Source organism: Tursiops truncatus, chromosome 2 (genome assembly GCF_011762595.2).
Source record: "Tursiops truncatus isolate mTurTru1 chromosome 2, mTurTru1.mat.Y, whole genome shotgun sequence".
In the NCBI taxonomy this organism is placed as follows: domain Eukaryota; kingdom Metazoa; phylum Chordata; class Mammalia; order Artiodactyla; family Delphinidae; genus Tursiops; species Tursiops truncatus.
The window spans coordinates 95,646,504-95,934,861 of NC_047035.1; the positions used below are offsets into that span (position 1 = coordinate 95,646,504).

Genomic DNA, 288,358 nt, shown 5'->3' on the forward strand with positions numbered 1-288,358 from the left:
TGTCATTTGGTTTAGATGGCAAATGTAAAATGAACCCACAATGATTATGTAATAAATGCAGAACATACCACGAAAAAATCGAGACTCACACAGAAACAGAAAATACGACCTTGTGAATATAACTCTGTTCAGCGTTTCATTGCTGATGGTAAAAGTCTACTCCCTCAACCATTTTCCTGGGCTTTCTATAATTCACTGCACAGCATTTGTATTAAAAACAAGTAATTAATCAATGCTTACCAACAGAGCACTGAATGATCCTGCAACTCAGAGCAGATTTATTGCCCTATTAAAATACATAACGAGTATAAAAATGTTTCTAAGAAAATGTAACATTTGACCCAAAGTCTAAACCCTCCCTTTCCTTCCCCACCCCAAACACCCCTGCAAAAGAAAATAAGGTAAAATTCTTGTATTGGGAGAAAAAGTATTTACATCTATGGATTTATGCCATGTAGTTGAAGCAACTTATTTTAGCAAAACAAAACGAAATAGTGGGCACCGGGTGTTCTGAGGATGCCCTAGTCAGCTGAGAATTCTTCATGTGTGCTGATCTGAAGCAGGGCCAAGTATCTGAACAGCCTCAATTAAGGGGGCCTGGGGCAGGGACCATCTTTAGTGTGGACAAGAAAACTAGTGGGAATATGAAGAGTGAGAACTGAAATAAGTCTGAAGTTCATTCACCCCTGGGACTCTGACATTTGAGAATTCTTCTAATTCTGGTTGTGGGGAGGTGGTTTGGGGTGAGAAGGGAGTAATTGTGGGTAGTAGATTCCAAGAAAAAAACGTGGGGAGGAATACATAGCTTTGAAACATCTTTCTTAAACTTGATTGCTCATTGGGGCTCAGCAATCGTGTTTTGCTTCTTCCGTGGGTTGGCTAGACAGGCAGGGGCCAGGTCAGCTGCCCCTTACGCTTGACTTTCTCTGTATGGTACGGAACCGTGATACTCTCTTAGCTCTGTGAAAGGAACTGTGTCTCCATGCCCTGTCCCCTGCCTTGAAGCAGTTCAGACACTTGGTGAAACTTAAGAGGATTTCCAAATTCAAGTTAGCTTGTCTCTTTGGGTTTTTATACTTTTTACTTCTCACACCCGGGGGAATGGTTAAAAAAAAAAAAAAAGTAGCAAAGCTTCTCACAAATGCCGGTGCTTTGAAACATTAAACAAGTCTTAAATTCTTTGGAATTTCAGGTCTAACCTGCAAAGGAATCTTTTCTTAAAAAAAAAAAAAAAACTTAATAAATTAAAGGAAGAACAAGAATAATGCCTTTCTTCTAAGTGACAAAAAAAAAAAGACTACCTCGAAACACCCATTTTGGCATGTACAAATTTTTTGAGGGGGGGGCCTGGCAGTGTTCACAACACACATTGAAGTGTCTGCTAAGAAGAGCTAAAGATACACCCTGCAGTTAAGAGAAGCTCTTGCCTTCAGCTTATCTTAGCATCGAGAACAAAAAGATTGTAACGTAAAGCTTTGGCCATTTCCATTCTACTATATACATTTTAAAAACAACACAGTCATAAATTAATGCAGTGATTAAATAAGCTCATATAAAGTGTAATTTAAATTAAAAAAAATCACAGCACATTATAGAGAAAAATAGGAACCAGTTTCACAAAAAAGAGATTATACATACTTTTTTTACCCTGTGGAAACAAATTTACTACGAAACACAAAACTTCATAAGTAACCATCAAAATGAAAATCATTTCTTATTCCATTCTTGCATTTTTACACAACCCTTAACCCACCTGGGGAACATTTCCAGAAATTAAGTCTTCCTTGAGCAACAGAGCAGTTCTTCTGAGAAAATAAACCCCAAACCGAAGTGGGGGGCAGGGGACATCCCCAACATACAAACTACAAAATAAATAAGAATTATAAAGTTTTTTTAAAAGTAACCTTAACAGTTATCAAACTAGTGAGTTCTGCCTTATCACATAGACTCTCTATACAACATAACCCTAAAACTTTCTTACTATGAGGTATTTGGAGGAATTGGTAAAAGTGATGCACGGCCTGCCTGGCAAAGGGACTCGGTGAAGTGGGGGGAACTCTGAGAGGGAGCAAGGAGGAGGAGCTTTGGTCTATCAGCAAGAAATTGGGGGAAAAAAAAGTCATCCTTTGGTATCAAAGAAAGTTTCATTGCATGGTTGCACGGAAAAAGCACCACGGTGAATAATTATTCCTTTTTTTTTTTTTTCATTAGTGGCCTTTCTAAGAGGCTGAGGTATTCAAAGAGTATAAGGTGAGAGAGGTCAACAGCGGTTTAACACTTTGGTTCAAGCAAGGCACTCGTCCTAGGAGTTTACAAAGGTTGCAACATGTTTGCCTAGAGATTTACAAGTAGAGCTACCAGTAATAAGAGTAGTATCTCCTAACGTTGTTGTTATCATTATCGTATTATTATTATTAAGAATGAAGACAAGATTACACACTGAGTGAAGAGTGAGGCGGGGAGAAGAGGCGGGGGAGGAGAAGGGGCGGAGTTCCCTCTGCAGACCAAGGCCGTGCATGAAAATATCTTTGGTATTCTTTGGTATCATCAATGTGATTAAAATCACCAATGGAAATCGAGTGAGGTAGCGTCTTTGGTTCACACTATAAATAGTAGATCTTTACACTTTTTTTTTTTTTTTTTTAATACACATGGAAGTAGCTATTTCTTACCTTCTGCTTCTTTGTCCTTACTATTCAGGAAATAGTTACCAAATGTACTGTAAAGCTAACCACACCACAAGAATAATCCAGAAGGCCAGTCGCATCTCAAAACGGCCTCTGGTGTTTGAACGCACCCTAAACAACTAGATAGGAAAGGGAGAAGTGCTTTCTCTTTGTTTGCTAAATGCATAGTTTTCATCCTTTATGTACAAAGAAGGGAGAACCTTTCTTAGGGAAAATGCCTTTATAGCTCATGTGAAAATGTCCTAGGACTCTTTGGTATAGCAAAGTTTGCATTTAACCTGCAAAGACCGGTCGTTCACCTGGGGTAGCAATGGGAGTGGCATGAATCCAAAAACAGCACAGAGATTTTACTTTTTTTCCTGGAAAATTATGCTTTTGAGGGGCAGAGTGAGTGACATGTTCATTTAGAACTTCTAAATTTCCCCACACATTTTCTTTGGGTTTGGGGGTCTGTTCCAGCTGCACCCAGGAACTGGAATACTCAGTGTCTGACATGCAGAATCCTTTTACCTGAACATTTACTGATGTCTGGGCTTTTGGAATGTCCAGACATCACACCTCCCACTCTTTCTCTTGGCCCCCTTTCAGGGAAGCTTCCGGTCATGAGAGGACCTGAATGATTTATGGCCCAAACCAGTCTAACTTCCATTCTACCAAAAAAACCCAAAATGTGTTATTTGGAGTGCAGTTTTGGAATAAACAGGCATACAAAGAAAAGAGTGAGATATCTTTTTAGGTGAATTTTGCTAAAGGATTGAGAAACGATGCATGAACAAATGGCACGGGATCTGCTCTGTAGAGTGTGGTAGGTGAAGAAACCTGAGTCATAAATTAACGCTAGACTAAACAAGAATAGAAGCATTTTCTATGTGCCAAGTCAGAAGCAATAAAGAGTCACTCATACATGATGTAATACATGTATTGCTTGTGAGAAGCTGAGTTTGTCCACTAGGATTTCTAAAAAGCAAAGGTTGTGGGTATGCTTAAACAGTCAAGTAAAAAAAACTGCTTTTCAGGCTCTGATTTGTGCATCTGTTTATGAGAAAATATATCTCTAGGCCCTGAAGTTGCATAATGGGTGCAAATTCAATGCTGGTATGAAAATTATCTTTGGTGTTAGCAAGTAGGATCACTGGTTATTTTTCAAAAAGAAAAAAAAACATTATGGGGACTTCCCTGGTGGTCCAGTGGTTAGGACTCCATGCTTCCACTGCAGGGGGCAGGGGTTTGATCCCTGGTTGGGGAACTAAGATCCTGAATTCTGGGAGGCGCAGCCAAAAAAAAAAAAAAAAACATTATGGTGGGAAGATTAAAAATGTAGCAATATTCTTTGAGACTGTGTCTACACAGTACCAAAATAATTGGTTGAAAATGTAAATCACAGATTAATCTGAGGGGGTTATATAGGAAAAACAACGCAAAAGACATGGTTGTCTGAATTCAACTTTTGTTTTTCCTGGGGTATTGAATTTGGTAAGATTGTGTGTAGACACAACTTGAATTTCCCTGCATTTAAAATGCTCATGTTTTAAATAAATAAGGCTTTCCTCCCTCCTACATGATAAATACATTATACAGCTGTACCCTGGCCCCTTCCTTTCCTGGAGAGAGAGAAAAAGTTCATCAGTTTTTTTCTTTTTCATTTATGTCATTGACAAGATTACATTTTTAGCAAATCTCGAAGGGTGGCCATTTAAATGATCTCTTTTAATAGCTGAACTATAATTGTGCCATATTTAGAAGGGAAAATTTGAAGATGGAATTTGGGGCAAGATTAAAAATAATACTAAGACAAAATGTGTCAAGGCAAATGCACTATTTCATCAAAGGAGAAGTATGTCTTGGTTTCCTTTTCTCATCCCACAGCAGACATGAAGGAGACACAGATGGCCTGTGGGTTTAGCCTCATCTCTCCAGGTGCCTGCTGCTTCTAGACCTGGACAAGATGCTGAGACTTGATCCTAAGGAGTTAGGTTTTGTGTCAAAATAGTTTAATTTTTTTCTTTAGCATTTTAACAAATCTCAATAAACAGCTTACTGTTGAGATAATATTTAATTTTATATTTCTAGTTAGGTGTGGTGATTAAGAGTACCCAATTCTTTACCTATTAGTACAAAAGGCATCTACTTACGTGAGTTACAGTTCAACTGAATCCAGAGAGAATTTTCCTGGGAATCAAGCAATTCACTTGGGTACTACCAGAACAACTGTACTACTATTATTATTATTTTTGCCTTGATTTCTATAGCCCTGGTTAAGTGATTTGGAAAAATAGAAATTTAAAATTTTCTATTTGTAAGTTCAGGTCTAGTTTTTAATCTGTCCCTGTTAGAGAGTGGAATCTATGTTATAAAATTTCCAGCTTAATGTGGTAGCAAGAAAGAATGTAGTATTCTTTAGAGGCTATGCTTAGTGAAATAAATAGCTTAATACCTATGGAACCCCAGGTCTTGTCTTCCACTAGAGCTCTTGCTTTTTCTATGCAGTTCCACCATTTCTCTGTTGCACTTGCTATTTTTATTGGTGTCCAAGTCACAAAATGTCTGGGGTTGGCAATAAAATCAGTTGATTATATTTTCAGGATATAATGAACTGCATAGTTCATTTTAATAATAATGTTGGTCTGCTTACTTTGTGTGTTTGTAAAGTATTTCAAATAGGTATTTGGTGTCAAATGCATAAAGCAAACTTAAGTCGAATTAACCTAAGTATGGGGTCCTTTATTCAGTGGCCTTTTACTGAAGAGCATTACTTTGAACGAATTTTCTAATTTAGTTACCTGTCCTGTTAAACTTAGTTTTCTGAGTTTACAAATCAGTCCTACTTCAGAAGAATCCCTAGGTTTTCTCAGCTATGAACAGACCATGGAATCATGTCTATATGTTTACTTAAGTGACATTTATGGATCCCGAAAGGGAGGGAGCCATCTGGATGTATATGTATACTGCATTGACCTCTCTGTTATGATATTGCTTCCCTGAAGCTACATTCTTTCTTGCCAGTTCTGCAAAGTAATATTTCAAATGCTTCAGGAGTCATAAATAATAGTCATGATTCTACGTGGTATGTGTATTACAGCTAGATCAGTTCATACGTATAACTTTACATAGTATCTTGTGTAAAAATAGCTTTGGTTATTAAAATCATTGCAATAAAATACCTGCACTATAATATTGTGTTCTTTGGTACCTAGGTGATTTTGTTTTTTAATGGATGGACTCTTGTTTCATTTCTTAAAAAATATCTGAACAGTCCTTAACAAACAAAGAGAATGCACTGGTTTAGGTGTCATTCAAATTTCTTTGCTGAGTTTGAATCTGCATTTAGGTCGCGGGCCTGCAGGTTCAAACGCTAGGCTAGACGAGCAAAATCACACTCCTAAGCCAATGAACTCAGACAACCCCACACTATGTTGGTTGCACTCCTACAGCACAACCCTTCCTGAAGACCAGCCCTGCCTAAGTCCCTAACCACTGGTGGTGGTGGAGGTGGTGGTGGTGATGGTGGTGGTGGTGGAGGTGGTGGTGGTGTGTGTGTGTATGTGTGTATATTCATGCACATACCCACACACAGTACTGAGACACCATACACCTTCGTGGCGCAGTGGAGTGGATGAGAAAGTCTGATCTTAAAGATGTCCACTCAATGGCTCAAAATCACTATGCTCCAAACCACGAAACAGCCAAGCACAGCGAGGATGATCATGGACTAAAGCTGTAAGATCCAGTGGTGTCTTCCCGCTAGTAATTTTTCTTGCCAAGTCACCACCTGGCTGAAGTGTGTGTCTCCAAACAATGTCCGAATGCAGGTGAGCTAAGTCTTTGGTTTCCTTGGACTATAAATAACACTTTTTTTTTTCTTCAAATATTTCTAAGTATAAACCTGCTATCTTGAGGTCCTGGTCTTTAAAAAATTTTTTTTTTTCATTTAAAGCTTTTCCACCGAGGTTTCAGTTCGTGGTTATTCCTTCATGCTTTGGTACAAGTGCTTGATGAAGAAGATGAGTTGCCCGAATTGGAGCTGCCCTCGTCCTGCCACTTGTCCAGACTCCTCCTCCTTGCGTTCATGAAGAAGTTGCTGACGGTGCTCAGCTCCAACCCCAGCTGCTGGGAAATGGTGATTTGCAATTCTTTGGATGGACGCTTATTTTCCTTGAATATTGCGTGTAGAGTTCGACGCTGGACATCTGTGAAGACCAACCTGGGCTTTTTGGGTGTGTTGCCTCTATCTTTCCCGTGTTCTTGCTCTTTCCTTTTGCATGCTGCAAAGAAGCACAGAGGGTGTTAGAAGAGACTGCCTGGGAGAATCGAGAGTAGAAAGGCACAGCCCATAAAATCTGCTGACCTCTGACTTTAGCACCATCGTGGTCTGCGAGGGAAGTGTACCAAAAGCATGGGGAGTGAGAAGAAGGTGGAGTTCTGTGAGTCCTGGGCATGGGTCCTGGCTTTGATGAGTATCTGTATTTTGTTGGTGGTAAATCAATTAACCGACACCTGGGCCTCGATTTCTCATCTGCAGAATGTTGGGTTTTAGACAAATGAACTTATTGTTTGAATTTTTATATCACTATCTGTAAAGTGGATATAAGAACATCTACCTTGCTGAGTGTGCTAAGCATATATGAAATAATATGTAAAAGATAATGTTAACTAAAGTGCTTTACAAATGCAAAGTTTTATCACCTAGACGTGGTTGTAGCCCTCAAAGGATTTACGGTCTGCTGCTAGTGGAATACTAAGAGCTTACGTGAGGGTGTAAAAACCAAATAAAAAGGAATTGCATTTGCTCCCTTTCTGATTTTTTGTGTTTCCTAAGAAACTGTATGTAAGAAAACTCTGTACAGAGTGTCCTACCATGCCCATCAAACAGTTTTCCACTGATTCTTCAGTGGAACCAGGACTTGGGGAGCTGTGGTGAAACCCACTTCCTTGACACTGGGGCAAAACCTGTGACATTAGCCTCGTTCACCTTTGGGGTCTCCGTGTGCCTCCCTTTTGTTCTTCACGAGAGTCTTACTCTTGGAGTCCCCCTCTTCCCTCACCTCATCTCCACTGAGAAGGCCCATTCCCTACGCACGCCTTTTGGTCCTGTATCATGAAGCTGCCTCTAGGCTGCTAGAGCTATTCTGGTGCATCATCTCAAGGTGGTCCTCACGTCCGCAGGGTTTGGTGCTGGATCAGGGTCCCCTCACCTCAGATGCTGTACTCCTCTTTCTCGCCTAATGTAGATCACTAGATTCCACCTGCCAAAGGGGCACTGAATTGCTAATGACTCCCTCCCACTCCCCGTCCCCAATCTCCACCATCAATGGATCCCTGCAAGTCATCCCCAAATAACCATGCAACTCAAGTAAGAACAGTGCTCTGGTTAGCTACTATGCCCTAACTCCAAACAGCTTCCTGTCCCGCAGCTCTCCTGTGTAGCTGGAGCAGCCGTGGCTACCGTCACACCTGGCTAGCTACACTCTGATGTGCGCTCCAACCACAGCGAAAGGCACACAGGGCAGGGCGTCTTCCTGGCGGAGGTAGGGACTGTCGCTCTTTCATGTCGCCTCCAGCTGGCTGCCCTGCCTACTGCTCTCTCCTGCTCCACCCCCACCCCCCACCCCGTCCTTTTGTATCCCAGGTTCTCAATTCCTCCTTAGATGGTTCACCAGCTCTGGCTAGATTCAGCCTCTGTACTCTCCCCAGGTAGCCCTGCTCTTCAGCCTGCCCCTACCTTTCATTCCCAGTTGCTCCACATCGTGGATTCCCCTAAGGCCTTAGGTGCCCGTTAGCACAAATTAGCTAGGCAATCGGAGCAGCTAAAAAGCTAAGGGGTAAAGGTTGAAGAAGCTTCCAGTCTTTGGAGTTCAATCTAGGAGTCTCCAGGTTTTTGGTTTTTTTTTTTTTTGCGGTACACGTGCCTCTCACCGCTGCGGCCTCTCCCGCCGCGGAGCACAGGCTCCAGACGCGCAGGCCCAGCGGCCATGGCCCACGGGCCCAGGCGCTCCGCGGCATGCGGGACCCTCCCAGACCGGGGCACGAACCCGCGCCCCCTGCACCGGCAGGTGGACTCTCAACCACTGCGCCACCAGGGAAGCCCCAGGTTTTCGGGTTGTTTTTTTTTTTTTTTGCGGTATGTGGGCCTCTCACTGCCGTGGCCTCTCCCGTTGCGGAGCATAGGCTCCGGACGTGCAGGCTCAGCGGCCATGGCTCACAGGCCCAGCCGCTCCGCGGCATGTGGGATCCTCCCGGACTGGGGCATGAACCCGCATCCCCTGAATCGGTAGGCGGACCCTCAACCACTGCGCCACCAGGGAAGCCCTCCAGGTTTTTTTAATCATGTGCTATTTAGTAAAAAATGTTTTGAGTATTACATTCCCTTACATTATTTCTTTATAAATGATATGCATGTGTTACTATACTACTGTATTATTATACAGTAGTATAATTAAAAAGCATACACAAAATATAGAAAATTTTAAAGGGGTAAAATAACATAAATATATATAGAAATTCTCTTCTACAGGTGCATCAGCTTGCCCAGGCCCCAGAGTGCATTTGCCTAACTCCAGGGACCACAGGTCCAATATATCAGGAAATATAAGAATAAGAATTTCAGAATGGACATGAGGGGAGACCTCAGTCATAAAAGAGAGATTTTTAGGCTAGTCAGGTCTTCTTTTATAACACATTCCATAGATCATTGGCTATGCCCTTTGCCCACCATGATGGAAAGCATCAACATAATGGGAAAGATTTATTAAACACCCAGCTCCCTCAGAGCATTGAGCTATATATACTAAACTAGGTGAGAGTCCCCAAGTACAGTCCCTCCCCACCAGGAACCCATAGCCTTCACTGGGCAACTAGATTAAGTCCCTGAAAATAAAAGCTGACTAGGCTGAAGTCAAGCCTAGTTAGTTTGAGTCAGCCCATGTAGACACAGCTTTATATAATACTGATACACATGGCTGGTTGATTCATTCACTTACATTCAAAGATGAATATAACACAAGCCTTTCTGTTAAGGAGGTCAGTCTAGTGGTTATGTAAGCAAATAACTGCAAAAGCATGAAAAGAGTATATGGGATATTATCTCTGCTTGAGGATATTAAGGAAGGCATCACACAAGAGGGGTGCTTACACTAGGCCCTAAAGGATGAATAGGAGTTTGCTAGTGAGAAAAGTGGGAAAAACTCATTCCCAGCAGGGGGAACAGCATTCGTGAAGGACTGATAAGTAGTAGTAGATTGGTAGTGGGGCAAGAGTACATGGAAGCACATACATCACAGGTAGACAGAGATCAAATTTGAACTATCTTGTAGGTAAGGTTTTGAGTAAGAGTGTCGTGTGATTAAATTTGGGTTTAGAAAAACCCCTCTGGTGGTGGTGTGGGGGATGAATTGGAAAGCATCAAGATTCAGGACCAGTACGCTGTGTATGCCATTCTGACCCCCTTCAGGACTAAGGCACTCACTCATTCTTGTACCTGCTGGAAGAGGCTGGTGGCTCTCAGCTGAGGTCCATACTGGGAATTGCCCTTGGCCAAAGGTTATGCCACCCTGGGGTGCAGTTGGGGGACTAGCCACACCCAGTGGGGGATGGGGGGAGTAGGGGATGGGAGTATGGATGGTGGAGGCTGAAGAAAGTAGGGATGTGTTGGTTTAAGGCTCCCCCACCCCAAACCCTTGCATCAAGTAGGGACAACTCTGAAGGGTTATCTAGTTCCAGAGCACCCCGTAGGATTGATTGAGGCTATTTTTGCAGCTACATCAAAGTTCAAATCCATCTGCCTGGTCTTACTTCCTCCACTCCCCCTACAGGGGTTAATCTCCATGGCCCTCTTCGATAACCTTCCTGCATGCAAGCCTCAGAGTCTGTTTCTCAGAAAACCTGACCTAAGACAGAAGCCAATTAGAAAATCAGTGTAACGAGGACCCCAAGATAGACAATGGCAGTTGAAGATGGAAAATAGGAAGCAAATGTAAGAGCTTCTTGGAAGGTAGAATCAAGAGGAATCAGTAATAACAACCTGGCTGGGAGGCTGGAGTTCGGAACATCTCCCAGGTTTCTGATTGGATGGTAGTAATAAGGCCATTAGGGAATGCAGATGGAGAAATGAGTTTCATGAGAGCAGTAATCACTTCTATGTGGGACAAATCCATTTGAAATGCGTGTTGGACATCCTATTAAAGATCTCCAATAGGTGGTTTTCCAGCAGACGGCAGGATATATGGGGCCTGGAGCTCAGGGAAGAGATGTGGGTTAGGAATACAGACTGGGAAGTCATTAGGGACCTAGATGGAAAATTGCACAGAACACATACCTATGGAAAAATAAATAACTGAGCATCGGGTGCAGACTCAACTTATTTATCATTCAAAAGGCAGAACAGGGACTTCCCTGGTGGTCCAGTGGTTAAGACTTCGCTTTCCAATGCAAGGGGTGAGGGTTCGATCCCTGATCGGGGGGCTAAGATCCCATATGCCTCACAGCCAAAAAGCCAAAACATAAAACAGAAGCAATATTGTAACAAATTCAACAAAGACTTTAAAAATGGTCCACATCAAAATAAATCTTTAAAAAAAAATGCAGAACTAAGGGAAATCACAAAGAGATATCTATTTTCTACATAACTAGGGTATCTGAATGACTTCAATGTGGTCCTTAGCATTTGGCAGGACTGAGTGGGCTGAAGCTACTCCAGAGCCACCCTTTCCCAAATGGCATCAGAGGCCTGATATTGCCTCAAATAGGAGTTACTTGAAAAGATGGTTTGCAGGCCAAGTATATTTAGAAAAACCTACTATATAGCCTCTTCCTCAAAATGCGTAATACGTGGGCTTCCCTGGTGGCGCAGGGGTTGATAGTCCGCCTGCCGATGCAGGGTACGGGGGTTTGTGCCCCGGTCCGGGAAGATCCCACATACCGCGGAGCGGCTGGGCCAGTGAGCCATGGCCACTGAGCCTGCGCGTCCGGAGCCTGTGCTCCGCAACGGGAGAGGCCACAGCAGCGAGAGGCCTGCGTACCGCAAAAAAAAAAAAAAAAAAGAAGGAAAGTGTAATATGTGTTTAACAAATATAATTTTGTTTCCCAAATTTATTTAATTCCAGAACCTTGTTTGGTAGAGACTGTCTATCAGTGTCTCATATAATACTAATGTTGTGGAAATGCAGTTTGGAAGTTCCTGACCCGAGCTCTCAATGTTAGAACCTGGAAAGTGGGATTCTCCTGGAGCAAGGAGCCTGTCTCTCCAGGGCAGGCTGGCATAATGCCTGGCTATAAGGGGAGCTCAGTACCCATATGGGTGCTGGATGGGGTGTCTGTGACTAAATGTGTGTGGTTTTACCTGGAAAGAACTTTGTGCAGAAGTTGGAGTGGCTGAATAAGGAAGCAGAGATATCTGTAGAATGGAGAGTGGACTAAAGCTTGTTGACAGTCAGTGGGTAACCTCAACAAGGTGCCCAGGAGAAGCAACCCACAGAAATAAAATCATGCTTCTAGAAGCTTCTACAGAATTATAGTTGTGAGACCTGTTAAGAGAATATAAATGAGAGCAATGCTTTGGCATTCCCATGGAATTCATTTCAAGGTAGAGATTACCCATTATAAGGTAGGAAATCAGCAACTGGTCCACACAAGTGTGCAGTGGAGAGAGAGAGAGAGAGTGGGAGCAAAGTCTGACAACAGGAACTGCTGCTTAGGGAACAGCATTGCATGTGTTTTATGGGTAAGTTATACTTTTTTGTGTGGGTGTACAGTTTTCATTAAAGATAGAATAGTTATTATAGAACTGGATTAAAGGGAAGAAGATTCCTGTTGCACGTGTAAGGTAGTACTGAAGAGGAAGAAGACCCGTCATGAGTCACCTCCATGAAGGTGGGCAAGCAGATATGTTTGCAGGATGCAGTGGCAAAGTGTAGTGGGGCTGTCTCAGGTGACTTTGATCTTCTCTGGGAATGAGGTCACCTACAGTCAGTACTATATGGGCGACAGAAGCAGACGTGGAATACGGTAAAAGGCAGAGAATGATTTTGTGCACTACAAGAATAAAAGATTATAAAGAATTTTTTTTTTTAAAAAAGCAATGCTTTTGTGGGCATTGGGCACAGGCTGTGGGCAAAGGACAAGCTTTCATCTCAGGCATGACTGGGGTCTATGCTTTGCCCATAGTTGGCAGGACAGAGCCAAGGGTATTTCAAGAAATATGAATTCTGCAGGATGTTGAAAGGCATTCCATGAATATTGAGTTTCAAGGTCAGGCAGTTTGGGAAATGCTGAGTTAATTAATGATTAAGCAAGCTTCTTTAATGCAGGACTTCTCAGAGCCTTTAATATGCTAATGTGCACTGTTACTTTCTAGCGTATTGGGTCTCCCAAACTTATTTGATTAAGCAACTCTTTATTCAGGGAATTTCTCTCAGGAATGGTGTTGCTTAGAACAGTGTCTCTCAAAATGTGGTTGCCAGACCTATGTTGGTCTGTAAACTGTTACTGACCTGCGGCAAGATCAGAAAATTGAGAATAAGCAATTAGAAAGTTTTGTGGCAGTTTGACATTGCTCCAACATTCTGATTATTGTTTTAGTAATACATTTTTTATTGTATTATCAAAACTATTGGTCCAGAACAGATGGAAATTGGAAACAAACAACTACTCCTTCACTGTTTAAGAAGCCCTGTCTTAGAATACACTTTATAAAACATGATATACAGTAACATCCTAGAATCGGCTGTCAGCCAAGCATTTGTATATCAACTTATATTCATTTTCCTGATTTAACGTCACAAAGCACATTACAACATCTAAACTGCTGATTGAACTATGCAAAAGTCTGCCAAGAATTTGTCTGGGAGCAAGCAGGCACATTGCTCTACACCTGAAAACAACACAACGTTGTACATCAACTATAGTTCAATAACAATTACCAAAAAAAGATCTGTTGTACCAAATTAAAAAAAAATAAGTAGGCACAGACATGTGGGCCTGGGAGACATTTATAAAGCCAGACGGACTTACAATACAACTTCTTAGATGAACCTGGGCTCACAGGACACAAGCTCAAGGCCCAGCTCTGTGGCCACTGATAGATGTGTGATCTTGGGCAAGCCCATCGCCTTCTGGGGCCTGAGTTTACCCAGCTGCAAAACAGAGGACAGTGGCCTTCCTTCCTCACAGGATTATAATAAGCGTTAAATAAGATAAGCTATGCTGAAGTGATTGTTAAAACTATAAACGCTTAAGAAGTGTTTTAGATGTTTGCAAATTAATTTTCAGATCCTTCCTTTTTTCTTTGGTCAAGATGCAAGTATAAACATTGAATTTACACAGCAGGCTCAGGTCTTTGCTCTGTCTCTAGCCTGTGGTATAAACTTGGACACATGACTTGATCTGTTTTTCTGCATCCTTTCAATGAGCAGGCAGTATTCTAAGGCCCCGGCAGGCTTGAAAGCCCTGTGAGTCAATGAATACACCCCTGTAGTGTCTTTCCTGGTTTCCAAAGTCTAATATTATCTCAGTTAAAAAATTTCCAAGGTAACCTTACTCTGTCTTTTAGAATATATAGCCACTATGTTGACTATTCCATTTCGCCTTCTCCATCCTTATGGCTTCTCAAAAAGAGCAGGTAATGGCTCTGCAGGGACACCAGCCAGTCCTGCAAATAATCCAGATCCACGTTCACCTGAATGAAGGTGATCAAACACAAACTCACATTCCTCACAGTTGTTTCGACCTCATAAGCTTTAGAGATTAAAACAATAACAACAGCAACTACCACAGACCCTGTGAACAGTTATGCATTTGCCCTCCTAGGACTCTGAGCCATTAAACAATAGGTACTCTATATTTTTACTAGTTTCTACTTTTTCATTAAAAATGTAGGAAAATTTGCTTAACTTGCTTCCTGAGGTTCTTGGCATATTTGTCCCAGAGTTGGCTGCTTCACATAGGATGGAATTGTGGATTAGAAGAGGCTGTCTTCCTGGGGGCAGTAGTGTATGTTTCAACATGCCCTTATGGAAGGAACGCCAAGGGTCCAGGTAGAATGAGGGTGTACGTTATATTCCCAGTCTATGAGGGAGGAAGGTTCTGTAAAAACACTGCTCTAGTTGTCAAAAGTTTAGGGTTCTGGCTCTGTCATTAATTAGGTGAATGGCTGGGTTAAACCCGTTAACCAGGCTGGGTCCAGCTTCCTCAACTGTATAATGAAGGGACTTGACTAAATAACTTACAACCCCTTCTAGGTGCAGCTCTATGACTTGACGTATGTAAAGTCAACATGACTCCAGAAGGAAGATGTACAGTTCAGATTTCTATGTCATAAATGGGCACTCAGAGAAGTGTGAGCGTTGAACGGTTCACTCTAGCTGGCCCCTCCCGGGCCCCCTCCCCCCTTTTGTAAGGCCATCCCTGTGCCACCACCTCCTTCTCCCTCCTGGCAGGCAGTGGGGAGAGAAGACTTTTGGGGCGGAACACTTGCAGGTGAGGTAGGAAAGGGAACAAGACCTGTGTGCTTAGTAAACAATACTACCAGGTAAGACCCGAAAATTGAACTTCATAAACTGTAATCACAATTTCACTGATCTTAGTTATACTGAAGAGGAATATGGAGAAATGTGTGTGTGTGGTGGATGCACAGACAAGTGACCGAGGAGCCACAGTATCTGCTAGAATATGATGGGGATGCAGCCAGATGAATGGTAAGCCATGGGTCTGTCACTGTAGAGACATTATTTAATTTTAGCAACAGCTCTGTGAGCCATCGAATCTAATAGGAAATTTGGGAATTTAACCTGAGGAGAGGACAGTTTGGGCCTCAGGGTCTGGACGGTGAATCCTAGAGAGGCAGGATGAAAGGCCTGCGCGGGCAGGGCTGAGACAGAGCCAGGCCTGGGTGATTCAAATCACATTTATTTGGTGGTCTGACTCTAAGGGACTGAGGAAGGAGACTGTATGCCTGCAGCTTCCCCAATCACATGTGGCTTCTACCCTGAGAGTCCTTGCACTATGGCCGTGTACTTCCTCCATACAACTGCTCCAGGGTCTGCTGTCCTAATGTGATTGAGGCGAGGTGGGCCAGGGAGCAGTAAGGGAAAGGGCTGGGATTCCAGGGCATGGTGAAACTGCCCTGTCATCTCAAGGGGCCTGCTAGCGACGCAGTGTCTTCCCCCTGAAGGCCGGTGCCAGTGCTGAAAACTGCAACCTGCAGGGCCAAGGGCTCTTGAACAGGTAAGCCTGTGATGTCCCAAGTCACTCAGGGGAGGTCCGGCCTGGATTTGGAGGAGGCGGGTCCAGGCAGCTGCTAGGGCCCTCAGCTCCTTTGCTGCTCTAGTGCCTCCAGGGAAGGTAGGGTGCACTGCGAAGGCAAAAAGCACACTCTGAAATTCTACCCAGATTCCTGACCGACTTGGTAGTAACATTCCTGCACACCCAGCTCTAGGGAGCTTGGGGCTTCGGGGACAGAGAAAAAGGATAAAAAAGCAGCGGGGCCAGAATAGGCAAATCTGTAGGGACAGAAAGCAGTTGGTGGTTGCCTGTGGCTGAGTACGTAGTGGGGGGAAATGGGTGGGACTGCTAACGGGTATGGGGTTTCTTTTGGGGGAGGTGATAAAAAGGTTCTAAAATTGATTGTGGTGACGGTTGCACAGCTCTGTGCGTATATTAAAAACCACTGACTTATACTCTTTAAATAGGTAAATTGTATGGTATGTAAATTACTTCTTAGTAAAACTATTTAAGAAAGAAGTAGCTGGGCGTGTATACAGGGTGAGCCCTCTGCTCTCACTTCCCACTTGCCACCGAGAGGAAACCTCTTCTGGACTGGGGCAGGGACAAGGGGGGGGGGTTGCTGTTCACGTCTACTGAGCCCCCAAACACTGTCTCTTGACAGCTGAAACTGCTTTTCAAAGTAAACTCTACAAGACAATACATGTTCGTGGAGGAACAAGCATACAAATAAAACAGATTTCAGTAAAACAAGAATGGAGGAACCATGGAAGTGAACGTGGCAGGTTCCCAAGTCCATTTTACAGGCCAGCACCCATCCTGTGGAGATCACAGAGCCAGTGGGTGGGCTGCCACAGCTTCAGGATTAGAGCTCAGACTCCAGGAGTGCTGGGTCATAGTGTTATCTGCTTTGCCTTGACTTACTGTGCTGTCCTGTGCATATTTTTATAAGCCAGGCCCCCAGTTGTTTTGTCAGCTCTTAAGCAGCAAATTTGGAGAACACAGTATAAAGTACAATTTGAAAAGCTACTCTAGTGAGTTCTAACTGATATGGCCACGGGCAGCCTTTACATGGGAAGGGAACTCCTGCACAGACTATCTGGAAACGGTGATGCCCAGGAGAGGGAGGTGGGGCCGATACAACCTGCTGGACACAAGCTAGCTTTTCTGGTATCTGTGACTTTGTGGGTAGCTCAAGCACCTATGGAAACTCATCTGGGCATGAGTGTGAAAGACCTAATAAAAACATGCAAAGAGCAGACGTTCTTAGTCAAGAATGATCACTAGAACTCACCCCTGTACCTTGCTTTATGGTACTTAAATCACCTCCATTAAACCTTCCCACGTGATCCCCACAAAACTCAGGTGAGGTAGAAATGGGTATTATGTCTTTTTCTGTAGGCGAAGAAACAATGTCAAAGAGGTCAGGAGACTCGCCTATGGGCACGCAGCTGGCTCATTGGGTGACCTCCAACTCCACTGTGCCCTGGAGGCAGATGCCAGCATGGTGGACACATCGTGAAAACTTTCCCTAGGATGGTTACACGGGCAGGAGTAGCTGGTGAGGGGAGCCCGGGAACCCAGAGCCACAGTGCGTGGGGTAGGAGCAGGTAGCCGGCCAGGCAGCAGGCCTGTGGTCAGCCAGAAGGCTCTGGCTGAAAGGATGGCAGTTGGCCCATCCAGGAAATCGGGCTGCATGAAGGGAGCTCAGGCCGGGAAGGGCACGGAAGACCCACGCTGGCCTGGGAGGGGGACCAGAGTGAGTCTAGTTTCAGTAGGGGGACAGAGGAGCACTAGACGCTGTCTCCGTGTGGATATCGGCTCTGAGAGGAAGCAAAAGAAAACTGAGCTGACCCAAAGGAGAAGGAAAGATGGGGAGCAGCTAAAGCCAAGAGCGGTCTGCTGCATCACACACAGGCTGGAAGAGTTGCCCGAACCTCTCACAACCCCACCCTGTTTGCTTCTATAACTGAGCTGTCCAGGACAGTGACCTGCCTTCCCTCCCATCTGCTGCCTGGAGTCCTTCTGGAGACAGCATATAACATATTTCCATCAATCTCTCTTCTCTAGGGACAGCTCCACAGCTGTAGCCCAAGAGGCAGGGCTACTGGACTTTATGATCAAAGGAGGGCAGACGCTGCCTGGGCCTGGGGGGGATGGAAGAGGATCAGCTGAAATGTACAGCTGCTTCCCCTGTGCTAAGCCACACACATGTATCACCTTATGATGTCACTCAACAACTGTGGGAAGCAGGTGCTATTACAGCTGTAGGCTGCTTCCCTGGGCAGCCCCACTGCTCACAGGTGCCCACGATCTGCACTTCTTCTGATCTCCACCCACCTGTCTGCCTAACCTGGCTTTAGACTGAGCATTTATTTAAGAATAAAATCGTGGTGGTGGTTAAAAAAAAAGTTTACGTTTGTTTACAAATGCACAGCCTGAGGCTCAGAGGTTAAGGGATTGGCCCAAGGTCACCCTAATAGTAAATGGTGGATCTGAGAAAAGTGCCAGGGCAGGGTCCAGTGACAGTGTGGAGGTGATGGTGTGGAGAAGGCGATGGTGTGGAGGTGATGGTGTGGAGGAGGCGATGGTGTGGAGGAGGCGATGGTGTGGAGGAGGTGATGGTGTGGAAGAGGCGATGGTGTGGAGGAGGCGATGGTGTGGTGGTGGTGATGGTGTGGAGGAGGCGATGGTGTGGAGGAGGCGATGGTGTGGTGGTGGTGATGGTGTGGAGGTGATGGTGTGGAGGAGGCGATGGTGTGGAGGAGGTGATGGTGTGGTGGTGGTGATGGTGTGGAGGTGACGGTGTGGAGGAGGTGATGGTGTGGTGGTGGTGATGGTGTGGAGGTGACGGTGTGGAGGAGGTGATGGTGTGGTGGTGGTGATGGTGTGGAGGTGACGGTGTGGAGGAGGTGATGGTGTGGTGGTGGTGATGGTGTGGAGGTGACGGTGTGGAGGAGGCAATGGTGTGGTGGTGGTGATGGTGTGGAGGTGACGGTGTGGAGGAGGCGATGGTGTGGTGGTGGTGATGGTGTGGAGGTGACGGTGTGGAGGTGATGGTGTGGAGGAGGCGATGGTGTGGTGGTGGTGATGGTGTGGAGGAGGCGATGGTGTGGAGGAGGCGATGGTGTGGTGGTGGTGATGGTGTGGAGGTGATGGTGTGGAGGTGGTGATGGTGTGGAGGTGGTGATGGTGTGGAGGAGCTGGGGCTCAGGTATTCCTCAGGCACAGACTGGGAGGACATCAGAGAATCACACCAGCTTTCACTTTCCATGGCTCCTGAAACAGCCCTTTTTGTGTGATTCTAGACTATCTTAGTTCTGCTTTGTCTTCTCTCATTTTTTCAGTGTTCCCTGTGGTACAGGCTGAACATGAAGCAGAAAGGTGAACTGAGAATCCTGTTAAATGAATGCATTTTCATACCCCTGTGATACCTGCATCCATCCTCTTGCTGGCCATTCACTGTCACATGCACACATTTTCCTGGGCACAGGCCCAAGCTTTTTGAGACTCACCAAAAGAGACATGACCACCAGACCCTTCCCTCCTCGAAGCTCTTTCCCTGCATTGCAGCTTCAGAAGAACCGGTGGGAAGAAAAGCTGCTGCCTCGCACCTGCTCCTTCAGTCAGTAGCAAAAGGTAATGTGGCTCTTTAATGAAAGGTTGGCTCAGGAATTCTGATTTTTAAATTCCTAAACTTCTGTTAATGCCTGATCCATTGGGGTTTTATCACATCAGTCTCCCTCATCTTAAAGAGCCCCTCAATAGTTTGGGCTATAATAATAATAATTGGAAATATGTGATATCGATGCCCTGGTTATGATGTTGATTCTGCAAAACAGTCAAAACAAATGGCAGACCTGATGAATTACATGCTTATTATGCATTATTATCTCATGCAGGCCTATTGTGAATTGTAAGTCTTAGCTTATTGATCCCATTTCTTTAATTAATAGCCATATATAACACTTTATAATATTCACAGCAATTGGAAGTTATAAAATGGAACTCCTTAAAAAATAACCTACAATTTTGACTTTTCGCCAAGTCATCAGACGTTTTTCACAGTTACTTTCAAATTAGTGGTTTTCCTTGTTTGCATTTCTGGAAAGTCATCTGTAGAGTCAATTGTAAATGCTGTTCTCCCAATGACACATGTAGTATACAATTGGCTTCACAAGGGTCTCTAGTAAGCTTGAGAGGAAAGCCCTTCTTGGCCGCTCCATTAAGATATTCAAGGACCTTGACCCTCTGACCCCAATCACCTTTTCCACTTCACTTCCCACAACTGCTCACCCACCATCCACACTGAGCCACACTGTTCAGAAGTCAGTCCTAAATACATTATGAATGTTCACACCTCTATTCCTTTGCTCAAGCTGTCCCCTCACCCAGAATGTCCTTCCTTCTCTTTCTTGTCCCTATGTAATCAAGGCCCAGCTCAAGCATTTCATTTTCTATTAAGGCTTCTCCATCCCTTCTCATCTGGGGTGAATTGTGGTCTCCTGTGCCCACAGAGCTCCCCAGATAATTAGTTATTACCTACCCATCTCTCTCACTAGGAATCCATGAATTCTGTAAGAGTAGACCATGGATTATTTCTTTGGCATACTCAGCATCCTTGTTGGATAAATAAGTCAGATGTGGCCCCAGAGAACATGGGGAGACATTCGAGACACAGTCCTTTTAGAGTCCCCAGGTGATTCTAACACATAGGCTAGGCTGAGAACCACTATTCTAAATTAGTGCTTCTCAAACTTGAGTGTACAAACTTGAGTCATTTGGACATTTTGTTAAGATGAAGATTCTGATCCAGCAGCTTTGGGCAGAGCCTGAGATTCTGCACATTTAACAAGCTCCCAGTTGCTCACTGCTCAGCTGCTGGTCCAGGATGGCACTCTGAGTAAACAGGGTCTAGAGTCCAGAGCAGAAATTGTAAGGCGTGGGTTCAACACATCAACATCACCTGGGAGCATGACGGGGAGGCTTGTTCAAAATGTATATTCCGGAACCCTATCTTATCCCTACTGAATTAGATTCTCTGAGAGAATGGGATTCAGAAACACACATTTTAAACAAGTTTCCCAGGTAATTTAGGATAAAGTTGGAGGAGATTCTGTCATTAACTAATAGAACTTCCTAATGCCAAGGGGCAGAGGGGCGGCTGCTGTGGAGCTGGAGAGCACCCCCTCTGGCAAATGAGGGTACTTCACACCCATGCCTCCCTCTTCCTCCTGATTATCCACCAGGCTGGCAACGGAACAGAAACAAATAACTGGGGGCTTATCTTCTTTTACATCACACCTCCACTCGCATGCTGACAAAAGGACTGTTATTAGTCTGCACTGCACCTGTTTTATGGTTGCTACATTTAATCTTTTAAAGTATTATTTTACATAATAACATGTTGGCACAAAGACACACACACACACACACACACACACACACACACACACACACACACACATATCACAAACCTGTTCTGCATATTTCAGGCTGTGCTTCTCAAACTTTAGTATGCTTTAGAATCATTTAGAGAGCCTGTACGGAGACAGATTACTGGGCTCTTCCCCTGAGTTTCTGAATCAGCAGGATTTCTAGCAAGTTCCCAAGTGATGTTGGGGCATATGAATGGGGGAAGAATTGAAAATGAATGTTACAGAAAAATTTTTTAGCAGGTTTGTTTATTTTACAGGTATGGCTGAAGCAATTTTGAAATTATTTTAGATGTATTTTAAGATTGAGCAAATGAGTAAGTGTGTGTGTGTGCTGGGGGGTGGATATGTTATTGAGTGCCAGGTTCTCACTGTAGAGGAAGGGACACACAATTATGGAATGAGGGTAGGCAAGAAGAAATCCTACGGGGATATATTGCAATTAGATGTGGAGGTACTTGTGCGAACTCATGATTTTAAAAATATGTATGTAAGCATGTTTATGTGCACGTGTATATTATATATGTACGAGTGCATATGTATATTTGTGGTGTGTGTGTGTGTGTGTGTAAATATACATGCATATTTTTCCTGGATTTTTCTGAGGAGGCCAAAAAACAAAGTCATGCTACTAGCCATGAGCACACCTAGTGACCAGGCCTTCTTGGTCTCTCATACCATTCCCCACCAGAAAAAACCAGGGCTCATCAAGGAAGGGCAGATTCTAGGGCTGGGACAGGGTAGGTAACAGATGAGCTTGGAACATCTTATTATGATGCCAGAAAGTAAAAGAAAAAAAAGATGGAGGAGAAGGAGGAGGAAAAGAATGATGGAAACAAGTCACAAGAACAGAGGAACCAGATTAAAGGGGCTCCCACTGTCAAATGTGAGACAGCTTGAACACCAAAATAGGTAAGTACAGAACTGAATTAGAAACCATTGGGAAAAAAGGAATGTGTGAATCTTATCCAATAACAAATGGATACGTAAACGAGAGAGAAGGGGCTCTTGCTCACAGAAGAAAGCTGAGAGCTGACTGTCAAACAAGGCAGGAATGCCGGAGATGGAAAATCATTTTGAAGCCGTCATGATAAACAGGTCAGGCAAGAATCAATAGATGCTAAATCTGTGGGGAATTCTGATGAAGAGTAGGATATCTGCATAATCTTAAAGTATCTCCCCACAGACTGCTTATTAGCTGTAAGAGAGAAAGAGAAAAAAATATGTGATTATACAGTGGAGGAATTAGACAACACCTCGACCAAGTGATCAAAATTAACTCTCCAGTTAAGTGGGAGACAGACAGACTTCATGGGCCTCCAGATGTGATCCCCAGAGAAGGACACACCTCACCCATGCAGCTTTCTGGGCAAGAAAGCACCGCCTCAATCTAATCACGAGGAAACATCAGATAAACATAAAATGAGAAATATTTTTTTTAAAGTGGGGACTATATTCTTCAAACATTTCGATGTTATAAAAGGTTAAAAAAGGCTGTGGAAATGTTTAAGATTAAAGAAAAGAAGAGATATAAAACTTAATCCCAGACTGGATCCTCTCCTGGAGAACAATGCTGTGAAGGACATTACTGGGTCAACGGACAAAAGTGAACTGTGGCTACAGAAGGGAAGGTTCATACTCGTGGAAATACATTCTGAAGTATGTAGGGGTGAGGGGCCATGATGTATGTAACGTACTCTGAAACGGTTCATGAAAAAAAATTCTGTGCATTTGAGAGTGAGAGAGAAAGAGAGATTGAGAGAGAGAGAGAGAGAGAGCATGCATGTGCGCATAGATGATAAAGCAAATGGGTCAAAATGTTAACAACTGGTCAACTGGTGGGTAAATGGTTTATGTTCTTATTTTATTTTTGCACCTTTTGAAAAATTTGAAAACAACTTCCAAATAAAATTTTCTTAAATCATGCTTTTGAATAATATTTAATGACACTGAGATAAGTTTGACTGTAAATTCTTTATGAGCTCAATTTTGTGAAAAATTAAAATTAAAAATGTATCTTATTTACGTAATTTAAAAAAGCTAGAAGGAAACAAACCAACACATAAACAGGTACCAACTCTGGGTGATGGGATTATGGATGATTTGATCCTGTCGTATGTTTATAGTATTTCATATTTTCCAAAGTTATGAGAGAAAAATTATTTTTGAAAGAGGAAAACAAATATTCAGAAAAGTTCTGCATATGTTGCTGACTGCTGTGCCATTGACTGATAATAGCAAAAACAAAACAAAACCAAAACCTTGAAATCATTGAAATGTCCAATGAAAGGTTGTTGGAGAGGTTATGTAAATTATGATGCTTCTGAAATATTATACAGTCATAAAATTTATGTTTGCCCAATCAATTTATGGACCAACCTAAGCATCCAAAAATAGGGGATTCGTTAAATTATAGCATAGCTGTAAAACATAAAATGTGCAGAAAGCTTTTTGATCCAGAGCGCTCCAGGAGCAGAGGGAGGGCTTTGACCTCTTTGCTGTCTTGCAAACTGTAAATACCCTATCTATACATATCTGCTAAATGAATAAGTGCTACTGGTGAGGTATTTGGGGGGGGGTCAGGAATGGTGGCATTACCAGGGGTTTTTATTGTCTCCAGTTTTCTTTTATGTATTTTCAAATATTCTATCATAAATTTAATAACATGGGATTTTTAATTTAAAAAGTTATAATATAGTATGTATGGATCATCTCATTGAGAAGAGATTGGAAAGATATTCACAAAAAGGGGGTTATCTCTGTTTGGGGGTGTTATGGGTGATCCTTGTCACCTTTTTTCTTGATTAGTAGTAATAATTTTACAAAGAAGTTATTTTTAAAAGGCACTGGACCATCATTAAAAAGTCTACAAATAATAAACGCTGGAGAGGGTGTGGAGAAAAGGAAACTTCTTGCACTGTTGGTGGGAATGTAAATTGGTGCAGCCACTATGGAGAACAGATGGAGGTTCCTTAAAAAACTAAAAAAAAAGTTATCATATAATCCTGCAATCCACTCCTAGGCATATATCTGGGGAAAACTCTAATTTGAAAAGATATATGCACCCTTATGTTAATTGCAGCACTATTTACAATAGCCAAGACATGGAAGCAACCTAAATGTCCATTGACAGATGAATGGATAAAGAAAATGTGGTGCAGGGGCTTCCCTGGTGGCTCAGTGGTTGGGAGTCCGCCTGCCAATGCAGGGGACGCGGGTTCGTGCCCCGGTCCGGGAGAATCCCACATGCAGCGGAGCGGCAGGGCCCGTGAGCCATGGCCGCCGAGCCTGCATGTCCAGAGCCTGTGCTCCGCAACGCGAGAGGCCGCAACAGCGAGAGGCCCGCGTACCACAAAAAAAAAAAAACATAAAACACGAAAATGTGGTGTAGATATACAATGGAATATTACTCAGCCATAAAGAAGAATGAAATAATGCTATTTGCAGTGACATGGATGGACCTAGAGATTATCATATTAAGTGAAGTAAGTTAGACAGAGAAAGACAATATCATGTGATATCGCTTATATGTGGAATCTAAAAAATGATACAAATAAACTTATTTACAAAACAGAAATAAACTCACAGACATGGCAAACAAATTTGTGACTACCAAAGGGGATAATGGGGTGGGAGGGGGAGATAAATTAGGAGTTTGGGATTAACAGATACACACTACAAAATATAAAATAGATGAACAGCAAGGAACTGTTGTATGGCGTGGGGATCTATATTCAGTGTCTTGTAGTAACCTATAATGGAAAAGAATCTGAAAAAGAATATATATTTTCTCCATCTCTGCTGACAATGGCAGGCAATCCGACCCTCATCATCTATTGCCACCCTCCTAGCTAGTTCCCTGCTGCTGCTACTTCTCCTATCAGCTCACACTATGCTGCCTTTCAAAAGCACAAGCCTGACAACTTCACTCTACTAGAGGTCACAACTTCCTTCAGCTCCTGCTGTCACAGACCCAAGTCCCTTCGATGGCACAGGCATACAAGACCCTATGTACTCTCTTTTCAGTCTTCTTTTCAGTTTCCTCCCTGCTCCCACATAACTGTTTTCCTGCCTATCCCAGCACTCATCAAGGACATTGTAAGTATTTGTTTCCCCGCACACGTCCTCCCGTGAGCTCCTCCAGGATACGGCACGTTGTGCCTCTTTTGAGCCCCAGTACTTGGCCCAGCACCCTTCACATAGGAGGTACTCCATCAGCCTGAGGGCAAATGAAGGAAAATGGACCTTTTGAATGATGTAATACGACCCTCAGTGACTTGAATGTGCACATGAATCTCCTAGGGATCTTGTCAAGGTGCAGGTTCAGATTCAGTAGGTCTGGGGTGGAACCTGAGAGACTGCATTTCCTAATGTTCTGCTGCTGGTCTGGGGACCACACTGAGTAGTAAGGACCCAGAGAACAGTAAGAGTTTTTCAGATGGAGGAGAGTATGGATACAATCATTCTTATAGGAATATTGAATTTTTTTAACATCTTCACTGGAGTATAATTGCTTTACAATGGTGTGTTAGTTTCTGCTGTATAACAAAGTGAATCAGCTATACATATACATATATCCCCATATCTCCTCCCTCTTGCGTCTCCCTCCCACCCTCCCTATCCCACCCCTCTAGGTGGTCACAAAGCACCTAGCTGATCTCCCTGTGCTATGCGGCTGCTTCCCACTACCTATCTATTTTACATTCGGTAGTGTATATATGTCCATGCCACTCTCTCACTTTGTTCCAGCTTACCCTTCCCCCTCCCCGTGTCCTCAAGTCCATTCTCTACATCTGCATCTTTATTCCTGTCCTGCCCCTAGGTTCTTCAGAACCTTTTTTTTTTTTTAGATTCCATATATATGTGTTAGCATACGGTATTTGTTTTTCTCTTTCTGACTTACTTCACTCTGTATGACAGTCTCTAGGTCCATCCACCTCACTAGAAATAACTCAATTTCGTTTCTTTTTATGGCTAAGTAATTAGGAATATTGAATTTTTGAGTGAACTTTTAACCTCAAAAGAGATAAAAGAAGTAAAATATTATATAATGATATAATATTTATATATATTATATATCATTTAAAAATATACATAAAACTATGGAACTATAGGTTATTCCAGAAAAAGGGTAAAATAAATAACAAAGGGGCAAAAATATAAGTCATTTGCTCTTAAATTCTCAATATCAATATTCTTTCTTTAATAGAACTATAGTTGATTTACAATGTTGTGTTAGTTCCCGGCGTACAGCAAAGTGATTCAGTTATATATATATATATATATTGTTTTTCAGATTCTTTTCCATTATAGGTTATTACAATACACTGAATATAGTTCTCTGTGCTATACAGTAGGTCCTTGTTGTTTATTTTGTACATTGTAGTGCTCAATATCAATATTCTAATTATCAACTTGGAGTTATAGTACAATCACCTGGGAGGCTTTTTAATCAGCATATATTTTCTTGCCACCTCTCTGCCACCAACCTGATTTGAGGAATATGAAACTCTCCGCCCACCCCTCCCCACTACAAAAAACTACAGCCTTGGAGAAAGCTTTTGTTACTGATGGGAAGGCATCGTTTCACTCAGCCGTGCTAGGGAAGAAACAAGCTTCCAGCTATACAATAATTCGGATCCAAGAAATCTTCTGCAAAGGGGTTTTACCCACGGCATCCACACATGCTATTGTTCCCTTTGCCTGAAAACCTCTTTCCCCATTTCTGACCAAGTCCTGTTTTTTTTTTTTTTTTTCCAGAGCTTCAAAACTATTCCTTCATCACACCCTAAACCGTTCCTTCTTGGCACAAAAAAGCAACCAAGCTATTTGTCTCTCTTCCCCCCTAGACTATGAGCTCCAAAAGACTTGTTTGTGCTCAGTACATCCCCAGTACTGAGCACAGCACTGTCATGGTTGTACTCAAATGAATAAAGAAAAAACCACTCTTTCCATATCTAATGAAATTTCCTCTTTCACATCTTATGCCCTGTCCACAGTTGGCCAGATATAATTCCAAAGAGAGTTGACATTTAGTACAGGGCTAAGAACTGTGTAAATGACAACTGAAATGTCCTGGGGTTTATTTGGTCCAAGTTGTTCGGGCTGGGGAATCAGACAGAAACAATCTTTTTCCCCCCCAAAGTTAAAATTAAATAATATTTACCTGTTACAAAACATGTATATTTAAGATAGGAAGCACAGGAACTAAATGAACACTGGTGAAGGCAGCACCTGACAAAAGAACTAGAACATCTGCTGTCTGTGAAGCTACAAGGGTGTTCTCTCCTTTTATCTCTAGCCTTTCCCTACTGGAGGTACCACTCTTAGGAACTTGAGTTTATTATTAACTTGTTTTTTCCACATACTTACGTATCTCTAAACAATAAGTTGTTTAGCATTTCTTGCTTTTAAGCCTTATAAAAATGGTATTGTTCTGGTGTGATTTTCTATAGCTTGTTCTTTTTAAAAAAAAAAAAAAAGAAATTCAACACTGTTCCTAAGACTCAACTATGCTGTTATGTATAGCTGTGGCTCATTCATTTTCATCACTCCAATATACTCCTGCATTATATGAATACAGCACAGTTTATTCCTGCATTCCTCGTCAGTGGGCATTTGGGATGTTTCTGGTTATTTGTTCTTAGAAGCAACGCTGTTACAGACCATCCTTGTACTCATCTTCAGGAGCACCTGTGAGCTTATCTAGGGTATATACCAAGGGGTATCTAGGGTATATACCAAGGGGTAGACTTCGTTCAGCTGTGGGTTCAGGTTTATAAGCCAAATTATCTTTTGAAGCAACGGTGGCAATTTACATCCCCACCAGCAGTGCATGAATTCCTGATGATCCATATCCTTACCAACGCAGGTATTGTAACCTCAAGCTGAAATATTTTTGTGCCAGAAGGCAGTGCTCCTGACTGGAAAGGCTCTTTCCTACTGGCCATCTGATAGGAGAGCCTGATCTGAGACTCTGCCCAAGAGATGGGCGCGCCAGGGACTTACACCTTGTTGAATCCTGACTTTGGGACAGAGCATTACATTGAGAAGAGAGACTGTCATGGATACACAGTCATCATAGAAGGCAATCATTCATAGAATGTGGGATCTGGAAGGACCCTAAGGCCAAATCCTTCATTCTACATTTAAGGAGACTGAGACCCAGAAAGGTTAAATGACAAGGTCTCAGAGCTAATTAGTACAAGAACCTGTCTCTGGGGCTCTCATTGCTTAGCCTAGGGTTTTTTTTTTTTAAATGTGTTTATTTGGTTTAGTAATTTAAGATAACACAATCTAGTAAATTAAAAATGACTCCGTAAATATTCAAATAACTGCCAACTTATCTTTAAAAGGTAGTTATTTGGGGCTTCCCTGGTGGCGCAGTGGTTGAGAATCTGCCTGCTAATGCAGGGGACACGGGTTCGAGCCCTGGTCTAGGAGGATCCCACATGCCGCGAAGCGACTAGGCCCGTGAGCCACAACTACTAAGCCTGCGCGTCTGGAGCCTGTGCTCTGCAACGAGAGGCCGCGATACTGAGAGGCACGCGTGCCACAATAGTGAGAGGCACGCGCACCGCGATGAAGACTGGCCCCCGCTTGCCGCAACTAGAGAAAGCCCTCGCACAGAAACGAAGACCCAACACAGCAAAAATTAATTAATTAATTACCTCCTACCCCCAACATCTTCTTAAAAAAAAAAAAAAGGTAGTTATTTGACTTCCGTGACTGATGAATTTGATAACTTCAGCTTCTTGTGAAGTAAACAGTAATACTGAATTTCAATGGGATAAACAGGGGAAAGATGCAATCTCCATAGTAATGGTTTTCAATGGGCAAATTTAACAGTATTAAAAGACACTGATCCCCTGGGGAAATTAATTCCCAATTTTTTGGCGGATCATCCTCATCCTTGGATCATCCCCCCAGGCAAATGATAGGCGTGGGCTTAAGAAGCCATTTTATGAGGAAGGCCAACTTCAAATGCAGTGAAATTTCAATTCATCCTCCTCTTCTGAGTACTCAAAATTAACCTATCGTAGGAGGCTGGGAACTGTTTGTGGATATCATGGCAAAAGAGCCTCAGTAATCCGATGGTATATAATCTTAGATGCCTTTACTTGTGAATGTCGGAAAACTCTGAAAAGAGACCAGTTTGCAGCTGAGGTACTTAGTGCTCTTCAGAGTGTGCCTAAGAAGCATGATGTGTACAAAGGAATCTGTCCCCACATACGAAGCAGTAAAAATGCAACTGGGGAGGGGAGGAAGACTGCCTAATAGGAAGGGTGTCTGTGAGGAGGAGAGTGGCTTCGAAAGCCTGCAGTGGAAATCTTCATCCTGGAGCTGTTTCCTACAGGAAACCCTCCCTCCACCTCCCCTGTCCAAATGCCTTGCTCCTCTCTACCCCAAGAATCCATTTACCATTTGAAAATATCTTTGGTTTAACAATGTCGGCAGGCTGGCAATAAAAGCTTTCCAAGAGGCATCCCTCTTTTTTTTTTTTTTTTTTTTTTTTTTTTTTTTTTTTGCGGTACGCGGGCCTCTCACTGTTGTGGCCTCTCCCGTTGCGGAGCACAGGCTCCGGACGCGCAGGCTCAGCGGCCATGGCTCACGGGCCCAGCCGCTCCGCGGCATGTAAGATTTTCCCAGACCGGGGCACGAACCCGTGTCCCCTGCATCGGCAGGCAGGCTTTCAACCACTGCGCCACCAGGGAAGCCCGGCATCCCTCTTTTAATGTCAAGATAAGACTCAGGAGCTGCTTATTGCTTTGGGGCGGGGGGCGGGCTTGGAGGGAAAGGACACCAAGTAATTTTGCTAGGAATGCTGACCAAACTGTACCGAGGTACTCCTGGTTCAGGTTTTCCTCCCAGCAGTCATTTTAATCAGCACTTCCCCTATTTAATGAGCTTGTAATGCCATTACATAATCACCCAGCTCACTGGATTAATGACGAAAAGAGGAACTGATTTTTCCAGTTGCATCATTTGAAGTAAATGTTAACTTTCTTTCTGAGTCCTTAGTTAACCGCATTAGTGTGACAAATATGTCTTTGTCTAGCATAAGTAATTAGAATTTAATCACTTTAACTGCATCTTAATTACCCTAAATGAATTGAAAGGACATTTAATAGTAAAGATTAAATTGCCTTAATGAACGATTTTTGTGACTCCATCAATACTTGAATCGCGTTAGCCACTCCTCTCACGCACTTCACCTGCAGTGAGCAGACGGGTCACTAGGTGGCGCGCTTCGCTCGTTTATTTATTTAATTTCCCCCATTGATCTGTTTTAGAAGACATCAGGAAAGAAAGCGAAAAGCATAGAGTTTATTATGTTCCTTTGATAACCTCTCTTTGGGACTACGAGGTCATCACCAGATGCAAAATGAAAGCAGCGATTTCAGAAACTGTCGATTCTGCGTACCCTATGGCATATGCAAAGGGAGATGAGAAACGCATGGGTAACTGGAAACTTGCGGTGCTTGAGGGAAATTGTAAGTTGCCCTCTGGATGATTGCCAACATATATACAGAGTTTAAGTCAATTTATTATTTTTTAGTGCAGAGTCCTAAAACATGAGTAACAGGCAAGCTTGGAATAGCAAGACAGGCACTGATGTGAAGCCAAGAAATATAACTGCTGTGCAAGTGCAGATCAGAACACCAATGCCTGAAAGAATGGGAGGTTTGGGCCTTTGGGCCCTCCTCCAGGCTGGCTCCCAATGGACCAGTCCTACCCACAGAAAACATCTAATGAGATGGGTCTTGCCTGTGAATAATTGTTTAAGTGAACAAATGGATGGAGAGACTTGGGTTCCACGTCTAGCTCTGTGACTGCCTCACATTCCCTCTGGCTGCTTCCTCAAAAGAGAGCAATAAAAAGTCTCTCTTATAAGTCTTGAGTAAAAAAGAAATAAGTTTCCACAAGTAACTCTCTTTGAGAGTCCCAGAGGGAAGACACACATTTTCTAATTTCAAGATCTTATTATGCAGAGACTTTCCAGATTGGTGTTTATGACAGTGGATCAGACATTTCCACATTCTGGGTCCACTGACCTAGTGGACTTGCACCCATAATCGAGGCACAGGGTGGAGGGTAAGGGTGTTCTGAGCTTTGAGCTGGGAAAGCTGAGTTCAGGGTCTCAGTGATTTCCAGCTCTGTTACCATAGGTAAGTTATTCAACCTCATTGAACAGAGAAACAGGAAAAATAATGGTAATTGCCCTGTAAACTAGCAGCTCCCAAACTTTGCTGCACATTAAAATCACCTCAGAGCTCTTAAATATCCTAGTGCCCAGGTCATGCCCTATACTACTGATGCCAGGATATTTGAGGTTTTAGCCAGGAATCATTTTTTTTAAAAGATCCCTAAATGATTCCAATGCATAGCAAGATTTGGGAGCCACTGGCACAGACAGTGAGTATTAAATGAGAACATCTATGTGCCTAGCACAGTACCTGACTAATAAAATGTACACAATGGACACAAACTCCTTCCTTATCACTTGCCAAGACAAATGTGAGGGTTGTACTTCAAGGTCTGGTTCTGTTCAGCTGTTATCTTATCAAATTGTCTCACCTAAAGGAGAAGAAAATTTCTAGAAGCTAATTTGTTCCAACTTTATGATCATGTAACATCTTTTGGGAGGAACATAATGGGGATGATTCTATAGCAAGACCCTGTGATAAGACATAAATTTATATGTTTGTATCAAAATAATAAGATTGCCCTGTGATTGGTCTGGTCATCTAAGCCAATCCTACAATTTCAGAAGAAAATTAAGTTTCATTAGTATTAACATACTTGTATTAAAATAAAAGTCTGTGCAAATCTGTTGACAGAAGACAGTAATTTACGATTATGCACTAAATTCATTCACATTAGAAATCAGTTTTTTCCTTTTTGCTAAACTCTGTGAGGCTGACACTTTTCATGTAAAAATAATGTGGCTTTCTTCTTCCAAAGGTGCTTACCCATCTTATTTAAATACACACAAAATGAAAATAGTATTTAATGAATACTTGTTGAATCCTTTATCTAAGATTATAGGAAATCTATCCTCTAACTACTATGACTTCAATAGGACCCTCCTTCTGTTGCTACTTTAGGTTGGGGACCATTCAATTTTGCCAAGAGTGTGGAAACTGCTGTTTTCAAGGGGACTGAAATGAGACTAGTCACTTCTCATCCAATCCATCAAGGCTCCTTGGTTGGCTTAAAATAGTAAATTGGTGTTTAACTATTCCAATATATGGAATTTACAAAGAACACTGAGCACTCTTACTTGAAGGGCAAGGCTTCTAACTATGGATTTTGAGGAGCAAGACACCTGAGAACCTCCTTTTTAATTACCCACCTTCATTAGACTTGAGGATTTTCTTTCTTACAAGGAAATCAAGAATAAATGTTACCGATATACACCGTAAGAACTATTTCTTCTGAGAACTTTGGGTAGCGGCGTCTGTTTGATTAGCTGAATTTGCCATGAATGTGGAAATGATGACATCAAAACAGCTCATGTAACAACCTCCTCAAAGACCTTGTAGATTAGAGATGACTATAGATTTTCCCCAGCACGGATCAAAGGGACTGAATTGAACGTTTTAGCTTAATGATCCAACCCCTGTCACACCCATAGGGACTCGAATTCCGATTGTATAAGCAGGTGTGCCCATGGACTCAGACGCACACAGAAAGCTGCTGGAGAGGGAGGAAAAAGATCAACCACCTGATCGACGAGGATAGGTTTGATCTTTTCCATTACTTGACCGTGCCCGTGTGTACTACTGGTGGGGCCTCACGATTTCTCATAAACTTCGAAATATTAGCTGTTAGTTTTTGTTTCCTCATCACAACTGTTCAAAGCCATCCTAGCCACCCACCAGGGGCAAGAGAAACCCTGGCAACAGGCCTGGCTAGGCCCTGTCCAGGGTCCTGACTCCGCACCAGGGCTCCAGGCCGCTAGGCCTCCCAGAGCACTTCACCCAGCCCACCAGACAGCAAACAAAGACCTTCAAGCTCAAAGCCTCAGGGCAGGCTTCTAACTCCCATCAGTTAGCTGGAAGGGGAAACAACAAAGGGAACGCTAATCCACCCTCCCTTCACTACACCCCAGCCCCAACCTCCCATTTCAGACTGCCAGGGTCACCTTCTCTACTGTGACCCTGATAGTCTCAAACTAAAACATGCCAGCAAAAGTATAATTTGGATATAATTTCCAAACATGCATCTTGAGAGGTTAGAGTTGGGGTATAATTTGGGGGGATGGCAATTTTGTCTCATCAGTGGGGTAATACCCAGGAATTGTTTAGGAGCAAGACAGATCCGCTAGGTATCCTTTTCTCCCTCCACTACACTCTCTACCTGTCAAAATAGTTCTCATTTTGAAAATCACTAAGACATCAATGTTCTAAAAACAAAGCCTCTCCTCTCCGCAGCGGGTTGAACCACAGAGGCTCTCTGGGTGCCTGGCCTCGCGGCCCGCAGGGGGCATGCGCAGCTACTGGGGAAGATGAGTCCACAAGGAGGGCATCAGTGAGGGCACGAGCTTAGCTTCCTGTGGTGCGCTGAGCGCTTGAAGATAAAGAAAGATGCAGCCTGGGCTTTGAGTTGCTTTGCTGCTACAACACAACGGTGCTATTGTTGGCACAGACTGTCCCAAGTGCCAGCTGCAAAACAGCGACGGCAGGACTGGGTCTCTACTGACCCCGATTGCCCACTGGGTGCTTCCAAAGGGCCTGGGGCTGCACCCGCTGGCGGGAGAGCCAACCACCCTCGGGACAGGCCGCAGGGTTTATTGTCTCAGGCAGCCGGGCTCGATGCTCTGACACCAGGTCACCACAAAATAACCATCAGGCCTCCTCAAGCCACAGCAGCAGGTCTCCTCCACTCTAGTCAAACTCTCCGCTCCAACCTTCACCACGTGCACACTTCTTAACTCCATGCGCCCCTTCCTCTCCTCCCTGGGGTTTGTGTTCCCCAGTGGGGGCCGCAAGAGAGAACTATTGTTCCACACCCTCCAGGAATCAGACATGGGCTGTGAGAAAGGCCCACGCAGAGCCTTCTGGGGATTGTCCCCAACAGCCAGACCTGTTCGGCTGGCGTGTGTGTGTGTGTATGTGTGGGCGGGGGTCCCTAGCCAACTCTCCAGGAGCACGGGCGACCCTTAGGCCTGAGTTGGTGAGGGGACTCTGGAACTCCTCGGCCTCCGCCTGACGACTGGCTGGCCCCCAGGCCACGCTGGGAGGAGTCTAGCATAAAGCTTCGGAGGTGGCTCTCGTCCGGGGCAGCCAGCCCCCATGGCCCCCAGGCTGCTAGGCGGATGCTGTCGGCAGCGCCCCGCGGGCCCTTTGTTCGGGCCGCAGCCGGCTGAGAGCAGCTGCACTGCCCGAGAACCGCCCCGCAGAGACGCCGGGCGTGGCGGGGAACCAGTCCACTTGGCACCTTCTCCCCCGACTCTTGGGCCCAGGAACCCTTCCAGTTCCTGCATTCCACACGCCCAGTTGTGGCTTTTCTCCCGGCCCAGAGTCTTCGAGGACTGGAGAAGTGGAGTTCCCAGGGCCCAGCATCGAACTCCTTCTGCTTGGCTCCCATGGCCCAGAGAAGGGAGGGGACAGTTGAAACGTCGCCCGTTGGTATAAATATTAACAAAAAGCAAATGGACTTGCGCGGGAGCCAGTTAGTTATCAATCAACCAGGCAGCAAGGCCACTTATGGCAAACATGGCCCATGTTGGTCCGGGCGAGACTTTCTCATGGCCACCTCCTGGTCAGACTGCCCCCCCCACGCCCCCCGGTCCCCGGGTGGTCCTGGGGCAAATCCCGTCCAGGAAACAGGAGCAGTCCCGGGTGCTGGAGACCCGTCTGGCTCCCTGGCGCCGCTGTTGGGAGGTTTCTTCGCCTCCAGATACCGCAGGGTCGAAGCGGCGCACCACCCACCCCTGCCAGACCCCGGGCCTCGCTGGCTAGGTCTCTGCAGCACCCGTTGGTGGGTGTGCAGTGGCAGCCTCTTCCTGCGCCGGCAGCTCTCCCCTACTGAGGCCGGAGCCTTCTGGAATCTTTAATTGGAAGCTAATCTCCCCGCGTCTTAATAGGCGCCCACGTCAGAGGCGGGGCACCCACCCACCGGCACAGCCCAGCCCCCCCTCCCCACCTGGGATGAGACGCAGCGTGAGCCTGGTTGCGCTGCACTTTAATGGGGAAGCAGCAAGTGTTACATTGAGGGAACATATATTGATTTTTTAAAGGTAGTTAATTTGGTGAGAATTTCCTCCTGTCTCCCGTCGTCCGCCAGCCGATGTAATTTCGTGAAGAGAAAGCGCCTCTCCAAACACGCTGCCGCGGGCGGGCGGAGGGTTTTGACCCTCCACACCAGGCTGTACGGAACCCGGGGTACCAGGAGGGCATGAAGAAGCCACTCTCCCGCTACCCAGCGAAGGAGCCGACCTCGATGGGCCTTGCCTCGCATGGGGTAGAAACGAGTTTAAGGGGTCTTTGAGTGCAACGGCGAGCAAGAGCCGCGAGTGGCACCTCCCTCCGTGCACGGGAGCTGGCAGTGGGGAGGAGGGGGCAATGTCTCACAGCTGCGTCCAACATGCCCTGCAATCCGTTTTTAGTCACCTGCAGTCAGGGCCTACCAGAGATCATTTGAACGGTTCAGGAAACGGCCTCGTTCCTCCCGCCCCCGCCCCCACCACCAAATTAAAATGTTAACGGGAGGTCTTGTTCTTCGGTGACTTAAAAACAAGTCTTGGCTCTTGCTGCGTAATGGGATTGATCCCGGCTGGCTCCGCACGCGCGCTCATCCCAGCCCGCCCCACCCCTTTAATGAAGTTAAAGAAAGGAAAATGGGAGAGACAACCCCGCATCCGGGTCTTAGGATAACGAGTTCGCTGGGGGTTTGGCGCCAAACTCACGTCCCGCCAGGGTCTCCGATTTTCCTTTTCTTTTTTTTTTTTCTCGAGGAAAAGGCCACGCGCCTCCGTCCAAAGGCTGGGCAGGACTTTCTACGCGCTGCTGGGTGCCAGGCAGCGGCCCCTTCGGTAACTTCCTGAGTCCCGTGAGCCCGGGCGGGTACGTCCACCGCACTTCCCGTGTGCAGGTAGCAGTACTAGGGCTGCCCATGCGAGGAGGTGAGAGGGCGCTCGTACAGGGCAGGGCGCTAAGGCGGGTATCCAGGGCTCCGGGGTCGTCCCTGAACCTAATTTATCAGTCTGTCTTTCCGGGGGACAATAGGAGGCAGTGGGGAAGGAGAGTCATTTAAGTCCTGAGCAAGCGCCTTCAGGAGGTGGGGTGTTTGGAACGAGCTTCCCTGGGGGTGGGGGGGAACGGCTCTCCATTTGCATCCCCTCCCTCCATTCCCCCAGCCCCACTAACCTGCCTGTGTGTGCACTGCCTCGGTAAAAAGTCCTGAAGCCGGGCTCGAGGCTGGCGTGTGCGTGTGAAAAGGCACTACCTTGGACGCCGGCATAGGCATATCAGTCTGGGAGAGGAATAGCGTTTTCGGCCGTCCCTTCCAGAACTTCAGCTGCCCTCGGGTCTCGGTCTACCCATGGGATGGGGCGATCTGGTGGCTGCACACAAAGCTAGAGAGTGGAATTGCGGGAGCCCCAGAGGGTACCCTGTCAACCTCTTTCTTCCCCCTGCCGTCCCCTTACCCCAGCCTCTCCTGGCTTCTGGGCTCAGGCTGCAAGAGTCCTCGTGGGGACTTTGGAGCCAACGAGCGCGGGGTTGGACTGGAAAACCTGGCGGGGCAGAGGCTCAGACGGTGCGGAGCTCCAGCAGGGAGGCCACAAGAACCCAGACCCCAGGACTGCTTTGGGTCGCATCCGGCTGGAGTCGCAGGCTCGCGGGGACGCCGGCACCCGCTTCCCTCTAGCTTCTCATTGGCCCGCACGATGTGGGGGAGGGGGCCCTGGCCTCTTGCTTTGATTTTAGACTGTGAAACGGCTCAGTGCCCACGGCTCTGCGCGGATTGACGGTCTCTCGTTCTCCAGGGACGAATTAATGGAGAACGATCAGTTAATTAACAAACCCTCATTCCGCCTTTTACCTTTTTCTTCGCCAGGACTCAGGCTAGGTCGCCGGGCTGAGATTGGGTGGGGGTGTGGCAGCATGTACCCCAGGAGTCAATCAACTCAGCCCGGGTCTCATCAAACCGAGTCCACCCTCAGCTGCCCTTGGCTGTACCTCTCCGCTTGTCCTCCGCCCTAGGGGGTCGCTGAATCTGCTTGAAATCCCCCGTGTGATTCAGGCTGGGGTCAGTTGTCCCCTCCGCCGGTGGGCCGGCCAGAGCCTTCCCCTTACCTTGGCTTAGAGAGGCTGGGGGAACTGGGCGCAGTGTCTACGCAGCGCCGCCAAGACCTTCCCGCTCAACTCAGAAACACCAGGCCCTCGGGGTGTTTGGGCCCGGAGATCTCTGCTCGAAGACTTGTTTTTTTCCCTCACACTCCCACCCCCTGCATGGGATTCAGACGAAAATTCATGCAGAGGAATAAAACAAAATGCGAAGCCCTAAGCGAGTCGGCAGCGAAATCGGTCTCTGGGCTAAGCTAGAAGCTCCCTTGTTGCTCGGCCGCCCTCACCTGGACCTTGGCACGATCTGCCTCCCTCTCTACAGCCGGTCACAAGCGCAGAGTGCGTCCTAAACCTTAACGGAGCGTCTGCGCCACACACCCACCGCCGCGCGGCTTCGGAACCTTTGCTGGAACTCCCAGAGTGCGCTCCCCACCCTCCAGCCCCCCACCCCACCCCGCGCCACTAAAGTGAGCGCGGGAGCGGGGTCACCGCAGCGAGTTCAGCTAAACATTGGCGGGCAGCTCCCGCACGCTCCAGCACAGCGCCCGGGTATGTGCCAGGGATACTGGCTGGCAGCACCTGCGCGCAGTTCCACGCACGCGTCGCCTCTCTCGCCCCACAAACCTGGAGTGCCAAACCCAGAAGCGATGCACAGACCGTATCCAGCCAGGTGCTGGGATTTCTTTCCACCTACGGTGGTGCGAGCTTCCTGCGCTGTCTCCCAACACAAATGCTCCTCTGCAATCACCCAGGCCGCGCTGCTCAGTTCCCGGAGCCTTCCACAGCCCAATGCACTGAGTCCTGGAAGAGGCTGTCCGCTCCCGGGAGCCACGCTCTGGCTCTTCCAGGCCTAGGGACCCCCCTCTCGGTGAAAGGAGGACGGGATGAAGCGTGCACAGAGCTCTCTCCTTCCCTGCCTCCTTGGGTCCCTTCAGCTTCCCCAATACCTTATCTCCCCGCGCGCCCAGCTCCTTGGCCCGCTCACCTGCTAAGCGGAGCGCAGACATGCGCTGGAACTCTGGCTCCTGCAGCCACTTCCACATCCTCCGGAAGGTCTCCCGGCCGGATTTGAGTTTGCTCCAGGGTTTGGGGTTGCGCAGCAGGTCCGAGAGGGTCCCTTGGGAGCGACAGAGCACCCTCTGCGCGAAGATGGCCTGTGGTATGCTGTAGCGCTTAAGCTCGGTGGTGATACGCTGCGCCACCTCTTTGGTATTGATCTCTTCCATCTGCCCTGAATTACTTCCATTGCTGACCTGCGCACCGGTTACCGAAGGGTTGGGCTCCCGGGCCGTGCCCAGGAGTTGCCCGTGGCCCTGGGCGTTCAGGTGGGCGTGTGGGTGGTGTGGAGGAAGGCCGTTGATGGGAACCATGCCGGCCGAGGTGGGCGTGAGGTGCTGCTCCCCGTGACGGCCGAGCATGGCCGGGTGGTGGGCTTCGAAGCCATTGGGGGTGAGCATCTTGTCGGTGGGCATGGCGGCGCCCGGGTGGGCATAGTGGGGGAGCCCTTGCTGGGAGTTGTGGATGCCGCCCAGACCGGAGCCGGAGAGGGGAGAGAGGCTCTGGCCCATGCCGGCCACGTCCTTGTGATAGGGGGTATAGAGGTTATTCATGGAGGCCAGCCCGCGCTCGTCCCGCATGAGCGTGAAGCTACCGCTCACATTGCCTGCCAGGCGCTGGTGGTGGTGCGGGTGGTGGTGGTGGTGGTGGTGGTGGTGATGGTGGGGGAACTTGTCCGAGACGGTGGAGATGGGCGGCAGCGGCTGCAGAGGGGTTAAGGTGGTGTAGGTGGTGGGCATGCTCATACCTGGGGGAGTCTCGCAGGCCATGGTCATGGTGGGGTGCAGGGGGCCGGCCAGGCTGTGCTCGGGGGCCCGGTGGTGGTGGTGGTAATCACCGCTGCCGCTGCCGCCGTCCAGCAAGGACGCCATGCCCATCGAGCGCGGGTGCGCGGGGGGCAGGTGGCTGCCGCGGTGCGCCACGGAGCTTCGCGCGTGGGGGCTACCGCCCAGCAAGTCAGCAGGGGCAGGCACCGGCTCATGGCTCACGCCGTGCAGCTCCCCGATCGCCTCCATGGTCAGCTGCGCGTTCATCGTGATCTGGGCGAGCGGACGGCGGACACAACATCGATGAGGCCGGGCAGAAGCGGCGAAGGGCGCACGCAGTCCGGTCTTCACATCGGCTGCTGGCGACTGCTGCCTTCCTTCCTTCCTTCCTCTCACTGTGGGGCTCTGTCTCCCTCTCAGTGTGTCTCGCCTTCCCTCCTGCCCCCACCTTCCCCTCTGCGTCCTCGGCTTTTTTTTTTTTTTAAATATTAATTTCCAGAAAGGATCCGCGCCGTTGGGCGAGCGCGGTGCCCCCAGCCCGCCCGCCCCCGGCCCCCTCACGTCCCTCTCCTTCCTAGAATTGTGAGGCCCCCGGCTCCCCTGACGCACCCCTTGCGCCTTCCGCGGCTGCTGCCTGCCCGCGCCGCTGGCCAGCTCCAGCCATGGCTCGGTTACTGTTGCAGACTCTGTGGCCGCTGTTCCGCCGCCGCCGCCGCGGCCCGCCCTCACGCCCGCCGGGCGCAGCGCGCAGGCGCGCGGATCAGCCCCGCCCCCTCAGTCCCAGCGCGCGCGGCCGGTGACGTCCCCGTACAAATGAAGGTGGGGGTCCCAGCGCCGCTCGTAAGGCGCTGGGCTGCGGGGGAGCGGTGCGCACGTGCGAGTGTCTAACGTAGAGCACGATCTGGGGCTGCTACCGCAACCCTGGGAAACTTGGGCCCCTCTCGGCTCCCTGGCTCGGGTGGGCTCCCTTCCCAGCCCTTGGCCACACTTGCTGGGCTCGCCTCCCGGGTGGCGCAGTATGCCTGGAGAGCCATCGCCCCTCTCTCCAGTTGCTGCCTCCCGGTGCAGGTTTCCCGGGGAGCCTCAGCTGCTGTCATCACTCCTTCCACCCTGGCTTGTTTCCCGGGAGGGCCTCTGGGAGTCCACGCTCTCCCCATCTTCAGGTGCTTGGCCTTTTGAGGGGGAGGGGAGCAAATATTTTAAAGGCCTTGGTCAACCTGGTGGCTGTTGACCCGACAACCTCTGTCCTCCCTGATAATTCTCTGCCCACCCTGACTCTTCCATGCTCTGCGAAGAGGTGAGCTTAGTGCCAAGAGTCCCAGCCCCGGCCATACCTCGCTGTCCTCCTCCGCCTGGGTCCTTCTCCGGCTCAGCTGATAATTAAGGCGGCGCGCCGCTTCGTGAATGACTCGGTGTGCGTGTGTGTGTGTGTGTGTGTGTGTGTGTGTGTGTGTGTGTGTGTTGAGTGGCTGTTCCTGCGGTTTCTTCATGGCCCTCCTGGTAAAACACCAAGAGGCCGCTGCTTGCGGGAAGGACTGATGCCGGCAGGGTGGACCAGGCGCGCCGGTCTCTTCTTGGCCCGTAGGGACGCCCTCTTCCCGGCGTCCCTGCGAGAAGCCTCCAGATTTGAAAATCAATTCAGCTTCGGGCGTAGTTGTTCGCTTCCCACAATCACGGTCCAATCCAGAATCGAACCTGGTCCTTGGGCCTGGTGGGGACGCGTGGGGAGGCCCCCAGTGTGGGACGTATACCCGGCCGGCCGCCACTTGCCGCGGCTTTCTTTCATTTACAAAAGAAAGGGGAAAAAAAACCGTAACAAAAGGCAGAGCGTGTCTGCTTAGGTGCTTTCATCCCTCAGAGAAAGGACAGATGTGCCCATTGTCCAGCCCTTGGCAGTTATGACCCGGTCAGCGCCGAGCCTCAGCCCCGGGCGAGTGGTGGTCACAATGGGGGACAGCTTCTCAGAACCTGGGTATATGGGTTCGGATATGGAACAAAGTGAGTGTGGCCAAACTCAGATTGTATGTTCCTTTCCTAGGGCACCGGGTCGGAGCCCACCACCGGTGTCTCTGCTGGGAATGTTCCCAGACTCTAGGAGAGGTCAGGGTGGTGGAATGGTAGTAGTAGTGGTGGCTGAGTCCCTTAGGCAAAAGCTTGGGCCAGTCAATCCTTGGGGGAAACTTCTCACCAGCTAAGGCATGAGCAGGCCAATCTCTGCCCAGGTCCCTACCACCGCCTGGGCAACATCAAGATCAAGGTAGGTCAAGGCCAGTGGGTTACTCTACCTGCCTTCCTTGAAAGTGGTCATGTCCTGAGATCGGTTAACCTGGTTGGTTTCATCACCACGGACATTCCTGTTTTGTCCAAACAATGCCTATGGAGGTCCTGGAGATGGGGGTCCATCTCAGTGGACTTAGCATCAGCTTGCACAATGAATATTTAGTAATTTAAAACCTCCAGAGAGTAGAAGGTCTTTGGGAAAAATACAGTGACAAAAAGGAACTCAGAAAACAAAATTACTCTATTTAAAGTTACTCTTGTATCTACAGCTCTCTAGTCATAAGTACATATACGCAAACTTAAAACATATTTTCTGCCTAGTGGATCACAATATGTTGGTGGGAAGCTGAATTCTTGGCTCCTTATTGTTTCTGTTCTCATTTCTTACAACATAGAGCATGTAGCTCTTATATGAGACCAAACAATGGGTTAACGTAGAAGGCAGACTTTGAGCTAAACCGTTTGCCCCCCCCCCCATATTTTAATCCCCCTGAAGTGATCGATTTGCCCTTATGACAACTCTCTTTCCCAAAGGCAGTTTGTTAAAAGAAAGAAGTAAATACCACCAAATGCACAAATTGTTCATGGTTTTCTATTTGTGTAACTAATTAGGGACTTGATCCTGGAAACGCTCCTTCATGTGAGGCTCTCGACTGAGCCCCTGGAGTCTACCTGAAGAGGGCTGGGATCAGGTGAGCTTAACTCCCTCCGTCCCCCCAGCCCCACCCCCCCATGAAAAGGGGGTCTGGTTCAGTGCTGGTCCCTAAAGGAGTAGCCAAAGTAAAAATCTGGATAAGTATTGTATATGGTGGACTAACGTGAGTGCAGGACTTGCTTGGGGAGTTTGCAAATCTCCCTAATCTTTCTTGGCTGTTCATTCCTTTCATTTAACCTTTGTTTTCTTGTAGTTGACTGAATTGCAGTAATTTCTCAGAAACATTTTATTCTTATTCAATGTCTTGGAAAACTTTCCTATACTAAGAATGTATGATGGGTGGGATGGATGCTCTTAGGCCTAGTTAGGGTGAATGCACATGTATGTGTGTGTGTGTGTGTGTGTGTGTGTGTGTGTGTGTGTGGCGGGGTGGGGGGGAAGGACAGGAGGGCTAGGATAGCTTTTTGTCATTTTGTCCCTCTCTTCCCTTCCCTCTTCCACTGCCCAGCATAACATCAGGTGCACTATGGAGGATTAAAGAGGCCAGGGAGGGGTCTCTTGAAATTACTCAGTGGGTCTAGTGTATGTGATTACAGGATACTGTACAGTTCTTTATCACAGCCAAGAAGCCTGAGGGGAGGGCTCATTGTCAGCTGGTTAGATTTTGAGTAGCTGCAGGGAACTTAAAGAAAAAAATAATGTCAGTCACCACCCCATTTCATACATGCATATATTTAAGAAAAAGGGAAATAAGACTATGGGCTGGATGCTTGTGGCTGGCAATGTTTTCAATGTGGAAACATATTTTAGACTACTTATTTTGTAGATGTTGGGGTGCTGCTGGTGGTGGTGAGACAGGTGCAATCCTTCCTATGCTGGGTGGGCCAGAGCTTGCCAGGTGACCCCACTAGGCTTAGAAAAGAGAATGAGAATAAGGTCTTTCCTCCAAATGCTGGCTACACAAGGTTCTTTGAGAACCTTCCGTGAGTTTCAGAGTTACTGCTTTAGTGCTTTTTGTGAGTAACAGAGATGTAACATATGGCCCAGTCCCAGTTTTCAGGACCATTCCAAAAAACTGTTTCTAGCCCCTCTGAGCCATCAAATGCTAACTTCCCATTTGTTGACCGCACAAACAGGAAACCTGGGTGTCAGGGAAGATTCCCTCACCCAGGGCTCCACGGAGAGTCTGACACCTTGGCCAGGGCCTCAGAATGTAACTCACCAGCATTTCTTTCTTTTTTTTAAAGCTCTCTCTTTTTTTTAAAATTAATTAATTAATTAATTTTTGGCTGCATTGGGTCTTTGTTGCTGCGCATGGACATTCTCTAGTTGCAGCGAGCGGGGGCTACTCTTCGTTGCTGTGCGCAGGCTTCTCATTGCAGTAGCTTCTCTTCTTGCGGAGCAGGGGCTCTAGGCGCACAGGCTTCAGTAGTTGTGGCATGTGGGCTCAGTAGTTGTGGCTCGCAGGCTTCAGAGTACAGGCTCAGTAGCTGTGGCGCACGGGCTTAGTTGCTCCGCGGCATGTGGGATCTTCCTGGGCCAGGGCTCAAACCTGTGTCCCCTGCATTGGTAGGCGGATTCTTAACCACTGTGCCACCAGGGAAGTCCGCTCACCAGCATTTCTGATGCCTGTAGCAAGTCTAGAATTAAACTCTCCATGAGGAACCATTTTTTTGGTGTCTGGCACAGTAGGGCACTTGGTAACTGTGGGTGAAGGATTTGGTCCTGGGTGCTTCTGGCCAGGTTCTCCTGTCTTCTTCCCACCTCTGCAGATTTTTGTTTTTCCCCCAGAAAATTGCTATTGGCTTACAATAGAACGCCAAAAAATTCAGAAGAGGGTGGCCTGATGATTCATTATTGACAACAGTTAAAAAAAATTAGTCAATGGCTTCTCTCCACTTTATGGGGGCCAAAGGAAGCAGTAATCAATTATTCTAACCCTCTTCATCAACCTTTGACCTTCATATACTTTTTATTCATCTGTTCGGTTTCCTTTGTTCCTTTTTAATGTAAATTACGGTTTTTGCTCATAACAATATATTTTTTTATTCTGTGTTTTGCACTCTCCTTTGTTCCATCTCCTAACCACACCCTCCACATCCCAGAGAAGACGCTCTGGTGAAGAGCTCTTTGACAGCTGGTGCCAACCCCAGAGGACTCCAGGTTATAGGAGGTGCACAGGGCGGTCGGGGCAGCGCTTCTAGGACCTCAGACCCCTCTGGGAGCATCTCCGGTTACTTCCATTCTTGGGGCATCCGATAAGCTAGAGGCGGCTTCTCTTGGACTTAGATTCGTTCCAACGGTTGCCCACTTCGGCGAGGGCTTTTCAAGGTCTCCAGCTGAGAGCGCTGAAGGGATAAGGGGTGTCCTGATCCCGTGGGGCTTCGGGTGGGGTCCAAGGCTCCCAGGTGGGACACGCTGGCTTCAGGACCCCGCTGCGGACGCAGCCAGCTAGACGCCGGGGCAGGTGACCTTCTCTGGCCAACCCTTCAGTGGATTTTCTTTCTTGGTCTTATCTTTGTACTGTTGAAGTATATTACAAAGGAGACCTATCCGGGCTGCGGGGTAGGGTAGGGGCAAAAAATTTACCAGATTTGGGGAGGTGGTTAATGCTCTTCCAGTGCCTCCCTTCTGGGGCTCTACTCTGGGTTAGCCGCGCGCCGCCGAGGTAGAGAATGCCAGGGCTGGAGGCTGGGGAGGCCAGAGGCAAGGGAGAGGGGGGCCCTTTCTCTGGAGCAGATCAAAGCGACCCAAAGTGTGGACAACTCAGAGCAAAGGGGGCGGGCAGAAGGCACAGTGGGCTCAAGAAGGTCCCCAGGTGGAGCAAGCTCCGGACCCGGAGGACAGGAAGGGCGGAGGTAGCGGGGTGCGGGCCAGCCGGGAGCCTGAGGCTGAAGGGGCGTGGACCCGCGCCGACAGCCCCGGGCCGACTGCGGCCTCCGCGGCCTGGCGCGCGGCGCGTTGGCCGATCTCTTCCGCAGCCTCGCAGGATAACGCCGACCCGGGCCCGAAAGCAGCTGCCCTTGGGAAGAAAAACTCTTTAAACAAATCATTTTGGTGTCTAATCAATTAGTGTTTGCGAAGTCAAGTACCATAGATTTAACAGAATAATCGTTACGGCCCTTGTCTTTATTTGACCCGCAGACACCTAGAAGATTTAAAAATGAAACGCCGGTGTTCTGGGCTCCCCATCCCTTGTTTGTGCCTCCCTCCTGGGCTGCGCCGGGCCTTGTGTTTTCTCCAGACCGAGCCTTTTTCCCTCCCAACCTTCGTCTCTCCTTTCCCCTTCACACTTTCCACACGTTTCCTTCTTTTCTTGCCCATCCGGCCCTGTCCGCCTTGCATGTCTCGGCCTCCTCATCCCTTCACCCTCGTGGCTGGCACGAGATGCAGCCTCTGGCTGTGGGACCCTCCGGCTCTGGGCGAGCGCCTGCCCGAGCGCCATTCCGGCGAAGGATTATGGAGTCGTCAGGCGCCCAGAAGTCTCTCCCCCACCCCCATCCCCGCCCTTTAACCCTGAAGCTCACCCTCTTGCCCCCTTCTGAACCGTCCAAGGCCCAAGGGATTCTGTGCAAGCCCTTCAGGGTCGGTGGAGCTCGGAAAAGACCTTCACCTTGATGCGGCAGGACCTTCGTGCGTGAAGGTATCTTGCCCCATAAATGCGGTGACCCAGGGCGCGGGAGGGGGGTTGGGAAGAAAAGCAGAGTGTGTGACCTTAGAACCCCTCTCCCCCAATGGCAGGATGAGGCGGCAAGGCCTGCGGGGGTGGAGGGCGGGGGCTGGGATTGGGTGAGGGAAGACGACCCTGGGGACCGATATGGGGGGAGGGGCGTTGTCTCTGAGCACGCTTCTCAGGGCCGGGCCAGCACCCAAGGTCCTGAGTCAGGCCGGGAGGGTCTCCAGGCGTCTCCCTCCCCACCTCTTATCTTTTTTTCAGGCCTAAGGTTGTAGATGCATGTTATGCATGTACTTGATGTACTTGTGTAGGCGCAGGGGCTGTGCTCCCCTCCAAGCCTCAGGCCACTGACTGGCATGTGCGAGTCCCCAGCCCTGGGGACTCTTGGTCGAGACCCAAGGGGGTTGATGGGATGGTCACCAGGGCCAATAGACCTGGAGGCGGGGCTAGGAGGCTGTGGGGGAAGATGCGCGGGGGAGAAGTGAGGAATTTTGGGTGTCAAGAATGCCTCCACCTCTCAATTTCTCTAATCATCATTTAACCCAGCAACAGATTGAGCCCGACATACCGGGGTAGTGGGTTGGTTAAATAAACCTGTAATTCTAAAAGGAGAGGGGAGGGAGAGCGAGCTGGAGTTGAGGTTGTCTTCTCCCTACACTGCCAGACCCTGGGGGATCTCGGATGCCCTTACCTGGGCCTGGATGGTCTTCAGCCCCTGGAAGTGCCTCATAGTCCTGAGCCTCCAGCACTCACCTGAGAAAGGTCGGTCTCAACAATAGATGATTACAATGTACTTGACTAATGCCTGCATTTCCCTGTTTAACATACATTAATCCAAGTAACAAAAAAAATCAATATTGCTAACAATATGGCAAACAAATCCTAGTCTCTCTCACACAAAACCTCATCCGATCGTCAGATCTTCAGTCACTCTGACCCACTTGAATTTTGTTATCTCTTCTAGCCCACTGGCAGCTCCTGGATAGCCTGGAATCCAGACCTGGCTTTGAATAGCTTCTCTCTAAAAATTCTATTTTTGTCCTCCATGGGGTGTAGGGGGAAGGACTTGGGACCCTCCCAATCATAGCCTCCTCCCGCTTGGAGTCCCCTTGAGGACTCTGAGTTTACCTAAAACTTTGTTTCTTCTGCAACCATCGAATGCCCAAAGTCACTGCCCAATGATTTTGGATTTTGTTGTTTTCTCTTCCTAACAACCCCCCGCCCCCGCCCACCACCACGGGGCAGCTCTCAGCCCCTCGGAGGGCTAAAGACCCCATACTCCTCTCTTCCAGCCAATCAGCCCCCACCCTTGCCACCCTTCGCTAATTGCAGACAGTGGTTCCTGGGAGTTTATTATGATTCTTATTATGATTATTTTTTAAAATTAGTGTTTTCCACCTGGAAGGAACAAACCGGAGGGGCTGGCTAATGAAGGAACTTAGGTTTGCAAAAACACTGTAAATAATTTAGTATTGTATTTCAAGGAAAAAAAAATAGCTTTCTTAAATCATCCCTGCAATATAAATTGCAGACTTACAGTATGGTCCTGGTAAGTCTAAATTTTTAAAGGAGCAATATTCAAAGAGACATAGATGTCTGTATTAATTATTTATTCGCCGGTGCCTTCCTTCGTTTCTAACTTATTATTAATTAGGCGCCTCTAGTCTTTCGCAGAGCGCTCCACCGAGCCGGTTGCAGCTTTAAATATGAATTAAAAGCAAATCCAAGCTACTGTAATGCGAAAATTATTCCGTGTCTTGCATGGCAGAGATGAATAGCCGCGTGGATCAATACCGTGAAACTCGGCTCCGAACGACAGGGTTATTGATAGCTTATATTAAAGATGTTAATGATGGAAAAAGGAAAACAACGGCCCACCCGACTGAGAAACTTTTTAGCCGCTGAAACCCCGCAACAAAAATGGGAAGGGGGCAGGAATCGGGCTTAAGTGTAATAAGAAAATTATTTATGAAACCGGATGAATGACTTCAGAGCCTTGATGCATTTGAACCTAACGCTCTCGGCTCCTGGCGGCCCCGGCTCCAGCTGGGGAGACCGCGAAAACCCCAAGCCGCGGGGAGCTGGGGGCGGGGGGTGCTCCGCCAGCCTCTGCAGCCTCCGGTTTGCCGCCCACCTTCCCCCGGTCCCCGCCGGGAGAGCCCTCTGGGGCGCCGGTCGCAGGCGCTTTCGGAAGTTAGTGGAACGGGGCAGGCGCTAGGCTGGTTCCTGCTGTCCCGGCAGGGATGGTGAGGCAATCAGCTGGGCCCGGCAGCACGGACTTTGGCTCGATTTCTTCACTGGTTCTCTTGGCACCTATTCCCACAGAGGAGTTAAATGCTTCGGGCTTGAGGGGGGCACAAGTCTGACTCTGCACTGCCTCCCACCTGACCAAAGCTCTTCGTATCCCCAAAATGCAAACGGGTGGCTGGTGTCTGAGGGGTGCGTGACGCTTTGAAAGAAGAGAAACTGCTCTAAACAGGGCAGGAAAAATGGGAAAGAAGTCCACTCTCTTCCTACGTGCCTCAGCGGGTTCTTTACCAGGTACGGGGTTTAACTGGGCCTTGGCATCCAGCGCCGGGCAAGCGAGGGATCCATGAAGCTGGGCTTTCTGGGCGTGGGGAGCAGAATGAGCACGCTGGTTTGGGCCCCATCCTCTTGCAATTCGGCCTGGACGCCGCCCGCTCCTATGCTGGTCCCAAATATTGACCCACTCTCCCTAGCCGAGGGCCACTGAGTGGCGGGGGCGGGGAGCAAAAGGTTAACTACTGACCCTGGAGGACGGCGGAAAAGGTCAGAGCCCTAGGATCACTCGAAGGCCCTAGGTTCCATCCCCCTCTGCCAGGCATAGAACCGCCAGGTCCCCTCCCCCGAGCCAGGGTCCTAGGCCCTTGGAAGCAGCGGCGGGGGTCGGGGGGTAGGGGGGAGAGGGTGACCTTTGCCATTCAACGCGGGGGGTGTGGGGGGCATCGGCGGACGCTGGGTTAGTAGGTGGGTCCCAGCGGTCCGTGTGCCCTGAGTCCAGCCTTTTGGATTCGGGTAAGAGTTGAGGGTCTTTGAATTTATGCTCGGGACTGTCATTTGTTCTGTGTTCCAGTGGGGAGGAGAAACCACCCGGAGCTGTGGGAAAAGTCCCAGGTAGTCCACAGAGCAAACAGTTTCCCTCTTAAGGATGGAGTACTTTTATTTTTTATTAGGTCTTTTAAAATCTATTTTTCCTTTTTCTTTTCCTTTCTTCCTCTCCTTCATCGTCCTTTTCACTTCTCCTTTTCCCTTTTATTTCTATCTTCCCCCTCTTCCTTCCATTTTTCTTTCCTCTCCACCTCTTTTCTTGATTTCTTCTTTCCTTCCTCTCTCCACCTCACTCTTTTCTTCTCTGCAGCTTTCTCCCCTCATTCCCTCCCTCCTGCTCTTCCTTCTAGAGCTAGGTGGAGGCCTGGCCGATCTCTCTGCACCTCGAGACTTTCACAAGAGAGGTGCCAACTCCATTTGGCATCAACATCAAATATAATATTGTTTTTGAAAAAAGAAAGAGCACCAGAATTTGGAGGAATCATCCATGCCTCTGAGCCCTTTGGCAGTAACTGGCATCCCCTGACACTTCTCCGCTGGGCCTTTGCAGCAGTCCAAGATTGGCCAGCTCGGGGTCATGCCCATTTCCTGAACTTGGGGCTGCTGGGAGAGTGCACTCCCCTTGCTAACGCTCCTCATGGTGTTGTCTGGGCCCTTGACATTATCAAGATTTTTGGGGTTGTTTTTATTTTTGTTTATTTGATTTTGATTTTGAAAAAAATTAAAGTGAATTTCTGAGGCCATAACTCCGAAAAGCACCAGTTGAGCCTTAAATCTGTCCTAGGGCACCAGGCAAGGCCAAGTTGAAACCATTATCTAGATAATTAGACAAAAACCAAACTTCCTGCCACCCAGGAAGAGCCCCCTCTCAGCTACCTGGCTTCAAAGTCCACAATCAACTATATGTAGTGAAGTCTTAGAGCCACACAATCTACCAGCAAATGGCCCTTCCTCGAAAAGGAAATACAACAGACACTGCACAAAATCACTTGATTCTGGAAAAAATCAATATCGAAATTAGGTTTATTGTCTGCTTATATGATTAAAAATGACAAAGTGTTGCCTTTTATTTTCATAAAAAGACAGAAGTCTGAATAAAATAATTTACTATCGAGTTCTTCTTGTTTCATTTGCCTGGTAAAACCTGAAGGAGGCTGAAAAAGCAGTTGGGAGGTGCAGTGGCTGAGCCAGAGGCTCCCTGGGCAGGGGTGAGCTTGCCATCAGAGATGTGTGCTGCTGTGTGTGCGAGGAGAATATATTTCCTAATGTCCAGATTGCGGCAACTCCGGGCCAGCTGGGTATTTCTCAGTTCCCCCTCATTCCAAAGAAATGCTCGGTCATTTGTCACTTGCCCCTAACCCTCTTTAGCTCAAACCTAGGTCCCAGGTCTTTCTTCCCAAAATAATTATCAGGATTGAGCTGCTTTAGTGGTTGCACAACTCCGGCAGTGCCAGGGCCTCCCTCAGTCGTAGCCTCCCAGACCCCCATCTAGCCACCCTGGATCTTCGATCCTACGAAGCACTGCCTCCATCTGTGTGTGTGTGTGTGTGTGTGTGTGTGTGTGTCTGATCCACTACTTGGCCCGGATGGGGCTCCCTCCCCCGGAAGGCTCGCGGGGTTCCAGAGCCTGGGATGCAATCAGGAAAATGGGGTTTCCGAAACCACTGTGGGCTGGATTCTCCAAGTGTGGCCGGCGGGGCGCGCATTCGAGGAACACGACTGCATTGCGCGCGCGCGCTGGTTACACCAACGCCAGGGTTATCTATCTACGTTAAAAACAAAAAGAAAAAAACAAAAGCAACTAAAAATCCACTGTGTGAATCTCAGCGTAAATACCCCTCCCCTATCCCCCCATCCCCACAAGCCGAGTTAGAATCTACTCTCATCTCCAGGCCGCTGCTCTTGGGTGAGAGTGCAGCGTGCGCAGAGCATGCTGCCACCCCGTTACTACCTTGTTCTAGAACAAAGTAGCTCCCAAAAGCGTGAGGGTTCATGGAGCGCGGCCCTCGAGAGAGTGCGAACAGTTTCGCGCACACTTAGCACCGTTAGGAAAATAACTGCCAAGACGGATCCCTTAGAGCCCCAATTGTGCCTTCACCTTTGGAGTTGGAGCTGTTTGGTGGGCTGCACACGCCGACTCATTTGTTAAAGTCGGTAATTGGTTCTCCTTTTGTTCTGGAACCGAGGGGACTTATCTCCTGGTGGTTGTGGAAATGAAACCCAACCGAATCATCTCCTCCACCGAGTCCACACGGGCATGGCTTCTCCAAGGTCGTCCTTGCCTTCTCTTGGGGTTGAGGGCTTATGGGGTAGCAGCCGTGGATTATGTATTACTGGGAAATGTGACAGGCCTGGCTGGGCGCCGACGGCGGGCTAGCGGTGGTTGAGCCCCACCTGCTGCCGGGCTCGACGTCTCCCTCTTCCCCCCGGTAGTGTCAGGTCAGCGCACCCTCAAGTCTTTTTTCATGGAGACGCCCAAAGGGAGGCCGCGAAGGCGCATGGGTCCAGACACGCAGGTCCGAGGAAGCCACCCTGGGGAGGCGGAAGGCAGCCCGAGGGTTGAGACGTCGGGTGGCCCCTGCTGTAGGGCAGCTTCGGGTTCCTTTCGGCGTGAAGGCAGATTCAGCCACTAACTTCTTGAGGAACAAACCTGGCCTCTCGTTTCCTCTCCCGGACCATGTCTCCAGCCTCTTTTTCCTACCTTCGTCCCTCTTCAGCCTTGAGTGCCCTGGAGCTGCTAGCCCTAGGGTCAAAGGTCAGGCCTTCACCAGGCCGGGGTGGGAGAGGGCACATCCTCGTTCAGGCACTGGCCAAGTACGTGAGTTGCCCGGGCTATCATTCGGGGCTGGACGCCCATTGCCAACTAAAGAGAGAACAGACGCTGAACTCAGAGCTCCCTCCTCCCGTACTTAGCCCTCTTTGATGACATGGGGTCTTGAAGGGGATGGCAGCTTAATTTAGAAAATTATATCGAGACTATAAAGTCACTCCTCTGGATATTTTAGGAGTTTTTTGGTGGGGGGGCGGGGGTAATGATTTCCGCAGGTGTCCACATTGGGGTGGTTTTGAGCACAGGATTGATCACAAGAGCAGGCTTTCATTGTGTCATTTCCCTTGCCTTAACCCTGGCCAGAGGTAGAAAGAAGTTGCCAGAAGGGGTCCAGGAGAGGGAAACGAATGCCCAGCCTCCTAAGAAGGCAGATCTGTTCCAAAGGGGCCGACCTTCTGCATGAGTGGGGGCAAGGCAGGCAGAGTAAAAAGCAGATCTCTATGCATGTTCATGTGGCTCAATGTAATGAACACATCTCCATCAATTCCTGGAGGCTGAGGGCTCAATTTACTCGGGTTTTAGCCGAGGAATGTCCTCAGCCTCAGCTCTGACTACAGAGAAGCCAGAGTAGTTAGAATTCTCTCTCCAACGAAAGCGATGGTCAATAGAATTCTCGGTATCAAATGAGCAATAATTTGCTGTGGCTACATGCTGGATAATGAAAGATGTTAGTGGGATCAATAAAAAATGAAAACACTTTTACTTACATCTTGAGTTACTGTTTTAAGAGAGTGAGAGGGATGCAACAAACCCAAAGCTAGGCTCAGAGCCTCTCCAGACCCCCTCAAATGCACAAAGCTCTGTCACCACCAGACAGAGTCTTTTTGCCACCAGGGCCTCTAACTTCCAGATTCTGTGCTCACAGGCAAGTAGGTTATTTACATCAAATTAACCCCTTAGAATCTGGTAATAGTTTAACTGTCAGGATTTAAAAATTTTTCTTTCTTTCTACAACCGGAAGTAAATCTTAAATTGTTTTCCGTCAGAATTAAACTGGTTGTAGTTTATGGAAAAAGTAGGAAAGCACCCCAAAGCTGACTTGTCCTTTGAAATGCCTCAGAATGTGCACTTGACCAAGAAAACCAGGAGTGCCTGTGTTCTTTGGTTGTGAATAAAAAATACACAGGTAAAAGAATAGATTTAATTCCTTTCAATTTGTTATGTGTGGCCATTAAATCTGAAAAATTCAGACCTTAAAATTGCTCTTTCCAGACCAGTTAATTCCCTCATCTTCTCTCGTAATCATTTCCTCTGTTCAATTTGTTTTCAATTTGCATTGGGTTTATTTGTACCTTCCAGTCTGCTTTTCTCATCATCCAATCCCCAAAGCTTCCCTACATGTCTGGTCTTAAGAAACCTATTGCAAGACGATCGGGAAAGCATTCTCTCTCTATATATATATTTTAAGATACAAGACTAAAAAACATCCCGAGTGCTCTGCATGAAACAGGCGCAACGAAAAAGCTCATGGTCAGACAGCTTGCAGCACCCGAGCCGATATAAACAAAGAACATTAGGAAATCTGTGCTTCTTTTCGTCATTAAAGGAAAAAAAAAAAAAAGACACGAATTTAGCTGCGCTTTAAGCTGTCTGACCAGAGGAGCTGTTTCTGCCATCGAGATAACGGTCAGTGCTGCAAGGACAGTGGCCTGTGATCATCCTTAGCAGGTTTGGGCTGGATTTGGAGAGACAGCCAAGCAACCTGGGAGATTTAGAAAGCGGCAACCGGCCTAGGGAAGTGTAGACAAGTTCTAATTTGGGGATTTCCTCGGGTCAGTGAATCTGGCTAGCTGCACTTCTACGACGCGCACGACAGCAGGTGCGGTTCTGCCGCTTCACGCGGCTTCGCGGGAGAACCGCGCACAAACCGCAGACGCGCGCTCGCATACCCGCCACCACTCTGGGCACGCCCGGATTATTTACACCCTGTTGGGGAGCCTCCTCCCCGCCCTCATTTGCTGCTTTAAATTTGCCAGGAGGACTTGTTAGCGGCCGAGGCCGTGAGGGCAGGCTGGGAGGGGGGCGCCCTCGTTCGGCTCCCTGGCAGTGACGCGGCTTCTGCCCTCCTCCCTCGGCTCCCACCCTGTTTGCGTGGCTACAGGCTCAGCAGGACCAGCGACGCCGGGACCCTGGAGCCCCTGCCCCGTCCTACCCCCCACCCCCACCCCCGCACGCGCCTGTGAGACTGGCTTACCCTGGTGGGCGAGTCGCTGCGCATTAGCGGATTTCATGGCAAGTTGCTTCTGTGACAAGTGATCAGGTTCGCGTTTAAGGATTTGACCCCTAGGAGGGAGGGAAGCGAGAGTCAATCTGCGTAATTTCAAATGAGAAAGAAACCGGGAAACGAAGCGGGGGAGCCCAATTTCTAGTCCCCTAATTTCCCCCTCCCACGTATCCTATCAGCCACCCCCCTCCCCGCCCCCCTCAGCCAACGCACAGTAAGAAAAAGTGATCCGCACACGTCGCCGGTGATACCTTTTATTGCTCTCATTTTAAAGACAGGGACGGGATGGCTCCCTCCATGAAGCCTTTCTCGGCAGCTCGGCCCCGGGCAGGTGGGTCAACCAGGCAGCTCCAGGGCCCGCAGATTGCTGCAAGGTCGCGAGGTGAGGGGTGCGGAAAAGAGAGACCTCGGGCTTCGTGCCAAACGGCCCCCTTCGGCGCCCGGGGTCTGAGCCAGGCGCACAAACCCAAATTCCCTCCAGCGTCTTCGGCTCCATCTTTAAGTCCAGGCAAAGATCAATTCCCCCTTTCTCTCGCACGCACACATTTGCAGCCATAAATAAACAGCTCCCAGCTAAATCAGGAACCCGAGAAGAGAAAGAGAGAAGAAAGAAGAAGAGAGAAGGATGAGATCCAGAGCAACGGTCTCGCTTCTCCCGGGCGCCGTATGGCTCTTTTTGGTCGGGCCAGTCTTGCATTTGGGGTTGCATCTTGCATTTGAATAGCTGCCTGGGCTTGTTACGGACCCGGGAAAGCACTGAAAGGGAATCACTATGCAAATTGTCCCAGTTACAATCGAAAGGTTCGATCTCCAGGAGCTGCCTGACGGAAGTTGATGTCAGCTATCTATGCATTAGGATTGCATTACCGCCTTCGCCGGCCTCCTCAATACCCCCGCTCGCGCCTGCCGGGGAGGCTTTTTTCTTTTTTTTTTTTTTTTTTTGCTTATGTGTATATTTCCCTCAGTAATTTAAAAAAAGAGAGAAAGAAAGAAGAGAGAAAGAGAGAGGAAAGAAAGAAAGGAAGAAAGAAAAAAAGAAAGAAAGAGAAAGGAAGGAAGGAGGAAGAAAGACAGAAAGAAAGAAAGAAAAAGAAAGAAAGAAAGAAAGAAGGAAGGAAAGAAGGAAGGAAAGAAAGAAAGAAAAAGAAGAAAGAAAGAAGGGGAAAAAGGGCTTAAGGTGGCTGTGTAGTTGGCTCGGGCCTGGGAGGCCCACGGGCGGAGGGGAGGAGGTGGGGGCAAAGAGGAGGAGGGGGGTGGTCGTTCTTTTGCAGCAGGTGTTGATGGTGCGTTTGAAATCAAACATTTGGAAACGGTTTTCTAGCGCTTTGCAGGACTAGGCGGCGGCGAGGGGTGGGGGCGGCGACGTCTGCCTCCGCCCGCCTGCTTGATCCTACAATGCCGGCTGCGGATCAATACCCGCTCACTGTAATCCCAGTAATTGTAGGGCTCGCAGCTTTTATTTTAAAGAAATAGGACACTAGAGCGCAGGCGGGCGGCTGAGATAGCAATGCTGGACCTTGGTGCCTCCGGGCGCCTTTTGGGGCGCCCATCTTTTACCCTAGAGCCCTGAAAGCTCCTCGCAATGGGGTAGTTTCGGGACCCCAGCGTGCGAACAGCAGCGTGGCTCGCGTGGCCTCAGGCAGGGAATGGCGCTCGCCCGAAGGCGCTCGTGGTGGCTCAGGGCAGGACGCGTACGGCAGGGCATACGGCGTGGAGTCCGGCCTTTTCCGGGCCTGATCGCCGGCCCAGGCGGATGGGCAAGCCTGTGGGTGGGCATCTTGGGCTTGGACGCTGCCCTATCGGTCTCAGGCCGCACGGATCCCAGACCTCGACGCTCTGGGCCCCCGGTTGCTGGAATATGGGGCTTCCGGCACAGACGGCGAGAAGTTTTGACCCTTTTCGGCCGCCTTCCAAGGCCCAAGGCCTAACTTGGGCCTACCCTGTGTCGGGCGGTTTGCCTGGGAGGCAGGGAAGGGCGCTATAGGATCCAGAGGTTTATCGCCTGCGCGGCCACTTAGACCCTTGGTTACTCAGGGGGTGCGGGGCCGCGCGTTTGGCCTAAGCCCACCGTCCCCGCCGCGCCAGCGGGCCGCCTGCTGCCTCTGCCGGCCCGCCCCTTGCTGGCAGGGCCGGGGCAGGACCGCTGGGGCCTGGGGCCGCAGCCCCCGCGCGGCTGGCAGCCCGCAGCTTCTGGCGCCCCAGAAGATGACCATCTGTCATTCAATTAAGGTTTCAGGGCAGCTGATGGGGGAGCCAGGGTCAGCGACCTCAGGACAAAACGGCCTGCTGCCTTGGATAGGAGAAGTTCAAATGTTAAATGCAGAACATTGTGCCCTCTCCCAGTCCCGGCCCCCACCCGGCCTCAGGTTCGGCCGGTGGACAGCAGCAGGGTGAAGGGCAGCGGTCATTAGCACTTAGATTTCAGCTCTGGGCCGGGCTCCTTCTGTTGGGTCATTTTGACCAGAGAACCTTTAACCCTTTCACGCCAGCCCGCCCTCTAGGGAAGGCCAGCTTGTCTGATGGAGGAAAGAAAGAGGGCACTTAGATGCACCCATATAAAGAGGGGTCAGATTGTATTTCGGGTCACTTCTTCATTGGAGAAGAAAACCTACAAGGTAGAAGGAAAACAGTTCATTATAGCCAAAAAAAACCTATAAGATCTTAATAGTTTTATTTTTTAAGTTTTAGCTTTGGGGGAGAAGTACATTCATTAAATTAGATCAGGGAACTACTGGGCCAGTGTGGGGAGAATGGATTTGTAAAAAATTCCAAACTCCACCCATAATTAAGTGTATTTGCCCAAACATGTGTGAGTGGTGATGAGCCACTACAGACAACCTGTAGTCTTAAGCCAGCTACAGACAACTTCCTTTAAAGTATTGGTGACGAAGTCTCCACTGCAGCCAGCCTCATCTACAGTTGAAAATACATTGGACGGTTGGGACTTTCTGATAATAAAATGAGGTTAAAATAATTTTAAAAGGAATTCGTAAAATACATTCATTAAGTATTCACAGGCTGTGGGCATTTAGGTGTTAATATTCCTGGCTTCCCTACACTAGACAGGAGAAGCAGCCACATACTTAGCAGTTTTCAGCAGAAGTTCCAACTATTCCTCTCAATTATTAACCATGAAGCCTGAAAACAACTCTATTAGCAAGATATCATTTCAAGGCTTGGAAAACTAGGTCCTTCAGCAGGCTAGTTAGTAACAGAGGAAGGAACTGGGGCTTCTGGCTTCCAGCCCCACTTCTCAATATTAAACCTAGTCTTTACTTTTTGGAAGTAACTATCAAGAAATCAATTAATCAATCAGACATTCAGCATTGAAGCACCTTAGCAAATTTTTCATTGGATAACAATGAATAATACATGGCCCTCCAGTATATTGACTGTGGTAAATGGTCTTTCAGGTAAGGTGCTGCAACAAGTACCTTTAAATAAAATCAAAATAAAAAGTTTACCACAATCATAATAAATTGTTCAGTCATCTTCCTATTGACTCACATAGCATCTTTCTTCAGGGGCATTTGGAGTTATTTTTTTCCCCCTTACAGACCAGAACAAATTGATGAATTGAGCTTTCACTATGCTAATTTAGACATTATAAATATTTAATTAACATCCCTAATAGCCAGTCATAGAGGGCCCCGCTCTACTTTACACTGTTCTTAATCTAAAGTAAATGCTTTTCCCATTAATAGCCTGATGCCATATTAGCAGCTTCCTCAGTAAAAGAGCCCCACTTAGTCTAAAAGGAGGCAGCATTGAGTAGTCTGCATTAGATAGGCGTTTATTCTTGTTTGTAAAGGATCCAGGGAATGGTATCAACTCTCTACAAATTCCACCTTTCCCAGTTCTTGCTTAGACTATTCTAAGAATAGGGACAACCTCTCAGTTTCACTTTTCTAGACAAGGTAACCTTTTGAGGTTGTACTAGAATAAAAATGAATTTATTTTAGTAAAGCTTACATTAAAAAGTGAATCACAGGTAAAGGATGACAAATTGCCAATTGTGGAAGGTACTAGTCTTTTCAACAGAGTGGTGCAGTGAAAATAATTCTGTACCAGGAGTCAAAGGACATAAGTTCAAATCCTGTGACACTCAGTAGCAGTGGGACCCTTGGGCAAGGCATTTAACCCCTCTGAGCTTCAGTTTTCTCTTTTAATGAGACAACTAATGCCTATGCCACAGGGTTACTTTAATGATTAAATGGGAGGATATATATGAAATTACTTGGCATATAGTAGATACACAATATTGGGTTAATTTCTAAATGACTGCCAAATATTCATTAACCTTTCTCTCCTCTTATGTCTATTCTTGTCTTCTCTAAACTATGCCCTTATCATAATCTAACATTATCTTTGCAAATGTGGTTTGTCTCATCAATTCTTGGATCTAGTTTCTATAATGTGAAGTGGGGAAAAACTGGGAGGCCTAAACCCTGACCAGGAGACAGTGTAAGAACAGATACTAGAATCTAGACTTTCAAAAGCTCTGAGTCATAAACTCTGATCACTGATATGTTGTTATACAACAGTCCTTGTGTGATTTAGAAAGATTCCAGAAGCAGCATTATATTTCCCAGGGGGCAGGAATCAGGCCAGAACTGAGAGATCAAGAAATTAGAAACTCTCCAGGCTGATCTAACTCTGGGACTAAAATCCACAGATGCCAAACATTAGAGTAAACAGCTGAAAAAAGGAAAAGCAGCTTCAGACAATCTACATTTAAAACATTAGATAAGCCATCTTATTGTGGAATATTTCTCAAAGAATCTGAGGAAAAACCAAATTGACTTGTTGGATGTTGCTGGTTACAGAGACAAGAGAAACCCTGCATTATTCTTATTTGCCAGAACAAAATAAATACTACTTAATGTAATATAGGCACTTATATTAATAAGATAGACATTTATCTAGATAGAGTAAATATCCTAGTAAAATCACACAATTTGGATTTTTGGTACAACCCAAATTTTCCTTTTTATTTTTGGTCAGCAGTGGAAAATCCCAGATAGAAGGATCAATGGGAAAGGGGCAAGGCATTGGCTGGGATGATTTCTCAAGGAAAAGGCAGTAGTAGGAGGTATAGGCAGACAGACAGCAGAGTCTGACATTGAATAGCTCATTCTCTCTTCCTTGCACTGCTCTTCCTCTCTCCTGCTCTCTCTGTTTTTCTCTCACTTTCTCTTTATGCTCTGTGATGATGCATTAAATCAGCGGCCCCCAACCTTTTTGGCACCAGGGACCAGTTTCGTGGAAGACAATTTTTCCATGGAAGGGGGGTGGGGATAGTTCAGGCGGTAATTTAAGCAGTAATGGGAGAGATGGGAGCGGTAGATGAAGCTTCACTTGCTCACCCACCACTCAAGCGCCTGCTCTGTGGCCCGGTTCCTAACAGGCCACGGATCACTGCATAAAATAGAAAGGGAAATATTTTTTATTGTCCCCTCCCCCCAACATTTTGTTTTGAGATATCCATGAGGAATGTTTTTGACAAGTGGCTCCCAGGAGTGTCCCAGAGTATACTTTCTGAGGACACCATTCATTCTATAGAAATTCCTATAGGAATTCTATAGGAATGGGCTTACAGAACTCTCATTACCTATTTCTTGGGCCTCCTGAGTGAGGGCGATGGGCCTCTTGTAGTTAAAATATGGGAAGTTGCCCTGATGCTCTTAGGAACAGAGTGGAAAGTGATTTGCAGTATGGAAAGCTTCATGTTTGCTTAGCTATCCAATGCCTGTTGCACAGGGGTTAAGAGGAAGCCAGAAGTGGTCCTTGTTCCTGATCTGAGGGAACTGACAGATATTTAGGTGCTATTTCAGAGATCTGAAGAAAGCTGTAAGAGTAGAGAGGATGGGCAGCTATCTGGGTAGGGAGTTTGTCACTGATGGCTTTCTCAAGGAAGCAACCCCTCAAACTCAGGAGGAGAGATGGAGTTGGGCAAGTGAAGATGAGGATGGGGGAAGGACATAGAAATAAAGACAATGAATAATATGTGCAAGGGCACTAAGGTCTGAGAGTTCAACCTAGCCAGTGTGAGAGTGTACAACTCAAGAAGAAAGTCAGCTAGGACATGTGAAGGGCCCTGTTGCCAAGTTCGGTTTGGGTTTTATCATTTAATCAACAGGGAACCAACAGAAGTTTTTTATTTTATTAAAAAAATTTTTTATTTAATTTTTTTTTATACAGAAGGTTCTTATTAGTTATCTATTTTATACATATTAGTGTATACATGTCAATCCCGATCTCCCAGTTCATCCCCCCCACCCACGCTTTCCCCCCTTGGCGTTCATACATTTGCTCTCTACATCTGTGTCTCTGTTTCTGCCTTGCAAACTGGTTCAATTGTACCATTTTTCTAGATTCCACATACATGCGTTAATATGTGATATTTGCTTTTCTCTTTCTGACTTACTTCACTCTGTATGACAGTCTCTAGGTCCACCCATGTCTCTACAAATGACCCAATTTCGTTCCTTTTTATGACTAATATTCCATTGTATATATGTACCACATCTTCTTTATCCATTCATCTGTCGATGGATATTTAGGTTGCTTCTACGACCTGGCTATTGTAAATAGTGCTGCAAGGAACACTGGGGTGCATGTGTCATTTTGAATTACGGTTTTCTCTGGGTATATGCCCAGTAGTGGGATTGCTGGGCCATATGGTAATTCTATGTTTACCTTTTTAAGGAACCTCCATACTGTTCTCCATAGTGGCTGTATTAATTTACATTCCCAGCAACAGTACAAGAGGGTTCCCTTTTCTCCACACCGTCTCCAGCATTTGTTGTTTGCAGATTTTCTGATGATGCCCATTCTAACTGGGGTGAGATGACACCTCATTGTAGTTTTGATTTGCATTTCTCTAGTAATTAGAGATGTTGAGCAGCTTTTCATGTGCCTCTTGGCCATCTGCATGTCTTCTTCTGAGAAATGTCTATTTAGGTCTTCTGCCCATTTTTTTTTTTTAAATTGGGATAGAGTTGTTTTACAATGTTGTGTTAGTTTCTACTGTACAGCAAAGTGGATTTCCCTGTGCTATACAGCAGGTTCTTATTAGTTATCTATTTTATGCAAATCAATGTATACATGTCAATCCCAACCTTCCAATTCATCCTACCCCCCCTTCCTCCCTTGGTGTCCATACGTTTGTTCTCTACATCTGTGTCTCTATTTCTGCCTTGCAAACTGGTTCATCTGTACCTTCTGCCCATTTTTTGATTGGGTTGTTTGTTTTTTAATATTGAGCTGCATGAGCTGTTTATATATTTGGAGATGAATCCTTTGTTTGTTGATTCATTTTCAAATATTTTCTCCCATTCTCCCATTGTCTTTTCATCTTGTTTATAGTTTCCTTTGCTGTGCAAAAGCTTTTAAGTTTCATTAGGTCCCATTTGTTTATTTTTGTTTTTATTTCCATTATTCTAGGAGGTGGGTCAAAAAAGATCTTACTGTGATTTATATCAAAGAGTGTTCTTCCTATGTTTTCCTTTAAGAGTTTTATAGTGTCCGGTCTTACATTTAGGTCTTTGATCCATTTTGAGTTTATTTTTGTTTATGGTGTTAGGGAGTGTTCTAATTTCATCCTTTTACATGTAGCTGTCCAGTTTTCCCAGCACCACTTATTGAAGAGGCTGTCTTTTCTCCATTGTATATCCTTGCCTCCTTTGTCACAGATTAGTTGACCATAGGTGCATGGGATTATCTCTGGGCTTTCTATCCTGTTCCATTGATCTATATTTCTGTTTTTGTGCCAGAGTAACATATTGTCTTGATTACTGTAGCTTTGTAGTATAGTCTAAATTTAGGGAGTCTGATTTCTCCAGCTCCATTTTTTTCCCTCAAGATTTCTTTGGCTATTCAGGGTCTTTTGTCTCTACATATAAATTTTAAGATTTTTTGGTTCTACTTCTGTAAAAAATGCCATTTGTAATTTAATAGGGATTGCATTGAATCTGTAGATTGCTTTGCGTAGTATAGTCATTTCCATGATATTGACTGTTCCAATCCAAGAACATGGTATTTCTCTCCATCTGTTTGTGTCATCTTTGATTTCTTTTATCAGTGTCTTATAGTTTTCTGAGCACAGGTCTTTTACCTCCTTAGGTAGGTTTATTCCTAGGTATTTTATTCTTTTTGTTGCAATGGTGAATAGGATTGCTTCCTTAATTTCTCCTTCTGATCTTTCATTGTTAGTGTATAGGAATGAGAGATTTCTGTGCATTAATTTTGTATCCTGCAACTTTACCAAATTCATTGATTAGTTCTAATACTTTTCTGGTGGCATCTTTAGGATTATCTATGTATAGTATCATGTCATATGCAAACAGTGACAGTTTTACTTCTTCTTTCCCAATTTGTATTCCTTTTATTTCTTTTTCTTCTCTGATTGCCATGGCTAGGACTTCCAAAACTATGTTGAATAATAGTGGTGGGAGTAGACATCCTTGTCTTGTTCCTGGTAGAGGAAATGCTTTCAGTTTTTCACCATTGAGAACGATGTTTGCTGTGGGTTTGTTATATATGGCCTTTATTATGTTGAGGTAGGTTCCCTTTATGTCCACTTTCTGGAGAGTTTTTATCATAAATCGGTGTTGAACTTTGTCAAAAGCTTTTTCTGCATCTATTGAGATGATCATACGGTTTTTATTTTTCAATTTGTGAATACGGTGTATCACATTGATTGATTTGCATATATTGAAGAATCCTTGCATCCCTGAGATAAATCCCACTTGATCGTGGTGTATGATCCTTTTAATGTGTTGTTGAATTCTGTTTGCTAGTATTTTGTTGAGGATTTTTGCATCTGTATTCACCAGTGATATTGGTCTATAATTTTCTTTTTTTGTAGTATCCTTGTCTGGTTTTGGTTTCAGGGTGATGGTGGCCTCGTAGAATGAGTTTGGGAGTGTTCCTTCCTCTGCAATTTTTTGGAAGAGATTGAGGAGGATGGGTGTAAGCTCTTCTCTAAATATTTGATCAAATTCACCGGTGAAGCCATCTGGTCCTGGGCTTTTGTTCGTTGGAAGATTTTTCATCACAGTTTCAATTTCATTACTTGTGATTGGTCTGTTCATATTTTCTATTTCTTCCTGGTTTAGTCTTAGAAGGTTATACGTTTCTAAGAATTTTTCCATTTCTTCCAGGTTGTCAATTTTATTGGCATAGAGTTGCTTGTAGTAGTCTCTTATGACGCTTTGTATTTCTGCAGTGTCCGCTGTAAATTCTCCTTTTTCATTTCTAGTTTTATTGATTTGATGAGTCTTTTTCTTGATGAGTCTAGCTAAAAGTTTATCAATATTGAGCTAAAGCTCAAAGAACCAGCTTTTAGTTTTATTGATCTTTGCTATTGTTTTCTTTGTTTCTATTTCATTTATTTCTGCTCTGATCTTTATGATTTCTTTCCTTCTACTAACTTTGGGTTTTGTTTGTTCTTCTTTCTCTAGTTCCTTTAGGTGTCAGGTTAGATTGTTTATTTGAGAATTTTCTTGTTTCTTGAGATAGGCTTGTATTGCTATAAACTTCCCTCTTAGAACTGCTTTTGTTGCGTCCCATAGGTTTTGGATCGTCGTGTTTTCATTGTCATTTTTCTTTAGATATTTTTTGATTTCCTCTTTGAATTCTTCAGTGATCTCTTGGTTATTTAGTAACATATTGTTTAGCTTCCATGTGTTTGTGTTTTTCCCCCTGTAATTGATTTCTAGTCTCATAGCATTATGGTCAGAAAAGATGTTTGATATGATTTCAATTTTCTTAAATTTACTGAGGCTTGATTTGTGACCCAAGATGTGATCTATCCTGGAGAATGTTCCATGTACACTTGAGAAGAAAGTGTAATCTGCTGTTTTCAGATGGAATGTCCTATAAATATCCATTAAATCTATCTGGTCTATTGTGTCATTTAAAGCTTGTGTTTCCTTATTAATTTTCTGTCTGGATGACCTGTCCATTGGTGTAAGTGAGGTGTTAAAGTCCCCCACTATTATTGTGTTACTGTTGATTTCCTCTTTTATACCTGTTTAGCATTTGCCTTATGTATTGAGTTGCTCCTCAATACATATATATTGAGGAGCACCTCAATATAAATATATGTATATATTTATAACTGTAATATCTTCTTTTGGATTGATCCCTTGATCATTATATTGTGCCTTCCTTGTCTCTTGTAACATTCTTTATTTTAAAGTCTAGTTTATCTGATATGAGTATTACTACTCCAGCTTTCTTTTGATTTCCATTTGCATGGAATATCTTTTTCCAACCCCTCACTTTCAGTCTGCATGTGTCCCTAGGTCTGAAGTGGGTCTCTTGTAGACAGCATATATATGGGTCTTATTTTTGTATCCATTCATCAAGACTAGGTCTTTTGGTTGGAGCATTTAATCCATTCACATTGAAGGTAATTATTGATATGTATGTTCCTATGACCATTTTCTTAATTGTTTTGGGTTAGTTTTTGTAGGTCCTTCTCTTCTCTTGTTTTTCCCACTTAAAGCATTTCTTTTAGCATTTGTTGTAGAGCTGGTTTGGTGGTGCTGAATTCTCTTAGCTTTTGCTTGTCTGTAAAGCTTGTGATTTCTCTGTCAAATCTGAATGAGATCTTTGTTGTGTAGAGTAATCTTGGTTGTAGGTTCTTCCCTTTCATCACTTTAATTATATCATGTCACTGACTTCTGGCTTGTAGAGTTTCTGTTGAGAAATCAGCTGTTAACCTTGTGGGAGTTCTCTTGTATGTTGTCTTTTTTCCCTTGTTACTTTTAATAATTTTTCTTTGTCTTTAATTTTTGTCAGTTTGATTACTATGTGTCTCGGTGTATTTCTCCTTAGGTTTATCCTGCCTGGGACTCTCTGTGCTTCCTGGTCTTGGGTGGCTACTTCCTTTCCCATGTTAGGGAAGTTTTCTACTATAATCTCTTCAAATATTTTATTGGGTCCTTTTTCTCTCTCTTCTCCTTCTAGGACCCCTATAATGCAAATGTTGGTGTGTTTAATGTTGTCCCAGAGGCCTCTTAGGCAGTCTTCATCTCTTTTCATTCCTTTTTCTTTATTCTGTTCTGTGGCAGTGAATTCTACCACTCTGTCTTCTAGGTCACTTATCTGTTCTTCTGCCTCAGTTATTCTGCTATTGATTCCTTCTAGTGTATTTTTCATTTCAGTTATTGTATTGTTCATCTCTGTTTGTTTGTTCTTTAATTCTTCTAGGTGTTTGTTCTTTAATTTTTCTAGGTCTTTGTTAAACATTTCTTGCATCTTCTCGATCTTTGCCTTCACTCTTTTTCCGAGGTCCTGGATTATCTTCACTATCATTATTCTGAATTCTTTTTCTGGAAGCTTGCCTATCTCCACTTCATTTAGTTGTTCTTTCTACTTTTAACTAAGATTGCTTTTACTGATATACCCAGGGTATAGGTTTATATTCTTATGATGTTTAATTTTGCCTCACATGTTTTCAGAATCTTTTTTAAAAAAATATTTATTTATTTATTTATTTGGCTGCACCGGGTCTTAGTTGCAGCTCATGGGATCTTCGTTGCTGCGTTCAGGATCTTTTAGTTGCGGTGTTCGGGATCTAGTTCCCTGACCAGGGATTGAACCTGGCCCCCCTGTATTGGGAGTGTGGAGTTTTAACCACTGGACACCGGGGAGATCCCTTCAGAATCTTGTATCATCAAATAATTGCTATTATTTTCAACACTCTAGGAAATCTCTTGGAGTTTCTTACAGCTTTATGATTTTACCTTTCCAAGTCTAGTCTGTTCAAACTCTGTCATATCTTAATGTCCTTCCTGCCAAGTTTCAGTTACAAAGAAACACCCCTTCCCTTGTAATCACATTTAATGCTCACAGCTATCCCCAGCAGACACAGAAATGTTTTCTTGTCTTGTCTAGCTTTTTTTTTTTTCAGTTTTTCACTTTCTTCCCCAAATAGTCTTTCTTCTTCTTACAGCTGCCTTCCCACTTAGTCATCAATTGTTGTTTTGAATACTCATATTCTTCAAGAAGCCTCCATAATAATAGGTATTTTGTGGGATAACAAAGGAAACATTCTAAGATGTGATCAATTTAGACTATTTATTTGAAATTTACAGTAGTTGCATTGGGCTTTATATTAACCACTAGAAATATTTTGCCATTCTAATTAAAAGCACGAACAAAATGTATGGAGGTAGAAGGAAGGGAAGTGAAAAAAGTGTTTAAGAAACAGAATTATATTTTCAAGTGTTTAAAGTCAGTATCATTTAATCCACAATAATGCTGTGTAATATTTGTATGCCTCTATTAGTGCAGATCCAGCGATACTTCTTTTGTCTGTTTCACATATATAATATGTGTGTGTATATATAATATATATACATATATACACACACACATAGGTATGTACATATGTACATATAAATATTTATCTATACAGGTATTTGAAAAAACACAATAATAGCTACTTATTTCTAAACAATCAAAAACTTATTTAAAATAAAAATAATATAGCTGAAATTAATATATACATATGTTAAAAGTACAATAGGGTATGAAAAGAAAAAGAAAGCTCTTTCTCCATCTATTCCTCTCCTCCAGGAATCACTCTCAACAGTTTCTCATGTAGTCTTTTATACATTAAAAATATTTAAAATCCCCCCATGTGTATGCAGGCATCTTCTTTTAAAACAGTTACACAAATAGAGCATACTATACCTATTATTGTTAGTCTTTTAAAAATTTGTTTCATTTGGTAATATATTTTAAATATATTTCCATTCTTCTATTTTATTTTTTATGGTTTTCTTTTTTATAAGTTTAGTTTTTAATTGAGGTATAGTTGATTTACAATGCTGTGTTAGTTTCAGGTATACAGCAAAGCGATTCAGTTATACACACACACACACATATATATATATATATATATATATATATATATATATATATATATATATATTTTAGATTCTTTTCCCTTATAGTTTATTACAAAATATTGAGTTTACTTCCCTGTGCTATACAGTAGGTCCTTGTTGGTTATCTATTTTATATGCAGTAGTGTGGATATGTTAATCCCAAACTCCTAATTTATCCCTTCCCACCCTTCCCCTTTGGTAACCATAAATTTGTTTTCTATGTCTGTGGGTCTATTTCTGTTTCGTATATAAGTTCATTTGTATAATTTTTTTTTTTTAGATTCCACATATAAGCGATATCATATGGTATTTGTCTTTCTCTGCCTGACTTACTTCAGTTAGTATGATTATCTCTAGGTCCAGCCATGTTGCTGCAAATTACATTATTTCATTCTTTTTTATGGCTGAGTTACATTGTATATATACACCACATCTTCTTTATCCATTCATCTGTCAATGGACATTTAGGTTGCTTCCATGTCTTGCTATTGTAAATAGTGCTACAATGAACATTGGGGTGTCCACCACCAGCGTCTCCATGTCCCTAGGGTGAGCCACAGCCACTCCCCCCCCCGCCTCCCCAGGAGACCCTCCAAGACCAGCAGATAGGTCTGGCTGAGGGTCCTATGAAATTACTGCTTTTGCCCTTGGTCCTGGAGTGTGTCAGATTTTGTGTGTGCTCTTTAAGAGTGAAGTCTCTATTTCCCCCAATCCTGTGAAGCTCCTGTAATCAAGCCCCGCTGGCCTTCAAAGCCAAATGCTCTGGGTGCTTATGTTCCCAGTGTTGCACCCCTGGGCTGGGGGGCCTGATGTGGGGCTCATAACTCTCACTCCTGTTGGAGAACCTCTGTTATATAATTATTCTCAGTTTGTGGGTCTCCCACCTGGGGTATGGGATTTGATTATATCATGAATCTGCCCCTACTACCAGTTTCGTTGTGGTTCCTTCTTTATGTCTTTAGTTGTAGAAGATCTTTTCTAGTAGGTGTCAGACTTTTTCAATGACGGTCGTTCTACAGATTGTTGTGATTTTGGTGTGCTCATGAGAGAAGGTGAGGTTAGGGTCCTTCTACTCCACCATCTTGGCTGTTCTCTGGAAATTTACAAATGCTGCTCTTGAAACCCTGCTAAATCAATTGAATGGAGTAAAAAAAGGAAGATTCTAAGTCAAACATAGTCTATGTTTGAAGGATTGTCCTCAGCCTGCAATGCACCCATGGCCTACCAGTGAGTCGCATGGGCTGGCTGGGGCTATCCTTTCTAACAGTGTATAAGAATGCCCATTTCCCCAACAACCATAAAAACGTTTATCTGTCCAGTATAAAAAGTTTTGCTATTCTGGCAAAAATTCAAAGACAGACATTTTTATGTTATTTTGATTTTAAATCTTGAAACCTTTTTTCATTAAACTCTTGCAGCTTCCAGCAAGCGTCCCTTCCTCTTCTGGGGTTGACTAGAGACCTCTGAACTGAGGACTGGTCTCCCTTCCCACCTTCCCCCCAGAATAAAGCACTCGGACAAATGTAGGTGGTTGGTGGGGTGTAGGGCCTGGGTCCTGTGAGGGTAAGTAGTTTTAGGTCACGTAAAGCCCATGACCTTTGGTTACTCCATTGGAAATGGAGACAGGTCATATTATTGGGTTCAGGTGAGCAAACTCTGGGCTATAAGAAGCAGCGAGACCCCAGTATAAACAAGGAACATGGAGACATTTCTTTTTGCCTATTGATAGAATGTGGGTTTGTATTCCTATTCCCCATAAGTTTGTGTGCATGCGATGGCAGTCCAGCACTGAGGAGTGGCCTGGATTCTGAAGCCTAGATGCTTAGGTTTGACTCCTGGTTTCACTACCTGGCAGCTATATGATCTGTGCCTCAGCTTCCTCATCTATAACATGGGATATTAATCGTGCCTACCTCATAAGATTGTTATGAGGACTAAACATATTAATATCTGTAAAGCACTAAGAATTGTACCTGGCACATGGTAAGCAGCATCTAAATGTTCAATGAGATAAATTAAATGAGCTAGTTGGTGAATGTTTTTTTTCCTTTAAGCACATTTGGAAGTACACTTTTTCAATTTTTTCCTTCTGTTTTTCAAAGGCGCTTTGGCTGTTTTCAGAGCTCTCTCTTTGTAAGCTTTTAAGTGACAAGAAACAGTTGAGTAGAACTGATAAAATCTAAACATGAATGCCGATGAAGATGAAGAGCTGGTGCTTCTGGGTTTTATATTTGTTCTGCAAAAGGGCCCAGAGTAGACTGATATGAGGTAAAGCTCTTTTTGCATCTTTACATGCACTACATCACAAGGTAGAGTCAAGTGTGTCTTGATTCACTAGGTTCCATCTCAGGACAGGTTAGTTTTGGAAGGCACCTGGGACAGACTGGCAGTGGCCAGAACTGGGCCTTGAGTCTAGGGTGGGTAGGCACAGGGAAGAGATCAAACAAGGTTTCTCTACTGTGCCAGGTACATTGTAGGCCTTCTGTATATGTTTGATCAACTGAAGTGTACTCACGGGAGGTGCAGTAAGTGGCTCTGGTGTTCTATGCCCACTCAATCCGAGTTGACTGAGCACAGGGATACTCAGAGAAAAGGAACTCACCAGTGGGGATCCAGAAAGGATGCCTTTTCATCAACACTTTGGTCACACTCCTCTATGTGCCAATTGTCTCTATAATTCCTGGCTCTGACTGCTGCCTCTTTATTTGTAAATAAATTTTATATTTTCCAGATTATAATTGCTTAGCAAATAGTGAAAAGTGGAAAGAAGAATCTCATATCTATCCCACCACAGAGAGGTAGTCATTGTATTGTTTGCTTGTAGTTAATTCCCTTCTCTTTTGTATCATGTATTTATTTATCACATATTTTAAAATTGTCATGGACAATTTAAGATATACCCAAAGATATAAAGAATAGTAAAGCCAACACCAAGGTACCCATCATCCTGCTTAAGAAATTAAATATTCATCCATTCTATTGAAGCTCCCTTTGTGCCCTTTTCCTGTTATGTCCTTTTCCCTGTCTGTAAGAGATAATTGTTATACCATAGCTCTCTATAGTCTTATATTTATATACATTTATCATTAAGTAATGTAAAATATTGCTTTATATGTTTTTAAGATTTACTTTATTGTTTCTGCAATCTGCATTTGATACTTAATATTAAATTTGTGAAAGTTAGCTATATTGATGTAGCTCTAGTTCCTTCATTTTCATTGTTATATAGTATTCCTTTGTATGACTTGCTTACCACTTATTCATCCATTCTCTTATTAATGATTAATTGATAAGTTGTTTTTATGGTTCACTATTATAAATAGTAAACTTTTCCATGGTTGTCTCTTTATGTCCATGTAGAAAGTTTCTCTTGGTTATATACCCAGGAGAGGAAAGTCTTCATTTTTAATAGATATTGCCAACTTACGGTACCAGTTCCTGTTATTCCACAGCCTCACCAACACTTACTATTGTTAGACTTTAAATTTTGCTGATCTGATGTTGTGAAATAGTATCTCATTGTAATATTTATTTGCATTCCCTTTAGTGAAATTGAGCCCCTTATTTTTATGCATACATTTTAATTTAGTTAAGATCATCCTATATACACATATTTTCCCACTTATAATCAAAACGTAAGGATTCCTCTTTGTTACATGCTTTTCGTAAATAATCTTTAATGGCTGTATAGCATTCCAACATGTGAATGGAATAAAACATTCTGCCATTGTTAGAAATTCAGGTTAAATCCAGATTTTAACTGTTGCAGATGAGGCTCTGAATAAATTTAACTAGAAAGCCTTTTATGTATTTGGGATGACTTCCTTAGGTTAGCTTTCTGGAAGGTAACTTACTGGACCAAATGGGATGCACAATTCTAGAGCTCTTACTAGTACATTGCCAAATTGCTCTTCAAAACGCTTGTACCAATATTCTTGCCAACCAGCAGTATACAATTGGAACCTGGAACTTGAAGGGCATTGCTTATGTCTTTTCCAGATTCTGGGGAAGTGGTTCCAAATACTTTCCAAAAGCAATTCAGAGTCTGTCATAGACCAGAGGACACAGAGAAGAGATGGGCACTAAAAAGAAGGGTCAGAAACTTAAATGTGAAAAGTTTTTGGTTTTTTTTTAATCTAAAGGAGAGGATTGCTCTTCATGCTTTTGCAGGGAGGACTGACTTCAGGAAGGAGGGACAGGGTGACTTGCCACTAACCTTGTACAGCTGCTCAGAGGCCCCCTTCTTCTCCTTAGTCTTTCTTCTGGTGTAACCCATCTCTGACTTTTTACTGTCTTCTTTTTTTGTGATTTTCAAGTAAATGATATCTACAGATAAAAACATATGGGAGTCAGAAATCACTTTTCAAGAAATTGTATCTTTTTTCTTGGAAATAAGATAGTATATTATCTATCCTATTGTATGTAATACTCAATTAGATTCAACAAATATTAGGCACCTGCCATATCCCAGGCTAGTCCCTGAGGGTACAGTGGTGAACAAAATATAGTATGATAGTTTATTATCATTAGCATGAATGCTATGGTAGTATATTCAGTATGTATACACTGTAATAAACATACTGGTTGTGGAGAGTAATAACAGTCATGTCTATTATTATCAATAATACTTAAGATTAGTATAGTGACTAGCAGTGCCTGAGAATTTGTTGTTATGAAAAGTGTTTTTCAGGCACTGCTGGAAATGAGGTGTTACGGTGTTTCTTCCTGAGTTTCCAGATCTTTCATAGCTGAGCAGACGTTGCAGATTGGTTGCTTATTAAAACTGGCACAGTGCCCTGTGGGGCTAATATGTTAATAACAAGCAGTGCCCTGCCCCTCATTAGCATCCCCCAGGATCTGCCGCTGCTGCTGCATGGGTCTCCACTCTGCCCTTGACATTCTACTGAGAGCCTCCAGGAGTGGGGTTTCACTGCTGTTCATACATCATAGGTGATTCTTTAAAAAGGGATCTTAGAGATGGCAGGACAATTTACCAGACACATGTAACATTTGTAGCTCCAGAGGCTAAGAAAATGGTGAAAGCAATGAAAGCTTGGGGTCCAGAGCAGGGTCTTTTCACCAGATAGGGTTAAGAAGGCAGTCCATGCATGTTGTGGTAGGGTTTCTTTTAATTTTTTTGATCTTCCTTTGAATGTTCTTATATTTGCTAATAGATCATGAGGAAGGAAAGATATAGAAGTAGCTAAAGAGGGAGCCATGGTATTCTGAGTTGGTATAATAGAGTGAGTGCTTCCTTTGTATGGTGGAAATTGGAAGAAGGATGACTTTTTCCACAGACTTGTGCAAACCTGGCCACACAGCCCGGTCTGGGAACCTCTTACCTATAAATACCATGTCCCAGGTCTTCATGGATAGGCATTTCTCAGGCTATATCATACCTTGAATAAGACAGTTTTTATTCCCTCTATGCACATGTTTCCAGCAAGTACTTACTGATATAATTTATGCAACTGTAAGATTTAATGATATATTTATTGCAATGTTTCAGCTTTTGCTATTTGTCAATACTTTTCAATAATAATCCTGGGTAAAAAAATGACTGCTGAGAGCTCACATTGTTAGTGAACTGATTTTCCAAGGTGATAGAATTTAAGCACTGTCGGATAAAGTTTCTCAATATGAAAAATTATATCTGATCTATTAATTTTATAAGCATATTCGTTATTATTACTATTATTAAAAGTAATGAATTCAACTTGGCATTGGATCGCCATATAATTAGAGCAATAAAATTCTCTTTCTGAATGCTGAACTCATTGGGAATGGGTAATCTGACTACTCCAGCTAGTTCTATTATTAATTTCAAGGTTGTTCAGTTCAGCTTCAATTAAAATCAAACATTGATTACTTTCAATTGAATTGAATTGAATTGTTATCTTTGGATAGGTAATGTGGGTAATTTATGCACAAGGTAATACATGCAATGGTAATAAAATTCAAACAGTATAAAATGTTACACAGAGAAAGTAAAGCTCTGTCCCACCACTGACTCTGTGTATCTGCCCCCTCCTCAATGGCAACCACTGTTATCAGAGACTTTTTGTTTTTTGTTTTTGCTTGTTGTTTGGTCTGTGTGTATATGTGTATCTTTTGAGAGATATATCAGAGATTAATCTATTATTATCTCTATATATCTCTATCCATATCTGATTTTATTTTACATAAATGGCAGCATAGTATAAACACTTCTCTGCCTTTGCTTTTTACTTAATGTTATACTTGTTCATAGTTTCATATATTTTTTGAATGGCTGCCTAACATTTCATTGTAACCCCAAAATATTTGGAACATCTACCACGTGCCAGGCAGTTGTTGCTTGGGAAGCAAAGATGAACATGACAGGTCTCTGGCTCCCAAGGCTCACAGTCTCATGGAGGAGAAAGTATGTACCTGAATAATTGTAAAAAATATAGGCTAGGGCTTCCCTAGTGGCGCAGTGGTTGAGACTCCGCCTGCTGATGCAGGGGACACGGGTTCTTGCCCCGGTCCGGGAAGATCCCACATGCCGCGGAGCGGCTAGGCCCTTGAGCCATGGCTGCTGAGCATGCGTGTCCAGAGCCTGTGCTCCGCAACAGGAGAGGCCACAACAGTGAGAGACCCGCATACCGCAAAAAAAAAAAAAAAATATATATATATATATGTATGTATATATATATATATATATGTATATAGGCTATTGGTGTGCTGTAAGAATGGTGTAAGCAGAGTTAAATGAATGAACCTAGGAGGAAGAGATTAACTATTTGGAAGACATGAAAAGTCCTCCTAGAAGTGGAAGATGTGAACAAAGTTTTGAATAACTGGTAAATCTGACAGGTGCAGGTGTGGGCTAGGGACATTCAGGCAGGAAAGAGTGGCAAGGCATACTAAATCTGTTCAGGGCATGGTAACTGTGGGGTGTGTTTGGAACATCAGTTTGGTGGTGGTAGTGGGGTGTTAGTGGGAAGATGGGAGTAGGGATAACGCCAGAAAGATGGTTTGGTGATTTAAACATCAGTGAAGAGCAAAGCTGTGTGTGTGTGTGTGTGTGTGTGTGTGTGTATAGAGGCCCAGAGAAGTGGGTGGAGATGAAGGAGGGAAGGCTTTTGTGTGTGTCAGATGTAGGGAGGGTCTGAATTCGAGTTGGGAGAAGAAAGGAAGAGATGAATTCCTGACATCACAGAGCTAATTTTTCTTATGAATAAGGGTTGGGAGTTTTGTAAAATCATTAACCATTCTAAATCTATTCCCTGATGAACTTGGAGTTTTGAATGCCTAATGAGGACAATCTGACTGAAAGCCCATTTAGGATAATACAACTTAAGAGAAAAGTCAAACACACTTATATTAATAGAAGCATGCAACACCATTAATTTGCAAAAGAAAAATAACTGTGGGGTGGCACCCCTTGCCATGCAGCTATCATGGACATGGCTGATTGGAAAAGTCACTGAATAATTGTGTGTGTATGATTCTGAATTGAAACAGGGAGCACACTTCTATGTTCAATTGTGCCACTACTTGCAAAGGTGATTTTTACAAGCCAAGGTGCTAGAAAAGCTTTAAAGGGCAAAAAATGAAGGAAAATAAAATGCTCCAGATAACCTTACGAGCAAAGTATAAATGATGCTTTGCAAGCCAACTTCATTAGCCTGTCTCCAGCATGAACTGTGACAAATGGACATGTCCTGTTTTTCTTCATTATTTGGGATCTCTCACAATTCCAACTGGTTCTCTATTAGGAAATGGGGAAGCTAGACAATCAGCATATGAATTTGTCAAATTCAAGTTGAACATATTCTTAAAACATCATAGTTAAAAATTTATGGATTCAAAAAAAAATTTATGGATTCTTCAGCCCACAATAGCTTTTTCTTTTTCTTTTTCTTTTTTTAAAAAAACTAGATCTCTCCTTGCCCTCTAGGGACAAATACATGTAGCACAGTAAGTGAAATTAATATCCTTTTCTATGTGCTCCTAATAAATAGTTTCTTGCCCTGAGCAAGTGACTATTTGCAAGGCCTGTCAAATATTTCAAATAGCCGGCTGGAGAGACGCTCAGATGAGTGATCCACTGCCTTTGGCACAAGCCACTTTAAAAGTTCGAAGTGGGTACTTAAGTCTCACCAAAGATTCTATGGGTCCTCACCATACTCAGGGCTGGGAATTAGACATTCTGTAACATGGGAGCTTAACTGTGTTGAGTGAGGACAAGTTGCTGGAACTTCATGTTCCTTGGAGATCAGGTGGCCAGGAATGGTGAAGGAAAGGCTCTGGAATGCACAAGCTGTTGGCTACATGGGTCATTGCCCAGCAACCCAAAACAATGCAAAAAGGCCCTCTGCATCTTCCCTTATCCTTGACATTCCCCTAAACACTCCCAGAGTCAGGTATATCTAATTGTTAGAAGGCTTCAGAAATACTGAGTTTATTTCTGCTTCTTTATGACCCATTTGTCCTAGCTCTACTTGGAGAGCAGAACTTTAGAATGCATAAACATCACCCAGGGGTGCTTTTTCCTTTTCTTAAATATTTTTATTATGGAAAAATTTAAATATAATAAACAATAGAGAAAATTATATTTAAAACTATGTCCTTATCACCCACTTTCAACAGTTATCAGTATTTTGCAAACATTATTTCATCTATCTCTCCTGTTTTTTAATGGAGTAATTTAAGGAAAATGTCAGTCATTGTATAATTTCATCTGCATGTACTTCAATATGCATCTCTGCCAGATGACACTTTTTTTCCTATACATTTCACAATACCATTATCACACATAATAAAATTGATAATAATTCCCTCACATTAGCTAGTACCCAATCCATATTCATATTGTCCCAATTGATTCATATTTGTCTCCAAAATATATTTTAAAGGTGGTTTCTACACATTATACATTGCACTAAATTTTATATTTCTTAAGTGTCTTTTAATCTATGACAGTCCCCCATCCATTTAAAAAAATACCACTTATTTGTTGAAGAAACCAAATCATTCATCCTATAGAATATGCAACATTTTGGATTTGGCTGACTGTATCCTAGTGAATTTTAATTAGTTTGCCATTATTTCCTGTTAACTGATAGTCACTTAGATCTGAGACTTGTCTAGATTTAGTTCCACTTCAGGGCAAGAATACATGACAGGTTGTGCAGCGAGTTTCCTACTGTGTCACAGCAGGAGGAGTCCCATTTTCATGGTGCTGTGATTGATCCATGGGTTCAGGTATTATGTCCTGAAAATGCTGGTTCATGGGTCTAACCTAGACCTCTGAATCAGAATCTTTAGAGAGCAACTCAGGTAATTTGAGACTGGTGATCCATGGCACACCACTGTCTGAGAAACACGGTTCTAGAGAGGCATTCTGAGGTCAGGTAAGTTTGGGGAAACACTGTGTGAGGTGGTTAAATTTATGTGTCAACCTGACTGGGACATGGGGTTCCCAGACCTTTGGTCAAATATTATTTCTGTGTGCATCTGTAAGGATATATCTGGATGAGATTAACATTTGAATTGGTAGATTGAGTAAAGCATATTGCCCTCATTAATGTGGGTGGGGCTCATCCAATCAATTAAAAAATCTGAATAGAATGAAAAGGCTGAATAAGAGGGAACTCCTTCTGTCTGACTGAGCTAGAACATCAGTCTTTTCCTACCTTTGGACTCAAACTGAAAACCGGGCTCCTTGAGCCTACTGGCTTTTGGACTAGAACTTACACCATAATTCCAAGTTTTCCTTATGTGCCTTTACCAGCATCTTCTGTTTCCTTTTCTCTTCTTGGGGAGTTCTCTGGTTAGTCAGGGGGCCTTTTAAATAGTTATGATTCACCTCTCATATGATGTGAGGACTATGAGGAAGGCCTTGGACAAGACTTCCAGAAACAGCTGGTGTTCATCTGGTCCAGACATTCCATGTCTCAGGACACAAAATGAGACAAACAAGAAGGCAATAGTTGTTGCAGAGAGGGAAAGGATCGATAACCAGCATTCTTCCTGCCAATCTGAATTTGGAAAGGAAGGAACAATGTGAAATTTTACCTTCTTCTTCTCTTGATTAGTCACCACAGACAGAGATCTGGGAGAGTTGACTTTGCTAAGAATCCTCACCCTTTGACAGCTTCTGCCAGTTTCCCCAGGTCTGGAGCGAGTAAGGCATCCCAGTGGGTCTCATCCTGGTCACTGAAAACTGTAGATGACAAAAAATAATTTTCCCTCTACCCATTATGCTGAGTGCTTGGCCAAGACCCTTTTTTCTCTAGGGCATCTCGTAAATGGATAAGCTTATGTAGGATGGTTGGAAGTTCTCCACTGTGGCTACTGTAATTTAAGATTATCTTCGGTAAGTTTAACCCACTTGTTCAGCCTTAAAACAGAATTTTATTTACTCGAGGCCTTACAATGGACCCGGTCTAATTTAAGTTGGACTTAATTAAGCAAGCAAGCTCAAGGGACTCACGGGTACCTACGCCTGCTTGCTCGTTGCTCCTGAGAATTACTGGGGGTCTCCTCAGTTCCCTCTCTGACACCAGAGCTGTTAAAAAATGAACTGAGGCATATTAAACATTTTAAGAGCTTATTTGCACAAAAATTGATTTGAATTGGCAGCACCAAACCAGAAGTGGTTAGGTTTGTTCCCTACTTCATATTTATTTGGTGTGCAATGGGTTAGATCCTTTGGGGAAAGTAGGTGACACACGGTCTCTGTTCCTCACCAACTTTGAGGTTAAAAGGCACCACTTTACCAATGGAAGTATGGATGTTCTTAAAAAAGATTTGCCTCTTCAGTGACATCTGGTTTTCTGTTTAATGATTTTGGTCTCCTCTAGGGCACTGCATCAGTGGGGAAATGGTGAGGTTAGTCTTTTGGCTTGATCTCTGGCTTCCTTTGCCCCTGCTGTTTTTAGCTTTTTCATAGATTTGGTTTGCTGGATTTTCTCCCTTTCTTTCCCTTCCTGTTTCTCTCTTTTCTTTCTCTCTCTTTTTTTCCTCTGACCCTCTCTTCTTTTATCTCCCATTCCTTCCTCACTCCCTCCTTTCCTTCCAATACAATTTTATTCAATGCCAATACAATTTTTGTTTTGTTTTGTATTCTAATACAATTTCACCTACTATGTGAAAAAGGGTAAATAAACCATAGACAGTCATATAAATAAATAGTTAAAATACAAAGCAATACATGCTATTGTTAATTTATATGCAAACTGATTTAGTTGTGTAACATAAGAGAAACTGAATTTGATCCAGGATTAGGGGAAATGTTTCACAAAAGAAGTGAAATTTAGTGTGGGTTTTGAGGGATATGTATGAGTTTACCCAGCGCATAGTGGAGGGAGGAGATACCTATATGTGTAATGGAGCCAGCAAGTCTGGAGAAGAAAGAAGTCTGGAGTGACAGAGAGCATCAGAAATGTGAAGGCGTGACTAAGGTAGGAAAGACAGGTCAAACCCTGGCTCTGAAGAGTTTGTAAGTGATGCGAAGGTGTTTAGACTCTTATTCTGGCTAAAAGCTTCCAATGACATTGCAAACTTTCTAAACAGGGAATATATGTTATGAGCTCTGAATTTTATTTAAAGCTCAAAATTGTATTATCAAAAGAGTCAATAATGATGATAGTAGGAGCTGACATTTATTGTGTAGAGACTCTGTGTTAGCCACTTTATACACATTGTTGCACTTGATTCTTACCACCACATCACCTGTCGGGGTGTTATGGGTTGAATTGTGTCCCCCTCTCCCACTCCCAAAATTCATCTGTTAAAGTCCCAACCCCCAGTATTTCAGAATGAAATCGTATTTGGAGATAAGGACTTTAAAGAGGCATTAAGTTAAAATGAGGCCTTTAGGGTGGGCGCTAATCCAATCTGGTTGGTGTCCTTACAAGAAAAGGAAATTTGGGCACACAGAGAGACACCAGGGTTGTGTGAGCATGGAGAAAAGACCGTGGAGGACACAGGGAGAGAGCGGCAACCTGCATGCCAAGGAGAAATGCCTCAGCATGAAATTAACTTTGCTGACACCTTGATCTTGAACTTCTAGCTTTCAGAACTGTGAGAAAAAAAGTACTGTTGGAGGGCTTCCCTGGTGGCGCAGTGGTTGGGAGTCCGCCTGCCGATGCAGGGGACGCGGGTTCATGCCCCGGTCCGGGAGGATCCCACATGCCACGGAGCGGCTGGGCCCGTGAGCCATGGCCGCTGGGCCTGCGCATCTGGAGCCTGTGCTCCGCAGCGGGAGAGGCCACAGCAGTGAGAGGCCCGCATACCGCAAAAAAAAAAAAAAAAAAAAAAGTACTGTTGGTTAAGCCCCTGAGCCAGTGGTATTTTGTCATGGTGGCCCTGGTAAACTCATACAGGAAGATTGCTATCCCCATTTTGTAGCCGTGGTGACCAAAGCACGGACAGCCATCTTTCCATGATTGCACAGCAAACCTACAGAGATAGGATGAAACTGAAGTCACTGTACCTCGAGGCTTTCTCAGAGTCCTGGAGGGGCCTGGAGACTGAGGAGCATAAGGCAATAGTCCACTTGGGCTTTTAAAGGTCATATAAAAGGGTGGTAGATGGTTGAGTTTGAGGGACCCATGCTTCAGGCTGTGTTTCCCAGACACTCTTTTCATCAGAAACATGGTGCCTAACTGCTCTCTTTAACCTGTCTTATATTGGTAACATCACAAAGAAATTCTATAGTTTCTCTCTAGATCAAGGGTGAGAATCTGGAGGTATTTTTTAAAACTCAGGAAATAGTCCATATTAAGATGAGCAAGAAAGATCTATGAGGCTGTCTTCCTTGCTGTAAATTGTGTACTTTATGGTAGAAATGATTACTGCTTTCATTCACGTGGCAGCTGCTAATGAGCACCACCAGCCCATCGGATCATCCAGCTGTCAGGCTGGCTTTGCAGAGTGCACAGTTTTGGTTTTCCAGGGTATAATTCAGTGTCAGAAGAGTTTATGTGTGCTTAAGCCCCTGCAGCCTATAGATAGGAAACACACTCTGAATGCAGTAATTATATTTTTAGAGTGCTGGGTTTGTGCTAATAAATCAGAGAGGTAAGGCTGGCAGGATTAGGGACTACTGCCAAAGACAATAATGTCAAGAATCTGGCCTCCCACCCACGTGCTCAGCCCACCCAGATCCTAGTAAGGAGCTCTAGGGGCCCATACTTAGCAGGAGGAGCCTAGCATTCAGCATCTGGTTACACAGTCACTTGTGAATTTCATGTCTACTTGTCCCTTTTCATGAAGACAAGGAAATTTAAAAAAGCCTTTTACTGATTGTGTTGGGGGATCATTGGAAATAAGACAGATTTATGAATGAATATTCTGTTTTAGTTTCCTTTTCTCTTCCTCCTCATTCTTTCAGTTCATTCCATTTCTCTTATGAAAACGAATGATAAATAGATGGAAAGAAAAGACTATATATACTATTAGTAAAAAATACACATGTGTACTCAGGAGACCTTGCTTTTAGTTCTGACATTGCCACTAATTGGCTGTGTGACCTTGGGGAAGTCATTTTACCTCTCTGAGCCTCCATTGCTGACTCTACAAAATGAAGGGGTTAGACTATGTAATTCTAATATTTGATGATACCAAAGGTTGAAGGATATCAACTAGCATGCATTATTAGTGATGGGGTCAGACCTGAGAGAGTTGGGGATGTGCTACTTTGACTGTCTCCTTTCTCCCACCTCATTTCTCCATTTACTCCATTTTCTTTGTTTCTCACTAGCGGTAAGGACCTTACACCTGGGTGTCCAATGGACCATGCTTCAGGCATTTTCTAATCCTAACCTTGTCTATCAAACTTTGTCAGTTCTGGGTCCTATTCCACCAGAGCACCTTCAGGTAAAAGAAACAAATGGATATATGATTTCATAGTTAGGCAATGATTCATAGTATAGCCTCTACAATCCAATAACCACTTAGTGAGTACCTACTATGTGCAAAGTACTCTGTTATTGACAATAGGGATTTAGATAAATAAGAAATGGTCCCTGCCCTTCAGAGTGTACACTTTAGGGAGGGACACACACCACTGACTGTGACGTAAGCTGGTTTGCAATGACAGGAAGGAAGAACGCCTGAGCTGGGTCTTGCTGACTGATTGGCTGGATTCTTAAAGGCAGCAGTGGGTGGAGGAGAGGGAGGTCAACTGCAGGAAACCTAGGATAAAGGCACGTGACAGGAAGCATTCAAAGTGTGTTTGGTGAAAGGCATGTAGTCTGGGAGGTGGGTAATGATTTGGATGTAAGGATAGCTTTAGGAGAAGATGAGCTGCAGTGGAAGCAGTGACTGGGGCTTTGAATGCCAGGCTGAAGAATCTGGGCTGCGTTGTATACGTGGTTTAGAGCCATTGAAAGTTGGCTGGGTCCTGTCATGAGCTGAAGCTCTGTTCTCCCTAGCACGTGGTGTAGTTGGAGAATTGGGGTGAGGAGACCCAGCCATGGTCCATTTGCACAAGGGATCCAGAATTCTAGACTTCAGGAGGTGCTACTTTTGGTGCTAGCTCTGATGGGAGACACTTCCTATAACCCTGTAAATATTGTAGGGATAGGGGACATTGGTAGCCCATAATTTTGGTTTTGGAGCACCTAGGAAATACCCCTGGGGATTTTTGTGATGATTTGGGAGGATCTGGAGGGGTCTGCAGGTCCTGCAGAGTGGGTGGGGGTAGAGCCAGAGAAATGCTTTTGCATGCATGTCATTGTCTCCCTGGGAAGCCGTGGTTAGGAGAAGAGGAGGGGGCTTCAGAGGGCAGTGTATTAGGGAGAAAAGAAGGGGCCTGATGACCAACACTTTTTGGAGCCATGGTGGTGGAGATGAGGCCCTTGGACACATACCATTGTGGGGGTTGGTGAACTTGTTTGGTCTCAGCACAAGGTTGCTGCTAACCCTTTAGCATCAACTTTGGAGGCTGACGCCTCCAAAGGTCACCTCCAAAAGGTGTGGGGGCAAATACAGTGAACTCTTTGTTACCTTTGACTTGAGCAGCAAACACCCTAGGAGACACCATTGGTCTAGTAGCTTTTAAAAATTTAATGGTATCTTTAAAAGCCTGGGGATTAGCCAATGAGCTTCCTCCTGTCACAGAAAGGACTAAGGAAGATTTGAAGGAAGAGCTGGCCTCTTCCCTTTCCTCCTGGGTCTGCTAGACAAACAGGTTCTGGCAGCTTACGCTCCCAATTTTGGCCTGGAAACGTGAAGAGTTAGCACACGGGGAGTGGGAGGACCCTTTAATTCTGTATGATAACCTGAGAGAGCTGTGGATAATGGGTATGAAAAGGCTGAGGGCTTAATTTCAGTTGAGGCCTTTCACATTTCAACGCCCTGATCTTGCATTCTCCCAGCAGCACCCTCTCAGATACGCTCAACACATCCACTTAAGTAACTCGATTACTCTTGCAGGCGCTTTTACATAATGCACCTCCCATCAGGTTGGGTGCTCAATCATTCAGCACAGGACCCAGCATCTCTCCTCTAATATCACTTTACACACAGCTAACGAACACGGGTTCCCAACAAGTGACTGCACCAGTCAATAAAGGACGGCACAATCCTACCTGCCCACGCTGCTGCCACTGCCTCTGGAGCCAATTAGCCTGCTCCTTCCTGGGTGCTGCGGGAATACATTTCCCAAAGTGGTTCTCCTGTTCACCCTGGGGTTATTGTTCTCTCGTTCTCCTTCTTTGCAGAGGGCATGCAAAACAGAGAGGCTGTGGCAGTTCCTCTCACAGGATAGACAGGTTAGTGCTGGGAGCTGGGGACATGATTTAAATTCACCATCCAAATCCAGCACCTTAATCCAAGCAAAGGAGAGTGTGGTAGATGTGAGGAACCCCTGTGATTCCTGATGCTCTGAAAAGCAAGGAAGCTGCTGAGAGAACAGACTGGTGTGTATATCACCCCCTTTCCTCTTTTAGTCTCATGGTTTGAATTGTTACGTGACAGGTACAAGATCCAGGAATAAATGAAAGTGCACGTTCCCTGTTTGCACGAGTCCTTTCTCCTGCTCACCCCTGCCATGAAATCACAGTTAGGTGTGAAGCAATGGTCCCTGTGCTGGGAGTCATGATGCAGCAACAATCTCTGTTTGGATGGCTTCAGGCAGGAAAACTCACCAACATCCTAATTTGCTCTCCTCCTGTGGAATTTCTGCCCTGCCTCTCACACAGCACTGAGAGGACCAAATGATAAAACGTCTGTAAAAATACTTTGTGAAAGTAAAGCTCTGTACAGATATATGTTTTGAGTGATAATGTGGGGAAGTGGAAACAATGATAGCTAGATGTCAGCAGGTTAGAGCCCTAAATTATTTTCTGTTCAGCTCTGCCACTTGCTAGCTCAGGAGCCTTGGACACGTCACCTCACTGACGTGGGACTGTTTTCTCATCCAGAAACTGGGGAAGATAAAGCCTATTTCATAAAATTGTTTGAAAATTAAGAGGTGATATGTGTGAAGAGTTAGAAAACTGTGGAGTATTGTACACATGTAAGGAATAGTTTGTTATTGCCTATGTTGATTTAATTGTGGCCTTAATCCAACTGTCCCTGGCCCTTGGGTATTTCATTTGCATTTTATTATTTTCCACTAGTTTTTATGCTGCTCTTTCTTTAGTTTGAAAAAAGCCTCCTCTCTGTTTTAAGTCTTCTCAATGAGATAATAAGCTTCTCAGGCACAGCCTGCATGGTTAGGTCTGCAGTGGGTTCTTCAGCAGCAGCTATCATCCCATTGAAGGATTTGTATACAGCCAGTGCTTAATAAATGCTGCAGATCCACTGAAGTCACTTGAGCACTCAGATCCATGTTCTGAAATGCTACCTCATTTCTAAGAAAGATGCTAGTGGTCTGACTCAAGGAAAGAAATAAAAAAGTGAGCCTCGAGAGTTATTCTTTGATGTTCTCTTCTTTCCTTGATGTTCTTTTTCTTGATTCAATGAATGAGTCTGGTTCCCTAAGCCAATTATGAGAGTCAGTCACTCATCACAAGTTCTCTCCCAGTGAGGCAGTAAAGTCTTTAATGATGGGGCCTTGTTGTAACTAATGGAATGAGACTGGAAGAGATATCTCTTGAGTAAAAGTTTTAATCTCCGTTCCAGTCTAATATAGTATCTTAAACTGAAAGATGCAATAGGATTAAAATACCTTTATTTCTCCAGATTGGAAATATCAATGCTTTTGAAACTTTAAGGCTACAAATCCATTGCATTTATATATAGTTTTGAGCTGGATCAATTTCTATAGGCGCTAGTTATGGTATGTATTGTGAATTTTGTGCCTGGGTTGAGATTGCTAAGAGCAACTCTCCACTTCAATCTATTAATTGCTTATTGAGTTCCTAGGAGGTGGAAAACACTGTGCTGAACTTGTGGGAGACATAGAGAAGGGGGAGATATGGGCCCTGCACCCGCATTAACTCCTACCCACCCAGGGTCTGCATCGCAGTAGGTAGGGGAGCTGGAGGTATGTTCCTTTGCAATTATCAATAAATGCTTTCTCTCAGCATGTGGAGGCTGAGAGAATCAAATCCCACGACTTCATGCCTCCATGCTTTATTTCCTAGAGTCCAAGCCTTAGTACAGAGAGTCATGCCTCTTTTCCTGATTCCTCCACAATGACATTGGTCATAATAATCTTTGGCAAGTTTCTGAGTTGTCAAAGGGATTTCTACGATGACTGACAGCATCGTTGATATTGAGAAATCATGGATTAGAAAGATAACAGCAGTAAAAGGAGATGGGGAAGGTTAGGATTGGAAAGGGAGCAAATGTGGTAGGATCAAGGAAAACTGTATTTGGTTGAAGGTAATTTATGTACTCCTGATCATTTTAAGACATTTCCCAAAGCTGAGTTGATGTTTTTTCTCCTCTGCCTTCCTCCATCTCTAATCTATTTCATCAAGTCACTGCGTGGAGGCCTGGAATGCCCTCAAATTCACTACTATCAACAATTAGATGGAAATTCCAATGGTAAATAGACTCAAATTCAAAGTTATTTCAATGTTCCCACAAAGATATAGTTTCTTTAATTATGAAAGGTCAGTGTCATACCCTCCAGGAATACTGGCCAGCTGTGCTAAAGTCTGCTGCTGCCTCTAGAACTTCTCCTCTTGCGACTTCACATCTGGAAACTTCCCTAACGAGATCCAAGCAGTCTTCCGGAAGCTCGGGACGTCGGCTGGTGGCTGATCCCAGGGCAACCACAGCCTCTCACAGAGGAGTCTCACGTTAACCAGCCAACCACTGCTGCATAACACAGACCCTTCTCTGCGTGTGGACACTGTTACTCCCACCACAGAGGAACTCACCGGGCGGCGGGTCTTACGTGGCCGGCGGCGGGTCTTACGTGGCCGGCGACGGCCCGAACGTTCTGCGCAGGCGTGGCCCCGCCCTGTGAACTCCCGCGGAAGGTCTCGCGTGGTCGCACGCTCTCTACTCCGGCAGAGATCCTGAGGAGACTGAAAAGATCCTGAGGAGACTGAAAAGGAGGCCGCTGCTGACGAGGCTGTGACCCAGGAGGCGTCTCAGAGACAATGGGCTGTGCCAGCTCCCAAATTACTGCTTCTCAACCCTGGGTGGCGGGCTGGTCTGAAGGCGTTTGGGTAGGAGCCGCAGCGCGCCACTCGGCACTGGACGGCGGCTCCGGCACTTAGGCCACGCAACGGGCAGAAACAACCACTCACTGGTCTTAAGCTGGCCTTCCACAGACTCATAAACAGAAACTGGAAATAAGGCTGACAGAAAATAAATGGTCCTTTTTAAAAACAGAGCAAGGCCCAGACAGTGGGAGTTTGAGAAGGGAAGGCCTTGAGTGAGGAAAACCTCCCGAGGGGCTAGCCTGAACTGGAAGGGACTGCCAACGCCTGCTATCTTGTCGTCTTTGGCCAAGGACCTTCGACCACACACTGTGGTGTTGTCGACTCCTCATCACCGCAGCTGCTCCGCGGGTTAATACCCCTCGTCAAGTGTGGCTTCTACAACTGGACACGATATTCCAGGTGGGTGACCAGTGTGGAGCAGGGCCTCTTGCTGACCTTGTTCTGTACATTATGTCCAGGTGTATAGCTCGATATCCCTTACAGGAGCTTTCTGAAACTTTTATAAAGATGTCTATGGAAGGGTGATAGTTTCAGAAAGCAGAGTTCAGAAACGTAGGACCCTTAGAATGTTAGTGTTAACATTCTTAAACCGGAGAAATTTTCACAGGAAAAGAAATCCCCATAAGAACACTATAATTGTGAATTTGTATCTCCAAAGAGTTTTAGATTGGAAAGTCATCCTAAGGAGGTTCTCTTTTTTTTAAATATTTTTATTGGGGTGTAATTGCTTTACAATGTTGTGTTAGTTTTTGCTTTATAACAAAGTGAATCGGCTATACATATACCCCCATATCTCCTCCCTCTTGCGTCTTCCTCCCACCCTCCCTATCCCACCCCTCCAGGCGATCACAAAGCACCGAGCTGATCTCCCTGTGCTATGCGGCTGCTTCCCACTAGCTATCTATTTTACTTTTGGTAGTGTATATATGTCCATGCCACTCTCTCACTTCGTCCCAGCTTACCCCTCCCCCTCCCCGTGTCCTGAGGAGGTTCTTGTAAAATGTTTATAGTTATCCCAGACATGCCTTGTCTATACAGAATTTCTTGGACTGACTTATGTATTTCCCTATTAGAAATTTACCCGACTCTTCTACCACGGAAAGTCTGGGTTACGCTACTGTGATGGTTTCAGATTGGTCAGTTCCATGGCATTGGGTGAAATTCTCCTGGAATATGCAGCTTTCTTCTATAAAGGGGAAGAATGTGGGTGGAAGTTGGAGTATTGAAAGAGCTCAGAATCAGAGGATGGCCTCTGGGAGTAGCTTCAGGAAGCCTCAGGAATGACTGAGGCTCCAATGAGATGATGGGAGTAAAAGCCACAGACCACAGGTATGGAGTTCTATGAAAATATAAGGAGCACAGTATTGTGAGCAGGCTCTTGTCCAGTGTGGTAGGGCAGGTGCTAAGAAGCTTTGCAGTCTGCTCTGGTTCTTATAATATAGAGCTCCTACCCGGTTTCCCCTTTGCCATATTCTAATCCTAATTGCTACCTTGGACAAGTTGCTTTAACTTTAAGCCATGTTTTTCTTGTTGCTACAGAGATTATTTTACTACTAATGACTGTAACTCCTTCTCCATGTTTCTTCCAACCCCTCCCCTACTCTTATAGATAGTTCTGGAAGTGTGTATCCTAGGCACTGGTAATCATAGTCACCTTCCTGTGGCCTCCATGGTGCGAAGTCCAGGACATGTATCTATGGCAGTGCTGTCCTGGGCAGAGTGGAGGAGGGGCTATTTATCGTTAGGTTTTGACCAAATTCCTTGAGTCATAGGCAGTATGGAGTGGCCAGGGCCACCCTGACCTGCACCCCATGCCTTCTTACCCTGCAAGCAGTGGCATGAGATTGGGGGTGGGGTGTAGGGTATGGACACTGTTTCTCTTTTCTCTGGAGGAAGGGTAACCAAGGAAGTTTGAAGTGTCCTTGGATACACTGCCAAGGTCTGCTTCTCCCATAAGCATGGGGCCAGGAGAAGGAACTGGGCTCACTGGGTGACGCCCAGAGGTCAGAGCAGCCCACCACGTCCTCCTTCCTGAGTGAATGTGGTGGTTTCCCTGGGACCCATGTAGGGAGAGTACTTCTGTGATGCCAGTACACTCAGTAGCTTCTAATTAAGCGAAGCCAAACCTTCAATGTAAATCATCCTTGTCCCAGACATTTGCTTTTTACCCAACAAAGTCATCAGATCCTTACCTGAAGTTATGCAAGAAGTGTTTTAAAGGAACCCTGTGAAATGAATTCCTTTTTCCCCTGTTTCCTTCCCTGGCCCCTCGGCAATCCCCATTGTTCAGCAAGGGATTACTGCACAAACCAGGCAACCTCTCTTTCACTCAACAAAGAAATTTAGCGATCTCTGAGGCTGTGTCACCTTGCCAGCAGAAACACTGAATGGCAATAGCGCTGAGAGTCGACACTAATAGCTGACACCAAATTAAACTGCCAGACTCAGTGTGATGTAGCTCTGTCACCTCTTGACACTTCTGATGTGAGTACAGGGGCTTCTGCAGGAAATTCATCAGCTGTAGTTCATGATGCATCATCTTTACATATCTGTCCATCTACATCTGTCAGCAGCGGGCAATCCTCAGATGACTTCAGTGATTGGTATACAGATTGCACTACCTCCAGACATAGTAAACAGGGTTTTAACTCCTAGGGCTCCTTTAGCTCTACCTTCCCTACTGACAAGGCCTGGTTACTGGTGTTGCCATTCGCCTTGTGTTTCAGGTGGTGATTGACAAAGGCTGATTAAGACGGTCTCCTTTCTTTTTTCCTACTAACCAGTATCTCACATTCGTTCCTTCTTTCCAAGTTAGCTATTCTGTGGATGCATATTTTCTTCGATGTGTATTTCTAGAATGTCATCTAAAAACATGTATTTGCTCATTAATGGTTTCATTTGCCATTGCCCTGATGGGGAAAATTATGTTTAGTACAGGCTCATCTTGATAATCAAACTTGTTTGCTTCCCAGTGGAAAATGTCTTTGATTTTTCTGTGCCTTCCTGGCAGATCATTTTAGCATAGTAATAGCTGCTAATGTGCCAAGATCAGCGACTTGCTGATTTAAAAAATATTTTTAGACCCTTAAAATTCTCAGTGGTTATTACCACCTTAGGTATTTATTTCACACGTTTGTTTACATCTTCAAGTTTCTACACACTCTGAGGAGTAAGTTAAGTTGCTTTTCAGGGGGTGCAAATGTGTTTTTTCCTTTGCATGTCTTCCTAATATGATTCTGGAAAGAATAATCTCAAATATATAAATAGTGGTGAGGACATGGGAGTCTCCAGCTTTTGGTATCATAGTACAAGCTGTATTTAAAAAAACTTTTTTTGGGGGGATTCATTGCAACGATACTACTCTCCATATGCATTTCTCCAGAATAAAGACTACAGTTTTTCACAAACCACATGTGAGTGTTTATTTTTTGTTTTAAGGAAAATGAGCTTTTCAGTGGTAAGGACGATGCTTTCTTGTTTTAATTCATTGATAATAGAGCATTTGCTATCATTGCCATAGTGACTGGGAAACGGTGTCCCATGCTGGCTCATGAGGGCCATTCTTAGGCCAAGAGTAGTGCTGTCCCTCAGGTTGTAAGATTCATCTGGTAGTTGCTCTTACTTGGGATGCCTAGTCACTTCCTTCGATTTTGGGCCACTGATGAGGTTCATAGTGTGTTTGAAGACACCCCTGCGAGGACATCTCTGGTGGCAGTGGTCAGTTGTGAGACCTTCTTGAGGGTGGTAGGGGTGTGAGAGTGTAGCAGGGGGTACGCCCAGTGCACTAACTAGAGGTGGTGATCCATCCAGAATGGACTTTCTAAGGCAGGTGAAATTCCTGTTTAAATTTCTTGAAATAGTCTGAATTTAGCTTTAAAATAATCTGGGGATGGGTGAGTAGAGGTGTTGATGGCAAGTAGAGATGAAATAAGATTTACCAGGAATTTATAGTGTTGAAGCTGGGTGATGAATATATGGGGTTCATTAAACTATTCTCTCTGCTTTTGTATATGTTTTAAAATCCCTACAATACAAAGTTAAAAAATGATATTCAGTTTCTTGAAGTGGTAGGTTATGACTCTGTAAACTGAAATTACATTGATTTGATTGTTGTTAATGATCTTGCATTGTTTAATAGATGAATCCATATCAAGCATCTTTAATCCTAATTTTACATTGATCTCAAAAAGGATTCAATGTGGACTGTATTTTCTTAGTTCCTTTTGGACTTCTCTCTTTTCACAAAACCACTGGTTTTGGTGTCAGCCTTAAGCGTAGGTCAGCTCCTAAGGTCACTGCCTAAGGGAAGCCTGACATTTGATATACTTACCTAGGGTATTGCCTGGTACTTCAAGAAAATAAGGATCCCCCTCCACATCCCTTCACCCTAGAGTTCTCCTGACAATTGTGGCTATGGAGAAGGGGCATTCTGAGAGCAGAGAGGGGGAGGCAGTGCTCACAAGACTGTATCCACGTGAATCACATTTTTATACCTAGGTCACCCCATTTGAGTTTTATTCCTGTTCTTCAAAGTGCTGTCTTGATTCAGAATGCAAGACACTGTTACTTTTAATAAGGCTGGTCTTTACATCAAGGAGGATCATGTCATGTAAGGTTTATGGCATAACAGTAAGATTAAATATCTCACACAGTCCAAATTTCACATGGGTTTCATGAATGAATGAATTTTAAGGAGAGCATGCTTAGGATGAATTCACAGAACACAGTTCTTGACTAATACACAAGACTATATTCTAATACAGCCCAAAGCAGGAATATATTCCTGCTTACTCAGAACCATTGTGGTAAGGTCAAGTCCCAGTATATCGAGCCAGCCTGAGAGAAAACAGCAAATGAAGTGGTGGGAAAGAATGCTTTGAATCTAACTTATAAGTCCTATCTTAAACATATTTGGATAGAAGGTACTTAGGACATTTTTGTAAAATGATAGATATCTCAGCAATAAGACAGCTGTGAGAATCCAGTTTATATGATTTGAGATTGCTCTGCTTAAATATACATTTGATATGCTTATGAAACATGGAGTTATTGGAATAAGGCACAGGGTAAAAACAAATTCAGACTGGCTACTTAAGGCTATGTTTCAGAGGCTGTGACTTGAAGTGGCTGAGGTAAACAGCTCACTCAGCTGGGGATTATAATGGGAGTGCTGACAACCCTCACTAATTAGGATGCTCTCAGGCAGCTCTGTAATAGCTGTGGGGAGCAGCTATCAGTAAACAGTGTTATATTCGGGGGGTCATTGCATCGGGTGTCTCTCTGCACAGCAGAGACTTCACTTGCCTTGCTTCTAGCAGTCATCTTGCTTCCAGCTCTTTCTTTAACACCTCAAGGATCTCATGCCCTTCTCCAAGAGACACAAAGGATTCTGAGCTTACTAGCAGTCTCCTCCCCGGGCAGAGGGTGAAAGATGACACGTGCAAACACACAAACTAATTATAACCCTGTTTAGTTCCTGTGGGTGAATCTATCTGTTCATCCCCTTTGCCCTTTCCCACATTTAATTCCTATTTGGTGCAGAGGGAAGGATTATTTCTGGAAACCATCCTTTCCCCTCCAGTTCTCCCCCCAGCTGCCAAACACAGGCAGTCATCCTGTGGTAATTAACAATCTCATCATGAGGAGTACATTTTATGGTACTCTTCGTCAGGTAAATTCTAAATTAGCTCATATAATCGGGTCATAAGACACAATGCTGCCATGTCTATTAGCTCCTGGACCTCTGCCAATACACCACACTATTTCGGGAGCTGGGCTTCTGGCAAAAGGAATCATTACCCAGAGATTATGGGCAGGAAGGGTGGTGTGGGGGCACCCAGTAATGGTGGCTTTCTCTCATTCTGGCTTCACTCTCAAGTTCTGGGGTGATAAATGAAGGGTTAGAGCGACTGACTGGGGGCAGGGTAGGGTATGGGGATGCTGAGGGAGTGCTGAGGGACCTATCACTGAGGTCACTGTCCCTGCCATCACCTGGGATTTCTGGGGAAAGGCTGCTGCCAGGTTCACTCTTGGTTTCCCAATGGCCCTGAAGAGGATGGAAGGGCATCTCAGACACTGCAAAGAGTGGTTTGACCTCCCGAGGCCATGCTCTCAGAATGAGATTGAGTGGAGAAAGACTCGGGGGCTCCAGGCCCTTCTTGGGCAGAACATCTGGATGACTTTGAGCAAGTCACTTTCTCCCTTCTTGTTCTGTTTCTTCACCTACTGATTGAAGAGGTTGGGCAGTAGGACCCCTGAAGTCCTTCCTGTCTCAAACATCTTGTGACTCTGACATTCTCTGCAAACCAGTGGAGTTGACCTGGGATGTTTTCCTGACTCTCTAGAGACAGCTGTGGGCTCTGTGGGCGCAGGCTGGTGCCCTCCTTTGGGTGGTGTTTAAAGCATGGCTGCTTCTGGTTCTGAAAATACATCTTTCTAAGATTTTTCTGGCTACTTTTGATGTTCTGAACCTGCAGGGAGCAAGGAATTCAGCACAGAATAACCCACTGTGTACTAAATGCCAAGAGAGGAACATTTAACTTCAAAAAGATATGCAAACAAGCATGTTTTTTTAAAGGACCTACAGTGTGCCACAGCAGTTTTCCTGGAGTATGTGTGTGTGTACTGTGGGGAGGGGTACAGGATAGATTACTGCCATGAACAAAATACTCTGCCCTTAAGTAGTTTGCAATATAATGGAGATCAAAGTGGGCTAGCTGCCAGTTTTGTGCTAGAAATTCTACCTTGAACTACCAGAAAACCTCCACAGGCATTGCTGCCTCCACCACCCCAAACTACATGTCTCTGCCACTCCTTTCTCCAGGAGCAAGGGACATCCCATCAGCCTGTCATCAGCACTGCATACTTTCCCCAAACAGTGTCATCTTTGTGTGCCTGATTGGTAGAGCCTAAACCTCAGGCCTGTGTCCTAGCTGCAAGGGAGGCTGGGCATTTGTGTTCTACTTTGGGGAGGTTGGATTCACAATGTGGGGATTTTCCCCAGACACAGGAAGTTGATTCAAAAGCTAATGGGCCCTGTGAAAGTGGCAGATGTCACTACTCCATCCCAGCCAATTTCCTGCTTCCAAGTATATGAAGGAGTGACATGTGGGCAAGAAAAGACCAGAGGAAACTTTTATCAAGAAGCTCTGTAGCAGATGTGGTGGGTGTGCCACCCATATCCATTGGAATTTACCATATTAAGGTGCTCTGTTGCTTCCAGCTGCCAGCATCTGAATCTCTTCGCCCAGGATGGGAGTGCTGGGGGAATTAACACAGTTAATTGAATTAACTGTCAATCAATCACTGAGCTCAGCTCCCTTGCCCCTTGGGTGGGATAACCCAGTGGCTCTTGTTTTACACAATGTCCCAGAGTTTCTCCCTGGGAATAAGCCCCAGTTGTCCACAGTGTAGGTGGCTTGCTATCTGACCCTTTATTGCTTCCTTCCCTGCCAGGTCTCACTTTGTCACTTGCCTACAGGTGTTTCCTGTGCCTCACAAGTATACACCCTGTGCCTGATTTGGGGTCTGCCTCAAGGGGATCCCATGCTAAGGTGACCTTTTTTGCCCTAGGTGTTCTAACATTCTGAGTTAATTCTTTACAGTGTTTAATGAGGAAAGTGAGGCTCGGTTACCAGCCTGACTTTCATAGACGACTTCCTCGCTCACTGACCGTGAAGTCTGTCGTGGAGTAGGCTGCTCCAGGGCAGGGCTATACCTTCAGGTCTTCAGGCTTGGCCGCAAGAGCCCTCACAGCTTCTCCCTGCTGCCCCCGGCAATAGTTCAGCTGACAGAAAATCACTCGTAGGTCCGTCCTCTGTACAAATTGCTGCTAAAACACTTTAAAAGAGTTCACCTCACTTCTCTCAGAGCTCTTCTCTGTTCCTTTCCAGGTGGCAGAAGACAAAAGAGACAAGATAAAGCAGAACAATTTTGAGCCCTTACAATGCCAAAAAATATAGGCTCTCTGCCTCTTAAGACTAGATTCTCTTTCAACAGAGGGAGGTAATTTCCACTTTGCTCTACAAGAATAAATAAAGCAATCACCATTCTGTCAGTTTTCTAGCTTGGCATTCTTTCAGCTGATTTTATATCCAGCAGTGCGGCTGTCGACAGAGCCTTAGCTAGGCTGAGCTACCTGCAAACCTTTCCAACATACCTCCATAGGAACACTGGAAACTCTTTTCTGAGAGCCCCTGCATATGATAAAAATCAGAAAATGTGTACATAGCTTTTGAACACGGAATGGAACAGAGTTTCAGGACCCCTTCAAAGCATGCTTTTATAAAGTATCTTGCACACATGGAGAAAGAAATCCCTTTTCTAAAGCTGCTTTCCACGGGCCCTCTCTCTCCTGGCTCAAGCTGCTGACCGGCCCTTCCACCCCTCTGTGTGTGTATGGGCTTCCCATGCTCCTGCCCCTTTGCTTTTTCCAGATATAAAAGTCAAACACTCCTACTGCTGTTCCTTTTCTCTGAAAACACTTGATCCGTGAGTTTTACAAACACTCTGTTTTCAAGTTGTGGAAAATGGAGGCACAGAAGAGAGAAGTGATGCCTTTAGAGTCATTCATGGTGCGGAGGGAAGGAGAGCTGCCTTAGAAAATGCTCCCTTAGGAACCAGACAGAAAGGCTTTCATGCCACTTAGTGTTTGAAAAGAACCACTAGAAGGGGCCAGTGTGGAGGGCGCTTGAGGAAGAATTTGACAAATACTGCAGAGTATAAGGTTTTGTTTTTTCCTTTCTGCAAATTATTTTTCAGAAAATAAGGAGTTTTCTTATAGCTCTTTAGTCAATACCAAATTTCTGTTGAACACCTACTATGTGCTAGACAATGCTCTAAACCAGGGGTCAGCAAACTTTTTCTGTAAAGGGCCAGATAGTAAATATTTTAGGCTTTGCAAGTTATACAGTCTCTGTCACAACTGTTCAGTTCTGCTGTTACAGAGCAATACCAGCCATAGACAATACACAAATTAATAGGCCTGATGGTGTTCCAATAAAACTGTTTGTAAAACCTATGTTCACAGATTTGGCCCATAGGCCATATTTGCTGATCCCTGCTCTAGGCACTGGGGATACAGTAGTTCAGAAAACAGTATCCTTGACTTCAAAGAATCTACATTCTGATATAAATTCTACTTTAAAATCTAAATCTTCACCAACAGGCATTTGTGGTTTGGGCTAAGCATTCAGCTACAGTATCATACACGGATTCAAAACAGGCCTAGAGGGAAGTGAAGATGGCCTGCCCTAGGAATTTGTGTGAAGTGACCCAAAAGGTGGCTCTAAAAAGATGTCAAACATGCTTATGATGAGTTTTATTAAAATTACTTCATGTAACGTGAGATTGGCAAAGAAGAAATATTTGTAAATTGGTAATTCTAGATTGATTCTGTGGATATTATTTAAATATGTATGTGAATGAAATTAAAATACTAGCTTTCTCTAAGTAGAAATTTGACTATTTAATTCACATTCTGGAAATCGTATATTCAAGTTGGCTAAAATACTTTTAGGGGACCGTCTATTTGCGGAAATGGGAGATGCCTTCTATTTCATCTCCTGAGTTACCATCCTCTTCTCATTCCTTTTTTTTCTGTTCAGTTTTTATTTCATAGTCATAAAGTTAATTTTGCAATCCAGCTAAGCTTGGAGAGGGATGAGGAAAATATCGAACCCAAAGAACTGCAGTGGGAGCACAAAGATTATAGGATATTTCGAGCAGATGGGGGTGAAGGGGTGCTCTCCTGAGCAGAAAGAATGGTCTGGTGGTTAAGATAAAACACAAGTCAAATTTATTAGATTTGTCCACAGTCAGCAGTGGTGATCTTCTTGCTGGTCTTGCCATTCCTGGACCCAAAGCACTCCATGGCTTCCACAATATTCATTCCCTCTTTCACCTTGCCAAAGACCACAGGTTTGCCATCCAACCATTCAGTCTTGGCAGTGCAGATGAAAAACTGGGAACAGCTTGTGTTGGTTCCAGCATTTGCCATGGAAAAGATGCCAGGACCCATATGCTTCAGGATGAAACTCTTATCAAACTTCTCCCCATAGATGGACTTGCCACCAATGCCATTATGGTGTGTGAAGTCACAACCCTGGCACATAAATCCTGGAATTACAGTATTCTGTGAAAACAGGAACCTTTATAAACACATCCTTTCTCCCCAGTGCTCAGAGCACGGAAATTTTCTGCTATCTTTGGAACTTTGTCTGCGAACAGCTTGAAGGAGACACAGTCCAAGGGCTCACCATCGATGGCAATGTCGAAGAACACGGTGGGTTGACCATGGCTGGACAGTGGGAGAGGCTCCAGGCGGCAGCATCTGCAAGGCCCTCTTCTCATTCCTTGATCCAGCTTTCTCCCTGCTTCTACTCTTGCTCCCATACCCCCCCACATTCCACTCTCTATAAACCTGTCGGAGTGGTTATTTTAACATAGAGATCAGATCATGTGCCTTTCCTGCTTAGGACCCTCAAATGGCTTCCCCCCACATTTGGAATACTATCCAAAGTCCTTCTCCTGGCCCACCAAGGCCATCAAACCCTGGCACTCACCTCCCTTTCCCGCCGGTTTCCCACCTTTCTCTCCTCCCTTACTCTGATCCTGCCTCACTCACCTCCTTGCTGGTCTTTGACTCAAGGCCTTATTTTGCCCTCTTTCTGCATGATGCTTCCTCAGGTCTCCATGTGACTGGCTCCCTCACTTCATGCAGGTCTCTACTTGATCGTCTCCTCAGGGCGATCCCCAACTGCCCTATCTAAAGAGACCCCTAGGCACTCTCTGTCTCCTTGATCTGCTTCTTTCTTTTCATAGCACTCATTATTCTCTGCCTTTGTTATGTGCATTATTTGCATATTTGCCAGTCTCCCTCACTGGAATGCAAGCTCCATGAGGGCTTTGTCCTTCTTTTTTTTTAAATGCTGAATTCTCAGTGCCCTAGAATAGTGCCTTGCATATAGTAGACAGTCAATAAATATTGAATAAATGAATAAATAAGTGAATAACTATATGCTATCTATTGAGTACCAGTTATGGACCAGGTATTATTCCTGCTTCTTCAATGTATATTGTTATGTAACTTCTTTTGCATATGTTAGTTCATGTGTGATATAGAATGAATAGATCCCACTTTAGTGCAAGTAGATTATAAATGTCATTTGAGGGTATAAAATCAATTAAAAGAAAAAAGAACTTTTATTTGCCTTGTGAGTCTACGTAACTGAGGCATAGACTTTGTTTTATCTTTGGTTAAGTCCCCCTTTTCTCGGTATTCTAGGGCTGATCAACCTCTTTCTCTCTTCCCTGAGGGTAATAAGAAAATGTATGAGTTCTCCCCATGCTTTTTGCATTTTATGTGCAGACTTCTTTTTCAGTTCTCTCTGTAGAATTGGGATTCCCTTAATACATTTTTTTCAGGGATTTGCCATCGGTTTGGACGCCCAGGACAGGGCAATTAATTCCACAGTGACTAAGCCCAAAGCCCTAGTATGACCCCTCCTTTGACATAGAGAACCCTTTGGATTGTCAACCTGTGTTTCTTAAGCTAATGTTTCCCTCAATGTTTGCTACTACTTTTTGCTTTAAGACTCAGACATGTGGCCTGAATTCACTGACTTATTTTATTTCAAAATTTCATTTGGTGTCTATATTGAAGTGTGCTGATCTGGAGCACCTGATCAAAAGCTGGGACCTTAGCTACGAGCTATGACAGTCACAGAGCTCAAAACTGGCAGATAATTTCTTCTTTATATTGAAGAATTATTGGCTGGTGGCCGAGTCCCTTTACAGAGAAGGTTGTGTATGGTACGGTGACCTCTTCATTTGATGCTCCCTTTCCTCTGTCCCTGTGCTCACTTCATCCTTCATCCAGTTCATCCCATTAGCAGCTCTTCCCATCTCACCATCGACCTTTGCCTCCTCCACATGTTCACTTTTTTTTTAAAATTAATTTTTATTGGAGTATAGTTGCTTTACAATGTTGTGTTAGTTTCTACTGTGCAGCAAAATGAATCAGCTATACATATACATATATCTCCTCGTCTTAGGATTTCCTTCCCATTTAGGTCACCACAGTGCATTGAGTAGAGTTCCCTGTGCTATACAGTATGTTCTCATTAGTTGTCTATTTTATACATAGTATCAATAGTGTATATGTGTCAATCCCAATCTCCCAGTTCCTCCCACCACCCCCCTTCCCCCTTGGTATCCGTACATTTGTTCTCTATGTCTGTGTCTCTATTTCTGCTTTTCAAATAAGATCATATATACCGTTTTTCTAGATTCCATATATATACGTTAATATATGATATTTGTTTTTCTCTTTTTGACTTACTTCACTCTGTATGATACTCTCTAGGTCCATTCATGTCTCTACAAATGACCCAATTTCATTCCCTTTTATGGCTGAGTAATATTCCATTGTATATATGTGCCACATCTTCTTTGTCCATTCATCTGTCGATGGACACTTAGGTTGCTTCCATGTCCTGGCTATTGTAAATAGAGCTGCAATGATCCACGTGTTCACTTTGAATGATCACATGGCCTCTCCGTTGTCTTCTCCTTTCCAGGCATTGTTTTCTCACCGTTAGGCTCATTCAGTTATTTCATGTTGATGCTCCCATCTTCCAAATGATGCCTCATGCTCTTCATGTGAGTCCAGCAGTAATCTTGATGATGATTCCCAAGTCCATGAGGGATTTCTTTCACACCATGGACCAGGCCACATTCTAACTCTATGGCTTCCTTTTTTCATACCTCTTTGAAAGCTTGCTTTCTGAGAAGCATGTCGTTTTGAACTCGTTCATTCCTCCTCTAATGTGGGCTTCAATTATTTGGAATCTCCAGTACAATTTCTTTTTTAGGTACTCTCAGTAAGTATCCTGCAAGTAAGTTTACTTGCTCTTTGCACACAGATGCCACTAGGATTTAACTCCTAGAAAAATGTGTTCCTGGGATGAAGCAAACCTCCCCCACACCATGATATCCTGCTTGTCTCTGGCTTTTGCTAAGATTTGCCAAAGGAATACTTATGCCTCTGTGTCCTCATCAAGATAAGGTGGTTTGGACATCGGAGATACAACTTTTTGAATTTTAATGCTGACTTGGTCATTGCCATTCTCTGCAGTTTTTGAGAGGTAGTGCTTTTTGGGGCTGAATTAACCTTCTCGGTAAATGAGCCATTAGAAAGGGCTAAGTTTGCTAAATGAGTACTCTTTCTTTTTAATTTGACAGACTTTCCTTAGAGTTTGTTTTAAAAATTATGAATATTGTAGCAATGTTTTCCTTAGATTTATCATGAAATGGTAAATGCTTGCAAAAATTTTTGGGACATCATGCAGAAATGTATAAAGATGCAGCACTAAAAACAGAACAACAAAAACAATTCAATCATAATTTCACCACCAAGAGGCAGACACTGTTAACATTTTGGCATTTTTTTCTTTCATCATTTTTCTAATTTGATGACATGGTTCAGTGCAACTCTTTCTACTAAAAGTTAGCAACCCACAAATGATATGATACTAAGCATAAACCTTGAAAGATTTGCCATTGCCTACCACTTTATTTTTATAATTTATTTATTAAATGATAATGCATTTTATGTTTTAAAAGTATTTATTTATTTATTTGGTTGTGCCGTGTCTTAGTTGTGGCAGGCGGGCTCCTTAGTTGTGGCTCCAGGGCTCCTTAGTTGTGGCTCGCTGGCTCCTTAGATGCGGCACATGGGCTCCTTAGTTGTGGCATGTGAACTCTTAGTTGAAGCATGCATGTGGGATCTAGTTCCCTGACCAGGGATCAAACCCGGGCCCCCTGCATTGGGACCATGGAGTCTTATCCACTGCACCACCAGGGAAGTCCCTTGCCTATCACTTTAAATACACATTTTAATTCAAATCACTTCCCTTGTAGTTGGAGTAGATATCAGTGCTGGAAGGGATCTTACTCACTTTCCAGTCGGACTGCTCCTAATTGATGCTCCTAAACTATCTCCCATAGTTTTCCTAGAAAGTGCCAGAAAGTTTCTGTTTGCTGGCCTCCGACCAATGCTCTGTATTCTTTCTCCTGGAATGAGTTTCCCCATTGCCTGTAGGTTTAAATGATTCCTTCTTTCACGTGCCTTTCCTAAAGCCTTATTTAATCCCTTTGTGTAGATATTTTTGGTTTATTCTTTCATCCATTCATTCATTCATTTCAGTAGGACAGTACTCTGAACCTAGAATACAATGTTTGTGAAAGCTTGATGGTGAGTGAAATTTTCTGTTTTAAAGATAATAGCAGTTTTCTGTTTTTCAGAGGTAGAGATTTTATATTATGGAAGACAGGAAGACTGTACTCTTTCTTTTTCTTGGTCTGGGGACTCTGACATTTTACTATGCCTTCGGTAATGCAAAGGTAAAGTGCAGATCCTGCTTGGAAAGGACAAGTGGAGCAATGATGGCTCACACCAGGTTTTATGGGTCTTCCTTGTTGTAACTGCCCTCTGGTACCCCCAAGCCTTCGGTAAAACTCTGCTGAACAAGACAGTTTGCCTAAGACCATGTGTTGGGAAATTAAAGGAGCGTCAGTGACCTCACTTAGGAAGAATTGTCATTGAGAGTACTCAGGTGGCCTGGAGAAGCTGGCCATGCCGAGCAGTGACCCACAGAGAAGCCTAGAGTATTATTCCAAATCTGTATGTGACAAGTGACAGCCAGATGACCCCTGTGATACAAATATATGCCTCAGACCTACATTCCCCCACATCTCGAAATACATGGGTAGGGAAACCAGGGTAAAGACTGGACTTTGTAGAAAGCAGGATAAAGAAGAACAAGGAGGTTACACCATTGAAACAAGGAGACAAAAGGAAAGGGCATTTCCAGGATGAGAGAATGAAGACTGCTTGTATTCAGTAAGTATTTGTTGAGCACCTGCTGTGTGTTGGCACTGTGCATTGGCACTGGGAATGCAAAGATGTCTAAGACACAGTTTCTGTTCTGATAAAACTCACAGTAACATTCAGTGAATTATCTTGCTGGTAACATGAAAATACAATACAACAGGGCAAATGTAATAAAGGTATGTACATGACACCACTTGACTATGAAGGATGGGACATCTGACTGCCTAAGAGGGTGGGAAGGCTCAGGAAAAGTTCAAGGAGGTGGTGAGGTTTAAGCTGAGTCTTAAAGGATGAACAGGAGCTTAGACAAGATGGTGAAATAAACTTCAGGCAAAGGGAAGAACATGAGCTTATATTGGGGTATGAAAGAGCATGGTTTTGCGGGGAGGTGCAGTAGTTTAGTAGAGAGGAAAGTAGAAAGCCTGGTTGGAGTGGGGAATTAGGGACAGGGGACAGGTGGGAGGAGTGTCTAGAGCAGTAGGCAAGAGCTTATATGATACACTAAGGTCTTTGCCTTATATGTACCTAATGAAGTATAAACTTAAAAAATGTATGCCAGGGAGTTACTTGAGCTACGATGCCTTTAAAAAGAAATTATTCTGTGCCAATATGAAGGACATCTTAGAATCCCTAGAAACAGAGCCTGAGATGGGGATTCTTGTATAAGTGATTTATTGAAGTGGGCTCTCAGGGGAAAATACTTTAAGGCAGTGAGGGAAGTGGGATGGGGCAGGGGAAGAAGCTGGTCAAAAATGTGGTTTCAGGAAGAATCTGGACTCAGCTTGATCTCATGGGGAGCTCTGGAGCATGAACTGCACCTCAGAGGTTGTCCTGCCACTTCCAAGGGGAGGATGGCATCCCAGGCATCTCCAGATAAAGACGGTTCCATCAGCTGTTGATACTCTTTTAGAAAAGGGCATGAGTGTGAGTTGCTACCAGTCCAAACCTACAGCATCTGAGGGATGAGTGTATCAGTGTTAGGGGACCTGAGTGGAGTTCCAAAAGCAATGGCCAAATGGGATGGATCAGAGGATCATCCTGCTGGAAGTGGAGGAAAAATTGGGAGTTTTCAGAAGTGTGAGATGTAACAGAGAGAGAGAAAGGAGTGGATTTAAGAGATATCCTTGAGGTAGAACTGATGGAATTTGGTGACCAATTAATGTGATGGTAGTTGAAGAGAACAGGTTCCAGGGGCCATCTTAGTTTGGGGCTTAGGTGACTGGGTGCCTATTGTCTGGGTACTAATCTCTCATTTAGTGGTCCAGGTGAGGGGTAGATTTGAGAGTAATGATGTTGAGTTTGGATTTGCTCTAATCGAATTAGGGTTTCTTGCCAGATATGCAGGGAGTAATGATTAGTGGACAAGTGGAAATCCATTGCTGTAACTTAGGATGGGGAACTGAGCTAGAGATTTTTAGACATCATCAGGGGTGAGTTTGGCAGTCCAAGCTGAGGGGTAGATGAGATTGCCAAAGGAAAGAAAGACAAAACAGATAATGTCATAGAAAGCTCTGCAGTGCTTTGGACCCAACCTGCTCATTCTAGTCCCAGACCCAGTTTCATCGATGAAGAATTAATGGACTGAAAATGACAATGATTGTTCTTGAAATTTTGATTTGGAAGTTCCTTGGATAGTGAGAGATATCAGTAGACCATTGTTTTCCTCTTTCTCCTCCCAGCCTGAGGTTTCAGCCAGGAGTCTGAGTGTCAGGCCCCTGACCTGAGACCTTATCTGTCCCTTCCTCTTAAGGCTGGTTGTGTGGGATTCCAAAAGGTGTGTGCATGTTTCTTCATGAACCTCCTTTCTCTACACATTTCTGGGTGGGTCTGAGAGGGGTGCACCCAAGCAGATCTTTATAAAGGGTGGAGTTATACTTTTACCCATACAACCCTACATACCCCAGCCTTGGAGATAACAGGGTAGGAGAAATTTCTTCTACTGTCACCAGCCGTTGTAGTCTCCAACCTTATGGATTCCCAGAGTATTTTGGGGTGCCACCAGGCTGTCCCTTGGTAAATCAGATAGGTAAGGCAAAAACATTTGGGCCTCAAGTTTTTGATTTGCCAAGTAAATATGGAAATAGTGTTAGGATAAGGCTCTGTCAATTCTACACATTTGGGCAATGGAAAGACAGAGTTCCATTGACTCAAAACTTTTGCCTTCTTTTTTCTAGTGTACCAGACAGCCCTACTGATTGTCCACCTGAGGAATACTATTGCCTTTAATTTCTAATGGGTTAACTAATACTCCTAGAGAATGTGATGGAGAAACATACACTCTGGGTATGTTCAGTGTTACACGGCTCCACCTCAGGCAGCTGACAGATGGTGATTTATACCATAAAATATTGACATATTCTGATGAAGTACCCTGTTATTGAGACATTTTGGCAGACCTAGTATTTCCATCTCTGTGTAACAGAAACATTTTCACTGACGTTTTTAAGTTATACTGCTCTATTGTGAAAAATGGCATTTTTCATTTCTATTGAGGTATAATTTACATAGAAGAAAATTTGTTAATTCTATGTGTACAGTTTGGTGAATCTCCCTCACATCAAGACACAGAACAGCTCCATTACCCTAAAAAGTTATATCCTGCCTCTTTGCAGTCAGTTCTCTCCCCTGATCTCCAGTCTCAGGCAACCACTGATCTGCTTCTGTCACTATAATTTCACCTTTTCTAGAATTTAAAAATGGCAAATATAAGGGAAAATATGACTCTGTTAACTTATGTGAAATATCAGCATGCCTAATCTTAAGAAAATCTGCAGATATACAGGATTTTATACTCATATGGATTATGTCTTTTAGAAAGTAAGCAAAGAGAGAATGGTGTATTGAATAGATGTGGCCTTTGGTCAGCAGGTTTGGAGCAGGTTCTTCCTATACTCCTGAAGTCAGGTAGAGAATTTTGTTTACTATCAGGATAATTCAGATAAAAAGCATCCAGGTCATTTGTGTTGCAGTAATTTTTTTTTTTTAATCTGGAGATTCTGGCTGATTAGCCTTCTTCACTTAATGAAGGTTGTGTAATAACTTGTCTTATGGGGTCCTGGGATAGAGAGGGTTATTATTAACCAAACACATACACTGGGGATGGAAATTCAGTCGGTTCCTAACTTCCATCTCTCGAGTTGGAATAGCTCTTAGGAATAGCTGCCTGGGTTGCATGGCATGGTGGCCACAGGATTCCTCTTCCTTCCTCATTCACCTGCCCCCTCAGCACACAGTTGACTGGAGTCATCTCTCACCTTATTCCCACCATTCCTGGGTCTCCTGTTCTCCAGGGTGTGAATGGCAGGATGGGTGGGAAGAAGGAAAGGGTAATGAGAAGGTGGCTGTCTTGCCACTCCTCCACTGCTGGGGCTGGTTGTTTTGGGGTTTATCCCTTCTCCTTGAAGTTTCCTCCACATCAGGTCCCACTGGGTTTTCACTCCATGGCCTCCACCTGAACCCCAGGCTGAACTTCTGTGATGATGAAATACATAGGAAAGTTTAGATCTTGACAATACCCCAACCTTTTGATTGTATCTTTGTCTGGACCTATCTGGACCAGAGAGATATGTTTGTGTGGACTTGGCCGGGAAGGGTAGGGAGGAGCAAAAGAAATGGATTTACTTATGTATTTTGAGCTAGGCTTGGCTCTGTGCTTTAATGTGATATCTCTAATTACGTAACTGATATTTATTGAACAGCAAGTATTGCCCTGGGCTTCATTGCCCTTTTATGGATGAGGAAGCTGAGGCTCAGAAAAGTTGACTTACCTGAAGTCTCACAGCTGGTAAATGATGTCTGTTTTCTACCTCTTTTAGGGGAGAGACCGTGTTTGGAATTTGTAGGTGGTAACAATGGAAAAGGCCACTCTTTGGAGTCCAAAGAATTACAGAAAGAGGGTGAACAGGCTGTTTGCCTGGGAGTTGGTGTGAACCCTTGGGGCTGCAGCATGCAGAGGCAGCCATATGACCTCCACCCTTTGCCCTCTGGAGAGCCCTCACATCTCAGGTTTCCTCTCATTCCCTATCCCAGGAACCATTGTTTTGGAGCTGGGGAAGGTGGGTTTTTGGTCCCACTGCCTGGCAGGTGGAGGAGGGAACCCCTGTCTTACTGCTTTGGAGGGCACCATGTTCCCGGAGACACAGTGGAACCCCAACTCCATTCTCCCGTGGCATCATGGAGAAGTGCGGTTATTACTAGGCTCCATAGAACGAAGTGTCTGACTTATGCTCAGTTGTTTCACACCATCTGAGGTGTTGGTTGTTGGTTAACACCCACTGATTCTGTTTGCTAGAAATGCAGCCTGGATCATCTGAACACTGAAATATTTCGTACCTTTGTTCCCTTCAATGGTAAAGCTAGGGTAACCCTCTCTACATGGGGTTGGTGTAGAAAGTGTTACTGTCTAACCTGGATATATGATCATTTCCTGAGTTCATTAAGTACATTTGATTGCACAGCAAGTTCTCACCTGTGAGTTGGTGTTGCATTAGGCTGGGACTTCTAACAGGGTGTGATCTATGATGTAAGCTAGGCAGGCAGGAAAGCACTTTGTTATGCCTTCACTCCTTCCTCTGAAGTATGTTGGAGCTCAGGGGTTGGGAGGAGGGAAGGCAGCCTGCAGAGATACAATAGTTAGCCCTGCTCTCACTTCTTCCCATCACTTGGAATTTAGGATAATGGAAGGGTGGGCACCTGAGCAGTAGGCTGTATATCATGATTTCTAAGTGCTGGGGCAATAGTGTTGTCTGGCTCTTATGCATTTCCATATATTGGTTTCTCTTGCCTTGTGGTTTAGAAAAATATATCACCACACTTGTGGTGGCTTCAGTGGCATTCTATGAGGGCAGGCACTCTCTTCCAAGAGGTTCTTGCTGTCTTTCATGGTCTGGTGCCTGTGCTGGTGCTAGGAAATTTGGGACCTCCGTTCGGGTGAAGTAAGCAAGGTGCCTGGGGTGCAAGCTTTAAGGCAGTGCTCACTCTAAGGGACATGCATGTACAGAGTCGGCACTTGTATGACCCGAGAATTTGTAAATCCAAGGAATGATCCTCAGAAAAGACACGCATTTCATTAGGACAGGGAGAGAGAAGCTTTGAGAAAGCAGACCTGTTTCTGTTGTCGTTGGCATGGAAAATAAACTGTAATCAGCTGTCTCTGGTCCGATTTGAACATTTTAGTTTTCCTGAGGGACATGTCAGCAGGTACAACCCACATGCCAGGGACTAGGGAGATAGCAGCAACGATGCTAATTTGAAAATACTTCTGTGGCACTTAGCAGGGTGTGATTTTAATTCATTTTTTGTCCCCTGATAATCATAAAGTGCTTTCAGCCTGTGAATATCCATTTTTGACCAGCATGCTCATACTTCATCTGGGGACCACACTTAATGGCTGTGGTGGTGATGGTGTTCATAGGGGAATTGTGTAAGGTACAGATATTTGCTTTCTGGAGAGAAACATGCCACTGATACTAAATGACATGGCTATTCTGTACAAGGAACTGTAGATATGAATACTTGCCTGTATGCAAGTATTGTTTGTACACACATGCACACACAGAGCCAATATTTGCATAGTGCTTTGGGTTTATCCAGGTTTTATTATCGTCATCTTATTTAATTCTTGAGATAATTCTATGAAATTTACTGGAGTCATTTAGAAAACGCATAATCCATGCTGGATTGTTTGAATTCTACTTTTGTCACTTAACTAGCTGTGTGACCCTGGACAAGTTACTTAATCTTGGAGCCTCAGTTTCCCCAACTGTAAAATGAGGATAATCATGCCTACCTTATAGGGCTGTTTAGAGGATTAAGTGAGCAATACATACACAGTGCCTGGCACAGTACCTGGTTTGTGGTGGGAACTCAGTAGATGCTGGTTCTTTCCTCTCTGTGTCCCAGATTGGGGTCAGTGCTCTTTTCACTATAGCCTAGTTGTCTCTGTCTTAACAATCACTCTCTGAGTTTTGAGCGGCTGATTACATAAATTATTCTCCCACAAGCCTAAGTGTCATAGATCCCTCAGCGAGAAATCTGCTTGGTTTGCAAGTGACCCAGGGTAAAAGGGTATTATCTGAGATTTTTAGATTGAGGTCTAGAGGGCTTGGCAGGAAATGTCGGCCCGGCCAGGCCAGGGCACTCCCCCAAATTCTACCCTTGGCCAGTCTCCCACCCTTTCTCTAGCTGGTGCCTGCATTAGGCTTACTCAAGGAGGGGCCAGTTGATTGCCTCCTGCAGCTGTGTTATGATTCCTGGTGGCTTCTCTTTCTGAGTGGACAATCTTTATTTTTCTTTTCTTTTTTCCCATCTCTTCATCTCCATCCTCCCTGCTCTTTACCTGGTACCAGGGACATTCCAACTGCTTCCCAAGAGTACTGACTTTCTCCTGGTGGCCCTCTACCCATCAGGACTTGTGAGCATGAGGAACTCGTTCTGTATTCCTCTTGTCGTTGCCTCATTCAGGGCTAGGAGATGCTGTCTGATTTGCCAAGTCCAGAGAAGACACTGGAGATTCTATTCTTTAACCCAGAAGGGTGTCAAACAGTGGAAATCCTCAGTACCATCTCAGGTTATTAGGGGCTTATTGTTTAGATGGAAAAAACTTTCCACACCCCTCAAGCAGACCCAGTCCTGGCTCTGGGACGAGTGGACTTGGAGTCAGGGGATCAGAGTGTCTGTCCTGGCTCTGTCATTCACTAGCTTGGAGTAGCCATTTAACCTGAGTCTCAGTTTTCCTTATATGTTAAATGGGAAGGAAACTAATGACCCAACAGGACTTTTATTCTACATGAATAAAGAAAGCAGGTAGATGAAAAGGCTTTCACACTGAAGAAAAAGGCATTAATATTATGGGCCATTGCAAGCTCCCTCAATTGTCTTCATGCCTAGGGTGTGAATTTTGGTCACACAACTCTGGCCCACATCTCTTGGATGCCAACATTCTTTCCTCCCTGCAGCAGTTCTGAGGGGGAATCATAGGATCGCCTACTATGTTCAGAGGGGATGTGAAAATCTGACCACAGATGTGTGTGTGCTCCTTACCTCTGCTAGTTGCCCTCTCAGTTGAGGCTCATGCAGGGAATGGTCATGGGAGCCCACCCTTGGGATTTGAACATTGCTTTGTCTTGGGCTTGCAGGGACTCTCCCGGGGGGTCCTCAGGATGTGGGGCTGGAAATGCAAGGAGAGCCCTCATGCAGAACAAGTTTAGAGAGACATTAAGGGACAGTGACAACATCACTACAAGTCCAGATTCAGTGTCTCTCATTCTTTTTTTTTTTTTTTTTTAATTATTTATTTATTTATGGCTGTGTTGGGTCTTCATTTCTGTGCGAGAACTTTCTCCAGTTGTGGCAAGCGTGGGCCACTCTTTATTGCTGTGCGCGGGCCTTTCACTATCGCGGCCTCTCTTGTTGCGGAGCACAGGCTCCAGACGCGCAGGCTCAGTAGTTGTGGCTCATGGGCCTAGTTGCTCCGCGGCATGTGGGATATTCCCAGACCAGGGCTCGAACTTGTGTCCCCTGCATTGGCAGGCAGATTCTCAACCACTGCGCCACCAGGGAAGCCCTGTCTCTCATTCTTGAAGCCCACCAGCCACCACTGGGGAACAGGCAGAGCCTGTTAAGGTTCTTATTAATGAATTTGTTCAGTGACGAAAGAGCTGCAGGTCACGCTCTTCAAAGTGTACTGTTTCAAACTGGTAAAAGCCTAGCTGTTACAGGCAGAGAATCCGCAAGATCTCTTTTCTCTTCCATAACATCACCTCACACTTTCCTTCCCCTCTCCACTCACTCCATCTTCCTCCAAACTCCCTTTTTTCTCTAATGATCTCAGCGACTCATGACACTTCTGGGGAGAACATAGGAAGTAGGTCCCCTGCTGCCAAATCCAACCTCTGGGTCATTTATTACTTCAAAAGATACCATGCTATTAAAGCACTAAGGCTCATGTTTCCCCTTTTACTTAAGGAACAAATTCCATCATAGTCAAGGCACACAATTAGGTGTATGGGAGCAGAGCAAACACCCAATAAGACCAATCCTCATTTAGTGGGAGTTCTGACAGATGCCAGCGATTACTTCTTGAAGTAGCAGCCAGGCAGCATTGGATTTGTATCTCCCTCCCTCCCTCTTTCCTTCCTTCCTTCCCTCCCTTCCTTCCTCCTTCCCTCCCTTCCTCCTTTTCTCTCTTCCTTTTTTCCCCCTCTACACCCCCACCCCCCACCCCTTCCAGCCACCAGACATTTCTCCTAAGCATTGGAGACCGAAAATTCTGGAAAAATGTAAAGAGCAAGAGGGAATATCTTTTTTGCCCCTGTAAGCATAAAATGACTTAAACAAGGGTCGCTTTAAAAGATAAAATAATAAGAAAATGCAAGGTCATTCATTCTAATTAGCCTTTAGATAGCACTCAATTAAAACTACTAGAATATTTTGGGGCAATCACACTTTTCCTTCATAGTATTAAGTACATCTTCAAAATAGAGCAGTTATTAGTCAGTCTTTTTTTCCTCAAGAATGTTAGAATTATTTTTACCATTGCGACAGAGTTCACTAGCATGGCCAAAACTGCAAAGAAATTGCTGGTGTACTCCCCCAGGGGGCTGTTTCCAGACCCCACCTTGACCTCTTTGAAATTTCTATGGATGCTCTGTGCTCTTAATGACTGGTCATCCAGGGATAGGTCAATCAAGTCTCATGCTGTCACGGAGGTAAAAGGACCAGCTGGGAAGCTATTTGTATCATTTTACAGAGAAAAGTGTTAAAGATGGCAAAGTATGAGGGCCTTGTAAAGATAGCTTGGGGGAATATTAGGGCCCATACATATCTGACCTGGCTTATGCTTTGAGACTTCACTAGATACCATCCCTTCTCTCATGACAAAGTCCTGTTCCACTAAACACCCCGTTTAAATCAATTATTGTGGACCTTGTATTTTTCATCCACTCTTGCTCTTTGTGTCACCCTATTCCTGCATTTATGCAGCTCCTGAACTTTTCTTAGCTTTCTTCTGCATTTCTAGGACCAGCCGATGGATGGGACTTCCCTGGTTTTGACCTTTGCCTTGTTTTCGGTTGGCCTCATGCTGGTGGTTCTGGTCACAAGTGGCCCAAGACTCTCCTAGCATTGGTCCAGCCTCCCCTGGTATTCCTGATGGGCAGGCCAAAGAGTGGTGCTTTTAGTGTTGACTATTGTGCTTTTTTTAATGTAGTGATTAGAAATCTGCTCATAAGAATCTCCACAAGGGATTTCAGTGGTGGAAAGTATCAGGCCAGGTGACTGTTCTTCCATATTCCAGACTATGTTCCACTCCTGTGATGTTTACGTTGTATAGGCCCATGCAATTTAGGGTTTTGTAATTTTTAGCTCTTCCAGCATCATTTTGCCTGGCAACAGCTAGTAGGTCAGCTCTAACTACAAAGACCTCAAACTCAACCAAAATCATAATCTCCTCAAATGTTGTGCTTTCCTCCTATGGTTTTTTGCAAAAGGGCCTCAATTAATGAGTGAGGTGTTTGTGAAACCAAATTCTCTCATTGCAGACGTGACAAGCCATAATTCGTAATAACAGAGCTACCTTTCCCCACTTGTCTCGGCCTGGAGTGAAGGCTCTGCTGTGATTTATTACTTTGCTGCAAAATGTTTGATAAGTGGCCACCAAATGGTTCCTCATTACTCAAAACTCTTCCAATTCCTTAAACTAAAGTCCTCCCCAAACCTCATACAGGCTGCTTGTGTTCTGGGGGAAACGAATCAGGGACCTTCTTGCTCAACTATTTGGCATAAAAAAATATCATAAATGAGGGAGGAGAAAATCTTGTTTGCTAAAGAGCTGCTGGGTGAACTGCCTCTTGGCCTTTTGATAGCATCTTTGAAATGGAAATGGCCAGCTGCCTGACCTTCTGTTCAGTGACCCTTTTTGTACAAAGTCAAATTGCAGCCGCCTCACAGCAGCAATTCACCTATGGACACAAACAGGATTTCCATTTTTTTTCTAACCTTTTTTTCCTGGTGCATTTATTACCGTGAACATTTTTTTTACTATTCACGTAAAGGACATCATGGTTAAAAAAAGGAGCCCTTTGCATCAAAAGGATTGTAACTCATAATGATTTCAAAATACTAGGGAAGTGTCTATCTTTAATTCTGCTCTCTATCTGAGCCTTTAAGTGTATTGTAATGTGAAAAGGCCAGTGAAAAGATTATATTCTGGAACAGTTTGGGGTTGTTAATGTTCCTACTCTTTTCTTGCATTTGAAGGGAAAAAATAGTCTTGATATTATTAAAAAGGGAAATTATCTTCACCTCACCGTGAACAAAAGGAGAAAAGGCAAGGCAAGTTCTGTTTATGTGATTATGGTGAATGTAAGAAAATAAATACCTCTATGTGCTTTCTGTGGAGCAGTGCTGAATTGGAATTAGGAGTCTGCCTTAAAAAGGAACCAGGCTGCACTGTCACTTTAGACTATATTAAAGCCTGTGGTTCAAGATGGAGAGAAAGAGGGAGCCCTTTGAACACCCCCCTTACCCCCCAGTGCTTCCTCTCGCTTTTCCTCCTTAGTCCTTTTCAAGCCCTAACTGGGCAGTGTAGAACTTCTTACTTAAGGCTGTGCATCAGCACACTGTTGGGCTTGGAGAATGCTCAGGACCTGTACTCTAGGGCTGGGTGTCTGGGTGCTGCTCTGCCTCAGACGCCTCCACTAACAGGACCCCTCCAGGCTGCTGTTCTGCCTCCCACCCACTGGAGGTCTGTGGGTGCCTGTTCTCCATGGGATGGGTGGGCTGAGCCTCACTCAGTGGCAAACGGGAAAACTCTCTCTCCTGGGCTGGTCAAGGGAGCTGAAGAAGCTAGAGTAGGGGCTCAGAGAGTTTTGATGGTGATGGTGAGTTCTGATTCAACAAATATTTATCAGGCCCCCCACTGTGAGCCTGCTCCATTAGCTAATTCCGTCCCAGAATAACTGGGGAGTTGCATCCAGAGAGTGACAGGAGCAGATTCTGGGGACAGACAATCCTTGGTTTGGATTTTGGCTTGGCCACTTGCTAGCTATATGACTGTGAGCACATTATTTAGTGTCTTGAAGCCTCAGTGTATCACTGGTAAATTGAAGGCTAATACTTGTCTCATGGGGCTGTTGTGAAGATTAGATGAAATGATGTATGAGAAATTGCCAAGCCCAGAGCTTGGTCCATAGTAACCACTCAGCAAAAATTCCTTTCTTCTCCTCCTTCCCACTTAATAGGCAAGGAAAAGAAGGAATTTGCCAGACTGGGATTTGAATCCAGGAATTTGCCAGACTGGGATTTGAATCCAGTCTTTTTACCCCCACAGGTGCTCCCTGTCTACATGGACCCAAGCTACTCCCTGTGAAATTTTCATCAAGGCTTGGATTTCAAATAAGTGTCTTCTGCTTTGTTACAGGCTGAAATTGAACAAATAATGATTACAGACACACAGACAAGGGGAAAAAGTGAGAGCATTCTGTTCTATTCTCTGCTCATTGTGGAGACTATTTCTCTGAACCATATAGAGTTCACACCCTGTCAAAAAAATAAAATTTAAAAACCTCTCAAATAAACCACACTAAAGAAAACTGAAAAATATTTCTTTCCCCCTACTAATCCTTAATCCTTTCACTTTAATACAACATCTTACCATTTACAAACAGCAATATTCCATTTGCATATCTAATCTTACTGAAGGCAAACCTGATTTTACAAGTCATAATCACAGCATATGTGACAGTTTGCATTCTTTCGTTAGTGTTATATCATAAGCATTTTTCAGGCTGCTGTCTTGTCTTCATAATTTTAATTTTCATGATTGTAAAATGTCCCATCCATTTTATATCATCAAACTTACCCATGTAGGTCACAAATTTGTGTAAGTGATCCATGCATAGCAAGAAGGCTGAAAGCACTTGTATGGGTGAATACTCCAATCTGCCTTTAGTCACAATTTATATGATGGTAAATAAATAATCCACTGTCCCATGTAGAGGGTGAAAGGAACATGGTGACTGAAGTTTGTGCAAAACACAAATGATAATGGCAAGTTTACAGTTTGGAAAGCCCCTGTTAATCTTTTACTTTGTTTTTCTCTTTTATTCAGTTTCTTTTAGCTGACTCTAGGCAGAGTAGCAATAAAGACTTCTTGCTTACTGTGGTTCATCAGCAGTATCTAGTGCCAGGAGTCCTGTTTTCATCCTGATAACCAGATATCAAAGGGCTCAAATACATTGGGCTGTCCCTAATAGAGATCTGAACTTTCAGAGGCCTCACTGAACTAATCTGTGACCCTCGTGAGTCAGGGCCATTGGTACTTGTGGAACACAGTCTTTCTGATCCCACATGAGGAAGCATGTTCCTTGCAGAAAGCAGGTAGGAGTCACACCTTTTGTGTGCTCCTGCCCTGTGTTAAACTCAAATCCTTGGCTACCTGAGCTTCTATACCTCTGACTTTATGAGGGCAAATCATTTGATGAAAGTAAATTCTTGTATGGGTCTTTGGCAACTACCTTTAGAAAGCTGGAAAATGTTTAAAAATTTCCACCAGTATGATTGAATATTCAAAGCTTTGTATTTCACCTGTACGGTTAGGTGCTTTACCCATTTCTTGGACTAAGGTCTGAGTTTATACCAACACTTCTCTTTGGCCCTGTGCCTGGCACTTAGTGGGTTCTCAGTGCATATTTATTGAATGAATGAGTGAAGTTAGAAGTCTGGACAGGGGTTATGTTCATGGATTTGCTAATACCTCTTCCATGTACTTATTATAATTGTGGACTTAAAATATTTTGAAAAATCAGAAACGCTGAAAAGTTTTGGAAGTATGTGGATTTAGGTCCCTACCCTGCAACTAACTCCTTGGACAAGTCATTTCACTTGGAAGGACCTTAGTTTTCAAATCTGTAAAATGAGGTCAGCAGAGTGTTAGTGGGCAGGGAAAATATCCAGGTGTTCTTTCTCTGAGGCCAGCACCCTTTCTAAACAGCTGTGCATTTCAACACATCTCCACATGGTCATGCAACAGCATTGGATGATCTCTACATCTCCTTCTAGAGCTAACCTTCTTCAATACCAGGATTCAGTTACTCAGTATCCAGACTCTGGGCAAAAGCAGCAAAGACAAGCATGTTCAGTGTAGGCAGGCATTTGGGTAGATGTTAGTACTACTGTGGGTGTTGTATGTCCAGGCTAGGCTGAGAGAATGAGTTGGCTGTCTCTTCTCTCAGTTATCATGGGGAGGGAGACTTATCAATGTTCATGCATTGACTAAATATGCCAGCAGGACTGATTTTGGACTCCATTATTTCATCTTTAATTTGAATCCTTCTTATTGTGTATCCATCTGTCTATTTAACACTTTTACTTGGATCTGTAAGTCTTCTCCCACAAAAACACAAAACAAACCCCACCAAATATCAGGTCTTCTTTGATTTTTCCTGTCTTAGTGAATGCCACAACTATCCACCTTGAAGACTAAGACAACACCCCAGGCATTATCCTTGATGGCTCCCTAAATTCATCACCAATTCCTCCTCAATTTTTTAAAGCCTGTTTTAGATGTCTGACTTTTCTCTACTTCTCCCAGTCTCAAAAGCTGCCTCCCTAGTCTGAGTTAATACAACTTTCCCCTGAGCACTGCAGCTGCCTTCTAACTAGTCTTCTCATCTCAAACCTTGTCTCTCTCTGATATGTTTTCCCCATAAGAGACAGTGGTAAAGTCTTCCAGATTAGCAATTGATCACGTTGCCCACCCTGCTTAATCCTCTGTATGGTCAACCATGGCGTTTATAATTATCAAAATTCTTAAGATGTTCTAAAAGGCTTATATAGCCCGGCCCTTGCCTGTTGACCCCTTGATCTCTGTTCTCCATCCTCGTGGACCTTCTCTCATGCAGCACCGTCCTCTCCTGTGGGAGACTGCTCTCATCCTCCCTTACATCTTAGCACATGCATTCCCTCTTTAGGGAAGCTTTGCCTGACTCCTCCCAATCCAAATATGTCCCCTCATCCCCAGCTCTCAAAGGAAAATGGGCTTTTCCTCTGAAGAACATATGAAGAAACTGAGGCTTAGAGAGATTTTGGTTTATGTGTCCAAAGTTAAACAGCTAATAAGCAGTGAAACTGGGACCCAGGGTCGCAAGACCAGTAATGACAGAACCAGGATTCAGAACTGTGTTCGATTCTAAGTGCTCTACTGCTGACTACCATGCCAAAGATGAGAAACAGGTTTCATGTTACATGGTAATTTTGACTTACAGTGCTGCCTGCAGTGCTGTGGTGAAAAGGTTGCATCCTTTGCAATGGAGAAGTCTACCATGATTGATTAATGGTGCCTGCCATGGGTGAAGGATTGGAGAGAGAAGGTGCACAAGACAGTCATTTGCCCCATACAAATACTATAATGCACATTTTTTTTTTTTTTTTGTGGTACACGGGCCTCTCACTGTTGTGGCCTCTCCCGTTGCGGACAGGCTCTGGACGCGCAGGCTCAGTGGCCATGGCTCATTGGCCCAGCCGCTCCGCGGCATGTGGGATCTTCCCAGACCGGGGCACGAATCCGTGTCCCCTGCATCGGCAGGCGGACTCTCAACCACTGCGCCACCAGGGAAGCCCTATAATGCACATTTTAATACCGCTCATTTTATTAAGAAGATCAACAACAGAACCTCCTTAAAGGTCAGAAAAATCAGTAGAAGAACCCATGTCCCCTTAAGAAGGGGCAGAGAGCCTTAGACCACTGGACTTTTGAAGGGTCCTAATCAAGCATTTGTGAAAATCCCTCTCTTTACAAACTCCTTTATCCTATCTGCTGTCAAGAGAGCTTTGACTGGCATGCACTGCGCTCTTGTAGCAGGAGACCAGGACTGTTACATGCAGAGAAGGGGGCTTGCTCCAGGACTTTCTTAGGCACACACTACCAAAATGTCTTTTAACATAGGGTGTTGGAAAACCCAACTTACTTTTCGCAGCGGAAGTCCAGGAAGGTGAAGGTGGAGGATAATGTGGGATGAGGCTTCTTCTCCCACATTTCAGGATTAGGTACGCAGCTTCTAGCCACTTTATCCTCAATCCACCTGGCTGGCATCTCTTTGAAGATCTGGGACTTGTCTTACACATCTCTGTAGCTGCCGTGTAGTACCTAACGCAGGGCTTAGCCCCCAGCATTCTATGATCATTGGATCCATTTTACTTGAGGAAAGTCCCAACTTTCCCAAGGCAAAAGTCAGTGCCTGTTCTCCACCTAATGAGTTCTTTTTCTTGCCCTTGTCTGCTGCCCATAGTCTGGTACTGGGTATTCATGCTGAAGGTTTAGGCAACTTTCTTGCTGCTGTAAGAAAGAGCTTTTTTTTCTCTTGGGCAGGAAGCTGCACCAAGGGTGTATAGGCACACTCAAGTTACACTAGCTCTGAGAAGGCACATGTAAGTGGATCTGTGCCCCCTCCCATGGTCCTTGCCCCCTTATACCCACAAGAAGGGGATAGAGGCTGTAGCATTTCAGTCTTGTGGTTCAAGATTCTGGGTTCCTGGTTCAGGATTCTAGCTGGTGAGGATCTGGGTTCTTGTCTGTCTCTTTAAATGCCTCTGCTTCCACACTGGTTTTCAACTTCTAGTCACTATCTTGTTATTGTACTCTAAGTGTTGGTGTGCTCCTGGGCACAGAGTTCAGTTCACTTCTCTTCGCTTTGCTGTCTACTCTCACTGGTCACCTCATCTAGTCCCATGGCTTTTGATGTCATGTGTAAGCTGGTGATTCCCAATTTTATATCTCTAGGCCTGAGAGTGCCTCTGAATCTTAGATATTTACATTTAACTGCTGCTCAACGTTACCATCCAGGTGTCCAACACATCATTTCGGACTTAAAATATCCAGAGCAGAGACTTGATTTCACTCCAGATCTGCTTCTTCCTGTCTTTCGTTCTCAGCATCATCAGGTCAAAGATCTTTTTCTCCTTCACATTCCACATCCAGTTCATCAACAAGTCTGTTCATTCTACCTTCAAAACATACTCCAGTCTTACTTCCTCCCCCACTGCCATCTTAGTCCTGGCTTTCCTTTATCTCTTATCTAGACTAGTAGTAGCTTCTTCACTGATTTATCTACTTCTGCATTCATTGGGCTTTGTTTTATTTTCCACACAGCTGCCATAATAATCTTTCTTTTTTTTAAAATAGACTTTGTTTTTTGGATCACTTTTAAGCTCACAGCAGAACTGGGTGGAAGTTACCAGAGGTTTTCCATACATCTCTTGCCCACATATGCATAACCTCTCTATCATCAACATCCCTCACTGAGTGGTACATTTGTTACAACTGATGAACCTACACTGACACATCATTATCACCCAAAGTCCATAGTCTGCACTAGAGTTTATTCTTGGTGTTGTGCATTCTATAGGTTTGGACAAATGTATAAGGACATATCTACCATTATAGTATCATACAGAGTATAGTTTCACTGTCCTAAAAATTCTCTGTGCTCTGTCTATTCATCCCTCCCTCTCTCTAACCACTGGCAACCACCAATTTTTGTTTTTTTGAGAGTTCCAAAGTATAGTGGCCTTTCTTTTTTTTTTTTAACTTTTTGTCTTATATTGGAGTATAGTTGATTAATAATGTTGTCAGTTTCAGTTGTGCAACAAAGTGATTCAGTTACACATGTACATGGATCTATTCTTTTTCAAATTCTTTTCCCAGTTAGGTTGTTACATAATATTGAGCAGAGTTCCCTGTGCTATACAGGAGGTCCTTGTTGGTTATCCTTTTTAAAAATAGCAGTGCGTACATGTCAATCTCAAACTCCCTAATTATCCCCATCCTCCACTGTTCTTCCTGGTGACCATATCGTTCTCTAAGTCTGTGAGTCTGTTTCTGTTTTGTAAATAAGATCATTTGTATCATTTTGTTTTTTAGATTCTGCATATAAACGATATCATATGATATTTCTCTTTCTCTGACTTACTTCACTCAGTATGACAATATCTAGTTCCATCCATGTTGCTTCAAATGGCATTATTTCATTCTTTTTAATGGCTGAGTAATATTCCATTGTATATATGTACCACATCTTCTTTTTGCATTCTTCTGTTGATGACATTTAAGTTGTTTCCATGTCTCGGGTGTTGTAAACAGCGCTGCAATGAACATTGGGGTGCGTTTATCCTTTCAGACCATGCTTTTCCCTGGATATATGCCCAGGAGTGGGACTGCAGGATCATATGGTAGCTCCATTTTAGTTTCTTAAGGAACCTCCATACTATTTTCCATAGTGGCTGCACCAATTTACATTCCCACCAACAGTGTAGGAGGTTCCCTTCTCTCCACACCCTCTCCACCATTTATTGTTTGTGGATTTTTTGATGATAGCCATTCTGGCTGGTGTGAAGTGATATCTTATTGTAGTTTTGATTTGCATTTCTCTAATAATTAGTGATGTTGAACATCTTTTCATGTGTCTCTTGGCCATATGTATGTCTTCTTTGGAGAAATATCTATTTAGGTCTTCTGCCCATGTTTTGATTGGGTTGTTTGCTTTGATGTTATTAAGACGCATGAGCTGTTTGTAAATTTTGGAGATTAACCCCTTGTCAGTCGCATCATTTGCAAATATTTTCTCCCATTCTGTGAGCTGTCTTTTTGTTTTGTTTATGTTTTTTTCATTAGGTCCCATTTGTTTATTTTTGTTTTTATTTCCATTACTCTGGGAGATGGATTGAAAAAGATATTGCTGTGATTTATGTCAGAGTGTTCTGCCTGTGTTTTCCTCTAGGAGTTTTATAGTGTCCAGTCTCACATGTAGGTCTTTAATCCATTTTGAGTTTATATTTGTGTATGGTGTTAAAGAATGTCTAATTTCATTTTTTGACATGTAGCTGTTCTGTTTTCCCAGCACCACTTATTGAAGAGACTGTCTTTCCTCCATTGTATAGCCTTGCCTCCTTTGTTGTAGATTAATTGACCATAGGTGCATGGGTTTATCTCTGGACTTTCTGTCCTGTTCTGTTGATCTATATTTCTGTTTTTGTGCCAGTACCATACTGTTTTGATGACTGTAGCTTTGTAGTATCGTCTGAAGCCAGGGAACCTGATACCTCCAGCTCCGTTTTTCTTTCTCAAGATCGCTTTGGCTATTCAGGGTCTTTTGTGTCTCCATACAAATTTTAAGATTTTTAAAATTCTGGTTCTGAATCACTGATCTTTTTATTGTCTCCATAGATTTGCCTTTTTAAGAATGTCAGTATAGTTGGAACTATGCAGTATGTAGCTTTTTCAGATTGGCTTCTTTCACTTGGTAATATGCACTTAAGTTTCCTTCATATCTTTTCATGGTTTGATAGTAGCTCATTCATTTTTAGTGCTGAATAATATTCTGTTGTCTGGATATACCACATTTTATTTATCCATTCACCTACTGAAGGACATCTTGGTTGCTACCAAGTTTTAGAAATGATGACTAAAGCTGCTGCAAACATTTGTATGCAGGTGTTTGTATGGACATACATTTTCAACTCCTTTGGGTTAATACCAAGGAGCACAATTACTGGATCGTATATTAAGAGTATGTTTTGTTTTATAAGAAACCACCAAACTGTCTTCCAAAGTGGCTGTACCATTTTGCATCCCCATTAGCAATGAATGAGAGTTCCTTTTGTTCTACACAGAATGATCTCTTAGAAAGGTAATAAAATCATGTCACTCTGATACTTAAGATTCTACAGATGGTTTCCTATCACACTTTGAGTGAAACCCAGAGTCTATCATAGCTTACATGGCTCTAACAACATGGCCCTTTTCTACTTATTTAAATTCTCTTACTCCTCATATGCCATGCTCCAAGGACACCAGTCTTAGTCCCCTAAGCACACTAAGTTCATTCTTGCCTCAGGACATTTGTACTGGTTGCTTCCTTTCCCTGACATATTATCTAAAGTAACATGCCAACCCACCACCTTTTTACTCCTTTTTTTCTTCATCACACTCACTTCTTCTTGAAATTTTAGCATATATTGATTTGTTTAGTTGTTTATTGTCTTTCTCTCCCATTATAGTGTAAACTATATGAGGATTGGGACTTTTGTCAATTTCCCCAGGACCTAGAATAGTGCTGGCATGCCATATATGTTCAATAAATATTTATCAAATAAATAAGTGGATGGATGTTCAATCCACAGATAATTTTCTCTCTCTGCATGGTAATTTGCTTATTTGGACAATGAGAGGTTGAATTAGGTGACTTCTGAGGACCTGTTTGGTTCTAAAAACACCAGGAGCATATGAGAAATGGCAATTTGATAGTAAGTAAAAGAAGACTAACTTCATTATGAGAATATCTTAATAATAATCCCCCATTTCCCCATTTATAATTGCTTTTTCTTTATTATTTTGATCAAAATGTCTTTAAGATCCAATTGTGTACCTAGCATGTGGGGGCGACAAACTCTGAGATCTAAAACAGATTTTAAGTACTGTGCTGAAGTCATTCAGAGTTGAGGAAAGACAGCTGTGAATTTTATAAAGGAAAGAGGTCATGCTTTGGGCTAGAAGGTAGGTAAATTTTTCTGTTTGAAATCTGAGAATAGGTAGGCAGCCTTTAATAATTCTTAAGAAGGGAGTGGCATGCTAAAAGTGTGCTATCTGGGAAACTATCTGTAGACTCTCTAATAGAATTGAACTTCATGACCAGATTTGGAACTAATTAGGGGTAGAGATGTGCATTTTTGAATTTGTGTTGAAGCATAGTTTCAAGCATATGCTAGATGCTAGAAGATTATTCATTGGATGAAACTGGGGAGGAAGTTGAACCTTAAGGGTTAAGAGGTGGAAACCCAGCAAGTATTGCCTGTTGCATTGGCTTCTACACATTGTCTCGCTTTGAGGTGAGCAGCTCCAGTGTCTTCATTGGCTGGGGAGGAAACTGAAGGTGAGGTGAGCTCACATTTCAAATCCTATAATCAAAGCTTGGACTTGAATCCAGAGCATCCTGCATTCGATGAGAGCTTGATGCAATAGTACTGGTCTTGTAGCCAACACACACAGTCAACACATAGACACGCTTATATGCCAGCCCCTTTCCTGAGTTCATAATTACAACGTAATTCAGTCTGAAGTTTTCTCCCATAAGGAATTAGTATTCAATTCAGTAACCACCAGATTCCGAACAGTGAAAGCACACCATCAAGAGCTTGATTGAATGACCCACCTGGAATTGTTTATACTTCATTAACGCTTTTCATAAATCATGAGTTTGACAGGATACTGGCATGGACTTTCCAAATCTTATAATTATGTTTTGTTTTTCCCTTGCTTTGTCAGTTTCCTTTCACAGAGTGACAGCTTAGCAAATGTTACTAGAACTACCAGCTACTGCAGTGACCACTCCTGGTGTGAGCACCAACTGTATGCCTATCATTGCTATAGGGGTCTGGAGATTTGGGCTGTATGCAGACCTGGCTCTGCCATGTGTTAGCTGAATGACCTTGGCAGGTCTCTTCAGTCATTTACGTTAAGAAAAAAAGATAATATATGTGATGGTAACTATTTCATAAGGCTGCTTTGAGGATGACATGAGATAATGTGAGTAAAGAATTTGGTGCAGCATCTGACATGCAATAGGTGCTGAATAAATGCTAGTGATTATAGTTCTACTATTAGTAAGCCCAAGAAGATTTGAGTATCCAGAGGCTAGAGGGATCTCAAGTGACCAACTCCTGAGTTGTAGAGTGACAGCTATCATCCTTACGTCTATAGGTGAGTTAGGGAAAGACAAAGAACTTGAATTGAACAAGGTCATTATTTGAATTCTTTGTCTTGCTTGATTGGGAAGCCAACCCAAGATTCTGGACTCTAATGGAGGTGTACAGAGGAGTGGCGTTTCCCCTCTATCTCTTTAACATCTATGAAAGCCTTGTTTTTGTATTCTCAGAACCTGCCACAGTGGTACTCAACAGGTCAACAGGCTTTTAATAACTGCTGAATGGATAGAGAAATGAGGGAAAATAGAAGATAGATTCCATTTTTTACATTATGCTTTGCTACATATATATTTGCATTTATATAAGTATACATTTTCTGATTAGAAAAGTAATATATGCTTCTTGTACAAAATTAAACAATAACAAAATAAAGGAAAAATTCCCTTGAAATTCCACCCCCAGGGATAGCAGTTATCATGGATTTTGCATCTATTGTCCCTGATTTAAAAAATGCATATACTAACATAATGTGCATTTTACAAAAATGGGTTTATACTATTCAATCTGTTCTACAAGTCATTTTTAAATTTAGCTGTATCTTAAGGTAGTTTTTCTGAATCAGTTCATGTAGAAGTACATTTCTTTTTAAGGGTTGCACAGTATCTATCACAAGATTGCATTTATTGCCCACTTGGAGGAAATTTACGTTGGTTATAATTTTTTTTTGCTGTACTATACTACATTTCAAGCAGTGTTCACATACCTGTCTTTGCCTTTTTGAGAAAAGAGCCCTATTGGAAAAATCCTGATAGTGAAACTGCTAGATGGAAAGATGTACACATTTAAAATTTTGATGCCATGCAACGTGCCTTTATAACTTCCTTGGAATTTGGAAACGTGGTCTGTACCAGCCCTGCAGTGAGTGTCCCTACCCAGAACAACAGGAAGAGCTGCTTATCCTAGCCCTCTTCCATTTATAAAACAATAGAAGATGTGGAAGGTGAGTTCCTATAATATTTGTAGGTTGTAGCTGAAGAAGATTCTTTTATGGGGTAGTTCATCCTCTTTGACCAAGTAGTTTTATGGGGCAGATTCATATATTGGGGTGTGGAAGAAAGAAGCTGCCCAGTCAGGAGTCAAAATAAATAAACAAGAAGATGACCCAAAGAGCAAATATTTCTGATAAGTTAAGTCAGCCTGGTGTGGTGACACATTTTCTCAATGTGTCAATATCAGAGTTGGGAAACAGAAAAGGTATTCCCCATTTGTGGGGCAAAACAATTATGAACTGAGCTACACCCCTCTCAGCATCTTTTTCCTCTCTGCTCTTGACCCCAGCCCAAGACTGTGAAGTTTTATGTCTGGAAGGATGAGTGCTTCTGCAAAATCATTACTAAACTGAACAGTGGAGACTTCCTTATTGTGGTGAAGATGGAGGGGGAGAGGAGGCAGGGCTGGAATGGGGATAGCTTTGCAGCACTGGCAGGGATTTTCAGGGTGATTTAGTGTGGATTGATTTACAGTTTATTCTGCCACCATTGTTTGTAATGTGCTTTGCCAGCTCATGTATCCTGAACCTTAACTGTTCTAAATTAAACTATAGGGACCAGACAGCACACATTTCAATCAGAACAACAAAATATTGCCCTAAATCCCATAGGGATACATCAACCCCTGCTAGGATGAGCTTGTACACAAGGAAAGAGGGAGAGGGAGCTCTCAGGAGGACATTTGATTAGAGTCAAATAGTCTCTGTTCTGTTTGTACACAAGGTAAAACCCAAGTCTGCCACCCCAACTTGAATGGATGTGAATTCGAATAGTCAAAGACAACAACTGTTATTTGTACTAGGCTGGTTACCTAAATATTAAAGAAATGTAGTACTGAACTTAATTGCCTTGTATTTTGTCCATTAGTGTTGATTTTAAAAAATGAGTTGAAGTGATACCTGAGTTGAGGAGAGTTCTGATTAGCCTGGAAAAGCTGGAAAGATTTCTCAGGGCTCATTCAAATGCAAAGAAGCTCAGTGTCTTCTAGCAAGGGACTGTTCGCTTTGTTCTTATTATTCCTTGTTAGGATGTGCTGTATTAAGTCAATGTGGAGCCTAGGAAATGAGCCAGATTCTGGACAAGCAGTTTAGGCTGCAGCATTCCTTGTGGACTACAGGAGGATACATGATTTTTCACCTCATTCTCTTCTTGGAATGTAAAAGCAATCATAACTGTTAAGATAGATAAACATTATAACCTACCTCAAGCAATTCATTTTTGACATTTACAAATAGAAAAAATAAAGGTAATGCAGCACACACATAAATTCAAATAACACCAAAAGGCATAAATAAATAGTAAAAGCTAATTCTACTCCCCCTACACTTTTCAAAACCCAAAGGTAGCCACCGTTGATGTTCTGGTGTCTTTTTCTCATGTATATACATTTTATAAAAATGGAATTATTGCCTTGTTCTATGTTTTTATAATTTAACAGCACATTTCCTCAGCTTAACACATTGTATAACTCCTTTCCAGGAGTAACCCTAACTTATTCTTTTTAATGGCCATATAATATTCCATATATATTATATGGCCATTAATATATAATATTAATATATTATATATTTATATATATTAATTGTTGTTGAGCACTTAGGCTGTTTAAAGCTTTACCACTATAATTGTTTAATGATTTTATAAATATATTTATTCACAGGACAAATTCTAGCAGTGGTATTATTGGGTCAAAAGATGCTCACAATTATCATTGTGCTAGGTGTTGTCAAATAAGGATACACTAATCCACATGCCTGCTAAGAAGCTCTGAGAGTGTGTGTTTACCCACAAAGCCACACAACTGAAAAATATATGCATTTAGGGCAAAATTGAGACTTAAAGACCTGTAATTACTTCAATAGTTTTATTAGCCTTAACTATTGGTCCTTCCTCTATCATCTATGACCTCTTACCTTGGTTTTTTGCTTCAGGATAATATCTTTATTACTTTTAGTACTGTTTTCTTATTTTACTTAAAATGAGGTCCTCTAAGGTGTTGTGTTTGCCGTGTGACCCAGAGGTGGCCTGGATTCATTTCCATATTCTCCCCAGATTTTGTACAATCTCTTTTCTCATAAATTCTTGATTTGGGCCCCTTCCTGGGCTTATGTATAGCTCCCTAGGTGGAATGTGTGCCATCTCCCAGAGTTTACACTGCCATTCCTATAACTTCTGACACAGGCAAGGGACTTCTTTTTTTAAAAATATTTTTATTGGAGTGTAGTTGATTTACAATGTTGTGTTAGTTTCTGCTGTACAGCAAAGTGAATCAGTTATACATATACATATATCCACTCTTTTTTAGATTCTTTTCCCATATAGGTCATTACAGAGTATTGAGTAGAGCTATACAGTAGGTCCTTATTAGTTATCTATTATTTTTACTCTGCCTTTTGTTTTATTTATTTTATTATTATTATTTTGGCTGCATTGGGTCTTTGTTGCCTGCAGGCTTTCACTAGTTGCGGCGAGCGGGGGCTACTCTTTGTTGCAGTGCGTGGGCTTCTCATTGTGGTGGCTTCTGTTGTCGTGGAGCATGGGCTCTAGGTGCATGGGCTTAAGTAGCTGCAGCCCATGGGCTTCAGTAGTTGCAGCATGTGGGCTCAGTAGTTGTGGCACACAGGCTCTAGGGTGCGCGGGCTTTAGTAGTTGTGGTGCGTGGGCTCAGTAGTTGTGGTACCTGGGCTGTAGGACGCAGGCTCAGTAGTTGCGGCGCACAGGCTTAGTTGCTCCATGGCATGTGGGATCTTCCTGGACCGGGGCTCAAACCCGTGTCCCCTGCATTGGCAGGCAGATTCTTAACACCTACACCATCAGGGAAGTCCCTTAGTTATCTGTTTTATATATAGTAGTGTGTATATGTCGATCCCAATCTCCCAATTTATCTCTCCCTGTCCCCCTCTCCCCCCTGGTAACCATAATTTTGTTTTCTACATCTGTGACTCTATTTCTGTTTTGTAAATAAGTTCCTTGTACCATTTTTTTTAGAAGTGATATCATATGATATTTGTCTTTCTCTGTCTGACTGACTTCACTCAGTATGGCAATCTCTAGGTCCATCCATGTTGCTGCAAATGGCATTTTTGGTCCTTTTTTATGGCTGAGTAATATTCCATTGTATATATGTACCACATCTTCTTTTGTCAGTTACCTTCAATTGTTATTCAGCAAGCACTGACTAAGAACCTACTCTGTGCTAGGCACAGGATTCCTGCCCTCGGGGGGATCATGGCTCACTTGGGGAGACAGTCACACAAACAGATACTTACACCTCTGTGGTGAGTGCAGGACAAGATAGAGGTATTTGCAACATGTTTTGGGACCAGAGAAGGGAAAGCTCTTCACTCTGCTCAACCTGGCCAGGAGAGGCCTCTTGAATCAGGTGACAACTGAGCTGAGGCTTAAAAGATCAAGATCATTTGTTTATGTTCAGTAATTCCACTTCAGTTATATCCTAAAAAAATATCTTAAACATGCACACAATACGACAAGTACAGGCTGGTCATTATAGCATTGTTTGTAATAGTGAAAAATTGGTAGCAAACTAAATGTCCACAATAGGGAAATGAATAAATGTGGGATAGTTAGATAACAGAATAATATTTAGCCCTTAAAATAAGCAAACCATATATATGTGTGTGTGTGTGTGTGTGTGTGTGTGTGTACATATATATATATAGACACACATATACATGTGTAAGTCCCGTACATACGAACAAGTTCCATTCCGAGAGCATGTTCGTAAGTCCAACAAAGGTAGCCTAGGCGCACAGCTAACACAATCAGCTATATAGTACTGTATTGTGATAGGTTTATAATACTTTTCACACAAACAATACATAAAAAACAAACACACACAAGAAGAAAACATTTAAAATCCTGCAGTACAGTACCTTGAAAAGTGCAGTAGTACAGTATAACAGCTGGTATACGGGGGCTGGCATCAAGTGAACAGGCAAGAAGAGTTACTGGAGGAGGGAGAGGAGGTGGGAGATGGTAGAGCTGAAGAATCATCAGCAATAGGAGACGGAGGGCAAGCTGCAATTTCACTCATGCCTGACATTGATGGAACGCATGTTCAAGTCTTTGAAAGTTCTCAACTTGAAGGTTTGTATGCAGGGGACTTACTGTATATATGTGTGTGTGTATATATGTATATCAGTAGGAATAAATCTTGAAAACATTATCTTGAGTGAAAAAAGCAGGGCTGCAGAAGGTTGAATATAGTATAATACATGTCATTATAAAAACATAGAAAATAACACCATGGATTTAGGGATATATGCATGTAGATTAAAGGAAGGAAGTTGCTGATAGCAAGAGTAAACACCAGCCTCAGAACAGTGGTTATCTGGGATAGGAGAGGCAGAAGAAGAAAAGGATTGGAAAGGAGGGGAAAGGGGTTTTCAACTGTTTCTGTAATATTTTATTTCTTTAAAAATGATGTAATCAAATATGGTTAAATGTTCACATCCATTAGATACGGTGGTGGTACATTGATGTTCACTTTATTACTGCACACTTGAAGAATTTAAGTAAAGAAGAATGAATAGGATTCCTGTTGATGGATAAGCCCAGACCCTGTGTGTTTGAGGAGGCAGTGTTTTAAGGATATTTACTGTGTGGGTTAATTTGAGCAGCGCTCTCAGAAAATTTTCACAAAAGCATGAAAGGAAACATCTCTTTGGGGTGACGTCTAGTGGTTTTAAACTTTGAGTTAGGGACCTCTTGAGATCCTACAGACTTCCTCCAGGGCTACTGCTAGGATGGGAAGAGGGCATTCACCAGGTGGGGCTCTGCACTCCTTCCTTAGCCAGAGCAGACTCACGTTCACAGTATTTCTTTGCATATTCATGTAGGATATCCTTTGAACAAAGGTTCTGAGCCTAAAAAAAGAGTTTGGAAACACCTGACTTAGTCAATCCCTTGCCTGGGGAGATTGTTTTCATCTTTTTATTTTGCAAAAATATACTCCACCAAGTTTGCCATGGGTATGTTTGCATTAAAGGGAATGCTTGTCATCTCTCTAACCTCCCTTCTGATTTTTCAAGTTTTGGCAATCTCTGCTCTTTCCGCATGTTCTTTGGTCTCTGAAGTCTCATCTCACAGGCATCTTCAGTGTCACTGATTTTCACGATCATGAGGTTCCTTTAGTTTGTGCCCTAGATTCATCTTGTTTTCCTTTTTCGCAAAGCATGCAGATTTCCTGGAATGACACACTACTTTTTTAAGAATAGTATTTTATTGTATATAAGTAGTCCTTTTTTAAAGCTTTACTGATACATAATTGGTAGACAAAAATTGCACACATTTAATGTATACATCTTGATGAGTTTGGACATATACATATATCTGTGATGCCACTGCCACAACCAAGGTTCTAAACATATCCATCACCGCCAAAAATTTCCTTATGTTTTGTGTTCTTGTGTGTGTGTTTGTGTGTGTGTTTTGGTAAGAACACTTAACATGAAATCTGCCCTCTTAACATATTTTAAAGTGCACATACCTATTGTTAACTACACGTACTGTGTTGTACAGCAGATCACAACACCTTCCACTTCTTGCCATCTTCTGCTCCATCTGCTCTTTCTCTAGAGCTCAGAATAGCCTCCATCTATTCTGTCTGATTTGCAGACTAATGTCCTTGCCTCTGGCCCTTGCCCTTTATTATCTGTCAAACACTCATGCAAACTAATTTTCCTCTGGCACCATTTTAATCACATAGTGGTGATCAGGACTATTAACTTGATCCAAAAACTATTAACAGTTTCCCATCTTCAAAATAAAATTTCTTAAAAATAATTACCTCGACTAGACAGCCTTGTCTTTATACTTTCTTCTTCCCCTGACCCTTCATTTCATTGTCTCTCAGCTACCTTGCTGCCTCCTTTATCTAATACCCAATAATCTGGTCCACTCAAAAGGCAGGTTCTTTCAGTGTTGATAAAGCCTTCTGAATCTGTTGAGGCTCCGAAACTATACTCCGATATTTGTCACATAATACCGCTACATACAGAAGATATTGAATTAGTAATTTAATTAAATTATTATTTGCAGTTTTCCATTGTTCTGTTGTGTGCTGTTTGTTCATATAAATGCAGGCTATTGAGATTGTAATCTCTAGTGCAGTAATCTCTAGTAGCTGACAAGTTTCACAGTGCCATTTGCTTGTAGGGCCTTAATTAATAGTTTCAAGTCATAAGAATAAGTGTTGTATGTGAAATTTGTAAACTAGCAAAGTTTTATTATTCTCAGTGAATCCTGGGAAACATCAAACTCTTGGGCAAATTTCTAAAGTGGAAATGATGAATATAACCTCTCCTTAGCATAAAAACTCTTTGTCCTCATTTCTCCAACTGATGAAACAAGTAAATGTGACTTGTGATACTTTTGAAATTTGCTAAGCTTTCAAGATTCCCCATTTAGACTCACTTAGGTTACAAAGAATGCATTATGTATGTTTTCATGTTTATTGACTCTAATGCATGGTGCCTTGGCTGCCTAGAATAAATCCCTCATTGACATGACTGTTTGTTTGGATTAGTAAATTAGGGATTACCAAAACTAACATGGATTTTACCAGGTGCCACATTGAACAGACTTTAAGGTTAGCATGAATTCTTAGATGCCTTAATGGCGGAAAACTTTTGTCTACAGGCATGCTGTGTCAGTAATGCACATATAAATTCCTGCATTTCACCCTCCCTCCCTTCCTCCCTCTGTTCCTCCCTCTATTCCTACTAGGTAAAGAGGCAGAGTTAGATACCTCTACTCCTTTTTTCATACTAGTTGTAAGGGGCTTCCCCCTTACAACTAGTATGCGGCTGCTTCCTACTAGCTATCTATTTTACAGTTGGTAGTATATATAAGTCCATGCCACTCTTTCACTTTGTCCCAGCTTACCCTTCCCCCTCCGCGGTGTCCTCAAGTCCATTCTCTATGACCACATCTTTATTCCTGTCCTGCCCCTAAATTCTTCATAACCAAAAAATTTTTTTTAGATTCCATATATATGTGTTAGCGTACAGTATTTGTTTTTCTCTTTCTGACTTACTTCACTCTGTATGACAGTCTCTAGGTCCATCCACCTCACTACAAATAACTCAATTTCATTTCTTTTTATGGCTGAGTAATATTCCATTGTATATATGTGCCACATCTTCTTTATCCATTCATCTGTCAGTGGACACTTAGGTTGCTTCCATGTCCTGGCTATTGTAAATAGTGCTGCAGTGAACATTGTGGTACATGACTCTTTTTGAATTATGGTTACAATTAATTTTTTTGTACATTGATCTTGCTTAACTCACTTACTGGTTATAGATGCTTTTGAAAAAATAGACTTTATTTTTTAGAGCAGTTTTAATTCATAGCAAAATTGAGAGGAAAGTATAGAGGTTTCTCATTATACCCCTGCCTCCACACTTGCATAGCCTCCCCCACTATCAACATCCCCCACCAGAGTGGTACGTTTGTTACAACAGATGAACCTACACTGACACATCATTATCACCCAAAGTCTATTGTTCACATTAGGGATCATTCTTGGTGTTGTACATTCTGTGGGTTTGGACAAATGTACAATGACATGTATCCACCATTATAATATCATGCAGAGTAGCTTCACTGTCCTAAAAATCCTCTGTTCACCACCTGTTTATCCTTCCCTCTCCCCAACCCCTGGCAACCACTGATATTTTTACTGTCTTCGTAGCTTTGCCTTTTCCAGAATGTCATATAGTGGGACTCATATAGTATGCAGCATTTTCAGACTGGCTTCTTTCAATTGGTTACACACAGTTAAGTTTCTTCATGTCATTTCTTGGTTTGATAGTTTCTCATTTCCTTTTAGTGCTGAATAACATCCCATTGTTTGGCTGTACCACGTTTTATTTATCTGTTTTTCTGTGAAAAGACATTTGGTTGCTTCCAAGTTTTGGCCATTGTGAATAAAGCTGCTATAAACATTTGTGTGCAGGTTTTTGTGGAGACATAAGTTTGCAACTCCTTTGGGTAAATACCAAGGAGCCCAATTTCTTGATGTATGATAAGAGTATGTTTAATATTGTAAGAAACAGCCAAACTGTCTTCCAAAGTGGCTGTACCATTCTGCATTCCCATTAGCAATGAATGAGAGTTCCTCTTGCTCCATATGATCATTGGATGACAACATTTAGTGTTGTCAGTGTTCCAGATTTTGGTCATTCTACTGGATGCAGGGTGGAGTTATGGTAGGCTTTTGTCAGATTCTTTGGGATTTTTCTACATAGACAATCACATAGACAGGAGAGAGTTTTATTTCTTCTTTTAATAATACATATGTTTTTTGTTTTATTGCAGTGGCTAGAACTTCCAGGATAATGTTGAATATCAGTGGAGGGAGTTGACAACCTTGCGTCGTTCTCAATCTTAAGGGAAAAGCATTTAGTCATTCACCATTACTTATGGTGTTTGCTGTAGATTTTTTTGTAGATGCTCTTTGTCAGGTTGTAGATATTCTCTTCTATTCCTGATTTTCTGAGTGTTTTTTTTTTTTAAACAAGAATGGATGTTGGATTTTGTTAGAGGGTTTTTCTGCAACTATTTAGATGATCATATGGTTTTTCTCTTTTAATCTGTTGGTATGGTAAACTACATCAACTAATTTTCAAATATTGAATTACCATTGCATTCTGTAAAATAAATCCCACTTGGTCATGATATATTCTTTTTTTAAAAAATATATTGCTGATTTAAACTTTATAGAATGTTGTTGAGGGTTTTATATCTATATGCAATGAAGAATATTGGTTAGTAGTTCTCTCTCTGTTGAATTTTCCATCTGTTTATGCATACTTTCCACCTTTTACACTTGAGTCTTTGACATATTAATCATAATTATTTTAAATTCCATGTCTGAAAGTTCCAACATGCAGGTCATATCTGACTATGGTTCTGTTGATTGCTTTTTCTCTGGGCAGTGTATTTTTTTTCTTTTTTATGTGTGTCATAATTCTTGGTTGAAAGCTGGATATCTTGTGTAGGACATTAGCAGTTGAAGTAAATATATGTATGGCCAAAATGGGCATACCTCTTTTATTTTCTAGGCCCTTAGCGTGTGTTTGTGTGTGTGTACATTTTTGTGTGAATCTAGTCAGGAATTGATTAGGATTTTGTCGTTGCTATGGTTACCCTCAGACCACCACAGGCTTCAAATTCTTCTAATGATTTTAAACTTAGATTGGAGTTAGGCTTCTGGAATTTTTTCCCCAATGCTTTTGTTCCATTTTAAATTTTAGCCTGTCCATTTAGTCTGCACTTCAGAGACTTTCTCTCTCTCATGCTCTTGTTTCCCTGCTGTTGCTTGCTAATTGATTCTTGCTAGCCTGGTGTTGGAAAGGTGGGATGAGGAATGTTCTGTTTTCAGGATTTGGTTTCAGTCTTTGGCAGGCTGTGTGCTCCTGGCTCTTGAGGGTAGGGCCTTCTCAGTAGTCTATATCTTCCCAAGTTTAAGGATCTTTAATGGTTTGAGTCCGTCATGTTTCCTGTCTCCCCCCTAGAGATAGAGGTTTTTTCCTCTTTATCCCAGCTGCAATGGGTCTTCACCTATGCTCTGAGGGTGAATGGGTTTGTTGCCCTTTCCACAAAAATGTAAAGTTTTTATTCCTTTTGGGGAGACTTTGTGCAGGACTTTGTGCCTTTCCTGCGGTGGCAACTGCTCTCCTTTACCACGCCTGTGCCACTGAGGGTGGTTTTCTCCGGTCTCTCACTCTATTTTCAGTCTTTTCTATGAGTGCCCCATGAGGTCTGTAAAGAACCTGTGAATGGTTGAGTTTTCCCTGTGTCTGTGGCTTCCAGAGATTCTATAATCTCATGCTGGCCCACTCTCAGCCTTTAGCAATTGGTTAAAAATTTTAGCTGAATTTTCCTTACCAGTTTGTGTGGTGGCCTTTGTCACAGACGAATCAGGGATTGTGTCCTGTTCTTCTTGGAGGCACTTGTTTTTCCTTAGTTTCCAGGCTACTTATTTGCCCTGCAACCTCAGATCTCATGTAGGTTCAAGAAAAATTATGACTTTCAATATTATCTTGCTTTTCCCTCATTGTAAGGATGGAGAAAATGTTCTTTCCAGCTTTCTACATCTTAAGTGGAAGCAGGAACTCAGCACATATTATCAATGAAACGTCACACCCTCTCTTATAAACCCCACACCTAGTGCTGGTTACCTACATTTACTATTAAGTTGTTTTTAAGAATTTTGTGGCCACCTTGTTAAGAAGGCCAAAATTCAACCGATCAACAAATATGGATTAAAGAGCAAGTCTGTGTCTATTAAGGTATTATGTAGTAGATTTTAACCTGAGAGACATTTCCATTGGCTTGGGAATGGTTGCCTGAAATGTCATGTTGAAAAGAATTGTGAGACAAATTTTAATTTTGTGTCTAGTTGGTAATGTCTGCCATGAGCACAGGGTGCCAAGGGGGAGCTCTGAAGGGGTGTGTCTGCTTTCTCTGATTAGGCCCTAAGGAAATGGGGTGATTATGAGTGAGAGGAGTGAGAAGTTTCTCTAGAGAAGCAGTAGATATAGTTCTTAACCAAAGGAACTTGCAGTTTAGTTGGAGAGGAATGATGTGAGCTGGTGAAACAGTTGCAGAAAGTATGCAGTAAAAGTTTAAACTGTGCAAGTATAGGAAAATGATAGATTTTGGGAAAGGGAGAGGTCCTTATGGGCTTCAGAGATCTTGGAAGGCATGTTCATCCAGGAAGAGGGCCCAGGAGACCTGCCACAGCCAAGAGAGTGAGGGCAGTTCTGAGACTATTGAGTTCTGAGTGATGGAGCATCTTACAGGTAGAAATGTCATGTGCAGAGGGAAAGACCATGGGAAAGAGTTTGGGATGGCATCATCATCATCGTCATCAGAATATTGATAATTAAAAGCAAAGAGAGGAGATGAGCTGACAGAGGGAGCAAGTCTATTTGGAGAAGAATAAAGAACTGAGGACATACTTGGGGTTGGTACAGAGTGGGGAGACCTGACCTTAGAAGGGGGAAGAGGAGTTAGTGGTGAAGAAGACAGTGCTGTGAGGGCTGCACAACAGCTGAAATCTCAGACTCCTATTCATACTTCAAGGCCCAGGAGAATCCCTCCTGTGTGGCTTTCCTGATCTTCTTTGGGCAGACTTAGTTGTTCTCCCCTTGGTTCTCCAAGCCCCTTGTTCGTATTCTTTGTGTAGCACTTATTACGTTATATTATAGTTAGTGGTGTGTGTGTGTGTGTGTGTGTGTGTGTGTGTGTGTGTGTGTGTGTGTGTGTGTGTGTGTGTGTTGGCCTTTTAGTTTGTAAATGACTTGAAGGCTTGGGCTATGTCTTATTCATTGCCTCTCACCATGGCCTCACATAGGTTTTTGCACACCAATTTATGCTTGAGTAATGCTTGTGGAGTTGAATTTAAAAGTGACATGTCTGGCAAGGGATCAAGAGAAAAGACTTGGGTTTCACAAGAAATAAGTGAATAGTGACTTTCAAGGGAACAGTTTCAGGGCAGTGATAGAGAATGTTCTGAAATTCTAGTTTTGTTCTGGTTCAAGGGTTTTAAAATCCACATATATGTCGTTACTGCTTTGAATCATCTCACTGCAATCTTTCTACTTAAAAAAATTCACATCTGTTAGGAAGGAGCAGCAATTAAAAGTACTAATGGATTTCAAATTTCTTTCTTTTATTTTTTTATTTTTTTTCGGTACGCGGGCCTCTCACTGTTGTGGCCTCTCCCGTTGCGGAGCACAGGCTCCGGACGCGCAGGCTCAGCGGCCATGGCTCACGGGCCCAGCCGCTCTGCGGCATGTGGGATCTTCCCGGACCGGGGCACGAACCCGTGTCCCCTGCATCGGCAGGCGGACTCTCAACCACTGCGCCACCAGGGAAGCCCTCAAATTTCTTTTAAAAATCTTAGAAACAGAGAACATAAAATTTTTTTGGCATACTATGAGCAGTTAAGTAAAAATAATGCACATGAACACTAACGCATAATTGTGGAGGAAGGGAACATACTCTGCTGGTTAAAGTACAAAGATCAAGATGTGGTATCCAGAGGTAAGTTAAATCCAAGAATTTTCTCCACTTTTTGGTGGTTTGACCTGAGATAATACTGTGGTCAGAGTAAAGGGAGACGAACTTCTTCTCCCCTTCAACAAAACAAACTGTAGCCAGAGAAAGCATTTCTCCTTCTGTGAAAGACTAATCCCTCCACTGTGCAGGGTTCTATCCCCTGAAACCTCCTCAGGGATGCACTCTGGTGATTATCTTTCCCCTCTTGTGCTTACAATGTCTCCATCTCTGTGGGCTCTTGTCTCTCAAAATCAGAATGATTAAATTTCTCCCACCTTTAAAACAAGAGTCCAGTCATTTTGTATCCTGTTTTCCCTCCATGTCCTATCTCTCTTTGGCCCCCTTTCCAGTCAGACTCCTGGAAGCAGTTCCCTACACTCAGTGTCTTTACTTCTAGAGTAATCACTCCTTACCGAGAAGCAGGAGATCTCATCTATTTAGGATAATTACTTGAGTGAAGACAGGTCACTGAACTAAATAATCTCTCAGGGATGTTTAAATCTTACGGTTAAGTGATGCTAATATACTTATAAAGTTCAATGACACATCTGGATGTAAAATGACTTTTAAGAACCCCAACTTAGGTAGCAACAAATGGTCATCATATATATTAAAATATGAGATTTCTAAAATTCAAAATCTTCTTGTTGGTTTAAATTTATAGTTAGAACATTGTGTCTAAATTAGATATTCAGAAGAGATTGACAACTACTGCAACTGGAAATCATTATGCTGTAAACATAATGTGCTTTAACAAAAGTGTTGCTAGTTTAAGACATTTGCAATTGCAGCATTAAATGAAAGGACTTGAAAAGCTGAAACTCTTATAAGTTAATTAGTGTTGATGGTCTAAGAATATATGAGGAAGTAAATAAAATTTGCGTTTGGCTAAATGATAGAGTGAAGCTAAAGGGAAGAGGGAAGGCTGTTTGCTTGGAGTGCTCTCCAACAAAAAGATACATTCTTTGGACTTTGAAGAAGCATCATTTTGTGTTTTTCAGGATCAGAAGTGCTGCTGCCTGGACCAAGGTCTCAGGACAGGGCTTTCCAGCCAGAATTTTAGAACCATGAGTAGATCTTGAAGCTTAAACACTGGGGTTCAAAGGTCATGGTTTCTACTATATCACCTCTTTGAGATTTGCTGAAATTCTCTGCAGGGAGCAAGACTTAGCTTTCACTTTTTCATATCTATCAGGAATTTTGCCAAAAACTGCTTCTCTCCTTCCTGTCCAAGTAGTTCAGGGAAATGCAACCAGGCCCTTCTCACAAAAGGGTTGACTCCTTTTGCTAAAATGTTTCTTGAATTGTAAGAAGCTATTGTGTACAGCTGTACAGGCCGTACATTGAATATCACCAAGAGGGCTAAATAACTCCATGGCCTAACTACATAGATCATGATGTTTATGGTGCCCCTGGAGTTGTATAACATGGTAGCCTTGCAAAAGGTGTGGAATGGAGATTCAAATGGAAGATAAACTTCTTAGGAATGGGAGGCCAAATGTAACTGTAAAACAAAGTTCAGATCATGGTAACTGCTTATAAATATTTAATTGCCATGTAGAAGGGTTTCAGTGACCCCTAATCAGCTTGATGTGGATGTTCCTTATGAACTCAAATGAGAAGAAGAGGAAATTACCCTCAAAGGTGGACCTTGAATGGGCTGCTAGGTGTCATGACCTTTATCAGCTACTGAGTGATCATGTGCTATGTGCCAAATACTGTGTTAGGCATTCTTAGATTTTTCACTGAGGTGATAGTAGTGATAGTATACTAAACCTGTAACAAGTTTGATTGCTTCATGGATTTGGAAAGTCATAATAGAAGAATGACCAGAAAAATATAAGAATTGTATTGAAATGTAAGGAATGAATTTGAAAAAGCTTAATTTATATATGATAGTTTTTTAAGAAGCACAATTTCTATTTATATTTTCAACATGTGCTGAAGAAGATACTAAGCTGCAGTGTAATGATTTCTTTTTTCAGAAAATGTGAAGTTGCTAAGTGAAGTAAAGTGGGCTTCTGTCCCTCTGGATATAGAGGGATGGCTGTGTGACCTCTTGAAATCCCTTTGGTTAAGCTCCATGGCTTAATGATTCTTTGGCTCAAGACCAAACTCATGTAATGTTCAGACCATAAGCCTCCAACATTAGTTTTAAATTTAGCCCAGACTTATGGAATCATTATCATCCCGTCTTCAGATTCTCAAAGTACAGATGATCTTTCTGCCTGAGCCACAAGCTATAAGCCCATGAAGTCAAAAGGAAACACAGTTTAGGATAAAAAAAATAAGACCACTAAATTACTGCGATGCGTTAAATAATTTGTACATTTGGCAGTTATCTTTAATTGGGAAGGAGCTCATTTCTAAATAGTTAAACTAATTTTTGAAGTATTTCTTTTTTTCCTTTTATAGTTCTCTAGTCTAGACTTTGAAGCTGAAGAAAGCTGAGATTGCTTCCTGACTCCATCACTCACTAAGCTAGCTAGCTTTGTGATAATAATAATAATAATAATAATAATAATAATAATGATAATGGCTAACTATGTGCCATTTTTAGAGAGCCTACTATGTGTCAGGCACTGGGATAAGTATTTCACATATTACTTAATTTATTCCTCACAGTGACTTTATGAGTTGGGCACTTTTTATTATCGCCACTTGATAGATGAGGAAAAGAAGGCTTTGAGCCTACACATACCTTCTACGCTCCCCTGATCCCTGGATAGAGTTCCCTTGCCTCAGTGCTCCTGGGTAAGGAGGAGTTTAAAGCCAAATTTTATCTCTTAAGGTAATAGAGAGATTTGACTGAGAGAAGAGTTGTGAAGTGCCGAGAACCTGGTATATGGAACATGTCTGATAAATGTTAGCTACTATTAAAGTATCATACCATAGGCTGAAGAAGACAGAATCTGGGGTTGGCCACCAACAGTTCCAGGACCTGGAAATTTATCTATACTAAACTGTAGATGATTGATATTGGATCAGTCCTTGATTGATGGGGACTGAGAGTGCACTGTACACCTGGAATGGGAGTGAAAGAAGGGCACATATCTTGCCTGTTTTTTGTGTGTTGCTGTCCCTCTTATCCAGGGCACCAGTTGCCTATTGATTTATCTTCTCCCTAGACTGGTTCTGTAGACCCTTTGCTCCTAGGAGGTGGGGCTCATGGAGGGGGGTCACGAGAATGTGTGGGGGCACAGGCACATCCAAGCCTGAATGACTGCTTTCCAGAATGGAGTGCTAGGGTCATGAGGGAAGAGGGATGAAGTGAAAGTCATTCTCTGTGTCTTCACTAATGGATCCATGTTTCTGCATGGATAAATGTGTGCCTAGATGACAGCATCTCTTACTCTTTATGACTTGATTTTGTCCTGCAGAAGTTTAAAAAGGAGCCAGAATGCATCATCTCCAGGGCCAAAGAAGGTCTGTGAGTGTGACAGAGCACTTTTCCCTCTGTAGAGAGACTCGGGGCTGCCACTCTTCATTCTCAGTGTCCTTTTCTGAGACTCTTCCTTTCTCTTTTCCCCACTGGGCATTGAAGACTCTCTGATTAGTTCTCTGGCTGCTTTTTTGGAAATTAAAGGGACAGATGTGTGCCACCTTTCATGTCTCTGGAGATAGGAGAGAGGATAGGAGAGCAGAAACTGATGGTAAAAAAACCTCTTTTCAAAAATGTCAGGATATTTCCTAAGGATGGCCTGGAGCCTTCTTTTGTGCATTGGTGGGAAATCTTAAAGTCCATCTGAGTTGGCTGTTCAAATGTAGGGTATAGAACTGGGCTTCTTAACCTCGGCACTATTGCCATTTTGGGCAGGATGATTCTTTGTCATGGGAGCTGTCCTGTGCATTGTAGGATACTTAGCAGCATCTCTGGCCTCTACCCACTAGATGCAAGTAGCACCTCCCATGGTGTAACAACCAAAAACGTCCCCAGATATTGCCAAATGGTGTAGAGGGAACAGCCATCCTTGATTATTTTTCCTCAGGTTACAGTTGCTTAGCGTGAAGTGGGCTGGATGCTTCAGTCTGAATCTGAGAACTCACTCAACAGAATTCATTCAACAGTATTCATCCAGATATTCTGCTTTCTGCACATAGAAGTTGGTTTCAGTCTAAGCATATGTGTATGCAAGCATTTGTGTGTGTGTGTTCAAATGTGTGTGTGTGTGTGTGTGTGTGTGTGTGTGTATATAATAGTACTTTCTGGGAAGTACCTTACATTCTAAGGGGTAACATGGGACCACAACTAGAGCTGTCCTACCTACCCCACAGGGCTTTGGATCAAATGGGGAAATATTCATGATGTGACTTTGTAAACAAAGGAACAACCCATGCATAGGTTTTATGAATTGAAATCAGGGATTGCACCATGAATGTATTCTCTTCAGTACTGGGTGCCACATGGTCAGGGCTGGTGCCAAGTATGACCACTTCCAACGAATGCTGATTATGGTGTCTTTGTAAAAGGAAAACAGGACCATGGTCTTTCTGTAAGTTACAAGGCTCCCCACCTTTGCTCCCAAAGCACCCAGGGGCAGCTTCTCTCCCTTGAACAGCCAGAGAACCTGCCTTTCCACCCTTGGAGTGAGAAGTGGTGTATAGCAGTTTTCTCTGACTGGTTGTGACACTTACAGTGGTCCAGGGTGGGTGGTGTGGCCAGGGAGGGGGGGTGCCAACTACGATTGAGCTGGAGGTCTGGTTGTAGCAGGCACTTCCCACTATGGAGAACCAGGTCTGACCTGGGAATCATCAGTCAAGAAGGCTGCTGCCTGAATTGGATCTAGGGGGAATGTAATTTGGGGAGAGGGATAGCACCTATATATGGAGGGAATTGGAAGGTAGGTGTAAAACCATGCTCAGGGTAGGCCTGGAGCTAAAAATCGGGCATTCCATTCTGTCCTGGGGCAGAGGGATGGAAGAGCCCTGGTAATATTATTCCAAAATCAGAGCCAGGAAAACAGGGCTTGAAGAGGAACCAGGAAAGGTGGAGGATAAAGAAGTTCCTGGATGGTTTTAGTGAATAGGGACAAGAGCCCAAAGCATCTTCTTGCTGGGTGCTAGGTGTCTGAGTATAGGTTTGATGCTTGGTCTAGAGGCTCAGAGATGGAACAGGCAGAGTGGAATTGGGACAGGATCTGGAGGAGATCTTGTGCTGTGATTTTCTTTTCCACATCTTTATTGGAGTAAAATTGCTTTACAATATTGTGTTAGTTTCTGCTGTACAACAAAGTGAATCAGCTATATGTATACATATATCCCCATATCCCCTCCCTCTTAAGCCTCCCTCCCACCCTCCCTATCCCACCCCTCTAGGTGGACACAAAGCACCTAGCTAATCTCCCTGTGCTATGCAGCAGCTTCCCACTAGCTATCTATTTTACATTTGGTAGTGTATATATGTCAATGCTGCTCTCTCACTTCATCCCAGCTTCCCCTTCCCACCCCAGGTGTCTTTAAGTCTGTTCTCTATGTCTGTGTCTTTATTCCTGTCCTGCCCCTAGGTTCATCAGTACTGTTTTTTTTTAGATTCCATATATATGAGTTAGCATACAGTATTTGTTTTTCTCTTTCTGACTTGCTTCACTCTGTATGACAGACTCTAAGTCCATCCACCTCACTACAAATAACTCAACTTCGTTCCTTTTTATGGCTAATACTCCATTGTATATATGTGCCATATCTTCTCTGTCCATCTGTAGATGGATATTTACGTTGCTTCCATGTCCTGGCTATTTTAAATAGTGCTGCAGTGAACATTGTGGTACATGTCTCTTTTGGAATTATGGTTTTCTCAGGGTATATGCCCAATAGTGGGATTGCTGGGTCATATGGTAGTTCTATTTTTAGTTTTTTAAGGAACCTCCATACTGTTCTCCATAGTGGCTGTATCAATTTACATTCCTACCAACAGTGCAGGAGGGTTCCCTTTTCTCTACACCCTCTCCAGCATTTATTGTTTGTAGATTTTTTGATGATGGCCATTCTGACTGGTGTGAGGTGATACCTCACTGCGGTTTTGATTTGCATTTCTCTAATGATTGTGCTATGATTTTTTGACAGTAATACTTAGGGATGAAGTCCTCATATATTCATTCAGTCAATCAGTCATTCAACAAATATTTGAGTGTCTATTATTTGTGAAGCACAGAGATACAACCACAGAGGGTACAGGAAGGAAAGACCTGGATTGAGCAGCTTGAAGTCTAGAGTGGATGGTGTGGCATGCACACAAATTATGACCCTAGGAAATAGAAAGTGTTAGGAGTGTCTGGAGAAAGAAGAGATTAAAAGTAACATGTAATTGAGTCACCATAGGATTGGTAATTATTTAAAATACTTATTGCCTAGGAAAAGCCCAGGAAGACAGACAATGAGTGAAGGTAGTAGGTTAAACTTACTAAAGCTCAGATCTGGTTCTTGTTCCATTTCTTAAACTACATGGAGGTTCATGGCTTGTCCCAATTTCTCATGGTTTTTGTTTATTGGTTGGGACCCTCCAGAAGGCATTGGCTTCCAGCAGTTACTGATGGCTTGCTGTACTTCTTTATCGAAGTTTATTTTCTTCCCAGTGGATGCTTATACCACAGGTATCCCATTCAGGGAAGTCCCTAAAGTGTAGAACCTGTGGATGTGTTTGAAGATTCAGTCCTGCCTACTCCAGTGACACATGCTTTCTACATGAACTGCTGAAGAATTGGATTAAACCCTTTCTCTTGGCCCTCATTCTTAATAGCATTTGTCTAGACTTCTCCTGCAATCTCGCCACAAAATAACAAAAATATTGACAGAAATAATGGAAAAGCTGGCAATTACCCTGCCTCTCACCCCTCCCTGCCTTAGGTTGTCACCACAGCAGATAAAACCTATTTTATGGGAGACCAACACACTGCCACAATTCCTAAAGTAAAGTTTATTTGCCCAGAAAAATAAAGGCAACTTTTTATTTGTCACCCCACTAAGAAGAAATATGATTCCTGTCCTCTTGCTTCATATTAGCCTTCCCTTTTCCTGCACGTTTTCATCCCATGGTGTCCGATCATTTTCCAGAAAGGAGGATTTCTGCTTTTGACCTTACCTCTTGCTGTTGTAACATTCCAATTTTCAAATGGTCAGTCACCATTTGCTGTATTTCTTTGGGGTGGGGGGCGTGTTCCGAAGCTTAAGCATACAAGACTCTGGCCCATTTTTAAAAAAGCTTGCTAAGTTTCCCACGTGATAGTGGCTCCTTGGGAAAGCTATTCTTTCATGCAGCAGCAGTACCGGCCAGCATTGATCAGTGGGAAAGTTCAAGGCGGCAACTCATCAAGCACAGCTTCAATACCAGATTCCAGACAAGGTCTGCAATAAATAAGAGCAGTAACAAAGAATCATATTTCCTTCTTGTACAGAAAATCAGCAATGACATAATTCTAAATTTCAGTGTTTGGGCATAGTGTCTTCTCCCGGCACTGCAAGTTGAAAGCAGGATGGCTTTCCTAAGTTACATCAACATGCATTTTAAGCATCCTTTTCTTAGAAACAGAGTCAAAATGTAATTTTGAATTTTGCAGGTTGATTGGGGATTTTTCAGCTTGTGCACTGATTATTGTTTACGGAGTTCAAATAGAACCTGTGTTGTTAGAAATGTGTGTTTAGATTTTCTCTTATTTGTTTTAATTGACTCATCTCCCTTTCCCTTCTCCCCCCTAATAATAATGTTGAGATTTCCATGTGAACATAGAAAAAGAAAAATCTTTTGCTCTAAGTAGATAGGGAAAATTTTTTCTTCAAATGGCAGTGTGATAAAAAAATATACACCTATGAGTCCCACATGGATTATTGCTATTGATTTCTTTCCTTGAAACGTGGAAATGTTACCCAGTATGGTGTTAGGAATAGGTGTGTGGGTGCAAATGCAGTTTATTGCTTGTTGACTAAAAATCAGTGAAAACCTTCACCACTTTTGTGCTTGTGTTGCATGTAAAGGTGAGTTTTAATCCCAAACCAGTCATTAGATAAAGCTTTGTGTGGTGCAATAAGTGATATTCTTAGTATATATATATATATATTTGAAGGAAATAAGCTCTATGGTAGACTTAAAACACATAAAAATTTCAAGCATTTGTTTTCTCTGGCTTATTGAAACACTGTCATTTTAAGCTAATGCAATCAGTGCAATTTACTTATCACAATCAGATTTCTATTGTGACTGTTTTCATCTCCGCACCCTCCGCAGTCAGCTCCTTTGGGCTTCCTCTGGGTTCCCTGTGCGGGGAAGTGTGAATTGAATTGCTGCAGGTTTCCGGAAGCTAGGTGCCTATGTGCAGCAGACGGCCACTGAGCCCGCCCCTCAGGGACGCACCCATTAGGAAAAAAAAGGCTGACCTTCTGTCACTTACCCTCTCCTCCCTTTTAATGATTCCTTCTCTATCCTTTTGAGAAGATCTTTCCAGCCCTTTGACCCCTGTTAGAAGAGGAAGGGTTAAACAGCTAAAAGTACCCTCAGTCTCGAGGCTTGCCAAGGAAAGCTCAAGAGGCCTTTTAGGAAATGCCAAAAGACAGGAGCCTCAGTTTTCAGTGCCTTTGGAAGGCAGGTCCCACCCCAAGACCATTTCCCTGCTCATTTATTTTATAGAACCGGCCAGTTTGTGCAGGGGGAGGCCCCCTGCCTCTCACCTCACTTGTCAGTGCCACCAGAATCGACACATTCGGAGAGCAGCGGACTTTTAATGAGAGCCCTTGGATGGTGTGAGCGCTGTTGTGCTGTTTGAAAAAGGGCAAGGAAAATGTGTGTCTGAGGTGGGTCACTAGGTTGCTGCTTTGTGGGATCCAGGTCTGGCTTTAGTTTTCATGGAAAAACAACCACTCCTGGGTAGGATGCAGCCCCACCCTAAAATGGTGAGGTACGGAGTGTAGGATTTCCAAAAGGGGGGAAGTTGTGGATTTCCAGTGCCTGTGTGTGCCTTCTGATGCGATTTTGATTCATACAATTGAAATGGCAGCTAATGTAGGGTAATAGGGTGTTCTCAAGTGGTAGGCATTGTTCCATGTAATAGTATAGGATAGGTACATTCAAAAATATAATTCGCACTACAACTCTGAAAGTGGGAACTAGGAAACTGAGGCAAAGGGAAGGTGAGTGCTGTCTTGCCGTGATAAGAAGCTTTGTATTAAAAGTCAGTTCTGCCACTTATTAGCTTTTGACTTGGGTATATCACTTAATCTTTCTGATACTAAATGTCTCATCTGTAAAACAGGGATTGTTAATTCCACCCCCAGGGGTATCATTAGAATTAAGTGGAATGCAATAGAGTCCTGAGACCAAGGATCTCCACCTCCTTTTTCCACTCTCTGATTTTGCACCTGACTCTTCTGCAGGTGCTCATCTTTTGGACGTACTGTTGGGGAACAGCAAAACTGGGTGGATTTTAGGCACTGTGCCCAGGGGAAGAGTTGATTTTCAAAGGGATGGCTTACTTTTCTTCTTCCAAGAGAAGCTATAGATAATCTTTTATCTGTGTCACAGAAAAGAATCCAAACCCAGTTGCGTCAGTCAACTACAGTTGAGTTGGGAGTGGCTAAAAGGATTAGGTATTTGACTCCATATTATAAGGTACTTGATGCCATCTCTACTGTAGGAAAGGGAGGAATAAAAGTAGGATTTAAAGGTTCATGTTCTCACTCAGATTAACTGAGTGACCCCTTCCCCTTTTCTCTTTATTTTATCTTCAATATGCACATACATGCTTGTGTGCATGTGCTTCCACACAGGATATACTCATGTGTTTTTTTCAATCCGGTATATTTAGAAGTAATAGTGTCTAAAGAGCTTAAAAATGTTTTTCCCCGATTACAAAAGTAATGTGTGTTTATTATATAGACTTTGGAAATATAGAAAAATATAAAGAATTTCCTCACCTAGCACACAGCAATAACCATTATATGCAGCATATTTTGGTGACTCCAAATTTTTTCTCTGTGTTCTCTCTCTCTCTCTCTCTCTCTCACTCACACGCACACACACACACACATAAGCTATAGAGTATTTTTTCACTTAACATTATATTCTGAGCACTTCCCTTTATTATTAATGTATTAGTTACTTACTGATGCATAATAAATCACATAAAACCTAATGGCATAAAACAATAGAGGGATTTTATTCCTTTCCTCATGGTTCTGGAAGTTGACTAGGCTTGGCTAAGCAGTTCTTGCTCAGAATCTTTCATGCAGTTGTAGTCAGGTGGTGGCTTGGGCTCATTATGTGAGCTTTGCTTTACTCACGTCTAAGTGCCTGGATTGGAAAGGCTCAAACAGCTGGAGGCTGGAACAGCTGGGTTTCCTGGACATTTCTCCCAGTCTCTAATGTATGTCTCTTGCATGATGGCTTCAGGGTAGCCATGCTCCTTACATGGTGGCTCAGGACCCCGTGAGTGCATGTCCATAGTGAAAGACCAGGCTGAAGCCAACTTACCTTTTATGACTTCTGCCACATGCTATTCACCAAGGGAGTCACAGAAGCCAACCCAAAAGCCCACAAAAGCTCTCCCCTGGACACATAGACCTTTTGAATAATTTGTTAGTTTCCTATCACTGCTGTCACAAATTCAAAACAACATAGATTTATTATCTTACAGTTTTGGAAGTCAGAAGGTTGAAATGGGTTTCACTGGGCCAAAATCAAGGTGTTGGCAGGGCCACACTCCTAGGAGGCTCTAGGGGAGAATCCATTTTGTTGCCTTTTCCAGCTTCAAGAGGCTGCCTGCATTCTTTGGTTCTCATGGTTCCTTTAAGGCCAGGAATCTAGCATCTTCAAATCTCTCTCTGACTCTGACCCTCTGCTCTTGTCATTACATTTTTTTCTTCAGACTCCGATACTTCTGCCTCCCTCTTATAAGGACCCTTGTGATTACATTGGGCTCACCTGTATAATCTAGGATTATCTCCCTATCTCAAGATCCTTAGCTTAATTGCATCCTCTAAGTTACTTTTACCATTTAAGGTAACATGTTCACAATTATCAGGGACTATACATGGACATCTTTGGGGGACCGTTATTCAGCCTACCACAGTGGGAAATGGCAAGGCTCTGGAAGAGCTCATGTGACCAGAGATATTGTTGCAGTCATTTTGGGGAAGTACAGTCTGCCACTAAATAATTTCAGTGGTTGCACAGTATTTTACTGTATGACTATAATCATTTACTTAGCCTTTCTTTGTTATTAAGCATTTAGAGTGTTTCGGAAAAACTGTTTAGAGAACAAACATCACTATAAGTAAATATTTGTGTAAATCTCTGATTATTTCCTTAGGATAAATTACTAAGGATGAAATTATTATATAAAAAAAGAATATGTATAAATTACCAGTTACCTTCCCGAAAGATGACACCTGTCTTCCAGCAGCATTATATAAACACGTTTACTTTTCTGCATCCTTCAACATTGAGTATAAGGATAAAAATACCTTGCAAACTTAATAGGCAGGAAATGTTGTCTTGCTCTTATATACATATATATATTGGTGAGCTTAAACATTTTTCATATGCATATTCATGATTTTGTATTTTCTTTTTTTGTTCATTGGCTGTTATGATTTTACTTTTTTTACAGGGTGCTCATATTTTTCTTATTGATTTGTGGGAACTCTTTATATGTAAGAAATGTTAGACTTTTTTCCTCATTGATATAGTAATAGTTTTATGTATATTTTTAATTTTTTAATTTTTATTTTACATTGGAGTATAGTTGATTAACAATGTTGTGTTAGTTTCAGGTGTACAGCAAGTGATTCAGTTATACATATTCATGTGTCTTTCAAATTCTTTTCCCATTAGGTTATTACAGAGTATTGAGCAGAGTTCCCTGTTCTATACAGTAGGTGCTTGTTGGTTATCAATTTTAAATATAGCTGTGTGTACATGTCAGTCCCAAACTTCCAATTTATCCCTCCCACCTACCCTTACCCCCTGGTAACCATAAATTTGTTCTCTAAGTCTGTGAGCCTGTTCTGTTTTGTAACTAAGTTCTTTTTTTTTTTTTTTTAGATTCTGCATATAAACATCATATGATATTTGTCTTTCTCTTTCTGACTTACTTCACTTAGTATGATAATCTCCAGGTCCATCCAATGTTCCTGAAAATGGCATTATTTCATTCTTTTTAATGGCTGAGTAATGTTCCATTGTTTACATGTGCCACATCTTCTTTATCCATTCATTTGTCAGTGAACATTTAGATTGCTTCCATGTCTTGGCTATTGTAAACAGCACTGCAATGAACACTGGGGTGCATGTATCCTTTTGAATCATGTTTTTCTGTGGATATATGCTCAGGAGTGGAATTGCTGGATCATATGGTAGTTCTATTTTTAGTTTCTTAAGGAACCTCCATACTGTCTTCCATAGTGTCCGTACCAATTTACATTCCCACAAGCAGTACAGGAGGATTCCCTTTTCTCCACACCATCTCCAGCATTTATTGTTTGTAGACTTACTGATGGCCATTCTGACTGGTGTGAGATGATCATCTCACTGTAGTTTTGATTTGTATTTCTCTAATAGTCAGCTATGTTGTGCATCTTTTCATGGGCCTCTTGGCCATCTGTATGTGTTCTTTGAAGAAATGCCTATGTAGATCTTCTGCCCACTTTTTGATTGGGTTGTTTGTTTTTTTGTTATTGAGTCACAGGAGCTGTTTGTAAATTTTGGAGATTAATCCCTTGTTGGTTACATCTTTTGCAAATATTTTCTCCCATTCTGTGGAAGAAAAACCATTTTGTTTATGGTTTGCTTTACTGTGCAGAAGCTTTTGAGCTTAATTTGGTCCCATGTGTTTATTTTTGTTTTTATTTCTATTACTCTATTACTCTAGGAGACAGATAGGAAAAGATGTTGTTGTTGCGATTTATGTCAAAGAGTGTTCTGCCTATGTTTTCCTCTAAGAGTTTTATAGTATCTGGTCTTACATTTAAGTCTTTAGTTCATTTTGAGCTTATTTTTGTGTATGGTGTTAAAGAATGTTCTAATTTCATTTTTTTTACATATAGCTGTCCAGTTTTCCCAGCACCATTTATTGACAAGACTGTCTTTTCTTCATTGTATATTCGTGCCTCCTTAGTCATATATTAATTGACCATAGGTGCATGGGTTTATCTCTGGGCCTTCTATCCTCTTCCATTGATCTATGTGTCTGTTCTTGTACCAGTATCATATTGTTTTGATTACTGTAGCTTTGTAGTATAGTGTGAAGTCAGGGAGCCTGATTCCTCCAGCTCTGTTTTTCTTTCTCGGGATTGCTTTTGCTATTCAGGGTTTTTTGTGTTTCCATAAAAAATTAAAAATTTTTTTGTTCTAGTTCTGTGAAAAATGCCACTGGTAATTTGATAGGGATTGCACTGAATCTGTAGATTGCCTTGGGTAGTATAGTCATTTTGACAATATTGATTCTTCCAATTCAAGAATATGGTATATCTTTCCATCTGTTTGTGTCATCTTTGATTTCTTTCATCAGCGTCTTATAGATTTCAGAGTACAGGTCTTTTGCCTCCTTAGGTAGGTTTATTCTTAGGTATTTTATTCTTTTTGGTATGGTAAATGGGATTGTTTCCTTAATTTCATTTTCTGACCTTTCATTGTTAGTGTATAGAAATTCAAGAGATTTCTGTGTATTAATATTGTATCCTGTAACCTTACTGAATTCATTGATGAGTTTTAGTAGTTTTCTGGCAGCATCTTTAGGATTTTCTATGTATAGTATCATGTCATCTGCAAATAGTGACAGTTTTACTTCTTCTTTTCCAATTTGGATTCCCTTTATTTCCTTTTCTTCTCTGATTGCCATTGCTAGGACTTCCAAAACTATGTTGAATAAAAGTGGCATGAGTAGACACCCTTGTCTTGTTCCTGGTCTTAGAGGAAATGCTTTCAGTTTTTCACCATTGAGTATGATGTTTGCTGTGGGTTTGTCATATATGGCCTTTATTATGTTCAGATAGGTTTCTCTATGTCCACTTTCTGAAGAGTTTCTATCATAAATGGGTGTTGAATTTTGTCAAAAGCTTTTCCTGAATCTATTGAGATGATGATACGGTTTTTATTCTTCAGTTTGTTAATGTGGTGTACTACACTGATTGATTTGCAGGTATTGAAAAATCCTTGCATCCCTGGGATGAATCCCACTTGATCATGGTGTATGTGTTTTAATGTATAGTTGGATTTGGTTGCTAGTATTTTGTTGAGGATTTTTGCATCTATGTCCATCAGTGATATTGGCCTGTAACTTTTGTTTTTCTTGGTATCTTTGTCTGGTTTTGGTGTCAGGGTGATGGTGGCCTCATATAATGAGTGTGGGAGTGTTCCTTCCTCTGCAATTTTTTGGAATAGTTTCAGAAGTATAGATGTTAACTCTTCTCTAAATGTTTGATAGAATTCGCCTGTAAAGCCATCTGGTCCTGGCTTTTGTTTGTTCAAGTTTTTAAATCACAGTTTCAATTTCATTACTTGTGATTTGTCTGTTGATATTTTCTGTTTCTTCCTGGTTCAGTCTTGGAAGATTGTACCTTTCTAAGAATATGTCCATTTCTTTGAGGTTGTCCATTTTATTGGCATATAGTTGCTTGTAGTAGTCTCTTATGATCCTTTGTATTTTCGTAGTGTCTGTTGTAACTTCTCCTTTTTCCTTTCTCTCTTTCTCTCTCTCTTTCTTTTTCTTTCTTTCTTCCCTCCCTCCCTCCCTCCTTTCTTTCTTTCATTCTTTCTCTCTCTCTCTCTCTGTCTCTCTCTCTTTCTTTCTGTCTCTCTGTCTCTCTCTCTTTCTTTCTTTCTCCTTCCTTCCTTCCTTCCTTCCTTCCTTCCTTCTTCCTTCCTTCCTTCTCGGCTGCACTGGGTCTTCCTTGCTGCATGAGAGCTTTCTCTAGTTGTGGCGAGCAGGAGCTACTCTTCATTGTGGCGCGTGGGCTTCTCATTGCAGTGGCTTTTCTTGTTGTGGAGCACGGGCTCTAGGTGCGCGGGCTTCAGTAGTTGTGGTATGTGGAGTCAGTAGTTGTGGCTTGCGGGCTCTAGAGAGCAGGCTCAGTAGTTGTGGCACATGGGCTTAGTTCCACAGCATGTGGGACCTTCCCGGACCAGGGCTTGAACTTGTGTCCCCTGCATTGGCAGGTGGATTCTTAACCACTGCACCACCAGGGAAGTCCTCCTTTTTCATTTCTAATTTTATTGATTTGAGCCATTTTCCTTTTTTTCTTGACGAGTCTGGCTATAGGTTTATCATATCTTTTCAAAGAATCAGCTATTAGTTTCATTGATATTTTCTATTGTTTTCTTCATCTGTATTTTATTTGTTTTTGCTCTGATCTTTAAGATTTCCTTCTGCTAACTTTGGGTTTTGTTTGTTCTTCCTTCTCTAGTTGCTTTAGCTGTAAGATTAGGTTGTTTATTTGAAATTTTTCTTGTTTCCTGAGGTAAGATTTTATTCTTATAAACTTCCCTTTTAGCACTGCTTTTTCTGTGTCCCAAAGCTTTTGGATTGTCATGTTTTCATTGTCATTTACCTCTAGGTATTTTCTGATTTCCTCTTTGATTTCTTCAGTGATCCACTGGTTGTTTAGTAACATATTGTTTAGCCTCCATGTGTTTGTGATTTTTACAGTTTTTTTTTCTTGTAGTTTTCTAGCCTCAGAACATTCCAGATGGAAAAGATGCTTGACATGATTTCATTTTTCTTAAATTTACCGAAGTTTGCTTTGTGGCCCAGCACATGATCTGTCCTGGAGAATGTTCCATGTGCACTTGAGAAGAATGTGTATTCTGCTGCTTTTAGATGGAATGTTCTATAAAGATCAATTAAGTACATCTGGTGTAATGTGTCATTTAAGACCTGTGTTTCCTTATTGATTTTCTGTCTGAGTGATCTGTGCATTGATGTAAGTGGGGTGTTAAGTCCCCCACTATTATTGTGTTACTGTCAATTTCTCCTTTTATGACTGTTAGCATTTGCTTTATATATTGAGGTGCTCCTATGTTGGGTGCATATATATTTACGATTGTTATATCTTCTTCTTGGATTGATCCTTTGATCATTATGTAATGTCTTTCTTTGTCTCTTGTAACAGTCTTTATTTTAAAGTCTATTTTGTCTGATATGAGTATTGCTACTCCAGCTTTCTTTTGATTTCCATTTGCATGGAATACCTTCTTTCATTCCCTCACTTTCAGTCTGTATGTGTCCCTACATCTGAAGTGGGTCTCTTGTATATAAGGGTCTTGTGTTTGTATCCATTCAGCCAGTCTGTGTGTTTTAGTTGGAGCATTTCATTCATTTGCATTTAAGGTAATTATCAATATGTATGTTCTTATTGCCATTTTGTTAATTTTTTAAGATTAGTTTTTGTAGGTCTTTTTTCTTCCCTTCCTCTTTTGTTCTCTTGTGATTTGATGACTATCTTTAGAGTTGTGCTTGTATTGCTTTTTTTTGTGTGTGTGTGTATCTCTTGTAGATTTTTGGTTTGCATTTCCCATGAGAGTTTGATATAGCAGTCTATATATATAAAAGATTGTTTTAAGTTGCTGGGTCTCTTAATTTCAAATGCATTTCCAATACCTGCATTTATGCTTTCCTCTTCTCACAATTGCTGTTTTTGGTATCATATTTGTGTGTGGATGATTTCCTACCTTTACTGTATGTTTGCCTTTACCGGTGAGCTTTCCCATTCGTAATTTTCTTGTTTCCAGTTGTGGCCTTTTCTTTTCCACCTAGTGAATTTCCTTTAGCATTTGTTATAAAGCTGGTTTGATGGTGCTGAATTCTCTTAGCTTTTGCTTGTCTCTTAGCTTTTGCTTAAATCTTTTCAATTTCTCCATTGAATTTCTATGAGAGCCTTGCTTGGTAGAGTATTCTTGGTTGTAGGTTTTTCCCAATCATCACTTTAAATATACTGTGTCACTCTCTTCTGGCCTGCAGAGTTTCTGCTGAAAAATCAGCTGATAACTGTATGGGGATTCCCTTATATATTATTCGTTGCTTTTCCCTCATTGCTTTTAATTTTTTCTCTTTAATTTTTGTCAATTTGCTTAAATTTCTCTTTGTCTTGGCTTGTTCCTCTTTGGGTTTATCCTGTATGGGACTCTCTGTACTTCCTGGACTTGAGTGAGTATATCCTTTCCCATGTTAGGGAAGTTTTTGACTATTATCTCTACAAATATTTTCTCAGGCCTTTTCTCTCTCTCTTCTCCTTCTGGGACCTCTATAATGTGAATGTTTGTGTGTTTAATGTTGTCCCAGAGGTCTCTTAGACTGTCCTCATTTCTTTTCATTCTTTTTTTGTTATTTGGTTCTGCAGCAGTGATTTCCAGCAATCTTTCTCCCAGCTCACTTACTTGTTCTTCTGCCTCATTTATTCTGCTATTAATTTCTTCCAGTGTATTTTTCATTTCAATTATTGTATTGTTCATCTCTGTTTGTTTGTTCTTTAAATCTTCTAGCTCTTTGTTAAACATTTCTTGTATCTTCTCAATCTGTGCCTCCATTCTTTTTTGAGATCTTGGACCATCTTTACTGTCATTACTCCCAATTCTTTTTCAGGCAGATTGCCTATCTCCACTTCACTTAGTTGTTCTTCTAAAGTTTTATCTTGTTCCTTCATCTGGGACATATTTCTCTGCCATCTCATTTTGTCTTACTTTCTGTGTCTGTGGTCTCTGTTTCTCAGGCTGCAAGTTTGTAGCTCCTCTTGCTTCTGGTGTCTGCCCCCGTGGTGGGTGAGGTTAGTCCAGGGGCTTGTGTGGGCTTCCTGGTGGGAGGGACTGGTGCTTGCCCACTGGTGGGTGGAGCTGGGTCTTGTCCCTCTGGTGGGCAGGGCCATGTCAAGGGGTGTGTTTAAAGGTGCTGTGTGCTCAGGATGACTTTAGGCAGCCTGTCTGTGGATGGGAAAGGCTGTGTTCCCACCCTGTTGGTTGTTTGGCCTAAGGTGACCCAGCACTGGAGCCTGCAGGCTGGTGGGTGGGGCCAGGTCTTGGTGCCAAAATGGTGACCTCTGGGAGAGCTCATGTTGCTGAGTATTCCCTAGGGCCACCAGTGTCCTTGCCTCCTCCCAGTGAGCCACAGCTGACACTCACCTCCCCAGGAGAGCCTCCAAGACCCAGAGGTAGGTCTGGCCCAGGCTCCTATGGAGTCACTGCTTTCCTCTGGGTCCAAGTGCATGCGAAATCTTGTTTGCACCCACCAAGAATGGAGTCTCTGTTTCCCCCAGTCCTGTGCAGCTCCTGTACTCAAGCCCACTGGCCTTCAAAGCTAAATGCTCTGGGGGCTTCTACTCCCAATGCCAGACCCCCAGGCTGTGGAGACTGATGTGGGGCTCAGAACTCTCACTCTTATGGGAGAACCTCTGCAATATAATTATTTTCCAGTTTGTAGGTTGTCTACCCAGTGGATATGGGATTTGATTATATTGCAAAAGCGCCTCTCCTACTGTCTCGTTGTGGCTTCTTCTTTGTCTTTGGATGTAGAATATCTTTTTTGGTAGGTTCTAGTCTTCTATGTTGATGGTTGTTCAACAATTAGTTGTGATTTTGGTGTTTTCATGAGAGGATGTGAGCTCAAGTCCTTCTACTTTGCTGTCTTGTCTCCTGTGGTGAGAAGTTGCACTTCTAACATACAAAGGTGATGCTGTGTTGCTGGTGCATTTTGAGAACCATGTAGCCATGGGGGCTGAGCTCTCTGAGAAAAGGGTGCTGCCCTCTAGTGCTGGCACATCTGAGAGGGTGCAGTGAGGCTGGTTCTCGAAGCGCCAAAAGATAGAGGCTCTTCTTGTTGATTTGTAATTTAACTTTATACTTCTGGCTGTTTAAGTGTTATATTTACATATATACATATATATGTATATATGTAAGTCATGTAAGTCATATTTTAGCTAACAGTGTAAGGAAGGATGGAGAAAGAGAGGAGTATAAGGGGTTGATTTAATTTTATTAGAAAGAAATTGCCAGCCTATTTATTGTCCATCTGATTTTGTCAATTTCCAATTGTCTATGGTAAATGGGAGTTAGAAAAAACAAGGATGGGGTATACATCCACTGATAATCCCCCAACCACATTTCAGGATATATTTATGCTCAGAAACATTCTAATAGCATTACATTTTGCCTTTGCAAGCTCATAGCCTTCCTACTTGGACAATCCCCACAATGATTTTTTCCCCCAAGTCACTGTCATTTCCTCTTTCTAGGTGCCAGAGCTAGGAGCATAAGTTGTGCAGTTATACCTTTTCAGTACTCATATACAGCCCCATTAACACTACTTATGCATGTGTTACACCCTGCAGATTTCTGTTTTCACATCTGTATTAGTCAGTTCTAGGTGCCTTCACACAATACTGAAGACTGGGTGACTTAAACAACAGAAATTAATTTTATCACAATTCTGGAGACTTGAAGTCCAAGATTAAGATGCTGGCAGGGTTGGTTTCTGGTGAGGCCTCTCTGGCTTGCAGATGGTTGATGGTTGCCATCTTGGTGTGTCCTCCTACGGTATTTCCTTTGTGGGTTCACGGAGGGAGAAAGAGAGAGCTTTCTGGCATCTCTTCTTCTTCTTTTAAGGACACCAATACTGTTGGATTAAGGTCTTACTCTTATGACCTCATTTAACCTTAATTACCTCCCAAAAGGCCCAATCTCCAAATCAAACCACATTGGGGGTTAAACTTTCATCATATGAATGTTGGGGGAATACAAATCAGTCCATAGCAATATCCAAGTACATAAAAATGGTAAAAGGAAAGAGAGGGCCCAGAAATAAGGGAATGTGGAGTTTTGAGTGGTTTAGTGTGCAGAGGGGTGTGTCTGGCTCAGTGTGAGGAGCTGTACAGAGAGAAGAAAGGAGAAGAGGGATGGTCAGTGTAGCAACTGCCAGGCTAACTATGATTTAAAATCAAACGGCAGAAAATCATCAGGCATATCAGTCAGACTGCCTGTGACCTGTCAAAATTATACATATACAGATCTCCAAATTCTCAATGAGTTAAACCAGGTAAGTCATTATGGTAGTCATGGAATGTGGCTAAGAAAGCAAGGGAAATCAAGCAGGAAGGAGCCTAAAGGAGGGAGGCAAGAATGGAAAATTCCCTTGGTTCCCTAGTGTTTTGTCTTGTGATTCCTACTCAGTCACACTTCAAATCTCAATGTAAACATCTCATTCTTAGAGAGGTCTTCTTTACCTCCATAGGATTGGCCAAATCCTCCTAACACTCCATCCTCACAACTGGTCTTCACCTATATCAGTGGTAGTGAGATGGGTTGTCATGACATCAGCTGTTTAATGACCATCTCATCTGCACAAATGTGAGCTCCACAGATCCACAGGTGAGGGCAGGTCCATGTGTATTTCATTCATGTTGTAGCCTTAGTTCTTGGCATAATGTTGGCCTAGAAGAGGTGCTCAGTAATGCATGTTGAATGAATGAACAAATGAATGAATAAAGAGGAAACCCCCAGGATCTGTTGAATGAATAAAAAGGAGTGAAAGGAAGACTTTCCCCTTCTCCAATATGTGCTTATAATTTATTGGACATAATAGCTTGTTAAACTCACTCTCTGGAAGTTCTTTCTATACATTCCGCCATAGCAGCGTTTCATTTCCAGAAGCGTTCAATTTCTATGTGTTCCTGACCCTTGCCTGGCCTTCTCCTCAGATGGAGGGCTAATCTTTCCCTGAATACTGGTGCATTGCTTTTAGAAGTCACTTTCCCTGAATGCACTAAAGTCCTTGGTAGAGTGAAAAGCATGGACAGTTGATCCAGAAGACCTTTGTTTGGATCTTATTTTTGCCATTTGGTGTCTCTATGAACTTAGACAAATCAAGTAATCTGTTTCCTTACTGTTTCCTTGCTGAGAAAATAATTACGATAGTGTAATGGATAGTGCTTTTTGAGTGGTGAAGTCTTCCGAAATGTTTGCTATTTTAAGTGGAAGTGGTAATGAGTGCCTCCTCTGATCAACTAGAGCAGGCTCGGGAAGTTCTCATACCAACATCATTATATACTCTTTACATGGTTTTATTGTGTCAGCTAAAGGGCTGCTGATCTACAAATCTGATGAAACTACCTAATTTGGCCCCATTTCCAATGACAATAGTGCAATTTACTGAATAATGTGGAAAGAACATCAATGAAGAATCACACAGATGCATTGAAACCATTAACTCAATTATATGTGCCTGCTCCGAGAATGTGGTACCAATAACAGTATAAATGGATGTAATTATGCCAAGATAAAGAGTTTCTGCATCTGAAATCTACTCATAATTTCTTGGTTCTCTGAATGTATGATGATTTTATTTGGGCTGGCTTGACAATTTGAGTCTTCCTTCTATAGTGGAATACCTGCTTTGGGAGTTTTGGGCAATGGAACATACATGGGTTTTGGCATCAGAACTGCTAAGTCTGAGTGACTCCTTAGCTGTTTAAACTCCCTGAACCTCAGTTTCCTCTTCTGTTAGAAGCAGAGGATGAGTCTTATCTTTTGCGGGTGGTTGTGAAGATTAGATGAGTTGATACATGTAGGCATATCCTAGCATAGAGCTCAGTGGATGACAATTCTCCTTCACCCCTCCTTTCCTTCCCTCTTCATGAAGTGCTAAATAAGTTGTAAAATATTTCTGGAGATCTACCAAGTGTAGTTTAGACTTAATGTTTTTAGGACTGAAGTGTGAATCTGTTCTAGCTCTACTCTTTTTATTTTTTTTACTCTCTGTTGTCAATGAATTAAAAAAAGGCTTTCTAAAGAATGCTGGGTTTAGAGAAATGCAAATCAAAACTACAATGAGGTATCACTTCACACCAGTCAGAATGGCCATCATCAAAAAGTCTACAAATAATAAATACTGGAGAGGGTGTGGAGAAAAAGGAGCCCTCCTACACTGTTGGTGGGAATGTAAATTGGTACAGCCACTATGGAAAACAGTATGGAGTTTCCTTAAAAAAATACAAATAGAGCTACAGTATGATCCTGCAACCCCACTCCTGGGCATATATCTGGAGAAAACCATAATTCAAAAAGATACATGCACCCCAGTATTCATAGAAGCACTATTTACAATAGCCAGGACATGGAAGCGACCTAAATGTGCATCAGCAGAGGAGTGCATAAAGATGTGGTACATATATACAATGGAATATTACTCAGCCATAAAAAGAATGAAATAATGCCATTTATAGCAACATGGATGGACCTACAGATTATCATACTAAGTGAAGTAAGTCAGACAAAGACAAATATATGATATTGCTTGTATGTGGTATCTAAAAAAATGATACAAATGAACTTATTTACAAAACAGAAACAGACTCACAGACATAGAAAACAAACTTCTGGTTACCCAAGGGGAAAGGAGGTTGGGGGAGGGATAAGTTAGGAGGTTGGTATTAAAATATACACATTATATATAAAATAAATAACCAACAAGGACCTACTGTATAGCACAGGGCACTATACTCAATATTTTGTAATAAACTACAAGGGAAAAGAATCTGAAAAGGAATATTTATAAATATATATAACTGAAATACTGTGCTGTACACATGAAACTAACATGATATTGTAAATCGACTGTACTTCAATAAAAAAAGAATGCTGGGTTTAGTTCTGGGCTTAGACAATGAAACATTTCCACTTTTTCAGGGAAGAGAGAAGTGAGAAGGCTAATATATGGAAATAAGTGCCCCATGAATGATTCTTATCATTTAGACCAATTAGTGTTCTATGATTACTGTGAAACAGGCAGGACATAGCACTCAAAAATCACTAGACAGATTAGAGAAATACAGGCATGAACAGGACAGAAAGGGGTTAGTGAGAGTTCATGAATGAATAGCAAGTAGATGTATTTAATGCATTTACATGCCCAAATTCAACAGTGCAAATACATTCTGTGAAAATTCTTCTTTCTAAAAGTAAAACATTTAGTCAAAGAGTGGGGGGTGGGGAATGGCCCCTGTATCTTTAATGAGCTTTGATTCATGCAGACTTTGCTATTAGCCTTGAGCAGATCTAAGGAAGTAGACATCTGAAGTTGCTATTGAGTTCTATTTGTTGATGGGGTCGAATTAGAATTCTGAAGGAGCCAATGAAAATTACATGCAAACATTATGGCCATTTATTATCATTATAAAACGTGATAATGTCATTGCTGACTTACCAAGATGATGACCTGAAAGGCCATGACATTATGACATTACATTTTATCAATAATGAAAAATTGCTGCCTTTGCATAGTGGTTGGTGAGTCAGGCGACCACGAAAGGGGGCTGCAGGCCTTTTTCTTTATGCCAGACTGAAAATGGAAACAAATCAGCAGTTAGAGATTCATTAGGTAGCCAAGGAAAAAAATGGCATCTTTTCTAACTCTGTGAAGGGGCAGGAGGACCTCATTGACCCAAGAGATTTAATATTCATTAGTGAGAGGCTTGCTTCCAAGCCACTTAATGGTGCTGTAGGTGCCTTAATAACAAGTTTTAAAGCTTGAGGGAGAATGCATTACTCAAAGAAGCTGTGATATGTGGGCATCAGCAGAGAATGTGCCGTTTTGGGAGGGGATGCTGGGGCTTAGCCGATGAGCTTTCATGCCAGGAATTGGCAACAGCTGATGTGAGCTTGTTGGCTTGTTGTTCTTAGATGGGAAATAAGAAATAGGTTTCATGGCTGCTGAAACAGTTTGTGCAGTTTAATTCAAACTTTAGAGGGCATAACTGGGGCAAAAGAGTGATCTCAGGTCATTCAAAACTTCACATAGCATAGCTGTGTTTTTCTGACTGTGAGAGGTGATAAATCTGGTACCTGACGATGAGTTAAGAAAAACTGGAGCCTATATGCTATGGCTGAACAGTCTACAAAAGCTTTGGCTTCTAAAACCTTCCTAGTAAATCATGCAGAGTTTGAGGCTTTTGTGAGTCTTAGAAAAGATAATTTTCACAAAATATGAGGAAAGGGCAATGTGGTTAACTTGTTTAGCCTGTTTTTTCCCCTCACATTTATTCTATCAGAGCTATAAAGAGTGGGATTCATGTACAAAATGCCAAGTCCAGGCCCTAATATAAAAACTGGAAGGGAATGTAAAATCTTCAGATTTGAGGTGTAAAATAGATTTTTCTCCCTTTTCTCTTTTACGCAGGCATTTCATGACAGACATAAAATACCTATTTGTTTGTAGTGTTTTTTTCCCTTTTAACTCTGTGCTTCTGCTTAGGTTTAGGGGAGTTCATATCAATATCAATTTCTTTGGACAGAAGTAAACTGACCACCCTTGGTCTGGGCTTACCCAAAGTGATCATTTTCATCTACCTTCTCTGCTTTGTGTAGTTTTTGAGGGGTGTGTGTACGTGTGTGTGTCTGTGTGTGTGCGTGTGTGTGTGTGCGTTCGTGTGCCTGTGTGCACTGCTCCCTCCACTCAGCCTTGAGTACCCTGATGGAGGTCATGTTTCTGAGCAGCAGAGTTCTCTCCCTGTCATGATGCTGATCTGATTGTCCACATCCTTGGGGGCCTCCAGCTCAGCCTCCTGGGTGAGGCTCGCCCAGTCTGACTCTGCAGCGTCAGTCAGTCTGACACTTTCCTGGTGGAAAACTCTTCCCAAGACCACTTGGTTGCACTGACTCCCATCTATCCTGCAGATCTCAGCTCCAGCCTCACTTGCTTACCTCCCTGAGCACAATGCACTGATGTCTGGCTCCCTCACTATGTCTCCCTCAATGCCTAATACAGTGTTTGGTACATTACAAGAGCTCAGTGCCTATTTGATGCTGAGAGCTACCTTGAGAGTCACTGCTGGAAATACACCTATATTAGCTCCCTCATCCATCCCAAAACACCTAGGGAAACTCAGAACATTCTTTTCCTGCCCTGGCAAGGAGCATTGAATCTCAAAGTGTGGTCCGTGTGTCAGCAGCATCAGCATTACTTGGGAACTTGTTAATCAGAAACTCTGATTTGGGGCCCAGAAATGAACAATCCCTCCAGATCATTCTGATGCAAACTCAAGTTTGAAGGGAATGTTTCAAGTGTTTTCTTGTCAGCACAGCATTAATGGGGCAATTCACAAGTATTATCAATGCATGAAAAATAAATAATTATATTTCACTTCTTAACTGTTCAGTTATAGTTTTTATGTCCTTTCCCTCTGAAAAACCTGGAAGCAGGGGTACAGCAGTGTTGAATGTGGCCTGTTTTATTTTACTTCAACCAAGTAAGGCCTTGTATATAGATGAAGAAGTGGTTATTTGGTTTAGCATAATTTGAAAGGGTACAAAAATCTCTCTTTTTTTTGCAGGAAGGTCATGTCTAATGTTCAGTCCTTGACTATTAATCCCTGTGGTTTAAGATATTACTAGATGGCAGGTATCCCTGGGAGGGATAACACGTTAACCACTTACTGAAATATATTTTATTAAGAATTGGTTTGTGGCAGAATCTTGGTATTCCAGGGTTTACCGTTCTAAGCTCCAACAATACACTAGTGATCCTGAGGATTCATAATATAGTAACTGATGTGTAACACTGGAAGACTACCTAGAATCTTTATCTTAAGGCGGCTTTTGAAAAAGAATCTTTGCCATTTTGTTGTTTACTGTAAAAAAGTGGGGAGGGGCAATAAAATGGCATAAGACTAATGGGATTGTTATGAAGATTAAATGAATTAATACATGGGTTTAGAATAAGGCCAGATAAATACTTAAAACGTGTGAGATATTGTGACAATCGTCTCCTTGTTCCTTTAGAATGAACTCTTGTTATGGTTTTTTACTGTTCTAATTGGAGAAATTACTGCTGTAGATTTTGCAACTTGGTTACTGGATTTACACATTTGAAGGACCTAGATTTTGACGTGGATCCAAATCTTGATACTAACAGTTTGCATTCTGATTAACTGCTTAGTTTGGGCAGCGGGGAGGACAGGGCAGTTGGGGTACCTGGGGAGTGGGCATGGAGGATGGGATGTTACCTAAAAGGGGAGGTAGGCACTGAAATGGGCAGTGAAATGAAAGGAAATGTTTGTGCTGAAGGTAATTTTTGCCTGAGTGAGGTGATATTCCTGCCTTTTCAGGAAGAATTCAAGCAGTCATTTTTCTGTGTTATCAGCAAATACAATTTTGGCAGAAGGAGGTGTCAGATGAGAGGTATGTAGAAAACTAAGCACAAAGCCCAGAATTTTAGGCTAACGTATTTAGAGTGGGGACCCAAACAATAGGAGTTTTTTCCACCCAATATAGTTAAATATCAAGGTTGCACAGATATCCTTTAATATTCCTAGAATTCTTTCAGTGAGCTTAGGATGGCTTGCTTCCTGATAGAAGTAGAATCCCAGGACGTCTGCCAAGATGTATTACTTAATGTTCTCTGTTTCTCAAAGGTTCAGTAAGCAAAAGGGGTTATTCTGAGCAAGCTGCTGGGACAATGACAGGAACAAACACCTCAGTGTATAAATTTGAGACCTTTAACCTCTCAGCTGTCAAATTTCAATATTTCTGGTCACAATGTTAAATGCACTCTAGTATCCATTTCAGAGAGCTCTGATGGAAAAATCAAAGTTTGCTTTTATATTTACACACTGTTAGTAAGTTGTTAAAAGAAGAATAAAGCAAGGTGACAGCTAGTCATATTTTGTATTCGTGGCTTTACAGCTTCAGCATAATAAACCAGAGCCTCTATTTTCTCTGTAACTTATAATGCATGCTTCAAATGACTTAGTGTTATTGCCAGTTCTATATCCCGTACCTTTTAAGAATGATAAACACAGCATGTTGAAGGTAAAGTTCAAAACCGACTGTGAAGGGTGCAGGGAAATATGGGCTAAAACATGACTTTAAGACCTTTTCGTTTAAAATCAAATGTGTGCATGTACGTGAAGGACACAGCATGTGTCTGTACAGTTTATCTCTTATTCCATCTTACAAACGTGTGCATCATAACCTAAGGCATATTACTGGGATGGCAAACAGGGACTTCATATTCTGTTATGTGGATGCACGATTGCCTTTGTTAGTAGTGCTGTGTTTTGTTTGGTCCTGTGCAATTCTGTAGACAAGTCTTCCATCATAATGATCTTTCTGACAGCAGATGGGTGGGGGAAAAATGGTTTGAGAAAAGCATTTTACTTTCCTGCAGTACTAATTACTTGAAGTGTGTGACAACGATGGAGTGGGTACACTTTCCCAAGGACCTGTACTAGAAACTTCCTTTGACTCTCACTTCATTCTTTGTCAACACACTTGTGCAGAATAGAATGTTTAAATTTTATCTTTTTAGAAATCTGTGAAGCTTGAGAACTATTCAGTTCCACAGATGTTTTCAGGTATATTTCTGGGCCATGTCAGGCAGGCTTCATGTATATCCACTTTACATGTATCTCTGCCCTACTGGGCACTGAAGCCATAGCACCATGGAAAGGGCCACCACGGGCCACTGCAGAGAGAGTGGACAGTGACAAAGAAAGCTGTGCTTCCTGTTGGGACATGCATCATAGAATCCAAGGAATATGAGTAATGACCATGTGCCTCTTGAGCCCCTGGAACTGCACCTTCTCTATTCATACATATTGGAACATTTGCCTATTCTTTATGTATATACATTTCAAATATTGGTAAACTAAACTTTCACCAAAAATCAATGTGGAAAATGTGTCCAAATTTGTGACAGTAGTAATTATCCATGCACATCATGCCTCTCATAGAGAGATAACAATGGTGGGGACAGTGTCTGAGGAAGTATAATGCTTTTTTAGTGCTGTTGTTCACTTTAGTTGTAAACAATAGTTTCTGATAAGGGTATCATGAATCTGAAGCACATCCCCTCTTTTCTAACCTACTAAATACTTTTCAGTCAGTACTGCCAACCTGCTTTGTGTACAACTTCCACTACACCAGCAACTTGCCATTTACATTAGTACCTGATATCCTCTTTTCTTTTGTTACTATAATATTTCACATGGACGCATTACAGTTTCCTTGGTAGGACAGTAAGCTTCTTGATGACACAGTCTACCTTTGCTGTCTCAAACAGCGCCTCATATTCCTAGGACTATTCCAAGGGATTTCTGTCACTTCTTGCTTCAAATTCCTGCCTCTACTTGACTCTCCGTCCCCATCCAGTGTTTTGCATCCTGAAGCTTCTGTTTTTTGTCAAGCCCGCATTACTCTAAGCAGGGAACAGAAGTGTTGCACCAAAGCACCATCAGGAAAAGGTATTACAAGTCATAGTCTTTAATGGGAGGTTTTGGGGAATCTGAGGAGTGGTTCATCACTGCACAGACAAGTAAATATGTTAAATAAACGTGGTCAGCATAATTGACCTGAAGTTTCCCAGTCTTCTCTGTAGCGGGGAGCATTTCCTTGGCCATCTTTCCTTTCGTTCCCTGACTGCTGCTAGATAGCTTATAATTCTGGGCCACATATTTCCTCTCTCCTATTTTCCCAGGTCCAGGGCTCTCAGCCTTCTGACTTGGATGCGCCAGAAAATCAGAAAAGAAAAACTTGGTTATTTTATTATGTAGAGCAAATTAATGCTCTCTTTGTCTTACAGTAAGCCTCAGTCAATAAACATGGATATAAATGATTTCAGTACTTGTAGATGTGATACATGAGGCAAGAGGGCGTTGTGGGATATCCCATTGCACTGAGCTGAAAGCTGGCCCTGTTACTCCTCCTTCAATATCTAAGCTATTCTCATTGCATTTCTTACCTCATTATTTCACTTACCCAGTTATTTTGGAGTTACAGCAAGGGGATACTAGAATATCCTATGACCTTTCCTTTTGTATTCATGAAGTTCAGTCAAGAAGGGAATGAGAAGGCATTTTTTCTGAGTTGAAGGGAGAAGAGGTGGAACACTCAAACAGAAGGGGTTATTTTGACTTTGAATATGTGTGTATATGCACAAGTTTGTACCATAGATTCTCTCTTATCCAGCCTTCACTTAATCGGCTTCCCAAGCCCTCTGGGGAGCATACTGACTGAGCCCAAGACACATTGAACTGCTGCAGCCAGTAGGCTGGCGCTCAGGACACTCATGCCAGGTTAGTTAATGGTTATCAAGAGACAATTTTGTTTGTTCCCAAACCTGTTTATGCCACTTGTACTTATATTGTAATTACATAATTTAGCTAAATATTACATAAACTTTACATAATCTGTGAAGTGAATGTAAAAATGAAGAATTGTTTCTCCTAAAACTAATCTGAGTACTTTGGAAAGGCTTGATAACATCAAGTCTCTAAAATTTTTGCTGTTGTATAAGGTATGGATGAGATGACTGTATGTGATTGAAATAAATTAGAAAAACCTACAAATCAGATACTTTTTAAGTACCTTTAGGTTATCATTTTATTTTAAAGAAATGGAAACTGGAAGTTGTAGTGAAGGCATTATGAGTGTAGTACATATAAGCAAGACTTTACAGAACCCCAATCAGAGAACCCACACTCCGGCCTCTGCCCTACTTCGGATGATTAACAAATGAATATATACATATGTTTTAAGATTAACTAACAAAGTTTAAGGTATGAATCCATCACTATTTTAATTTTTTTCCTAACCAATTCTTTCAAGTAGCTGATCAACCATGGGATTATTGCAATGGCGAGAAGGCTTCTATTCCATGTGCACATACATGGAACACTAAATACCAAATACACATGGAATTTCATTGTGTTTTGGTGTTAATTCTTACACCATCTCACCAGGGTATTGGTGAGGTTTTTAGACAGGAGTATCCAGGGAACTTCTGTTTAGTCTAGCTTTTGTTCTTCTGTTTATATATCTTAATGTCTCAGCCTCACCCTGGCATCTCCCTGATCCAGATGACTTTAGCCGCACACCATCCTTGTTAGACTAGTCACTTCTTGTGTCAGAACTAGCACACCAATGATGGAGAACACTCAGTATCTACATTGGTAATTACTCCAAGTTAATTTTCTAAGGGACAGACTTTTGGCTTGTGCTACACAGGCTTGTAAACTGCATTCTTAGACTCCAAGCTATTTATGTGCTTAATTGCTAACTGTAAAATCCATGTGGTTGTGAGAGGTGTGACTTTCCTTCAGTGTTAATGAACAGTTGTTGGTGACTCTCTTCAAGGACTAGGGATGAGGGGTTTTACAGATTTTCTTGACTTTAAGATGGAAAAGAAGTGTTACATGGCATAGTTTCTCACAGTTGCTTAGGAAGTTCTTGCTGGTGGATTCCTGTTTAACCTTTGCTTGCCTGCATTCAGGTGGGTTACACAAGCTCCTTAGCAAAGTTTCATTAAGATTTATTTTTTTTAAACATACTACTTATCACTCTCAGACGTTATATTATTCTCCATCTATCAATCTTGTTTTGGTAAATATGGAGTTCAGTGAAGCAGGGACTGGTACTTAAGCATTCTTTTTAAAAGTATCATAACTTTTAAATATAATGCCTGGTACATAGTTGACATTCAATACACATTTGTTAAAGGAATAAGGTTATGTTAAATGATGTCAAATACTTGAGAGTAGGTTGTATCTAGTTATTAGTTAACCTTTAGAATTTCCATATATTCCCTTCTGTTGTAGTTTTCCAATAACACTGGTCTGGGTGACATCTGTTTGGTTTTCTGAAATTTCTCTATTTGCATAATTCTTTATGCAGCAAAAGAATATTTTATTAACCAGAATTCTTCTTAGGAACTGTGCCTTATTTGTTTGAAGAAAATGCTTTGATGAAAGCTTGGGGTAAAAAAGAGACCCCCTAGAGGGTCCCTGAAGGTTAGCATGTCTGTTCTGCATGAGAAGAGAGGAATATCCTGTCTGTTGCTCTGCGGAGATAATGGAGATAGAGCAGGAAAAGAAAACAGGGTGGAGGCTATGAAAGAATGGCTGGAAGGTTGCAAATTCTCTGATGTCAACTCTTCCTCTGACCCTAACTCCAAAATCTTTAGTAAAATTAATTTACCAAATGCTTGGATTCAAGTGAATATTTTGTGTTTGTGTGTGTGTGTTTCTGTGAGAAGGTATGTAAATTAGCTTTGTGAAAACTTACCTCTGTGCTGAGAATTACACCAAAATCAACACAAAAGTGAGAACTGAGGCAGCATGTGCTGCTGCTGGTCCACAGGGACAGAGTGATGCTTGGGCAGAAAGTCCTGGTTGCTCCCTGAATCCACAAGGAGGGCTTAGGACATCAGGAAGTCAGGGACTAGGGTTGGATCAAGATTAGCTATCTGAGGGACAGAGGGATTTCTTATATACATACCTGGTGTGGAGATAAGCATATAGTAACTACTGCAGCCATTCTTGGAGAATGAATATTTAGGTAAATGAAGACAGCTGTCTGGGTCAGAGTCCCTCTATGTTTCACGTTGGGCCTATCATCAGTCAGGGGGCTAGTGAAGAAAGTTGTCAAGGTGTGGTTTCAGGGATTGGTGCCAGTCAGGTGGAGGAACCACTGGTGTCAGCCACCCCTTCCCCCCACTCCCAAGGGGATGCCCTCTCTTCCAGCTGCTAAGCCAAGGTCCACGTGCTCCCAGGAAAGCCACTTTGAAACACATTACCAAGTTTCAGGAGATAATTTTTTAGAGATGTGTATTTTTTAAGATTGGGATGAATGCCAATTTTTCTAAATTTAGCAGAAAGGCCTGATTTTCTTGATGACTCTTTCCTATTAGCTGCTAAGAGTGAAGTGAGCATTGTACTGAAGAACTGACTTCATGAGCCAAAGTTGGGTTATTACTGTCTATGGGCAGGCTTTCCTAAGGCCATTGAGTGGCAGACTCCCTGGAGTAGATTCAGAGGTCATAGAGTACTAGAGCTGCAAAGATACTTAGGCATGGCTTCCTTTTTTATAAGCTCCAGAACTTTTGTTCTCATCTTTATTATTGTAATTATCATATCATATTATATGTAATTGTCAGAGCCATCTCTCCCAATTTATTGAAAGCTTCTTGAGAACTAGGACCAAATCTTATCTTCTTTATCTTTAGCACTTTGGACAGGGGCCTGGCCCATGAAACATGTTCATTAAATGTGGGTGGAATGAAGATAGATGGGCCTGATCTTCTTACTTTCATGTGCGGACACTAAGTCCTTCCCAAAGACACAGAATGAGTTGGTGGTAGAGTTGAGACCAGGAATAACTTTTCTGATTTAAGGGTCCTTTCTTTTGTTTTCCTTTCAAGAAATTTACTTGGAATGGGGTCTGCATGCGCAGAATAGCACCTAGTATAATTTAGGCTGTATCCAAAGAGGTTGGATCACTTATTGCCTGGGTACCTGGAGAATGATAAGTGGGTGATGAGAATTGTCTGTTGGCAGCATTGCCTTGCCTAAGGATATGGATTGTAGCTTTTCTTGCTCATCTCTGAACAGTAATGTTGAGGGAGAAGTGCATTAAGAGATCAAATGCTTCTCTAAAGCTGCATAGTGAATATGTTAAAACTGTTTTATAGAACGAAGAGAGCAATGCCACTGGGGTGAGAGCCGAGGGAGGCAAGAGGCCCCCTGGCTCAGGTCTGCTCCACTGGGAGACTTGGAAGTTGCTGCTGAGGCAGTAATCCCCCTTACACATTGCTTTCTATCCAGCGGCCAGAGTTATCCTTCCAAAACACAAGTTTAATGATGCTATATTTCTGTGCAAAACCCTGCAATGGCTTTCTCAGAATAAAAGCTGGGATTTAACAGTGGTCCACAAGGCCCTACATGACTTAGGGGCAACCCTCCATCACATCTTACTACTCCAACTTCCTCTGTTACCTCTTCCCTCTTGCGTGCTGTGTTTCAGCACTATAGTCCCTGCTGTTCATTGTATACCCCAAGTACATTCCTTACTGCCTTTGCAGTGATAGTCTCTTCTTTCTGTTGTGCTGTTTCCCCAGATATCTGCATGGCTTGCTCCCTCACTTCATTTAGGGCTTGGCTCAAATATTTCCTTTTTAGAGTCTTCCTTGATCACCTTATTTAAAATAGCAGTTTCTTATTTCCATCTCCCTGTTACTCTGTGTCTTATTTATCTTATTTTTCTTCATTTAATTTATCACTATCTTTCCTCCTCCCCTCCCTCGCCTCCCTTCCCCATACTTCCCCCCCACCCTCCTTTCCTTCCTTCCTTCCTTTCTTCATTGTATAGCCTCCTCAACTAGTGTAAAGCTTTATAAGAACATGGTTTTGTCTCTCTTGTGAACTGCCATATCCCTAGCATCTAGAACTGTGCCTCACACACAGCAGTACTTAATAGGTATTTGTTGAATTAATTGAATAGCTTTGATTATATGGGTTCAGGGAAAGCAAAATAATTCAATAGAGCCCAAGTTTAACATGAATAGAAGGGTACATCTGTTGCATAGAATTTGGCATAAGAAAGCTTGAATTCCTTGATGCTGGCATGCATGCTGCCTGGCTTTTGGCCTGGGTTCCCTCTGAATATGGATAAGTGGGCACTGAGCAGACTGTTGTCAGATTATTGTTGGGTTAACCCCTCCATACAGTTAATTTTAGGGGTGGAGGTCACTGAAAGCAAAGTGGAATGTCAGATTAGCCTTAGTCTTCTTATACCAGCAGCATCTGCAGAAGATGAATGATTTACCTTCTTTTTTATTGTAAAAATTTTTAATACTTTTAAAAATCATTCTGGTAGAAAATGTCAAGTTGTCACTTCTGACAACTTTCCTTATGCACTGCACACCAAGTTGGGTGGTTGATGGAGAAGAATTGAAGCCCCAGGGATAGTGTGGAGGGAGTTGACAGAAATAAAAGCAGGATGGAAAACAGGTTTGTAAAGAGAAATATACTTCATCTCTCTGCCATTCATACCTGACAGAGCTACAGATGAAAAGGAATCACCCAAATTCTGTCCTCCTTTCTCATTCTCTGCTTGGTTCCAGTAGATAGCCATTCAGTTCTTAGCTGGTGGCTTCCATAGCTGCCAAGCCACATGACTGACTAAGTGGCTTCGTAGCTATTGAGGAAGCCTTAGAGGTGTGGGCAGGAAGTACCTGACAGCTGCAGTGTACCCAACCTCGTTAGCCCACCCAGACACATTGAGTTGGGATTTAAGGTCTCAGTCATGATGAGCCTTCCTCAGCATCATTACACAAGAGTTGATGGAAAGTAAGTGCTGGCACTCTTATTCTCCCTTTTGCCTCCATCCCTCCCTAAAACCTGGCAAGAGTCTGTTCTTGAGATTTACACAACTCTCGTTTCTAGCGCTTTGTTGGGCTCATTCTACTGTCACTCATCAGTTAAATTTGGTCTTCACATATGATAACAAGAGGATATTATTCAAGGATAATTTAACCAATATCTTTTCACTGTATGTATAAGCAGTCAAAGGTTCTATCATCCAAATTTATTTTAACAGATTGTGAGTCTCTGGTACTTTAAGACCATAGCATTTGGATGATGCATCCCAATGGCTGAGGTAATCAAATTAATCCATGAGTTTTTGTTTTCCTTACCTATTATATGTGTCTAACAGTGTGGTAGGAACATTAGTATCCATGAATACGCTCATTCAGTACAGGAGCCCTAAAGCCTGCTGTAACTTGGTGTATCCACCTCTGTATTCCCCGCTGGCATAAGGTTAACCTATGTCCCTTTTGAGAATACATGTACCCATCCTTGTGCCTTTGTTATTATCATCTCTCTCTCTCTTTTTTTTTAATCATGCCCTTTTTCTCTCCTTTCTTCTGAACTCCAGCAGAGATATACAAACAGTCATTGAAATTGTATTTATTTTTTCAAGAGCTAGCTTGAAATCCACTTCCTCTGCGAAGTTTGTCCTGGTATTCCAACTTGGTAATCTGGCTGGAAATGCTAGGATCACCCCATTGGCTCAATTGTAGGCAATTTGACAATGTGACAAATTTTGTGTCAAAATTTCCAACACTCTCTTGGGCAGTGAACAAGGCATGTTTTACTTGCTAGGTCTAAGGATTATCTAAGGTCAGCCAATAGATGAGTCCCACAGATCAGGTTAATAGGGCTCAAGGTAGGCCAGGGGAAGGGGGACATGAAGAACCTCAGTTAGACTAGTGAGAATGCAGTTCCTCTTAAGGGGCCTCCCCATCCTTCTTCATGGGACCACAGTCTTTGTGGTATCATAGAATTTTGTGCCTCAATCGTAAGATATCATAAGATATTTCAGCTTCAACTCAGTCTCTTCCCCAGTGGGTCATAAACTCCTTGAGAAAAGGAACAAGATTCTTAATATTTTTCTTCTTCATAGTGTTTTATACATCGTGGGCACTTAATGTTTGTCAGAATGAATGTAAATAAAGACAGTCAGGATCCAAGGGTCTGCTGAGATCCTTTGGTGCCTCTGTTGGACGGTTGAGCACATCTTCTGTTTTTGCCTGGGTGTTTATAAGACCTGGAAGCCCTAGAATTGTTGTGGAGTTGATCCTGGGGATAGTGGTAAGGCTAGTTTGTAAGGAATGGTATTATCTTCATTTTTAGAAGCTCAGCTTCTGAGGTTATATCTTTGAGTTTGTGCCTGCGTTCTGAATAGGAAAGGGGGCCCTGTCAAGAGGGAAAGTCATTGATCTAATCACACCTTAGAATAAACTCAGGACCACGCAATGAAGACTAGTTCCAAAAATAGGTTCCAAGCACTTTTAATAAAGTAGTCATAATCTCTTGGACATATTTAAAGAGATCTTCCATAATAGAAAATAATGCCCCTTTTCTCTGATGACCCTGCATACTAAGTTACTGAAGCTCAGATCTTCTGAGGCCCTTGCTGTTCTTCAGTCAGAATTAGTCCCTACCTCTTCTGTTCTTCCTTACCACTTTGTAGCTCTGTTTTGGGCCTGCTGTTGACTCTATATGCCCTTTCCCCCACCTCAACAGTGGTTTTAGCTCCTATAATTGTCCTACTTTATAAAGTCCGGGAAGAGACCTCAGTCCAACTTATTGATTTTATGGGAAAAGATGATTTGACCAAGGTCAGGAAGCACCTGGGCCCAGAACTCAGACATCCTTAATCCTGATTCTAGTTTTCTTTTTATTTTATTCTGCTATAGACTGAATTTTTGTGTCTCCCAAATTCACATGTTGAAACCTAATCGCCAATGTGATGGTGTTTGGAGGTGGAACCTTTGGGAGGTCATTAGGTCATGAGGGTAGAATAAGATTAGTGCTCTTATAAAAGAGACTCCAGAGAGCTCCTTCACCTCTTCCATCATGTAAGGGCACAGCAGAAAGACAGCTGTCTATAAACCAGGAAGCAGGCTCTCACGAGATACTAAATCCTCCAGCGTCTTGTTCTTGGACTTCCCAGCCTGCAGAACTGTGAGAAATAAATTCCTGTTGTTAAAAGTTACCCAGCCTATGATATTTTGTTATATTTTGTTTCATCTGTTAGCCCAAATGGACTAAGACATCTTCTCTTATGGACTTCTTTGATGTTCTCATTGACTGTTGGTGCTGTTCTCAAGGATCTTAGAACTTTAATCCAGCCCGTGAATAATTCTTTGACTTGTGGCTTTGGATAAACTTCTGGAGTCCTATGTTGTAAGAGAAACAGCAGAGAAGAAACAATGCCTCTTCCTTGACAAATGCCTAAAGAACAGAGGAAAATGACTGAGAAGTCGAAAACCAACTTTTTGGATAAAAATATTGTTTATCTAATTAAAAGCCAGTTATTGAATACATTACAAATGAGAATTCACTTCATTAAAATAACTTGTTGACTTTTCAGTACAGTGAAAATGCTATACTATTACATTGTTTTTATTTGCATCCTGAATAAAAATATTTCTCCATACATGGATAGGTTCTACCTACAGATTTTCAGAAAGGCCACACTCTTTGAAAAAGGGCTGTGTTTTGCATGTGGGCTTTGCCATATAGATGAGCATCTTGTGCCATGTATTTAGCTTAAGAGCAGTATGTGTATATTTGTTTTCTGAAGATAACCCTTGAATAGAATTGCTTTCTGAATATATGCACTTAGCTGAGAAGATAAATGTGTGGTCATAAGCCCTTGCCCACCTCTGGTTAAGAGTTTTTGTTAATAGTATTCCAGGTAAGGGTCCTATCTACTTCAATAGCTCTTATCATTACTTAAAAATGAACAGTGGTTGGGTATTGTCCATATGGAAAAAGTGGGCTTTTTGTGATGAGTACATTTGGGACTAAGATGCATCTTTGTCACCCTCTTTCTTTCGCCTTCCTCCTTTAATGGCTCATTGAGGTATATTAGCCCAACTCTTCAAGACCACCAATAAAGTCATCCTGGAATCTTTTCCCACTGTGGGCTCCTTTGAACCTTTCTGTGCTTTTCTGTGGGCTCGTGTAATTGGATCAGACACACTGCTAAGACCTCTTGTCTTTTTTTCCCCTAAAATGCAAAGTATCCTAACACACAGACACATATCTACATGCATGTATTGATTAAACAGCAAACTGGGAACACAGCTGACAGACCACAGAGAATGAAGCTTGTCCAACAGCCAATTTAGAACCACCAGGTCAGAGAATCCCAGGTAGAATATGTGGGCTCTTGAATGTTCTAAATATTCAGATAATCTTCTTATCCTTCCCCACTTTCTTTTCAGACTTGAAATTATACTCAGAGGTGAGATTATAATAAGAAAGCCTTTGGAGAAAGGGCTTCAAAAATAATTTAGAAGGTTAAACTATAAATAAGTAGTTCTGGATTTTAATTACTATGATAATAAAACATTTATGAAGTGCCTACTTGTCCATGTCAATGTGCTAAATGTTGTGTGTCTTCTATATATACTGCCCCAATCCCTGGAATTTCAAACAACACATTACCTTCCTTTCCCCTTCCACAGAATATGTTTAACCCTGATTATTACATAGTTATAATACCAACTTTATTTATTTTCATGAGTATTGAAACTCTTTACTGAGCCTTGTTTGGTAGTCTTTGTATCTTAGACAGCTATCTGATCTGGATTATAAATTCCTCCAAAGTAAACTTGCTCCAAGACCTCAGCTCTCTGCTTCAGCAAGAGAATAGAATTAGTTCCCTTGGCTTGAGCTTTCTGATGTTGCAGGGTATGTACAAATTTGATGGCAGATCACTGAGCCATCAGAAAGGAGGGTTCTGCCCCTTGGTACTTGTTCTAATTCTCTATATACATATTGAATCGGAGGCCTGTATTTAGTAGCAAGTTTTAGATACATTTTGAAGCCTAGTGGGTCCTTAAGTATCACAAACAAAAGTGAAACTAAGCACATACTCATCTGTACAAACAAGGTCTAAGGACTCATCTGTCTTCCTGAATGTTGCATAGTAATAATAATTATTATGATGATAAAAAATAAATTTAATATGCTGTTTATTAAATACTGTGAGTCAAGCACTGTGCTGTGCGCTCTCAATCTGCTAATGTCATTTACTCATCACTAAAGCTCTATGGTCTAGTACTATTATTAGCTCTCCTCTGGAGAAAATAAATTGAGATCGATGAAGGTCAAGTGCCTTGCCCAAAGTCACCCAGGTCTTGAGTGAGGGGATGGGACTGGAACCCTGACTGCCTGGATCCAGAGCCCTTGCTCTTAACCACTAGTCAACATAATTCTATTTTTGCTAACAGTATTGAAATTGTATTATCTGTTTTGTAGAAATGAAACTATGTGTGGGCTGCTGGCAAGTTATAGGTTGGACAGTGTGGCATGATTAAGAGCTCAGGCTTTGGGATCAGGTCATGATGGAATCCAGTTCTGCCTTTTCCGAGCTGGATAAACTTGACTAAGTTATGTAAACTTTCTGAGCCTTCAGCTGGGAAATGGGGAAGAAAATAATGGTGCCCGTATCACAGGTGCTGCTAAGGTTTAAATGAGATAATGTACACAAAGCATTTAGTACAGTGTCTGGTACAAAGTCAGTGCTCTCTAAGAGTAATTATTATTATTACTAATAGATTCTTTGGATTTGGCAAGTGAAGCGTTAGCATCCAGGAACAGGATTGAGATCCAAGTTTCCTGTGTGGCCCAGGTGGTAGGAAAGGGGCATTCGCTCTCTCTGCCCCAGCAAAGCCAGGGTTTTTCTCAGTAAAAGGCTCAGGTTCAGCCTCAGGGGGAGTTTGCAGCTGTGGTGCTCAACAGGCTGGCTCCACATTAGAATTACCTGGGAGTTTTGAAAACTCCTGATGCCTGGCTGATTAAATCTGAATCTCTAGTGGGAGGGACCATGACATCAGTGAATGTTAAATCTCCCCAGGGGAATCCAATGTGCAAAGTTAAGAACCATTTTTGATGACTGAAATATGATTTCCAGATGCTGTTCTTCAGAAGCAAAAAGCACTACACACCTGGGAGGTGCAGGAGTCAGAGGCTGATAAAATTATACCTGTTTCTCGGCTGTCCACATACTACCTCCTGACATGTTTAGTGAGATAGTCCAAATCTCCTGGACAGATCTCACAGAAGTGGCACCACTTAGTAGTGTGCTCTGGATGGAGGATTTGAATAAAAACACCTAGATTTTAGCCCAATTCTATATTTCTAAACTTGAACATACCACATGACATCTATTTTTTTGCTGATTTGAATTTTACTTTATTTTATATATATTATATTTTTGGCTTCATTGGGTCTTTGTTGCTGCACGTGGGCTCTCTCTAGTTGTGGCCAGCAGGGGCTACTCTTCATTGCGCTGCATGGGCTTCTCATTGCAGTGGCTTCTCCTGCTGTGGAGCACGGGCTCTAGGCATGCAGGCCTCAGCAGTTGTGGCTTGCGGGCTCTAGAGGGCAGGCTCAATAGTTGTGGCATATGGGTTTAGTTGCTCCATGGCATGTGGGATCTTCCTGGACCAGGGATCGAACCTGTGTCCCCTGCATTGACAGGCGGAGTCCCAACCACTGTGCCACCAGGGAAGCCCTATGTTATATTTTTTATATAGCAGGTTCTTATTAGTTATCTATTTTATACAAATTAGTATATATATGTCAATCCCAATCTCCCAATTCATCCCACCACCACCCCCTCCCTGCTTTCCCCCCTTGGTGTCCATATGTTTGTTCTCTACATCTGTGTCTCTATTTCTGCCTTGCAAATTGGTTCATCTGTACCATTTTTCTAGATTCCACATATATGCGTTAATATACGATATTTGTTTTTCTCTTTCTGACTTCACTCTGTATGACAGTCTCTAGGTCCATCCACATCTCTTCAAATGACCCAATTCATTCCTTTATATGGCTGAGTAATATTACATTGTTTATATGTACCACATCTTCTTTATCCATTCATCTGTCAATGGACACTTAGGTAGCTTACATGACCTGGCTATTGTAAATAGTGCTTTAATGAACATTGTGGTACATGTGTCTTTTTGAATTACAGTTTTCTATGGGTATATGCCCAGTAGTGGGATTGCTGGGTCATATCGTAATTCTATTTTTAGTTTTTTAAGGAACCTCCATACTGTTCTCCATAGTGGTTGTAACAATTTACATTCCCACCAACAAGTGCAAGAGGTTTCCCTTTTCTCCACACCCTCTCCAGCATTTGTTGTTTGTAGATTTTCTGATGATGCCCATTCTAACTGGGGTAAGGTGATACCTCATTGTAGTTTTTTTTTTTTTTTTTTTTTTTTTTTGCGGTACACAGGCCTCTCACTGCTGTGGCCTCTCCCGTTGCGGAGCACAGGCTCCGGACGCGCAGGCTCAGCGGCCATGGCTCACGGGCCCAGCCGCTCCATGGCATGTGGGATCTTCCCGGGCCGGGGCACGAACCCGCGTCCCCTGCATCGGCAGGTGGACTCTCAACCACTGCGCCACCAGGGAAGCCCCTCATTGTAGTTTTGATTTGCATTTCTCTAGTAATTAGTGATGTTGGGTAGCTTTTTATGTGCCTCTTGGCCATTTGTATGTCTTCTTTAGAGAAATGTCTATTTAGGTCTTCTGCCCATTTTTTGATTGGGTTGTTTGTTTTTTCAATATTGAGCTGCATGAGCTGTTTATATATTTTGGAGATTAATCCTTTGTCCGTTGATGCGTTTGCAAATATTTTCTCCCATTCTAAGGGTTGTCTTTCGTCTTGGTGATAGCTTCCTTTGCTATGCAAAAGCTTGTAAGTTTCATTAGGTCTCATTTGTTTATTTTTGTTTTTATTTTCATTATTCTAGGAGGTGGGTCAAAAAAGATCTTGCTGTGATTTATGTCAGAGAATGTTCTTCCTATGTTTTCCTCTAAGAGTTTTATAGTGTCCGGTCTTACATTTAGGTCTTTAATCCATCTTGAGTTTATTTTTGTGTATGGTGTTAGGGACTGTTCTAATTTTATCCTTTTACATGTAGCTGTCCAGTTTTCCCGGCACCACTTATTGAAGAGACTGTCTTTTCTCCATTGTTTATCCTTGCCTCCTTTGCCATAGATTAGTTGACCATAGGTGCGTGGGTTTATCTCTGGGCTTTCTAACCTGTTCCATTGATCTGTATTTCTATTTTTGTGCCAGTTTTGTGCCATATTGTCTTGATTACTGTAGCTTTGTAGTATAGTCTGAATTTAGGGAGTCTGAGTCCTTCAGCTCCATTTTTTTCCCTCAAGATTGCTTTGGCTATATGGGGTGTTTTGTGTCTCCATAAAAATTTTAAGATTTTTTGGTTCTACTTCTGTAAAAAATGCCATTGGTAATTTGATAGGGATTGCATTGAATCTGTAGATTGCTTTGGGTAGTATAGTCATTTTTACAATATTGATTGTTCCAATCCAAGAACATGGTATATCTCTCCATCTGTGTCATCTTTAATTTCTTTCATCAGTGTCTTATAGTTTTCTGAGTACAGGTCTTTTACCTTCTAAGGTAGGTTTATTCCTAGGTATTTTATTCTTTTTTTTTGCAATGGTGAATGGGATTATTTCCTTAATTTCTCTTTCTGATCTTTTGTTGTTAGTATATAGGAATGCAAGAGATTTCTGTGCATTAATTTTGTATCCTGCAACTTTACCAACTTCACTGATTAGCTCTAGTAGTTTTCTGGTGGCATTTTTTGGATTATCTATGTATAGCATCATGTCATTTGCAAACAGTGACAGTTTTACTTCTTCTTTTCCAATGTGTATTCCTTTTATTTCTTTTTCTTCTCTGATTGCCATGGCTAGGACTTCCAAAACTATGTTGAATAATAGTGGCGAGAGTGGGCATCCTTTTCTTATTCCTGATCATAGAGGAAATGCTTTCAGTTTTTCACCATTGAGAATGATGTTTGCTCTGGGTTTGTCATATATGGCTTTTATTATGTTGATGTAAGTTCCCTCTATGGCCACTTTTTGGAGAGTTTTTGTCATAAATGGGTGTTGAATTTTGTCAAAAGCTTTTTCTGCATCTATTGAAGATGATCATATGCTTTTTATTTTCAATTTGTGAATATGGTGTATCACATTGATTGATTTGCATATATTGAAGAATTCTTGCATCCATGGGATAAATCCCACTTGATCATGGTGTATGATCCTTTTAATGTGTTGTTGGATTCTGTTTCCTAGTATTTTGTTGAGGATTTTTGTGTCTGTATTCACCAGTGATATTGGTCTATAATTTTTTTTGTAGTATCCTTGTCTGGTTTTGGTATCAGGGTGATGGTGGCCTCATAGAATGAGTTTGGGAGTGTTCCTTCCTCTGCAATTTTTTGGAAGAGATTGAGGAGGATGGGTGTTAGCTCTTCTCTAAATGTTTGATCAAATTCACCTGTGAAGCCATCTGGTCTTGGGGTGTAGTTTGTTGGAAGTTTTTTTTTTTTTTTTGCGGTACGTGGGCCTCTCTCTGTTGTGGCCTCTTCCGTTGCGGAGCACAGGCTTCGGACGCGCAGGCTCAGTGGCCATGGCTCACGGGCCCGGGTGCTCCACAGCATATGGGATCTTCTTGGACCGGGGCACGAACCCATGTCCCCTGCATTGGCAGGTGGACTCTCAACCACTGCGCCACCAGGGAAGCCCTGTTGGAAGATTTTTAATCACATTCTCAACTTCAGTGCTTGTGATTGGTCTGTTTATGTTTTCTATTTCTTCCTAGTTCAGTCTCGGAAGGTTGTGCTTTTCTAAGAATTTGTTCATTTCTTCCAGGTTGTCCATTTTATTGGCATAGAATTGCTTGTAGTAGTCTCTTATGATGTTTCGTATTTCTGCAGTGTCTGCTGTAACTTCTCCTTTTTCATTTCTAATATTATTGATTTGAGTCCTCTCCCTCTTTTTCCTGATGAGTCTTGCTAAACGTTTATCAATATTGAGCTAAAGCTCAAAGAACCAGCTTTTAGTTTTATTGAACTTTGCTATTGTTTTCTTTGTTTTTATTTCACTTATTTCTGCTCTGATCTTTATGATTTCTTTCATTTTACTAACTTTATGTTTTGTTCTTCTTTCTCTAGTTCCTTTAGGTGTAAGGTTAGATTATTTATTTGAGATTTTTCTTGTTTCTTGAGGTAGAATTGTATTGCTGTAACTTTCCTCTTAGAACTACTTTGGCTGCATCTCATAGGTTTTGGATCGTCATGTTTTCATTGTCATTTGTCTCTAGGTATGTTTTGATTTCCTCTTTGATTTCTTCAGTGATCTCTTGGTTATTTAGTAATATATTGTTTAGACTCCATGTGTTTGTGTTTAAAATTTTTTTCCCCTGTAATTTATTTCTAATCTCATAACGTTGTGGTTGGAAAATATGCTTGATATGATTTCAATTTTGTTAAATTTTCCGAGGCGTGATTTGTGACACAACATATGATCTATCCTGGAGAATGTTCTGTGTACACTTGAGAAGAAAGTGTAATCTGCTGTTTTTGGATGGAATATCCTATAAATATCAATTAAATCTATCTGGTCTGTTGTGTCATTTAAAGCTCTTGTTCCCTTATTAATTTTCTGTCTGGCTGATCTGTCCACTGGTGTACGTGAGATGTTAAAGTCCCCCACTATTATTGTGTTACTGTCGATTTCCTCTTTTAGAGCTCTTAGCGTTTGTCTTCTGTATTGAGGTGCTCCTATGTTGTGTGCATATATATGTATAATTATTATATCTTCTTCTTGGATTGATCCCTTGATCATTATATGGTGTCCCTCCTTGTCTCTTGTAACATTCTTTATTTTAAAGTCTAGTTTATCTGATATGAGTATTGGTACTCCAGCTTTCTTTTGATTTCCATTTGCATGGAATATCTATTTCCATCCCCTCACTTTCAGTCTGTATGTGTCTGTAGGTCTGAAGTGGGTTTCTTCTAGACAGCATATATATGGGTCTTGTTTTTGTATCCATTCAGCGAGCCTGTGTCTTTTGGTTGGAGCATTTAATCCATTCACATTTAAGGTAATTATCGATATGTATGTTCCTATGACCATTTTCTTAATTGTTTTGGGTTGTTTTTTGTAGGTCCTTTTCTTCTCTTGTGTTTCCCACTTAGAGAAGTTCCTTTAGCATTTGTTGTAGAGCTGGTTTGGTGGTGCTGAATTCTCTTAGCTTTTGCTTGTCTGTAAAGGTTTAGATTTCTTCATCAAATCTGAATGAGATCCTTGCTGGGTAGAGTAATCATGGTTGTAGGTTCTTCCCTTTCATCACTTTAAATATATCATGCCACTCCCTTCTGGACTGTAGAGTTTCTGCTGAGAAATCAGCTGTTAAACTTATGGGAGTACCCTTGTATGTTATTTGCCGTTTTTCCCTTGTTGCTTTTAATAATTTTTCTTTGTCTTTAATTTTTGTTAATTTGATTATTATTATGTCTCGGTATGTTTCTCCTTGGGTTTATCCTGCCTGGGACTCTGTGCGCTCCCTGGACTTGGGCGGCTATTTCGTTTCCCATGTTAGGCAAGTTTTCGACTATAATCTCTTCAAATAATTTCTTGGGTCGTTTCTCTCTCTCTTCTTCTTCTGGGACCCCTATAATGTGAGTGTTAGTGCATTTAATGTTGTCCCAGAGGTCTCTTAGGCTGTCTTCATTTCTTTTTTTTTTTTTTTTGTCTTCATTTCTTTTCATTCTTTTTTCTTTATTCTGTTCTGTGTCAGTGATTTCCACCATTCTTTCTTCCAGGTCACTTAGCTGTTCTTCTGCCTGAGTTATTCTGCTATTGATTCCTTCTAGTGTATTTTTCATTTCAGTTATTGTGTTGTTCATCTCTGTTTGTTTGTTCTTTAATTCTTCTAGGTCTTTGTTAAACATTTCTTGCATCTTCTTGATCTTTGCCTCCATTCTTTTTCTGAGGTCCTGGATCATCTTTACTATCATTATTCTGAATTCTTTTTCTGGAAGGTTGCCTATCTCCACTTTGTGTAGTTCCTTTTCTAGGGTTTCATCTTGTTCCTTCATCTGGTACATAGTCCTCTGTGTTTTCATTTTGTCTGTCTTTCTGTGAATGTGGTTTTTGTTCCACAGGGTGCAGGATTGTAGTTGTTCTTCCTTCTGCTGTCTGCCCTCTGGTGGATGAGGCTATCTAAGAGGCTTGTGCAAGCTTCCTGATAGGAGCGACTGGTGGTAGGTAGACCTGGGTGTTGCTCTGGTGGGCAGAGCTCAGTAAAACTTTAATCTGCTTGTCTGCTGATGGGTGGGGCTGAGTTCCCTCCCTGTTGGTTGTTTGGTCTGTGGAGACCCAGGACCGGAGCCTACAGTCTCTTTGGTAGGGCTAATGGTGGACTCCAGGAAGGCTCAAGCCAAGGAGTACTTCCCAGAACTTCTGCTGCCAGTGTCCTTGTTCCTGTGGTGAGCCACAGGCACCCCCTGCCTCTGCAGAAGACCCTCCAACACTAGCAGGTAGGTCTGGTTCAGTCTCCTGTGGGGTCATTGCTCCTTCCCCCCTGGGTCCTGATGTGCACAGTACTTTATGTGTGCCCTCTAAGCGTGGAATCTCTGTTTCCCCCAGTCCTGTCAAAGTCCTGCAATCAAATCCCAGTAGCCTTCAAAGTCTGATTCTCTGGGCATTCCTCCTCCCATTGTCAGACCCCCAGAGTGGGAAACCTGATGTGGGGCTCAGAACATTTGGTCCAGTGGGTGGACTCCTGTGGTATAATTGTTCTCCAGTTTGTGAGTTACCCACCCAGCGGTTATGGGATTTGATTTTATTGTGATTGCATCCCTCCTACCATCTCATTGCGGCTTCTCTTTTGTCTTTGGATGCGGGGTCTTTTTTGGTGAGTTCCAGTGTCTTCCCATCGATGATTGTTCAGCAGTTAGTTGTGGTTCCAATGCTCTTGCAAGAGGGAGTGAGTGCACATCCTTCTACTCTGCCATCCTGAACCAATTTTGATCCCACATGACATCTTGGAGACTCAGTTTCTCCAATATGATGGGAATGATGATGCCCAGGCTTCTTAAACAAATATTAGTTATGCTTCTTGAGTACCTATCATTGGGGAGGGGATACTTCCACCCTTCTGTTATCCAGTATCTAGATTCTGTCCCAGGGAGAAAGATAAGACAATTGATCAGTCTAAGGTTTTTATTGGGTCATGTTTTACCTGGGAGAGGCAAGAGATACAGAGGCAGGAACCTAAACTTCCCCTTTTCTTTAGCACTTCCTTCTCCCAGATGGGAAGAGCTTATGTGCCAGCAGAGAGGGTGTATCTCTCTCCAGTCCTGACGTTCCTAACTGATGGGCAGTAATTTGAGGAGTTCTCACACAACTTTGGAATACTGTACTTTGTTTTCCATTTAACAACTGTTCCTGTGTTATAAATTCTGGAAGCAACACCAAGGGAATAGGGGCTAATGATAGAATTACCCTAATTCTACCTTGAACCTATAGCACTGTACTAGGGCATTTCTGTGTGTGTGTGAGAGAGAGAAAGAGAAAGAGAAAGAGAGAGAGAGAGAGAGAGAGAAAAGAAACCAAGAGTTTAATAGGGGAGAAAAGGCATGCATAAGAATATCTATAGTACAATGTATGGAGTGATGAGAGAAGCAGGGGGCATTCAGAGCATTCAGATTCCAAATCTTCTATGTTCACCTGGTCCAGGCAGTAACCTGTTATCACAACTGCCCCTGAGCTGCCCAATTTTCTCTCACTTAGGCATGGTGCCCTGCAAGGAATCTATTCTGGAGGAACTCAGTTACTGGAGCCCAAGTCTCCTCATGGAAAGCAGTTTACATGGGAAGGTAGCCTGCACATGTAGGAGTGTTGCAATAAATGACCAAATGAAATAGGATCTAAAGACTGAAGTTTTCTACAGGGCCCAGGCAAGGAAGGAATATAAATGAATGAAGTGGGCCAGGTGGTCTGTGTTGTATGGGACTGTGTGGAGCTCTGAATGGCCACTACTCCAGCTTATTGTTGCTGTGCAAGAATGTTGAGACCAGGGTGCTCAGATAGTCCACTTTCTCAAGGGAAGCCAGAATTTTGTATTTCTGTGTGATATTTTTTATTTTTAAATGTTTCCAACTAATTCTAATTTTAAAATACAGACATAAAACAATTGCTCGGTTAAAGGCTTTTGAAAAATTATACCACCTTTTGGCCTCCTTTCTTTGGCGTGTGTATCATGACTTTTCCTCCTATATACACACTATATAAATGCATTATACAAAGTGATATTTTTCCATTATTGTTTTAGGGAAAAATTCTTAGCAATATATTTGACACAGTTGTTTCTAGTCAGAGATTATCATATGGAGTGAGTTTGAATTGCTCACCATATTTTTTTTTTTTTTTTTTTGCGGTACGCGAGCCTCTCACTGTTGTGGCCTCTCCCATTGCGGAGCACAGGCTCCGGACGCGCAGGCTTATCGGCCATGGCTCACAGGCCCAGCCGCTCCGCAGCATGTGGGGATCTTCCCGGACCAGGGCATGAACCCGTGTCTCCTGCATCGGCAGGTGGACTCTCAACCACTGCGCCACCAGGGAAGCCCTGCTCACCATATTTGAATGAACCCCAAATGTTTTGTTTTGTGTACAAATGCCAAGTGCCATGGAATGAAGAGGTAGCACCTTCTTATAACTCTCCAGCGATAGCATGTGTGTGCTATTTCCACATTTTGAAGTGCTCTCTTATTTAGCTTTATTTTGCCCAGAGGGTGTTTTTCTGTGTTACAACTTTATTTTCAAGTGCAGTTTGAGTGCAAGATAACCATGCGCCCCCAAAAGGTTGATAAATTGATGAAGAAAATGATGCAGAAAGAAGGGGAAAAATGAGCACAATAAACCTTCATCACATTCACATTATATTTTATGTGCAAACTGTATTTATTCACGTTTAAATTGTTTATTTCCTATATAGTTTTCATTGTTCAATTGCTATACCTTTTTTTTTTTTTAACCTGAGAAAATAGTTTGGGTATATTGATTTGGGACGGAATACATTACAATTTTTCCATTCAAATGAGTGGAAAAAAGTTTTAAATTTAATGGCTTTTCAGTTTGCAGCCTGTTTTTAAGGAATGAACAGAAGTCCCTAATAGGGATTAGTGTATCAATTTTGGACCAACATAAAGCATGTCTGTGGAGTAGATTTGGCCAGCAGGATGCTAGTTAGTGGCATTCAATGAAGAATGGCTGCAAAAGTACTGTAAAAATGTTACCGTGCTGAACAAGCTATGGGGTTACTATTCCAGGCCTTTCAGGGTGCAGGGTGGGGTGTGTTTATACAGTCATTTCTTGATATCCATGAGGGATTGGTTCCAGGACCGTCCCCCCTCCCCCACCCTCCTTCCCCTGCAGATACCAAAATCTGAGGATGCTCAAGTTCCTTTTATAAAATGTTGAAGTATTTGCATATAATTATGCACATCCTCCTGTATACTTTAAATCATCTCTAGATTTGGTGTAATACCTAATACAATGTAAGTGTGTTGTAAATACAATGTAAATGCTATGTAAATAGTTGCCAGTGCATGGCAAATTCAAGTTTTCCTTTTTGGAACTTTCTGGAATCTTTTTTCCTGAATATTTTCCAGTGGAAAATGAGTTGGTTGAATCCCCGGTTGCAGAAGCCATGGATATGGATGGCTGACGGTATGTCTCAGGGGCAACTTTTTTCATCCTCATCCCTTTTCCCATGGATTTTTCTAACCCTCCTCTCTATGACGCACAGGGTCCAGAATCAAAATTGAACTTCCTGCCCATTTCCTTCTGAGACCATTCAGCTTCGTGAGCATGTTGGTCAAGTTAGGGACACGGACGTGGATGTGTTAATTGTCTGGGGACTGTGGGGGAAGTGAAGAAGACATGATTTGGGAATCAGGAGGCAGGGGTAGGGCTTTGTCTTTGTTCAGATTCACTCTGTGACTTCCAGAAAGTCGCTTAACTTTGCTGTATTCACCAAATATTTACTACTACTACTACTAGTACTACTAATGCTACTATTACTACTGTCATCATTATTAGTATTTCCTAAATCTCAGGCTAGATTAGAAGACCTCTAAATTCTTTCCCAATTCTAACATTCCGTGGTACTAGAAACACTCCTATAAACATGCATGTATGTTTTCATAGAAGCACCACCCTCCAAAGTCAGGCATTGTGTTCTCATTGCCAGCATTTGTTCATTCATTCAACATGTATTTAGTGAAGGCCTGTGGAGTACCAGACATTGTTCTAGGCACTGAGCAGTTAGCAAAACAGGTAAAATCTTTGCCCTCACCGAGCTCACATTCCTGTGGTTCCATCAGAGATAATCTTTCCTCCTTGTTTAATATCTATTATTACCTGGATAAATGAACTCTGATACTCATTAGGGAGCCATATAAGTATTAGGGAAAGAAGGCATTCTCAGTGGCATACAGGAATTAAAAAAGAGTTTTCACATTAACTTATTTGGGTTTGTGAGTGAGGTTGATTGGGAGATCTGGGACACCAGTTTTATGAATTGATTTGTTATTTGATGGTGTTTATAAGATGCCACCATTCACAGAAGGACCAGTAGCATCAGGCCCAGGCAGTATTTCACATTGAGCGTGGCAGACAGATGAGTCAGGATGAGGGATAAAATGGTCATGTGGGTAACCACATCTGTAAGCTGAAACTGGTCAAATCACAAAAATCAGTAGTATTACATTTCTGGCTGATTTCCTTTAAAGATGTCCATTCTCTCCTTTTCGGGAAAGCTTGGCAAAGCAACTTTCCTTGGTGAAAATAGCCTGTCCATGCTCTTGCTTTGAAGGTGTCCTTATTTTCCTTGGTTCTTTGCCTTTGAAATACTTTGGAAACATTTATCTCATTCTAGTCTTTCTCCTCTTTCCTTCTCCTCTTCCTTATTTCTTGCCTCTTTTTCCTTTTCTTTTCTTTCGCCTCTTTCTCCTCCTCCCTCCTCCTTCTTCAATTATGTAGAGAATGATGAAAAGTATCAGTGATAAATTAATATTCCTATCAGGAATTTAAAAGATAACTTTTCTGAAGACCCCCAAGAAAACAAAGCCAAGGCAGTCTTGACATAAAAGGGACCTGGGCATCACATCTACTTTTCTAAAAACAAAAAATACATCTGCTTTTCTAAATTCAGATGCTTCGAAAAAGAGCTGACATACATTCTTGTGTTGGTTTAAACAAGGCCAATCCCTGTTTAAAACTAAGATAAGTAACTACCCTCTGGAAATGGACCAATCGTGAGAGCCACTGGGGCTGTCTTAATGGCCCATTGTCAAGTGATTAGAGAACAACCACAACAAAAATAAGAAAAAATTACTCAGATTAATTGTCAGGAGTTTGAGCAGAAACTATAATCAAGAAATGGCAGCCACTTGGTTAAGATCTCTGAGATGAGTCAATCAGATTCTCTTTTCCATCTTAACTGTTGGCGTGCAGTTGCCTTGACAAAATCTCTATGCTTATATATATTTATTTCACTGAGGCCTGCTACCTAAAATGTCCTGCTTAAAGTCATTCCTATAGATGCTGCTGAGAACGTTGTGACTACATTCTCCAGTGCCTTCTGTATGAAATCTCATGTGAAAAGAATTTCTCTTCTTATGGAGTGTGTTGTTTGAGAAAGACTTTTTTTTTATTACCACAATAAGTTTAGTGAACATCCATCAGCTCACATAGATACGAAAATAAAGAAATGGAGAAAAATGTCTTCTTATGATGAGAACTCTTAGGATATACTCTCTGAGCAACTTTCTTATATAACATACAGCAGCACTAATTATATTTATCATGTTGTACATTACATCCCTAGTACTCATTTACCTTATAACTGGAAGTTTGTACCTTTTGACTGTCTTCATCCAGTTCCCCCTTCCCCCAACCCCTGCATCTGGTAACCACAAATCTGAATTCTTTTTCTATGAGTTTTTTGTTTTTGAAGTATAATTGACCTACAACACTGTGTTAGTTCCTGTTACACAGCATAGTGAGTTGATATTTCTATACATTTCAAAATGATCATCACTATGTATAATTACCATCGGTCATCATACAAAGATATTACATTACATAATTATTAACTATATTCCTCACACTGTACATTTTATACCTGTGTCTCATTTATTTTGCAATTGGAAGTTTGTATCTCTTATTCTCCCTCACCTAATTCTCTCCTCTATCCCACCCCCTCCCTTCTGACAACCACCTGTTGTCATATCTATGACTCTGTTTCTGTTTGGTTATGTTTGTTCATTTGTTTCATTTTTTAGATTCCACATGTAAATGAAATCATACAGTATTTGTCTCTCTGTCTTACTTATTTCACTTAGCATAATACCCTCTAGTTTCATCCATGTTGTCACAAATGGCAAGATTTCATTCTGTGTTTTGGCTGAGTAATATTCCATTGTGTGTCTATAACATATACTGTATCTTTATCAATCCATCTGTTGATGGATACTTAGGTTGCTTCCATATCTTGACTATTGTAAATAATGCTGCAGTGAACATAGGGGTGCATATATCTTTCTGAATTAGTGTTTTTGGTTTCTTCAGATAAATACCAGGAGTGAGATTGCTGGATCATACAGTAGTTCTATTTTTAATTTTTTGAAGAATTTTCTTGCTGTTTTCCATAGTGGCTGCATCGATTTACATTCCCACCAGCAGTGCACATGGGTTCCCTTTTGTCCACATACTTACCAACACTTGTTATTTGTTGTGTTTTTGATAATAGCCATTCTGACAGGTGTGAGGTGATATCTCATTGTGGTTTTGATTTGAATTTCCCTGATGATTAGTGATGCTGAATATCTTTTCATATGCCTGTTGGCCATCTGTATGTCTTCTTTGGAGAAATGTTTATTCAGATCCTCTGCCCATTTTTAAAATCAGTTTGTTTGTTTTTTGATGTTGAGTTTTGTATGGGTTCTTTGTATATTTTTGATATTAATTCCTTATTGGGTATATTATTTGTAAATATCTTCTCCCATTCAGTAGGTGGCCTTTTCATTTTGTTGATAGTTTCCTTTGCTCTGCAAAGATTTTTAGCTTGATGTAGTCCTGCTTGTTTATTTTTGCTTTTGTTTCCCTTGTCTAAAGAGACATATCCAAAAAAATATTTCTAAGACTGATGTCAAAGGGCATACTGCCTATGTTTTTTCTAGAAGTATTATGGTTCAGGTCTTACATTTAAGTCTTTAATCCATTTTAAATTTGTTTTGTGCATGGTGAGAGAAAGTAGTCCTGTTAGATTCTTTTGCATGTAGCTATCCAGTTATCCCAGCGCCATAAATTGAAGAGGCTGTCTTTTCCCCATTATATATACCTGCCTCCTTTGTTATAGATTAATTGTCCATATAAGTGTGGGTTCATTTCTGGGCTTTCTATTCTGTTCCATTGATCTATATGTCTGTTTTTGTACCAATACCATACTGTTTTGATAAGTATAACTTTGTAGTATAGTTCAAAATCAGGGAGCATGATATCCCCAGCTTTGTTCTTCTTTTTCAAGATTGTTTTGACTATTTGGTGTCTTTTGTGTTTTCATACAAATTTTAGAATAATTAGTTATAGTTCTGTGAAAAATGCCATTGGTATTGTGATAGGGATTGCCTTGAATCTGTAGATTGCCTTGGGTAGTATGGTCATTGTAACTATATTAGTTTTTTTAATCCATGAGCATGGAATATCTTTCTCTCTGTTTGTATCATCTTCACATTTTTTCATCAGTGTCTTATAGTTTTCTGAGTGTGAGTCTTTTACCTCCTTAGTTAGATTTATTCCCAGGTATTTTATTCTTTTTGATGGGGTTGTAAATGGGATTTTTTCATAATTTCTTGTCTTGATACTTTGTTATTAGTGTATAGAAATGCATCAGATTTCTGTATATTAATTTTGTATCCTGAAACTTTACTAAATACACTGATGAGATCTAGTAGTTTTTTGGTGGTGTCTTTAGGATTTTCTTTGTATAGTATATTGTTATCTGCAAACAGTGACAGTTTTATTTCTTCCTTTCCAGTTTGGTTTCCTTCTCTTTCTTTTTTTGCTCAACTGTAGCTAGGAATTCCAATACTATGTTGAATAAAAGTGGCAAGAGTGCACATCCCTGTCTTGTTCCTGATCTTAGAGGAAATGCTTTCAGTTTTTACCATTGAGTATGATGTTAGCTGTGGGCTTATCATATATGACCGTTATTATGTTGAGGTATGTTCCCTCTATACCCATTTTTTTGAGTTTTTATCATAAATGGATGTTAAATTTTGTCAAAATCCTTTTCTGCAACTACTGAGATAATTGTAGGATTTTTATTCTTTAATTTGTTAATATGTTGTATCACATTGATTGATTTACAGATATTGAACCATCCTTGCATCCCTGAGATAAATCTCACTTGATCATGGTGTATGATCTTTTTAATGTATTGTCAAATTCAGTTTGCTAATATTTTGGTGAGAATTTTTGCATTCATGTTCATCAGTGATATTGGCCTGTAATTTTATTTTATTTTATTTTGTGGTGTATTTGTCTGTCTTTGACATCAGGATGATGCTGGTCTTATAGAATAAATTAGAAAGCATTCCTTCCTTTTTAATTTTTTGGAATAGTTTGAGAAGGATAGGTGTTAACTCTTCTCTAAATGTTTGACAGAATTTACCTGTGAAGCCATCTGGTCCTAGATATTTGTTTGTTTGTTGGGATTCTTTTTAAAAAACTACGGATTCAATTTTGTTATTGGTAATTGGTTTGTGCATATTTTCATTTCTTTCTGATTCAATCTTGGGATATTGTACATTTCTAGGAATTTGTCCATTTCTTCTAAGTTGTCCATTTTATTGGTGTATCATTGTTCATAGTAATATCTTATGATCCATGTATGGTGTCAGTTGTAACTTCTTTTTTTCATTTCTGATTTTATTGATTTGGCCTTCTCTTTTTCTTGATGAATCTGGCTAAAGCTTTAACAATTTTTTTATCTTTTCAAAGAACCAGCGCTAATCCTCACTGATCTTTTCTATTGTTTTTTAGTTTCCATTTCATTTATGTCTGCTCTGATTTTTATGATTTCTTTCCTTCTACTAACTTGGGATTTTGTTTGTTCTTCCATTTCTAATTCCTTTAGGTGAAAGGTTAGGTTGTTTATATGAGATTTTCTTATTTCCTGAGGTAAGTTTTTATTGCTATAAACTTCTCTCTTAGAACTGCTTTTGCAGCATCTCATAGATTTTTGGATTGTTGTGTTTCTGTTTTCATTTTCTCCACATATGATTTCCTCTTTGATTTCTTCAGTGAACTGTTCGTTGTTTAGTAGCATATTGTTTAGCCTCTACATGTTTGTGTTTTTTGCAGTTTTTTCTGGTGGTTGATTTCTAGTATCTTAGCACTGTGGTCAGAAAATATGCTTAATATGATTTTAGTCTTTATATTTTGTAACTCTTTGTTAAAGTTCTCACTGTGTTTGTACATTCTTCTCCTGAGTTCTTTCAGCATCTTTATGACTATTACATTGAACTCTTTATTTCCATTTCAGTTAGTTCTTCTTCTGGGGTTTTATCTTGTTTCTTCATTTGGAACATATTCCTCTGTCACATCGTTTTGCCTAATTCATTGTTTTTATTTCTGTGTATTTGGTAGGTTGGTTACATTTCTGGATCTGCAGTAGTGGCCTTATGTAGGAAACATCCTATGCATCCCAGCAGCACACTCCCTCTGGTCACCAGAGCAATATGGTCTAGGGATACCTCCTATGTAGACTTCCTGAGCCTTTCTGTGGAGTAGGGGACTACTCTTGGCAGACTGGTAGGCAAAGCTGGCCCCCAGTCTTGTTGGTTGCTAGGCCCTTCTTTGTGGGGAGGCAGCCAGCCACAGGTGGGTGGGGCTGGGTCATGAGACCATTGGCTGTGGAGCCCCAGGAAGTCCCAGTGCTAGTGCTGGCCCACTGATGGTCAGAGCTGGGTTTGGGGTGGTTGGTTGTGGGGCTGGCCTGTTGGTGGGCAGGGCTGGTTCATGACATGCTGGCTGTGGTGCCTGGTTATGTCCCAGAGCTGGTTTTCGTTTGCTGGTGAGTAGGGTCAGATCCTGGGGCGCTGGCTGGGGGGCTCACAGTGTCTTAGAGCTGGTATAAGCCTGCTTGTGGGTGGGCCAGGGACCCAGGGGCTTCCGCTACTGGTGCCGGCTCACTAGTGGGTGGAGTTGGGTTCTGAGGTCTCTAGGTGCTGGTCCCTGGGGGTCCCAGAGTTGGTGTTGGCCTGCTGGTGGGTGGGGCTGGGGCCAGGAGAGTCCTAGGACTGTTGTCCATTCATTGGTGGGTGGAGTGAGGTCCTGGGATGTCTGGCTGTGGTGATCTGGGGGTCTTGGAGCTCATGTTGGCCTCTTGGTGGGTGAGGCCAGGGCCCAGGGAGTCCTGGGACTAGTGCTGGCTCACTGGTGGGCAGAGCCAGGTCACAGAGTCTCTGGCTGCAGGGCCCTGGGGATTCCAGACTTGTAGGCCCTTTTGTAGGTGGGGCCAGGTTCTGGTCCCTCTAGTGGACAAGGCTGGGTTCCAGGTAGTTGAATGCTTAGGGGGTCGCAAGGAAGCTGGCCTGCTGCTTGGCTTGAGGTGTCCCAGTACTGGTGCTGACAGGGTGGTGGATGGGCTAGGTCCTGGTGCTAATAAACTAGAGGGAGGATTCCAAAAATGATGCTTGCCAGTACCAGTGTCCTGTGGTAGACTGTTCCCCAAATGGCTGCAGCCGGTGTCTATGTTCCCAGGGTGAGCTCCAGTTGCTTCTTGCCTCTCTGGGAGGCTCTCCAAAATCAGCAGGCTGGTCTGATCCAGGCTCCTATCAAATTACTGCTTCTACCCTGGGTCTCAGAGTGGGTGAGATTTTGTGTGTGCCCTTTATGAGTAAAATCTCTGTTTCATACAGTACTCTGGTTCTCCCCAAAGTAAGCCCTGCTAGCTTCCAAATCAAATGTTCTGGAGACTCATCTTCCTGGTGTAGGACTCCCATGCTGGGGATCCTGATGTGGGGCTCAGACCCCTTACTTCTTGGAGAGAACCTCTGCAATTGTAATTGTCTTCCCATTTGTGGGTTGCCCCCCTGCGGTATGGTTCTTGATGTACCACGTCTTCGCCCCTCCTACCTGTCTTGTTGTGGTTCCTTCTTTATATTTTTAGTTTAGAAGACCCTTTCTACTAGTACTCAGGTCTTTGTCATTCAATAGTTGCTCTGTAAATAGCTGTAATTTTGCTGTGTCTGTTGGAGGAAGTAAGCTCAGGGTCTTCCTGCTCCACTATCTTGTCCACTCCTGGCTGAGTCCCCAAGGCTTTTTTTCTTTTAAAGAGCCGTTTTCAGATGGCTTACAGTTTTGGTCTCTTTGGACAATAAGAATTACTATGCTGGACTTCCCTGCTGATGCAGTGGTTAAGAATCCACCTACCAATGCAGGGGACATGGGTTCGAGCCCTGGTCCGTGAAGATCCCACATGCCATGGAGCAACTAAGCCCATGTGCCACAACGACTGATCCCGTGTGCCACAACTACTGAAGCCTACATGCCTAGAGCCTGTGCTCCACAAAAAGAGAAGCCACTGCAATGAGAAGCCCACACACCACAATGAAGAGTAGCCCCCTCTTGCCACAAGTAGAGAAAGCCCACATGCAGTAACAGAGACCCAATGCAGCAGTAACAAAGACCCAATGCAGCCATAAATAAATAAATAACCTATGCCTATATTTCCCTTTAGTTTCCTGGATGCACAGGGAAAAACTTGAGATTCAACCTCTAACACCTATGTATATCCTTATGGCTTGCATGTTGGTATCCACCCGCCATCCTTGGTCTTGCTTCCTACTCTTATTTATATTTTATTTCTGGTCTGGATTTTTTTTACCCTTCCCACACATACACTGTATCAAGTTGCTATAATTTCATAGGGCATAGCCTCAAATCCTTTGTGAAATTTCTGTTTTTCTATCCAAATTAGCATTAGCTGAACTCAGGTTCTCATATCTCTCAGCAGAGTTTCTGCAGCAGACTCCCATTTCAGCTCACATCCTCTTGCCTTGTTTCTCCTCTATCCGCTCCGCTAGATTTCTCTCCAGAGAGCTCAGAGCTAAGCATGATGCTCCAATTCTTAAAACTACCCTCTCTCTGTGGGCAGACCAAGCTATCTATGATCTGCCCTTACTTATGGCTCTTCTTAATATAAGCTCCCATGCTGGGGATCCTGATGTACCATGTCTTCGCCCCTCCTACCTGTCTTGTTGTGGTTCCTTCTTTATATCTTTAGTTTAGAAGACCCTTTCTACTAGTACTTGGGTCTTTGTCATTCAGTAGTTGCTCTGTAAATAGCCATACTTATATAAATTTTGCTAAATGGTAATAACATAATTATTATAATTTTCACTATAGCTGTAGCTGTAATTTTTGCACAGGGTAGTGTGATAATTTAGCAAATCCTTTTTCAAATAGTAGATGAGTACCACATCCATCAACCTGAGGTGAAAGGGATAAACAAAGGATTGAAGGATGGGAAGATTGTTGGTCTGCTGAGACTACATGGTAACAGTCTGGCAATTTAGTGATCTCCAGAAACTAATTTACTGTTCTGCAAATTTGCTTCTAAATATTTTCTAGACTCTTCCCTCAAGCTCTCTCTTTTTCTTTTTTTTTACATATGTTTTTGGAGTATAATTGCTTTACAATGGTGTGTCAGTTTCTGCTTTATAACAAAGTGAATCAGCTATACACATACATATATCACCATATCTCCTCCCTCTTGCATCTCCCTCCCACCATCCCTATCCCACCCCTCTAGGTGGTCACAAAGCACTGAAGCTCTATGAGACTAGATGTCAATTACAGGAAAAAATCTGTAAAAAAAACAACAACACACACACATGGAGGCTAAACAATACACTACTTAATAACCAAGAGATCAGTGAAGAAATCAAAGAGGAAATCAAAAAATACCTAGAAACAAATGACAATGAAAACACGATGACCCAAAACCTATGGGATGCAGCAAAAGCAGTTCTAAGAGGGAAGTTTATAGCAATACAATCCTACCTCAAGAAACAAGAAACATCTCAAGTAAACAATGTAACGTTACACCTAAAGCAGTTAGAGAAAGAAGAACAGAAAACCCCCAAAGTTAGCAGAAGGAAAGAAATCATCAACATCAGATCACAAATAAATGAAACAGAAATGAAGGAAACAATAGCAAAGATCATTAAAACTAAAGCTGTTTCTTTGAGAAGATAGAAACAAAATTGATAAATCACTAGCCAGACTTATCAAGAAAAAAGGGGAGAAGACTCAAATCAATAGAATTAGAAATGAAAAAGGAGAAGTAACAACTGACACTGCAGAAATACAAAGGATCATGAGAGATTACTACAAGCAACTATATGCCAATAAAATGGACAACCTGGAAGAAATGAACAAATTCTTAGAAAAGCACAACCTTCTGAGACTGAACCAGGAAGAAATAGAAAATATAAACAGACGAGTCACAAGCACTGAAATTGAGAATGTGATTAAAAATCTTCCAACAAACTACAGCCCAGGACCAGATGGCTTCACAGGCGAATTCTGTCAAACATTTAGAGAAGAGCTAACACCTATCCTTCTCAAACTCTTCCAAAATATAGCAGAGGGAGGAACACTCCCAAACTCATTCTACGAGGCCACCATCACCCTGACACCAAAACCAGACAAAGATGTCACAAAGGAAGAAAACTACAGGCCAATATCACTGATGAACATAGACGCAAAAATCCTCAACAAAATACTAGCAAACAGAATCCAACAGCACATTAAAAGGATCATACACCATGATCAAGTGGGGTTTATCCCAGGAATGCAAGGATTCTTAACTATACACAAATCAATCAATGTGATACACCACACTAACAAATTGAAGGAGAAAAACCATATGATCATCTCAATAGATGCAGAAAAAGCTTTCAACAAAATTCAACACCATTTATGATAAAATCCCTCCAGAAAGTAGGCATAGAGGGAACTTTCCTCAACATCATAAAGGCCATATATGACAAACCCACAGCCAACATCGTTCTCAACTGTGAAAAACTGAAACCATTTCTGCTAAGACCAGGAACAAGACAAGGTTGCCCACTCTTAACCACAGTTATTCAACACAATTTTGGAAGTTTTAGCCACAGCAATCAGAGAAGAAAAAGAAATAAAAGGAATCCAAATAGGAAAAGAAGAAGTAAAGCTGTCACTGTTTGCAGATGACATGATACTATACATAGAGAATCCTAAAGACGCTACCAGAAAACTACTAGAGCTAATCAATGAATTTGGTAAAGTAGCAGGATACAAACTTAATGCACAGAAATCTCTTGCATTCCTATACACTAGTGATGAAAAATCTGAAAGAGAAATTAAGGAAACACTTCCATTTACCATAGCAACAGAAAGAATAAAATACCTAGGAATAAACCTACTAAGGAGACAAAAGACCTGTATGCAGAAAACTATAAGACACTGATGAAAGAAATTAAAGAAGATACAAACAGATGGAGAGATATACCATGTTCTAGGATTGGAAGAATCAACATTGTGAAAATGACTATACGACCCAAAGCAATCTACATATTCAATGCAATCCCTATCAAACTACTAATGGCATTTTTCAAAGAACTAGAACAAAAAATTTCACAATTTGTATGGAAACACAAAAGACCTCGAATAGCCAAAGCAATCTTGAGAAAGAAAATAGAGCTGGAGGAATCAGGCTCCCTGACTTCAGACTATACTACAAAGCTACTGTAATCAAGACAGTATGGTACTGGCACAAAAACAAATATAGATCAATGGAACAGGGTAGAAAGCTCAGAGGTAAACCCACACACCTATAGTCACCTTATTTTTGCAAAAGGAGGCAAGAATATACAATGAAGAAAAGACAGCTTCTTCAATAAATGGTGCTGGGAAAACTGGACAGCCACATGTAAAACAATGAAATTAGAACACTCCCGAACACCATCCACAAAAATAAACTCAAAATGGATTGAAGAACTAAATGTAAGGCCAGACACTATAAAACTCCTAGAGGAAAACATAGGTAGAACACTCTATGACATAAATCACAGCAAGATCCTTTTTGACCCACCTCCTAAAGAAATGGAAATAAAAACAAAAATAAACAAATGGGACCTAATGAAACTTAAAAGCTTTTGCACAGCAAAGGAAACCATAAGCAAGATGAAAAGACAACCCTCAGAATGGGAGAAAATATTTGCAAATGAAACAACTGACAAAGGATTAATCTCCAAAATTTACAAGCAGCTTATGCAGCTTAATATCAAAAAACAAGCAACACAATCCAAAAACGGGCCGAAGACCTAAATCGACATTTCTCCAAAGAAGATATACAGTTTGCCAACAAGTACATGAAAGAATGCTCAACATCACTGATCATTAGAGAAATGAAAAGCAGAACTACAATGAGGTATCACCTTACACCAGTCAGAATGACCATAATCAAAAATCTACAAACAACAAATGCTGGAGAGGGTGTGAAGAGGGAACCTGTTGGAGGGAATGTAAATTGATACAGCCACTATGGAGAACAGTATGGAGGTTCCTTAAAAAACTAAAAATAGAACTACCATATGACCCAGCAATCCCACTACTGGGCATATACCCTGAGAAAACCATAATTCAAAAAGAGTCATGTACCACAATGTTCACTGCAGCTCTATTTATAATAGCCAGTACATGGAAGCAACCTCAGTGCCCACTGACAAATGAATGGATAAAGAAAATGTGGCACATATATACAATGGAATATTACTCAGCCATAAAAAGAAACGAAATTGAGTTATTTGTAGTGAGGTGGATGGACCTAGAGTCTTTCATACAGAGTGAAGTAAGTCAGAAAGAGAAAAACAAATACCGTATGTTAACACATTTACATGGAATCTAAAAAAAAAAGGTTATGAAGAACCTAGGGACAGTATAGAAATAAATACGAAGACGTAGAGAATGAACATGATGACACGGTGAGGGGGAAGGGTAAGCTGGGACGAAGTGAGAGAGTAGCATGGACATATATACACTACCAAATGTAAAACAGATAGCTAGTGGGAAGTAGCTGCATAGTACAGGGAGATCAGCTCTGTGCTTTTTGACCACCTAGAGGGGTGGGATAGGGGGAGGGGGAGAGGGAGACGCAAGAGGGAGGAGATATGGGGATATATCTATATATGTGTATAGTTGATTCACTTTGTTATAAAGCAGAAACTAACACACCATTGTAAAGCAATTATACTCCAATAAAGATCTTTAAAAAAAAAAAAAACCAGGAGAGAACTGAGAGCATAAATGGCTCCCTACCAACCTCATTTCCTCCGTAAAACATTCTGTCACCTTCTTCTGGGTAGAAGCAAGATAGGTTTACATATTATAGTTCAACTGGAATTATTTTTTTTCATATTCTCTGGAATAACTAGCCACATAATCCTGAGTAATTTGCGTCTTAAGACTTCTGGATAAAATGTGTTAGACTGGATTATCTCAAACCATCCTTCCAGCTCTCTGAATCTAAATGAAATGTTCTTAGAATAAGCAAAAATACCAGGTCTCCTTTTTCATTCATTCATTAGCAAATATTTACTGAGCACCTATTGTATGCCAAACACTGTGCAACCTATGGGATGCAGAAAAGACGCAGAGTTTAAGAAACAATTTTTCTGCCATTACAGAGCCTGAAGTTTAACTAGGGATTTACATAAACAAGGTAGAGATGTCTTGATGCTACCAGAAACCCACAGATCATAGAGCCATAGGAAATAAGAGCCATAGGAAATAAGCCATTTCCTTAGAATAAGGAAACCTCAGGTATCATTTAGTCTCTGCTTCTCAAAGTATGTCCATGAGCCATCAGCTTCAGCTTTACCTGTGTACAATTTTGAGCCTTACTTTAGACCCACTGAACCAGAATCTGCATTTTAACCAGATCCCCAGGTGAAACGTAAGCACTCCATAGCCATCATTTTACAGATGAACAAACAGGCCCTGAAGGATGAAATAACTTGGCTGGTTTAGTGGGAGAGTCAGGACTTGAACCTACAGCCCCTGATTTTTGGTGTGATATCTCTACAATGTGTTCTCCGTTGTCATGAGGTGCTACGGGACTCCAAAGAAAAGCAATGATTGGAAACTACACTGAGCTCATTTACAACATATACCAATGAACCTAAACTTTGCAGCACAAGTCAGGTCAGGGGTTCCAGCGTGGTTTAGCCTGTTGTACATTCCATGGATCACATTAACTGTTTGTCACTAATAAAATCAATGCTGTGTCTCATCTCTATACTCTCTTTGAAATACAGAAATGTTGGCAATCATCAGGAGGAGAAGAAACTTCCTGCCCCTGCAGAAGAAATTCCCAGGCAAGGCTTAATGCTTTGTCATCAAATCCATCACTACCAATGGGGGAAAAAACCCAAATATCTTTGAACATAACCCTTCTGAGAGACAGTCATGAAAGTAATCTTCCCACATGTGCAGCCTGTAGAATTGACTCCTTTAAACTGACCCTGTAGGCTAAGTGGAAGACCTGAAAGTGAAATGAGATTCCAGTTTCTCAGTGAGTCTTTCTATGTTCTAACGGGTAGAAATAGTCCTACCTGGCTTTGGTAGAGAATTCACAGGGTTAATGACTAAAGAATGGAGTTCTTGTAATCAATATAGTCCTCTGGCTTTATTGATTAGAATCACCTGCTTATTTTGCAGCTAAGATTTTTTTTTTATCCTATTCAAAACAAAGACACCCTAGGGGACCATTAAGTAAATAGGCATTTAAGACTTTTTTCATTGCTAAGAAAGTAGTTAATTATTATTAGTGCCTAAAAGTCTCAATTTAGACAGGACACCTGAATGAACACACAGTTGAAATGATAGCAATGTGTCAGCTGTGATGGATGCCAATGTGCAGTTTATTAAAAAAAAAAATGCTGCTTCATCCTTAGAGTTATTGGGGAGGAGTGTGATTCCACCTTTAACTCCTGAAAAAAAAATGAGACTTGGCATAGTCTCTTCAAAAGAGCTGAGGTGGAGCAGGTTTCCCAAATACTGCACATCCTTAGTGGACACCACTGTTGTAAGCACAAGCAGTTCATTCCAGAGCCTGTCTGGAAAAATAGATTGCCAGAATAGATGGAAACCCTTTAAAGACATCAGGGAAATTTTATTTTATTTCAAGAACACATTTATTCATTTTTACTGCTTTAGGAAGACAAATCAAATGAAGACTTATGGTATTCACTGAGTAACTTTCTTCTGCTTGATTGGGACAATACCCAGGATTAATGATCTATTTTTTTCCTCATTTGTTAATTACACAAATCAGTCAGCACACACATCTTTATAAAGCATCTACTATGTATAAGGTGTTGTGCATAGTGCTTTTGAAATATGATAATACCTCGAGCTTTTTAGTATTTTAGTGTTTATAAAATACTTTTATGTTTGATCCTCATAACATCTTCCTGGAATTCACGGGACTATTCACCACATTTTACAGATAAATAAACTTAACAAAATTCTGTGAAACAGAGTTGCCATATGACTCAGCAATTCCACTTCTAGGCATATACCCAAAATAATTGAATATGTAACTACAAAAAAATTGGTAAATGCATGTTCATAGCAGCATTATACATAATAGCCTAAAAGTGGAAACAACCCAAATGACCATCAGTGGGTGAATGGATAAACAAAATGTGGTATACCTATACAATGGAATAATATTGAGCAATAAAAAGGAAAGAATTACTGATACATGCTTTAACATGGATGAACTTTGACAACATTATTCTATGTGAATGAATATAGATACAAAAGGCCAGTCATTGTATGATTCAATTTTATGTGAAATATCCAGAATAGGCAAATCCATAGAGATAGAAAGTAGATAGATTGGTGATTACCAGGGGCTGGGGTAGAGGTGGGGACTTGGGAATGACTACTAATAGGTATGGAGTTTCATTTTGGGGTGGTGAGAATGTTCTGGAATTAAATAGCAGTGTTGGTTGTAGTACTAAATATGTACAGATACAAATGTGAATATGTTAAAAAACATGAAAGTGTACACTTTAAAAATGAATCGTATGGTGAATTATACCTTAATTAAAAATAGAAGAGTTTTTACCAGTGTCTTACCCAGTGGCAGAAATGTGGCAAGTACCCATGTTTTTTGAATGCCAGACAAACGTTCAGATTCTGTCACGATAACAAACATTTCCTGAATTAAATGAAAGGTCTTCAAGGACCTTGCTTATATAAGCATGAAAAGATAAAATACTGGGAAATAAATGGTAGGTCAGAATGGGTGGTATGAGTAAAAGATTCTTCAAATGGGGTCTAAAAGTGAGATTTTTGGGACCCACTCCCAGAGGTTTGGATTGGATAAGTCTGTGATGTATTCCTGGGACTCTGTATTTTTAAAAAGGACTTTAGGTGTGAAAGAGACTCATCTGTATCCTATTTTCTTCTTCTTCTTGCCACTTGAGAAGATTACACTTCCCCAGCTCCTTCCATTTGGTTGTACCATATGACTAATTCTGGCCAGTGAGTTGACAGTAGAAGTTGCAAATATCGCTTCTGGGTTAAAACATTTAATTGCCAGTATTAGAAACTCTAGCATTCTCTTCCACTGCTGTGCCAGTCAAGGGGGCCATACATTCCAGACAGTTCAGACACAGGATGATAAAGTCCTCATTAGCTTGGATCTTCGAGTTACTGCATGGAACAAAATGACACTAGAATTTTACCCACACCTGCAGTGAGCTTTGCATCAACAATAAATAAACATTTGTTGTGTTAAACCATTGAGATGTTGGAGCGTTTTTTACTGTAGCATAATTTAGCCTATCCTTAACCAGGGGATTGTGATGATCAACCTGGTTTTGAAATCAGTAGTAGAGATTATCAGTGCTAAAGAATTGGGGAATGAAAAGATCATCTAGGGCTGGGGTGATCAGGAAAATCTTATTAGAAGATTTTGAACTGGGCCTTGAAAGATGGATAAGATTGGGATAGGGCATTGTAATTAGGACATTCTGCATGGGAGAGATGTCACAAATGATAGGGAAGGAATCACACCCAAACAATAGTTCATTTAATTTTCTTTTATCTTAAAAATGAATTAATATTTCTCTTTATAATGTGCTTAAAGGACAGATGCTTCAACTCTCTATTGCCAAATATTAATTTTCTTGTTGGACAGACTGGAATAATAATCCATGTGCAGTGTCATGCAATGAATCTTTCAACAAACGTTGAATCATTTCAGTGCTTCATTTATTCTGATGGACAATTGTCCTGAATTCTCTTGCAGAGAGAATTCTGTAAGTGCATCAGTTTCAATGGAATTAGGGAAGATTAGCTGTTGGAAGATGTGAATGTCAGGCTAAAGTTATCCTCCTCTGCTACATTGAGAAAAAACCCCAATGTTTTCCTGGGATATTTATATCCAGTTTTTTTTTCCATCTAAAACAGCAACCTCTTCTTTTTTTAAGTTTATTTATTTATTTTTGGCTGTGTTGGGTCTTCATTGCTGCACGTGGTGAGTGGGGGCTACTCTTCGTTGTGGTGCATGGGTCTCTCATTGTGGTGGCTTCTCTTGTTGCGGAGCACAGGCTCTAGGCATGTGGGCTTCAGTAGTTCTGACTCGTGGGCTTGGGCTCTAGAGCGCAGGCTCAGTAGTTGTGATGCATGGGCTCAGCTGCTCCATGGCATGTGAGATCTTCCCAGACCAGGGCTCGAACCCATGTCCCCTGGATTGGCAGGAGGGTTCTTAAACACTGCGCCACCAGGGAAGTCCTAAAACAGCAACTTCTTCTGCCAGCAGTCTCTCATTCCTCAGTTTTGCCCAGTTGTCGTTATTCCCCTTTTTGCTTGTTCTCAGCTTCCTTTCTCTCATCCTCTGAACTTTTAGTATGTGAGAGCATTGAGGAGGGTAAAGGAACTGATAATTACCCAGTGCCCTATGTGTGCCATACATGTGTTTGACATCTGTCTTCTCATCTAGTCCCTGATAACTGCACTTTGAGAGGTACTGTTCCCCTGTTTTTGTGGGTGAGAATGCTGAGGTTCGTAATTAAAGAGATGGCCCAGATGTATACAATTAGAAGGTGGTGGAGCCAGGACTCAAACCGAAGTCTTTTTGACTCTGGTATCCTTTATATGATACTATGCTGCCGTCAGTGAGTTGGAAGCACTGCAATTTGTTAACCCTTCTCTCTTTGGACCAAACTGCATAAAGTCCTTAATTGGAAATACAGATGTAAATCTTTCCATCTCTCACAATGTACATGCAATTTTGCTTAAGCCAGTTTCAGTCCATGTAGCAAGAAATTGCTAAAGGAAGGGGTATACTAATAAAGCTTGATTCCAGTAAATTCTACAATTGCTTTTTCACTGAGAGTGAATAGTGGATGTGAGATATTCAAACATTAACAAGAACACTCATGTCCTATTTTAGCTGTTGGAGAATTCTGAGTAATTACAGCATTACAAGTGTATAAAGGATGACTTAGGTGGATCATAAATACTTAACAGCGGGATGAAAACTGTGGGGCAGTAGAAGATCAGAACAAACAACTTATTCCATACACAGGGGAACAGGCATTTATTCATTCATTTGATAAATATATACTAAGTACCCAACATGTATAGGGCACTGTTCTAGGTGCTGCAGATACAGTAGCAAACAATATAAAGTCCTGGCAACCATGATGCTTACAGCCTCTGGGAATCAGATAACAAACAAGAAAAAAATAAATGAATGTCTCATGTGGTAGGCAGAATAATGGCCCTCTGAAGATGTCTGCATCCTAATTCCAGGAACCTGAGAATATGTTGCCTTACGTAGCAGAGGCGTTACAAATGTGATTAAATTAAGGACCTTGATATGGGGAGATTATCCTCTATTATTCGGGTGAGCCCAATTTCATCACAGAAGTTCTTAAAAGTGGAAAATGTTTCCCGGTTGAGGTCAGGAGATGTGATTTTGGGAGAATGGTCAGAGACTTGCAATGTTGCTGGCTTTTAAGTTGGGGGAAGGGGCTATGCTCCAAGGAACCGTGGCTGAGCTCTAGAAGCTGTAAATTGCGAGGAAACAGATTCTCCCTTAGAGTCCCCAGAAAGGAACACAGCTCTGACGACATCTTGATTTTAGCCAATGAGACCTGTGTCAGACTTCTGAACTACAGAATTATATGATAATAAATTTGTGTTGTTTTAAGTCACTTAAGACCGTGGTTACAGCAGCCATAGAAAACTAATACCTTATGCTAATGTATTTTATGAGAGTAATAATTACTCCAGAGAAAATAATACAGGAGAATGAGATAGCTGGTGACTGCTAGTGGGATGGTATTTTATTTCCCCCAAATACCATGGTCAGGAAGGGCCACTCTGAGGAGGTGACAATTGGCAGAAACCTAAATGATGAGGAGCCAGCCAAGTGGAAATCTGGGAAAAGAGTGTTCTAGGCAGAGGAAACATCACATGGTTTGCAGGGCTCTGTCCAGGGTGCTACGTTGGCGATGTATGAGTTTACCAGAAACAAGGCTTTTGTTCTTTCTTTCATTCACTCACTCACTCATTCATTCAACAGACATTTGTTGAGTAGCTCTGATGTGCCAGGCACTGTTCTAGGTGTTGGGGACACATCATTTCCACACTGGTCTGTCTCTCAAAGCTTGTTTTCACCTGTATGTGGAATTCTCCATTCCAGAGGAAGGCATCAGAGGCTCTTTTCTTAAAAGAGCCCCTTAGAGCTTGAGGAGATAATCGAGGCTTAGAATTCATATAAAATCCACCCAAACCTGGGTATGTTTACCCTTCCAGATGCTGGGTAGCATCTGGGCAGTTTTTACCTCTGATGTTTTCTAGAAGTAACCTGTACAAGAGTAATGCTGTACAATTAAAAAATTTAGATCTTGCTCCAAAATATTTACGTTGTAGTAATATTAATAATATTATTTTATTCACATTTAATGTATCACATTTTGGCACCTAATATGCCTGGCACAGTTTGTTCATTAAATGACATGAAGTTTCCTGTGAAGTCAGAAAATGCTGTATGTGTGTGGCCCTACACACACGAGGAATATTTCAATCAACCCAAATGATTCCACCCAAACATTTTTCCTCACCAAATCCCTGAAGTTTTTTTTGTTTTGTTAAATTTACTAATTTAGTCAGCGAGAAAGATAAGCAAGAATGTATTGGCAAAGTCACCTATCTCTTCAAACAGCTGATGTTCCTGCAAATCAGAATTGATTTGAATTAAAGTGAATGATAAACGTGCACTGTCAGACCGCCTCCTGGGAGAGGGCTGGGTGAGTTCTCAGGGTGATTTTCTTTGTCCTCTTGGCTTCAGGCTGTCTCTGGGGCTGCCTTTCTCTCCTCACCAGAGCTGACTTGCTCTCCCTCTGCCTCATTTCCCACCGCATTCCCACCTCTAGTCAATGAGGCAGAGGCTGAGCTTTGCCATGCCAACCTTGAGTCCAGGTCAGCATGAGCAGTCACTGGTGGGCCTTGTCTTTTCAGATATCCCATTAGGCCATGGTCAAAATCCCAGGAGCCTGCTGAGCAAGGCTAAGTCTATGTGAAAAATTTATAGGGATTTAAAATCCTGAGATTCTGACCCGTGGGTGTGTGACACCCCACGTGCAAGCTGTGTTGAGCTGGGGAGAAAACACAAGGTGTGTGGCCTTTGTCCTCCCTCCCCTCCACTCTCTGCCCCTTTTGCCTGGGCCTGCAAGAGTCCTCCTCCCAGCACTGTAACATTTTTGGATGTTCCTCTGAATAGCTCAAGGATAACCTAGGGAGTGAATCCAAGAGAATGCCCCTCTGGAAATTTAGGAACAAATTTCCTTGATTCCCGGAGACTTTGCATATGCTGCTTTCTTGGCTTCAACTTCCTTTGCCCTTAGTCTTCTGCGTCTTTCAAAACTAAGCCCAGAAATGTCTGCGAAGCATTTTCTGGCCTGTGCCTCATACCTGAAATGCAAACCATCCTCTAGCCCCATTCTCTAGCATCAGGTGCATCCTCTATCATGGCCCCTGTCTGCTGAATCTTGACTATTTGCTTGCATTTGTTTTCACAAGGATCTCCAGGAAGGTAGAGACCCTATACCTGATATGTTGTGGATGCTTAGAAAATGCTTGTTGAATGCAATTCCTCAGGGCAAAGGTAGAACTGAGCAAAATATTTCATGCCAAGTAGTTATAATACCCATTTTACGTAAATCTAAGATTAGTAGACTCTGGAATTAAGAATAATCTAGGGCTTCCCTGGTGGCGCAGTGGTTGGGAGCCCACCTGCCGATGCAGGGGACACGGGTTCCTGCCCTGATCCGGGAGGATCCCACGTGCTGCGGAGCGGCTGGGCCCGTGAGCCATGGCCGCTGGGCCTGCGTGTCCGGAGCCTGTGCTCCGCAATGGGAGAGGCTGCGACAGTGAGAGGCCTGTGTACCGCAAAGAAAAAAAAAGAAGTTCCAGACCCCTAATGGCTTACTCACTTTCCTCTTATGTTCACTGGATTATCCAGGCAACACTCTTTAAAAAAAAAAAAAAAGAATAAACTGGCATATGTTCCTTATGTGAGTAATGGCTTTTACAAATTGACTAGACCCTTTTCTAAAAAGCAGCAGGAGTGCATTTTATACATATTAGCATTTTATAAGTATTGCCATTTAAGCTTATACTTCTGGCTCAGCCATTGGAATTATGTCATATGCTGAAAGTCAAACAGAAGTTCAAAAAGGTGACTTGTTGCTGCTGCCCAAATGCAGAAAAATGGAAAGGGCCATTCAAAACCAACTTAAGTGTCAATAAACATTGAAAGAAGTATTCTTCTGAGATTTTAAAAAAGTCAAGCAAACAAGATGAAGAGGCCATCCTTCCTGGAGGACGATTTGGGACAGAGGATCAGTGAGAAGCAAGAAAAGTCTCCCTTCCTTCTCCACTCCCAGTTGGTACAGGGAGAAGATACCACGCATTTCTGACTTATGGAGTTACTCCTCTCCCATAGGTTTCTGCAATCATGTCTTTCAAAGTTCCTTTGAATTTCAAATTATAGATACACTTGGGTACTGTAAACCAAAATGTGTCATGACTACCTGGCTTTTAGCTATGGTCATTCACAGAGGAAAACAGATGCCTTTGCAGATTGCTTATGGAAGGACCTGGAACAGAGCTGTCTGTCTGACTGATTGGGGTGCTAATTGGTTAACCAACATTCGTTAAGCACCTATTATGTGTCAAGCACTTGGGATGAATGAAAAATAAGAGAAGGTTCCTCTTTTCCAGAAACTTAAATATCATAGAGCTAGAGAGGTGTCTAGTCTTTAAGATCATCAGAAATCCAAGAGATGCCCTTGTACTACTTGGTATCTTTGTATACCTATAAAAAGTCACACTTATTGGATGTACTTGTAATATTTTCAGGTTTTGGGGACCTGAATTTGATGTTTCAGCCAAAAAACAATGTGAGTTATTTTTTGTGCATTCCAAGGGACTTAAATATACATTTAAAACGATACACTATTTCAAATTATTTTTTTGGAATTAGACTAAATTGAAAACAAATAAACATACATATGAGTTTTGAATGGTCCCCAACTTTGATACAGATGAGCTGTTTGGCAGACAGATCTGCTTAAGTGCAAACCTCTACTGCATACTAATTACACATATAATCAGATACACATAAAACATACACACACAGATAGTTATTATTGATCATGGATTAAAGAGTCTGAGAGCTGGAAAGGACCTAAATTCATGCTGCCCAACCCTTCCATTTCTAAAGCCCAACCCTTCCATACTACTATAACTAATAATAATCGTAATATATCAGTCATCTTGAGCATTTGCTACTTGTGTGATGTGCACCAGGCTGTAGTCTCCACAAAGGCAGGGACCAGATATTTGATTCCTGCTGTGTCCTTAGTGCCTAACTGGGTGCCTGAACATAGTAGGTTAGTGCTCAACCATTCGTTATGCACAAAGAAATGACATGTGCTGGGCTCTGTGTCAGATACTTCACATATATCATCCCACTGAACAATCAAAGCCAGAGCGGTATGGTAACGTGTTTGGGGCTTATGGTTTATTGTTAATGGAAGAGTGAGGATGAAAATCCTGACTTCCCACTCCAAGAGTTTTTCCATCGAATATCCCACTGTATCTGTGAACATGTACTCTTGTGTGTGCCAAAGATCAAACTTGGATTAATGTCTATAAACAAGGTATGAATATCACCAAATTAATTAGTGAAGGTCATATTTACATTTCACTAGGTGTCAACTTGAGTTATTTGTTTGAGTGAAGATTTCCTCAATTTATTGCAGTCAGTCACTGCTGCCCCTTGGTAATAGGCAGTGTGCTTGAATTACACTAGTCTGTGTGAGTTGCTATCTTGCATTTCTTAGCAAAGGCTGAGATTCAGTCAATATTTTTACAGTAGAACAGTTCTTTGGAAGACTCTGGGTGTTGCTTAAGCTAATAAATGACTATCCTTCAAGCAGAATTACAAGCAATGCCCCAATTAATAAACATGGTAACAGCTGCTCTTGGTTTACAATGGCCCCGTTGCCCAAGTTGGTTACTGGCTGGCTTGTCCAAGTCCCCCGTGATTTACAAATTCCAAGGAAAGTGGAGAAAACATAAAATTTATTTTTCCACAATTTGAGGTATGAGCCTCCCTAGCATTTCGGAGCCCTACATTTCTGTGATGGGCTTTGATTCAATCCAGCCTGAATGAAAGACATTTCATCACCCCAGAATGCATTTCTTTATTTGCTTTGGATCTATGATTCTGTCAGTATTGAGAGAAAAGAAAAATCAATGCGGCACTATAAACCTTGGGCCGCCTCTGGCCAACGTGGTCAGCATGGTGTGAGCAAAGGAAATGGCAGGGGAAAAAATTGACCGCTCAGCAAGAGTGTGGCCAGTAACGGACACAGCTCAGGGCTAATAACAGCTTGCAATTACACATGGAAAGCCAAAGTGTGTAGGGCATTCAGTGCGAAGGGGATGTAATACAATTTATTGAACCACTGGTTAGAGTTCTGCAGCTTCTCAATAAAAAAAGAGTGTTGGGCCGATAGTCTTTAAATCACAGATTCATATGGTGCCGGCAGGTGAAAGAGAGTTGGAGAACTGGAAAGCCTTGTCTTAGCTGGAGAGCAATCAGGAGAATCTGGCCTATTACATTTAAAATTAGGCAACTGTCTGTTTATCTATCTATGATTTGACACACACAGAATTTTAGCACCTACCTATCTATATCTATATCTAATCTGTATCTATATCTATATATCGGTCCATAAAATTCTAGTTCAGGGTTCTGTCTCTAACCATATCTAAAACCAGGTTAATGATAATGAGCTGAGCAAACACATGGATGCTGAACGTATTTTGCAATAAAAGTGCACAGGGTTCTTTCTCCATACTAAGTACCTAACTAGCAGCGTTAAAAATGCATTGTATCCTTATCCATTTTCTTGACTCTCCAGTGAAGGGTCCCTTTCTAGCTGGCCTGTAACAAACAGTGATTCAGAGCAACAGAACTAGGAGTGATCAGCATGTTTTGATTAGCCATTAGGGTCCTCAGAGGAAGTAAGAGGGAAGTGAATTTGAACACCGAGGCTGACATTTCCTTTCTTTTTGAGCTCAGGTGGGGTTCGTGTTTGTTGGGTGCTGAATTCTCCTGCTGAAACAGAAGTTCTTTTCTGAGTATGAAAAGATTTCCAGGCCTGGCTGCTTCTTGCTAGCTTTTCTGTCTTTGTGCTTCTGCAGACCATGCTGCCAACATCCACGGGAACCTCTGAGTTCTTTCTGGGGCAGAAGTGGTGGACTCGCTCTTTCTCAGCATACCTCTGCAGCCACTGGATGCTTGCATGCATGGAGTTCTCCTGGTTCCCAGATTTCCCGCCACTTCCTTTTCTGTAAGTAGAAATTATTGTGAACTGGGTGGACCAAATATAATACTAGCTAATTGGAATTTTTATGTGAATGATTTTGTCTGTGCTACCAGGAAAGACTTCAGGTGAAACCCGAGCAGATCCCAGGCCTTCTGTTACAGGGCTATGTAGATAGCATTTTCTAAAGGAAGACCTTGTAGCAATAAGAGAGCTGTTTCCTTGGCAGTGAAGGGAACATCCTTTAAACATTCTTGTTCTTGAGATGCAGAATTTAAGCTGATGCCAGGTCCAGGAGGGAGAGAGTAGTTCCACAGTAATTACATGAGCTGGGGCACATCTTTTAAGTTTGGCAAGTGTTTCGCTTAGTTTGGCACATTGACCCCAAGGCACAGTACTAGCGTGGGCAAGTCAATGTCAGCTTTGGGTGGGAGTGGGGGAGGATGGGCACCAGTGAAGAGTCAGAGAGCCATCTGTGCACTCCACATTTGCTCTGGGCGGCTAAAGCCTGTATGAAATTAATTGAACCAAACTAGGTGACCTGTGAGGTCTCTGTCCCCCTCACAGCAAAGTCAAATGTGGGTGGAGAGAGGGGAAAGGAAAGGGAAGTGGAGCGCTCAGTCCTGGCCCCTGCAAGTGGCTGAGCAGTATTCCTATTGTCCACTACTGTACACAGCCAGTCCTCAATTACTAAAGGAGCCAGACTCTTCCTTTCCTTGATTCTGTCCAGCATAATCAGTCTCACCCCGACACACACACACACACACACACACACACACACACACACACACACGAGTCCTCTCTTCTGATTTCTCTCTTCTCCGTGCATAAGACTCGTGGTGGTGTTCATACACGCACGCACACCCCACCCCTCCACACAGCTGCTGACCTAGAGGTGTTAGCCACTCTGCAGCTGCTGTTCTTCTCACATTAATCTATAGGAATCAATGGACATTTCATTAGAGTAATCAAGTGCGGATGCATCCTGCATTTATATTCTGTCCCCCCTCCCTGCTGCTTTCACAGACTAATTGGTCCTACGGCCAAGAGTACATGAGTATTTTTCCCTATAGATGAATGTCAAGAATGGTTTTTTACTGCTGGTTGAAATACCTATCAACACAGCGTCTGTATAAAAGCCTTCACCCATCAAAGCCGCAGAGCTGTTGATAATACATTATGCACTCTTGGTTCTAATGCATCTTACTTCCTCTTTTACACCTTATTGCACATCCATGCACCATTTATGTTTGTCTCATTCGAAGAATTAACTAGCTCTGGGCTGCCTTTGTTTTAATGTTTAGCCCCAGAAATAATTTTTCCCCTTTGTACATGTTGTCAATTGTTACAGGGAGGCTGTGGGAAGGAGCTGGAAGGGGAAGTGGCAAGGTGTTCATGTGGGGGCTACACTTTTCAGTTCTGTTTCTTCCTATCTCACCATTAAATACACTTTTTCGTGCCAGGGCCATGTGCCAGGCGAAGGATACAGAGAACATCTTTGTTCTGAGTGGACTTTTTGTGACTGCAGTTTGATAAAGCAAATAGACAAAAGAGGTTCCTGCTTCCCTCTTCTGTAAACGTGTGGCTAGGCGTGGTAATGGTCAGAGGCTGATGGGAAAGGAAAGGTCAACAGATAAAGAAGAGCCTTGGCTTTAAGATGTGTGCATGACTAGAGGAAATGACCATGCTGTGTAGTCTGGACTGGAATAATGACTGCAGACCCTGCTTATCCCTGACACCTGCCATAACCACGTTTGTCTTGTGGCATGACCAGGAAAGCACTGGTAAAAGTAAAAATGGGAGTCTGCTCTTGAAGAACTTTGGCAGACTTTGCTGACTCAGAAAGCCGGGAGGGGTTGGACTCACAAACGGCCCCTTTTCTGAAGATTTAGTTTGCTGAAAAATGAAAGGAAGGGGTGTAGGTGCTCAGATAGTGAGTGGGTGGTCCCTGGAACAAACAGGAGGCCAGTGAGCGGAGTGTCTGAGCCAGTTGTTTTACCCCTATGTAGGGAACTGGGTTAGACGCAAAATAGAAGTCAGAGGGCCAGGTTCTAGCAGATGTCTTTCTTCCACTTTATCATTGTTCTTACTTAATCTACTTTTTTCCAGAAGATTGCCCACCCTATCCTCACTTTGATGCTGAGATGTCACATGTCACTGTTCCTAGGCCCTAAGAGTAGTGAGCCAAGAAGTCTAGGACCCACTCCCCTCAGAGTAGAGTCAGAAGAACTTGGGCCTGCATTCTACCACTTTCTCTGTGTGTGACTATGGGCAGGTCCTTGAATCGTCTTGAGTCTCTGTTTCCTCATTTGCAAACTGAGAACCATATTAATGCTCACCCTTAAGACTGTTGCAAGGTTTGGAGTTCAGATATTCTAAACTGCTTTATGAAATGAGAAATACTGTGCAAATCTAAAGTACTGTGATTATGATTATAACATAAAATTTTCTTTTTATAATGCAAAAATGCTCTTAACAAACATGTTTACCATCTACCAAGTGCCACATGCTATGCCACTTTGAGCTCCATTTTCGCATTGAATCCTCACAGCAGCCTGTGTGTAAGGTATTAGTCGTTGCCTACAATTTGTGGATGAGATCTGACGTCACCCAGCTCCCAGCATTCGTTTCCCTGTTCAGAACTCTTTCTATGGCTCCTCAAGGTGTCTCCTCACCACATGCCAAGGACAGTTGCTCCGCATGCACTGCTTCGCTTCCAGCATCTGCTCTTGCAGGAGGTGCTGCTGACAGAGCCAAATGTGAACCCTCAGTCCAGGGCTGGTCTCCTCAGAGTGGTATCCCACAAGGCTCCTAACCACAGTGCCCAAGTCCCATCCCACTCCTCTTCCTCTGCATCTGTTCAGTGCATCTCTGCTCTAAGGGAGAGATCAGCAGAAGGCATGTTCTCAACATCCCAATGGAAGCACAATACATGATGGGTTAAGGTGGCTTTCATGGACTGCCTTGGAAACTCTTACTCTTAGAAATTTTGTGTTCCAGGGAAATGTAAGTTCTGAACCACTTCTTAAGCTCCTTGAGGATTCAGCCAGATTATAACTTGGAGTCTGCATTAAATTACGAACCAGAGAATGGTTCAAGTGGCTAGGGTTGTGTGCTGGTAATGACCACTCTGGTTGAATCTAGTAAGGAACCAGAAAGCTTTGTGTTTGAATTTTTGACCCCCAAATGCCCTTTTGGATCATTCTTTCTTAAATTGTTTGCTTACCTTTTTACCTTCTGTCATTTGTGGGTTCTAGAGATTATAGTCAGGACTTTCTTAGGGGTCAACACAAAACAGTCTTAGCCATCTGTCCCTCAGATGAGCATGTCTCTCCTGAGATGGATGTGCATCTTGGACCTTCTTGTGTTGCTCTTATTTCCCAGGCCCTGCCGACTTGGGCCCAGTGTTGGGAACTAGGCATAAAGTCACTTCTGATTCTGCAGACCTCAGCTTGGTTTGAAGAAGTGGAGGACATTATTTCTTCTCACTGATTCTTGGCCCTAGTGGGATTGCAAGAGTGACAGTGAAGACCAGAAGTGACCTTCCTGTGTGTACAGTCTCAAAGCCTGGGGTATTCATGGTTGCCAGATCCATGGATTAATATAGGAGCAAGTTCTTTGGGATAGGTGTCCCAAACTTTTTGAAGCTGACATCCCTGAAGGTAATCATATGTCGCCTTAACTCATGACAGTGGAGCCACCATTTGAGGAAGATTCCTGCACCATGAAAATATGGTGCAGTAGAAAGAGAATGCCTCAAAGGGTCAGATAGCTGGTGTGTAGATCCAAGAACTAGTGGTTCCAGGTGAGCTTTATGGTTTGGGGCAGATTATAGAACATTTGAAAGCCTCAGTCTATGCATAAGTAAAATGAGGATAGTAATTGTACCTACCTCATAGGGTATTGTGAGGATTGAGCAAGATAATATATTAAAGTTGTTAGCATAGTGCTCAGAATACTGCCTTAATAAATATTGCCACTTATTATTATTATTCATAAAGTTTTATTAGAATTAAATGAGATACTGTTGAGAGCACCTGGTATAGCTTCTCACACACAATAGGCACATCTTAACTAGTATGCAGACTCCACATCCCCACCAAGAAAAGATAATTTAAAAAAATTTTGTAACCATTTCTGTATGACCTTTCCTTTCCAAAATCCTTATGGTTTGCCCAAGAGGGAAACAGAAGATGATTCCTCATTTCCCCTGACATCTTCTGAGACAGATTTCCCTCCCTCCACCTTATTTCACTGGCTGCGCAGCTGTGCACTTGAGCAATCTTGCTACACTGTGTACATAACTGAGCTAGTTTCTTGGAGGGAAATTGCAGCTGGAGGAAGGTTCTGGGAATTGCACAGTGCTTGGACACAAGAATTCCAAGGGGCTTTTTTTTTTCTTCTGGTTTTAACAGCAAACATCATTGGAACTTTGATGATTCCTGAGGACTGTGGGGATCTGTGTAATTTTCTTCAGGAATTGGACTGAAAGTTGCTATGAACTTCTCAGTTCAGTGTCTGGTTTTCTGTCCTATGAGTGCTTCTGGCAGCTTGACTTAGTAATCTGGTGATTCATTTATTTATTGCATTTCTTGAGCAACTGTGGTTTATTATTCAGAAACAAATTATAACTTATTTCCATGAATGTTGAGGAGGAAATGGAAATATAGAAAGATATCTGAAGGATGAGATGTGAGGGAGAAACTCCTCTTGCTAGGAGGCTCTGAGACTGAGACAATAAGATGGAGGGAGCTGCTTTGGTGGGAGCTGGAAGGTGGGTGTTAAGGACCAGGCAGGGGCTTTAGAAGGGAGAAATTCTGTAGAGGAGCCATTATGGCAGAGCAGAGAGGTGAAGAGGCGGGCGGGTGGAGGGTGTTGAATTGCTGGTTGTGAATGGGAAGCGGAGGTAGAGACAGGCCTTGCACCACAGGGAGCAGCACCTTCTTCTGTACCTGCCTCTGTACTGAGCACACAGAGCAGCCACTTCCCATGTTGTATTTCTTCTCTGAACTCGCCATCTTTGTTCTGTAGCACTGACTCTCTTCTAAATGTTAGATATTGTCTTAACAATCATAAATCATAAATCCTTATAGCAGAAGCTGTTGATGCCGCAGTCACACACCCTCCACACTTACAGTTTCTGGAAAGGCTGATGGCTTCCTGCTGTCAGGACCCGTGACCCTCTACATCTGCGAGCTATCTGTGGCTGCAGGAGTGTGCTTGGTTGCCGTACAGGCAGGCTAGAGGTGTGAAGGAGTGAACACTCTGCATGCATGGTCCTCAACTAATGATGGAAGGGAGTTAGTGGATGGATAGCCCAGCTTCCTCACCTCTTAGTGGGCCACTCTGAGGCGTGTTATCGTTACTTCTCACGAGTCCCTGGGGGGGTAAAGCCCCAGCTGCCCCCAGTAGCAGCCTGCTCACTAACACACTCTGTGTGCCATTCTTTCCCTGCCCTCTCTCACTTCCCCTCTCCTCTACCACTGCTTCCTGGCATTACCTCCAAAATAAACTACGTACACTCAAATCTTTGTCTCAGGAAGTTTCTAGCAAAACCTAACAGAAAATGGCCCTTTAGTGTAAACTTTTGTTTGTACATACATTTTTGTTAATGACATCTCACTATGCCAGACTCTGTGCTAGATGCTGAGCTGGGAGAGTTTCTTTCTTCTTGTCCCTACCCCAGACTTCCGCACCACTGCTACTACTGCTACCACCACAGGACCAAGCAGAGTGCCTGGCTCACAGGAAGTGCTCAATAGCACCTGTTAAATGAAACAAAATGAAATGCCTCTGTAAAATAGCACTGGAGTACAAGTTCGGGGACTTCCTCATCGGTTTTAGTCATGTTAATTTTTACAGTGTGTGACCTTAAACAAGACACTTTGCCTATGTGGGCATCAGTTTTTTCATTGAAGTAAAAGGGCGGTTGGATGACATGACCTCTAAAGTTTTATGCAGGTAGGAATATATACAGAGTATGGGGTATACTTAAATGGCCATTCTTTCTCAAGCATATGTGTCTTGTCTTCGAGAATAGAAATCCTAGTATTGTGCCTGTGGCTCTGGTTAAATTCAGATCATTTATTCTGCAGCAAAATCTATTACATCAAAGGAAGTAGAAAACACAATCCAATAATATTTGATTTTCAGACTGAATATTCATAGGGTTTTGCTTTGGTGTTACAAATTCCTGTTTTTCTAATTAGGATGGTGAACTGAAAGTTGATATAAGCAGCATTCATTGCTAGGAACCTCCTATGCCAGGAAAATGGAAACAAATCCTGGCTAAAACCCCAGCCATGTGTTTTATTCTTTGCCCCCCAGCAAAGGTGGTTGTAGAACAACTAGAAGGATTGATGTCCTGGGAAGTGTTGAGGGAGATCGACGCCCAGCTTCACACATTGCAGTCAGCACCCTCCACTCTGACCCGGAGGGCACCACCTTGTAGAGCGAGGGGGGCTCAGGCTCCACATCCATTAACTCCTTGGCTTCTCGTTTGAAACTGACAACGAGGTGACATGGGCAACTGTCCACATGGAACAGGACAGAGACCATCAACTCATTCCACATGGGCCACCAGACAGCACCTAGAGGTAATAACATCCTGTCAGTAGTGACCTGGGTTGGATTCAAATCAGTGATTTAGGGGTGAAAGGCGCTGGATTCTATTATGAAGTGCCCTTAGCTGTCTAGGGGCTGAAAAACCATCCCTGCATCATAGTTAATGACAGAATCAAAGAAGTCAGTCTTGTTCTTTTCTTTCTTTTTAAAAATTTAATATAGTTTTGGATAGAGTTGGGAATGGATCCACCAATAGAACTTAGCAGAGAAGATTGGTTAATATGCTTCAACTAAATGTATTAAGCGTTGATGTGCATAACACATCTTCATGTTGTTTATCATTTTTACTTCTTTTTTATCATGGAGTTTTCTGCACTGAATATAACTGTGTTTTGTTATTTGAACAAAATTTTTTTTTTCTTAATGCCAAATTCATGCATTACCAAAACAAACCTCATTTTCAGGGTTTACTATGGACTCACCAAGAACAGTGCATTCCACATAGTCAGTCTAACAGAGACAGTGCTTCCAAAAAAGGGGCCTCAAAGATGTTCAGCCCAACCCAGGATGGGAGAATTGGACAGAGCCTAAATCTTGGAGTGCTGCAGAGCTGAAAGTGAAGAGACCATTCCCCACATCTGTTTGTTTTCACCATTAGCTGGAATGAAATGTGTGCTCTGCAAACAAAGTACTTACTAAAGATCAAGCAGTCCGTATTTCTTACCACCAGTTTGCTTCTTTTCTTCTCCGCTGCCCATTTGAATCTTAACCTTGTAACTAATGGTATGATCTTGGAAATAACTGAACAATTCATCTAGGACTGCTTGCAAATTAAGATAAAATAACTAGAAAAGCTGTGGCTTTCTCTTAAAGACCAGAAACCAGGACAGTAATAATATTTTAAACTGTACATTAGGGCTTTGTATCCCTTTGTTCTTAAACTGTACAATCCCTTTAATCTGAGCGTTTCAAAGCCTTTATGAGACAGGCTTCCACTGCCTTCTACAGGGTACAGTGTGGTAGAGAGATGGTAATGAAGATCCTCATTTCTCAGATGCATTTGGCTGAGTTGGGGATGAAAGTTGTCTCTCACTCCCAGCTGTTTTATCTGCCTTATTTCATCAAAGCCATATTTTCACAGCACTCCTAGACCAAATATTATGCTCAGGATAATTTCCAAGTCACCCCTCTTGCATGGCTGTGCATGCAGGCAGTCATGAGGGGGTGATTCTGGGGGCACAGCACAGAGCAGAGAAAGTGGTGATTTCCAACAGGGTGAGATGTTTAGGAATGTTAGAAAGACTCTTATGACCCTAAATCCTTCCCTGATCAAGGCCTGAAATTCCATCCATTTCATCTCTTTGGTGTTGACCCCAATTAAAATATAACCAAACCCAGGAGAACTGTCAAATATTTCAGTGTGAATGAATGGTCTAAGAGGACAAAATTGAGGGAGTAAGGACAGTGAGGAATGTGGTGGGGAAGGAATAGACAAAGAATGAGGGAACTCATTCTGGACACTAGCTGAAAGAAAAGATAGTGGAAAGACTTTGGAAACCTTTTTGGTGAAAGAGAATGTTACCTACTTTGGAATTTTGCCCAAATAGACCTGAGGTCAATTGGCCCTACCTTCATTGGCTGGCATAGCACTGTTGTGTGTTTCTCAAGCTGCTGCATGAATCCTTTCAGAACATTCCTTTGGGCTCCTTTGTCCACTGATTTAACCCTTAGTTGGCAAAGTGATTTAGATGTGAAATGCCTGGCTTAAACTCAGTTTTCTTTGCAAATGATTAAAGACATTGTAAAGAGCTGAGAAAGATTGGATAGCAGCACTCAAAAGGCCCTTGAATGATAGAGAAGCACTGTTATTTTGGCAGAGACTAGAGAAGGGCATTTGTGTTTGGGAGCTATTTGTAAATGGGGATTCACTGTGGCCATTTCTGTAAGGCAGTCCTACAGCAGGGTGCATACTCTCTAGGCACCTCTCCCTTCCCCATCCTTCTCTCACTCTCCCTTTCCTTTGTTTATGTAGTGTGTACAATTCACAAAGCATAAACATTTATTATTTAATTTTAGCTACACAGCTTCCTTACAAAAATTTTGGAGAGATTTAGCAAACAAATAAACATAAACATCCCTTTTCTTTTTGCTTTGTTCCCCCCACAAAGAGACCTGATCTATCTGTTCAGAGCCAAATGGATGTAATTAGGTGAAGAATTGCTTTCTCTCTGTATCTGAGCAAATATGTTTTGCAGCGCACCAATTTCTCAAGGGCAGTGGGCTGGGACAATGAGTGACTACTGGGGGATGGCTGCTGACCTTCAGGCCAGGCCGACTTTAATTTGCAGAACACTGCTGGTCCCAGGAGGCTCTTCAGGCTGGGCCACACAATCAAACTGAACCAGCAGCCTGCTGCTGTCCAGCTGCACCCACTACCCTGCAAGACATGAAGATGCAGCTAACTAGACATTGCTGCTGCACAGACTTTGGAATCATGAATTGGGAAATTAAACACCATAAGAATTCAGCCCTTTATGCAGGAGCCAAAAAGCCTTGTCTCAGTGGCGCCTCTTTCCAAATGCATTATTTAACAGGAGAGCCTCTGCAGATGCAGCACGCACATTCCAAGTTTTGATTGCACATCCTGTATGCTCAATTCAAAAAGTGATGCTTTAAGTGAACTTGATAATTAGATCCCAATTATGTGAATGGCCTGAAAAATGAATACTGGTTTAAAAGAGTAAAGTCTATCTGGGGGATGCAAAGTTTTTGACATTGGAGATTCCTGTCATCTCTAAATGAGCAAAATAACTGAATATCTCCCAGTTGATCTGATTATCACATCTGTCTTAATGACCAGGTTGGGCTGTCACATGAGCAGTCCAGTTGATTGCTGCACAGTTGATTGAAATGATGAAAAATGATAATAGCAGATTTACTGGGCAGGGGTGGATTCAGTTATGGCACCCAGATACCCACTTTGTGTGTACACATGTCCTTGTGCATGTGGGTTTGTCTGCATGTGAAAGAATGTGGACTCTGGTGCTGAAATTTTGTTCTCAACTCAGGAAAATTGAAGATAGCAATTGAAGACAGTTATAGCTTGTGGGCCAATTTAAGCTATATAACATTCAGGTAACATAACTGTCAGGGGCAAAATACTATAATTGTTGCTATTACATATAGGCAATTAGATTAAATGTCAATGAAATATTAACTACCACATGTTGTTAGATTGGAATTTGAGGGAGAGAATTCTCTTGGATGTACATTGCATATAGAAAATGACAAGAATGTAAATAAAAGGGCTGTGCACAGTTTTTGAATGAGCTGGTTGTCAGACATAGTAACAATGACACTGTCTTTTGCACCTTGACAGTTTGTCCTTGTCTTTGTGAAGCACTTACTGCTTTTTACAAAAAAAAATCCTGTTTATGTGTCTGTCTTCCTACTAGACACTGAGATTCTTGGGGCCAAGATGTGTCTTATTTTTTTGTTCTTGATAATAATAGGAGCTAACAGAGTACCTGCTACCGCTAGGCATCATTCTGTAGCATCAACTCTCTTGACTCTCCCAACAACCCTATTAGATGTGTACTGTTGTTAAGCCTATCATACAGATGAAGAACATGAAGCGCAGAGAGATTGAATAACTTGCTCACACTCTCAGAGCTTGTTAGTGGTGGATACAAGATTTGTATCCAGGCAGACCAGCTCCAGAGTTTGTGTTCTGAAATATGCTACTTTCTTATTCTTTGCAGTACTTGCACCTGCTAATAGTATTTGCTCAGTAAATGTTGCTGAATGAAGGTGTCTGCCAGCAAACCTTGGCCTATGCCTTTACAACTATAAAGATTAAGGAATAGGAAGAGTTGAGTAGTCTGATGTTCAGAATCAGAGTGTCTCACTCTTAGGGTTATGTGAACAGGCTGTGGAGAACAAGAATGACAAGTCTTCTGTTGGTATAAGCTCATAACACTTGCCTTTACACTAAATGTGTTTGATAAAGCTTGGTTAATTTTCCATTTTTTCCTGACTTTCTTACCTTTACTTCACTTCTCAGAGAGTTTTGTTTTTTTTTTTTGCGGTACGCGGGCCTCACTGTTGTGGCCTCTCCCATTGTGGAGCACAGGTTCTGGATGCGCAGGCTCAGCGGCCATGGCTCACGGGCCCAGCTGCTCCGCGTAATGTGGGATCTTCCCAGACCGCGGCACGAACCCATGTCCCCCGCATCAGCAGGCGGACTCTCAACCACTGCGCCACCAGGGAAGCTCACTTTTCAGAGATTTTATTGGCTTATAAAATATATATACAACAAAATTTAATTAAAATTAGAATTACCCCATATATAAATATAATAGAAAATAAAGACTGAGTAAAAGTTAGGGCACAAACATGCAGATCTTAGAGTTCTATATAAATATTATACTTGTTCACTGAAGTTGGTGCTAAGCTTCCTGGCAGCCAAATGATTCCTCATCAGTTACATGCTCTCATTGCACATGGAGAGAAAGTATTGAGACTGGGGAGGATGGAGCATACTTGTTCTTTAGGGGAAACAAAACTTTTTCTTACTTTATGTCTCAAAGATAGTTCTCATCCTTGTCTACATATAGGAGTCACAGAGTGATTAAATAGGTAATGTCCTTAATGACTTCCTGGAAAAAAAGTAATAGATTTCATAAACTTGCTTTTGATACTGTGTCTTTTTAAATTGAAGTATAATTGACACATAACATTATATTAGTTTCAGGTGTACAACATAATGATTTGATATTTGTATATATTATAAAATGATCACCACAGTGAGTCTAGTTAACAACCATTATGACACAGTTACAAAAATTTTTTTCTTGTGATGAGAACCTTTAAGATCTATTAGCAACTTTCAGATATACAATGTAGTATTATTAACCATAGTCACCATGCTACCCACAACTTATTTATTTTATAACTGAAAGTTTCTACCTTTTGGCCTACTTCACCCATTTCACCTCCCTACCCCACCCTCTCACCTCTAGCAATCTCCAGTCTGCTCTCTCTCTCTCTCTTGCTCTCTCTCTTAAGATTCCATATATAAGTGAGATCATACAGTATGTCTTTCTCTGTCTGACTCATTTCACTAGGCATAATGCCCTCAAGGTCCATCCATAGTGTCACAGATGGCAAGATTTCAATCTTTTTTAATGGCTGAATAATGTTCCATTATATATATACACAGCACATTTTCTTTATCCATCCATCCATTGATGGATTCTTAGGTTGTTTGCATATCTTGGCTATTGTAAATGATGCTGCAGTGAACATGGGGGTGCATATGTCTTTTCACATTAGCATTTTCATTTTCTCTGAATAAACACACAGAAGTAGAATTGCTGGATCATATGGTAGTTGTATTTTTAATTTTTTGAGGAACTTTCATACTGTTTTCCATAGCGGCTGCACCAATTTATATTCCCACCAGCAGTGCACAAGTGTTCCCTTTTCTCCACATCCTCACCTACAGAGTGTCTTTATTTAAGTGAAAGACAAAGGCATAATTCAGTGAAAACTATTCTGTGAGAGGTTAAGAAGATAAGAAAGGTAACTTTTAAATTGTGTGATTTACCCAGGGATGCAATACTGAACAGCTAGATGGTCAGATGGATTATAATTCAGTGGAAGTGACACAATGCTAAAAGAGAAGTAAGTGTAACGTCTCATAATTGGGCTTGTTGTAAAAGTCTAGTGGTTAGAAGTTCACAGTTAGTTGCTTTGGCAGGAGCCAGGTGTGCATGTATTATGAGTTGCTGACTAAGAACAATTCATATGCTTAAAGATCATCTGAGCAGATGGTAGATCTTTTTTCCATGAACAGAATGCTCACATGACTGGTAAGTCCTCTAATTCTACATGGTAGTGGTGTGATGATGATTTAACCATGATTCTGAATGAAAGAAAAAAATAAATTATATATGGCCTCCCATGTTGAGCGTGCATTGACACATATACTCTCTCCTTTTAACCAAAGACTTTCTTTGGGCCTCATCTTATGGGGCTGCCTTTTCAGGGACAAATACAGTTTTTTAAATTGGGGAAGATACCTGCAAATATTTTAACTTAGGTCTCATACTTTCCAGGGCCCTGAATTAAGCAATGATATCCCAAGAAGCTATCTGGGGTGGAGTGGGAGTGGGATGGAGAAAAAGAGTTCTGAGCTTGGAGCTAGATACAAATAAAATTTGAGCTACTTTTTTTTTTTTTCCCGGTACGCGGGCCTCTCACTGTTGTGCCCTCTCCCGTTGCGGAGCACAGGCTCTGGACGCACAGGCTCAGCGGCCATGGCTCACAGGCCCAGCCGCTCTGCGGCATGTGGAATCTTCCCGGACCCAGGCACTAACCCGTGTCCCCTGCATCGGCAGGCGGACTCTCAACCACTGCGCCACCAGGGAAGCTCTAAAATTTGAACTACTTTTGAGCAGCCATTGCTTCTCTCTACAAGGGGCTGTTGGGGCATGATTGGTCCTGTCTGTCAATCATATTACACATATCCAGTGGGTTAGGTCTAAATTAAAGCCATTTAAATCTTAGTTCCAAGGAAAAAATAAAAGGTCACATCAGTTTGGCTCTCTCAATAGGAAAAATACCTGTGTTCTCTTAGAAACCTTTTTGCTTATGTGTAGTGATCTCAGTCCTCTTCAGAGCAGGCCTGAGTGTTCCTTGGGGGATTCATATACAAAGGTTTTATTCTAGTTTCCTTTTTTTTTTGCATTTTGTCCTAAATCTTTCACTGCATTTAATTCTGGATCACAATATATGTTCCCCAGGTCTAGTAGCATATGTGCATTGCTTTCCTAAGTACTTTCTAAACTTTCATAGGAAATGGGGTAAAGCTTTGGGCTACTGACTCAGAATTTCTAGGGAGATGTCAATATTCTCTGCACACTTCTTAGGGAGGCAGAAAGTAGAAAGATCTCTGCAGAAAGCTGCTTAAACTCTTACCAGATGAGATCATTTCTCCTGCATTGATGCATTTGTATGTGCTCATGTGTCTAATTAATGTAAAGAATAGGAAGGTAGGTTGACTAAAGAAATAATTAACTTTCAGTGTCTCTGTACCTTGTTTCAAGCACTAAATTGGAGAAGGTCATCTTCACAAATGTGGAGGCAAGGTAACCATGCCCTATTACATCTGCCTTATAGATGCTTGCAAAATTGGTTTGGATTCTGAAAAAGTGGCTTACTTGCAAATGATGTTCTCATGGGAAAGTGGACAACCAGAGAGGATCCTAAAATTTTGTGCTGAGTATTTCCATTTGCCCTTCCAGATCAACTCTTGACCTTTCTTAACCCCGGATTTTGCTCCGAAATGTTGACCTCCATGGGCTGCATGGATCTGATTCTCTTGTGCTGTGGCTTCTGGCTGGATTTGGCTAATAAAGACACTGGCTGGAGAGGAGAGAGTGGGAAGAGAAAGGGAAAGGTCGGGGTATTACTCTGCTATCTCTGTCGAGACCATGGGTTGACAGTCCTTGTTTTTATTGAAATCCATATCTTCGATCAGGGAGGCATTCCAAAGCTACAGATACAATTTCTGTTCTGGAAATGGCCCCCTCTCCTTGTTCCATCAGGCCTTGGTCTATGGTCAATCCCTTGGATGCTTTACCAATCCCTGATGGTTTCCCTTATGCTGTACACACCCATGTAAATAGTCCCTTTATTGAATTTTTCCAGTTATCCCATTTTGACTGATAAAGAAGTGGTGAGTCTCTCAACAAGGTCAGAGCACCCAAGTGCTCCAGACACAGGGCAGAAGGGACTTCAGGATATTCCAGGACAACCAAAAGACAGAGTTGAGGTACAGCTTGCATGATGTCTATCAGATGAAACTTGGCAGGCATTAAAAGGCAGCTTTGGTGGTCAAAGCAAATCAACTGAAGCCCAGATAATTCTAAACAAACAAACACAGGCAATTGGTTTGGTGGTGGGTACTGCATTAAACAAGGGTTGAGATCTAGTGATAAATCTGCCCAGTTGTTCAGTCTTAACTCTAGCCAGGGAGAATAGGCCATAGTTAATTCTGTTTAGTTTGCATTCAGATTTAGTCTAGTGAAATTTCCTCAGTAATTGAATTTAGCAAAATATGGTTTAGGGTGTTTGGGAGGGATGATGGAATTCTCTTTCAATAATGAGTTTAGATTTTAAGAAAATAAACTGTTAAATCAGACTCTTACTTTACTTTTATGGCATTTTAAAATATTTTTAAATTCATAAAGGAAATATAAAGGGACTTTAAGGGCTGGATAGTCAAAATTTCCCCAGGATTAGCAAAAGTCCTGGTATTGCTCTGCTAAAGTTTGTCCAAGTAGACAAATTTTTAAAATGCTAATTTAGAGCAACACTTTAAGATGTCATTGACAGATCTAAAGTCTCTTGCAATGGAATGTGGATAACTGAAGCCATTATTTGGGTAATTTAATATGATTTTGAGGAGTTATTCTGAGAATTTAATTGAAATAATATTTTTGAATTGAATTTTAAAAAGTATTTCATTCACTTACTAACAGGGTATCCTGAAAAACTGGATCCTTTAAAACTGGATTATGAGTATAATAATTAAAACTTTAAGCATTTCATCATACTAGTCTAAAAGAACATGAAGATTCTTCCTTGCACTGAAGTATAATAAGTAAGATAATAGTTAATATGAATATGAATAATACATCTGTGAGGCACAATGCTAAGCTCTTTATGCACACTAGATTAAGCCCAGCAATCCTATGAAGTAGTTGTTATTCCCAGTTTACAGAAGAGAAATTGGAACTTAAATGTTAAGTAACTTGCAAAGATCTCACAGTCATAAATGACAGAGCTGGATGGAGCCCAGCTCTTCTGCCCTACACAAGAGTGTCTACGCTTCACCACTGTGTAGCTCTTTCTGTATGACCAGGACAAAAATCAACAGTCAAATTCCTGGGAGAGAATAATTTTCCCAGAATCTATTTTATGTTTCTCATAAAGCTGTTTTTCATGAGGAATCCTCTAATTCAGAGAGTATTTCCATTAGAATGACTGGAAGAATAGCTCAGAATTAGGACTCTCATCCTCATGTTTCATGTATTTTTCATTATTGCTTCATTCTAAACATGAAAAAAGTCCTTTGAGAAAAAGAAGGAAAAAAATCAAGGGAAATTAAACACTCATGTATTTTGCATTCAGGCACTGGGGCTCACTAAAAAATGCATTTTGATGTGAGAAACAGATCAAGTCACATAAGGCTCACAGTCAAGCTTATAGTAGATCTGTATTTTTACATGCCTTCCTGCTTTGTCCATAGCATCATGTCAACTACATAACATCTTAAACTCTTAAGATATGGGGTAAATTGTGGTCTTTCTTGAATAACCATAATTGTAACTGATGCATAACTCAGTCCATCACATGTGGCCTTCCTCTGTCCTGTGTCACCAATGTGCAGGGGGAGAGCTAGATGCATAGATGTGGTTGTCATGGAAACCAGCAATTGTCCCTGAAAAGGCTTTGAAGTCAATACAAAGTTTCTGAGAAAGTACATGCAATTCTGCTGGTAGAGATGTGATCATAAAGCTCTTGTTTTTCTCTCTGTCCCTCAAAACAAGAGTATCAAGTTCTTTCCCTGTTCACACCTTTTAGTAGGTTGATTTCCACAGAAACCCATATTCTCCAGGGAATATGGGTTTCTGTTTAAAATACATCAGGGAACAAATGTATACATTCTCGTGGCTGGCAGATAAAAACATTTTGAAGAAGGGATTCTAGAAGGGGCAGTGGGAAAAACAGACTTTATTCTTGTCTCATTTTATAGACCCATCTCTGCCTTCAAAAAGGTATTCGTGAATGAAAAAGATGAACATTTTTGTAACCTGGGATCCTCTAAGAGGCTCTTAAGGGGCCTGGTTAGGAGCAAATGGATCTGGTCCCTTTCATCTACTTTGACTTCTCTTGTTCTTTTGTGAGTGTGAGGAGTTGTAAATGTACTAATAGCAAGAGGGCAAGGTTCTGGGGGACTCAAGAAATAAGCCGCATCTTAATACAAACACACTTAGGGCTGGAGTGATATCTAAAAAGCTACCTTGGATAATAAAAATCTTTCATAGAGGGTTTTTAGGGAAAATACACAATATAGGAGGGAGCATCTTACTTGTTTTCTTTTAAAAGTCCTGTTAAGAATCCATGATCAATGTCTATTTTAGTCCTGAAGTGGTCCGAGGTTTATAGAAGCAGAGGGGAAGGGCAGTTAGCCTCCCACCTCCTCAGGGCAGCCTGACACTGGCAACCACGTTCCCTTTGGACAGTCAAGCAGACATAACCCTGGGCTTGGAGGAATGAGGACTCAATTTTCAGGCTCACTTCTGGTACCTTGTAGCTGTTCTGGTACTGACTTATTTCCTTTTAAAAGACTGAGGGTCTCCATTGGTTAATTTGATATGGAAGTGGGGATATGCATGTTTCATGTCAGAGGGCCTCTTTCCAGTTGATATTGGAAATGTGATAGATAAGTTCTCAAAAATGCTTCATGGCTGAAGGGAAGGACACCTTTTCTCCCCATTTTCATATTCTCAGGGTATTAGTGAATAGTGGGATTTAGAAGGCTGGGGGTGGGAACGAGTTGGGAGGTTAACTCAGTAAAAGGAGGGAGCAATGTGATTCTGAGGATTGACTCTGTTTTAGAACTCTTCCTCAAATCTGTCCATTCTCCATGTCTGCTCTCACTATACCACCCAGGCCACCACTGTCTCTTGCTTGGGCTACAGCAACAGTCTCTTAAGTCATCTCCTTAACCATACCTTTCCCTTTCTAAACAGTTCTCTTTATTGCAGCCAAAGCAACCAAACATAAAACTCATAAATGCCTTCTCCTTGCATTTTGGAAAAAGTTTAGACTCTTTACCTGATCCTGTACTCTCTAAATTACTTACCTTTCTAGTTTTGACTCTCATGGCTCACTTCCCTCTCTTTCCCCAGGTTTAATGAAAAATAATTCTCCCTTGCTTTTGTATCATTTGACCCCTGAGGACACCTCTCAGTTTCTTAAACAGGTCATGCTTTCTTTTATCCCAGGACCCTGCTGTATGCTGCTCCTTGTTTAGGAATGCTCTTTCTTCCTTTGAACACCCACCCACATTCTGGTCCCAGTTAACCTAGCTGACTTATAGTCATCTTTCAGGGTTATGTTTAAATGGTAAGTCCTTAAAGACTACTCTCCAGGCTAGGCTAGGTCTGGCTGAATATCTACAGTTTTTTTTTATTTCACCTAGACTCTCCAAATCATAGTCATAGTGACGAAGATGTAAGGTTCAGCTTTCCCACTAGACTGAAAGCTTCTGAGGATAGGTACTATGTCTGTCTTGTTCCCTGTATCTGGCAAATCCTGAGGTGTGCAAAAAATATTTGCAGGCACTGTGGCTTGCTTATCATGGTGGCAACATCTGTGATGTTTGTTCCCGATCTGTGTACCAGCCACTGGATTGGCCTTCTTTCTCTTTATCTCTTCTCTTTATATATATACTCCCAATTATAGGGCTTCCTTGGGGCACAATTACACCTACGGCAAAGTTGGCAAAATTACACCTATGGCTCATTTTTTGATGAGCCATGAAAAAATGGCTTCCCTACAACCATTGTGTATTGTTGATTTTTGCGTCACCAGAAAAACTAGATACAAAGCAAAAGACACAGTCAAATTTGCTATTTGGTATAGCGTAGGGGAAAAAACAACCTACTCTATTTAATTTACTGAATTTGTTCCTTAAGAGACAATCCCTGGATTCAGGCTATCCAGTTTGTGTAGACCCAGTGAGACAGGGATCAATATCTGGTTTCTGAGAGAGGAGACTTGTATGTACTGCAGATTCAAAACTAAAAATCCATATAGTTGGCTATGATTCAAGGCAGCTACTGCAGGGCTGTAGGTCACAAAAAAGAAGGAACGTTTTACCTCCACCAGCGTCCTGATTCTTTGTTGGAATGAAAAATGGAGGAGAAGGTGGCTTACTTCTGTATTCTCTTGTAAGTGGGAAATTGAAGAAAAGGGAGGTTACCCACGGAACATGTTTTATTAATCTCAGCCTGAACAGGAACCTAGTTTATTCATTCAAAGTCTTCCTGAACACCTGTTTTGTGTGTCCCACTGTTGCAACGACAGTGAAGATCACTTCTTGTGATCCAGCAGGGAAATGATACAGGCCATAAGGAACAGCTTATTAACAGGCAAGAGCAGGGAGCCAGTCAGGGCCTGAGGGTGGGGCCATAGTCCCCACAATGGGAAGCAGAGGTGAAGGAAGTTGGAGTCCAGTGAGCTGGGTGACTAGGAAGGATTGCTGGGCAAAGATGGTTTGGAGTTGGTCCTTAAAGGATGATGGCATCAGGTAGAGAGTAAAGGGAGGTTCCTCCGGGCAGGAGGAAGTCTGTGAATAAACACTCAGAGGGTGGAAGGGCTAAGGTAGGTCATATGAACAGGAACCACTTTTCCCTTCGAAAAATGAGAATGTAGGTCCATGGCTGTTTCAGTAACCGTCAATCTGGATTCCCGTCCAGGCCGACTATAGATTCTGTCTCTGCGCTCTCCCTTGAAGGGTCAGGCCCATGCAGCCATGTGAAGTGATGGTGAATTTTACAGTTCAGTCCTCTTTGCTTGCCTTCTCAGTCCTTTGATACCCACCACTCAAACCCCAGAAGCCTACCTCCTGTCAGTATGGGAAGTGCATCTGTCTTTTTCCTTCTGTAAAGATAATCTACTCTCCTGCCCTTTATGAGAGTTTTTTTTTTTTTTTTTTTCAGAAAAGGAATGGTGGGGGTTTGGCAGTGGGGGAAGGGGATGGATCCTTGCAGGGAAGAGACTGTTCCAACAGCAGGGGAATTAGGGAATTAGCAGTAATAACAGCCTAATTTGAGGACTTACTATACACAGCCAGGGTATGAATGATGTAAAATTTAATCATAACCTTTGGGTTAGTACTGTTATCCTCCCTTTTCCAAGGAGGAAACTGAGATCCAGAGGGTGACGTATCTTACCCGAAGTCACAAAACTGAAAAGGGCAGAAATAGGACTTGACACCAGGTTTGCTTGATGCCAAAACCATGTACCTAACACAAAGCTCTACTGTTTTGGGAGCTCCTCACCCTCTCCTTTTTATTTTTCTTCCAATTTCTTAACTTTATATTTTAAAAATAAGATATGCTCATTTTAGACAAGTTGGGAAGTCTGGAAAAGTATCAAGAAACAGAAAAAGTTTGTTATCATAAATCCTTTCCTCAGAGGCCATTTCTATTAAGATGTTAGCCTACATTTATCTGTTACTTTGTACAGTGTTTCATGTAGTTGAATTTATTCTGGTTCATATCTGTGTTTCCCTGTATACTTAGTCAACTTGAGTTTTAATAGTGGCAAATATTTTATTGCTTAGATGTGCCATAAATTTTCTTAATCATTCATCTTTTGTTGGAATTTTAGGATGTGTCCAGTTTTTTTTTTACTGTCATAAATAAGACTGAAATAAACATACACATGAATATACAAAATGTGCATACATTTTGATCTGTAATTCTGTCAAATAGATTCCAAGAAATGGTATTACTGAGTCAAAAAGAGATGGTCAACTTTTTAAGGTTCTTGATGGGCATAAGCAAAATGCACTCCAGTACAACTTCTCCAATTTAAATTCCATCAATTTGGAGGACATTTTTTGATAATCATTTTTCCCACGCAGAATACATGTCCATTTATTAAAAAAATGTCTGTCAGTAAGTGATATTTTTCCTGTAGGCATATTTTCTTGTTAATTTTTCTTTATATTAAATGCTCTTCTTGATTTTATGAATGGGATTTTTTCTTTTTATTTTCTAACTGTTAATGCTGATATTTATCTTACTTTCTATTGTAGTTTACTTATTAGAAAATGTTGACAGAGAAGAAAAGGAGGTCTGTGGAAATATTTGGAAATATATGTAGGTAACTGAGGCCTCCCTGCAAATTAAGGAGGGTCTTTCCTTCCCCAAAACCAAAATGGGAGAAGCCAGTGGATGTTTGCAGTAGAGGGTAAGGAGCCAGTAAAGATGCTTGAAAAAGATTGATGACTCTATGATGATCATCCCTTAGGAATGGATAAAGGAAAAACTAGAAGCTGAGTGGTGGGAGGATTTGCGGTAGGGGAAAGGGAGGCTCATTTTATCATGAGGCTGGAAGAAAGGATTGGTGCAAAGACATATGGAGGCCAAGGGTTGGTGAGGAAGTGAGTGCTGGGTAGTTCCCATCTCAGCAATGTATATCAATGGCTGAAAGTGTAGAGTAGATCTTGGGACTGGAAGTTGAAAAGTGTACAATAACCACTATGGGCGCTGTGATTAGGGACATCACAAGATTCCCTCATTTCAGTTTCCAGAAACTTGTATCAGATCATAGCTTGCCCAGTGCCATTTACTGCTGAGGGTCTGATCCCATAGCCAGCTACAACACAATTGATTTTAATGAAAACAGAACGTGGAGACCGAACACAAGCCTGCATCCAAATGCTGCCAGATATCTGGAGGAAAATTGAAAAATTCATGCAACCATAAGAATGCTTTGAGTGACCAGATGTTAGACAAGTTGAGCATAACCTAAATTTGTCATTTTCCTTTTCTTTCAGAGCTAATGGTAGGGAAAAGAGGCTTTTTCAATTTCTCTGATCATCGTTCTTTCTGAGTTTTGTAAATCTTTTAATAAGGAAATAATGGATCAGTATAAAAGCTTTCGTTATTTGTGCTGAGTGTCAGCATCCAGCACCTCAATATTTAATCTGTTTAATTTCTGTGAATGTTTTATTCATGCTCACCAGAAAGGTTATGAGGGCATTGTTAATTGCATAATTTTTCCTTTGTCTAAACATGTATACTTCTATTTGTTTCTGACCTAGAGAGGGACTTAATTCTTTCTTTCCTCTTTTTCCCCCCTTTTCCCTTTTTCTTTTAGCTTTTCAGTTTGGGCTCTTGTCTCAGAATTAAAATCTAGGGTCCAATAGGCGTCATTCATCTGTGAGATGAATTCTGTATTCCATCTATTGATTCCATCGCGGGTGAACATTTGCAGGGTTTAGGCAAGCACTAGCTAGTGTCCTAAATAGGACTTACAGTATTCCTTCAATATAGGATGAAAATGGGGGGAAATATCTTCATCTGAACAGCTTGGGGGAAAATGTTTCGTATATTAAGAGCTGCTATATGTAATACGTGCAGTTTTCTGATAAGTGAAATGAAAATAAGTTTTCTCCATGATATTGATCCAATGGAATACATTTAGTAATTCTAAGCCCATTTGCCTTTGAATGATGCCTTGTGGGATGCAGATATTTTTCAAAACAGGGACATTTTATGATTATAAATAGCAAGTAGACATATTTTTTGTAGTGAGTTTGCCAGAAATAATGAAAAAGTTGTTAAAGGAAGATTGTGGCTCCATTATATCTCTGAAAAGAATCTTGACAGCCTGTCCCTGGAAATATCTGTACCTCAGGATGTCTTATTTTTGTTTTAACATCTTTATTGGAGCATAATTGCTTTACAGTGGTGTGTTAGTTTCTGCTTTATAACAAAGTGAATCAGCTATACATATGCTGATATATCCCCATATCTCTTCCCTCTTGCATCTCCCTCCCACCCTCCCGATCCGACCCCTCTAGGTGGTCACAAAGCACCGAGCTGATCTCCCTGTGCTATGTGGCTGCTTCCCACTAGCTATAGGTTTTACATTTGGTAGTGTATATATGTCCATGACACTCTCTCACTTTGTCCCAGCCTACCTTTTCCCCCTTCTCGTGTCCTCATGTCCATTCTCTAGTAGGTCTGTGTCCTTATTCTCATCCTGCATGACCATTTTTTTTTTTTTTAGATTCCATATATATGTGTTAGCATACGGTATTTGTTTTTCTCTTTCTGACTTACTTCACTCTGTATAACAGACTCTAGTTCCATCCACCTCACTACAAATAACTCAATTTCATTTCTTTTTATGGCTGAGTAATATTCCATTGTATATATGTGCCACATCTTCTTTATCCATTCATCTGTTGATGGACACTGAGGTTGCTTCTATGTCCTGGATATTGTAAATAGAGCTGCAATGAATATTGGGGTACATGACTCTTTTTGAATTATGGTTTTCTCAGGGCATATGCCCAGTAATGGGATTGGTGGGTCGTATGGTAGTTCTATTTTTAGTTTTGTAAGGAACCTCCATACTGTTCTCCATAGTGTCTGTATCAATTTATATTGCCACCAACAGTGCAAGAGGGTTCCCTTTTCTCCACACCCTCTCCAGCATTTATTGTTTCTAGATTTTTTGATGAGGGCCATTTTACTGGTGTGAGATGATACCTCATTGTAGTTTTGATTTGCATTTCTCTAATGATTAATGTTATTGAGCATTCTTTCATGTATTTGTTGGCAATCTGTATATCTTCTTTAGAGAAATGTCTATTTAGGTCTTCTGCCCATTTTTGGATTGGGTTGTTTGTTGTTTTGGTATTGAGCTGCATGAGCTGCTTGTAAATTTTGGAGATTAATCCTTTGTCAGTTGGTTCATTTGCAAATATTTTCTCCCATTCTGAGGGTTGTCTTTTCATCTTGTTTATGGTTTCCTTTGCTGTGCAAAAGCTTTTAAGTTTCATTAGGTCCCATTTGTTTATTTTTGTTTTTATTTCCATTACTTTAGGAGGTGGGTCAAAAAGGATCTTGCTGTGATTTATGTCATAGAGTGTTCTGCCTATGTTTTCCTCTAAGAGTTGGGTGTCTTATTTATATGGATACCTATTATTAGTAAGCTATCTGCTAATCAACCATCTTTTCATTGCAAAATCTGCTGGCCTTTGCTCAGTTCTTTCCTTAGTTTCTCTATGCATTTTGCTTGAAGTCCATGCTATCTGTGACACTGCACTATTCTAACTTTATTCCTCCTTTTCTAATTGTTTCTTTTCTGTGTCTTTGAATGGTTTCTTCTGTTCACTAAATGTGAGTGTTGCTCAAGGATCAGAGGTTGCCTTCTTTTCCCCTTCTTAATTATCTGCCTCAGAGAGCTCCTTCATTCTCTTGGCCTCTTTCACCATCTCTAGATACTGATCTCAGGGCTCTTATTCCATACCTCTTGGGAATTTTCACTTGGATTTTCAAGCTCAACTTATCTAAAAGCTGTTGTCTTCTTCAAACTGGTCTTCCTTCCTATGTTTCTCTTTCACTTATCCTTCTTTGCTCACCTAAACTTCAGTCTCTGCAGCCAACGCTGGTTTCTCTTTTTCCATGATCTATCCATATCTAACCAGTGACCTCCATAAATTCTCTCCAGTCTCTACCCTCCTTTCACTTTCCACTCTCATCACTTCTCAGAATCAGTTTTTAAGACCTTGCATTTGGATTGTTGCCGTAGCTATCATGTAACATAATGAGATAATAACCTTTTCCTCACTGCTCTAGGAGTTTTTCTTTCCCCATGACAATATGGCAACCTAGCTTTTATGTTCTCTGCCTCTGGAAATTTTGTGAAGGGGGATGGATACAGCAAAAAGAGAAGTTTCCAGGCAGTACCCAACCAGGATTTTGTTTGCAAAAGCCTAAGCTCATTGAGGAGAATTGTTTTGGATTATTGCAGAAGGGTAGGGGAGATAGAGGTAAATGATTAAATATGGGAGGTAGAAGTGGGCCAAGCTAAAGAGGAGGGAGGGCTTTTAGAGAGTTCCTTTTGAGACAAAGAAGAATGTGGAGTTTGGTGAGTTCCTTGAAGTCAAGAACACTACTGTGTTCCCTTTCAGTGGAGTTGCTGGGGCCTCTGATGAGTAAGGCTGGGGTGATGGATGGGCCACACCTTAAAAGCTATTGCTCTAGGACCAGCAGGCATTAAAATGTCCCAGTGTCCATTATTGCTGTCTTCTAGGAACTATACAGACTTAGACAGTGAGCTTATCAGTTATAACACGACATTCTGAAGACTGGAAAAACCTTCTCTAAGTGCTTTGTATAGCATAGGGCACCCCAGGACTCTATCTTGACTTTAGGAGAGAGATGTTAACTAAGGTATAAGCTCAGCTGCTATAATGCAGAGACCTCAAAATACAGAGGCTCAAACAAATTAGAAAATTTTTTTTCTCTGTTATAATAAATAGTCTGGAAGTAAGTGAGTTGTTCAAGTCTGGTAAGGAGATCTGTACTACAAGGACATTCAGAAGTCCATATTCCTTCCATTTTATTACCTTACCATCTCTTAGAACAGGATATTAAAATCTTATGCCATGGCCCTTTTGGGAAATCTGGTGAAGTGTGTGGGCTCTGTCTCAAAAAAAATGGTTTTAGGTGTATAAAAAATATGTAGAAAGATTATAAAGGGAGTAAATTATCATAAAATGCAATTATAAAGATATTAGAAAAGACAAATTTGAAAAGACTAATGCATATGCTTATTCATTATTAACAAGAACCAGTGGGGTGTCCAGTAAGTACTTTAGTTTCAAAATATTGATGAGCATAAATTGATGCTCAATAATATGATGAACATATTATTTCATGATATCTGAATAAATGTCGTGTGATATGGAAATATCTATGGGTTCTGATGGTGACAAGGTCACAGATTTTGTGAATACTACTGTAGTTTGTTACCTACATTCATAATTAAAGAAAATACTGAATTTCAATTAGAGGTTATTGAAAATAAAGATGTAACTTCCCATCCAAATTCTTGGACCTTCTGAATTCCTTCCATGGGCCCTTTGAAGATCTGTCAACCCCAGGTTAAGGACCTTGTCCTGGAGTGTTGAAGCTAGCTCACCTCCATGTCTATGATCCAGCCCTAACAAAAAGGAAAAAGAGAAGTCCAGGGCAAGGGACCTTGTCTTTATGGAGATGAAGTTGTGCTCATCAGTCTCACATTGCACTGGCTTGAGCCTAGTTTATAGCCATACCTAGCTTCAAGAAAAACTGTTAGGGGGTCTGTAATTAGGTCACCATGTACCCAGCTAAAACTGAGGAGTTTTTTTAGTAAACAGAAGAAGGAGGGAAAAGATAAATACTTAGTACCCACTACAGGAATATAGGACTCCCAAAAGTATGCCTAAAATTCAATTTCCCACCAGCCAGGCTCAGAAGAGATTGTGTGATTTAGAGAGGATTATTGTGAGGATTAACTGTAGCATGTTCAAGTGGCTGGTAAAGAGTAAGTGCTCAATAAGTATTCACTAAAACTGACTTGCTTTGACCAGTGTCTGTTAGAGGAATAATGAGCTATTGGAGATAATATACTGGACTTCTGGGGATGAGAAGGGGTCAAAGAGATTTATGTTTAAATTAATTCATTCATGTTTTCATTCAACAAATATTCACTGAGCTCAGTTTATATGCCAGATATTGTTCTAGTTGCCAGAGAAATGACAGTGAGCAGTATAAAGTTCTTGCTCACAGGAGTCTTTCATTTATTCAGGGGAAATAGAATAATAGCTAAACAAGCAAATCACATACTGGGGGCAAAGGATACAAAAAGAGATAGGATAAAGGTTATGGTGAAATGCTGCGATAGGCAGAATTATAAGATGGTCCCCAAGATTCCTGCCTCTGGTTACACTGTATAATAACTCCTCACCCACACCCCCAACTTAGGTGTGATGGAACCTATGAATATGATGGAGTACCACTTGGATAATTAGATTATGTTCTATGGCAAAGGAGGACACATTTTAAAGGTGTAATTAAGGTCCCAAATCAGTTGATTTTGAGTTATCAGAAGGGAGATTATCCTGTACGGGACTGACTTAATCAGGTAAAAACCCTTAAAAGAGGAGCTTGGCCCTACCAGAGGTTAGGAAGAAATTCTCAGACTGGCCTTGAAGAAGAACTGCCTATGGAAGGACCACATGCCAAAGAACTGAGGGTAGTCTCTTAGAGCTGAGAGCAGCCTCCAGCTTTCAGCAAGTAAGAAAATAGGAATCTCAGCCATAGAGCCACAAGGAAATGAATTGAAAGTGATTTCTTTCCCAGTTAAACCTTCTGATGAGGATGTAGCCCAGCCATACTTGATTGCAGCCTTGAGAGAGTAAGCTGTGCCCACACTCCTGACCCACAGAAACTGTGAGAAAATTAATGCATGTTGTTTTAAGCCACTAGTTTGTGGTAATTGTTACACAGCATAAAAAATTAATACAAATACTATTTTTAATGGGATGATTAGGAAAGGCCTCTCTGATAAGGTGAGTTTGCTTGATTGATTGATTGAAGACTTGAAGGAAGTGAGGAGCAAACTGTAAGGATATTGGAAGGAAGAACAGAGGAGTGACCATTCTTGCTGGTGTGTGGAGAACAGTCCAGGGAGGGACACGAGTGGAGGAGCAGACACCAGTCAGGTTGAGAGAAGATGGGCACTTAGACTAGGATATTGTGGTGGAGGGCGTCAGATTATGGACCTATTTCAAAGGTAGAGCCAACAAAATTCGCTAAAGGATTAGATTTGGAGTGTGAGAGGAAGGGGATTCAAAGGAAAGCTCCTGAATGCACTTGCCATTTACTGCGATGAGAAAGACTGGGGTAAAATTGGGATGAGGTGGGAAGAAGCAGGCTTTAGGGAGAAGGCAAGAGTTTGGTTTTGCATATGTGAAGTTTGAGATATCATCCAAATGAATTTGTCAAGGGGGCAGTTGTACATATAAGTTTGGAGTTCAGGAGAGAGGTTGGGGATGAAGATAAAATAGGAAATTCTAGCATATAGATGCTATTTAAACTGACACTGGAAGAGATGCCCCAAGAGAGAAAATTCGTAGAATATTGTGCCTGAAGCTCACCATAAGAGATTATCAATTTATAGATGTAAAAACTCCAGCCCAAAGAGGTAAAGTGACATTAGGCCTGTACCCAAGGAACAGAACTAGTTACTAGCAGAGCTTAGCTAAAACCTAGGCTTCTTGATTCCCAGCTCAGAGATTCTTTTTACCAAAGATCACAGATTTCTTTTTCTTTCTTTTTTTTTTTTTGCTTTTCTAGAATATTTCCTACACTTGGAAAAGAGCTATGCAAAGTAAACAAGGCTTGGCTCTTTTCCATTCATGGAGTTACAAGTCCCAGACCCAGACCTCTGAGGGATCCTCCCCAGCCTTGGTTGTCACACCACAAGATGCTGATTAGATTTGATGGCTGCGAGAGGCTGGGTCTCGTGTAACAGATGAAAATGTATGCGGTGATGTCTATAAACCTCACCCCATCAAATTAATAATGAAAAGCCTCCCATCAAAGCCCTCCTTGTGCTCAGTAGCCTGTGGCACATTTGGACTCATCAGTAGATGTTCAACAATACTGCAACTTGTTCAGATCTTGGTAAAGTAGTGTTATGTACTATTGTTACTGACTTCCCCTTTCTAATTACCACCCAAAGGTGACAGATGTTACAGCTCTAATGACCACATTCTTGGAGAGGGAGTGACTTTGGTTCTCAACTCATTGTGTCTGAGCTGTTCTGAAGGCGGAGAACCCCCTGGTTGAAAGCAGGTCAGCTTTAGTAAGGCCATAATATTGAGGCCCAGGTGATGTCTGAGACTATTCACAGAGGGATCTCTGGGACTGGTTTGAAACCAGAACTTTTGGAGTCTTTGTGTGAATGTGAGGCATGGTCACTGCAGGAATCCTCAGGCATGTATGGCTAGCTGTAGCCAGATTCTATGACAGTCCACAACCCAGGTGGACACATAACTTTGTTCATTCTTTTCCTTGTAACTCAGCTTAATATCTTTTTCGAGCCTCCATTTTGCTGTTTGGCAGAAATATAATCCCCCTCCCTTGTTTTGTGATGGGGTCTAAGATTTTTGTGGGCATAGTTATGTGGTACCTGGGCATGGCAGGATTGCCTGTGGACTTCGATACTGTTCAACACATTTATCTGCTGAGATATCCATTTTTTCATCTGGTTGACTGACATTGAACCACATGACACCCATGAGATTTTCTTTTTTTCTTTCATGTCTCCTTCAAGCCTAGAGGCTCTCTGCTACTCCTATGTGTTGTTACTATTCTACTCATTTTTGCTGTCCTGGAGCACAGAGATCTCTTTGAGGCTTCCTAAAGTGTTGGCTACTTGGACTCATTATGATTCCTCCCCTCTCTGCTCCCTGAGCTCTGTTAGGGCTCTGGCTCTAGCAGGGACCAACATTAAATTTCATTACCTTCTCTTCCTCTGGGGAAACCTTTTGTGGTCTTTCTCAGAAGCCCCCACATTCCACAGATCCCACTTCTCTCCAACATTGTTTTTCATGCCCAGAGTCCTCTCCACCTCCCTACAAGTTTAGGTTTTTAGAGTTTAGAGTTAGGAAAACCCCTTTTTATAAAATTTACTCTGAGACAATAAACATAAAACAGTTCAGTTGCTTGTTTTTGTGGAGGGGTTGATGGGATAAGGGAGAAAAAAAACATAAAAGTAGTCACACCGCAAAAGAATACTACTGGAAGTTAGACTTCCTTTTCCACTTCTGGATCCCTGGACAGCATTCTGATAACTGGACACTACTTCTTGTGCAGGATGGTAGGGGCTATAGTTAGTCACTTAGAAGTAGACAAAAGTATTTCAAGAAGATAGTGCTTCTTTAGAAACTTCCCTAATTCTTTCATTGTATATTTGTATTTTAGAAATTTGGTAATGATTCAAAAGATCAGGTAATGGCTTCTTTTCTCAGATTCTCATCGTGCTTTCTTTTTTTTAAAAAAAATTTGTTGGAGGGACTTCCCTGGTGGTGCAGTGTGGTTAAGAATCCGCTTGCCAATGCAGGGCACCTGGGTTCGATCCCTGGTCTGGGAGGGTCCCACATACCGCAGAGCAGCTAAGCCCATGCGCCACAACTACTGAGCCTGTGCTCTAGAACCTGCAAGCCACAACTACTGAGCCCACGTGCCGCAACTACTGAAGCCCTCTAGCTCTAGGTCCTGTGCTCCGCAATAAGAGAAGCCACCACAATGAGAAGCCCGTGCACCGCAACGAAGAGTAGCCCCCGCTCACTTCAACTAGAGAAAGCCCGCGGTCTTCAGCAACGAAGACCCAACGCAGCCAAAAGTAAATAAAATTAAAAAAATTTTTTTTTGTTGGATTACAGTTGATTTACAATGTTGTGTTAGTTTCTGGTGTACAGCTAAGTGAATCAGTTTATACATCTTTTTCTTTTAAGATTCTTTTCCTTTATAGGCCATTACAGAGTACTGAGTAGAGTTCCCTGTGCTATATACAGCAGGTTCTTATTAGTTATCTATTTTATATATAACAGTGTGTATATGTTAATCCCAATCTCCCAATTTATCCCTCCCTGCCTTATCCCTTGGTAATCATAAGTTAGTTTTCTACATCCATGACTCTAATTCTGTTTTGTAAATAAGTTCATTTGTACCCCTTTTTTTTTAGATTGCGCATATAAACAGTATCATATGATATTTGTCTTTCTGTGTCCTACTACACTCAGTATGACAATCTCTAGGTCCATCCATATTGCTGCAAATGGTATTATTTTCTTTTTTATGGCTGAGTAATATTCCATTGTATATATGTACCACATCTTCTTTATCCATTCCTCTGTTGATGGACATTTAGTTTCCTTCCATGTTTCGGCTATTGTAAATAGTGCTGCAGTGAACATTGGGGTGCATGTATCTTTTTGAATTATGGTTTTCTCCAGTCATTGTGCTTTATTTTCTATTATCTTTTATTATTTCTATTAACTTCTTTTACAAGAGAGTTGGGTTCTTGAAGGGCAGGATCTGTTTATCCGATTTATCTCTGTATATCCAGTGTAATGTATACTACATAAGAGGTACTCAATAAATTTTTTGAATGATCAGTTATTTGGGTCCCAAGAAAAGAAAATTTGGAAAGTAAGTTCATTGGTATGGAGGGCTATAATTTTAGAAGTGTCATCTATTCAGTCATTTTATTTACTTTTAAATTCATCAAATATTTATGAAACACCTGTAATATTTTAGGACCTGTGTTAGATCCTTGAGTTAAAAAAATTAGCAAGACATGACCAGTCTTTGAGGATGTCACATTTATTAACCTATATCTTTTTTTTAACATCTTTATTGGAGCATAATTGCTTTACAATGGTGTGTTAGTTTCTGCTTTATAACAAAGTGAATCAGCTATACATATACATATATCCCCATAGCTCTTCCCTCTTGCATCTCCCTCCCTTCCACCCTCCCTATCCCACCCCTCTAGATGGTCACAAAGCACCGAGCTGCTCTCCCTGTGCTATGTGGCTGCTTCCCACTAGCTTATTAACCTATATCTTAACTGACAATTTCAGCTGCATAGAATTCATTCTAAGTATGTACCACAGTTTAACAACTATCATGTACACACATGGGTACTTTCTCATCTTTAGCTATTTCAAACAATGCTGAAATTAATAACCATGTGTAAACATCACTTAATACAAGTACATGTATATGTGTAGAATAACTTGCCAAATTGCCCTTCATAGAATACCCCCATCAGTAATATATGACAATTTACATATGCTTTGTCGCGGGCCTCTCACTGTTGTGGCCTCTCCTGATGCAGAGCACAGGCTCCGGATGTGCAGGCTCAGCGGCCATGGCTCACGGGCCCAGCCACTTTGCGTCATGTGGGATCTTCCCGGACCGGGGCATGAACCTGTGTCCCCTGCATCGGCAGGCAGACTCTCAACCACTGCGCCACCAGGGAAGCCCTACATCTGCTTTTAAATGTTCCAACCTTGGTTTCTGCTAACCATTATTCTAGGATCTTTAGTTTGTTTACCCTCAGATTCAGAAATATTTTCTTCTTCCATTCTCAGGACTTACACTTAACGGAAACCCTAAATTCTATGGAGTGGACTGCTATTTCCCAAAGTGTGTTCTGTGGAACACAAGTTCTACAAGATATTATACAGTCTAATGGTCACATAAATACCACATAGCATGTTTGCCTCTTATAGAGTTACAATGCACTTTAGAATGATAAAGAAATTCTTTAACTGTGTTTGATCCCAGTGTTTCCCAGACTTATTTGGGAATCACTTTTTAAACCTATTAACATCTCTTATAGCACATACACATATGTGTGTGCATATGCACATGCATGTATGCATGTATACACACACACACTTTGAGGAACCTTGGAAGGAATATTAACATTGATGCCCTACTCGGAAAGTCCTCAGATGTCCTCAGAAAGGACCCTCATTCTTTTCTGGAGATAATTTCTGAGGTTCTGATAGGCTAAGAAGCTGCATAGCACAGGGAGATCAGCTGGGTGCTTTGTGACCACCTAGAGGGGTGGGATAGGGAGGGTGGGAGGGAGATGCAAGAGCGAGTGGATATGGGGATATATGTAAACATATAGGTGATTCACTTTGTTATACAGCAGAAGCTAAAGCAACGTTGTAAAGCAATTATACTTCAATAAAGATATTAAAGTAAATAAATAAATAAAATGGTGGTCTAGCAAAAAAAATAAAATGAGTTACATAACTGAACTAATACAAAATTTAGTAGGCATTATAGTGTATAGCAAAAATCCTATGTGATAATGTATTATCCAACTGTTGGCCTTGACCTCTCTCTACCTCCATTTCCTCATCTGTAAATTTATTATTATATCAATCAAAGTCATACCATAGAGAAAAACAAGACAAAACAAAACAAAAAAAACCAAAGAGCACTGTATAGCATATCCCAGTTTTGGAGATTCACAGTGTATTAATAACTGAGTAATGTTGCAGCAAATTAACTTTATTTAAGCTAGCATTTTCTAAACTTATTGGGCCATCAAACCTATTTTGTCATGTTAACATTTTATTGGCCTGAGGTTCTATAGAATATTCTAGAAGAAATATTGACTAAACAACCTCATATTTCGAGGATAAGATAAAAACTCAGAGAAGTGAGGCTACTTACCCAAATTTACCAAACTCAATCTTCTTGAGTTTGAATTCAGTTATGCCTAACTTTTTTTCTTTTTTCAAAACTTCCTACTATGAAGAAACATGTCAAAGTGGTTAGGAACAGTCTAATTTAAACATGCAGGCTGATATTTATACAACTGAGTTGCCCAAATGATTGTTTGTGTAATCAGGGTTGCAGTCCCAAATGTCATCATTTTAAATTCATTTGAATCCAACTGCCTTTTCAACCAAAGCTTAGTTTTGCTTACATGTTTGCTTTTATAGGTTTAAGCCCTATTATTTCAGACAATGACTATACTGTTATTGTCCTTTTCATAGATGCTGGCTTTCTATGATACTTGAAACTTGGTTTAAATTTGTATTTATTCCACCTCTATTTAAAAATTATCTTGGTCCTTAAGTTCCACTGAATTTCTGCCCCAATCTTTGTAGGAGAAAATAAAATTGCCCAGTTTTTTTCTATCATTAATCTCTCTGTCCAGATATTCATCCTTTACTTCATCCATCAACAGACTTTATGAACACAGGTGCTAGGCACTGAGCTAAATATCACAGCTGACACAAGGGCTAATATATATATCAGCTGTCCCTTGGTACCCACTGAGGATTGATTGGTCCCACGATCCCCGAGGATACCAAAATCCAAAGACTTCAAGTCCCATATATAAAATAGTGAAGTACAGTCAGCCCTCCATATCCATGGATGCTGAACCTGTAGATCTGGAACCCTGACTACACATAGTTTCTGACCTAGAACAGCTGACATTCTGGCTAAGAAATATGAGTACCTCTGGCTGAGGCACAGCATGGTAAAGGAGTAGGCTCCTGTGGATGCCTGCATAGAGAGTGCCTGCACAACTCCAGGGGGCACCATCTATATAGATGATGCCTATGGTGGTTGTCTGTGGAGTTGTGCCACACAGAGGCCCTGTACTAGGGCCCCTGTATTAGGACACTATTCTAGCACCTATATGTTGGGGGTTTTGGCCCAGGAAATCATTTGTGGGTGGAGTTAGAGTGGGAAAATAGTTTCTCTTCTGAGCACCAGAATCCTGCACATTGGGAGTCACCATTTATTAAGGCAACTTCAAGCTAGGGAGATATACTGGCTTCAGGGTCAGCTTTGAAATGTGTTTGTGAACTTGAATTTCACCTGTGACCTGGATCCACTCATGAATTATTTGGACAGTAAGCTTGGAAGTACAAAAACTTGTTCTGGACTGGAATCAACTCACTGAGTGAAACAAGAAAAAAAATCAGAGCTAGAAATCAATAACAAAAATGAAACTAGAAAATTCCCCAATATTTAGGAAGTTAAGGCATATGCTTCTAAGTAATAACCCATGGGTTTAAGAAGAAATCATGATGGAAGTTTGAAAATATTTTGAACTGAATGACTTTGAAAATTTTACACACCCAAACTTAGGATATTAGCCTATGCTTTGCTTATTGGGAAATTTATAGCTTTAAGTGCATATGTTAGAAAAGGTGGGAGGCTGAAATCAATGAGTTAAGCATCCATCTTAAGAAGTTGGGAAATAACAGCAAATTAAACCAAAGAAAGCAGTAGGAATGACATAATAAGATAAGAATAGAAAGTAATGAAGAGGAAGACAACAAAAAAACAAACATACAATAGAGAGGATCAGCATGGGCAAAAGTTGGTTTTAGAAGAGGTTAATAAAACTGAGAAGTCCCTGGTGAGGCAGAGAGGAAGGGAGGGAGGGTGGGAGGGAGGGGGGGATATGAAGGTCAAGTATAAAAAAGTGATTATCTCAGATCCTACAGATAATAAAATGATAACAAGAACCTATTATGAATAACTTTATAGCAATATTTTTGAAACTTTGGGCACAGTAGACATATTGTTAAAAAACTATAATTTATTTAAAAAGATATCAGAAGACAGAAAAAAATCTGGATAGTCTTTTAACTATTAAGAAATAAAATTCATAATTAAAACTTTTCCCACAAAGAAAACTCCAAACCAGATGGCTAGTCAGTAAATTATATCAAATATTTAGGCACAAAATAACTCCAATCTTACACAAAAGAGAGAATATTCCTGACGTATTTTTAAAGTTGATCATAAGGCCTATCTCACTGATTCATAGAAATTAAAAAAAGACCCAATCAAAATATTAGCAAACTAAACCCAGAAATATATAAAAGGAAGGAAAGATTGGTTTAGCATTTGAAATAAGAATCATTCACTTAGAATAAGTGATAAAAAAGTGACCATTTCAATAGATTCAGAAATTACACCTGATAAAATTTAATATTGGTTGATAACAAAAAATTTTAGCAAATAGGAAATAGAGGAAGAATTCCCTAATGTTATCAAAGGTAACTATAAAAATATCTATTCTTTATGGTTAGAAGTTTTCCCTTTGAAATCAGGAATAATATAAAGATCCCTCATATCACTACTTCTTTTCAGTATTGTATTGGAAATGCTCTCCAGTGCAAAAAGTCAGGAAGAACAAAGGAAAAAAGAGTATACAGTTTGGAAAGGGAGAAACAAAGGTGTTGTTCAAAGATGATATGATTGTACGTAAAAAAATCCAGAAAAATCTACATAAGTTATTATAATTAATAAATGACCTTAGCAAGGCTACTGGATGTAAGGTCAAAGTTGAAAAATCAATTTTATACCTGTATATACCTGCAATAAACAGAAAATGAATAAAAATATATTATTTACAATAGCATTAAAATGTTAATTATCTAGGAAAAAATCTGAGAAATTATGTGTAATACATCTATACAGAAAACTTCAAAACATGAGTGACAAAAATTAAAAAGAAGATACAAATAAATGAAAGGAGGGCTTCCCTGGTGGCGCAGTGGTTGAGAGTCCACCTGCCAATGCAGGGGACACGGATTCGTACCCCAGTCCGGGAAGATCCCACATGCTGCGGAACGGCTGGGCCCGTGAGCCATGGCCGCTGAGCCTGCGCGTCCGGAGCCTGTGCTCTGCAACGGAAGAGGCCACGGCGGTGAGAGGCCCACGTACCACAAAAAAAAAAAAAAACAAAAAACTCAATAAAAAGCCTTTTTTTTTTAAATAAACAAGCTGATTTAAAAATTTATATGAAAACTCAAAGAGTCAAGAATAGTCTAGAACACTCTTGATGAAGAACAAGTTAGAAGCCAATGTGCTATAAGCACATAAAATAGTGGAATATAACAGAAAGTTCAGGAATAGACTACACATTTATGATCATTAAATTTATTATGAAGGTGATGCTCCAAAATATTTGGGAAGCTCAGTCTTATCAATAAATTAGGCTGGGATATATGGATAAAAAAGTCATGGAAACAAAGGAAACGACCCCTGTATCATGCCATATAAAACATCATTCCTGATAGATTTTAGATGTAAATGTAAGAGGTAAAACAGTAACAGTCTAGAAGATAATGTAGGAGAATATGGTCTAGGTAGGAAAAGTGTTAATTATAAAAGAAAAAAGACAAATATGGCTGTTTTAAAATTTAAAACTTTTTTTCGTCATAAAAGAGTTAAAAATAAGGATGTAGTTGCAACAAATATTATGGATGAAGGACTTATATTCAAAATATAAAAAAAAAAGAAAAGGAAAAAGAAGAGGAAACTGGAAAACAACCTAATAAACATATAAGTAGGAGACTTGAACAGGCATTCCATAAAATATAAAATTTAAATGGCCAAAACATATATGAAGTTTTCTCAATTTCCTTAAAAGTCAGGGAAATGCAAATTAAGACCATAAGATGCTAATAGCCTTCTTCCTGAATGGCTAAAATTAATAGGACTGGCACATGCCTAGTGTTATTTGAGATATGGAGCAATGGAACTCACATACACTAAATTGTATATTGGTATGATCCCTTTGGAAAGCAATTTGGTATTATCTGTCATTCAGTTAATGTGGAGCAGAGCTGGAGTATAATCCCAAACCTGTGAGAAAAGAGATTCAGCCTATAAATAAATAAACAAGTAAGTAAATGAATAGGAGCTCGCTGTCTTGCTCAGTTCAGTGTGGAGCCATTTTGGAAACCTGTAGTGAACCAACAATGCCAGATGCTTCATGCTAAAATTTCAACAAAAGTTATTATGTATTTTTATAGTTCTTTTGATTCCATTAAAGTTGCCTGGTGATAGCTGCCAAGTGAAACAAAATGAGAACAGAGGTGGAAATTTAGAAATTCATGTTTCCTATAGAAAATTCTAATATATAGTATTATTTACTTCTCTTAGTTGTCTGACTACCTGATAAGTAGGACCCATTTGTTGGATAGTGCTTTGACTATTTTTACTTTATGGACTTATAGTTTTCTTAATGTTATAACAGTTCCATCCCTTTGCTGAAACTTAACCATGATCCCCTCTACAACCTTACACTTTATTTCATTTATAGCATTTATCAGAGTCTGTCTCCTACATCTTGGTACCAAATTTTTGCCATTTTGTTTTTAAAATGTTATATGGATACTCCTCACTCTCTGCCTCCCCATTGCCACTCTTCTAATCCAAACCTTCTGGATCTTTAACCTAGACTATTACATTAATGTCATCACTGGGTTACATTCATTCATTTATTCACTCCATGTTTATTGAACATTTGCTATGAACCAGATCTTGGGTATACAATGACTAATAAAACATGGTCCCTCTTCTCAAGGACCTTATGTTTAACTGAAGAAAAAGAAATATGAAAACAGAAACTTATAGCGTAATTTGAAAAGTGCTTCAATAGAAGTATATACAGGATGTTATGGGAAACCAGAGGGGGAAATAAAGAATTCTGAGTGGGGAGTCAGAGAAGACTTCACAGAAGTGGTGATGTTTGAGAGAAATCTGTGAGGAGGAAGAATTTTTCACTGGATGGGCAAGAAGAACTGAAATTCAGGGAGAGGAAATGAGTAAACTCAGAGAGATGTGAAAGAACCTGCTCTCAAAGAAATGTGGCAGTAAGTTGCTTCATTGTTGCTTTTAATAGATTGCTTTTTTGGGAAGAAAAAGAAAGAATCCGCTCTCTATTCCCCATTTGTGATATATGGCATACAGCCGCTCAAGTTATATTTTATAAAGAGAAATTGGATGTGCAATCTACTGTTAAAACTTTTAAGGACTGCCCAGTTTCTTCAAATCGGAGGACAAGTTATTTGGTCTCAAAGCACTCTTTCCAGTTTTTCTTCTTACAACTACTTTGGGATTAGGCTATATCAACTTGGTTAATCTAAGAACTGTATTTCCTAGAACTCCCTCTCTGTATGGTTCCTGGTTACAGTTGTTCAAAAGAAGAACTTGAATGAACTTTGGGAGGTAGGAGAAAAGTAGCAGATCATGGTCAGTTGCAAAACCTGATGGGTTCTGCTGGTCCTCCACTCTATGTCCAGCTCATTTTCCCAGTTGCTGCCCTGCTGACACATAATGGCCTCAAGCCCACTATCATACTTCTGACTGTGGATGCACAGAGATGTTGGCTTTTTAAAAGGCAGTAGCTTTCCCTGGTACTGCCCACAAGCTCCTCCTTTGTCATTTCACTTTGGTGGCTGGCTGGATTGGTTTCTTGCATTTCCCTGCAAGCTCTGGCTGTCTTCCCTTGCCAGTGCTTCAGGTAGACTGTTTAATGACTTTTTCTCTGATCTTCTGGCTGCCCCTACCAGACTTCACGTTCCCAGCTCCTCCCACATTTGTGTAAGGTCTGATTCTCAAAGCAAATCCCTTATGTCCATAATGCTCATGGTGGCTGTGAACCTTGATTGATACAGCGGGGTTTCTTGAATAGGTCACAAACTTTGACTAGAATATTCCCTTCTCTTACTCCTATTTCTAGCATGGGGAAGTCTTGTTTGTTTTTCAAGGTTCAGTTTAAGTGTGTCTTCCATTGTGAAAACTTCTGGAACCTTCCTCCTTGCCAATCTCACACAAAAAGTGGTCCTAAAATACTTTGGACACTTTTTCTTTACTTCTTACTGGAATTACAGTTTGGTGTTTGTTAATCTGTCTTCACCACTAGACTGTGAGCTCTTTAAGGTCCAGGAACATGTCTTACTGTCTTTTCTGTCCTTCCCTGTTCCTCCACCTCCTGCCTCATACAGTGCTGTGCAAAGCTCCAGTAATCGACCTTGTTGACTTGCATATACAACATAGGAGTTGCTTCCAAATTCATAAGGATTAGGTTATTGAAAGCCCCCAGGTAGGAGGATTCATGGTTGAGAATCAGATGATCTTATAGGCAAAAGGGCTGCATTTTATATGGAGTATAATCTATAAAAATATCAAATGATTAAAAAAATGATAAAACAAAAAATAAGGGAGTTTGGTCAATATTCATTAGAATGGACCAAAATGTACATCTACTAAAATTTTGAAATATGCCAGCTTATTTATCTTAGATTAGATATTTGTCCTTCTAGAAATGCTGAATATTTTATACATGTCTAAAACATTATCTTAAATTTAGTTTTAAGCAATTTAAGCATCAACTTTTTAACATCTTATTAATTATTTTAATCACATAAAATTTCTCACTAATGTGAGAAATATACCTGTGTTAATCAAGAAATAAAACATAAATAAATGAGGAGTATCACTCTTAGGTGTATTTAATAAAACTGGAAAAGAAAAAAAAGTCAGGGAACTGAGAAAGTGGGTGGACACCCACAAAATCATTTTAACTATTTTGAGATGAAAATAAAATAGTAAGATTAATCCATTAAGTAAAGAGAACACCAATGACATACTACTCATCATTAATTGGTTATAAAAGTTACATCATAGTTAATTTTTTTTGCCACTCTTTGGTTACTGCAAAATATTTTAGGATTTCCTCTACCATTGTTTTAACACTTTTAAAAAATTGATATCACCTCCTTCCTCTTGGGCTTTTCTTTGTGTCTTCCCCACTATCCAGATATTTAGTGTCTTTTCTGATATAGTGGCTTAGAGTTCTTGCCTGTCTCATCTCAGGTCCTATTTATATTTAGGAATGTATAGTGACTTGGTTGTTAAAAATGGAGGAGAGAGAGAAACTAACAAATAAACAAACTCTGAGCCTTAGGGAAAATTTTATTTAACTCATTCTCATTAACCAATTATTTCTCACCTCCTCTCCCTAATACATAGAGGCACAGAGACTTAGAGCGTCCCTCTGCTCAGCTAGCTTTATGCTCAGCCCCCATACTCATATCTTTGCTTCCTTCCTTTGAATGGGCACAGGAGAGCAGTTCTGAGATGGGTTTTACCTTCTCTCAATATCCTCAGAGAGAGAGAAAAACATTGCAAAAACTCCTGCCCATGTTCTACTGTCTTTTGTGCTCCTTTTCCTATTCCCTACAACACTTTCTCTTCTTCTAATTATCCCCATTTGGAGGGAATCATAAATCTCATGCATTGTAACTGAATTCTCCTAGTTGCTGCTGAGCTGCTCAGAAGCAAATCCACAGATATTGGAATTCTTTATAAAGGGACACTCATGACTAGAGAGGGTTACTCTATATTCAGTTTTAATATTTGTGTGCTCATAGATTTGATTTCCTAAAAAAAGAAAATAGTGGTTCCTTATAAATATTTTTGAACTCCTGTTAGAAAGGTGGGGATTATTTATCTTAATTGTTTTATTTTAGGGACTTTTTGGTAGTTCTTGATAATTAACCTGATTGGTTGAGGGAGAAAATGGCTGAGAGACCAATCAAATTGCTTCATATTTGAGAACTTGGCCATTTAAAGAAAGCTCACTCAGATTTCATGATAACCAGATCCTGAAATGACCAGCCATTAGATTTTGCATTTCAACAACTGAACAGGATGGCCCATTGATTGCCCATTCATTGTGACAGTCCAAAGCCCTGTGATTGACTAGCGTCTGGTTAACTCAGTTGACCTGGATACCAAAGGTCCCAGTGATTGTTCCCTGAACCTTAAGGGGAACTTGAACTGCCAAGGACTAGTCACATGCCTGTTTTGTTTGCAGAATTGTCATGGTCAGAGAAGAAAATTCAGTCCACATTTGTTCTTCCATAGTGCCGAGTAGAAAAGACAAAGCAAGAAACAAAAATAAAAACCAACCAACCAAACACTCCCAGAACGTTTTGAGAAATTTGTTCCATTAAAGAGATGCTTTATCATATGTACCCTGATAAACACAATAAAATAAAAAAATGCAAGTGCTCTTTACACAGCTGGGTTTATTTGGTTTGTAGGTAATTTAAAGGTACTCTAAACCAGTAGTCCTCAAAATGTGGTCCTCAGAGCAACAGCAGCAGTATCACATGGAAGGCTGTTAAAAATGCGAAGTTGGAGGCCCCACCCCAGACCTACTAAATCTAGACCTCTGGGGAAGGGGCCCAGCAACCTGTGTTTGAACAAGCCCTCCAGGTCATCTTGGAGCATGCTCAAGTTGAGAATAACTGCTATTAACTCTTATTATCTGGAGTTTTATTGAAATGGTGGCAGCTGGAATCCTATTTCTGTCTGTTCTCTTCTTTCACCCTTTCCTCCCGAGTCCTCCAGAGTCAGAAGGGTCACTTGTCTAATTCTTCAGTTCCTCAAGGCCCTTTGGAACCTCTCCTCTTGAGGGCCTGAATGGGCTGCTTGATGTTAGGATGTGTTGGGAACATGATCTGTCAGCTCACTAGAACTTAGCAGTTAAACCAGAGCTTCCCATCTGGTATGGTTAGGCAGCATTGCTAACTTTCTAGGCTGGCCTAGCTAGCTGCACACCTACTGCAAAGAAAGCAAACTATTGCCTTTGTGCTCCCCACCCCTCCTGGCCCCCCACCCCTGGCATCGTAGGGGAGAGGTAAGGGTCAGCTCCCTCAAAGTAGTATATAGAACAGCAGCCTGGCAATTTAAGCTTTCATTCTGGAAGAAATTTCCATGTTTTCTTTATGAGCCTGGTGTGCTGGAAGTCCAAAACAAACCTAGAATTTTAAAGACCTATTGCACTGAAAAAAGTGTGGGCATCTTCTATGCTATATGTGAGATTTAGCAGCTCAGAAAAATGTCAGCGTGCTGTGCTGCCTAACATTTTATCTCCTCCTGGTTCAAAGGCTCTGGGATAGGAGCAGGGAGGTTGAAGATACACTTACTGGTCCTAACCAACAAAGTTTACTGGAACCAAATATATCTAAGAAAAACACATTGATATGGTGTTTTTCCCCACTAGAGCTGCTCTGGATAAAATGTGGGTGTCATTTGAAAAGGGCATCATTTCCAGTGAATTCTGAAAGTGTCACACAGGGTATTGATTGATCAGTCTTGCCATCAGCATGACTGTGGCCAGTGTGGAGCTGTCCCTGTGATCCAATTTTCAGAGCTCACCGACACCTTTACTCCCTGGCAAATAGCATCAGCAAGTGGCAGGACAGAGGGGACCAGAAGTGTGTTTGTATATATGTGTGTGTGTGTGTGTGTGTGTGTGTGTGTGTGTGTGTGTGTGTGCGTGCAGGAAGAGTCTGGCAGAAAGGTGGCAAGATTGAATGATTTTGTATCATGGCCAGCTTGTCTAACCAGTACAACGTTGAAAGCTGTAAGTATTTCACCTCAGGTATGTTGGATGGTTAGGAGTCTGCTTTATTTTCTTTAACAAGCAACATTAATCCATGAATAAGTCAAAAGCAAGTTCTAATCAATGAGGAATACCAATACCAACACTGGTGAAATCATTTTAAGATAACATTAGTGTTTGCTTTTTGTCTTCACGATCTTATTTGCAATACAAATAAGGAAGAGAAGTACATGCCCAACTGCATTTCCTTTGCAGCACAAACAATACTTATATTTAGTACAGGTGGTCCTTAAAATGACAAACATACAGTCTAGACAAGTGACTTAGTGTGTCACTCACTTGCTCTGAGATAGCATGTACAAATGGATGCATGGATGTGTATGAGTAGATAGGTCTACCTTGGCCCATGTCACAAAAAGTGTGGCCTTTTAGGCAAGGTGTGATCTCTTTGTGGACCTCCATTTTCTACTTATAAAATGAGAGACTGAACAAAATGATTTCTAAAGTCCATTCCAGTTTTGACATTTTAAGATTATTTTTCCATAGGTTTTACTCAAGGGCAACAAGATGCAGGATAGGGAGTTGGTTTGAGCAGAATGGAGGTGGTAAAGGGCTCTCTGCCTCCTGGGAAAAGTTTCCTGGTTTGTGATTGCTGGACTACTTGATAAAAAAAAAGTGCTAAATTTGCAGCTGAGTGGGTCAACTTCAGGACTCTTCCTGGAGCTTCCTCTTATTAACTCTAGGTTCTTTGGACCTCAAGGCTGGGACTGATGGTGCTGGAACCCTGCAGCCAGAGGAATTGGACAAGAAGTACTCATAGGAATTGCAAACACCCTCCCTCTGAACTGAGAGTCTCAAGGGACTTTGCTTCTCCTTAGCACTCTTACTTGGGACCCTCAGGACACACTGTGGTGGGGAACATGCAAATGCATTTCTTTCCTCCTTTGCACAAGAGAAAAGTATGCTGGGATTTATTCACTCTAATTCTTATACTCTTTCAACTTTGTGGACTTGCCACATTCTGTGCCCATTTTCTTCTTGCTCTTTGAATATTTGCCTATCCCAAATATGAACAGAGGAGGCTTTTTTAGTCTTAATTGTGTCCTTTTCTCAGTCTGGCAGCCTATGCCAATCAAAACCTCAAACGGCTGCTGGAAGTTTAAATGCAGCGCTGCATTGAAAGCACTAGATCTTGTACAGGATGCTAAGTGTGTAACATTTGGATATTTCCATGGACCGCAGACCTTTAGAGACCAGGATTGTGCCTATTCTTCTTTGCATCCTCTTTGTTTAGCACTTTGTGGAGTTTGATCAATGCTAGTTGAATAAAGAAATCAGTTTAAGACTTGCCTCTGTAGCTCTTACAAGCTACTTTACCATCTGGACTCTTAGGGGGGCTCAGGGAAAAGCATTGGTATTTGTTCTCGGCAAGGAGGATGTTCACTTAGACTTCTGGTCATTTTTGTGGACAATGTGTTCATGTGATACTTGGATCTGATGACTGTGACTCTCCCTCATAAGAGAATCCCAGGTAGAAAGTTCTGTCCAACTGTTGACTTCATCTTGTTAAAGATATGCCTAGCTTTAACCTTTGTTTTCTTGCTGGGACATCTCGGCTTACAGTTCACTTTTGTTTGTTCTTGCAGCCCAGTTTCCAGATATATGCAGGTCAGTGGACTGACTCAGCCTGTCCTCCTGTCACACCCCCCTTAGGGCCTGTGCCATTGGTCAGCACTTCGCTCTGAAGGAGGTGGGCTTGCCATCAGTCTGGGTATGTGTAGTGGAAATCTGGACAACCATCCTGCCACAAGGGTGAATGACATCTACACTGGCACCATTCTAGATGACGAAACTGAGGGACTACTTAAAGTGGCCAGTCCAACAAGAATAAGAGTGGAAAAAATCAATAATTATTATTCTAGAGGGGAGAAGTGAGAGCTGGAACTGAGTGATGTCAGGTATTTTACCCAATGTCAGGTATTTTATCCAATGATCAATCATAACCTTTTAGGTTTATGTACTAAAAGTGATTTTATCTGTTTGAATGGAAAAAAAATACTGAAGTGTGAAGCTGAGTGATATTTTCCTCAGTTAGTTGATAGCAGTATTGGGTCTAGAATCCAGAATATTTGACCACAAGCCTTTTCCTACTGCACCACACAATCTCAAGATACCTAGTCAGCCCTGTGTTATTGTTGGTTTGCTGGCTGCCCACTGGTGAAAAGTTTTCTACTGCTTATGGGAAAAAAGTCCAGTAACTTTCAAAACCATTTTACCAAAGCAAATAGCCCAGTTCCCTACCTCTGTTCCATACGTTAGGCAAATCAAAATGTGAAACTTTCATTACATGTTTGAAAACCATCCCAAATTATTTCAAAGGCAAGTGGTCATTACACTTTTTACAAGTTTTTATGCTCATATATATATATATATATATATATATATATATATATATTTTAAAATTTATTTATTCATTTTTGGCTGCGTTGGGTCTTCGTTGCTTCGTTTCTCTAGTTGCAGCGAGCAGGGGCTCCTCTTCGTTGTGGTGCACGGGCTTCTCATTGTGGTGGCTTGTCTTCATTGCAGAGCATGGGCTCTAGGTGCATGGGCTTCAGTAGTTTTGGCACGTGGGCTCAGTAGTTGTGGCACACGGGCTTAGTTGCTCCGTGGCATGTGGGATCTTCCTGGACCAGGGCACGAACCCATGTCCCCTGCATTGGCAGGGGGATACTTAACCACTGAGCCACCAGGGAAGTCCCTTTATGCTTATTTTTATTAGAAATATTATATATGCAAGTTGAAAGAACATTGGGGTGAGAAAATAATTATTTATCTTATAGTTCCAACCTAACATTATTTCTGGCATTTAGGGAATTACTTTCCAATGTATTTTTTTCTGTACCCACTTCCATTCATCTAGTTATAATTATGTTGTTGATGATATTTGGTAGTCCTCTACACTTATTATTAAAGTAGAGGAAGTTTTCTTTATTACATTCTTCACAGCCATTCATGCTTTGTAATGGTTCATTACATTGAGTGACCATACCACAACTTAATCATTCCATATTTTTGAAAATTTTTCCTCTTTTTTATGCTATTTTCATGTGCTACTGCTTAAACCTCTTCTAGCATAAATATTTTTCATTGTTTAAAGTTGTCTCTTAGATTAGATCAAAAGGATATATTCATTCTAAAGACTATTGATATATGCTGTTGAATTATTTTTTAAAATGGTTTTACCAACTTATACTACCTACATGATTTTTATTTACCATATTTTACCAGTCTTATGAATTATTATTAAATTTTTTTGCTAATTGATAGGTAAAAAATTGTAACCTGTTTTAATTTGCATTTTTGATTTGTTTTTAATTGTCTTTGCTTACTTTGTCACTGGAATCTTGAGTTCAATTAAATTTTAAAAAGATTAAACACAGGTAATTAAAAAAGACAAAAATTTGTAACACACCTACATGATTAAATAAGCAGACGGAAACAGGAAACTAGCTTATATTGGTCACATTAGGTGTCTTGGACAATTGATAGCTGTAAGTGAAATGAGGAGGTTTTTTGGGGGGAGGAGAATTAAAATGGGGCTACTGGGTCTGAAATCAGTCAATACATGTTCAGAAATTTCTAGAACTCTGAAGCTGGATAGCAGGCATTTAAAGGAGCCTTACCCTCCAGTGTGTCTATTTGGGAAATTTTGCTTTGGTGAGTAACAATTTGTTTATTTCAAGCAAAACAAATTATTATTTTTTGAGAAAATATATTTGTGAGTAAACGTGACCTGGATAACCAGTGTCCTGATCAATGCAATATTTTGCTTATAAAATACCATAGTCATCTTCCCATCTAATTACTATCAGGAGATAAATGATTCCTTTCATGGAAAACTCCAAAGACAGTAAGAACTGTGGGATCTGGAGGTGTGATTTGTAGATCCCATCTGAGATGGCTTGGAAGTAATTACTGCTAAGCATAGCCATGTGCTCTGCTTAAGACACACTAGCTGTTGTTCCAATGATTTCTGTTGTTGCACCTTATACCTTGTAGATGTTTGGTGTTTATAAGGATTTTGCACTTTCTGTTTCTCCTTTGAATAAAGAGATTTGCTTCATAGGCAATTTCTTAACCTTGCTGTGCTGATTAAAAAGCTTAAGGACCACACAGATTTTATGACTTCACAGTGCTCATTCATGAAATTCCAGTAAGGAAGAGTGTGCTGGAAAAATTTAATTTTTCTAGAAGAGAAACCGGTACAATCAGAATGACTCAGAATTGAATTATAAATGATCCAAAGCAATTGAATATTGCTTATTCAAAAGCCAAGGGTGAGGAGGAACTCTTTCGTTTTTGGAAATAAGGTACTCGCCTGTAATGGGATGTGACAGCAAACAGACAATAGGGAAAAAGAATTTGTTGGTTCTCCTAACCCCCTTCTCACTGCTTGTTCTGTGTTGGATTTAAGAACTATTTCAAATAAAGGTAAGGGAAAGGAGGGACTCACAGGACAAAATAAGAATGAGTGAGGGGTGGGTATTTCAGAGTTAGAGACAAAATTTAAAAAATGGGAAAAGGAAAGAAAAGACAAGCAGACTTGACCAAGCTACTGGAGCTGGGCACATTCACATCTGGTAAATTGTGCTCCTGCACGCTCTAATTCCTGCTGTACCCTGGACTGCTAACATGCCTTGATAAAAAGGAGAAAAGAAAGGAGGGAAAAAAATCCATGCGGGAGGCTATGAGTGCACACAGGGTCTGTTCCGAGTTCCCTCCACAGGCAGACACAGATCAATAAATCAATAGGGAATGTTCACTGGCTGTAAAATGGGTAGAGAATCCAGTGTCAAGCTGCTCCAAGATGGATGGACAGTGGGGATGCTGTCTGCCGAAAGGCCAGAGGTGACTATCACCTTGAGATGAGATCAGTGACCAAGAGCCTAATAGCCCTTTGAACTCTTGAGTCTATGATTGAGGACCTGGGCATGGCTTAAAAGAGTCCCAGGGCGACCCACAGTGACATCCCCTCTGCTTTGTGCATCACCCCCCAACACTCACACCTCTTGGCAGGGCTGAGGGTTTGCCCCTCGGAGCCTGGCTGCTGTCTGCCCCTGGCCTGCTGTGCCCTGTCATTGAAGTAAAGGCTACAGGAGTCTGAATCAGAAATTACTAGATGCCCTAGTGGTAGGAAGCATCGATCGGAAAGGGTAGGGATTTTCTGCACAACAGTTGGATTTTCCTTTTATAAAGGGGATTTAACATAATACAGGCAGTGCTTTCACGGCACAGCACTTTATGTTAACCCTTGCTTTCGTGGACTTAACCTAAAGCTACCACAGGGGTGGTTGCAGTCGTTCTCTCTCAAATTCAGAAAAGTGCTTTCTGTTTGGAGGGCATTGAGGTCAGGCCTGCTGGGCTGTGCGGGGGGCCGCACTGCTGCCCTATTGGCTGTGCAGCGCCTCTGTTGGAGCGGTGGGTGGCTTCTCTTCAGCTGCTGCTTGGCCAGCGGGCTGCAGCGTTGGCTGGGTTTCGACAAAGAGAGGGGAGCAGCCTGGCTTCAGAGTCCCTGCTACTGCGGTAGGCAGGGGATGTTGTACTCCTTGTCCTTTCTGTGACCCCCAACTTATTCTCACTTTTGAGGACACAGGGCCCCTAACCTCTTGTAACAGAGACCAAGTAGTCACTTTCGGTTCAAACTCTGTGCCATCAACCTCCTGCCTAGTTCTCAGAATGTGGCTCCATCCGGAGGGCACGGATGGCTCATCCTGGAGAATATGTAAAATAAAAAAATTCTGGGTGATATTTCAGCTTATCATTCAGATAATTTACCAATATTTGGTCATATGTACAATGTACATGTCTTGTTAATTTCTTCATTCTTTTATTCAGTAAATGCCTTTTGATTTCCTACTACTTGCCATTCCAATGTGCTAGGCAGCGTGCCAAAAGATCAAGAAAGTATGGTCTGAGTTCTTGAGAAATGAGGGGGTTCATGAAAATGATTTATAAAACTTCTGTTTCAAGTATGCCTAGAAGCTCTCAATTATTTTGTTTTAATTTTTGAGGTTTTCTTATCAATGTTTCTGGATAGACAGAAAAGGCAATTTTGGGGGATAGGCAGAAAAAGTAAAAGGGATACATTAGATACATAAATAAACGAAGGCTGTATGGTATAATGGGAAAAGCGTTGGAGAGGATTTATTTACTCATTCATTCATTCATTTATTCTACAAATGTTTATTGACTATTCTGTGCCTGGCAGGCTACTGATAGTGGATAGTCCTGGTAGAGGGCAGGCATTTAACACAGAATCGTAAAAACAAATGTACAAACATATAGAACACTATGAGGGGAGTAGGAGGAGTATCTAATTTAGATAGAGGTGGATGTCAGTAAAGGCTTTAAGTTGAGACCTGAAGAAGGAAAAAGAGTTAGAGTGGAGAATATGCGGATCTGGGCAGGGCCTCTCATCCTGGTCCTGTCTCCAACCAGGTGTGTGACCACAGGCAAGACCCCTGTCTTCCTGGGCCTGTGCTTCTCCATCTGCCGAATAAGGGGGCTGGACTAGATAATTCACATGAAGCTTTTGGCTCTGAAGTATTATGACTCTTTAAAAGGGTCCATTTACATGAAACCTATGCCCGTTAGAAATAGCTTTCTCAGGTGTGATTCAGATGATTTGCAAAAGAATTCAGAGTTTTTAATGTATACAATCTCAGTGGAGCCAGTCATGTTAAAACAGATAGTGTTATTTACCATGGCTTCTTACTATGGTCCTAAAAATGATGGCCTGGGTCCTGGTCCAAACAACTCATGGCACCATGGAGAAAGACTGAGGTAGATTAGATTGTGTATGATTCAGATGTGAGGTTTGATTGCCACACTTCAATTTCTGGTTAAAAAAAAAAAAAGAAAAAAGTAGGCAATAGGCTACATTTAGAAACACTAACATTTATCAATACTTGTGTGCCAGGTATTGAGCTCAGTAGGTGAGGGAGGGAATGATGAATCAGACCAGAATTCTGTCTTCACAGATCTATTTAGCTGAATTTAGGAAAAAAAATGTATATGAAAATGGAAATTATTGGACATATTTGATTAATGTACACTAAATGCAGAACTGATCCATAAAAAATTTACATAAAGATGTCAGAGCCTTGTTGCCTTGTTTCATCCCATTATCGTTGCCCATCTCTACTTACCTCCTTACTTACATAGATGGAGACACACTGGCTCAAGCTCAGACCTTGGCACATAGTATTCTTAGTCTGTTGATGGTTATGAAATGTTGGCTTGCATCCATTCCTAAAAACCTGGCCTCTTGATCCTAAAAAGAGGTCTGTGGATTGGGCCTGTTCCTCTACATTGGTGGGGGGAGCAGGAAGATTCTCCACACAGGTGGAGAATACACATATGTAAGAAGCTGCTGGAAAAATGCTGTTCGAACCCATATCTGTCTCTCCTGGTTTCCTCCAGTCCCAGCTGATACAAGGTGTCATACACTCCAAATAACTCGCAGTCACGACCAATATTAAAGGTGGTGACCTGGGAACCTATAGTCCTGAGGATATGATGATATTAGGAGGTCTACACTGGGATCTCTTGAGAAGGGTGATAAATGGAATCACCTTGAAGTGTGTCCTGACTGGCTTTTTGAGGGTTGCTGGTGTGTGTCTGGGAAGCTCTTTAAACATTGTCTTCTTTTAATCTGGGCTGTCTTTGATGCTGGGTATGTTGCCAGAGTTATTCTACCAAACAGGCCTTTTCGATCAATTTTTCTTTTTAGTTGTAGCTGATTTAGAAACTGCTTTTAGGTCTATATCTGGGTAACCTGAGTGTTGCAGATGCCCCTGGCAAGGAGGCTCCTGAATTATCACATAATTATCTGGAAAGCCCTCACCTCTTGGCCTCGCCGGTGTTTCCTTCTTGCAGTCACCACAGAAAAGCCTTCTGTTTCAGAGTTTGGGCTCTGGCTCTACAAAGACATGGGCTCAAATCCTGACTTCCTACTTATTAGTTCTGTGATCTTGTGAAAGTTAATTTTAATTTTTCTAAGTCTCAATTTCCTTACCCAGAAAATGGGTTGTTGTGAGAATTTAATGTGATAATGCCTTTAAAGATCCTGGCAAATAGAAAACACTCAAGAGATGTTAACACATGTTGTTATTATTATTAAAAATATCAACTTGAGTTTAATGTATCTAGTTAGTCTTAGCTATCATGAGATTTGAGATCGAATGAATCTGAGAATCGCACATGCCTCACATGTCGCTCCTAAGACCACTCGTGGACTGTGGGTGAAACATAGGGATTCCTTCTTGTGCTGAGCCTCTGTCAGTCTGTGTGCTCAGATCTCTGGCTTGACACTCAGCTCTTTGCTAGTAAGTCATCCAATGCCTTCTTTTATTTCATCACTTCGTATAGGCTTTGCCTAAACATATTTCTGATTACCACATTTTTTGCCCCTCTGGGGCCCCACTGTCATATATGTTTACTGGTGTTTCTTCAGTCTCCTTGAAGGCAGAGGAGAATAAGCTCTAATAAGCAATGCAATGCTATTTCCTATTTCTGATGAGACCATTGCTCTCCTCAGTGTGCCCAGCCAAAGGGGCCTTTTTACCATTTTTGCAGAGACCTGTCTTCCCCCATGATCCTGTTTAAGGACTTGTGCAAGAAGCATTGTCATCCTAAATCAGTAAAGGTTATGATTGGGGTTTGAAAACAGATCAACTTTCTATCGGTCAGCCTCTCTCTTCACCCGAGTCTTGGGTCCCCTCCTATCTGTCCATCTCAGCCTAAACAGCCATCTGTGTGTCCTGAACCTTCCATGACTTTCTCCTGGCTTGTCAAGCATTTCCCAGCCCTGGCCCATCCTTGCTAAGGGACCTGGGCTCCATGGCACCCACTCAAGTTGGTGAGTCCTGTGAGCCTGACTCTACAGCCAAACCTAGCTGTCTGACTCTATTCATCTTGTGCTTCTCCGAGGCCCTTTCCACATTGGTGCTTTAGATGCGTTCTTTTCTGCTCAGTTTTTACCCCCTCCATGCAAGGTGGGCAACCTCTGTAACTCTTTTACAGCAAAACTGGAGATGATCTGATGGCATGTGAGCTCACAGTCCCCACTTTTTTCTGTCTCAGAAAATTGTACCCTCTCATCTTTCTTTCAGACTCAAGAGATGGGGTGTCTTCCCTTTTCTCTGCCTTACTCTGGATCCCCTCCTCTGCTCCTGCCTGGGAGATCCATCTCAGGCATCCCGCCCCTTCTTAGTCTTCAGTCTTTCTCTCCCCATTGTCTGATTCTTTTCTACCTTCAGATCCCCACAGCACTCCCTCCAAAAAGTTGGAAAACAAAAAGTAATTTCCCTACCCACCCCCCTCTCCAAACCACCCCCCGCCACAAACCCAAAGTCCTGGGCTGGCCTTTCTGCTTACACAGACCTCCTTTTGAAATTGTTTTCCACCTTAAAAGATGCTCCGGATGTTTGTTTTAACATAATTTTACCTCAGGTGAGGGTGGGGGGCGGGGGATGGGAGGCGAGGGTACATAGTGCTTTCTTTGGGCCTGTAACCTCCTGGGCTGCCACAGATGATCTCTAAGTCTGATTGATTCTTTCTTCACAGTCTTTTACATCTGTCTTTGCTGTCTATTTCTGCTCCTCTCCTCTTCCCCTGGTCCAGATCTCTATCACCTGAAACCTGGGATATTGCCTGAGCTTTCTAACCAATCTCTCCAATTTTAGGCCACTTGTAAATAGCTGGCAGGTAAATCTTTGCAAAACAGCCCTCTGACCAAGCCACACCTCTGTTAACAAATTACGGATAGCTGTCTACCACCCACAGAACAAAGTCCAAAAATCTAACTTTCCAAAGGCAGAACTATCTACAATCAGACAGTACCCTTCTTCTAATCTCATTTCTTTTAAAGACGCAAGTCTACCCCAACTATCTGTCACTGAAAGCCCACCTCATACATCCCAGTGTTCATGCCATTATTGGTCTTGTCTCCCTTTTGAAATGAATTTCCTTACTGTTTACTCATTGAAAGTCCACATGTCCTTCTAGACTTGTCTCTGGCAACACCTCTTCTTCAAGCTCTCTCCTGACCTTACCATGTAGACATAACCTCCCTCTCTTATCATCATACTTTATGTCTCTAGGGCTCTCCTTCTCCCTCTGAGTAAAAAAAGGAAATTTAAGCACTTTATCAGGGAATTTTAAGTAAAACATATTTGGACTAAAAATTCACCATTTCACTATGTACGCATCTGGACTCAGACCATTTCCTCTCCATCCATTACCTTACTTTTTTTTTGAGTACAAACAATACTGTTCATTAGAAAAGATTCTAGAAATACAGATTGGTAAATACAAAATGTCTTGCAACACAGAGATGACCATTGTTAATATTTTGATGTATAACTTTCCAGTCTTTTTTTTTTATAGCACATATTCTTATTCATTTATCAAATATTTCTAGCCATCTAAGTGCTGAGCACTAGGGATAAAATGACAGATCAGATACACATGAAATCTGTCAGATTGTGCTGATATTCTATTGTATATAACATATAAAGATATATATATATAAAAATATATAAATATAAAATACACATATGTACATATATGTATAAAATACATAAGCATACATACAATATATGTATTGTAAATATATATGCATGAAATATAAGTATACATATATCATATATACATATACTTACAAAAGTGGGATTGTATTACATATCCTATTTTGTAACTTTCTTTTCATAATAATGTATCATCAATATCTCAATTTCAATAAATATACATATACATCACTATTTTTTTTCTTACCATCTTAACCATTTTTAAATGTACAGTAAAGTAGTGGTAACTACATACACTTTGTTGTGTAACAGATCTTTAGAACTTTTTCAGCTTGAAGAATTACCCATTGAATAACACATTCCCTTTTCTCCCTCCTCTAAGCCCCTAATAACCACCATTCTACTTTCTATTTCTAAGAGTTTGACTATTTTAGACACCTCACCTAAGAGGAATCATGCAGTTTTGGACTTTTTGCAACTAGTTTATTTTACTTAGAATAATGTCCTCAAGATTCACCCATGTTGTAGCCTGTGGCAGGATTTCCTTCTTTTTTAAGGCTGAATAATATTCCACTGTAGGTGTACACCACATTTTCTTTATCCAGTCAACTGTCAGTGGACATTTAGATTACTTTCACCTCTTGGGTATTGTGAATAGTGTTACAATGAATATAGGTGTGCAAATATCTCTTCAAGATCTTGTCTTCAATTCTTTTGGGTATATAAAAGAAGTGGGATTCCTAGATCATATGGTAACTCTATTTTTAATTTTTTGAGAAACCGCTATATTGTTTTCCATAGGAGCCACACCATTTTCATTCCCATCAAGTATGCAAGTTTTCCAATTTCTCTGCGTTCTTGCCAACAATTGTTATTTTCTGGATTTTTTGTTTGTTTTTTTGATAGCAGCCATCCTAATGGGTGTGAGGGTGTTGCTGAATTCATCTTGCTAGTATTGAGGATTTTTTCATCTGTGTTCATCAGGGATACTGGCTTGTAATTTTTTTTCTTGTGGTGTCTTTTTCTGGCTTTGGTATCAGGGTAATGCTGGTCTTACAAAATTAGTTTGGGAGTGTTCCCTTCTATTCAATTTTTTGGAAGAGCTTGAGAAGAATGGTATTAATTCTTCTTTAGATGTTTGGTAGAATTCACCAGTGAAGCTGTCTGGTCTTGGACTTTTATTATTTTGGGGGTGGGGTTTAATTACTGATTCAGTCTTTTTACTCATTTTTGGTCTGTTCAGATTTTCTATTTCTTTATGATTCATTCTTGTTAGCTTGTATATTTCTAGGAATTTATCCATTTCTTTTAGGTTGTCCAATTTGTTGGTATATAAATGTTTATAGAAGTCTCTTATAATTCTTTTTATTTCTGTGGCATCAGTTAAAATGTCTCTTTTTCATTTCTGATTTTTATTATGAGTTTCTTCTCTTTTTTCTTAGGTAGTCTAGCTAAGGATTTGTCAATTTTACTGAACTTTTCAAAAAAACCATCTCTTAAGTTGATTTTTTTTCTGTTGTTTTTTAATTTTCTATCTAATTTTTTTCTGTTCTAATCTTTATTATTTCCTTCCATCTGCCAACTTTGGGTTTAGTTTGTTCTTCTTATTTTAGTTCCTTGAGGTGTAAGTACATCATCTGTTAAAATAAAAATAGAAAATTCTATCATGGGGATATACCACAATTATTTATTTACCAAATTCTCTCTTGATTTAGAGCATTTATTTAAATGCTAAAAGTATGACTAGTCAGGGCTTCCCAAATGACTTTTCTGAACAAATAAAACAAATCTTATTTTCCTGGCCAAACATGTGGGGAGCTGTGCTCTGGAGAATGACTCATTCATTCTTCCTGCACAGGCTGCTGACCCTGGTTCTGATTGTTTGGTGGTCTTGAGGTTGTCTTTTAGTTACCTGGGTATCTGTGATGGAGTAAAATAGAAGCCCAATCACTCAAAATGCTCTAATTATACTGCATAAAAGGCAGCTTTGAATTGCATGGCAGGAAGTACCTGCTGCCTTGAGTGGACAAAGTAGAAATAGCTGAGATGGAATTTACGAGGTTTTTTTTTTTTTTTCCCTTTGAATGGTGAAGGGATAGCCATAGCCATTCTTGCCCTCATTTTTTCACAGGCAGGGATCTTCCCTCAAGCAAGTGAAGTATAAGAGTGGCTTCAGGCCCATGAAGGATCACTTTAGCCATCATATATGGAGCACCCACTACATGCCATGCATGATACTGAATCCTGCAAAGGACAGACAGATGAAGGAGACAGACCTCATTCTCTAAGAGCTTGTGATTCAGTAAAGGGGCTGATTTGGATAAATAGATACAAAATGTGAAGTAGACCACCAGTACCATAATGGAAGGTACAGAAAGATATGAAAGTCAGAGATGGGAGAAATTACTTCCTACAGAATGGATTGGGAGGACTTCATGGAGGAGGTCAGAACTGAGCTGGGCTTGAAGGATTTATATTGATAGGTACAGGGAGGAAAAGGCACTCCACATAGATGAAGTAGTAAAATCAAAGGTACAAGAATGGGAAAATGGGAGGGAGAATATTGTATCTTTGGAGAATGTCAAGGAGAATCTGAAGTGTCAAGTCAGTAGATCAGATTTTTGAGTATGTGGCAGAGATGGTTAGCTACCCACTGAAACTTTTTGCTCCTTAATCTCCTTTCATAATATAAAATTGCTCCTGGGAAGTGGCTGGGAAATCAAGGACTACATATCTTGGTCCCTGCACCCTCCTGGCCATCTATGTGGGACCATGTGATTAGCTCTCACCTACAGAATGTTAGTAGAAGTAATGTATATATCACTTCCAGGTTGAGATGTTTAAGAATTGAGTATGTATCTTATCCACTCACTGTCTCTTCCTGTCTACCGACTGGATGTCAATGTCATGTAGCTTGGAAGCTACATGTTGAAGATGGTAGAGTCTCATTGGCAGCCTGCGTTCGTGAATGACTGCATAGAGCACAGCACCCATCCCTCCATCCTCCTCCTACCTGGACCTATGTTAAATGACTACGTGATCAAGAAATAAGCTTCTGCAGTGTTAATCCACTGGAACTTTGGGATTTGTATGTTCCAGATGTTGGCCTACCTTAAATAATATAGTCCATATAAAGAAGTAGTGGGAGTGGGAGCATGGGGATGTAGTTTGGAGCTGGTTTGCCCCAGGTGCTTTGCATCAAGTTGCCTTCATTACTGCAAGAACTACAGGGATGAACAGAGAGACCTTCCATCCTCTGCATGATATTGAGCATATACATTGATAAACAGATATCTTTATGGCTCACTCTAAACTGGTTTTATAGGCAGATCTAGAAAGTAAAATTGAAATTAATTTTGACTCTTTTCTCCATTTCATGGGGAAAAAAGTGTTAATGTTACGACTTTTCATTTCACATAGCATTTTCTTACACCTGAAATTATTTCATTTTCTGCACAGCCCTGTGAGGTGATGGCATTTTAGTGACTTGGGGCTCAGAGAGATATAGTGAGTTGCCCAAGGCCACATAACTTCAGGATTCAAACCCTAAATCCTAGACTTGCGGCACTCTGTGTGTATCTATAAACTCTGCTTTTCCATAAGGAAAAAGCAAGCTGAAGAACCCTATATCAGCCAGTTTCTCCCTTGCAAAGATAAAAGGAAGGCTGTATGTTCCTGGCTCAGGCCACACTGATCAGTGGAGGCCTTTGCAGCAGGTCAGAGCCTCAGTCCATACTTCTGGCATGAAAGAAAATGACCACATCTTAATTTTCTTGAAATCAGCCTCAGAACATCCATCTGGATAGGCTGCTGGAAAATTCATCCTTAATCATTACCTGGAACTCTCCCCTCTCTAAGTAACCCAGAAGGCTATGTGTTACCTGGGAAACATTGCCAGGGTCTTTTACGTCCAGCCCATCCTCATTGTCACTGAGCCCCTCAGTGGATAAACCTTGAAGCCAGGAGGGTCTGCTTCACTGTACTTTTTTTTTTTTTTCTAACATCTTTATTGGAGTATAACTGCTTTACAATGGTGTGTTAGTTCCTGCTTTATAACAAAGTGAATCAGTTATACATATACATATATCCCCATATCTCCTCTCTCTTGCGCCTCCCTCCCACCCTCCCTATCCCACCCCTCTAGGTGGTCACAAAGCAACTAGCTGATCTCCCTGTGCTATGCGGCTGCTTTCCACTAGCTATCGGTTTTACATTTGGTAGTATATAGAGGCCTTGCCACTCTCTCACTTCGTCCCAGCTTACCCTTCCCCTCCGCGTGTCCATGTGATTTATGTCAAAGAGTGTTCTGCCTATGTATTCCTCTAAGAGTTTTATAGTGTCTGGCCTTACATTTAGGTCTTTAATCCATTGTGAGTTTATTTTTGTGTATGGTGTTAGGGAGTGTTCTCATTTCATTCTTTTACATGTGGCTGTCCAGTTCTCCCAGCACCACTTATTGAAGAGGCTGTCTTTTCTTCATTGTATATTCTTGCCTCCTTTTGCAAAAATAAGGTGACCATAGGGGCGTGGGTTTATCTGTGGGCTTTCTATCCTGTTCCATTGATCTATCTTTCTGTTTTTGTGCCAGTACTGTAGTCTGGATAACTGTAGCTTTATAGTGTAGTTTGAAGTCAGGGAGCCTGATTCCTCCATCTCCGTTTTTCTTTTTCAAGATTGTTTTGGCTATGTGGGATCTTTTGTGTTTCCATACAAATTGTGAAATTTTTTGTTCTAGTTCTGTGAAAAATGCCATTGGTAGTTTGTTAGGGATTGCACTGAACCTGTAGATTGCTTTGGGTAGTATAGTCATTTTCACAATGTTGATTCTTCCAATCCAAGAACATGGTACATCTCTCTATCTGTTTGTATCATCCTTAATTTCTTTCATCAGTTTCTTATAGTTTTCTGCATTCAGGTCTTTTGTCTCCCTAGGTAGGTTTATTCCTAGATATTTTATTCTTTCCGTTGCAGTGGTGAATGGGAGTGTTTCCTTAATTTCTCTTTCAGATTTTTCCTCACTAGTGTATAGGAATGCAAGAGATTTCTGTGCATTAATTTTGTATCCTGCTACTTCACCAAATTCATTGATTAGCTCTAGTAGTTTTCTGGTAGTGTCTTTAGGATTCTCTACGTATAGTATCATGTCATCTGCAAACAGTGACAGCTTTACTTCTTCTTTTCCTATTTGGATTCCTTTTATTTCTTTTTCTTCTCTGACTGCTGTGTCTAAAACTTCCAAAACTATGTTGGATAATAATGGTGAGAGTGGACAACCTTGTATTGTTCCTGATCATAGAGGAAATGGTTTCAGTTGTTCACCATTGAGAATAATGTTGGCTGTGGGTTTGTCATATATGGCCTTTATTATGTTGAGGTAGGTTCCCTCTACGCCTACTTTCTGGAGGGTTTTAATCATAAATGGGTGTAGAATTTTGTCAAAAGCCTTTTCTGTGTCTATTGAGATGATCCTGTGGTATTTCTCCTTCAATTTGTTAATATGGTTTATCACATTGATTGATTTGCATATATTAAAGAATCCTTGCATTCCTGGGATAAACCCCACTTAATCATGGTTTATGATCCTTTTAATGTGCTGTTGGATTCTGTTTGTTAGTATTTTGTTGAGGATTTTTGCATCTATGTTTTTCAGTGATATTGGCCTGTAGTTTTCTTTCTTTGTGACATCTTTGTCTGGTTCGGTATCAGGGTTTTGGTGGTCTCGTAGAATGAGTTTGGGAATGTTTCTTCCTCTGCTATATTTTGGAAGAATTTGAGGAGGATAGGTGTTAGCTCTTCTGTAAGTGTTTGATAGAATTCGGCTGTGAAACCATCTGTTCCTGGCCTTTTGTTTGTTGGATGATTTTTAATCACAGTCTTGATTTCAGTGCTTGTGATTGGTCTGTCTATATTTTCTATTTCTTCCTGGTTCAGTCTTGGAAGGGTGTGCTTTTCTAAGAATGTGTCCATTTCTTCCAGGTTGTCCATTTTATTGGCATATAGTTGCTTGTAGTAATCTCTCATGATCCTTTGTATTTCTGCAGTGCCTGTTGTTACTTCTTTTTCATTTCTAATTCTATTGATTTGAGTCTTCTCCCTTTTTTTCTTGGTGAGTCTGGTTAATGATTTATCAATTTTGTTTACCTTCTCAAAGAACCACCTTTTAGTTTTATTGCTCTTTGCTATCGTTTCCTTCATTTCTTTTTCATTTATTTCTTATCTGATCTTTATGATTTCTTTCCTTCTGCTAACTTTGAGGTTTTTTTGTTCTTCTTTCTCTAATTACTTTAGGTGTAAGGTTAGGTTGTTTATTTGAGGTGTTTCTTGTTTCTTGAGGTAGGGTTGTATTGCTATAAACTTCCCTCTTAGAACTGCTTTTGCTGCATCCCATAGGTTTTGGGTCGTCTTGTTTTCATTGTCATTTGTTTCTAGGTATTTTTTGATTTCCTCTTTGATTTCTTCAGTGATCTCTTGGTTATTAAGTAGTGTATTGTTTAGCCTCCATGTGTTTGTATTTGTTACAGATTTTTTCCTGTAATTGATATCTAGTCTCATAGCATTGTGGTCAGAAAAGATACTTGATACTATTTCAAATTTCTTAAACTTGCCAAGGCTTGATTTGTGACCCAAGATATGATCTATCCTGGAGAATGTTCCATGAGTACTTGAGAAGAAAGTGTATTCTGTTGTTTTTGGATGTAATGTCATATAAATATCAATTAATTCCATCTTGTTTAATGTATCTTTTAAAGCTTGTGTTTCCTTATTTATTTTCATTTTAGATGATCTGTCCATTGGTGAAAGTGAGGTGTTGAAGTCCCCTACTATGATTGTGTTACTGTCGATTTCCCCTTTTATGGCTGTTAGCATTTACCTTATGTTTTGAGGTGCTTCTATGTTGGATGCATAAATATTTACTATTGTTATATCTTCTTCTTGGATTGATCCCTTGATCATTATGTAGTGTCCTTCTTTGTCTCTTGTAATACTCTGTTTAAAGTCTATTTTGTCTGATATGAGAATTGCTACTCCAGCTTTCTTTTGATTTCCATTTGCATGGAATATCTTTTTCCACCCCCTCACTTTCAGTCTGTATGTGTCCTTAGGTCTGAAGTGGGTCTCTTGCAGAGAGCATATATACTGTTCTTGTGTTGTATCCATTCAGCCAGTCTATTTTTTTTTGGTGGAGCATTTAATCCATTTACATTAAAGGTAATTATTGATATGTATATTCCTATTACCATTTCCTTAATTGTTTTCGGTTTGTTATTATAAGTCTTTTCCTTCTCTTGTGTTTCCTGCCTAGAGAAGTTCCTTTAGCATTTGTTGTAAAGCTGATTCAGTGGTGCTGAATTCTCTTAGCTTTTGCTTGTCTGTAAAAGTTTTAATTTCTCTGTCCAATCTGAATGAAATCCTTTCTGGGTAGTCTTGGTTGTAGGTTTTTCCCTTTCATCACTTTAAGTATGTCCTGCCAGTCCCTTCTGGCTTGCAGAGTTTCTGCTGAAAGATCAGCTGTTAACCTTATGGGGATTCCCTTGTATGTTATTTGTTGTTTTTCCCTTGCTGCTTTTAATATTTTTTGTTTGTATTTAATTTTTGATAGTTTTATTAATATGTGTCTTGGCGTGTTTCTCCTTGGATTTATCCTGTATGGGACTCTCTGTGCTTCCTGCACTTGATCGACTTTTTCCTTTCCCGTATTAGGGAAGTTTTCTACAATAATCTCTTCAAATATTTTCTCAAACCTTTTCTTTCCTCTTCTTCTTCTGGAACCCCTATAATTCGAATGTTGGTGTGTTTAATATTGTCCCAGAGGTCTGTAAGACTGTCCTCAATTCTTTTCATTCTTTTTTCTTTATTCTGCTCTGCAGTAGTTATTTCCACTATTTTATCTTCCAGGTCACTTATCAGTTCTTCTGTCTCAGTTATTTTGATATTGATTCCTTCTAGAGAATTTTTAATTTTATTAATGGTGTTGTTCATCATTGTTTGTTTGCTCTTTAGTTCTTCTAGGTCCTTGTTAAATGTTTCTTGTATTTTCTCCATTCTATTTCCATGATTTTGGATCATCTTTACTATAATTACTCTGAAGTCTTTTTCAGGTAGACTGCCTATTTCCTCTTCATTTGTTTGGTCTGGTGGGTTTTACCTTGCTCCTTCATCTGCTGTGTGTTTCTCTGTGTTCTCATTTTGCTTATTAACTTATTGTGTTTGGGGTCTCCTTTTCACAGGCTGCAGTTTCGTAGTTCCATTTGTTTTTTGTGTCTGACCCCTGTAGCTAAGGTTTGTTCAGTGGATTGTGTAGGCTTCCTGGTGGAGGGGACTGGTGCCTGTGTTCTGGTGGATGAGCCTGGATCTTGTCTTTTTGGTGGGCAGGTCTGCATCTGGTTTTGTGTTTTGGGGTGTTTGTGACCTTATTATGATTTTAGGCAGCTAATGGGTGGGGTTGTATTCCTGTCTTGCTTCTTGTTTGGCATAGGGTGTCTAGCACTGTAGCTTGCTGGTCATTGAGTGGAGCTGGGTCTTAGTGTTCAGATGGAGCTCTCTGGGAGTACTTTTGCCATTTGATATTACATGGAGCCAGGAGGTCTCTGGTGGACCAATGGCCTGAACTCAGCTCTCCCACCTCAGAGGAACAGGCCTGACACCTGGCCGGAGCACCAAGACCCTGTCAGCCACATGGCTCAGAGGAAAAGGGAGAAAGAAAATAAAAAGAAAATAGAAAGAAAAAAGTTATTAAAATAAAGTTATTAAATAAAATAAAAAGGAAAAAGAAAGAAAGAAAAAAATAGGAAATAAAATTTTTAAAATAAAAAAAATTATTAAAAATTAAAAAGTAATTAAAAAAAAGAAAAAAGGAAGAAAGGTGATAGCAACCAGACCGAAAAACAAATCCCCCAGTGATAAAAAGTGCTAAATACTATACTAACAACAACAACAAAAAGGACAGACAGATCCCTAGGACAAATGGTAAAAGCAAAGCTATACAGACAAAATCACACAAAGGAGCATACACATATAGCACTCACAAAAAGAAAAAAAGGAAAAAAAATCTATATATAAAAGAAAAGAAAGAAAAGGAAGAGAGCAACCAAGTCAATAAAGAAATCTACCAGTGATCATAAACTCTAAATACTAAACTAAGATCAACATAAAACCAGAAACCAGTTGGTCACATACAGCCAACCCCAAGTCTACAGTTGCTCCCAAAGTCCACTGCTTCAATTTTGGGATGATTAGTTGTCTATTCAGGTATTCCACAGATGCAGCGTACATCAAGTTGATTGTGGAGGTTTATTCCGCTGCTCCTGAGGCTGCTGGGAGAAATTTCCCTTTCTCTTCTTTGTTTGCACAGCTCCTGGGGTTCAGCTTTCATGGGCCCCGCCTCTGCATGTAGGCCACCTGAGGGCATCTTTTGGGAAGTCTGAGGTCTTCTGCCAGCGTTCAGTAGGTGTTCTGTAGGAGTTGTTTCACACGTAGATGTATTTCTGATGTATTTGTGGGAAGGAAGGTGATCTCCATGTCTTGCTCCTCCTCCATCTTGAAGGTCTCTTCCTGCTGCCACTTTTAAGGTATCCATCTTTGTGGTTTCACTTCCTTAAATGTACCTTCAAGACCCCTGGTATCTTGCTGCCTTCCTTGGATGCTCCCCTACAGGGTGTGGACCTCTATTCTCCCCTCCCAACATTGTTTCTGGAGGGAAATATTTCTCTCTACCTTTGGTTGCCCTCAAAGGCTCAGTGCATTATCACTTTGATGAGTTGAGGATTTTGGCATAGAAGGGAAGAGCCATTGTCTTCCCACATTTTGGGATTTTGCAGAAGTCCTTAAAGCAAGAATTTCTAAGGAGGAAACATTGTTCCTGGAGTAAAGGGATCTGAGTATATAGATTAAACACAGACAAACTGGCTTAATACAAAATTTGATTCAGTCCAAGTTGTCCATCATTGCACTGGAGACATTCATTCCACAAATACTAAATACTTTCCCTTTGTTAAGCTATGATCCAGACAGTGGAGAGCTAATGGTGGACATGAAACTTGAGGTCTAGTAGGATAACTTCTGATAATGACAAATACTACGAAGGATAGAAAGCAAAATAATAAAGAGGAAGTGAGGGATGGTGAAACAGAGGTGTGTCTCTGAGGGGTTGACTTTCTGCTGAGACCTGAAACATGAAACTTTCATGATGACCATAAGAGCAGGCCATGTAAATGTCTATGAGTATCCCAGGCAGTAGCCACACAGGTGCCAGGACCCTCAGGCCATGGAAAGAAATCTAGATTTTATTCCAGTCCCATTAGAAGTATTGGAAGGTTTAAGGAAAATAGACTGAAAGCTAGACTTGGAGCATCAACTTCTGGTATCAGTCTCTACCTCTCAAGAATTTAGGATTTAACTGGAGAGGTCAAACCTGTGCACAATAATAATACAGTTAGGTTTGCCTTAGAGTTTTTGATGAACTCTCTTTTCTAACATATTTGAATCTCGAAACATCCTCCGAACTGAGCAGGACAGATAAGGAAACTATACATTATTTATACAAATCAGTCCTTGATTCTCATCTTATTCTTCTTCCTACATGATTGCCTTGGGTACTTCTACTGATTCATCAGGAAGCCATTCCTGTCTGGCCCTTACCCCTATTCACTAGCTCCACCCCAAGATATCACTCTACCTTGCATACACATTTTTACTGCATGAATTCTTCACATATTTGATGGTGTGAGTTTTTAAATTAAAGAGCTCCCGTGTCAGAGACTATCCTTTTGTCTCCCCCGTGCCCTAGGTGAACAAAATGGGCATTCAAACCTGTGTGTGTTGAATGAGTGAATGCTAGCTGTGTGGCACTGACTTGTGAATGGGAGGCAACATGGACATGGACTGGTGAGTGGAGGAGAGCCTCATGGACAAAGGTACTTGGGTTTGCCCCTGGAGTTGAGAGGGGAACACTCCAGGTAGGAGCTCCAGGTGAGCAGAGGCTCCTGTCCCTACTGAGCATGTTGTGTGTGAGTGGGGCAGGTGAAGGGCAGTGGGGTAAGAGTGTGCCCAAGGGGGCAGTTCATGCCCAGGAGCAGAAGTTATATGGCTGGAGAGGGAGCTGGGCCCATATGGCAGAGGGCTGTGAATGCTGGGATATGGAGTGGGAATTTAGTGGGTAGGCAGCAAGGAGAACCAATGGGGATTTCTGAGTGATGATGAAGCACATAGGAAGCTTGAGCTGATCCTTGAGGACCTCAAGAACGAAAGAGAGAAGCCAGTATGTGTGAGAGAAGCCAGGAGGGATTTTTCACAATTTGGGCTTCAGGTAATGAGTTCTCAGGGGAAGTGGTGGGAATGGGAGGGGAAGGCACAGAGAGGGGACAGAGCATTGGATGGCCTCCCACGCCAAAGGGAGCCTTCACTGCCCCTGAGGATGTTGGTGTGATTTACCTGTGGATGCAGATCCTAGTTCTGCCACTCACTGGGCTGTTTTGAGGATTGAGAGAAAGAACATATTTAAAGTGTCTGAACGAAGTTTATTGAGCAGGTGGCATCTATTACTTATCACCAGGGGTAGAAGTCTGAGCACTTCTGCTCACTGCATCTTGGTATTAGAGTCGCCAAGGAAAACACAACACAGTTAAGCACTGGATGGAACAATGCTTTACTCACATAGAAAAAAGACAGAACAAGATCGACTTCAGTAGTGGGTGTCAGTCCCCTGTAGTCAGCAAGTTCATCCTGGCACCTGATGCAGGGCCATTGGCCTGTATGCACCCCTACTGTTCTGTAGTAAAAGAACCCTATCCCAGGGACTTCCCTGGTTGTGCAGTGGTTAAGAATCCGCCTGCCAGTGCAGGGGACAGTGGTTTGATCCCTGGTCTGGGAAGATCCCACATGCCGTGGAGCAACTAAACCTGTGCGCCGCAACTATTGAGCCTGTGCTTTAGAGCCTGAGAGCCACAACTATGGAAGCCTGCACACTTAGAGCCCATGCTCCACAACAAGAGAAGCCACCGCAATGAGAAGCCCGTGCACTGCAACGAAGAGTAGCCCCCACTCACCGCAACTAGAGAAAGCCTGCACACAGCATCGAAGACCCAACACAGCCAACATTAAATAAATAAATAAATAAATAAATATCTATATCTATAAATATATATATATAAAGAACCCCATCCCTTCCCTGCAGGAGTGGGCTGGTCAGGTGCCATATGAGACACACCTTTTTTTTTTTTTTTCAATTTATTTTTAGTTTTTTGGCATTACGCATGCCTCTCACTGTTGTGGCCTCTCCCGTTGCAGAGCACGGGCTCCGGACACGCAGGCTCAGCAGCCACGGCTCACGGGCCCAGCCACTCCGCAGCATGTGGGATCTTCCCAGACCGGGGCATGAACCCGTGTCCCCTGCATCGGCAGGCGGACTCTCAGCCACTGCGCCACCAGGGAAGCCCGAGACACACCTTTAAGCAGAACAAAGGAACACACATGGAGGCTGAACAGGGAATACTGCTCCCACACAACGTGATAAGCCCAGCATAGGCTGTGAGTGGCTTCTTATCTCTTGCTAAGGAAGTACTCCAGGCCCAAGAAACACTGCATGCATTATACTGCCTTCCCTACAGAGAGCCATCAATATACACCTGCTGATGGGTTGATATGGTGATTAACAACTTGGACTTTGAAGTCCGATCTAGTGTTGGGTTTAATTTGTAAGCTTCACAAGAATAGAGCTGTGTCTTCCTTGTTCATTTTGGCTCTTCTGGAGGGCCTGCCCCAGTGCCTGGTATGTGGCTGATGATGCATAAGTAAATGAACCCTGGCTACATTGCTTACTAGCTTTATGCCTTCGGGCAAATTACTTAATCTCAGTCCTCATCTTTAAAATGGGGAGAATAATAGTAGCTAATTGATAAGATTTTGGTGAGAATTAAGTGAATTAATATAATAAATATAAAGCACTTAACAAAGTGCCTTGTACAATGTTAGCATCTTGATTATTATTAATGTTATTTATTAATCTGAAACAAGCATTGGGGTTTATGGGAAAGAGAAAAAGAGCTAATAAATTAATTGCACTAAGGAAATGTCAGCCCCATTGGAAATGAATGTTTTGAACATTGTAATGTTTTGAATCACTGAGTCCTGCATGTCTCCCCATTCTGAAAATTTTGGGATTCACATGTACACTCAACTTTATTTTTAAATGATGGAGTCACAGATTATCTAGTCAAAGTTATAAAGGGTCATTCTGGGTTTTCACAGTGTTGGTAACTTCCCAACTGCAAAGAATGGATTTTTGTGACAGATCTTTTGGTAGTGACTTGGCATGTTTTTGTCAGCTAATTCAAGTAGTCATCACACTTCCCTGGGCATTTTGAATGCTTTCAACATCATAATTACTCACTCATTTTAATCTCTAGTGCTTCAACAACCACCATGGTAACTACTTAAAGGGAATTTTTAAAAGAGGGAGCACATGGTCCTAAGCCCTCTGGGCATTGTGTGAAAAATGAAGTGGACAAATGGGCAACGCAAAGCATGGCATTTTATTGACACCCTCTTGGGGGAAATCTGTGAAATATGGGAATTCGACATTGCAAAATTATCTTTGAAGAGTCTAAGGAAATGAGTCTTCATGGGTAATATACCTTACACTCTTTGGCAAACCACCTGTCTTTGAAGTACACACAGAATGCACTTATAATGTATTTATAATGTGCTTATGATTTATTGATCTTTCACTGTGTAGTATTCCTTAACAAGGTGACCTACTGGAAATTTATTAATGAACTGTATCTACATAAATAAGCCAGAATTAAAGATGCTTAATAAATGTATTATAACTAAGTACTTAATAAATAAAAGGGATTTTCATGCCCATGTGAATATGACAGAATGGTTTGTGAACTAAAGCCTTGATCAAGTGTAGTTTTCTGATCATTCCAACTACTATTGTTAATGAATCTTATCAGCTCCATTCCATCTAGGTGGTGGTACCGTCAGCTGAATGAGCTAGAGGTATACATATCAGAATCAGACAGAAATGGGTTTATTCCCTGGCTCTACCTCTTAGCTGTTGTAGCCTTGTGCAATTATCTCATTTCCCTAAGACTTTTTTCTCTTCTGTAATGTAGGGATAATATTACCTAAGTTGTAGGTTTATTCTGAAGATAAATGAGATCAGGTTTGTAAAAAATGCTAAGCACAGAGAGCATGGCATGTAGTAAATGCTCAGGGAAGAGAAGCAAGTGTTATATGATCTTTATTACTAGAGACAGAGAAGTACATTGTTCGTATTACAAAAGTATGAGTAGATCAAAGTATGCTGGGGCGTCTGTAAAGTGAGGGTAGCAACAGTCTGTGAATGTTTCTATCACTTGCATAAATAGAACATAAGTGTTCAAGACTGGTCACCTGATCGTATGGAAGAGTCCCAGGGAGCAGGACTGTCCAAATCTTTTCATCCTGCCAGAATGATTGCCATTATAGAGTCTATGTCAATCTCAACAGAAAACAACTTACTAACAGTGTAAAAAGTTGGCTAATCAACTATTAAATAGATGCTTTGACTGCCAAAATATATGATGCCAAGCCATTGGTTTGGCAACCATTTTTTAACTTAATTGACTGATTTTTGTGGGTTGAATTGGCTGCTATTACATAGATGTAGCCGTCAGCCTGGTATACATATATATAAGAAATGTGTATATTTAACTTATGGTAGAGGGACAAATAAGAAATTATAGCAAAACAATAGTTATTAAATTCATGCCAAATGCTTGTCAAATAAAAGACAAGGGATTGATATTGGTGGGGGGGGGAAGAGAAGGAAATACATTAATAAGTAAAAAAGATTGCTGCTATTCCAACTGTCAGTCTATTGGATTTATACAGATTTTTGAATCCCATAAATCTATCTGTTCACCAATTGTTATTGCTATAAACAGTTGAAAATGTTAATTGGTTGGTAAGATGATTCTCTATGTTCAGAATTTCCTTGGACAAAAAAAGCAAACAAATGCTGGATAATTTCTGTTTATTTTATTCAGGGTCTCATGTTTCTTCATCATCTTTATTCAATATAGAAAAAAAAGAAATAAACTTTGGAACTCTACTAGGCTTGGCTCTATGTACAAAAATAAATGACTGCTTAAAGGGCCAGAAGACAAGGTGATATTATGTGGTTAATTTGCTCAGTTATGAAAGGACCTGCAGGGTATTAGGTTATGAAAAACAGTGGTTATTTTGAGAGAAAGTGGAGCCAGATTGGGTGGATTTTAAACACTTTCCAACTTGTTTAGTATTGGATGTGATCTCCAGGTCGGGTGGGGGCAGAGGCTGTGTCCCATTGACTGCTCTATCCACTTTGGGGAAATGCTCCTTCCTCTGACTCTATTCTGAACACGGGCATTTCTCTAGATTGCTTTCTTGGAAATGGCAACAGAAAATAGCAGCAATAATAGGTTTTAAGTTGCTTGGCAGTGAATCATGCCATTTTATAAATTCATCTCCTTACACTTTATTTCCTTGCTGCAAGGTAATTTAGATGAATGTCAGCAAGGGAAAAAGAAAGTGATTGGTGATTCCACCTCCTCCAGTAAAACAAATTCCTAATTTTCTGTCTTTTATCTTTTGCCATTCTTTTGTGCTCCTCTTTGGCCTTGTCAAAACATATCGTTCAGTTAGAGACTAAAAATATTTTCCCATCGATTGGGGTTATTGATTTTTTTTAATCTGTACTTTGGCTTGAAGAGCACGGGTGAAGGGTGAAAGTTCACCAGCTTAGTCTGCCGTTTTATCTGAACAGCAGAAGAATGTATTGGCAGCAGATTTGATTTACCTTGTTGGGCAGTTGTAGACACTTCAGCCACTGAAGACAACACTCTAGCATGTCCTGCTGCAGCTGTCTTTTTTTTTTTTTTTTTTTGGTTCCCAGGAATTCCTGAATGATCCACCTTCCTATTGATTTTATCTCTCTGTTTCCAAGGCAGAGTATTTTTTTTTTTTCTTTTTAGGGTTCCAAATTAGGCCTCTTGGTGATGTCATCATGCTTTCTGAACTCATGGTAAACAAAACAGGATTCATGTGTCTGCTGGGTTTCGCCACTCTGCCCAGTTGGCTTACAGTCTTGGATCATGTCCATTCACAATGTCACAACAGAATCCGATGTGACTGGATCAAATGTTCTGAAGTCTCCCATCTCCCCATCACAGCTGCTCAGACACACGTGCTCAGGGTAGTGTTTGACTCCTAATCTGAGTCCTAAAATGGCACATAAAACTTCTTAATGAACACCAGTTGCGTGGAAGGTGACGCCGTAGACATTGTTGGAGAGGAAGAACAGTGTTGTGACTGGGATTATGGCTTCTTTCTATTAGAATCCCAGGCTTAGTGCTTGCCAGCTGGGTGGCCCTGAGAAAGTTACCTAATCTCTTAGTGCCTGAGTTTTTTTCATCTGTAAAATGGGATAGAAATTCTTATCTATTTCATCAAGTGGTTGTAGCTTCACATGAATAAACATATATAAAAGTCCTAGAACAGGGCCTAGTACACTGGAAGTTTTCAGTAAATGTCAGCTATTGCTATGATTATTGACAAGGAAGCTGAGACTGGTGTGTGTCGGGGCCGGGGGGTGGGTGGTTAAGAAACACAGAGAAGTTCACACAGAGGAAGAAAGAAAAAACCGACTCTCAGAATCAGGGATTTGGGGTCCAGTGCCACAGCTGACTTCCTGATTGCTGCCACAGTTCTGACCATTTGGCCTCAACCACTTGGTCGGTTCCTTCTTGTATTGGCTCTTGGATGAAACTTGAGGTGGGGCTGCTGGGCTCACCCTGCTCTGTGCAAAATCAGTTTGTATTTTTGGTCTTGCCTTTGTGTGGCGGTGGCACTTTACCCTCACTTAGGGCTCAGTCCCACTCAGAACCTAGGACCATCATTCAACCTGAGGCCCAGAATACTTAACACCCAGAGGACAGGCCTCCCTCAGAGAGGAACACTGTGGTGAGTACAGTGGTTCTAGAACTTCAATGTATATAGAATCACCTACAGAGAACCTGATCCAGGACTGCTGGGCCTGTGTATTTAACAAGTGTCTCAGGTGACTTGGATGCAGGTGGTCTCCGTCTACACTTTGAGAAATGTTGATACAGTAGAAAGAGCTTGGGCTCTGGACACGGACAGACTTGGGTTTGAATTTGCTCATCAGTTATGCTATGTGGGCAAGTCATTTAATGTCTCTGAGCCTCAACTGTGAAATACACAGTGAACTAATAATATATTGAAAGTATTTAGCACAGTGCCTGATATGTAGGATGTGCTACGTAAATGATAAAATTCCCATCCCCTTCCCTGGTCTATTTGCTCTCTTGGACTCCAGAGAATTGTACACTCTTGGAATTAATTTGTCTTAACTTCTTCCTCAGTCATGCCTGTTTTTGATTTCCTGTCTGAATGGCACCTGCTCTTACTATCCCCTTGTAAAAACGTTCCTGTCTAGATAAGGTTGACCTTATTCCTACAACCGTTGGCTCTTTCTTTTAGTTATCTGTCCTCAACGACATCTTAGTGGCATTCCCACATCTGGGCTGGGTCTTTGGGCAGCTTTGCAGACTTGAGTTCCCTTTGCCTTTCCTTGGCCTGCAGGACTTTGGATCTAGTAATGCTGGAGCCATATCTCTCCTCTGTCTGCAGCTAAAGCATCTCTTTCCTCAACCGTGATTTGGTTCCTAATGTTGGCATTTCTTGCCTGTTCCATCCACCCGTCAGTAACTAAGAGCCAGGTGCTCCCGTGACCTGACCCACAGAGGACGAATCAGCTAACCAGCTCAAGTTAGCAGATATATCAGCTTGTAATTGGCCAACAACATTTTTTTATTCTTAATACCTACACCTGGCTAGATGCTCAAAGCTGTGATTTATGTGAAACTGAAGGCATTGAATTAAACTAATGTCAAAATAGTTGTTCACCTTGAACTCTTCACTCAGGCACGTGATCAGTTGTGAGTATAGGGAAGTGTCGTATCATCTATTTGGTCAGTTCTGTCCAAATGGTAGTTTTCTATAAACATGGTCTTTAGCTTTAATAGACCTAAAGACCTGTTGGCCAAAGGAAAGTAGAAGAATGCTGGTCTTATAAGCAGGTACCATGTGGGACTGCCACTAACACAAGACACAAAGCAAAGGCTTGTAGGAATAAGGTCAATACCATTAAACCAGGAATGAACTGTCAACTTTCAAAGAACCCAATGGAGAACTAGAAAAATATCCCGGAAATATGTTTACTATAAGGTGTAGATAAAGCGATATGCTCTTACATTATATTAGAAAGGGAGATGATACTCTCAGTAGGTCATTGGATTTAGGGACTAACCTAAATCTAGAATGATTTCATGTGAAGATCCTTAACTAATTATATCTTCCAAGACCCTTTTTCCCAATGAGGTCACATTCTGATGTTCTGAGTGGACATGAATGTTGTGGGGACACTGTTCAACCAACCCTTTATAGCACACAGGGCTAGCAGGCTTAATACAGCTCTAACATATGCTGAAAATCCAGAATCAGGGCAGTGTGAGGCTCTCTTCCTGCCTCTGTTCATTCTACTGTGAGAGCCTTCAGAGCAGGGACTTGTGTAGAGAGGCTTGCATGGCAGTTTAGTATATATTTTCTGAAAGAGTAAACCAGAGATGGCAGGTCAGGACTAAGAGAAGGACCTTGAGTTTGAAGCTATTCTCAGAAATATCCATTTCCACTTCTTTCATGGCCATTTTACTGTGCTATGAATAGTCAAAACTGTGAGTCGACTTTTGTGGTTATGTGAACCATTTGGATCACAAATATTTAATCCACTACAAAAACAATTTCTCTGTTGGAGGCAGATAAAAACAGAATTGCATGCAGTGTGGTAGTGTTCTGAGAAGAGGGAACATCCAGATGTACCTTGGTGAAGACATGCACTGAAACAGTGTTAATGCATTAAAAAGGATGAGCTGTGTCATTGAGCAGGGGGAGAACTGGTACAATTAGTTAAACTCATAACAAATTTAGTTGACTGGCAGTAGTTGGGAAGGAAACTCAAAATGAATAAATTCATTGACTGTTTTTAACCCTTTAAAAACAAGATAGATTCACACATCTTGAGTGGTTTAAAGCTATAGTCACAAAGTGACAAACAGGTGCATAAAGACAGAAGCATTCAGTCCATTTGGGTATGGACCTTCTTACTAGTTCCAGAAAATTGACCTATTTTATTTCATCCTTTTTACAACCAATTCCAGGTGGCTGAATTGAGTATATTTTTCATTCTGACTTGTTGACTTCTGGCCCATTAAGGCAGCCAATCCAATTAGGCAGGTTTTCTGTTGCTTCGCCTCCTGACAGAGCATCTGATTGGCTTGCAGCTCTCGCTAAGTGACAGGCCTTCCACAACTGTAGATTATCTTTCTTAAAGGGATCTTATCTCCTGTTCTCCCTTTAAAATGTCTGTATTTTTTTCTGGTTATGCTTAGGCTTGGGTTTTAGAGAGCTTCTCTTTTAAGTACTTGAGTTCAGATGTTTGGGGTTAGGACGTAGGCTGAATGAAATAAGCTGGGTTGCCAGGGTGCACATCTGGATGCAGTGTTGGGATTATCAACTGTGGCAGGTTGAATCATGGTGCCCCTCACAGATATTCACATTTTAATCTCTTGAACCTTATATGGCAGAAAAAGACTTTGAGGATGTGATTAACCTAAGGATCTTGAAACGTGGAGATTATCCTGGATTGTCCAAGTGGGCCCTAAATGAAATTACATGTATCCTTTTAAGAGAGAGATTTGATACCGACACACACAGAAAGCCAGGTAGAGGAAGCAGAGGGAAGAGCCTGAGAAAGCAGATGTTAGGCCACTGGCTTTGAAGATGGAGGAAGGGGTCATGAACCAAGGAACACAGTTTAAGAAGCTAGAAAAGGCAAGGTTCTTCCCAAGAACCTCGGAAGGGATTGTGGCTCTGGCAGCACCAGTAAAAGTGATTTTGGACTTCTGGCCTCCAGAATAGTGAAAGAATAAATTCTGTTGTATCAAATTTGAGGTAATTTATTACAGCAACCATAGGAAACTTATATATCAAACAAGACCATCCCTGCCAGGACTAAATCCCTGGTTCTGAGAAATGTACCTTGCAGGCAGATGGACTGCAGCTATACTATCCTTCATGTATGTGCCTATTTTTATATTTTCAAGTTTAATTTTGAATGTGATTTTTGACCTTCAACCTTAATCTGAGATATTGTTTGAAAATACTTGATGAGGTTTGTTAGGTTAAAAATGAAAGAATTTATAAACCTGCTACATAGCAATCCAGCTTCCTTGGACTGTTAAAACTTTTAATATCAAGGTCATCCCACCCTGAGGTTACTTATTAACTCTCATTATCATTTAACTACATGGACACTTAGTATATCACGTACCTGCTCCTTCTCGAAATTATCTCCTTCCTTGGAACTGCATTCTTTGTCAGGGTTCTCTAGAGAAACAGAACTAAAGGATTATCTGTCTATCTGTCTATCTATGTAATTTAGTTATGTATATATGATTTAAATGTGTATGTTTATTATAAGAAATTGGCTTACGTGATTGTAGAGGTTGACAATTTCCAAGACCTAGAGTTGGCTAGCTGGGGACCCAGGTGAGCTGATGGTATAAATCCATTCTGAATGCTGGCAGACCCAGAAAGAGCTGATGTTTCAGTTTGCATTTGAGGGTGGCAAAGAACCCATCCTAGCTAAGGCATTCAGGCAAGAGGAGTTCCCTCTTACTTGCGAGAGGATCAGTCTTTTTTTTTTTTTCTATTCAAGCCTTTAATAAATTGGGCCACCACCATTAGGATGGGCAATCTGCTTTATTCAGTCTACCAATTCAAATGTTAATCTCATCCAGAAATACCCTCACAGACCCACCTAGAATAGTGTTTGACTAAATATCTGGGTACGTTAGAACCTACTCCAGTTGACACATAAAATTAACCATAACATTTGTCTTATCTGCTTTTCTGCTTATTTTCCCTACAACTTTAGTTTTATTCTTATCCCTAAATGTGGAAATCCTTCAGAGCCTCTATTCTTCCTCTCTAAACAGTTCCTTGACACGCTCTTTCCCTCACACATCTTCAGCTCCATCCCCATCCATAATCTGACACTGAGCAAGTAAAACTTAGCCCTATTAAAATAAAAAATCTCAAAATCGTACCAAATTTCCCACCCTTTAGATGTCCATGATTCTTGCAGTGGTGTCACCATTGGTCCAGGAACCCAGGCTCAAAACCATGAAGGCATCATTGAATCCACCCTTTGTTTTCCTTTTCATAGAAAAAACCAACTCTCCTTGATTCTTCTTCAAAAGTTTTTCTTACAGTGCTCCCTTCCTTCTGCCTACATGATAATTCCATCCCATAGCATGGTGCTATTGCTGCTGCTCCCAATCAGATTTTATGTAATAAGCTCTTCCTTCTGTGCTAGGGCTGTACTAAGCAGTTTGCATACATCATCTCATTTATTTGTCTCCCCAAATCCTTTAAAGCAGGTATTATTATCCCATATTTTACAGTTGAGAAGCTGAGGTTTAGGGAGTTTAAGTGATCTGTGTGAGGTTTCCTAGCTTAAGTAGCAGAATGAGAATTGAAACCGTAGCCTACCCGAGTCCACAGCATGCATTTTTTTAAAAAATTGAAGTACAGTTGATTTACAATGTTGTGCCAATCTCTGCTGCACAGCAAAGTGACTTAGTTATACTCATATAGACATTCTTTTTTTAATATTCTTTTCCAGTATGGTTTATCCCAGGAGATTGGATGTTGTTCCCTGTGCTATACAGTAGGACCTTGTTGTTTATCCATTCTAAATGTAATACTTTGCATCTACCAGCCCCAAACTCCTAGTTCATCCTTCTCCCTCCCCCACTCCCCCTTGACAACCACAAGTCTCATCTCTGTGTCTGTAAGTCTGTTTCTGTTTTGTAGGTAGGTTCATTTGTGCCATAATTTAGATTCCACATATAAGTGATATCATATGGTATTTGTATTTCTCTTTCTGACCACAGCATACATTCTTAAAAACTCTTTTATAGTGCCTCTCTGCACTTTCTAATATTTCTTTCAATTCACGTTTCTGCCTGGAATCATTCCCAGTTCCAATATTTTCTATAATCACTGACAGTAAAATCTAGAAACATGACATTTGTCAGTTTTTTTCCCTGCTCAAAAATCTTCAGTGGCTCCACATTGCACAGAGAAATTAATTTCAGTCAAGGCTCCCTAACAGACATATCTCTCACCCCTTTCTGCTTCACTACTTACCCCCATTGCACTTAGCTTTTTGTACATATTTCCATTCCTTGATTCAGGGTCTTCCTTACATCTGGTGCAGTTGTAACTACCTGACTACCCCACTGATTCATTTCAATGCATCCTTCCACATCCAGTTGATATATTTTTTAACCTGGAAAAACAGCCCAGAACCTCCACACTTTTATTTTCCCCTCGTAGAACTAAACGTTTGTCCCATAACTTTAGTGAGCATTTGACTCATTGTATTAATATTTAGTTACCAGCTTGTCTTCTTGATGGTGTAAAATTTTAATTCTGAATTGCTGGCAAATGTGAATTTGATTAGGACAGGGATGGCATCCTACTCATCCATGAATTGTACCTCCAGATCTCTTCCTTTCCCCCTGAGGACTAAATCAATCATTCCTCCCTTTGCTAGGGGTGTTTGTGATTGACAGTTCTCAGCTGGCTCTCTTTTCTTTTTTTTTTTTTTGCGGTACGCGGGCCTCTCACTGCTGTGGCCTCTCCCGTCGCAGAGCACAGGCTCCGGACTCGCAGGCTCAGCGGCCATGACCCACGGGCCCAGCCGCTCCACGGCATGTGGGATCCTCCCGGACCGGGGCACGAACCCGTGTACCCTGCATTGGCAGGTGGACTCTCAACCACTGCGCCACCAGGGAAGCCCCTGGGTCTCTTTTCTTGAATTGCCTCTAGCTGAAGAGAGCAGCCTGCATCCAGTGACTGGCCAATATAGGCATTATGAAGCTCTGGTTCCTTGCTTCAATATGGGGTAGCTCTGAAGGGCCATCCCAACTCCAGAGCTCCTCATGTGATTGATGGAGTCGTTTGTTGTTGCTGCATTGCTCTTACACTTTCTCCTCTGTCTAGTCATGCTTCCTGCCCTCCTCCACAGGTGCTGATCTTCAGAGCATTTCCAATACACTTTCCACACACAAATCTTCCTTTCAGCATTTATTTCCCAGGGACCCTGACCTATGACAAGGAGGTCTACACCTGGCTGACAGCAGTATCTCAGCTGAGTGGCAGCAGGAGGTTGGGAGGTTACTGTTTAGGATGTGGGCTTTTTCTTATTCTTCTGTTTTCACTACAGTGCTCTTGCCCTGCCTCTGTGTCACAAGATTGGACTTTCTTTGGTTCATTTTCTCCATAGAATAAACTTCTCTGTGGGGTAAGAGAAGGCTGGTAACTTGGTGGTTTGGGAGGGAACCTGGGAATCTGAATGTCTCTATACTAACATTCATCTACTTGTCCTGTTTTCAGTCCCCCTTTATTCCATGGCACCTGGGGTCTCTAATTCCTGAAACTTCCCAGGTTCTGTTGGGAGAACCAGCTTATTTCTTATTCTCTGTAGGTATTTAGTTGTCAAAATGTTCACCTCTGTTAACTCCTCCAGTTAGTTTCCAACTTCCCCCAATTTTTTCCTGTCCCTCACTTGTGTTGTCTCCTTCTCATTTTCTTTATACTTGAAAGTTTTAAAAATTTTACATTCTTTCACTCTCATTTTAGTGGAGCTTCTGGAGGAACCAGTGTTGAGCACAGGTGTAAAACATGCCCTGTTTAACCAGGAGTATGGGAGGTTCATGGTTTTTTGCCAGTTTTGGAACATCTTGATTTTATTTTAAAAGTAAGGCAGTGGTTTCTTAAGACATTCGTGGCATTTTTATTTGAAAAAATATTTTTATTTATTAAGGGAAAAATTTGATTTGGATGCTATGTGGAGTAGTGGGTTAAAGTCACCATATTTTCATTCGCCAGAATAGTGGGAAGGGCTTCATTAGCCCTAGTGTCACCCAGGCATACACAGGATGAGGGCCGCTGGCCAAGACTGAGACTTCCCTTCAATATGCCTAAGTATCCAGAGAAAAATGGAACCTTTGTTCAGTCACCCAGATGTTTTGTTTGCATGTCAAGAACCATCCGGAGATGCTTAAGTATCTGAATATTTGGTGTGCTGTTGACAACGTATCTGTATGACTGCCTGAATTTCTCTCACCTAATTTTGGTATTTGGCCTCATGGAAATGCAGCCAAAGACTGACTAACTGCATCACTGGATGTGTCAATTACAGTGGGATCTGAGGGTTGTAAATTAATGAGCATTTTTTTTTCATGTTTTTGACGCCCTCAGTCACATTTTGGTTCATGTTTAGTCCATGTTTTGGGAACACAAGAGCGTTTTTGAAAAGATAAGGACTAATTTCTGGAGAGGGGGCATGTGTACTGGAGGTGCTCTGCTGTGCTGCAGCCTGCCAGTCAAAATCTGCCAGCAATGTCATTCAAGGTCAGAGACCCAGTGACCCGCCAATCAAAGTCAGCAGGGCTGTTCATGTTCACTTGTCAGTGTTGGAAAGAGGTCACTCTCTTTGGTGTGGCTAGTGTGTGAACAATGAGAGTATTTCAGTGGTTGGAAGCACGTTCTGCTGCCTACCCCCTGGCGATTTGAGGATGCTTGCCAAGGTTTTTCCTATCCTACAGGCATACAAGGCAGGATAGTGGAAAAAGCCAACAGTATTTAAAAAAAGAAAACTGAGTTATGGATTCTGAATTCCACAAGCAAACCTGATAGCTAATTTAGTACATAGCTTTGCTTTCTTTTATTTGCTTAAAATCTGTCTGTAAGAAAGGATAGCATAAAGAAAAATTAGAAATATAACTTTAGAGGAACAACTATATCCCAGTTAAAAAAAAGAATTAACTTAAAAAAAAGAAATATAACTTTAGATATCTAAAAAGAGATATTTCCTTTAAACATTTTGTACTTGGTATTCAGTTTGCGTTCTTGACTTAGCTAATCATTATCTTGTCTAATTTTTACCATACAAAGATAAGCTTTGCATTTTATGAAAAAAACGGCGAATTTTTGGATGTGCTAAGATCACAGAATAAAGCTTGGAATATTTCAGTTTCAGGATCTGGAAGACAAAGATGATAGCAACATAGTTTACTATTTCAGTAGGGTCTTGATGGTTTTCCAAAATTGAGCCCTCTCTGAGGGCAAAGGGACAATTCATCATAATCCAGAATATTTGCCATTCAGATTTTTTTCAGCAGCAGCAAATACTGTGGTGGGCAGATGTTCAAAGTTTCTTCAGGGGACCTCCTTGATGGCAAAACCTCCAAATGAGTCATGCTCTGAATGTTTTGCTTCCCCATGGTAAAATAACCAGATATTTAGGTGTATCCACATGCTCAGCCTTAGAGATGCTCTTTGGCTAAAATGTCCAGAAGTCATCAGGACGTCATATAGATGCCAGTGAAAGCAGCTGCTCTAGTCATATTTTTATTTGATTAAAAATATATTAACAATAGAGTTTTAAAAGGCCACAGAGATAAAACCCTAAAATGAGGCAAAGTGTATGTAAACTAGGTGTGAGCACCAGATAGATAATTTTTCAAAATTTGTAGAACAGTCAGTGGGAAATACATATTTAGAGTGGTGCCATAGAGCATGAGCTTTTAGGGCTGGAAAGGTCTTTGGGGTTCAAACCTCTCATTTTATGGGTGGCAGCATTAGAGAGACTTGTGGAAGAGGCACAAATAGTTAAATGCGGAGAAAACTCCTGGACCTACATTTGAGTCTGGGCCTCCTTGTCCTCTACCAGGCTCTCTTCTAATCCACCTGGTAAGGCTTACGGTGGAGGTGAGTGTTCTGCAGCTGCTCTAGAGTCTTTATGAACTGGAAGGGAAGTGGATGTAGTGTGGAGATGCTCAACAGAGGCTCGAGCCGTTTAGGTGAAGGGAGCACTTGGTAAGTTACATGGGAGAACAAGGGCCCTGGGGTTGTAGAAAGAGTTGGTCAGAAAAGATAGGATGCTCAGAATTACCCAGTGAAGCAAAGCATTCTCTTTAAAATGGCTGTACCACCTCTTAATTTTGGATTAGAAATATTCTTGGCTATCAGTAGCAAAAACTTTTTACTGGTAAGTCAATGTTTTGAGAGTGACAGACTCTAGACATAGAAAATACTTGATTTCAGCTTTCCGCTTTGGCTGCCTTATTTGTTAGTAGAATATAGGAGTGAGATACGTGGGCGAGGAGGTACAGATCATATTTTCCTTTCCTTTCTCTGATACCCTGATAAACACCCCTAGGCTTGGAGGAAAGCTTCAAATCCATGAAGACAAAAGAGGAGTGATTCAAGCGTGACTAGTTTCTTTCACAGATGTGAAGGGGGCTGGCCAAGAGGCACAAGGCAGCCAATTTTCACCTCTGACAGCTGCCGAGGTCATCAGCTTCCTAATGGCACCCCTTAATTCCTCTGAGGCCAGGGTCTCCTTTGAACTCAGTGGTTGTTACACTTCCAAAGCTAAGCTGAGAAGGGTAGCAACCTGCAAATTTTGCTAGCCCCTGAGTAGACAGTTATCAGGCCATTAAGGCCTTAGGCTAAGGACTTAGGGTTCTCTTATCTTCTCTGACCTACAAACCAGTAGTTACTCCCAGATGACTTATACACACGCGCTCACACTTGTGTGTGTGTGTATTCATGAGACAGAGAAAGAGAAGGGCATTTACATGCCAAGAGCTTCTAGAGTGGCAGCAGGACATTTCTGGGAAAGCCTAATGCCTTAGTTCAAAGTATGCTTACAGTGGGAGTAAGGACTATTGAGCTGGGGAGGATTTTCTGTGAGGGACTTTTGTTATGGCTGGACCTAAGGGCTGGGTGAATGCAAGGAGGCTGTAAAATGCAGGGAGCTTGAAATCTGACTTTGAAGGGGGTTTCAGTTCCTGGGGATTCACTGGCCAAGCATTTGTGGAGCTTCAAGTCCAGTGGATGAGGTAGCAGGGGTGTTGGCCTCACTACTCCATACCCAAGCCATGTGGCATGAGGTAATGATGGGGGGGTGCAGGTGAAGATTCAAGCCTGGGAAGTCTGTGTCAGTGGGAACCTTCCACATGGTGGTTAAGGAAGGCACTTGGAAAACTTCAGTATAGTAGGGAACTGGCTCTTAGATCAGGAAGTAGCCAGGGATATAGCAGGTGTTAATGGTCTGGTTAGGCAAAACCTAAAGCAGGGAGCCTGTGAGTTCAAGACGGTTAAATCAGGGCAGTGACTGCAGAATGGCCAATGCCAGGAAGGCCAAGTGAGCAGCGGCAGTTGGTGCAAGGGTGGGGATTACTATCAGAGGCCAAAATTCGAGTAGAGCTGAGGCGACAGAGCAGAGAGCCCAGCTGGGTTAGGCTAGCCCTACAGACAGTCAGGTACCCTGGACAGCTCCCAGATGCATGTCTCCTGACAATTTCCTCTGCAGCTTCATCCTTTAAAGAGGCTTTATGCTAGACTTATCGTCTGTACAGGACAAGGACTTGTCTTCAGAGAATTACTCTCATTACTTTGAAGTTCAACCCTAGAAGAAAGAGGCCACATCTCCTGGCCTGACAGACAGATCTCCAGTTTGTTTGCTCATTCATTCATTCATATTCAGCAAAAATATTAAATACCACTATGTATCAGGCCCTCTCCTGGCAGCAAAAGATATAACAATGAATGAGACATAGGTTTGCACAGGAGCTGGCAGTTATTGGGGAGGTAGACTAAGGAAATAAATAAAAATCAATGATAGATAGTGAGGGCAGTGATAGAGATGCACATAATAAATTATGGAAACACATGGAAGTCACACATAATCCTGAAAGATAGTCATGAATGGTTTACTGGAGGGAGTGATGTTTGAGTGGTGTGTCTTAATTAATGGGAGCAGTTATCCAGAGGAAGGAAGGGAAAGGAGCAGGGAGAGAAAGTAAGGACATTACAGACAGGGGAGCCAGCATAAGCAGTGGCCAAAAGGCAAAAACAGCACAGAACAAATGTAAGGTGTTTTTGGAGCAAGGCTTATAAGATGTATAGGGTTAAGTAAGCTCATC

At 41.7% G+C, this 288,358-nt stretch overlaps 1 protein-coding gene, 1 long non-coding RNA gene and 1 pseudogene across 2 annotated transcripts; 1 reads left to right on the top strand and 2 right to left on the bottom strand.

Moving 5' to 3' along the window:
* Nucleotides 1–6,067: 6,067 nt before the first annotated feature.
* Nucleotides 6,068–39,725, bottom strand: ONECUT1 (one cut homeobox 1). Its single transcript, XM_033852612.2, has 2 exons — nt 38,615–39,725; nt 6,068–6,949 (listed from the first exon to the last, which is right to left on the bottom strand). Exons 1-2 carry the CDS (start codon nt 39,717–39,719, stop codon nt 6,657–6,659), a joined length of 1,398 nt encoding a protein of 465 aa, XP_033708503.1. The 5' UTR covers nt 39,720–39,725; the 3' UTR covers nt 6,068–6,656.
* A 53,942-nt stretch (nt 39,726–93,667) lies between these two features.
* LOC141277855 (uncharacterized) lies at nt 93,668–213,996 on the top strand. Its single transcript, XR_012329718.1, has 3 exons — nt 93,668–93,697; nt 207,494–207,642; nt 213,943–213,996. It is a non-coding gene; the product is annotated as an uncharacterized lncRNA (long non-coding RNA).
* LOC101322145 (peptidyl-prolyl cis-trans isomerase A pseudogene) lies at nt 95,467–95,804 on the bottom strand (annotated as a pseudogene).
* Nucleotides 213,997–288,358: the final 74,362 nt, after the last annotated feature.

Excerpts from the sequence above, each read along its gene's own strand:
- ONECUT1 (XM_033852612.2), bottom strand. The coding sequence starts at position 39,719 with ATGAACGCGCAGCTGACCATGGAGGCGATCGGGGAGCTGCACGGCGTG. Across the intron at positions 6,950-38,614 it reads GTCTGCGCTCCGCTTAGCAG|CATGCAAAAGGAAAGAGCAA; the intron begins GTGAGCGGGCCA and ends GCTTCTTTGCAG.